Raw genomic sequence first — 288,358 nt, 5'->3', positions numbered from 1 at the left:
TTTGGGATGTGCCATTGGAGCTGGTCTCTGTGAGCTCATCCGCCGAAAGTGCATCTCGGGATGCCAGGGGGATGGATCTGAAGAAATCTGTTGCCATGTTAGATCTGGTAGATGTTATTGACTACTTTAAGAGTGCGGGGTCTTATAAACTAACTTACAGGGGAGGGTACCGGATATCAGTTATAGACTATATATTTGCTTCTAAGTAATTTCTCCAGTAGTGTTTAAATTGTGCAGTTGTAAAAACACAGTGGGGTGACCATAACGTTTTTTCGATAGATGGGGACTTTCTGCTGTGCAGGGATAAAACACTTTTAGTACATGATGGTGTCAGCCAACATTCTAGAGACAGGCTCAGAGTTGTCTGGCGCCCTAAAGATCCTGAGCTACTCTGGGTCTTTTACTCAAAAAGAAAAACCTGAATTTTTGGGATGCCTAGGTGATGACCCAGGGTAAGTCCTCTCTGCCTGTTATCAACTTCCATTTATCGATATCAAAAGTAATCTGCTGAAACCAGTTGTTTCTGAACAAGAGCACCCACGCTGATTTAATACTAGTTGCCCAGCGGTCAACTGACATTTGAGGAAGGCATTATCGGGAACCCCTAGAGATTCAAGGGAGGTTGGGGAGGGTAGGTTTGCTTACAAGTGTGTTCTTAACCCCTTCGCTGCCAGGCCTTTTCCCCCTCAGGAGCCAAGCATTTTTTGGCTGTTTGGAGCAGTTTGCGCTTAGGCCCTCATAGCTTTTTGTCCACATAAGCTACCCAAACCAAATTTGTGTCCTTTTTTCCAACATCCTAGGGATTCTAGAGGTACCCAGACTTTGTGGGTTCCCCTGAAGGAGACCAAGAAATTAGCCGAAATACAGCAAAGATTTTCGTTTTTTTCATAAAAATGTGGAAAAGGGGCTGCAGGAGAAGGCTTGTGTTTTGTTCCCTAAAAATGGCATCAACAAAGGGTTTGCGGTGCTAAAATCACCATCTTCCCAGCTTTTGGGAACAGGCAGACTTGAATCAGAAAACCCTATTTTTCAACACAATTTTGGCATTTTACTGGAACATACCCAATTGTTACTATTTTTGTGCTTTCAGTCTCCTTGCAGTTCGTGACAGAAATGGGTGTGAAACCAATGCTGGCTCCCAGAAAGCTAAACATTTGTGAAAAGTAGATAAAATGTTGAATTCAGCAAGGGGTAACTTGTGTAGATCCTACAAGGCTTCTCTACAGAAAATAACAGCTGAAATAAACAAATATTGAAATTGAGGTGAAAAAAACAGCCACTTTTCTCCACGTTTTACTCTGTAACCTTTTCCTGCGATGGCATATTTTTAAAAGCAATATACCATTACATCTGCTGGACTCTTCTGGTTGCGGGGATATATAGGGCTTGTAGGTTCATCAAGAACCCTAGGTACCCAGAGCCAATAAATGAGATGCACCTTCAAAGGGTTTTCATTTTATATTGGGTATACAGCAATTCATTTGCTGAAATATAAAGAGTGAAAAACTGGTATCAAGAAAACCTTTGTATTTCCAAAATGGGCACAAGATAAGGTGTTGAGAAGCAGTGGTTATATGCACATCTCTGAATTCCGGGGTGCCCATACTAGCATGTGAGTTACAGGGCATTTCTCAAATAGACGTCTTTTTTAAACCCTGTCTTACATTTGGAAGGAAAAAATGTAGAGAAAGGCAAGGGGCAATAACACTTGTTTTGCTATTCTGTATTCCCCCAAGTCTCCCGATAAAATGGTACCTCACTTGCGTGGGTAGGCCTAACGCTCGTGATGGGAAATGCAACATGGACACATCACATTTTTACATTGAAATCTGACATGTTTTTTGCAAAGTGCCTAGCTGTAGACTTTGGCCTCTAGCTCAGCTGGCACCTAGGGAAACCTACCAAACCTGTGCATTTTTTAAAACTAGACACCTAGGGGAATCCAAGATGGGGTGACTTGAGGGGCTCTCACCAGGTTATGTTACCCAGAATCCTTTGCAAACCTTAAAATTTGGCCAAAAAAATACTTTTTCCTCATATTTCAGTGATAAAGTTCTGGAATCTGAGAGGAGCCACAAATTTTCTTCCACCCAGCGTTCCCCCAAGTCTCCTGATAAAAATGGTTCCCCACTTGTGTGGGTAGGCAGAGCACCCGCGACAGGAAATGCCCTAAAACACAACGTGAACACATCACATTTTCCCAAAGAAAACAGAGCTGTTTTTTGCAAAGTGCCTAGCTGTGGATTTTGGCCTCTAGCACAGCCGGCACCTAGGGTAATCTACCAAACCTGCACATTTTTAAAAACTAGACACCTAGGGGAATCCAAGATGGGGTGACTTGTGGGGCTCCCACCAGGTTCTGTTACCCAGATTCCTTTGCAAACCTCAAAATTTGGCCAAAGAAATACCTTTTCCTCCCATTTCGGTGAGAGAAAGTTCTGGAATCTGAGAGGAGCCACAAATTTCCTTCTACCCAGCGTTCCCCCAAGTCTCATGATAAAAATGGTACCCCACTTGTTTGGGTAGGCCTAGCACCCGCAACAGAAAATGCCCCAAAACACAACGTGAACACATCACACTTTCTGAAAGAAAACAGAGCTGTTTTTTGCAAAGTGCCTAGCTGTGTACTTTGGCCTTAAGCTCAGTCGGCACCTAGGGTTATCTACCAAATCTACACATTATTAAAAACTAGACACCTAGGGGAATCCAAGATGGTGTGACTTTTGGGGCTCTCACCGGGTTCTGTTACCCAGAATCCTTTGCAAACCTCACAATTTGGCCAAAAAACACTTTTTCCTCTCATTTCGGTGCAGAAAGTTCTGGAATCTGAGAGGAGCCACGAATTTCTTTCTACCCAGAATTACCTCAAGTCTCCTGATAAAAATGGTACCTCACTTGTGTGGGTAGGCCTAGTGCTCGCGACAGGAAATGCGCCAAAACACTATCTGGACACATCAAAATGATCTAACACAAAACTACCTGTTTTTGCAGGGGGCACCTGCAGCCACCTAAGGGAAACCTACCAGATCCAGACATTTCTGAAAACTAGACACCTGAGGGAGTCCAGGGAGGTGTGACTTGCGTGGATCCCCCAATGTTTTCTTACCCATAATCCTCAGCAAACCTCACAATTAGCTTAAACAATCACATTTTTCCCACATTTCTGTGTAGGATCACTGCACTGGGAAAAATGTCCTACCACGCAATGTTCCCCTCAGTCTCCCGGTAAAAATGGTACCTCACTTGTATAGGTGGGCCAAGTGCCTGTGACAGGGAAGAGCCAAAAACATGTCGAAATTGAGGAGGAACCAAAGAGGGTCCAAAAGGGCAGTTTGAAAAAAAAAATTTTTAGGCTGACAAGTGCAGCATAATTTTTATCAGTATAGATGAGACAATGTTGGGTGGTAGGAATTTTGTGGATTCCTGCAGATTCCGGAAGGTTCCATCACAAAAATGTGGGAAAAATGTGTGCTTTTCAGCAAAGTTGGAGGTTTGCAGGGCATTGTGGGTAAGAAAATGGTGTGCAGTGCATGTGAAGCACACCACCCTGGAATCAACCAGATGTTTCGTTTTCAGATGTGTCTAGCTCTTGAGGATTTTTCTACATGGCAGCGTCCCAAAGTAAAAAAAAGTGAAGCCCTCACCATTCCAAGTGGGACGATTTTGAGAGTTACCAAGCTCTCATGGCCCAAATGTAAAACCAAAACCAAAAATAATCAAATGCCCTCTTGCTTGCCGTGGGATAAGATGTTTTGGTGTGCGGGGGAAAGCTGAAAGACTGTTATCCCCTTCAGTTGGGGTGGGGGCATAACCAGGCCCATACTGGTTGGTAGTCACCACCCCACAATGTTTTTTAATTCCCCTGGGATCTAGCAGAATTTCTGCCCCCGGGGTGTGGATTGGGGTAATTGCCCAATCTGCCTACTGGTGGGTAGAACAACTTTGGGCCCATTTATTTGGGGTGGGGGTATGGCCATACCTCCACCTTCGTATTTTGAAAAAAATCTTCCCTGGTCTCTGGTGGGCTTTCTGCCCTCCTTGGGGGGCAGATATGACCAACAGTAGTGTGCCCCCATGGGGAGCGACCCTTACCCAAGGGGCTGCCCCCCTAAACAAAACACACACTTACACACACACCAATCCTTGGTGTCTAGTGCTTGCTGTCCCCTTTGAGGGCAGATTGGCATAACAAAAATAGGCCGATCTGGCCTCAAGGGGGGCAGAAATGGCCTAAATACAATTTCCCCCCCAAAGGAGCGCCCCTTGCCTAAGGGGTCCTCCCCATACATAAAAACATAAAGTAAATAAAATATATATATATCTGTGGTGTCTAGAGGTTTCTGCCCCCTCCTGGGGGCCGATCGGCCTAATCATATTAGGCCAATCTGCCTCCAGGGGAGGCAGAAAAGGCCTAAAAATATTTTACCCTCCCTGGGGAGCGGCCCTTGCCCAAGGGGTCGCTCCCCTTATGCGTAAGTATAAAATAAATGGCTTAAAAATAATTTGGCCCCCCGGGGAGCGACCCTTGCCTAAGGGGTCCCCACATATAATAAAAAATTTAAAAAATTTAAAAATGATCCCTGGTGTCTAGGGGTTTTCTGCCCCCAGGGGGGTAGAAATGGCCTAAAAATATTTTGCCCCCCCTGGGGAGCGGCCCTTGCCCAAGGGGCCGCTTCCCTTATGTGTAAGTATTAAAAAAAAAAAAAAATCCCTGGTGTCTATTGGTTTTCTCTGCCTAAAAATAATTTGGCCCCCTGGGGAGCGGCCCTTGCCCAAGGGGGCGCTCCACTTATACATATGTATAATAAAAATAATTCCCTGGTGTCTAGTGATTCCTGCCCCCGGGTGAGGGGGGCAGAAATGGCCTAAGAATGATTTGGTCCCCTGGGAAGCAGCCCTTGCCCAAGGGGCCGCTCCCCTCTTGACAATGTCCTCCCACATTCCCGCAGCATCAAAAAGATCTTTTATGCTATACCCTTTTGACCACTGGGACATAAAAGAGTCGTCCCATCATCGAAGGCCAGCCGAATGGATTCATGTTGCTGGCTAAGCGGATATAAAACAGTCATTATCGCATACTCTATGCATGTGCCCGACAGTTTTAGCAGCCAGGAAGAACCTACTTAAACCATTATTTCGGAAACTCTGCATTCGTTCTTATAGGCAAGCTTTATTGCATGGTTGTGTGGGAAATCGATTATCCTGGCATGCTGAGGTACCAAATTCCTTAGCCTGGTGATGAAACTTTTAAGTAATATCAAGATCCAGGCTGGAAACAATAACAACACGCCTCGCACATTGACAGTATAACAAGGCATGCCGGTGACCAAGCTGCAGGCTTAAGACTGGGAGCGTTAGTCTGGTAGCGCCCCTAGCAGACGGCTCTAACCATGATTTGAGTTGTATGATTTATTGTTTTATCAGACTTGTCCATGAAGGGAACTAGTTGGGTAAAAGTGGGTATTGCTCAATTGTGCATCATGCCGTAGGGCTAATAGTAATACAGTGATTGAGATCGATTAGGAAGTACAACTAGTTTTTACAAATGTACTTTAAGTTAATTTTGCACAGTCAAGCTCTCAAGAGATCAGGTAGTACTTAGAAAGTGATTATTTTTATGTGTACAGGTAGTCACTTAGGCGCAGGTAGCCGAGGGGGAACATTGTGATTTTATTTGTATGCTATGGTTTAATTAACTATGTAATAAAATAAACTTGACCTGACTCTAAAGGTTTCTAAAGTTAAAGCAAATTAATGTACATTTACATACACTGTACACACAGGTTGGTAAGCTAAACGAACAAGTTACTTACCTTCGGTAACGACTTTTCTGGTGGATACATTAGCTACCTGTGGATTCCTCACCTAATGAATACTCCCATTGCGCCAGCATTGGACGGAAATCTTCTTCCTAGCTTCTGCACGTCGACGAGGACGTTACATTTGCCCACGCGACGCCGTCTGACGTCATACAGGCAATAAGAGGTCCTCGCCGACGTGCCGACGTCAGTACCAACATTTTTTACGTGCCTGAGAATAATAGGCCATTGAGATAAAAGAACAAATAGCAATATTTAATGATATTCCAAATAAATACATCATTCTAAAAACGTAATTCTTCTTTTTTTTTTTTTTTTTAAACAAATAAATAAATATATGAGCAATATATATGTATATGAACATATATACAGAATATATACAAGTCCTCAAAACCAAGAGAAGCACACTCAAGAATTACTTGGTTAGACCAGACAGGCAACGGGGAGGCGGGTGGGACCTTGAGGAATCCACAGGTAGCTAATGTATCCACCAGAAAAGTCGTTACCAAAGGTAAGTAACTCGTTCTTCTGATGGATACAACTACCTGTGGATTCCTCACCTAATGAATAGAGTCCCAAAGTAGTACCGCGCTCGGTGGTGGGTGCCTGAATGGTCAAACCAAGAAATCCTGCAGCACTGACCGTGCAAAATGGCCGTCCCTTCTGACCTCAGAGTCCAAACAGTAATGTTTCGCAAAAGTATGAAGGGACGACCAAGTTGCGGCCTTGCAGATGTCGACCACAGGAACACCTCTGGCCAAGGCCGAAGTGGCCGACTTAGCTCTGGTGGAATGAGCTCTAATACCATCAGGAGGATCCTTCTTTGCCAATGGAATAACACATTTTAATGCAAAGAACAACCCACCTGGAGAGTGTTCTCTTGTGGACTGCCTTTCCTCTCCTCTTTCCCACGTATCCGATGAAAAGCTGATCCTCCAGCCTGAAATCCTTTGTTCTGTCTATGTAAAAGCTTAGCGCCCTCTTTGGGTCCAAACGGTGTAGTCTCTCCTCTTCCTTTGAAGGATGAGGCGGAGGATAGAACGTGGACAGAGTAATTGTGTGGGCCAAATGAAAGGGTGAAACAACCTTCGGAAGGAAAGCAGCCTTGGTCCTCAACACCACCTTGTCCCCATAAAAAGTTGTATAAGGGGGTTTTACCGATAAAGCCTGCAACTCACTCACTCTCCTTGCAGAAGTTATAGCAATGAGGAAAACTGTTTTAAGAACTAACAACCTTAAGGGGCAAGAATGCATAGGCTCAAAAGGGGACCCCATAAGGAAAGTTAGGACCAAGGACAAATCCCATTGAGGCATAACGAAAGGAGTTGGAGGGAATTTATTCATAAGGCCCTTCAAGAATCTAAGTACTATAGGAGATTTAAATAACGAAGGCTGGTCTGGAAGACAAATGAAGGCTGAAAAAGCAGACAAGTAACCCTTAACAGTAGCCACTGCACAACCCCTCTGTGCTAAAGACAAAGCAAAAGATAAAACGTCTGACAAATGAGCACATAAGGGATCAATCTGTCTCTCTCCACACCATACCACAAATTTAGACCACCTATTAGCGTAGATAGATTTAGTGGAGTGTCGCCTGGCCGCTAAGATAACATCCACTACCTCAGGCGGGAGAGAAAAGGAACTCAGATTGCCCCGTTCAATCTCCAGGCATGAAGGTGCAGACTCTGGAGGTTGGGGTGTAAAACCTGCCCCTGAGACTGCGAGAGGAGGTCTGCCCTGAGAGGGAGACGGAGCGGAGGGCACAGTGAGAGTTGGAGAAGGTCGGAATACCACAACCTCCTTGGCCAATCCGGAGCAATTAAGATTACTTGGTCCCGGTCTTGGCGTATTTTCCTCAATACTCGAGGAATCAAGGGTACGGGGGGAAACGCATAAAGCAACTGGTCGCACCAGTTCCTCTGACACGCTTCCCCCAACGCTCCTTGCACCGGATACTGGAGGCTGCAGAATAACGGGCAGTGCGAGTTCTCCCAGGTGGCAAACAGATCTATCCGAGGAAACCCCCACATCTGGAAGATTAACCGGACTTGATCTGGATGGAGACGCCACTCGTGGTCGGCTGAGAAATGGCGACTGAGATTGTCCGCACGTACATTCAAGACTCCGGCCAGATGATTTGCTACCAAGCAAATCTGATGGTCCTTTGCCCAGGACCATAGTCGAAGAGCTTCTCTGCAGAGAAGGTACGACCCCACTCCTCCCTGTTTGTTTATATACCACATCGTGGTAGTGTTGTCCGTCAGGACCTGAACCGACTGACCGCGAAGGGATGGGAGGAAGGCCTTGAGAGCCAGACGTACAGCCCGTAACTCTAACAGATTGATATGAAACATCTGTTCCTCTGGAGACCAAAGCCCTTTGATCTCCAGGTCCCCCAGATGAGCTCCCCACCCTAGAGTGGAAGCATCCGTTATGACCGTGGTCACTGGTGGAGGCTGCGTGAACGGCCTTCCCTGGGAAAGATTGTTGTCCACAATCCACCACTTCAAATCCGTGGCAGCATCTCTGGAGACCTTGACAGAACCTTTGAGATCCCCTTTGTGTTGAGACCACTGCCTTCGGAGGCACCACTGAAGAGCCCTCATGTGCCAGCGAGCATGCGTGACCAACAGTATGCAGGAGGCAAACAGACCGAGCAGACGTAGGACCTTGAGGACTGGAATGACCGCTCCACTTTGAAACATTGGAACCAACGCCTGAATGTCTTGCATCCGCTGAGGCGGAGGAAAGGCTCGATTCAATGTTGTATCCAGTACTGCCCCTATGAACAGGAGGTGCTGAGAGAGCTCTAGGTGAGATTTGGGCACGTTCACTGAAAAGCCCAGGTCGAACAACAACTGGGTTGTCGACTGCAGATGATGCAACACAAGCTCCGGGGACTTGGCTTTGATCAACCAGTCATCCAGGTAAGGGAATTCTGCTATCCCCTTCCTTCTGAGCTCTGCCGCAACCACCGACATCACCTTCGTGAAGACTCGAGGTGCTGAAGTAAGACCAAACGGGAGGACCGCAAACTGATAGTGCTGCGACCCTACCACAAACCGGAGATACTTCCTGTGTGACTTGAGTATCGGGATATGAAAATAAGCATCCTGCAAGTCGACAGACACCATCCAATCTCCCTTGTTCAACGGCAAAAGCACCTGAGCTAGGGTCAGCATCTTGAACTTTTCCTGTTTGAGGAACCAATTCAAAATCCTCAGGTCCAGGATTGGTCTCAACCGACCATCCTTCTTGGGAATCAGGAAGTACCTTGAATAACAACCTTGACCCTTTTCCTGCTCTGGAACCAACTCCACCGCGCCCTTTAAAAGGAGGACTTGAACCTCCTGTTCTAACAACAGGAGATGTTCTTCTGAACAATAAGATGGGCAGGGCGGGAAGGGGGGCGGAAACTCCTGAAAGGGAAGAGTGTAGCCTTCTCTCACAATGCTGGTAACCCAGGCGTCTGATGTGATGACCTCCCACTTGTGAAGAAAATACAGTAACCTTCCCCCTACAGGAGAGGAGTGAGTGGGAATTGGTGGAAGCCTAAGGCTGCTTCCCCTGCTGCACCCCTCCAGAAGAAGAGGAAGAGGCAGAGTGCCGTTGAGAGGCTCCCCTGGTACGGACTCTACCTCTCCCTCTAAAAGATCTATAGGTGAGAGAAGAGGTAGGCTGCTGGAATTTCCCCCGAAAGGAAGAGGAGGATGAGCCACGACCAAATCCTCGAAACCTCCTAAAAAATCTGGAGGAGGCAGAAGAAGTGGCTTGTAATCCTAACGACTTGGCCGTGGCCCTGCTCTCCTTAAACCTCTCCAAGGCCGAATCTGCCTTGGCACCAAAGAGCTTGTCTCCATCAAAAGGGAGGTCCAGCAGGGTCGACTGCACATCTGATGAAAACCCTGAGTTACGAAGCCAAGCCTGTCTTCTCGTAACTACAGCCGTGCCCATCGCCCTAGCCACAGAGTCAGTTGTATCCAACCCAGATTGGATAATCTGGGTTGCAGCAGCTTGAGCGAACCTCTGTATGCGTAGATGTTATTTCGTCCATCAGAGCATAAATGTACCTCCCTAAAATACACGTAGCATTGGTGGACTTTAATGCCATGCTACATGACGAAAACACCTTTTTGGATTGCATGTCCATCTTCTTGGAGTCTCTGTCCGATGGCACTGATGGAAAATACCCAGGAGCAGACCTTGCCGAGCAGGAGGCCTGGACCACCAAGCTTTCAGGCATTGGGTGTCTTGTGAGAAAGCCCGGGTCAGCCGGTGCAGCCCGATACCTCCTGGCCACAGATCTATTGATGGCCGAAGAAGACACCGGCTTCTTCCAGACCTCCAACACAGGTTCGAACAGCGCCTCGTTGAGCGGCAAAAGAGGTTCTGCTGACGTGGAGGCCGGATGCAACACCTCTGTCAGCAGATTCTGCTTCGCCTCAGTCACCGGCAAAGGCAGTTCCAGAAAGTTAGCTGCCTTCTTTATAACCGCATGAAAAGTGGCCGCCTCTTCCGTATACTCCCCCGGAGATGGCAAGTCCCACTCAGGGGAAGTATCAAGGCCACTAGCGGTGTCCAGCCCATGAAGACCCTCACCAGAGTCTTCAATTTCTCCTTCCTCCAGGTTCTGCTGATACTCTTGTTCTTCCAGGAGACGGAGAGCACGTCTCCTCGAGTGCAGCCTCTCAATCCTCGGCGTCAACATGGCATCAGCAGATGTCGAAGAACGACGCCGATCACCGATCCGTCTGACGCCGGGTCAACAGGCGCCACAGGTAGCTTTGGCGCCGAACCAGGAGTCCGATGGAGGGAAGACTGCTTCGGAGTCGCAGAAGCCCTAGACGGCGTCACTGGCCGAAACACCGAAGCCGCTGAAGTCGAAACTCCCGGAGCCGAAGTCTCTGGAGCCACCGGAGCCGACACCGGCGCCGAGCCCACGTTCCCCAGGGGGAGAAAGGGCATCAAGGGTGCTGGTCGCAGCAGAGCCGGAGCACCCAAGTTAAACGCCAAAGGACCCGAAGGCCCAGCCGGGGTGCCACCTGGAGCCATCTGCTGAAAGATGGAAAACATCGCATTTAAAAATGCGGTATTATCGGCTCCAGGGGCCGGAAAAGCCAGATACTGGGGTGCCTGGATCGAAGGCGACACCGACGCCGGCCTCGACGTCTGCAGCGTCGGAGAGAACATTTGAGGCTGTGGAACCTCAAATACTGAAGGCGGTTGGCCCGAAGATCCGGGCGAAGTCGGCGAGGCTGGAGAAGGCAACGGCGTCGACAGATGGGGAGTGACTGTGGGACTGACCTCCCAAGTCTTCCGACGCCGAGATGACGGCGACCTCGACCGAGACCTCTCTTTACTCGACCGGCGCCGTGATTCTCGACGGCGCCGGGAGTCTCGATGACGCCAATGAGACTTCGGTGAGGAGGATTTTCGATGGTGCCTTAAAAAGTTTGGCCTCACGCTCCTTGAGGGCTTTCGGATTCATGTGCTGACATGAATCACACCTGGCCACATCATGATCGGAACTTAAACACCACAAACAGTCAGAATGGGGGTCAGTTACCGACATTTTGCCCCCACACTCACGACAGGGCTTAAAACCTGACTTCCTCTGAGACATAGTAACCTCAGAGAAAAAAACACAGTCAAAAAACACACTGTAACTGCCGAACAGCAACAGTAGCTCCCTCGAAGATAACCGTTTTGAATGGCACGGAAAAAAGGGAGCTGACGTCGGCACGTCAGCGAGGACCTCTTATTGCCTGTATGACGTCAGACGGCGTCGCTTGGGCAAATGTGACATCCTCGTCGACGTGCAGAAGCTAGGAAGAAGATTTCCGTCGAATGCTGGCGCAATGGGAGTATTCATTAGGTGAGGAATCCACAAGTAGTTGTATCCATCAGAATGTAGGATTTGACAACAGCTAGTTGACTGATAGATGTTTACTGTAATATCTTTCTAATATGTTGGTCGGTGTTAGACCTGGCATCCTTTGTGTGGTCTCCCCTGTCTTTTTTGCCTCTGCTTCCCATGCTTTGACTGTATGCTGTTTTTGGTACTCTGGGCACTTTACCACAGCTGACCAGTGCTAAAGTGCAAGTACTCCCTGTATGAAATGTATGTGTAATTGGCTTTTCCATGATTGGTACATTTGATTTACTAGTGAGTCCCTAGTAAAGTGTACTAGAGTTGCCCAGGGCCTGTAAATCAAATGCTACTAGTAGACCTGCAGCACTGATTGTTCCACACACATGAGTAGAACTGTAAATATGGCTCAGACCTGCCACCGCAGTATTTGTGTGTGCAGTTTTAACCTGAAAATTTGACCTTGCAAGTGTACCCACTTGCCAGGCCCAGCCCTTCCCTTTTTATACATGTAAGGCTTTTTTTACAGAGCATACTGTTTTATGTTATTTTTTCAAACAAAATGTGATTTTAGGGTATAGGGTGTTGAGGGTGATCTGAGGGTACGGGTGGTTGGAGATAAATGGATGTGAGGGTTACTTGAGGGTTTGTGGAGTGGGTAGAGGTAAAGGGAGGTGAGCGTGACCTGAGGGCTCACGTGGGTAGAGATAAAGGGAGGTGAGGGTGACTTGAGGGTACGGGGTGATTATAGGTAAACAGAGGTGAGGGTGACTTAAGGGTTTCCGGGGTGTAAAAGTAAACAGAGGAGATGATGACTTGAGTGTTCAGGGGTGGGCTGAGGTAAAGGGAGGTGAGAGTGACTTGAGGGTATGGGATGGTTAGAGGTAAAGGGAGCTGAGGGTGACCTAAGGTGTTGCGGTGGGGTAGAGGTAAAGGAGGTGAAGCTTACTTGAGGATTCAGTGCTGGGTATAGGTAAACGGAGGTAAGGGTGACTTGGACACTCTGGTGGGTGGAGTTAAAAGTAGGTGAGGGTGACTTGAGGGTTCAGGTGGGTAGAGGTAAAGGGAGGTGAGGGTGATTGGAGTGTTCGAGGGTGGGTGGAGGTAAAGGGAAGTGAGGGTCACTTGAGGGTTCAGGGATGGGTGGAGGTAAAGGGAGGTGAGGATTACTAGACGGCATGAGACAGGCAGAGGTAAAGAGAAGGAAGGGCGACCTAAGGGTTGGAGGTGGGTAGAGGTAAACCGAGGTGATGGTGACTTTAGGGTTCAGGTTAAGGGAGTTTAGGGTTCAGGTAATATGAGTTGAGGGTGACTTTAGGGATGGGGGTAGGTAGAGATAAATGGAGGTGTGGGTGACTTGAGGGTTCAGGGGTGGTTAGAGGTAAAGGATGGTGAGGGTGGCTTGGGGCTTCGTGTGGGTAGAGATAAAGGAAGATGTGGGTGACAAAGGTTTGGGAGGGTGTAGAGGTAAAGGGAGCTGATGGTGACTTGAGGGCTCGGAGTGGACAAAGGTAAGGGAATGTGAGGGTGACAAGAGCTCGGGTTAACAGAGATAAAGGAAGGTGATTTGAGGGTTTGGGGTGGGTAGAAGTAAAGGGAGGTGAGGGTGACTTGAGGGTTCAGAGGTGGGTAGAGGTAAAGTAACGTGAATGTGATTTAAGGGCTCAGAGGTGGGTAGATGTAAAGGGAAGCAAGGGTTCCTTGATGGCTCAGCGGTGGGTAGAGGTAAAGTGATGTGAGTGTGACTTGAGGGCTTAAAGTCAATAGCGGTAAGCAGAGATTAGGATACCTTGAAGGCTCAGGGGTTGGCCGTGGTAAAGGAAGTTTAGGGTGACTTAAGGGTTTGGGGTGGGTAGAAGTAAAGGAAGGTGAGGGTGACTTAAGGGTTCATGGGTGGGTACTGGTGAAAGGAAGTGAGGGTGACTTGAGGGTTCAGGGGTGTAGATAAAAGGAGGTGAGGGTGACATGAGGGTTTGGGGTAGGTAGAGGTACAGAGATCTAAGGGTGACAAGGGTTTTGGAGCTGGGTAGAGGTAAGGTGGTAGAGGTGATTTGAGGGTTCGATAGTGGGTAGAGGAAAAGGGAGGTGAGGGTGACTGCAGACTCAGAGGAGGCAGAGATAAAGGGAAGTGAGGGTGACTTGAGGGTTCAGGCTGGGTAGACTTAAAGAGGGGTAGGGTGACTTGAGAGTTTGGGAGGTGGGTAAAGGGAGGTGAGGCTGACTTGAAGGCTCAGGAGTGGGTAGACATAAAGGGAGGTGAGGTTGGTTCGAGGGCTCAGTGGTGTGTAGAGATAAAAGTAGGTGCTGGTCACTTGAGGGTTCACAGTGAGTATAGGTTAAGGGAGGTGAGGGTGACATGGGTTCGAGTGGGTAGTGGTAAGGGGAGGTCAGGGTGACTTGAGGGCTTGTGATTGGTAAAGGCAAGTGGAGTTGGGGATGGTTAGAAGTAAAAGGAATTGTGAGGGTGACTTGATTAGATAATATGATATGGTACGGCCTGTGATTGTACGGTATGATATGGTATGGTATGTTATTTAATTTTAGATTATGGTATAGGCTGTTACTGTAATGTTTGTTATGGTATGGTGGGTTATTGGATTTTGCAAAGTATAGTACATTATATTATGGTATGGTATGGTATGAACTGTCATTGCTTTGTATGTTATCTTATGGCCTGGTATTGTATCTTATAGTGTGGAATGTTATGGTATTGTATGATTTATTACTGTATCATACGGCATGTTATGGTCTGTAATGTTATGGTATGGCATGGTATGGTATGTCATGGCCTGTTATTGTATAGTATATTATGGTATGATTATGATATGCATGTTATTGAGTCGTACAACCTATGAACCACTAACATCACACATACACATGCATTTAAGCAAACGCTCAGACTTCAAAAGGCAGAGTAATATTTCCTTTTCCTGTGTTATCTTTTTTAACCTTGCTTGTAGATGTTGAGTAGGAAAATAAGTTACTTAACAGTAGCTCTCCAGTATTGAAATCTTTCACAGGTTCACATGCTTAAATCACTCCTTGTCGTCGAGATGGGAGTCTCACGGTACCATTAGAAAAGCAGTGCAATGATAGGTATAGACTGGAAAGGCCCTATGTCCTTCAGTTTAGTAACATATCCTAGTCGTTTTTAAAAAAAGACTAAACTTAAGTTCCAACCAATCAGGTTGCACAACCCTTTAGAACACTCCTGTGAAAAAAGTTAGCTTCTTTGCAGCCGTCAACCCCTCAAACTCCACAAACATCAACTCTACCTCCATCCACGAGGCGAACTCTGCAGGCAATTCCCCTCCAGGATACTTCATCTTCAGGTGATGAAAAAGAAGAGGGTGTGCTACGTGAAGTTCATGATGAGTGGGATGACTACCCTATACAAACACCTTTATCTCCCATGCCTTCTCCTACAGTTTCATCTCTTGAGCATAGAGTGGGTTTTCATAGTCTCCTGGAGAGAGCAGCAAGGTGGTACGAACTTCCCATGCCAGCAAAACAGACTGTTTTCTCTATGATTTCAAAGAACTCTTCTGCATGAGCATCAGGGCCATACCCATTGTCGACTACATCTGGGATGAGGGAATCAAAACCATGAGAAGTCTAGCCACAATATCAGTTGTGTTACCATGCCTGCATAAGATATATAAAGCCCTAGTAGGCTCTCCTGCGTGCCTCACTGGGCATCCCAAACACAACTCCGTGATGACCCAGTGGGCCAACATTGCTAAAAAAAACATCTGTACCTATATCAGCACCTCCCAAAAATGAAGGTAGATACCTTGATAACACTAGAAGGCGTTTTCTTTCAATGTCAACTTATCACTGTATATCCCTCTTTTACAAAACATGTATTTTCATCAATGTATCAATATTTTCTTTTAACAAAACCCAAATTTCAGATCAACAAACTTTTCTATTTTTTTAATGTTTTATTAGTACATCATTAATACTATCTGTAATGTGAATGATCAGTTTATTCAGAAATCTGACTGATAACAGTGAAAAATGTAAAGTCATTTAAAGACACCTTAACAGGAGCCATGCACACTGGACAGAGCTTGAAGGATCTTCAATTAGTGCATTGTCTTCTTCTCTTGAATGTGACATTACCCCCAAAGACATTTAAAAAAATATATAAATATAACTTTCCATTTAGTGAAACAAGTGAGTACATATTGTTGTATTGCCTTCCTTTAATCCATCCACTTTAAACCTATACTTTCAGGTACCATTTTTGACCAATAGCAGCTTCAGCGTCATTACTCTATAACTTTCTGTAGGCTAGATTTGTAAAATCCGTAAGAATCAATAGAACGCTAAGGTTAGAAAGTCTCATATATGCCTATTCCTGAAGGTCTCTCCTGAATGTCTCTCACACACTGTCATACAAAATTGTACCCCCTGCATACTAACAACGTCTCCCATCACTGGTATTGCAAGGTAGTAGAAAACTTAATCTGCATGTATCGAAAAGAAATCTCCATATAGGTAAAACAATTTATTGTCAGCATATTAAACATTATATTATTTGATAGATAAAACTTGAACTATTCATGTGGTCAGAAATTAATTTTGTTTAATACTATTCTATAATAAAATGATTAAGTACAAATATTTCTGTAGCATTTTTTTACTTTTCATTTGATTCTTAGAACCATAAGCATTTATACATTCAATATACATTCAATTTTATTTAATTGCATATTGAGTCACTTACCATACTTTCTTCTCCAGATCAGAGTCCACCAGTTTAGAGTATGTGTCACTCAAGATGGTGTTATCCCATGCCCACTCAACAATATGTTAACAGATTTCAACCAATAGACCGTTTCTAGTGAATAAACACTCTGCATTTTCTGTCTTTCTTTCTTAGCCTTTGTTCCTGATTCTTTCCTCCTCATTGTTTTTACGTGCACTATGCCCATAAACTGAATTTTCCTTAATTCTATATTCTGCAGCACAGATTTAAAATGAACAACCTTTGTGTATTGCACATCATCTTCCTTAGATGTTCTGTTAGAAACTGGGTTTCTAGTTGGCTGAAGCATGCACCCTGGGCAAGTAGGGACCACAATCCTAATCAGGGTAAGTCAGTCACACATCATAAATTAACCTGTGCTCACACTTTGGCAGCTTGGCATGGAGGAGGCATGCTTAACTTAAGAGGCAATGTATAAAGTATTTGCGCAGTGCTTACAAACAGTAAAACAGTAAAAAAACACAAAAAGACTCCACACCAAGTTAGAAGAATAGATTATGGACCTGATTACAATCTTGGCAGATCTCCGTCACAAACATGACGGATATCCCCTCCGTCATATTACAAGTTCCATTATATCCTATGGAACTTGTAAAGCGGTGGGCGGGATAGCCGTCATGTCTATGACGGAGTATTCCATCCGCCAAGGTCGTAATCAGGCCCTATATCTTTATGAGTAAAACAAGACCAGAACAACAAAAATACTTTTTTAAGAATAAATAAAACTGAAGTGCTTAGAGGTGCCAACTGGGCAAAGTCAAGAGTTCAGCTTTACGGCGATGGAGCGCGGGCCTGCTACAGGAAATAACCTTGTCCTGCTGAAACAGTACCTTGTATGAAGGATTGCATTGAAGTTGAGGATCCGATGAGAGGAGCAGAGGAGGCAATGCGACAAAGATGCGTCGGTTCTGACCCACACAGTCGAGGAGGTGTCATCGGTTAACCCGTACAGAGGAAAGTGATGAGTCGTAGTCAACCCACACAGCCAGCGATGTGGAGGCGATGCATCAGGGCTGAAATTGATGCTGTGATCCTGAGTCGTGCAGTCAGTGCAGTGATGTCCTTGTCCTCAGCGCTCATCCGCTGGCACTGAGGAGAGATGAATCGCTTCCGGTCAGCGCAGTGACAGTGATGCTTGGGTTTTGAGAGCTGCGGAACCACTTCCAAGAGCTCAGGACTGCAGTGGCACCACTTGGCAGGTCAGGACTCACAGTTTTCCAGAGGCTATAGCAGGGGTGAAGGAAGTCTTTGATGATCCTGAGACTTCAGAACAAGAGGCAACTCAGCAAGCCCTTGGAGTCACTCTGGGTCAAAGTGAGATAGGTCCAGTTCTTCCTCAGCGGGGTAGAGGCCAGCAGGTAGCAGGGCAGCACAGCAGAAAAGCAGTTCTTCCAGAGCAGCAGTCCTTGTAGCAGCTCAGCAGTCCTTCTTCCTGGCAGAGTTCTTCTCAGGTTCAGAAGTGTACTGATATGGTAGGGTCAGAGGTCCAGTACTTATACCCAGCTGTGCCTTTGAGGTGGGGGTGACTTTACGGAGGGGTCTTTGAAGTGCACTTCCTGCCCTGGCTCCAGACTAAGTACAGGAGTTAAACAGTCCTTTGTGGGGGAGTAGGACACTCCCTATTCAGATGTGTCAGCTCCTCCCTCCCATCCTGTCCAGGATAGCTCATCAACATGCAGATGGCCACTCAGTGTCACCTACCCTTCCTTTGTATGAGGCTGTCTCGAGGGGATGCAGGAAACCAGCTGTCACCCAACCCTAGACATGTATTGGAGACAGACTGCAGACACACAGGTCTAAGAGCAGGAAAATGCCAACTTTCTAAAAGTGGCATTTTCAAAATTGTAATAGTAAATCTGACTTTACTATTAAAGAGGATTTGTCATTACATTTCTATAGGTACTAAACATGACATATTTACTCCTTCTCCTTTAGGAATTACAGCTTATTAAATGTAATAAGGACTCCCTAATGTTAACCCTAGAGAGGGGACAGCCTCACAGTAGTGAAAAATTAATTTGGGAGTTTTTCACTACCAGGACATGTAAAACTTAAAAGTACACACCATACTTTTTAGTTAAATGGCACTTTGCCCTACAGGCTACCTAGGGACTTTTATATGTAATAAAAGGGGAATTTAAGGTTTGGCAAGAGGTTTTAAATGCCAAGTCGACATGGCAGTGTATACTGCCTACACGGGCTCTGCAATAGCAGGCCTGAGACATGTTTTTTATGGGCTACTTGAGTGGGTGGCACTTGCGGTGCTGTAGTCCCACTAGTGGCATTTAATTTACAGACCCTGGCCACATGTAGTGTATTGTACTAGGGACTCACAGGTAAATTAAATGTGCCAATTGTGAATACATAATTCAAACCATGTTTTAATGAAGAAGCACATGCACTTTAGCACTGGTTAGCAGTGGTAAGGTGCTCGGAGTCCTAAAGCCAAAAAAACAAGGTCAGAAAAAGAGGAGGAGGAAGGCAAAAACTTTGGGGTGACCCTTCAGAGATGGCCATTTTCCAACATGTTCTCTCTGTCTGTCCTTTAAAGCCTGAATAGTAAAGACTTTATAGCTTTTGAAAGATACACATTTTATTAAATAAAAAGAGTTTGGCGGAGAGGTTACTCAGTCACAAATGTGATGGATGTCCTGTCCACTGAAATATAAATCCCATAGGTTATAATGGTATTTATATTTCGACAGACCAGATATCCATCAACGTTGTGACGAAGTAACCCCTCTGCCAAACTCTAAATCAGTCCCTTAAGCTTACAGCTTATGCAATTGCCGATCTCATGACAATTTACTCTTCAATGTAAACATGGTTTGTTTTCTTTGTATGTGCTCTCATGACGCATATTTTCCACGCTTATAAAAGGTACCAAGTATCAATTATATGTTTATCTTCATTACTGGATGTATCACTCAGAGTTAACCATCCTAAAATAATTGTCCCTTTTTCAAACCAAACTTTGGTTTATGACATATATGAGAAGTCAAAATAGGATCCAATTTTGCCCAATGCCAGTTTTTGAAGTATTTATATTTCTCACTACTTCCAATTCTAGATTGTGTAACAAAGCACACTCTATTTTGTCACCTTATCTTAATTGTGTTCTCTCTTAAGATTGTCACTCATCAATACTCCTGTTCTTTTTCACTCTCACCATATTTCGAGTTTTATCCAAGACGTTTTTGATCATCCTTTCTCTATAACACTTTTGATAATTTATTTCTCTTCTTTGTAGTATCTTTTTCACTACATAAAAGCATAGTTTTTAAATATTATATATATATATATATATATATATATATATATATATATATATATATAAAACAGTGTCTGCTAAAATTACTGCACCAATCTTGTTTTTTTAACCGTTTTTTCCACAGTGCACAAATTGTTATTGTATGGAAAAACACAAATTTTACAATGGTAACAATAATAAATCTAAGCCACTCATAATTGTAAAAAATTGAAATGTGATTGGCAGCATGTACAATATTCTGAATCATGATTTTAAACACAGCATAAGATTTAACACTTTCACACCCTCATGGAATCTTTCATAAACACATAAAAACTACAGAATGGATTTACACCAAAAAGATAAAAACGTGCTTTCTAAGTAAAGTTCTGCTTTGATACCAAGTTTGGCGTAAATTCGCAAAAATGTTTTTGCTGAAGCCACAAGTAAAATGTCATAGGGAGCTAAAACTGGAAAACTCAACTTTTTTGACTCCCTCACCTTTAACTTTTTTCAACTGCACATCATCTTGAAATTGTTTCATGCTAGACCTCATCTGACTATGCTAAGTGCCTGCCATTTTTTTTAACAGATCTGTAGTAGGGTCAAAAGTTACAGGCAAATCAACATATTCCCTTTCATTGGATATTGTGGCTAAACCATACCTACTCAGTGGCAACTGCCACTGTATATTATTAGATATATACATTAGTGAGTCTGTGTTTCCTTAGGAAGAGCATTTTCAGTTTTGCAAATAACTTTGGTGCCATTTGACGAATCTTCACATAACTGTGAATTAAACATTAGAGCGATCTGATTGGGTGTGAGTGCTTTTTTCCAGTGGGCCAGTTCACTTCCATGAAACTTACAGTCTGGTGGGAGTGACCAATTTGATTGGCAGGCTGCAACATGAAAGAAAAAGGTGTGACCGCCATTACAGGACACAGAGATTCGATTCCTGTGTAAAGAAAATGTAAATATAAGGGAGACCTAGAAGAAATATAATTTAAAAAATGTTAGCCTTTTCACAATCCTGCAAAACTCCCCCGAGAATCAGTGTGCCACTCTCCACCCCTGCCTCCTTGCACCTCCACAAGAGTCCGGGGGTCCCAGGAGACCGAAAAGAAAGTGGTGGGGAACTGTGGCCAGATGGTTGCTTGTGAGGGTGTGGATTGCCTGTTGGGCAGTTGGACGCAGCTAACCTCCCCGATCCTGCCGCACACAGCTGCAGGCCATGTACGCCAATGGTTTGGTGTGCAGATGTCCGTGCTGATGGGCTGGGTGCGGGCCCTCTGGCCAGTTCCCCCACGCATGACCAAAGGCTATTGGTAGTGAGGGAACGGTGGCAAATGTAGTGTAAGAAGATATTTCTTTATGTTAAAAATCAGGAGGCACTCCATGTCAGCAAGTTCATGGTATTCGTAGTACTTAATGAGGAATGGATGCAGGACAAATACATACAGCGCGTTTTTACTGGGGTCTTGATCACATTGTATCCTATCTATCTATCTATCTATCTATCTATCTATCTATCTATCTATCTATCTATCTATCTATGAATATATAAATATATCTATTTTTTTCAGCTGAAAATGTTGTGTAGACATTTTGGCTATAGCTCCATGCACGTTATTTTAACACACTGGGCCAAGCCGCTGTGCACTCTAACCTAGATATATTTTATTCAGCTTTATTTTATTATTGTTACAATAGCCACTTTTACGGTCTTGTTTTATTTTCTGTTTATCTAACTGTTTTTGCCTAGGCCAGCACTCTGTTCTCAAACAAGGCATTCTTGCTCACCCTGTGCTTCTTTCAAGACTACAGCAAGGTACATTGCCTGTGAACGTGGTATAAGTTTAGTCTACGACATTCGTAGAAGACACACATCCTTATTTAGGGACATTTTCTCAGAACATCAGCTGTTTTATTATAAAAACACTTCCCTGCCCCTTACATGTTAGAGGGAGATTTCAGCCAGAGAACCATGACTGTATGCTGTTTGCCGAAAGCTTTGCTACAGATGCTAAAACAGACTACAGGCCTCTGCGCACGTATGGGGGATGATGTCTTCCCAGGGGAACCTGAAGTGCAGAATTAGAGCTTAACACCCTGTGCTCTATCATAGCCTAGGTAGGAATTAGTCTTTTGACCGTTGTGACAATATGATAGCGTTATCTTTATGCTTCACTCTCCTTGTCACAATATTAATACTGTCATGCTATGTCGTTCTGGTTATTGCAGCTCACGCATTGCTATCTAAGATGCAGGTGTTTTATTAAAATCATTATTGAAGCATATGCTGCCTCTATTTGTCATTTTATATATGAGACTAATGTAACTGATGAGACCTGAGTGACCACGGCTTCCCTGAGAAACCAATGATGTCATGCACTCGTCTGCCCAGTCACATCTGCCCCTGGGTAGGCATGAGGCACTGCTAGTTGGCCGTAGCAGAAGCCGGATTGGAGCGACAGGTGTCACCTGCAGTGGGTCAGACTCAGTCTCCCCACACCGCGGGAGATTCTGCCACTCAAAATTCAGTAGTCCCATTATAATAATGAGAGCCTACGCAACATGGCGCCACCAACGTTTGGTCAGGCTCTAATTTTCGGGTCACCCTGAGTATCTCTGTCTCATTATATATAATGATACTGATACCGCAGTACTATATACGGAGACGTCCGTGGTACTGAAGATGTCTGCCCCAGCTAAGTAGGTTATCCTATCTGGCTCTGGAAGTTGTTCAAGCTTGAACTGTAAAAGGAAAAACCATATTTTGGTGTGCCTTCTCTGAACATATTTTCTATCTAGCATGGCGAATCCGCAGCCGGTAGCATTAGCAGTCAATATGAGACAACCTCTGACTGCACATTTATTAGCTAATGGCCTAACGGCTCAGGGGGGTCCAGTCACATTTTTGGTGGACGCCCACCCAGCTTATAGAACAGAAATTTTCTATTCTTGGATCACACTTCCAGCAGTTGATGGGAACACAAACACATTTCATCACTATACACTTGCAAACGTACCTGGACAATACAGGGCATTTGCATGTTTAGAAATACCTTTATCTTATCAAGAACATAATAATTGGCTTGATTGTGCCCTACCCCACACAATTTTACCAGTAAGGTTAGGTCCTCTAAGTAATGATGGTCCTACCTGGCCTTTATTGGCCACCTATACACAACACCCTGCAGTAGCGACCTTAGCAGTAGCTGAGATTCGTCGCTTATATACTGAATTAACTGCAACATATAGACGGTTAGTACAGTTTGTAATGCAAACATTAAATACAAACCCAGCACATGCTGCTCCAGCACAACCACATGCAGTGATGCCAGGTATAAACCCTGCGACTGTACATTCGATTATGGGTAAAGTACCCTCCAAATGAGAGGAAACTCCGTTTTGGTTGGCACAAAAAATAAATGCGCTGGAAGCAGTTTTTCACCATACGGGACCTCAGGATAAACTTAGAATTTTAGCGATGTGCTTGCCATTTGGGATGGTCCCTCCAGTAGAGAACTGTAATACCTGGGGCACGGTATTTGCCGCGCTCTATACAACTGCACACGGTACACCGGCACTTGCCAACTTGCCGGAAGTGCTGAAACAAATTCAAGATGAATGGGCTGCCCGACCCTGAATTTGGGGATGCAATTAATGGGCAATTTTGCCATGGTATCCTCGATTATCGTAAGTATTAAAGGGGAAGCAGTCGCATTAGCAGTGCGCATGTGGCTCCGTGACATTCCTCAACAAACTCAAGAACTCTAGCTGCCTAAGATTATCGCAGAGACCTATTCTAGTATTGGTTGAGATAGTCTAGAGTCCAGACCAATTAAGCCACAATTTCAAGGCAAGTCTAATAAAGATTTTTCTAAGCAAGCTCCTGAGGGTAATAAGAAACACTGGGATAAAAAACAACAGACTCCTAAAAAAGAGAGGGGGCAATCTCCGCATAAGGAGACCCCACAGAATATATATAATCTCAGAAATAGACATAATATTAAAACGCCTGATAGAAATCAATATACTGATACAAGCCAATCTCGTTCCTTTCAGGACTCATCGGAAAAATGAAATGAGAGAGGTGGGCGATCAGAACGAAGAACAGAGTACGTGAAATCGAGACAGGAATCACAATGCTCATCTAAGGTTTCTGTTAAAGAGGAAGAGAAACCTGTCCACCAAAAACCCCAATTCAAAAAGAAAAAAGTGGCAGCAGTCACAGTTCGACATGCCACTCAGGAAGAGGGTCCTCTTGAAGAACAGGAAGTGGGCACTAGCACTGCTAGACAGAGCGGCAGAGGTCACAATAGTTCGCCGTAGTCTTCTAGAACATCTGGAGGTGAAAGCATCTGATGACTTTCTACAAGTAGAAACTGCGGACATTTGTGTCTCTACGCCTGATAGGGTGTATAAAGTAACGTTACAGTTAGAAGGAGACATTGAACGCATAATAGACGCAATCTTTTGGGATTGCGTAGTAAACATATATGATGTTATATTGGCAGAACAAGATTGGCCACCTGAATTTGTCCGTACCTGCCCATACAGAGAAGATGTTATTAAACATTCTTTCTCACCCCTGGTTCCGGAGGAACTCGCTGAAGGTATGCCATTGATTGGGCTTTGGCACAGGTACCTGCGTTATATCGCAATCGGTAGGATGAGATAAAGAATCCCCCTACCGTGTAATTCCTAGTAAAAATGAACCTCAACCCCAACCTCAGTACCCAATAAAACATGAAACAAAAGCACCTGTGAGAGAAATACTCACACACCTAGAGTACCAGGGCATAATTGAACCCTGTGTCTCCCCAATGAATAATCCTTTATTCCCAGTAGCAAAACCGGACCATTCATACAGAATAGTCTTAGACTACAGACACTTAAACAGTCATACACGCACATATGCTATACAAAATTCACACAGCACAGCACTAATGAATAACATAGTGCGTAAAAAATACAAAACAACACTGGACATTTACAATGGCTTCTTCTGCCAGAATATAGCACCTGAGAGTAGAGACTTAAGAAGTTTCAGTGCACTAGGTTCCCAGAAAAAATTCTGTAATCTACCTCAGCCCAGGACTGTTCGCAGCTTGTGTCACTGCAATATTGCAAGATATTGACCCTGAAGCATTGTCCTATGTAGATGATATTTATCTGGCGGATGATGAATTACTACAACATTTAAGACAGGTAGCCCGCATTGTTGTTGGATTTGCTGAATTTGGCTACAAATTCAACTCAAAAAAACAAAAATTGCCTTCCTCAGCACCCTATTTCTGGGATATGAGCTGTCAAGTGAAGGAAAGAGCCTAGCGCTACAATTCTTAAAACAGTGCACACACCTACAACCCCCAAACATGATAAAAAAACTACTGTCTTTACTGGGTTTTCTAAATGTTGGCAGAACTTACATTCCAGATTATGCTTCTCGCATAAAACCTTTATATGACTTATTATGTCCTGACTTTTCAAGTATATTTTGGACAATTGAACATATAAGCATACTCAGAGATCTGCAAACAGACATGCTTGCAGCACAACCTTTACACACAAGGGACAACAAACACACTTGGTCATCAGAGTAATTGCTGGTGTCATCGGTTTCACCTATGTGACATTTAATGAAGGTGAGACAGTCCTGATTGCATACAAATCACACTTGTACTCAGCAGCAGAACAATGCTTTGCTCCCACTGAGAAAATTCTCACTGCTGTACAGATGGCTGTCATTAAAGAAAGACCTCCAACCCAGGGAAAACGCATAATTGTTGTTTCCCCAATCCCAGCCCTAGAGGCTGTCGCAAAAGCATTACATCCACGTTGGATACAATGGGCCACGTCTTTGACAGCCACTGATGCAGACTACATTTGTGACCCAAAGTTACAAACTGAAGAATTTTAGCAGTACGAACTAGAGTACCCAGTTCCAGCAAACACACTGCCCATCGAACAATATCATAGAGTCATGTACACCGATGGCTCTGCACAACCTGCAATTGGCACAAAACACCAATATTCCGCTGCTTGCGCAGTCGTCAGCGGATATATGGAGGACAATAAATTTTGTCCCCTACATACATTCACGAAAACCCTAGGGGATTGCACAGCACAATTGGCAGAGCTCAAAGCTCTGTTGATGGCACTGGAACATACGGATCCTACACAGCGGACGCTGATTGTTTGTGATTCATACTATTGTGTCTAGTCCTTCAATGAATACCTGTATTACTAGCGCCAGAATGGGTTCAGAGATTCTAAAGGCAACACCATTAAACACAGATTACTGTGGGGGAAAGAAGCAGATCTAAAAGAAACGCTACCAAATGTCATGTTGTACACACACTTGAACACCAGCTCGTTGGAATACACGTGCGCTGGAAATACATTGGCCCGATGAAGCTGCAAAGTCAGCAATAGCTACGGCTGCTGTCACTGTAGTAACACGTTTAAGTATGAAACCAGACGCAGACATATGGGCTGCCGTGAAAACTACGGCTCATGGTACGCCCTATCCTAAAATATTAAGGAGGTCATTACGACCCTGGCGGCCGGCGGTATGTTGGCGGTAACACCGCCAACAGGCTGGCGGTGTTCCGCCAGCAATTATGACCGTGGCGGAAAAGCCACGGCCATACCGCCGGCCCCTCCACTTTGCCGCCAGGATTCCACCTGGCGGTCATAATCCCCAGGGCAGAGGTGCATGCACCGCTGCCCTGGGGATTATGAGTCCCCGACTGCCGGCCTGTCCATGGCGGTACACACCGCCATGGAAAGGCCGGCGGTAAGGGGACTTGGGGTGCCCCTGGGGGCCCCTGCACTGCCCATGCACTTGGCATGGGCACTGCAGGGGCCCCCAGGCATAGCCCCGTCGCGCATTTCACTGCCCGAATTTCGGGCAGTGAAATGTGCGACGGGTGCTACTGCACCCGCTGCACATCAGCATTGCCGCCGGCTCTATTACGAGCCGGCTGCAATGTTGATGTGACATTTCCACTGGCCCAGCGGATGGTAACACTGTTACCGTCCGCTGGCCCAGAGGAAATGTCATAATAGGGAGACAGAAATACCGCCGGCAATGGAGGTATTCTGTCTCCCGTGGCCTCGGCGGTCTTTTGAAAAGACCGCCGAGGTCGTAATGACCCCCTTAGTGCTAAATATTCCTACCGAATGGGAGACCACCTGAATGCTGAGGTTAAGATACCTGGTATAGGCATGGGGGACATTCCCAACAAAGACAGAAGACCAGAGTTGATTAAAGCAGTGCATGAAGGGGTGTCATCTGCCCATGCTGTGGTGGCGGCTACGATATCTATCTTACAAGCCCGCTATTGGTGGCCAGGCCTCTACAAGGAGACCAAACAGTATGTCCTTTGTTGTGACATTTGTCAACAATTAAAGTTTCCACCGCTAAGCGCACACCACAGACACCCCTACTAATTTCTAACAAACCTTTACAATGTGTGAACTTGGACCAATGCGGTCCCCTAACACCGGATAGTGCATACAAGTATATTTTGGTCGCTGTTGACTCTTGCTCCAGATTTCTATGGGTGTGGCCAGAACGCTCGGCTGACGCTCAGACTGTTATTAAAGATTTGCAAGTCTTTATTGGTACACATGCAGTTGCGACTTTCCACTAGGACCAGGGCCCTGCTTTTGCCTCAAGGGCATTCAGGGACGCCATTTCTTCATTGGGGGTCCAACTCCAGTACTCGTCTCCATTTCATCCCGAGGGAAATAGTGCTGTGGAGCGATTAAACAGTGATTTAAAGCAATCCTTAACAGCCAGAGTCTTAGGTACGGGTCGTAGTTGGCTTAATCACCTGTATGGAGTTCAGAGAGCACTTAACAATCTGCCTAGAAGGTCCCTGGAGGGGTCGTACTTCATTTGAGTGCCTGTTCGGAACTCAAATGTACGTTCCAGATCTTGATGGTCCTGGTTTGGAGGTGCCAGAAACACCTTTTGACATAAATGAACGTGTCACTGTCTTAAAGGAATTACAACAGTTCTGTGGCGACAACTCCTCTGCCAGTGCTGCCTCCACAGGAATTAAGGAGGTACTTGTAACGCCTACCAGCTGGATTCCTAGAGTGGAGGATCTAATACGTGAGAAGGTTGCTGTGAAAAAGGAATTTGGTCCTTCTTATCGTGCACCAGTCCCAGTCTTGGGGATAGATGGTACCAGAACTGTAATTCTACCACAGTTGGCGGGTGCTAAAGAAAATTGTTTTTTCTCCATTGACAATGTCAAACTACACCATGTGGCCAATCCTGCACAGCAGACCAAGAGGAACAACCAATAGTTCCCGAATCCCTCTCACTACTGGTCAAGAAGTTCCTCTACCAGTTGTAAGTAGCAATACCGACACCTCTCTGAGTTTGGGGAGGGTGGAAAATGATCTTGCATTGGTTCCACTAACATCAAATACTACATAAATAGTTGATCGATTCGATACAGCTTCAACACAAATGGATGGTGCTATTAATTCTGTGCCTCCGCGAGAACCACCAACTCCACCAACAAACACAGCTCCAGTTTTTGAACGAACTGCTTCTGGATATTTTGCTGACATCCATGATGACGTCTCAGACTGATTCAACTCTTCAACATCTGAACTAATGAACTGGCTTACAATAACATACTTTGTTTTTCCTTGGAACTATCTGTGGCGTTCCTTGACTGTACTAGCTTTCTTACTTTGGATTGGTTTTGCCATCACGTTATTTTTGTTCATACATGGTCATTTTCTTCTTGAAAGATTGGTGGATTGAGGTTCTAAAACCACATTTTTCATCACACAAGGTCCGAAGAGACTTGTCCTTTGTGAACATTTCCACGATACCAAGTCCTGATGGGATTGTTTGGGATAAAGTAACATTTGATATATACGGTCCACGGAGGGTATTCAAATACCATATGTGTTCAAACTTTCCATGAATTATATAATAAAACCAGGCATTGTTTCTGATGATTGGGATGTGAAAATAGTTAATTCTATGATGACTGAATTGCAGTATTATACTGTATTTGAAAACGAAGATGTTTATCAATCTAAAGAAAATTATGGTGATATGTTTTGCTATAATTATTATGGACACCATTTCATACACAGAGCAAGCAGCCCCATGACTGTTTTTAATTATACACAATGGGAACATTGTCTGACTCCACCACAAGGGAGTTCCAAAACGTATACTGAAAAGTTAACATATTTTTCTGGGCATGATGTTAAAAATGCTGAATCGTATTATTTTAAATTGCCACATACTGAAAACGTACGTATGTTATTGACAAATACAAAATGTATATATTCGGAATCCTTTGTTTCCTGGTTGACTATAGAAGGCTATGAATATTGGCTGAAGTCGATTGACTTAAAAAGTGTGTGGGGAACGAGACATTGGCAAATAAGGGGGAAGGAAGCTTTATTCAGAGCATGCCTGATACCTGTACAAATGATATTCTTAAATGAAACGTTACAACAAACAAGTTGTCTAGGCTTAGCAAAGATCAAAGAATTAGACACGTACAGTATACCTGTTCCTGCAAAAGTTTATAAATGGCAAAAATGTACAAATGCAACGGCAGATCAGCTCGATGAATGGGTCCAGAATGGTACATTTAATGTTCCGCTGACACGTCCTGGCGGGTAATTATTGTGGCCAGTAGATACCAATGGGTGTCACCAACATTTTATCAACTCCTCGGGGGCTTTTAGAACTAATAGGCTGGACCCTCGCTATATATCATCCGAACATGCGGGTATAGTTACAACATACAGTGTAGGGAAACTATGCCAGCAATGTTTAGGAACTTCCTCACTAGATGCGGTTAGAGAACACCTAAGTCTCTTGTCTAATAATAATGACTTACAGGATTTCCTGTTAGGCCCCAGAAAACACTGCATAAAGCGTTTCTTATATGAAATATGGAAGCTTTCTCAACAAGAAGCAGCTGCTCGATTGAGGCAAATAGATCAGGAAAATCTAAAAAAGACATTAGCTGTTTGGGATAATGTCTTTTTGTAGCTCTTGTTCAGCTCCTGGTATCCTGCTTGAATATTCAGTTTTAAATATCGACTACCAAAATGTTATAAAGGTAAATGTGTGTAGATAAATACAGATTGTTCATCCTTAATCACACACACACACACCCACACACACAGACACAAAAATATCACTGTATCTTATGTCAGTGCCACAGTGAAAGAATTTGCAGTACTCCACTGGTTAAACTGTCATAGTGCTTGTGTTTCTCCATATTCACAAAAGAAGCTCAAATGTTCAAGTCACCTGGCCATGATGAAGGCATAAAATGGACTTCCAATCATCAAATTCCAGTCCAAAGGAAAGAGTTTCGTATTGCGTTAGCTTTTGATAGGACTTTAGGGGATCCTGGCCTAGTCACTGAGCAAACCCAGGTCTTATCTCCCCAGATTACTGCCCATGATAAGAACCTTACTTTGATTTGATTCCCCCACCCCCCAAATGCTATTATTTAGGTACAAACTGGTTAGCCTAACACACCCCATATATAAGCTGGTCCATAAAAACAGAATTTTGGGGCTCAGAGTTTTGTGCCTCCCATTGTACCTCTGATCATCTTTTCTCTACTAAGGATCCTGAGGTCCTTCCCATAAATCCTTCTTATTCAGTCACACAGCAATCTGAGATTCCTGAAACATACCATGAGTATCTTGCTGTCCACTATCAAAGAGTTACATCCTTATCAACCTTTTGACTGCACTATCTAAATTCTTCCAGATGCTGTAGTCCTTTATGGAGTGCATTTTTTCTTATCTCCTAGGAAACAACAAGCCTTAAGAGAATATTGTAATGGAACTTTAGTGAATGGTCTGATTGTTCAATCTAAGACACCAGATAGAGTCTCTTTATTTTTTGTACCTAAAAAGGCCCTTCAGAACTACCCCTGTGCATATATTACAGGGGTATTAATATGGTAACCATTAAAGATCGCTATCCCTTACCCCTCATTTCTGATATTTTGAGGCTGTTCAAGAGGATAAAGTTTTTACAAAAACTGGATCCCAGGGGTTTGTACCACTTGATGCGCAAGCAGGCTATGAATAGATGACAGCATTTAGGACACCCTTCTGGTATTATGAGTACGATGCAATGCCTTTTTTGTCTCTGAAATGCCCAAGCCGTATATCAGTTTTTCATGAACGCCATCTTTAATGCTTTGATCATCCAGACAATGGCTGCCTGTCTTGATGACATTCTTATTTTTTTTAAAGAAGCCAGATGATCCGTTCCACATCAAACAGCTTCTGCAACATCTGAGGTAGAGTAAACTACTGGTCAAACCTGAAGTGTTTACTTTTGGAAGAAGTATTGGATTATCTGGGCTATGTTCTCTCTTCTGAAGGAATTGGCATCAACTCGTGAAATGTTCAAGCTCTCTAGGACTGGGCAACCCTTCTTAATTAAAGGAAATACAAAGTTTTTAAACTTGGCAAATTTAAATCGAAAATTCTTCCAGAATTTCTCCAAGCTTGTCATAACAATCAGTGATTTTTCCATAGAACTATAGTGCCACATTAGCCTTCAAAAATCTGAATAAAGAGTTCACCTGAACTTCCATTTTACAAATGTCTGATGTCTCTAAGCTATTTATTATTGAAACAGATGATTCAAACCAAGCTATAGTAGTTGTCTTTATTTGACTCAGTCAAGACTAGGAAGAACATAAAGTTGAATTCTTCTTGCAAGAAAATCTCCCCAGCAGAAACTATTCTGTTCTAGAAAATAACTTCTAGCTATTAAACCAGCCTTCATTGAGTGGTGAAATTTTTTACTTGGAGCCCAATTCAGGGTAACAGCCTGCACCAATCACAGAAGTTTCCAACTTCTCCAACAGGCAGAATGGTGGAAGTGAAGAAAAGCATGTTCGGCTTTCAGGAGTTTGATTTTTTTAAATTATTTCCGACTTATATTTGTGGCTCAAATAGTATTATTGTAGATTGTTTATTCAGGCAATTTCCTGAACATAAGGTTTCAAGGACTGTGGAGAAACTACTTACTCCTCAAGGTTTCATTCTGTCTGATTTCAGATAAAAAAATAAAAATGGTCTGATTTTTGTTCAAAACCTTTTCTTCATTTGAGACATTCACAGAAAATATATATTGCAATTACATGTATTAATCTCCAGACTCAGAGGTATAAGAGTCACAGAAATTCAGTCAGAAGGAGGTTATTGTGGCTGCCCCTTCATCGCAATTTTATAAAGTTTGTCTACTCTTATGACATTTGCACCCAAACAAATCTAAAGCACAGAGAAAAGTGTGGTTTTTATTGACACCTGATATTCCCTCTAGCCCTTGGGAAATCATCACTACTGACTTTATAGTTAAATTGCCTCCATTTGAAAATTGCACCACTATAATGGTCACATTTGATGTGTATAATAAAATGCCTCACTTTTCTGCTCTTTCTAAACTACCAATTTCGCAAGAAATTGTATAGATGTTCTATGCAGACATATTTAGGCCCTGTAGACTACCCTTGAAAATGATCTCAGACAGAGATCCTTAACACATCTCTAACTATTAAAAATCCCTGTGTCATAAACTTGACATCTAGAGATCTTTAACTTCTGGATTTCACCCTCATGAAATGGCCAGACTGAAAGACTAATTTGAACTCTTGAAGAATTCAGAAGGTGCTATATTTCTTCTGTCTAAGACAATTGGAAATCTCACTTACCAGAAGCTAAGTTTGCTTTCATTAATTCTATCCATACTTCTACCAGGTTTTCTCCATTCTTTGTTTTATCTGGATTCAATCCTTGAACCTTTTCAGATCCTTTGGAAACGAATGACCAGATACATGTGGTTAAGAGTCATTGGAGACGGTAAAAAAATCTGGGAAAAAATCATTCAAAATCTGAAACAAAGATTACAGGCCATCCAGTACAGACGACTAACAACATTCAATATGACAGAAGACAGAGTTGGTTGTTCTCTATCAATCTACTTCTTTAGGTCTTGGTTCTCCTCTAGATACTTCGGGCCATTTAAAATTTCCAAGATCAATAATCTGGTCACTGTATGACTCAAGCTTCCCTTTCCAGAAGGATACATCCTTCTTTTTATAGTTCCCTTTCAAAGACCTATCTTATCTCTGAGGGATTTGGGTAAAAAAGGCCAGCTAATTTTCTGGTTCATGAACATCCTGAGTTTGAAGTTCAGGAAATGTGTGATTCTCGTTACTATAAAGGGAAACTCCAATATCTTATTGATTGGAGAGGGTATTGTAATGCGATTCCAACTTTTGTAATAGGGCTGCATGTTTAGGAAGGCAGCACTGCTGTGTGTGGGAGCCTGACTGCAACTCACACCGTTAGTAGTTGTTGGAATAAACCCTGGCTAGCTCACTGTGCCTCACCCAAACCTCTAACATGTCAGGGGAAAGGGGATTATGGCAACCTCAACATGACACTCTGACTCCTCAGGAAAGTCGTGGAAACAGATCGTACCCCTTTCGTTCAGTTACTCAGGCATGCTGAGGCGAGACAAAAAGATGTGAGGTACGTTTTCAATACATTTATTGAAAAAATCGCAATCTACCTTATAAAGAATGAGCTGCAATAATTAGGCAGATGAAACAATTCAAGGTGATCAGCATTACCATCAGGGTAAGGAAGATAAGCAATCCAACTATGATTTATCTGGTTCTGGATGCTCTAGAGATTCTAGAAGTTCCTACCTAGCCCTATGTCTTTCTATGAGAGCACAGTGGTTGTATCCCTCTACTCGGCTTGATCTATGGGATAAGCCCCTGCACCACACCTGGATAATGTGTCAGGAATCAGCCTGTGATGTAGATGGCAATCCGCTTGGGAAGCTGGCAGATCATCACCGGCTGAGCTGCATGTTACACAGTATGTGTCCCATGAACATCATGGCTGGAATAGCCTCTGCCCTCTTTGAGCATTGCAGGGTCTATATTATAAACCATTCCACCTCGAGAATACAGTTCTGATGTAATGCTGTGTCTGGGTGATAGAAGCAGTCTCCTGTACAGGCAACGCATGCTAGCCTACCGTGTACTGCAGTCCATAGCCCTGGACAAAAAGTACTGATTATATATGTTGTGCAAAGGCTAAGCGAAACAAGGAGTGTGTTCCTTGCTTTCCTAGAATAAAAGCAAACTGATAAAAGGTGTAAAAGCCTTTCCTAAAAGCAGTCTCACGAACATGAATAGTGAATAAAATATGAATAAAAACATACGTTATAAAACTAATCTAAAACAGGGTGACCAACTTGGGTCCTAAAAGGGTCCTCACAACACCCTTCCCTTGCCAGTAATAGAGTACAGATTCTAAACCCATCTAAAATAATAGTCAGTAAAAATCTAAAGCGAGTAAAAATGTCCACACCAACAAGCAGAGTATGCTGATCAAAAGGGCAGCCAATAAAAGTTTATATAACAGGACCAAATTTAAAGTCTTAAGAGTTCAACATTACGTCATCAAAAACATATGGTGTGATAAAATCCAAGAGGGATCTCTCCTCCACAGACGAAATTATCACCAAAGCCTCATCCAGGTCAAAGGAACAAACATGATACGAGAACTCAGCTGCAGCTGAGGGGGCAACATTCAATGCCATGCCCACAGAAAGAAACCCTGGAGCCGTAGCATCCACGTTGCTGTAATGTGGCTCATAGAAGGCATCACGAAGCAACCGTATTCTCATAGGACAACTACGGGAATGAACTTTCAACGGTTGTTAATGGTAATGTCGAGGTCTCTTCCCTTGAAAGTTTAAAAGATGCGATGGCCTGCCAGAGAGCATAGGGAGCCGAATCCCTCCTCCCGACCGGACTTGCCAGTGCAGTGTCCTTTGCAGCTGACTTCATCGTTACCAGGAGACGTGAGCAGGAACAGATGTGAGGAGAAAGGTGACTCGAGACAAAGCGAATCAATAGCGTTGGACGCGTTTTAAATAACCAAGTTGCTGCTGCGCTCAAGAGCTCTGTGGAAGTTTTCCGCATGCTGAGCACACGCGGCTTGTTGACTCAATCATGCGGTTCCTGTCGGGGGGGGGGGGGGGGGGGGTTCCATGTGCTCTCTGGCTGCCGTCTGCAACGGTGTGGCATAGTGAGACAAGGAATCTGAATAACACGCATATACAATTACGGGCACATGAATTGAAACATAAATATATGAATGGGCACATGAATTGAACAGCAATACATGAAGGGACATAAATTGTGTCAAACAGTAAGGTGAAAACAAATAATCAATAAGTAAACATAACTCATACACATCATATATATGACAAACAACCAAGAAAGAGCTCAGGTTGAGCAATGACTGGATGCTTCATTTACTGAACTCAAGCTGTTTGCGGGCAGAGACTGTTGGACCCCCATGACATAATCAGAAAAACAGGATAAGGTTGGGGTAAAAGGTACAGGTTCCGGACAAAACAAATGTGAGCAGATTCATGTATGTAGGAAGTACCTGTCGCTTAGCAAGACACACTTCCAGTGCGCTCTCGAAAGACACAAGAATCAGTGGAACACAAGCTGCACACAATAGAATACCGGCCAAAAAGACAGTGACCAGTCCTTGTTTAGTTCCTCCAACATTGGTACTCCAAAGTACAGCATCATGCATTTACGACACAGCTGAGTTGATGGCAGCTCCGTCAACCTTTGGCTTTGAGAGGGACATCCATTGCAGACTAAACAGTGCAATAGCAAGATAACGCCAATTAATGCCAACACCAGTGGTATGACTCAAAAAAACTCTCAAAAATATTGAGTGGATGGCTGATGGTATTATTCCAAAGACAGTGTGGAATGCACTCACAAAGCCAGACCCTATTGCCTTTAAAAGAGTACAACCCCTGTGGTGTTTTAAGCACTGAAAATGCAACTGACAAGTTCACCGAAGTACCTTGGCAAGTTGGTATTGAAGGGGGGTTGTATCTCCACTGATGACCTCACTAGGTTTCACTGGCAGATGTGAGTGCCACATGTTTTTGAAACAATAATGCTTTCAGCCTGCTCGGCTTGTCAAAGTTGACATTTATTTAAAGAAGCAATGGATGCCACATATTTGCTACTCTAATCTCCTGCTTGGGGGAGGGAGGGGCTGTGAAATAACACATTTCTACATCAGGTCACTAACTGAAAAACGGAAATCACATATGGGACATCCTTTCTCATCACACAGCAGCCTTCAGCACTCAGCATCAAAAAACTACCATTTCAAAGTAACTAAAAAAACACTAAGAGAATTAAGGGGATGGGAATACCCTTCAAGTAGCAGGCTAAATTAGCCGCTGAAGCATTCCATACCCCGTGCAATGCCACTTCTTTACAATCATTGAATGGCTTACAGAAGTTTCACAATCCCTACCGCTATGAAAAACTTCTTTTTTCCCCACTCACTTGTAATCAAAAGGCAGCTCACACACCTTCTAAACAAAAACTCTCCCATAAACATTCAAACCTGCCCACCGGAAAGTGCTTCAAACACAAAGTGAATTGAAAGGTCGCTTTTGGCAGGGATATTACCCCATGTACTAATCACACTGATGATTGTGTTTCAGCCACTGTAAAAGGCAACATTTCTTACTTTTCTGGGTTAAGCATTGTATATGTTGCATCTTTCTTTGCTAAATGGTGAAAATAACTCCTTTGTGTTCACGTGATTCCATTGTATGCAGTTCAATTTCAGAACATGTAAAGTCCACCTTAACTGCATGATGGGCCTAAGCTGACTCTATCCACATTGTAGGAATTACTTGTCATTTTGTTTTATTTCTATTGCAGACAACACAACATTGATTAATGCCCTCTCTAAGTTTGGCTCAACTATTTGCCTTTAACGAGCAGCAGCTTTCATTTGCGAAAGCTTCCAAATTTAATTGTATATTGCAAACGAACGAGTTACTTACCTTCGGTAACGATTTTTCTGGTGGATACATTAGCTACCTGTGGATTTCTCACCTAATGAATACTCCCATGGTGCCAGCATTCGACGGAAATCTTCTTCCCAGCTTCTGCACGTCGACGAGGACGTCACATTTGCCCACGCGACGCCGTCTGACGTCATGCTGGCAATAAGAGGTCCTCGCCGACGTGCCGACGTCAGTGCCAACACTTTTTTACGTGCCTGAGAACAATAATCCAATGCAATGAAAGATAAAGACAACATCTCATAACATTGTAAACTACACATCATTGCAAGAAAATGGCTATAGATTTAATAAAACCTCTTTTTTTTTTAAACCAATACATATATACACTAAACAAGTATATACACAAATAAATAGATATATATATACAAATATCCATATATACATAATCTATTGCAGTCCTCAAGACCAAGAGGAGCACACTCAAGGATTACTTGGTGAGACCAAAAAGGCAACAGGGAGGCGGGTGGGTCCGTGAGGAATCCACAGGTAGCTAATGTATCCACCAGAAAAATCGTTACCAAAGGTAAGTAACTCGTTCTTCTGATGGATACAACTACCTGTGGATTCCTCACCTAATGAATAGAGTCCCAAAGCAGTACCGCGCTCGGTGGTGGGTGCCTGAATGGTCAAACCAAGAAATCCTGCAGCACTGACCGTGCAAAATGGCCATCCCTTCTGAACTCAGAGTCCATGCAGTAATGCTTCGCAAAAGTGTGAAGGGACGACCAAGTTGCGGCCTTGCAGATGTCGACCACAGGAACACCCCTAGCCAAGGCCGAAGTGGCCGACTTAGCCCTGGTGGAATGAGCTCTAATACCATCAGGAGGATCCTTCTTTGCTAAAGAGTAACACATTTTAATGCAAAGAACAACCCACCTGGAGAGTGTTCTCTTGTGGACTGCCTTTCCTCTCCTCTTGCCCACGTATCCGATGAAAAGCTGATCATCCAGCCTGAAATCCTTCGTTCTGTCAATGAAGAAGCTTAACGCCCTCTTTGGGTCCAAGCAATGAAGTCTCTCCTCTTCTTTTGAAGGATGAGGCGGAGGATAGAACGTGGACAGAGTAATTGTCTGGGCCAAATGGAAGGGTGAAACAACCTTCGGAAGGAAAGCAGCCTTGGTCCTCAACACCACCTTATCCCCATAAAAAGTTGTATAAGGGGGTTTTACCGATAAAGCCTGCAACTCACTCACTCTCCTTGCAGATGTTATGGCCACCAGGAAAACTGTTTTAATAACTAAGAACCTTAAGGGGCAAGAATGCATAGGCTCAAAAGGGGACCCCATGAGGAAAGTCAGGACCAAGGACAAATCCCATTGAGGCATAACGAAAGGTTTTGGAGGGTATTTATTCATAAGGCCCTTCAAGAATCTAAGAATTATAGGGGATTTAAATAACGATGGTTGGTCTGGAAGACAAATGAAGGCTGACAAGGCAGACAAGTAACCCTTAATCGTAGCCACTGCACAACCTTTCTGCGCTAGAGACAAAGCAAAAGATAAAACGTCTGAAAAATGAGCACGTAAGGGATCAATGTGCCTCTCTCCACACCATACCACAAATTTGGACCACCTATTAGCGTAGATAGTTTTAGTGGAGTGCCGCCTGGCCGCTAAGATAACATCCACTACATCAGGTGGGAGAGAAAAGGAACTCAGGTTGCCCCGTTCAGTCTCCAGGCATGAAGGTGCAGGCTCTGGAGGTTGGGGTGTAAAACCTGCCCCTGCGACTGCGAGAGGAGGTCTGCCCTGAGAGGGAGACGGAGCGGAGGGCACAGTGAGAGTTGGAGAAGGTCGGAATACCACACCCTCCTTGGCCAATCCGGAGCTATTAAGATTACTTGGGCCCGGTCTTGGCGAATTTTCCTCAATACTCGAGGAATCAAGGGTATGGGGGGAAACGCGTAAAGCAACTGGTCGCACCAGGGTCTCTGAAACGCGTCCCCCAAAGCCCCCTGCACCGGATACTGGAGACTGCAGTATAACGGACAGTGCGTGTTCTCTCGGGTGGCAAACAGATCTATCCGAGGAACCCCCCACATCTGGAAGATTAGACGGACTTGATCTGGATGGAGACGCTACTCGTGGTCGGCCGAGAAATGGCGACTGAGATTGTCCGCACGTACATTCAAGACTCCGGACAGATGATTTGCTACCAAGCAAATCTGATGGTCCTTTGCCCAGGACCATAGTCGAAGAGCTTCTCTGCAGAGAAGGTACGACCCCACTCCTCCCTGTTTGTTTACATACCACATCGCGGTAGTATTGTCCGTCAGGACCTGAACCGACTGACCGCGAAGGGAAGGGAGGAAAGCCTTGAGAGCCAGACGTACAGCCCGCAACTCCAACAGATTGATATGAAAAATCTGTTCCTCTGGAGACCAAAGCCCTTTGATCTCCAGATCCCCCAGATGAGCTCCCCACCCTAGAGTGGAAGCATCCGTTATGACCGTGGTCACTGGTGGTGACTGCGTGAACGGCCTTCCTTGGGAAAGATTGTCATCCGCAATCCACCACTTCAAGTCCGCAGCAGCATCTCTGGAGATCTTGACAGAACCCTCAAGATCTCCTCTGTGTTGAGACCACTGCCTTCGGAGGCACCACTGAAGAGCCCTCATGTGCCAGCGAGCATGCGTGACCAACAGTATGCAGGAGGCAAACAAACCGAGCAGACGAAGGACCTTGAGGACTGGAACGACCGCTCCATTTTGAAACATTGGAACCAACTCCTGAATATCTTGAATCCGCTGAGGCGGAGGAAAGGCTCGATCCAATGTTGTATCCAGTACTGCCCCTATGAACAGGAGGCGTTGAGAGGGCTCTAGGTGAGATTTGGGCACGTTCACCAAAAAGCCCAGGTCGAACAACAACTGGGTTGTTGACTGCAGATGATGCAACACAAGCTCCGGGGACTTGGCTTTGATCAACCAGTCGTCTAGGTAAGGGAATACTGCTATCCCATTCCTTCTGAGCTCTGCCGCAACCACCGACATCACCTTCGTGAAGACTCGGGGTGCTGAAGTAAGACCGAACGGGAGGACCGCAAACTGATAGTGCTGCGACCCCACCACAAACCGGAGATACTTCCTGTCCGACTTGAGTATCGGGATATGAAAATAAGCATCCTGCAAGTCGACAGACACCATCCAATCTCCATTGTTCAACGCCAAAAGCACCTGAGCTAGGGTCAGCATCTCGAACCTTTCCTGCTTGAGGAACCAATTCAAGATCCTCAAGTCCAGGATTGGTATCAACCGACCATCCTTCTTGGGAATCAGGAAGTACCTTGAGTAACAACCTCGACCCCTTTCCTGCTCTGGAACCAACTCCACCGCGCCCTTTAAAAGGAGGACTTGAACCTCCTGTTCTAACAACAGGAGGTGTTCTTTTGAACAATAAGATGGGCGGGGCGGGATGGGGGGTGGAAACTCCCGAAATGGAAGGGTGTAGCCTTTTCCCACAATGCTGATAACCCAAGTGTCTGATTTAATAGCCTCCCACTTGTGAAGAAAATGCAGTAACCTTCCCCCTACAGGATAGGAGTGACTGGGAATTGGTGGAAGCCTAAGGCTGCTTCCCCTGCTGCACCCTTCTAGAGGACGAGGAAGAGGCAGAGTGCTGCTGAGAGGCTCCCCTGGTGCGGGCCCTACCCCTCCCTCTAAATGATCTAAAGGTGAGAGAAGAGGCAGGTTGCTGGAATCTCCCCCGAAAGGAAGAGGAGGAAGAGCCACGTCCAAATCCACGAAACCTCCTAAAAAACCTGGAGGAGGCAGAAGAAGCGGCTTGCAGCCCTAATGACTTGGCTGTGGCCCTGCTTTCTTTAAACCTTTCCAAGGCCGAATCTGCTTTGGCTCCAAAAAGTTTGTACCCATCAAACGGGAGGTCCAACAGGGTCGACTGCACGTCAGCAGAGAACCCTGAGTTGCGAAGCCAAGCCTGTCTCCTCGCAACCACAGCCGTGCCCATCACCCTAGCCACTGAGTCAGTCGTATCCAACCCAGATTGGATAACCTGGGTTGCAGCAGCCTGGGCATCCGAGACGATATTCAAAAGTCCTTGGGGAAGCTCCGTATGTGAAGATGTTATCTCGTCCATAAGAGCATAGATGTACCTCCCCAAGATACATGACGCGTTGGTGGACTTCAACGCCATGCTGCAGGACGAGAATATTTTCTTGGACTGTGAGTCCAACTTCTTGGAGTCTCTATCCCCCGGCACCGTCGGAAAAGATCCAGGCGCAGATCTAGAAGAACAGGAGGCCTGGACCACCAAGCTCTCCGCCGTAGGGTGTCTGGACAGAAAGCCAGGGTCAGATGGTGCAGCCCGATACCTCCTGGCCACAGCCCTATGAACAGCCGAGGAAGATACCGGCTTCTTCCACACCTCCAACACCGGATCAAGCAAAGCCTCGTTGAATGGTAAAAGAGGCTCCGCTGCAGTAGAGGCTGGATGCAGGATCTCAGTCAACAAATTCTGTTTCGCCTCCGCTACCGGCAAAGGCAATTCAAGAAAGTTAGCTGCCTTTCTTACCACAGCGTGAAAAGTGGCTGCCTCCTCAGTTTACTCCCCTGGAGATGACAAGTCCCACTCAGGGGAAGTATCCAGCCCACTAGCTGTATCCAGTCCATGAAGACCCTCGCCAGAATCCTCTATCTCTCCTTCCTCCAAGACCCGTTGGTATTCCTGCTCCTCCAAGAGACGGAGAGCACGCCTCCTAGAATGTAGCCTCTCTTCAATACGCGGCGTCGACATGGCATCCGCCGAATTCGAGGAACGACGCCGATCGCCGGATCCATCCGACGCCATGTCCGGCGCCACAGGCAGCTTCGACACCGAGGTAGGAGCCGGATGCAGAGAGGCACGTCTCGGAGCCTCCGATGGTCCTGTCGGAGTCACTGGTCGAAACCCCGAAGTCGACGGGATGGAAACCTCCGGGGCCGAAACCTCTGGGTCCACCGGAGCGGACACCGGAGCCGACACCGGCGCCGAGCCCACATTCACTAAGGGGAGAAAGGGCATGAAGGGTGCTGGCCGTAGCGGTGCCGGAGCACCCAAGGTGAAAGCCAACGGCCCCGAAGGACCAGTTGGAGCACCTCCTGGAGCCATCTGCTGAAAGATGGTATACATCGCATTCAAAAATGCGGTATTATCGGCTCCAGGGGCAGGAAAAGCCGGATACTGGGGTGCCTGGATCGAAGGCGACCCCGACGCCAGCCTCGACGTCTGCGACGCCGGAGAGAACACCTGAGGCTGCGTCACTTCAATCACTCAAGATGTCTGCCCAGGCGAAGTGGGCGAAGCCGGAGAAGGCAACGGCGTAGATGGATGTGGAGTGACTGTGGGACTGACCTCCTAAGTCTTACGACGCCGAGCCGAAGGCGACCTCGATCGAGACCTCTGGCTGGAATGGCGCTGTGAATCCCTACGGCGCCGGGAGTCTCGATGACGCCGATGAGTCTTCGGCGAGGAGGACTTCCTATGATGCTTCTTCTCCTTCCTCTTCGACTTCGCCATGAAGAGTTTAGCCTCTCGCTCTTTTAGGGCCTTGGGATTCATGTGTTGGCATGAATCACATGTTGCGACGTCGTGGTCGGAGCTTAAGCACCATAAACAGTCCGTGTGTGGGTCCGTAACGGACATCTTGCCCCCACACTCCCGACAGGGCTTGAAACCAGACTTCCTCTGAGACATAGTAACTCTCAGATAAAAATCACGCAGCAGAAAAAAACACTGTAACTTCGAAAGCAACAGTAGCTCCCTCGAAGATAACCGTTTCGAACGCACGGAAAAAAGGGAACTGACGTCGGCACGTCGGCGAGGACCTCTTATTGCCAGCATGACGTCAGATGGCGTCGCGTGGGCAAATGTGACGTCCTCGTCGACGTGCAGAAGCTGGGAAGAAGATTTCCGTCGAATGCTGGTGCCATGGGAGTATTCATTAAGTGAGGAATCCACAGGTAGTTGTATCCATCAGAAAAGAATCTTTTGGAGCGTGGTTTTCTAGGACCTAACACTAAATTTTGCCAATCGAGGTCCTCAGAGAGGGGAAAGTGGTTTTCTTTTACAGATGTCAAGGTAGAATGTTGCAACCATTGCTGACATAACTTTCCCATGCTGTATGTAGAGACTGTACCTGTATGTTTTGTATCAGCCTAATTAAGGTCTGCTCTGCTTGCTTTAAAACCCTGAGTAGAGTTAAAAAAATGTGCATGACACCAGTTTGGGTCTACTAGCCACAGTAACCACCCATTGAGACTTGAACATGTGGAACTAGATGTACCATTTCTGACCACAACTTAAAGCTGATCGTCTGGATATTTTACAATACTTTGCCAATTGTCAAACGTTGCAATTGAGGAAATACTGGGCACATTCATATCTTTTACTTTAGCTAAACCAAGTCTAATTGTCTGTTCAGAAAAATCATCTGTAATGGAATAAGGCATACTTTAAATAAGGCATCAATGTTGTGTACTTTTGTTTCCCAAACTGATTTTAAATCAATTGTTTCTTTCCAATAGGCATAGCCTTTAATAGCTAGTTGGGAAACAAATGTATTTGAATAAAGTAACTTAGCATCGTAAGCAAAGTTTTCCTTGGTGTTGTTGCTGGTAATTTGAAAAAATATGACACACGATCAGTAGCATCATGCCCAGAAAAATATGTGAAGTTGTCTAATTATATTTTGGAACTTTCCACTGGTGGAGTCGGACAATATTCCCATTGTGTTTAAAGACAAACTGCAAGTGGGGTACTAGCTCTGTTTAATGGTGCTCATAATAATGATAACAGAACATTTTGCCATAATTAGGGAACACATGTACATGTCTTCACTTTCAAATACAGTTGAATTTTTGAGCTCAGAGAGCATTAAATCAACCATTTGTACGTCCCAGACATCAAAAACAACACTAGGGAGTTATTACAACTTTGGAGGAGGTGTTAATCCATCCCAAAAGTGACGGTAAAGTGACGGATATACCACCAGCCGTATTACGAGTCCATTATATCCTATGGAACTCGTAATACGGCTGGTGGTATATCCGTCCCATTTGGGATGGATTAACACCCCCTCCAAAATTGTAATAACCCCCTAGGTGTGATATTATTCATAGAAATGTTGAAAACATATGGAAATTGAATAGTCTCAGTAAGGCCAAGTATATCATATGATACTTTATCCCAAACAATCCCATCAGGAACTGGAACAGCAGAAATGTTCTCAAGAGACAAATCTCTTGAAGACAATTGAGTCTTCAATACCTTATCTACCAATTCAACAACAGAGCATTTAGGAAGATAATGCACATGTATAAGCAGAAAGAAAACAATCACAAATCCAATCCACAGGAAGAAAGCAAACAAAGTCAGTATAATTCACAAGTAGGACCATGGACAGAGCACAAACGTGCATTTAAGCCAGTTGAATAATTTACGTATACTATGAAGTGAAGGTGTTGATGAGTTTGAAAAGACATTGCTAATGTCGACAAAACATCCAGAAACAGTCTGGGTGAAGACAGGAGCCACTGCAGGTGAAAGAAAACTGGTAGACGCCTCAAATGGTGGTTTATCATAAACAGCTCCATTGCTTTGAGATGTAGTAGAGGACTGTAGATTTATGTCAGGTGTGATTCTAGTGCTTGTGGTGGTAATTGTAATCAACAAAAGTTCATTCTATGTTCTCCCCAGACTAGGGTAAACAATTTCAGTGTTGTTTAATGCTTGAAGAGGCCTCTCCAGTAGGATAAGGTGATGGGTTAGGGATCTAAGCCGGAATCCTCTAGGTCTACTGTGCAGATCGGCCACATGATGCAATTTGACTGGATCAACGGAGACCAAGCATATGTCTTTATCACCAGCAAGCAGTGATAGAATCACAATTCTGGTACCTTAGATTCCAAGAACTGGCACCAGTGCATGGTATGATGGGCCAAACTCCTGTTTCACAGCAATCTTTTTACGAACCAGATCCCCAACTTTTGGAATCTAGCCTGTAGATGTTGGTGAATCCCTCGTTCCGAAAGTGGCTGCATGTATAGTAAAACATTCATCTCTGAAATATTGTAATTTCTGCAGACAATGAGACAATCATTTATGTCAAAGGGAGTTTCTGCTGCCACTGCACCAGGAATATAAAGATCTAGAACAAACATTGGAATGCCAAACAGGACTTCATATGACTACCCAAAGATCAAGGCAGATTATTTAGTGCTCTCAGGATCCCCTACAGGTGATGGATCCAACTACGACCTGCCCCGAACCTAATACTCTAGCTGTCAAGTCTTGTATTTTTTATTTCCACTATAGAATATCCCTCAAGATGATAAGGGGAAGAATAATGCACTGCTATGCCAAGGATTCCTATGGTCTCCCTCCTATAAGCTTTTGAGGCAAAAGCAGGGCCCAGGTCTGAGTGGAATGCAGCAACTGCATATGTATGTATAAAGACTTTCAAATCTTTAATAACAGTGCATATGTCAGCTGATCATTGTGGCCACACTCAAAGGAGTCTGGTGCAGGGGCCTACAGCAAGTCAAATATATTTCTATGCACTGCCTGAATTTAAAGGACCACAATGGTAGGTACACAAACTGCATAAGCTTGTTGGACACTATAGGGCATATTTATACTCTGTTTGCACCAAATTAGCGTCATTGTTTTTACTCTAATTCGGTGCAAAACTACCTCCATATTTATACTTTAGTGCTAGACCTGTCTAGCTCCAAATTTATGGAGTTAAAGTCATTTTTTGGAAGTGGAAACCTACCTTGCCTTAATGAGATGCAAGGTAGTCGTTCCCGTGCAAAAATTTACTCTATGGCCTTAACGCCATATTTATACTCCCGTGCAAAAATGGTGCACGGGTGGGAGGAGGGGTCAGGCAAAGCTTACTTTGCCCCATTTTTTAACACCTGGGTCAGGGCAGGCGTTAGGGGACATGTGGGCCTATTTCCATGGTGGAACACCATGGAATAAGCCCACAGGTGCCCCTCCCAGGCCCCAGGGACACCCCCACCCACACCACAGGGACAGCGGAGGATGGGGGACCCCATCCCAGGTAAGTACAGGTAAGTATTTTATTTTATTTTATCTTTTAAAGTGCCATTGGGGGCCTTGAAATGGGCGCCCCTACATGGCACTGGGTGCAGTGGCCATGCCCAAGGGACCCTGGTCCCCTGTGCTGGCCACTGGGGTGGTGGACATGACTCCTGTCTTTTCTAAGACAGGAGCCATGTGGTATGGATGGTTTTGCGTCAGAAAATGACTATAGGCAGGTTAGAGTCATTTTTTTTTACTCTAACCTGCCTAAGGTCATTTTTTGGTGCAAAAACCCCTTCTCCCATACTGCCAGCCCAACCCAACTAAAGTATTTTTTTTTGCCGCTAGCCTACCCTTTGCACCGGCTTGCACCCAAATGGTGCAAGCCGGTGCAAAACTAAGTTGGTGCAGTTTCGCACCAAAAAGTATAAATCAGGGCCTAAGATGGGTGTCTGGTGTGGGCATTTAATAGTGGAACATTTAATTTGCTGGCAGATGTCACAGCTAAAAACATACTGCTTTGTCTGTTTGTACAGGTCATCCCACCAATAACGTTTTTGTAGTAGTGAAATAGTAGCCGACATAACCAGCATGGATAGAAGCACCACCCTCATGTGCTGCTTGAATTAATTCTAGCCCATGGTCTGAATTGTTGTATAAGAAATGTTTTGGGCACTTAACTGGTAGGTACATTTTGCTGAATACACTTTGAGTAAAGGGGTGCCATCAGCTGAAGCTTTCATTGCATCCAGTATTTCTTCATCTACCCTCGTATGAGAACGTGTCATCACAGCTACAGTTGCAGTAACCACTGCGGATTTGGCTGCTCAATCAGCCAGTGAATTCCCTATAACGTGTATTCCAACACGTTGATGGTCCAATGTGTGTATTACATGAGCCTGTGGCAGTTTATCTTTGAACTCTACCACCTTAAGCCCCGAGGATTTTATGTTTGATGGTGGTTCCTTTTGAGACTCTGAATCCTTTTATGGGCCAGTAGTGCAGATTTTCATTGAAAGACTGGACACAATAGTACGAATTACACACAGTAAATGTTGGGAATTCAAGATCTGTGTGTTCCAGTGGTAAAGTCAATGCTTTTAGTTCAGCCAGCTGTGCAGTGCAATCCCCTAGGGGCTGCATAAAAATCTGTTGAGGGTGGAATTCTCCATCTGTAGGAGGCCGGCCTGGTTTGTAGTGGGTACCACAGGTACTTACACCTTATACCAGGTCCAGTATACCTGGTCCAGCTATCCTTTATTAGTGAAATGTAGTCAGTGTCTAGAAGCCAGGCTGTCTAGAGGTCGCTGTAGACAGAGCAGCCAAGGCTGAACGAGGAGACATGCAAAGCTCTTGCGATACAACTGTAGTTACACAGTACTTACACAATAGAAATACAATACTCAGTGTTAGCAACAAAAAAACAAAAAAAAGTCTTTTATTTTAGTGACACAAGGCCAAATATATCTTAGAGGCTATACTCCCTTAGGAGGTAAGTATTATACACAAAGTATACACTAGTAACCAAAATCAGGTAAGTAAACAGTCATAAAATATTGCAAATAGTGAAAATCACCATAGGTTACAATGGGCCTAGGGGGAACACAAACCATATAGTAGAATAGTGGAATGCAAATATCGGTTTCCCACCTAGGAAAGAGTAGTGTGTAGAGGGGCGCTGGGAATTTAAGGTTTAAGAAAACACCAAAGGTAAGTAAAGTACCCCACCCCAGAGCCCAGGAAAGCAGAAGTAAAAGTTTCCTCAAAACACACTAGAAGTCATGATAAACAATTATGCAAAAACCAAGCAAGGCTGCAAGACACCAATAGTGGATTCCTGGACCTGAAGACCTGCGGAGAGAGGAGACCAAGTCCAAGAACAGCTGAAGAGAACAGGAGTAACAGGAGCCCCTGCTAACTCGGATGAAGGTGCATACGTGGAACAGACAGCTGCGGGTTCCTGCTTGGTGCAAGAGATGCCCCTCGTCGAAGAGAAGAATGCAGGCTGGTTTTCATCGCTGGATTCCACCAACAAGCCTTGGCTCAAGCAAAAGACGCATTTGGTGGGAAAGAAAAGACGCTACCCGGGCCCAGGGAGGGACCTGGAGCTCTTGGACTGAGGAGACAGAGGGGGGTCTCAGCACTTCAGAGAGCCCTCAGAAGACCAGGCAGCACCCACAGGAGTTCCAGGACATGGAGACAAAGGTGTTGTAAATCACGGTCGTCACAGCACTACACAAAGGGGTCCCACACCGCCAGACAACAACTCAGGGAGCTGAGTCTCACAGGATAGAGTGCTGGGGACCTGGGCTATGCTGTTTATGAAGGATTCCTTGCAGAAGCGCACAGAAGCACCAGGAGCTGCAAAACACGCGGTGCACAGGGGTAGTGTCTGGCAAGGGGAGGAAAGCTCTTACCTCCACCAAATTTGGACAGTTGGACCTTTGGACAGTCAGGGTCATTTTGGTCCACCACCTGTGTTACAGGATCCACACTCATCATCAGGAGAGAGAACCCAGAGTACTAGTTGTTGCTGCAGAGAGGCTGAAGCAGGGAAGTGACTCCGTCACTCCATGGGAGATTCCGTCGGTCCTTCTGGTCCTCAGAGCATTCATGACCTGGAAACTGTTGCAGTTGCTGGCAGGAGCTGAAGTTACAGAGTTGCAGTAGCCTTCTTGGATACTTTGTAGCAAGTTGCAAGTTGTAGAGTTCCTGGAGCAGTTCTGCGGTTGATCCGACAGTAGAAGGTGAAGCAGCGGTTGCAGAGGATCCCTGCTGGAGTCTTGCAGTCTGAATCTGAGGAAACACCCAGTGGAGATACCCTAAATAGCCCTGAGAGGGGGGTTGGCCACCTAACCAGGTAGGCACCTATCAGGAGGGGTCTCTGGGGTCACTTGCTGGCACCGGCCACTCAGATGCTCCCAGAGTTCCCTGACCATCCTGAAAACAAGACTGCAGAACCCAGGGAGACTCTGGAGGAGCTCTGGGCACCACTCCTGGGGTGGTGATGGACAGGGGAGTGGTCACTCCCCTTTCCTTTGCCCAGTTTCATGCCAGAGCAGGGACTGGGGGTCCCTGAACTGGTGTATACTGGACTATTCAAGGAGGGCAGTATATGTGCCCTTCAAGCATCTCCAGAGGCTCTGGGAGGGTACCCCTCCCATGACTGTAACACCTATTTCCAAAGGGAGAGGGTGTAACACCCCTGTCCCAAAGGAAATGCTTTCTTCTGCCTTCCTGGGATTGGGCTGCCCACACCCCAGGAGGCAGAAACCTGTCTGTGAGGTGGCAGCAGCTGGGGCTGCAGTGGAAACCTCAGAGAGCTGGTTTGACAGTACTGAGGGTCCATAGTGCAGCCCCCATGGTGCAAGGAATTGGCCCCCCAATCCCAGAATAAGAGTGGGGGTAAAATTTCCAGTTCCTAGACACCTCATATGGCCATATTCAGAGTTGCCATTGTGAAGCTACATATATGTATTGACCTATATGCAGTGCACACTTATAATGGAGTCTCCGCACTCACGAAGTCCGAGAAAATGGGCCTGGACGCCATGGGGGCACCTCTGCTAGTGCAGGGGTGCCCTCACACACAGGTACTATGCACCTAGCCTTCAGGGTCTGAAGGTCAGATGTATAGGTGACTTATAAGTGACCTAGTGCATTGGAAATGGCTGTGAAATAGTGCTTACACTATTTCACTCACGCTGCAATGGCAGTCCTGAAGAAGTGTTTGTATGAGCTCCTTATGGATGGCAAAAGAAATGCTGCAGCCCATAAGGATCTTCTGGAACCCCAATGCCTGGGTACCTAGGTACCACATACTAGGGACGCATCTGGGGGGTCCAGTATGCCAATCTGAAGTGAAATATGTATTCACTAGACTATAGTGACAAATCTGGAAACAGAGAGAGCATAAGCACTGGAGTTCTGATTAGCAGGACTCCAGTGACACAGTCAAGCATACTGACAAACAGTAAAACATACTGACATGTAGGCCACAAACCATAAGCACTCTTGTCCTGACTAGCAGGATCCCAGTGACACAGTCAAAACAAACTGACAATCAGGCAGAAATTGGGGGTAACATGCCAAGAAAGATGGTACTTTCCTGCACCATCCCCCATAACTGCATAAACAGCTGTGCAAGCCGCAGCGTATTGGTACTAGGTACCTTCAGCGGGCCCTTCTAAACCATAAGTGTAAATAATGTATATGTTGGTGGCATGAAGTACTCCAGTTTGTACTGGAGAAACTCTTGAGTTTGTAGCTTTGGGTCAAAAACATAGTGTATGTTAGAAATGGGGTCTCTAGTTGGCAGTCAGTTTACACCCTGTGCAAGTAGGGACCCTCACTCTAGTCAGGATAAGGGAGATACTCAGCTCAGATAACCCCTGGTCACCCTCTTGGTAGCTTGACACAAGCAGTCAGGCTTATCTCAGGGGCAATATGTAAAGTATTTGTACATACACATACAGTAACACAGTGAAAACATCACAAAAGGACACCACACCAGTTTAGAAAAATAGCCAATATTTATTGAAATCAAACAAGACCAAAACAACAAAAATCCAACATTCACAAGTGAAGTTATCAAATTTTAAAGTAAAAAGAGTCTCAATCCATAAGAGTCAATGGATGCATTGTTTTAACACAAAGTTCCTGGTATGCATCAAAAATAAAGCCGCACGGGCAAGCGTGTGTCCGAAAAGCCAGTGATGTATCAATTCCTTACTCACAAGTGAGGCCGTGCCGGGTAAGCAATTTGTCAATTCTCAGACAAGCAGCCTCAGGTCCGTGAGGTGATTTTGAAGATTTGGCATCCAGGGATGATGCATGGAAAATCCGGACGCATGGCACCATTGAATCTGCGCTGAGCAGACAGTACGTTGATTTCACTGGCACTGCATTGATTTTTCAGCAGCAGGGCAGGCGTTTTGTTGATTTTTCACCACTTGACTCCGGTACATGGATTTTCACCTTGGGGTCACCAGGTTCTCCTTTCAAGGTCCCAGGGACTGGATGTGGCACCACTTGGCAGGACAGGAGTATCAGCAAGAGAGCCCAGGTGCTGCCAGATGAAGTATTTTATGGCCCTGAGACGTCAGAACAGGGGGCCAAGCTCAGTCCAAGCCCTTGGAGAAATTTCACAAGCAGGATTTCAGAAGCCAAAGTCCAGTCCTTTCCCTCTGAAGTCAGAAGCAGCAGGCCAGCACAGCAAAGCAACAGGCAGAGTGGCAGGTCCTCCTCAAACATCAAGCTCTTCTCCTTGGCAGGGGTCTCTTTTGATCCAGAAGTAATTTGAAGTTGTGGGGTCAGCGGTCCAATACTTATACTCTTTTCTGCCTCTGAAGTATGCAAACTTCAAAGGAAAGTCTTTGTAGTGCACAAGACCCTCCCTCTTCCTTGCCCTGCCCCATACACTCTAGGGGGTTGGTGACTGTATTGTATGAGGGCAGGCACAGCCCTTTCGAGTGCAGGTGTCAGCTCCTCTCTCCCACTCTAACCTAGGAAGACTCATCAGGAAATGCAGGACACACCTCAGCTCCATTTGTGTTGCTGTCTAGAGGGAATTCACAAACACCTCAACTGTCAGTCTGAACCAGATATGTATTCAGTAGCCAGGCAGAAGCACAGAACGGTTAAGCAAGAAAATGCCCACTTTCTAAAAGTGGCATTTTCAAACTTACAATCTTAAATCCAATTTCAGTAAAAGATGTATTTTTAAACTATAAGTTAAGAGACCCCCCAAACTCCATGTCTCTATCGGCTCCCAATGGAAACTGCATTTAAAAGCAATTTAAAGGCAACCTCTATTTTAAGATATAGGAGAGATAGGACTTGCAATAGTGAAAACCAAATTGGCAGTATTTCATTATCAGGACATGTAAAATACACCAGTACATGTCCTACTTTTTGAATACACTACACCCTGCCCATAGGGCTGCCTTGGGCCTACCTTAAGGGCGACTTACAGGTAGGAAAACGGTAGGTTTGGGCCTGGCAAGTGGGTGCACTTGCCAGGTCGACATGGCAGTTTGAAACTGCCCACACAGACACTGTAGTGGCAGGTCTGAGACATGTTTACAGGGCTTCTCATGTGAGTGGCACAATCAGTGCTGAAGGCCCACTAGTAGCATTTTATTTAAGGCCCTGGGCACCTCTAGTGAACTTTACTAGACACTTACCAGTAATCAAATATTCTAATCATGGATAAACCAATCACCAATACAATTTAGACAGAGAGCACATGCACTTTAGCACTGGTTAGCAGTGGTAAAGGGGCTAGAGTCCTAAAGCCAATAAAAACAAGTCAGACAAAATAGGAGGAAGAAGGTAAAAGGTTTGGGGATGACTCTGGAAAAAGGGCCAGGTCCAACAGTGTATATCAGTGGCAGTCAAGGAGGTGGCCCATTGTATCAATCTACATGTGAGCTTTTGCATTTGGAACGCTAGCCTTTGTGACTGCCTTTAATGCAGGTACTGGGGTTTCGACAAAGATACACTTTCCCTGAGCAAGTTGTCTTTCCTTAATGACAGCCATCTTAACGGCTGTAAGTATTTTAGCAGTGGACGCAAAAGGCATTTCAGCATTAGAATATAAACGTGATTTATATGCAATCTGCACTGTGTCACAGTCATAGAATGTGATATAGATAAAGCCAATGGCACCCGGAATGATCCCTATGACCAGGTTTGTTTTGTTTTCACGTTTATGTAAGTGTTTTGCTTCAAGCATGTCAGTCTGTAGTGATCTCAGTATTTTTGTGTTCAAATGTCCAATGTTTACTGGAACAATCAGGACGAATTATGTCACATATTGGTTTTATGCGTTGTCCATAATCAGGTATGCATGTTCTGCCAGAACTGAAAAATCCCCAAAAGGTTTATTGTTTTTTAATTGAATTTGGTGATTGCAACTGTGCCCACTTCTCTAGGAAGTGTGGTGGCAGTGTCTTTCCCTTATTCAAAGGCTTGTATCCTAGGAACAGGACACTAATAAAATGAATTTTAGTTTTCTTAAAATTGAATTTGTAGCCATGTTTAGCAGATCCCAATACAATGCGATCTGCCCGAGCCAAGTGTGTTTTTAAGTCATCATCCATTAGATATATGTCATCTACATAGGACAATAACTCTGGTCAATATCATGCAACATTGATATCACAGGGGCAGTGAACAGACCAGGACTGTTTTTTAACCTTGGGGAAGTCGTCAAAATCGGTGCTAAGAACCAAGCACGGAAAAAGCTGATAGATCCGTGCTTTCAGGCACTATGTTTTGGCAGAAAAAAACACAGGCAATATCCAAGGTTGTTTTGTATTTTTTGTGGACAATGTGTTTATTAGTGATGTACTGTGTGAATTTTGTATTGCAATGTACATGTATGACATTTAAATGTCTGTAATCTAAGACTATTCTATATTAATGATCCAGCTTAGTTACAGGAAACAAGGGGATTTTCATTGGAGATACGCAGTGGTACTTGAGTTATGAGAGATTCTCCTTTAAAGGAGCTCTTGCTTCAAGATTTATATGGTATCGTTGTTGCTCTTGCGGGCTAGTCATCATGGGTATTACATGGAAGGGAGAATTCCTATCCCAGCCCACATGGGTGCGGTACAGCTTTGGGGCTTGTGCAAAAGCTCAATCTGTAGCATACGCTTGATTTACTTGCTCTGGAATGAGACATCTTCCCCTTGTGGGTAGGTTCTAACAAACTCCATGGTCATCTTTTTCAGCCAAGAGAATATCATAACTAAATGTTAATCTTTCCCATAAAATTACCTCAATTGTGTGCATTATGTCCACCTCAATTTGTATGTTTAGTTTATAAATGCAATCTGGAGGGACGACTCACTTGTCTGGGTTTGCGACTTCTATGTAGTAGCTCTCACATCCAGAAACCTTTGAAGATTCTGGCGAACTGTTGTGACCTCTGCTGCTCTGTCTAGCAGAGTCACAGTCCACATACTGTTCATCAGTAAGGTTTTCAATATGCGTGGCATATTTTTCTGAAATTCCTGCAAATTTCTTGTTTTTGAATCAGGGTTTTTGTTGATGAAGTTTCTCTTCCTTTTTCATTATTACGTCACATGAGCGGGAACGTTGTAAGTCCTTCTCTGATTTCATAATACTTTTTTTTTCTGCCCTTTTACTGCCGACCTCTGTCAGTCCGCTTGATGGGTGAGTCCTGAAAGGACTGAGAAGGGCATTTATCAGTATACAATTATGTGTCAGGTTTATTTAAATTATCACAGTTTTGTAGGTTGTAGCATTCTTCAGAGCTCTCCGAATGCAGAGATTCTCCTGGTGATTTGACTTTATCTTTATTTGATTTTTGTTTGTCCCAGCATGTCTTTAGAAAACTCTTGTGTTCTCTTGGTATTAACCTTTTCAGGATTACGTTTAAGCTGTGACTTATTTGGTCTGGCCCGCAAATTATCGTGACCTGTACACGTATATGTCTCTGCAATTATTTTTAGTAACTTGCGTACCTGGTGTATTAAAGGAACCTGCATAAGATGTTGGCAAACTGCCAATGCTGCTGCTCTCCTTTTATGTTTCCTAAAATATTTGAGGATACAGTGGCAAAATTGCCAATTAATTTCATCCCCAAGTCCAGGACAGGGGCAGCCCCATATTCATTTTGAATTTGTTTTAACGCTTCCAGTAAAAGCGCACATGATGTGTTATGGCATAAATGGCAGCAAAAGATGTTCCACAGGTAGCACAGTAATCTATTGAGGGTGCCATCCCAAGTGGCGATTTCTGTTTTTATCTTGGGGTCCCACACGGGAAAACACTGCTTCCAGCTGATGATTTTTTTTTTTAGCAATCAAAAATGGAATCTCTTCCTGTGTAGTGGGTATCTTACCCATAATATCATTTATATTCACTGGGCAAATCCCCAGTGTTAATGTTCACATTACAAAGTGTGTAAAGCGTATATTTAGGTTTACTAAATCATGATATAATGGGTGCAGATCTCCTGCCTGTAAATTCGGCATATTTGGATATGTTGTATAGGCAGCTAAAACTGCCCATAGGCCCCCCTCATTGCTAAGGGGACCCAATCTAACACGTGCAACTATGTATGGGAGGGCACCTTGAAACTAATTTTGATGTTCTTGGTAAGATAATGGGACTTCTAAATAATAGTATGTTCTATATTGTACTGGAGGATTAACTACCATGTATGTATGAAATTATTTGAGTTCGCATCGACTGCAGGAAAATTGACCCATGAATAAGATGTTTTCAGTTTTGTATGCATTGTGTGCCTGAACCACAAATGAGACATCTCCCCCCCATTAGGTAGCCCATTTACAAGCAAATGTTGTGTGACAGCATGTCTGCAATCTACTGGAAAAATTAGTGGATTTGACATTTGTAAAAACAGAATTCAGATATTAAATTATCAAGTGGGGTGTCCTTTTAAACGTTCAAGCTTGAACAATCTACAAACAAATATAGGTGCTACCTGTACAGCTGAGAATAATATTTCCCTAACACCATGGACATCTCCGTATAAAGGTGAATATGCAACCTTAAGAATACAAGAGAGGACTACTCAGGAGATCTGTTAAATAAGGACCTGACCTTGACATGTTTGGTGCCATGTTATGCAGTTCATCCTTTGGTAATAGGACTCCGTGTGGGAGACTCAGTGCATCCCACACTTTTAGCAGCTGTCGGCCTAACTCCTGGCTAGCTCACAGTGCCTCATTCAACCTCCAATCCCACTGGGGTAAAAAGTGATTATGGCAACCTAAACATAACAATCTGACTTCCCAAGGAAGTCGTGGAAACAGATCATACCCTTTCGTTCAGTTACCCATGTATGCTGAGATGAGACAAAAAGATGCAAGTTAAGTTTTCAACACATTTATTGAAAGAATCGCAAACTAGCATATAAAGAGTGAGCTGAGATAATTAAGCAGATGAAACAAAGCAAGTGGATCAGCATTATGATTAGGGAATAGAAGATAAACAATCCACCCATGACTTATGTGGTTTTAGATGGTCTAGAAGTTCTAGAACTTCCTACTTAACCCAATGTCTATCTCTGAGAGCTTAATGGTTGTAACCCTCTGCCTCACCCGATCTAATGGATAAGCCACAGCCCCATACCTGGATAGTGTCAGGAATCAGCCTGTGGTGTTTGTGGCAATCCTCTTGGGGAGTTGTCAGACCAGCACCAACTGAGCTGCGTGTCACACAGCATGTGTCCCAGGATCGTTGTGGCCGGAATGCCTGCTGTCCTCTTATGGTAGTTGCTGGATTTATATAATAAACTGTACCACCCTGGGGATACAGTTTTGATGTAATGTTTCTGGGTGATAGAAGCTGTCTCCCGTACGGGCCACACAAGCTGGCATATCATGTACTGCGTTCCATTATCTTGGACAGAAAGTACTGACTAAATATTTTGTGCAAAGAATAAGCTAAATGAGCAGCATGTTCCTACCTTACACAGAATAAAAGCAAGCCAATAAAATGTGTAAAAGCCTTTCCTAAAAGCAGTCTCGTTAACATGAATAAAAACATAAGCTGCAAAACTAAGCTAAAGTAGGGGTGACAAACCCGGGTCCTAAAAGGGTCCTCACGACAATATAATCTTTGTGACCGCTCATGGGAACCTACAGATCAAATTCATGCTTTCCTTTTGGTTTCAAGAGCTGAAACAAGTATCTTCTGTGGGATCCTTGACAGCCATTATTGTTTTTCTTTGGCATGTCTTGAGCATGCAGAGGATTATCGGTTGATTTCCTCCTGCACATCAGCATCTCATGAACACCGCATACTGGAGGGCTGTTTGCACAAGACAATTTTAACTAAGTCATGCTCATTCCCCTAAATACCTGCATCATAGCATTTTTATTGATAAACATACCACTATTGATTATTAGTTGTTTTTCCATTCTCTTTGCTCACAATCCAAGATGGCCAAACATATTCTAGCACTACATCACATCCTGTTTAGCATTATAAAAGAAGAACCCATTTGAGTCCAATTGCTACGCTACTTTATTTGTGGAATCCTCGTTTTCTCCAATATTGCCTTGACATCTCCTACTCTGCCTTACTGCTTGAGCTGAAGATTTGGAAGGTTTTTGCTGATCTTCTGTTTTTACCATCCTTCTGGTGATTATTTCCTGTAGCAGTCCTAGACACCCAGTTTAATTCTGGCATCTGAAGATGTTTCGGGTACTAGTAGGTTGTTCCTATGCATCAAAACTATCTTTCGCAAGAAGACCTTCTCTTAATAGACCCAAAAGTCTTGTCAAACCTGAGTTGCGATGTGTGGATTGTGTACCTTTCTTTCATCTCAAGGCATCCTATAATATTAGCAGATAGCTTACTGAGATGAGAGTACAACTTCAATTCACATATCCCTTTAGACCTAGTTAATACAGGGTAGTCGAGCGAGGCAATAGTATGCTTAAAAAGCCTTGACTGTAAGAGTTTTAAGTAATGGTGCTCCCTTGATAAACAACCTGTATAGTGTACATATAGTTTTAAATAACATGGTAATACATGCTTTGATGAATTGTATACCTTATAAGATGCTGTTTGCAATGTAGTTTGACATCTAGATGTATAAAGAGAATCCTCCTGAGAGGAAAGAATGTGCATGCTTGGTATATTGAAAACCAGGTCTTCAACTTTTTGCATAGTTCAAGAAGAGAGGAGTGGCTCAGATGTGGAGATCCACACTTGAGCAGTGTTGTAAGAGAATGCCATTCTCCTGATCCGGTTCTCTGTGAGAGTAACAGTCCTGAGTATCAGAGGTGTCTGAGTGCTTGGGGGAAGGAGATGCGACTGTTCAGGTAGGTGATACCTTAGTTCTGTAGTGCCTTGAATGTGTGTGAGGGGTATGAATTGAGCACGTTTGAGTCAGTGTATACTCACTTTATTCCATATCACACCTTTGAGATACGATTTAAAACACGTCAATGCTTACATTATAGGGAGTATAGGGCAGAGGGTGATGGCAAATTCAGGGATCAGACACTCTTTATCCTCCATACTATCTGTCAGAAGCCCTTTCGTAGGGGGGGAGCAGGAGCTTCAGGGCCCAAACGTGGGGGTTGAAGCCTTTTTACTCCTGATGGCCTGGGGCCTGGCCTACTATGGGTCATGAGCAACTGGACCAAGTAGAACTTCAGAACTTGACTCTAAGCAGCAAGGTGGGTCGAGCAGTCCAAGGCTTCTCGGGGTGGTAGACTCAGGGGTGAACACAAGCTCACCCCTCAAGAAAGTTTCAATAGCAGCAATGAACAATTGACCAGCCAAAAACTTGCTTTTTATGTAAGAAAGGAGTACTTATAGATACACACAAAGTGAAATTCAACATACTCAAATAATACACACACTTCTCTTAAAGTCAGTACTCTAGTGTTAGATAGGCAGATTCCTGAGTCCAACTTCTCTCTCTCTCTATTGGTATTGTTTATTCCCCAAGCATTCAGGTTGGGCCCGACAAGAAGTCTGACTCTCTGGAGTCTTACTCTTCTAAAGTCAAAAGTGTTCCAGTACCCATGGCACTACTAGGGAGGACACGTTTCCTTGGCCCCTTCTGCCCTGTGATCAGTCTTAGTTGCTCCCACTGGAGTTGCTCTACCAGAATCCCTGAGAGCACTTGTAAGGAAATGCCTCCTTGGCATGGTTACCCCCTGACTTTTTGCCTTTGCTGATGCTATGTTTTGAATTGAAAGTGTGCTGAGGCCTGCTAACCAGGCCCCAGCACCAGTGTTCTTTCCCTAACCTGTACTTTTGTTTTCACAATTGGCACACCCTGGCATCCAGGTAAGTCCCTTGTAACTGGTACCCCTGGTACCAAGGGCCCTGATGCCAGGGAAGGTCTCTAAGGGCTACAGCATATCTTATGCCACCCTGGGGACCCCTCACTCAGCACAGACACACTGCTTGCCAGCTTGTGTGTGCTGGTGAGGACAAAACGAGTAAGTCGACATTGCACTCCCCTCAGGGTGCCATGCCAACCTCACACTGCCTATGCAGTATAGATAAGTCACCCCTCTAGCAGGCCTTACAGCCCTAAGGCAGGGTGCACTATACCATAGGTTAGGGCACCAGTGCATGAGCACTGTGCCCCTACAGTGTCTAAGCAAAACCTTAGACATTGTAAGTGCAGGGTAGCCATAAGAGTATATGGTCTGGGCGTCTGTCAAACACGAACTCCACAGCACCATAATGGCTACACCGAAAATTGGGAAGTTTGGTATCAAACTTCTCAGCACAATAAATGCACACTGATGCCAGTGTACATTTTATTGTAAAACACACCCCAGAGGGCACCTTAGAGGTGCCCCCTGAAACCTTAACCAACTACCCGTGTAGGCTGACTGGTTTTAGCAGCCTGCCACACTCGAGACATGTTGCTGGCCACATGGGAAGAGTGCCTTTGTCACTCTGTGGCTAGTAACAAAGCCTGCACTGGGTGGAGATGCTATCACCTGCCCCAGGCAGGAGCTGTAACAGCTGGCGGTGAGCCTCAAAGGCTCACCCCCTTTGTTCCAGCACCACAGGGCACTCCAGCTAGTGGAGTTGCCCGCCCCCTTCGGCCACGGCCCCACTTTTGGCGGCAAGGCCGGAGGAAATAATGAGAATAACAAGGAGGAGTCACTGGCCAGTCAGGACAGCCCCTAAGGTGTCCTGAGCTGAGGTGACTCTAACTTTTAGAAATCCTCCATCTTGCAGATAGAGGATTCCCCCAATAGGGATAGGAATGTGACCCCCTCCCCTTGGGAGGAGGCACAAAGAGGGTGTACCCACCCTCAGGGCTAGTAGCCATTGGCTACTAACCCCTCAGACCTAAACAAGCACTTAAATTTAGTATTTAAGGGCTCCCCTGAACCTAGGAACTCAGATTCCTGCAACCTAAGAAGAAGAGGACTGCTGAGCTGAAAAACCCTGCAGAGAAGACAGAGACACCAACTGCCTTGGCCCCAGCTCTACCGGCCTGTCTCCCCCCTTCGGAAGAAAACTGCTCCAGCGACGCTTTCCCCAGGACCAGCGACCTCTGAATCCTCAGAGGACTGCCCTGCTCTAAAAGGACAGCAACTTAAAGGCAACAGCGTTTCCCGCTAGAAGCGTGAGACTTGCAACCCTGCACCCGGCGACCCCGACTCGACTGGTGGAGAAACAACACTTCAGGGACGACCCTCCGGCGACTCCGAGACTGTGAGTAACCAAAGTTGGCCCCCCTGAGCCCCCACAGCGACGCCTGCAGAGGGAATCCCGAGGCTCCCCCTGACCGCGACTGCCTGACTCTCAGATCCCGACGCCTGGAACAGACCCTGCACCCGCAGCCCCCAGGACCTGAAGGATCGGAACTCCAGTGCAGGAGTGACCCCCAGGAGGCCCTCTCCCTTACCCAGGTGGTGGCTACCCAGAGGAGCCCCCCCCCTTGCCTGCCTGCATCGCTGAAGAGACCCCTTGGTCTCCCATTGATTTCAATTACAAACCCGACGTGTGTTTGCACACTGCACCCGGCCGCCCCCGCGCTGCTGAGGGTGTATTTTCTGTGCTAACTTGTGTCCCCCCCGGTGCCCTACAAAACCCCCCTGTTCTGCCCTTCGAAGACGCGGGTACTTACCTGCTGGCAGACTGGAACCGGGGCACCCCCTTCTCCATTGAAGTCTATGCGTTTTGGGCACCACTTTGAACTCTGCACCTCACCGGCCCTGAGCTGCTGGTGTGGTAACTTTGGGGTTGCTCTGAACCCCCAACGGTGGGCTACCTTGGACCCAAACTTGAACCCCGTAGGTGGTTTACTTACCTACAAAAACTAACAAATACTTACCTCCCCCAGGAACTGTTGAAAATTGCACTGTGTCTAGTTTTAAAATAGCCATATGTGTTTTATTTGAAAAGTATATATGCTATTGTGATTATTCAAAGTTCCTAAAGTACTTACCTGCAATACCTTTCATGCAAAGTATTACATGTAGAATTTGAACCTGTGGTTCTTAAAATAAACTAAGAAAATATATTTTTCTATACAAAAACCTATTGGCCTGGAATTGTCTCTGAGTGTGTGTTCCTCATTTATTGCCTGTGTGTATGTACAACAAATGCTTAACACTACTCTTTTGATAAGCCTACTGCTCGACCACACTACCACAAAATAGAGCATTAGTATTATCTCTTTTTGCCACTATCTTACCTCTAAGGGGAACCCTTGGACTCTGTGCATACTATTCCTTACTTTGAAATAGTGCATACAGAGCCAACTTCCTACAGCGCTCCACCCACTGACGGCCAGATCGGCAAAACTTTACTTCGCACACTGGACCTCATTCCCTCCACGTACTCTGCTCTTCCTCACAGAGCACACTGGTCCTGGCAGGCAGGAACCAGTGATCCAGGATCCAGGGCAGGTGGTCTTGGATTTCCCTTGGTGATGTCCCCCTCACCCAGCTGGGAGTTTGGCAGACCTTGACCAACAGTCCTGCTCAAAGGTAGAAATCTTGCAGAGGTTCTCCTCAGCATACAGCCCGACTGGCTGCTTGGCATTTGACAATTTTTGGGGAACACAAGCTCCCCTTCCTATAGCCCATTTCCACACACAAAAATGTAATTTACTATCTGCATCTTTAAAGTTTGTGCTGGCAGTCCGCTTCCTTTGAAATGTCCAATCCACTGCCCTGCCCTTTCTCCAGAAACCAGTTTGTCACAGAAGGAGATACTCCAAGTCTGACAGCCCCACGACACTGGCCGTGCAAGTGACCAGAAGTTCACAGCCAGATGTGAGTTACAGTGATATGTGCATCAAAGGGTTATCAAGGGGCCCTTGGCATACTGTTTATGATTCTCTTATGAGACCTATCTCCATCTTAAGATGTGCCGTTGCGCCTTTCAAGTGACCTCCCTCAAAATCAAAGAGCACCCTTCAAAACATTTTGAAGAGCCTGGCTCTCTCTTCCTCTAGTGTGTGTCTGTAGTGAAAATAATTATGTTTGACCACTGACTTTGTGTTTCACCACTGTGCATAGTAGTTGTTCAATGTTCACCAGTAGCACATTACATTTTGTATTCAGTTTAGCTGCCTATTGGCTTTAATGTGGCATTAGACATTAAATTTAGTATTCAGTTTAGCTGCCTATTGGCTTTAACGTGGCATTAGACATTACATTTTGTGTTCAGTTTAGCTGCCTATTGGCTTTATAGTGGCGTTAGACATTGCAGATGAGCTGTGTTTTTTCCACATGGTAAACTAGCTTGTGTTTTTCGTATTTTCTCTTACCGAACACGATAGCATGATAAGGAAGCGCATATTTTGTGTTTTTCGGCCTTGGGAGAGACAGCATTGAAAACTTGGCCAACTTTTGACACTTGTTTCTTCCAACTCTGAACTACAGTAGCCAGCATGTTTTGAATATTATAAAAGGTGTCACAGGGCAGCAGTGAGGGGGAATTTTCCGAGACTTCAAACAGGAGTGGACGTCAACTGCCTGACCTGTCCCATGAGGGTGGAAAATCTCTTTCTCGCAGTTGAACAGGGGTCATCAACTTGCTGGCATGAGAAAGATGACGAGTAGTGGTAGGCCCTATGGTGATAAATTTTGACTTTTATTCTTTGCTTGACAGTTATGCTATAATATAATCACATATATTTGCTGTGTACATTGCGATTGAGAATCACTTTGATATATTTTCCTTTCATTGCTGTGACTACTTTTAAACATGTGCCTCCAACCAACTAATCTCCTTTCTCAGGAACCTCGTGGTGAAGTAATAATAAATGTCTTCTTTAAACTAAGAAGTGCATTCCAGAGATTTTTTTGTCAGCTCGGTCATTAGTGAAAGCAAAACAGTGTCCCACCCAGCTCTTAGGAAAGCAGCAATCCAGAAATGTTGTCTAGGGGAATCATTCACCTCATCATGCTCCTCCAGTCAGCCCTGGGTCTCTCAGAATGGAACCCAGAGTCTTCTATGTATTGCACCACTCACAGGCACTCAACATATGCATGCAACCACACGTGCTGCATTGTGCTATATACTAACTTGATGTAGACCACAAGTGAGTTAAGCACACACTCATTTACCCTAAGAATGTTACATTAATGGGCCTGTATGCCTCACTCCAGTGACATGGATGAAAAAGGCCTGTTCACTCCTACCGATCACTACATGGCATGGTGCCACTACTGCGCTTGTGGAAATTAGTTTCCTGCCAAAGGCAGTAGCCTTTCACCACTAAGAGGGTGTCACTATGGGCACCCTTCCCTGTTCCATGATATTTATGATATTTATTTAAGATATTTATTTATTCATGATATATATGGTGATTTATTTTTATACAGTGTGTGACTACAGGGTGGTGCTCCCACCCGGCTTTGATGAAAGCGAGTGTTGAAACTCGGTAAGTGCATACACACACGACTTCTTTTTCTGTCTATGGACCTGGGTATATGTATATATATTTATGATAAATAATCAACATGGGTGGATTAGGTATAGTTTTATTTCTTCCACAAGGTATTTAGATATTAACCAGGGGAGCTGGTTTAATAACTATTTTTCCCTACACATAAAGGTGAAGGTCTGGGGATAATTTATATTATTAGATACCATATCTCACAGAATTTTAGGTATCATGCCCATTTCTTCTGACAGACAACTGAGTGTGCTGACAAACAAAAGTGTACCTAAAGGCACAAATCAGAGAACCTCCTGATTGAAGGACAGGTAGGGACTTTAATAAATACGGGTGCAGGACGAAGGTCCGGACGAAGGCCGCATGACCCAAGTTGGCATTTTGAATAGGCCGAAACATTTTGCCCCTCTACAGAGATTGGGGTATACAGGTAATCAATTCCTGAAAACACCACCAATAACAGTTTTTACTCCTGTCCAGGCTGCACTAGAATAAAATAGGATAAGTGGTCAGCCTGAGTCAGTTTTATGTCTTTTTCTCTTGTCCGTCTTTGGTCCCTGTGCCATGATTGTTGGTCTCGTCTTATGTGCTTTTATGTTCCCCCACCCTTTACTGCTCCACTCGGAAGGGGTTTTATATCTCGGAATGTGTTAGCAGGGCCCTATGATGAAGCATGCCACAAATTGTGGGTGAGGGCCGTTTTTTCAACATATTGATGTTTGAACTAGTCTGGTTTTTACACCAGACATTATTCCTTGTCCTCTTTGTGAGAATATTATTGGTTTAGGGAGGTCGGACAGGAATTCCCTCTCACCCCTTTATAGTGTTTTGATGTTGCAGAACGGCCGCTGAGCCGTAGGGGTCTGGATCCCTTTAGGGGCAGTGGAAGATTTTTCCAGTGTTAGGTAATAATATCCCATAGTGGAATATTCAGTACCATTAAGATGGATGAACAAGGTTTATCCTAAAATGACGAAACGGTGGCTTCGATCCTTTCAGGTCCCTCCTTATTAGGAGATACCACCATTACCCAGGTCCTCACACAGATAGAAGGTTGGGATACCCTTATTGATTTAAAAAAGACACAGGTCAAAACGATCCTTCGTGGAGCAATTCTGACAGAATACCTAAGAGTGAATGCAGCTCCTAAAGGACTATTGGTGACAAATGAACCCCTCTTTTTTTTGGAGGACCCCCAGTTCAGGCGGGATTGGTCACTCATAGCATGGAGGTGTACTAGGGACTGGTTGATCTTAATCATCAACACAGTTAAGAAGATCTCAGATATACTACTAATTCAAATCCAAGTAAGTGAACAATCCTTTAAAACACAAATCACAAGTTTCAAAAAGAAAGTAGATGAAACTAACAAGGAAGTAGCTGGATGTAAAGAATTCCTAATGCAATCTAAAATTAATAAATTGCAAAAAGATCTTCAAAAGTTCTCTAAGGAACAAGTGTATCCTTACATCACTGATGAGTACATAAAACAAATAGATTTGGAGAATAAAACAGGTTCTAAACAATATGAAAGAGATGACGACTTCTCCAGTTCAGGGAGTGAGGACAGTTATTGGGGTTTTAGACCTCGACGGAGAGGAAGGGGTAGGGCGAGGTTCACACAGAGGGAACATATATATATACCCATGGAAACTTCCCACCCCAACAGCAACAAACCCCCGGACCTAATCAGGGTTTTGGCTGGCCGCCCTTTTACCTACCAGTTCACAGCTTTCCAACTTATCAGTTTCAGCAAGGTAACCCCCCTTTTTTAGGACGAGGCAGGATAAGAGGACGAAACAGACAAAAAGCAGGTCCAAGAGTACAATGGGACGATATCAATCAGCGGGTAACAAGGAGCATGTCCCGGGAATACACACCCGGAACCAGCAAGGAGAAGATCTCATTATGAACCTATCTAAAATTACCCTTACTGCAGATCAAGAAAAAGTTCTCAATATAGGATTGGGGTATGTCCCAACAAACAAGATGGACAGTTTCAAAATGAGACAGGAGTTAACGGAATTTTTTAGACGTATTCGTCTCAAAATCTTTTTTGATGGGATTGTAGAAACTTCCCGACCAGGAGATACTGGTTTCCGTCCAAAATCTACTTTCACTCCCAATCTAGCCCAACTACCTCAAGAGGTGACGGTCTTTGAACGGGCAGTAATAAATTAGATAGAGAATTTGGGCATAGAAGAAAAACACTCCTTTATGAATCTGTCGAGATTGGAACAAAAGGCCTTGGAAGAGCTGAATCTAAATCCAACCATCATCATATAACCAGCTGATAAAGGAGGGCTATTGTAATCCTTGATAGGGAAGTTTACCATCAAGAATGTATCCGACTCCTCTCTGACAATCGGAATTATAAAATTTTAAAATCTGATCCAACACAGGACATTTAAAAGGAGATAAAAATACTGGTAGAGGAAGCGATTAACAATGGGTGGGTCACAGAGAAAGAAGGTAGTTTCTTACACAATAAGAGACCAGTTACCCCCTATTTTTATATTTTGCCTGAAGTGCATAAACCTAACAGACCTCCGCCGGGTTGTCCCATAGTATCCAGGATTGGATCGGTACTTGAACCTCTATCACAATTTTGTGATTTCTTTTTTAAACCAATAGTATGGAAGAGTCCCTCCTATGTGAAAGACACACAAGACATATTGAACTTGATAAAAAATCTGGATTTTCATGAAGAACAAGACTCTTTGGTGGGTGTAGATATAGAATCTCTATATACCAATATTCCCCAGATAGAGACATTAAGGGTGATTGAGGAGATTTTGTATCAACAGATCTGGCATCATAACACACCTAAGGCATTCATTCTAGACCTAGCACGCCTAGCCCGCACGAAAAAATGTTTTGAATATGAAGGTACACTCTACAGACCCATGGTACATCAATGGGGAGCACATCTGCTCCCAGTTTGGCATGCTTATACGTATCAGATTTTGAACATAAATATATTTTTCAGAATAATCATCCTTGGCAAAAACACATCAGATTGTGGCGCCGTTTTATAGATGACGTCCTTCTTGTTTGGAGAGGGGATAGACAGTCAATTGACGGATTTATTCAGTGGCTCAATGAACGGGATCCACTGTTATTGTTCACGGCGACAATCACAAAAGATAGATTACCTTTCCTTGACTTGGAGATTGTACCTGGTGATGGTTGACTGATCACTAAGGTTTATCTTAAACCCACAGATAGCAACAGTTTACTTTCTTTCAAAAGTTTCCACCCAAAAACACTATGGGAAAACTTACCCTATGGACAATTTCTCTGGATTCAGATGAACTGCCCACATATAAGAGATTACAAGAAGGAATCAGAGATTCTAACAGAGAAACTGACACAACAAGACTATCCATTGAGAATAATCCAACAGGCCCAAAAAAGAGCCAGGAATTGTAATAGGGAAGTCCTCCTGGAAGAAAGGAGTAAAATATCAAATCAACGACTTATCTGTATCACTACTTTTATTCCACTTTCTAACCAAGTTAAAGGGATCATTAATAAGAACTGGCTAATCATCAACAGTGATGGTCTAAATACAGAGAGACTTATGTTTTCCTTCAAGAAAAGTGCAAACCTCCGAAATCTTCTAATACATACTCGACCACCACAGAAAACTATAAAGAATTCGCAGACACAAGGCAATTTCTTCCCTGTTGGAGGACACACAAAATGTGGATCTTGCAGTGTATGTCACCTCACAAAAAATACAAAGATGATCAATGTGGGTTTGGAAAAACCTTGTGTTCAGATGAAACACACTAATTGTAATAAGGAGAATGTCATATATGGGATATGGTGTCCCTGCAGACTTCTCTATATAGGAATGACCACTCGAAAGGTAAAAACTAGAATTATGGAACACAGAAGTAATATCAGATGTAAAAAAACAAACACGTAAATGACAGCACATTATTTTGAGAAGGCCCATGGACCTGATGACATGACCTGGACTATACTTGACAAACCAACCCCACAAAACAACGGCATCAATATAGGGGACCTCCTATTTTATCATGAATAACAGTGGATCTACCACACTAAGAGCAACAGTCAGGGACTAAATGACGATGTACAATGGTTACAATTGCTTAATCAATAGTTGTTCCATTTTGAACATATCCTGTCGAGACAAGATACATTGGTGAAGGCTCAGTATGATTTACGATACAATAGAAGCAATCACAATTAAATTAATGGTCCCCTCCCCTCTTTTCCCCCGCCTTCCCTTTTAGAAGGGGCTAGTTTATACAAACAACAATAAAGGCCCTTATAAAACATACTGACTTTTCAGTGATTATTATAATTGAAGATCCTTGTTATTGGCTTGATTTTTAAATATGTATATTCGGTATCTTGAATATTAAAAGTCTCCTTTTTTCCTTTTCCCATAACCCTTCCCCTTCTTTTTTTCCCCCACTCCCACTACCTCACCCCCACCTCCCCCTGCCCTAATTTCCCCTTCTCTGCCCCTGTGCCACCTTGGTCCGGGCATTTCCTTTACCTCGGATGGGATCGATATTCACGATCATACCCAAGATGGCCGCCACGTTAAAAAAAATTGACACTCTAGCTCCGGGTGTGATGCAAATGTCGTCACACCTGGAAGCGTTCTTCTATGGACCACCGGCTCTGCGTTTCTGCATCCACGCAGAGCCGGGGAGCGGCGGTAACCGGCAGCACCAGACCCTTGACGAAGTAAGGAGTTGTGGGTGGGCTAGGGCCATGGAAAGCAGGACGTTCTCTCACTATCCGCATTCAAGTTACGATCACCCGTCTCTCCGGGTTGACCGCCATGTTCAGTCGGAAATGAAGAACATCTGCAGTTTGAATATCAGTATTGAAGGGCCGGCGGGCGGAATGACTATTTCATTAGCATAATGCCTATATTGGAGGACGAGGACTGGGGGGCGATGCCATAACTAGGCATCTGCAATGTTAAGTAGTAAATATTAACGGGCCGGTGCGTGGAAACATAAGACCATGGCTGTAATAGATACGTCCTAAAAAAGACTATTCATAGTCTAGAACCATTTTTTTTAACAAACCTGATGGGTCAACATAGTATATGTAAAATACAGCTACTCCCAATCATGATATATATGGTGATTTATTTTTATACAGTGTTGACTACAGGGTGGTGCTTCCACCCGGCTTTGATGAAAGCGAGTGTTACTGAAACTCAGTAAGGGCACACACATACGCCTTCTTTTTCTGTCTATGGACCTGGGTATATGTATATATATTTATGATAATTAATCAACACAGTGGATTAGGTATAGTTTATTTCTTCCACAAGGTATTTAGATCATAACCAGGGGATCAGAATGCACAAGTTTAATAACTATTTTTCCCTACACATAAAGGTGAAGGTCTGGGGATAATTTATATTAATAGATACCATATCTCACTGAATTTTGGGTATCATGCCCATTTCTTCCCACAGACAACTGGGTGTGCTGACATACAAAAGTGTACCTAAAGGCACAAATCAGTTAACCTCCTGATTGAAGGACAGATAGGGACTTTAATAAATATGGGGACAGGACGAAGGTCCTGATGAAGGCCGCATGACCCAAGTTGGCATTTTGAATAGGCCGAAACATTTTGACCCTCTACGGAGATTGGGGTGTATAGGTAATTAATTCCTGAAAACACCACCAATAACGTTTTTTAATCCAGTCCAGGCTGCACTAAAATAAAATAGGATAAGTGGTCAGCCTGAGTCAGTGTTATGTCTTTTTCTGTTGTCAGTCTTTGGTCCCTGTGCCATGATTGTTGGTCTTGTCTTATGTGCTTTTATGTTCCCCCACCCTTACTGCTCCACTCCGAAGGGGATTTTTATCTCGGAGTGTGTTAGCAGGGCCCTATGATGAAGCATGCCACAAACTGCCATTGAGAACCATGCCTAGAAAAGGTGTATACGATTTTAGTATAAGGGTTTTTTTTGGGTGGGGGAGGTTACACATTCAAACCAGTGACTGCAAGAAGCACTGAACCATGAAGTTCTGGCTTTGAGCCTGAAGGTAAAATAAGTTACATCGGGAGGAATTACATGAATTGAGATTTTAACTTGGAAATTGAAACCTATTCAGCCATGCTGGTAAAGGGCTGTTACAACAGCCCTAGGTAAAACTAGTAGAAGAGGGATGTGTGATAAAATATGATTGGGACTTATTTGACCCTTGCCATGATTTGTATAATTGTTGCTGGGCTTTTAATAATAACAGTCCTAAACTACATGGTTGATAGATAAACAGTACAAAACAAATAATTGTGTAGTGAAATAACAATTGTGTGTACTTATTTTGAGGGTCTGGGACAGAGCTCTATCAATACCACCTGCGAATTAGAGACTCTCTGACAGGTTTGTCTGACTCTAAGTGTTCCCTTCCAATAGATCTTAACTCAGTGAGGGACAGAATGTGAGGCACCTATGAGTTATCCTTTTCTTTGAGAAGGTTGTACTTCCCATATTGGGATTTTAGGATCCATTGGGTGTGAGCCCAATAAACTGAGGGTAACACAAAGTTCTTCCTGTCAATTTCTAAGAACTTGTTTGTGTGGAAGGCTCCTTTCTGTGGAAGAGGCCACCGTCATAACTACCTCACTTAGCTTGATAGAATTCAGATACAAAGAAGAAGACATCATCATATATGGTGGGGGTTGTGGGGATGTCCAAATGATCAGCATCTCAGGTGCATTCTAGAAGAGCTCCCGCCACTGCAGGTATAATCTGGAGGCTGAGACCCAAGAAGTAGACCAAATGAATGCGGAGCTGAAGTGGATCATTGGTTTGGGTTTTTTATACGGGGTCCCCAATGAGAAACTGGAAAGTTGCCAAGGCAAAAACACCACATTCCTCACTGGTTTATAGTGAAGGAAGAGGAAAAGATGGTTGCAACACGGCATGAGGAGTGATGTGGGGCAAAGATAACAGAGCTGCACTTTTGGGGAGCTTGGCGGGTGGGTCCCAATAGGAGCACAGAGTGAATGGGAATAGACAAATTGGTCCAGGTGGAGGGTTTAAGTAGCCCGTGGCTCTAGGTGAGTCCCTACTGCATACATAAAATGAATTCTGAGCATAGTGGAGAGAAGAGCATGTCTCTCCAGAGCATGGCTGCTGTATGAAGGGGATTTTCAAGCCACACGATACTAAGGAGGAAAGCACTGAGACAACACAAATGTGGGTAGGGAAAGGTTGTCTCTCCCATAGCTAGAGTTACGTGAGTCCCTGCTGTATGATCTAGGAATGAACAGAGACCATGGGTAGTAGAGGGTTAGCAGCAAATTGCATGGCACATTACTCAGGGACAACTGTCTGGTTGTTGCTGCACAAAATTGCAAAAAGCACCTCTCGGATGACTACGAAATCTGGAGTGATGTGGGAAAACCACAGGATGCCTGTGTGGTACAGTAAGGGTACTATTTAGGCATGGGAAGAAGGCAGATTCAATGTTTGGTCTAACGCAATTGCAACATCAGAGTCAGATGACACCGAAGGACAAGTAAACATTGCCAAAAGTTGGTGGGAAAACTGCGAGGAGGAGATATGCAACAGGAGTACCTCTGGAGGGTTGCTGGAACAAAATGTTGTGAACTCGCTAGCGAGAATACATTAAAGAAGCAAACTTTTGACCCATTGACTCTCTGTCGTTCATCACATTTCCAATGCTTGACCTACACTTTTGCATGGCCTGACCAGAAAACGATGGCTAATGGTATGCATTTTCCGGTTTAAAAAGTCACATCTGTATGACATCAGACTGCCCCATATGTTCCAGTAGATGTTAACATTTGCAGGGCTAAAAAGCACTTAAAAAAAAAAATTGTAGGCTGCGACGGGGTGGAGAATACATAGCAAACATTTATTTTTGTAAAAAAAGAAGCTTGTTAAAACCTAGGTTTCCAGGTGGGCGATATCCCGGGGGCATATTTGGAGCACTACCTCCCCGGGGCTTACAACTAATATCGTGCGGAGGTGTCGCGTGCCCCCTTCCCTTCCACCCCCCCACTCCTTCACTGCCCCAGGGACCACCACCTCCCCGTTGCACTGTAGAAAATAAATGCAAATATGCATGCAGGGAAGACAGATGAAAACATTGCTCCCACAAGCAGGGATGCTGCTATTAAAAGCAACTCCCGGCTTGTAGGAGCAATGCCGGCTCTAACCGAACTTGAGGGGCCCACTAGGGCCATGTGGGCCTTGAGGTTTTTTTTTTTCTTTCTCTCTCTTTCTCTCTATCATATCCCATAATGGGATGGAAGAGAGAGATTGTCATTGCATGGTTTCTTCATGCAATGACTTCAAAGAGTTACACTAGCAACATGTGTGATTCAAATGTTAAAGTTGCGTTTTGATGTAAAGCAGAACAGTCACCTGTGGCCTAATGGTTAAGGTCACAGATCCTCACACTGACAGTTCTGTGTTCTACTCAAGGCACGTCCATGATCATTTCCCTCCTTTAATTTCTTTTAAACTTAAAAACGTTAAGGATCATACTTAAAGGTGCTCCCACTATTTTTAATTGACCAATACATTTTTCTTTTCAATTTGTCCAGAAATATCTCATTCTAAGTATATCATCCATCAAAGCCTAAAAAACTCTCTCTCTCTTTCACTCTTGTTCTGTCTCTCTCTCTCTCTCTCTCTCTTTCAATCTTTCTCACACTCACACATCCGCTCAGGCCCTCACGCATCTACTCACAGACCCATTAAGACAGTGACGCACCCACTCTCACACCCAGACAGCCACTCTCACAGCCAGTCTAACACCCTTATACACCCTGTCACACCTATTCTCACACCCAGAGAGACAGGCTGCATCCAACTCCCGCTGTGCACATCAAAAGGGCCGTGTACAGCATGGAGTTGGGTGGTTGGGGGGGTTAGCCACAGGGTCTGGACACAGGCCGGGGGCTTTGTGGCCAACCGACACCACACAGTAACTATGACTCATCCCCTAAGGTAACTATAACTCTCGCCCTCGCCATGCACTGCTAATTACCGCACAAATCACAGCACTTGTGACATTTTGGTAACATCATTGATAATATCATTGTAATATTTGCAGTCAAATTTTTGACTGAAAAAATGTGCATTTCGGAGGCGCGAGTTATACTTACCTTAGGGCATGAGTTATAGTTCCTTGAGATAACTCTAGCTATAACTGGGGAATTTCTATGGTTTGGCACGTCTAAAATGTTAGCCTAACTATAACGTCCCTGTAACCTTTTTTTTTTTTGAGTGAATATATATTCAATGAAACAATCACAGGTTTAAGATAAGTTAAAGTAAGGAAAATTATATTTGTTGCTTCTTTACCAAACCAACTTTAGGCACACAAACTTTACAAATGTAAAAGTTATAGTTATAACTTGAAGTTATATTTTGCGCCCCATAAATCCTGCTCCTCCGCACACAACGTTGTGAACTCGCTGGCCAGAGTACATTAACTATAACTCACACCTTCCCCATGCACATCTTATACCCTTTCATATTGCATCACTTATAGCATGTTAAATCATAGCATTCATAACAACCCGTATACCATCTGAAATTACATAATTTAGGAGAAGAGTGTTCATGGTAGATATATATATATACATATAAATATCAATGAAAACCCAAAAGTTAAAGCTTAGTTATAGTTAGGAAAATGTATTTTAATCTGTCTATAGAAAATCAATGTACACTATGCAAATATTAGAAATTATAAAATAATAGTTATACATTAAATTTATAATCAATGCACCACCTTCAAATTACTATAACTTTATTTATTCTTTTAATACAAGCCAAAATTAAACTAGACAAACATTAGAAATTCTAAAGTTATAGTTATACGTTAAATTTAAGATTTACCCATCACCTCTAAATTACCATAACTCACACAATTGTGTACACTATGTTGTCAATTTGCTAGCCACAGTACATTAACTATTACTCGCCCATATACCATGCACAGTGTTCTCACAAATGATGGTGTTTGAGATGTGATAAGTGTTGTTATGAATGCTATGATTTCACATTGAGATGTGATAAGTGTTGTTATGAATGCTATGATTTCACATGCTATAAGTGACGTAATATGAAAGGGTGTAATAAGTGCATCACAAAGGCGTGAGCTATAATTAATGTAGGTATCACTATAACTTTAAAATGTATAATGTTTGTGCAGTTTAAAATGGTTTTGTATAGTTGAATTTGTATGATTTGTAAAAATGATTCTGTAACAAATCACAAAGTAAATCCATCATTATTTTCTTTTATATAGAGGCTTCGTGTGGTGTAAAGTAGAATGGCATACAGTAGAGTGGCATAATGTAGATTGGCATAGAGTAGAGGAGTGTAGAATGAAGTGGGGTACAGTCGAGTGTAGTAGGGAAGAGTGGGGTAGAGAAGAGGGGTGTACTGTAGAACTTTGTAGACTTAAGTATGGTAGAGTGAAGTGGTGTAGACTGGAGTAGGGTAGAGTGGAATGGCATATAGGGGGTCATTACGACCTCGGCGGTCTTTTCAAAAGACCGCCGAGGCCGCGGGAGACAGAATACCGCCATTGCCGGCGGTATTTCTGTTTTCCTATCATTAAATTTCCGCTGTGCCAGCGGACGGTAACAGTGTTACCGTCCGCTGGCCCAGCGGAAATGTCACATCAACATTGCTGCCGGCTCGTAATAGAGACGGCGGCAATGCTGATGTGCAGCGGGTGCAGTAGCACCCATCGCGCATTTCACTGCCCGAAATTCGGGTAGTGAAATGCGCAACGGGGCTATGCCTGAGGGCCCCTGCACTGCCCATGCCAAGTGCATGGGCAGTGCAGGGGCCGCCAGGGGCACCCCAAGTCCCCTTACCGCCACACCGCCATGGACAGGCCGGCGGTCGGGGACTCATAATCCCCAGGGCAGCGGTGCTTGCACCGCTGCCCTGGGGATTATGACCGCCAGGCGGAATCCTGGCGGGAAAGAGGAGGGGCCGGCGGTATGGCCGTGGCAATTCCGCCACAGTCATAATTGCTGGCGGAACACCGCCAGCCTGTTGGCGGTGTTACCGCCAACATACCACCGGCCGCCAGGGTCGTAATGACCCCCATAGTGTAGTTGCATAGAGTGGAGTGGCATGGAGTGAAGTGACATACAGGGTCATGGTGTGGAGTGAAGTGCCGTGGAATTTAATGGCAAAGAGAGCAGTGGCACAAAGTCGAGTGACAGAGTGCAGTGGTGCAGAGTTGAGTGCAGTGGAGTACAGTGCAGTGGCATGGAGTGCAGTGGGGTACAAAAGAATGGTGAAAAATAGAGTGGTATAGAGTGAAGTAGAGGAGAGTTACGTAGAGTGGAAAATTGTAGAGTGGGCTGCCATAAAGTGGAGTGGTGTAAATTGGAATGGTGTAGAGTAGAATAGCATAGGGTATGGTGGCGTCCAATGGAGTGGCATAGGCTGGAAGAATAGTGGACTGGCATAGAGTGGAATGGTGTAGACCGAATTAGTGTGGAGTAGAAGGGCAAAGAGTGGCGTAGCATGAAACAGAGTAGAGTAGGGTTGCAAACAGTAGAGAGGCACTGAGTGGAGTTGCATAGAGTTGAATAGTGTAAAGTGGAGTGGTTCAAAATAGAGTGCGTAGTGTGGAGTGGCTTAGAGTTGAACAGTGTAGTAGCATTGACTGGAGCAAGGTAGAGTGGAGTAGCATACAGTGGAGTAGGGCAGAGTGGAATGATGTAGAGAAGAGTGGTGTAGAGTGAAATAGTGTAGAGTGGAGTGGAGTAATATAGAGTGGAACAGCCTAGAGTGGATTGCTGTAGTAGAGTGAAGTGGCGTAGAATGGAGTGGCATAAAGCTGAGTGGAGTACAGTGGAGGGGTGTAGAGTGGAATAGCGTACAGTGGAATAACATACAGGGGAGTGACTTACAATGGCGTATAGTTGAGTGGCATGGAATAGAACAGCGTAAAGTGGATTACCATAGAATGCAGTGGCGTAGAGTGAAATTCCATACAATGGAGTAGCATAAAGTAGAGTTTGGTTGAGTGGCATAGAGTGGAATAGCGTACAGTGGAATGGCATAGAGTGGAGAAACGTAGAGTGGAACAGCATACAGCGGAGTGGAGTAGAGAGCGGTGGTGTAGATTGGAGAGATGTGGAATGGAGTAGCATAAAGTGGAGTGGCTGGGAGTGTAATAGTGTGCAGTAGAGTGTAGAGGTATAGAGTAGAACAGCATAGTGTAGATTAAAGTGGCATAAAGTGGAGTGGTGTAGAATGGAGTGGCGTAGGATAGAATGACACAGTAGAGTTGCATAGAATTGAGTTGAGTGGAGTGGCATACAGTAGAGTGGTGTAGAGTTGAGTGGCTTAGTCGTGGAGTGGCGTAGAAGTGAAGCGATGTAGACTGAAATATCATTAAGTGGAATACTGTAGAGTGGAGTGGCATACAGTCGAGAGGGGTAGAGCTGAACAGCATAGAATGGTGTAGCCTAAACTGGAGGGGCATTCAGTAAAGTGGCATAGAATGGAGTGTCATGGAGTTGAGTGGCGTACACTAGAGAGGCACTAAATGAGTGCCATAGAGTCAAAACGCGTACAGTGAAGTGGCCTACAGGAGAGTGGAATGACTTGACTGACTTGGAGATGAGTAACAGAGAAGAGTGGGATAGAGTGGAATGGCGTACAGTGGAATATCATAGAGAAGAGTGGCATAGAATGGAGTGGAGTAGATTGGTGCTGCTTTGAGCAGAGTGGCACAGAGTTGAGCAGCATACACTAGAGCGACATAGACTGGAGATACATAGAGTTGAACAGCATTGAGTGCAGTATCGTAGAATAGAGGGGCGTAGAGTGGAACAGCCTAGAGTAGTGCAGAGTAGTCTAGAGTGGAATGGAGTACATAGGAATAGTGTAGAGTGGAGTGGTGTACAGGGGCATAGAGTGGAGTGGGATTGACTCCAGTGCATAGAGTGGAGTGGCATAGTGTGGAATAGTGTAGAGTGACATGGCATAGAGTGGAATAGCACGGAGCTGAGTGACACAGACTTGAGTGGTGTATAGTGAAGTGGCACAGAGAAGAGCAGGGCAGAATGGAGTGGCATAAAGTGGAATAGCATAGAGTAACATAGTGTACAGTGGAGTGGTATAGAGTGGAATAGAGCAGCAAGGATTGGTATAGGGTGGAGTGGCCTAGAATGGAGTGGCACTGAGTTGAGTGGCGTAGAGTGGAGTGGCACAGCGTGAAGTGGCATAGAGTTGAGTGGAGTGGCGTAAATTGGAGTGCTGTAAAGTAAAATAGCATAGAGTGGACTTCAGTGCAGTGGTGTAGAGCAGCACACGGTTGTGGCGTAGACTGGAATAGAGTGTAGAGTGCAGTGGTGTACAGTGGAGGGTTTACAGTTACGTAGAGTGGAATAGCATAGAGTTGAATGACAGAATGGAGTGGCATACAGTCAAATGGCATATAGGGGGTCATTCCTACCCTGGCGGTCTATGACCGCCAGGGTAGGTGACGGAGGAAGCACCGCCAACAGGCTGGCGGTGCTTCCGGGGGCATTCTGACCTCGGCGGTAAAGCCGCGGTCAGAAAAGCGAAGCCGGCGGTTTCCCGCCGGCTTCCCGCTGCCCCAGGGAATCCTCCACGGCGGCGCTGCAAGTAGCACCGCCATGGGGATTCCGAACCCCCTTCCCGCCAGCCTGGTTCTGGCGGTTTTCACCGCCAGAACCTGGCTGGCGGGAACGGGTGTCGTGGGGCCCCTGGGGGCCCCTGCAGTGCCCATGCCACTGGCATGGGCACTGCAGGGGCTCCCTAACAGGGCCCCACATAGATTTTCAGTGTCTTCGTGGCAGACACTGAAAATCGCGACGGGTGCAACTGCACCCGTCGCACCCCTTCGACTCCGCCGGCTCCATTCGGAGCCGGCATCCTCGTGGAAGGGGGTTTCCCGCTGGGCGGGCGGGCGGCCTTCTGGCGGTCGCCCGCCAGCCCAGCGGGAAACTCAGAATGACTGCCGCGGTCTTTTGACCGCGGTACGGTCTTCTGGAAGTGTAAAGTGGTGCGGAGTAGAGTGGAATAGCTTAGAGAGGTGTGGTGTAGATTAGAGTGGGGTACAGTGGAGGGGCACAGAATTGTGTGGTGATCATTGGAGTGGTGTACAGTGGAATGGTGTGCAGTAGTGTGGTGTACATTGAAGTGGTGTAGAGTCAAGAGGTGTAGAGTTGAACAGCATACAGTGGTGTTGCCTAGAGTGGTGTTTAGTAAATTGGCATAACATAGAGTGGCACAGAGTTGAGTGGCGTAAAGTGGAGTGGCATACAGGAGAGTAGCGTAGAGTGAAGTGACATAGAGTGGAATAGGGTAGAGTGTAGTGGCATAGACTGGAGTGGTTTAAAGCGGAGTGACAGAGAACAGTGCAGTGGCGTAGAGTAGAATAGTGCAGAGTTTAATGGAGTGGTGTACAGTGGAGTGGTGAAGAGTGGATTGGTGTAAAATGGAGTGGCATAGAGAGGTGTAGCTATGAGCAGAGTGGCGCACAGTTGAGTTGCATATATTAGAGTGGCATAAACTGGAGTCGCATAGAGTTGAATAGCATAGAGTGCAGTGTCATAGAGTGGAGTGCATAGAGTGAAATAGTGTAGCGTGGATTGGCATAGAGTGCTGTGGTCTAGAATGGAGTGGCATAGAGTACAGTAGTATACAGTAGTGGTGTAGAATGGAATATCAGACTAGAGTGGTATAGAGTAGAGTGGCATCGAGTGAAGTACAGTGGAAAAGCATAGAGTGGAATGGCATACAGTGGAGTGGAGTGGCATGGCACAGAGTGAATTGGCATACAATGGGTACATAGAGTGGAGTAGTGCTGAGTGGAATGGAATAGAGTGAAATGGCGTATAGTGGAACGACATACAGTGGAATTCTGTGGAGTTGAGTGGTGTAGAGTGGAATAGCATGGAGTGGAGTCGCGTATGCTAGAGTGCCATAGAGTGGAGTGGCATACAGTAGAGTGGTGTAGAGAGGAGTGGTGTACACTGGAGTAGTGTAGACTGAAATGGCAAAGAGTGGAATACCATGGAGTGGTGTGGCATACAGTTGAGAGGTGTAGAGTTGAATAGTGTAGAGTGGTGTAGCATAAACTAGAGTGCCATTCAGGAAATCGGTATAGAATGGAGTGGCATGGTGTCCAGTGGCATAGAGTGGAGTGGCTTACACTAGAGTGGCATTAAGTAGAGTGGCGTAGAGTCAAATAGCGTAGAGTGGAGTGGCGTACATGAGAATGGCATAGATTGGAGGGGAATAGAGTGGAATAGCATAGTGAGTAGTGGCACAGACTAGAGTGGCTTAGAGTGGAGTAGAGTGGAGTGGGGTAGACTGGAATAGTGCAAAGTAGAGTGGCATAGATTGAAGTGGCATAGAGTGGAGTGGAGTAGAGTGGTGTAGCTTTGAGCAGAGGGGCATACACTATAGTGACATAGTCACATAGAGTTGAATACCGTAGAGTGCAGTATCGTAAAGTGGAGGGGCATAGAGCGGAACAGCGCAGGATAGTGTAGAGTGGGATGGTGTAGAGAGGAATAGCCAAGAATGGAGTGACCTAGTGTGGAATAGCATAGAGTGGAGTGGTGTACAGTAGACTGGCATAGAGTGGAGGGGTATTGACGCAAGTGCATAAAGTGGAATAGCTAGAGTCAAGTGACTGACGGAATAGCGTGGAGTTGAGTGGCATAGACTGAAGTGACATAACGAGGATAGGCACAGAGTAGAGCAGGGTAGAGGGGAGTGGCATAAAGTGGAATAGCATAGAGTAATGTGGCATAGAGGGGAGTGGCATAGAGTGTAATAGTGGAGCATGAATTGGCATAGAGTGGAGTGGCCTACAGTGGACTGGCAGAAAGTGGAGTGCTCTAAATTGGAGTGGCCTAGAGTAGAATAGGATAGCGTGGAGTGGCGTACAGTTCAGTGATGTAGAGTGTCCTATAGTTGTGGTGTAGACTGGAATACAGTTTAGAATTCAGTAGTATAGAGTGGAATAGCATAGAGCTGAATGACAGAGTGGAGTGTCATAGAGTGGTGTTGCATAGAGTCAAGTGACTTATAGTGGGGTGGCATAGAGTAGAGTGGTGTTGAGTGGAAATGGCGTAGTGTGGAAAAGCATAGAGTGACGTGGTGTAAAGTGGTATATGGTTGAGTGGCAGAGTGGAATAGCATAGACTGGAATGGCATAGCTTGGAGTGGCATACAGTGGACTGACGTAGAATGGAGTGACATGGACTAGAGTGGAATAACTGAGTAAAATGGCGTACAGTAAAGTGGCATAGAGTGGATTTGTGTAGAGAAGAATAGGGTAGAGTTGAGTGACGTAGAGTGGAATAGCATAGAGTGGAGTGGTGTAGAGTGGAATGTGTACAATGCAGGGGTGTAGAGTGGCATACAGTTGCGGTGTAGGCTGGAATAGAGTGGGTTGGAATAGAACAGACTAGAGTAGTGTATGGTGCAGTGTGGCGTGTCATACAGTGGCATAGAGTGGAATAGTGTAGAGTTAAATGACAGCGTGGAGTGGCGTAGAGTGACATGGCATTCAGTGGACTGGTGTAGGATGGGGTATCGGAGTGGATTGGTATTGAGTGGAATGGTGTACAGTGAAATAGCATAGAGTGTACAGTTAATTGGCATAGTCTGGAATAGCGCAGACTGGAGCAGTGCTAAGTGAAGTGATACAGAGTGGCGTAAAGTGGAATAGCAATGGTATATAGTGGATTGACGTAAAATGAAGTGGTGCAAAGTGGTATGGAGTAGAGTGGAATAGCTTTAAAAGGAGTGGCGTAGACCGGAGTGGTATAGAGTGGAGGGGATCAGAACTGTGTGGCTGTAGTGAAATGTGTGTTTTGACCACTGACTTTGTGTTGCACCACGATTAGCTGTCCAGTGTTCACCAGTTACAGACTACATTTTGTATTCAGTTTAGCTGCCTATCGACTTTATCGTAGTATTAGGCACTGCCATGTTAAATCTGCTCATACTTTTCCACATTGCAAACTGTGCTTGTTTTAGTGCTCTTTCTCACCAAGGGCTTTGGCTTATAAAGATGTACTGAGACGGCAGGGACCGGCCTTGTTTTGATTTGACATCTTGGGATTGTGGCCAAACCACAATGTGTTATTTTCAAAACATACCTAAAATAGCCTGTATTTTGGAATATTTCTTCTTGATGGGAGGGATTTTTCCAGAAAGCCCCTTCTCGGCGTCTTTAGGATATAAAAAGACCCAGTGCGACAGTGAGAGAGTGTGAGTGACCTCAGTCAGGATTTTAGACGTTGAGTGTCTGATATCTGTCCCGTGAGGGTAGAGATCTCTTTCTCGGAGTCTAACTGGGTCATCGTCTTGCTGGCATGAGAAAGATGAAGAGCTTGGAAGGCCCTACGGTGATGAATTTTTACTTCATTATTTGCTTTGCAGTATAATATAAATACATATATTTGCTGTGTGCATTGCAGTGGAGAATCATTTTGGTATGTTTTCCTTTCATTGCTGTGACTATTTTTCCAGATATTTTTGTCAGCTCGGTCATTAGTGAAAGCAAAACAGTGGCGAAGTTTGGAGTGGTGTACAGTGGAACAGTGTGCAGTAGTGTGGTGTAGAGTTGAATAGCATAGAGTATTGTTTAGGAGACTGGCATAGAATGGAGTGGCATAGAGTTGAGTGGTGTAAAGTGGAGTGGCATATCTGAGAGTGGCACAGAGTTGGGTGTAGTGGCATAGACTGGAGTGGCTTAAAGTAGAGTGGCACAGTGTAGATTGGGGTACGGTGGAGTGGCATAGAGTGGAGTGGCGTAGAGTGGTGTAGCCCTGAGTGGAGTGGCACACATTTGAGTGGCTTATACTAGAGTGGCATGAAACTGGAGTCGCATGGAGTCAAATAGCATAGAGTGCAGTGTCATGGAGTGGCACAGAGTGGAAAAGTGTAGTGTGGATTGGCAAAGAGTTCAGTGGTCTAGAATGGAGTGGCATAGAGCACAGTGACGGACAGTTGTAGTGTAGAGTGGAATAGTATAGACAGGAGTGGCATTGAGTGAAGTACAGTGGAATAGCTGAGAGCTGAATGGCATAGAGTGGAGTGGCGTGGCACAGAGTGAATTGGTGTACAGTGGGGTAGCATAGGGTGGAGTGGTGTTGAGTGGAATGGCGTAGAGTGGAATAGCGTAGAATGGAGTGACGTAGAAAGGTGCAGCTTTGAGCAGAGTGGCCAAGAGTTGAGTGGCATATACTGGAGTTGCATAGAGTGGAATAGTGTAGAGTGTAGTGTAGTAGATAGGAGTGGCCTAGAGTGGAATAGTGTAGCATGGATTGGCATAGATTGCAGTGGCCTAGAATGGAGTGGCAGAGAGGTGAGTGCAATAGAGGAGAGAGGCGTTGAGTGCAGTGGTGTAGAGTTGTGGTGTAGAGTGGAAGAGCATGGACTGGAATAGTGTAGAGTGGAGTGGCACTGAGTGAAGTACAGTGGAATAGTGTAGAGTGGAATGGCATGGAGTGGTGTGGTGTGGCACAGAGTGAAATGGCATACAGTAGTGTTCAATGGAATGGCGTAGGGTAGAATACCATACAGTGCAGTGGTGTAGACTGCCATTCAGTTGAGTGTCAGAGTGGAATAGTATAGATTGCAGTGTCATAGAGTAGAGTGACATAGAGTGGAGTGGCATAGAGTATGATCAGTATAGGGAAAGGTGCGGAAGACATTGTGACGTGAAGGGTTAATTAGCTTGAACAGTGTAGCTGAGCGTGATGCCTGCCGAAGCCAGAGCAACGTGGAAGAAATTCACGATGTTCACTTTCAAGCTTGTTTTCTTTTGACATTCCATAGATAAACTTATTTGCAGCTGCATGTGTGAGAAACAGGCTGTGAAGGAGATTCAGTCTCAACCTTGAGAACGAGACCACAGTAAAAGATGGAATGAAAACAATGGCCAGGGAATGGCAAGGCAGCCAAGAGACATGTACTGATAACATAGCTAGAAAATACTGGAAGGGGATAGAATCCAAGCTTCAGGTTACTTAAACACTGAAAGGTGGGTGAGGGAATTGAAGCTCGCAGATGGAGTTGTGAAACTGTCATCTTCAGACCCAGAGCTGCCTCCCTGTTGTGCTGTTCCAAGACCGTGATGCTCGAGGGGGAGAGAGGTCCAAGCGGGCGGTACAGGGATTCCCAGCATTTCGTGGACTAAGTTAAGTTCCACCCAGGGATGAAAGGCTTTTGTTTCTCTGCTCTATTATTATGATTGATTATTATGCTTGCACTGTGTTTATAATCTGAAGAATTCAGATAGTTTAAAGTTTTTTTCTTACTGAACATCGTAGGGTGAGCCTGCTACAGTAATTGAAATATGCATTTTAGTGTGCAGTAAATCAAAGCTTATCTGAAGTATTCAACTCGTTTATATTCTGCTCCCTGAACATCGTAGTGTATCACATTTTGGTATACAGTTGTTCCAAGTTTATATCTGTCAATGAACTCTTTGCTCAGATGTATACATAGATGCTCTTTGTAGTGTACTTATATAAATAGGTGGTTTTTCATTGCTATTCTTATTCTGTCAATGAACTCTTTGCTCGTACGCATACATAGATGCTCTTTGTAGTGTACTTATATATGAATAGATGCTTTTCATTGCTATTCTTATTCCACTATTGTTGATGTGCTAAATGCCTGCATTTACCTGAAATTCTAGTAAAGCTAAATTGTATTCATAATTGGCGTGTGGTCCTTCATTGAGCGTCCTTATTGACTTATACCGAACAGGTGTCAATCAGTCACCTGGATAAGACATTTTGGTACAAGAAGTGGGGTATAAGTCAATAATGCCTCTTTGGGGACGTAAGAAAAGTGAGGCAGAGAGCGGAAGACAGCGTGGGGCAGAAGCCAGATCCATTCCCGGGTGGTTAGCAACTGACCCGTTCTCTGGTGTGGCAGGTCTCCTGAACCGGTGGGCAGCGCCGGTGTTATGGGATGCATTAGATGAGAAAGTGACTCCTCTTTTAGTGGAAGATGCGGTTGAGAGTGTGAAGCTAAGAGGGGCGAAGCTGGAGCTGAAAGCAGCAGGGCAAGTGGGATGGATTTTTCTGTCTGCGCTCCGTACGGTTTACAGGAAAACATTAACACAAGATACAGAGATAAGAAAACTGCGGGATGAGGTTGCAGCCTTACAGGAAAGGCAGTTACTTATGAAAGAAACTATAGAAAGTGCAGTGACTAGGGGTGATCAAATGGAGGCAAGGTGCACCGCATTAGCAGTACGAGTAGCAAAACAGAAGAGTAGGCAGAAGCCTAAAATACCCTCAGCTGTGCAAGTGAGGGCATTGGTACGCAAAGAAAACTGGGATCCTTATACTTGGGATGGAACAGTCTCGGATAATGATGATGACTGGAATTGGGAGGATGAGGTGGAAGTACGTGTAGCAGAACTAGGTGGAGTTGAAAGTAGAGAAGGACATGTAGGTGAAATTGAAGGTGAAAGGGGAAGTGTAATGGAGGTTCGCCCACTCGTGCAGAATAAATCAAAGGGAGTGAATGGTGGGCAAATACAGAATTCACGTTTGGTAAGAGATTAAACACCGAGTGAATTGTTAGAGATAACTCGTCTGTTTAGGCAGATGCCTGCAGAGCCCTTGTTTAAATGGTTGGTGAGATTGTGGGACACTGGAGCAGATGGTACATATTTGTCGCCAACTGAGCTTTTGAAAATGGGATCAGTAACTACACATGCTATGTTAGGGCAACGGTTACTAGGTGCACAGGGGCACCAAGCTTTTTCTCTAATGGGTTGGTTGATAGAAGGGATGAAGCAATTTTACCCAACTGCTACAGATGTGGAGGAGAGTTGGGGTCCTTGGCATACGATTTCAGAGGCAAATGAACAACTGCGAGAAATGGGGATGCAGAACGCAGTGTACTCCCAAACGTTTTTAGGACCTGATGTTGAACCCCTGACAGCAGGGATCAGGGCACGGTTAATCAGAAATGCCCCTCCGCATATGAAAGGTGCTTTGTTGGCCCTTCTAGGACCCGCTCAGCGAAGACCAGTGGGGGATGTGGTATTAATAATGGCACAATTAGAAAGGCTTGATAGCCAAAAATCAGCAAGAGCAGTAGGGCAGGACAATAAGTATAAGGGAGGAGTATCTACAATAAAAGTAACAAGACGACAAATGTGGACAGATTTGTTGAATGCTGGAGTTAAGAAAGAGGAGATAGATGGAAAGCCTACCCCTTATCTGCTTAATAAATGGAAAGCATTGCAGCGTAGACAGAAAGAGAAAGAGGCATTTGATGAGAAACAGCCCTCAGCACCACCCATGGAAGAGTCTGAGAAGGAAAAAACAGAATCAGGGAAAAATAGGAAGGTGCCTGTCTCAACTCTATATCCCAACTTGTCCAGCGATGGTTGGGAAGTCCCAGACCCCTTATTATGAATGTCAGGCCAAACCCTGGGGGTCAGAGCAGTGCAAGAGGTAAGCCCTGGGGATAGGCGGCCATATGTACCTCTCATCATTTATTGGCACAAAGGAACACAACATGTTATGGCACTGCTCGACACAGGTGCGGAAGTAACTTTGATAAATGGACACCCTAAGAGGCTGCCAGGCAAGGGTGTGATCATTAATGGTTACGGGGGTGCAGAGACAGAGGACAAACCTGTTAAGCTTAAAATTGTCAATCGGTAAAGGACCCCCGTTCACGGCAGAAGTTTTAATAGCTGAAGTACCAGAATACATTATTGGCATGGATTTGTTACTAGGCAAAATTATTGATACGCAATGGGGAACATTTACTTTTGGTGTGAGGAGCGTACACATAAAGAAATCTAGGACAGTTCTGATTGGGCATGCAAAGTGGAGTCCATTACATGTGCCTCCTCCAAAGGAGCCGGTGTGCATTAAACAGTACCGCATACCCGTAGGTCATAAAGAGATTTCAGAAACCATACAGGGGTTGCTAGATGCAGGTGTGTTAAGGCCGGCTGTGAGCCCATTTAACTCTCCTATATGGCCCGTGAAGAAACCAGATGATACCTATCGAATGACTGTCGACTATCGACAACTGAATGAGGTGGCTCCACCCTTGGCAGGCACCGTCCCAGACATCATCACACTGGTGGAGCAGTTGAGTAAAGATGTGGGGGAATGGCATGCTATGATTGATCTAGCAAACGCCTTCTTTTCAATTGATATTGATGAGGCCAGTCAAGACCAATTTGCAATAAGCTGGCAGGACAGACAATTCACATTCAGGAAGTTGCCCCAGGGGTACGTGCATAGTCCCACATTGTGTCATGGGCTAATAGCCAGAGATTTAGCCAACTTCTTGGCTGGAAACACCCGACTTGCACATTCCATTGATGACATCATGATCACTGGGGACACTAAAGAGCAAGTCTCAGACACGCTGGAAATATTAATTGAATGCTTACAACAGAGGGGATGGGCTATTAACCCAAAAAAGGTCCAAGGCCCGGCACAAGAGGTGAAATTCCTGTGCGCTATTTGGTCAGGACCAGTAAAAAGAATACCACAGGAAGTGATTGATACGGTACAGCAACTAAGGCAGAAGCACAACGATTTATTGGTTTGATGGGATTCTGGAGACAACATATCCCTCACTTAGGATTAATATTGAAACCATTATATCAAGTTACACGAAAAAAGCACCCTTTCCAATGGGGACCTGAACAGCAAGAGGCCTTTGAGGGAGCAAAAGATGCATTACAGAATTATTTTGCGTTAGGTCCCATCACAGAAGGAGACCCGTTTGAGCTGGAAATTATAGTACAGGATGATGTAGTGATGTGGAGTTTATGGCAGAGGCAAGGAAAAAAGAGAGTGCTACAAGGATTTTGGTCAAAGAGATTAACTCCATCCATGAGCAATTACACCCCGTTAGAAAAAGAACTAGCAGGAGCATATTAGGCGTTAGGACAACAGAGCGCATAACTGGTGACCGGCCGGTTACTTTAAGAACACGGGTCCCCTTACTAGGCTGGATAAGAGAAGGAGGGGTTGGCACTAAAGTAGGTAGGGCGCAGGAGTCTACCATCGTAAAGTGGAAATGGTATCTGCAGCAGAGGGCAAAACCGGGGCCAGGAGGAGTATCGAAGTTACAAGAAGATATGCTGGGGGCAGTGGACTTACAGGCAATGGTCCCCTCACAGAGCCATCTGAGATGGAGTCCTCACCTTTTAAAACAGCCCCACCTTTTGAACAGCTCACAGAAGAAGAACAGCAAAATGCATGGTTCACTGATGGTACCGCCTGGTGCCATCAAGGAAAAAGACAATGGTAAACAGTCGCATTCCAGCCTGCTACAGAAACGCTGTTGCTGCGAGGAGGAAAAAATGGATCAAGCCAGCTTGCAGAATTGCAGGGGTTAGCAGCAGTGATCGAACAGGCCCCCATCGGAGAGAAAACGTTTGTGTACACTGACAGCTGGGCCACCTACCAAGGACTAGTAAGCTGGGCCCGACTTAGCGCAAGGATGGATGGAAAATCAAAGGCACCCCCATTTGGGGAGGCAAGCAGCTATGGGAAGAGATGTGGGAAAAAGGGCAAAAATTTCAAATCTATGTGGGACATGTGGATGCCCATTGCCCATCGGACACCTCACTTGCATCTCTATTCAACAACACCGCAGATCAGATGGCCAAAACACGAACATTGGTCATCAATGAGGAGGCTGAAGCTGCTCTAGCAAACTGGGCCCATGCAACATCTGGACATCTAGGAGAGAATGGCACTTATACATGGGCACAACAACAACAGATTCCAGTTACTAAGGAACAGGTCCAACAAGCAGTAAAAGAGTGCTCCACATGCAACCAGATAAGACAAATGCCCCTGCAAAAGAAGCCTAGCGGCCATATCAGAAGAAGAACCGCAGCTGCTACACTGTGGCAATTGGACTATATCGGGCCGCTACCAAAGGAAGGAGGAAAAAGCTACGTACTGACCATGGTGGACACCTACTCTGGCCTTATGTTGGGTATGCCCTGTAAGTCTGCAGACCAAAAGTCCACTTTGTGAGGGCTAAACTACCTGATAAAACATTATGGGGTACCTGATGAAATCCAAACAGATAGGGGCACACACTTTTCAGGGAAAACAGTGCAGGATTGGGTGCAGGAACAGGGAATTCAGTGGATTTTACACCTTAGTTATTATCCACAAGCTGCAGGCATGATTGAGAGATATAACGGATTGTTGCAAGAACAGCTAAAAAAGTTATCAGCACATCAGACTCTAAAAGGATGGAGTAGTAATTTAGACAAAGCCTTGTTCGAATTGAACAATAGACCAGTTGGGCAGCAGACTCCTTTCATTCGGATGACAGGGCATGATAAAGAAATCACCCACACAATGATTGTCTGGAAAACAGACCCTCGAGCTCAATTACCTTTACAGGCTACTTCTGGCAGCACAGGACTGGACCTGTTTGCTCCAGAGGATGGGGAAATACCCGTAGGACAGGTGAAGACTGTTCCCCTAGGAATAGGAGCGAGAGTACCGCCTGGAACATATGGTAGAATTGCCCCTCGATCCAGCCTGGCCATCAAGGGAGTGTCGGTGCTAGGGGGAGTCATAGACCAAGATTTTAGAGGAGAGGTTAAAGTAGTATTACTGAACCAAGGAGATGCTACTGTATCGTATCAAGCACATGACAGACTTGCCCAATTGATTTGTGAACAAGCGTATACCCCCCACATTGAAGAAAGATCTGCCCCCCCCCCGATAACACTCAGAGAGGTGAAGGTGGATTTGGAAGCACAGGAAGAAGAGTATGGGTGCATCATGCAGGGAAAAAGCCAGAGGCAGGAGAGATAGTGAGTCAAGAGGTGGGGAGTACGTATATTGTACTTTTAAAGAATTCTAATGTACCTATATTTGTACCTGCAGTGAGACTTACCCCACGGTCGTAAATGATGACATCTGCATCAATTACGTGGTTCCTGTTTGCGGTCATGATAATAACCGGAAAAAGTATATTGGTCCGACCGAATATAGCAGAGAATGTCATCACAGACCTTCATGTTACTTGTGCACCTGAAGCCGCTAATGTAACTGATGACCAGGGAAATGTTTCACTTTGCAACCTGAAGGTACCTGGAGGCAAGTGGATGGGTGCCAAAGCTGTAACCTGAAAGGTAACTGGACAGCAAATCCGACATGCCAACGGACTGAACGAGTTGCAGGGAATGCCCGCAACGGTACAGGCTTTGAATTATACTCTAAACATGATATGTAAATATTGTGATACCATTGTACATTTTACACCAGTACAGACATATCCGTGTAGATCTTATGATTGTTCTAACAAACAAGATATTTTACCAGGACATATGGTGGTTGTTACAAAGACTAATAGAACTAAAGGAGTTCGATACTCCAAACCGCCTGCCTTTATGTTTTATGTAGCCGAAAGACGCATGGTCAGCAATTTAGGCAACGTTTCCATAGTTCGATATAGAATAGGATGTAAGCAAGCTTTGCATGCAAGCATAATAAACCATATTGTGTTACAGATAACTATTTCCAAGGGGAATGTTTCTAAGTATGATCCATTATGCACACCATGGACACTACAGTTATGACCCTTGCCGAAGTTACGCATCAGAAGAGATGTAGGATCCATGATAGCCGGGGCCACCGGAATTGGGGTAGGGGCCATGAACGCTTTTGATATTGAAGCCATCAGTAATAAGCTATCTTCTACAGGATATAGTACAGGGGAGGCCATAAAAGTAATTTCACAATGGGGGCCCACACACTCACAAGAAGTATGGAAGGTTCTGCGTGAGTTGTATTGTGATTGGCAATGGCATAATTTCACTTATGAACAATTTGGAAAAAGTTTTCAAAGCACACAAACAGTGTCCAAAGGAATTCAGTGCATACTATGGCAAAGCATTGTTAATCAACAGTATGTAGACTTCCAAGCGGAATGGGGACAGCTTCAAGGTGAATATTGGAGACAACAATTGCATTTGCCTGAGGAAATATGGGTAAAGCCCATACAATTTCATTGTGAGGGAGAGATGTGTTATGCTCATTTTGATATAGCTAGAAGTGATCTTCCTCCTGAAATATGGTGCCCCTTTATATTGCTCCCTGTAGTAATAGGTGAAGAATGGTGGATACCTCACACTGACAAAAAAATGGATTGATCAAACAAATCACACCGTAGATCCCACTTGATGTGCAGATTGGTCTAAGGGGTGGGTATGTACCCACACTGGACGGGTGCTAGATCCATGCCTTCACCCAATACCAGGAGAATGTGATGGTTACCTTATCCTATTGATGGCACAGACTTATATCAGATAGGAACAGAGAGTGTTTGTTACGTTACTAATCATCCCTTACTTATTAACTGATTTGTACAAACCACCGGACAACAGGTAATGTGTATGTGCAATATTACCAGCATTGACATAAGTACTCACATCCTATACCGACCGACTAAGTTCACCACAACCACATTACAGATGCAAACGCAAGCACAGTTAGAATGGAACATCCCGCTTGTTGTGAAGCTACCTAGACTAGAGGCAATCAGGCGCTACGCACAAATCACATTTGCTAAATTCGACATGGCAGCTAAATATACCAAGGATACCGCCATACAGATGACCATAGACGCCAAACAGCTTATGCACACTGCTTCACGCATCCAGCAAGTAACTGAGCACCTATGGGTGGCAAAAGAAATGCTGCAGCCCATAGGGATCTCCTGGAACCCCAATACCCTGGATACCTAAGTACCATATTACAAGGGAATTATATGAGTGTACCAGTGTGCCAATGAGAATTGGTAAATTTAGTCACTAGCCTGCAGTGACAAATTTAGAAAGTGGAGAGAGCATAAACACTGAGGTTCTGGTTAGCAGAGCCTCAGTGATACAGTTAGGCACCGCACAGGGAATACATACAGGGCACATACTATGAGCACTGGGGTCCTGCCTAGCAGGGTCCCAGTGACACAAGGGCTAAAACAAACATACATACAGTGAAAATGGGGGTAACATGCCAGGCAAGATGGTACTTTCCTACAGGAGTGGCGTACAATGGCATATACTGGAGTGACGTAGAGTCAAATAGCTTAGACTGGAGTGGCGCTGAGTGGAATAGCCTAGACCGGAATGGCGCAGAGTTGCATAGACTCAAGTAGAGTAGAGTGGGATAGCGTAGAGTGGAGTGGTGTAGAGTGGACTGGCATGCAGTAGATTGGGATACAGTGGAGTGGCAAAGAGTGGTGGGGTTGAGACTACAGTGTGTGGAGTGGAGTGGCGTAGAGTAGAGTGGCATAAAGTGGTGCAGAGCAGAATAGAACTGCAAGAATTGCACAGAGTGGAGTAGCATAGAGTGGCGTGGCATAGAATGAGTTGGAGTAGAGTGGGGTGGCATAGAGGGAAATTGTGTTGAGTGGATTGGAATGGAGCAGAATAGCGTAGAAAGGAGAGGTGTTTAGTGGTGTGCAGTTGAGTGGCGTAGAGTGGAACAACAAAGACTGGAGTAGTGTAATTCGAGTAATATAGGGCCAGATGTATCAAGGTTTTTTGCATTTGCAAACGGTGCGAATGCCCGTTTGCGAATGCAAAAAGCCAGTTCAGAATGTATGAAAGACATTCTGAACGCAATTTTAAGGAATCGCAAAAATAGCAATTCCTTAAAATTACGACCCTGTTTAGAGAGTCGCAAATTGCGACTCTCTAAATAAGAATTCGCAAATAAGGTTTCCTTATTTGCGATTTCTTAGCACATGTATGAAGCCATTCCTAAATGCGATTTGGGCATTTAGGAATCGCTATTTACCACCAGGTTGAACCTGGTGGTAACCATGTGCAAATTTTAAAAATGCATTTAAAATGCATTTTTAAAATGTACATGTAAAGCACACATGCCCTTTTGGCATGTGTGCACCTTACATGTCCCCAAAAATGTTTTGGGGTGCAGCAGAGGGGGCCTTAGGCCCCCAGCACCCTGGAGTTTTGCATTTCCAAAATTGCGATTTCTGGTTAAGAAATCGCAATTTTGGAAATGCAAAATATTCGCAGATATGGGTCAACAGGCCCATAGGTGCGAATGGGGACAGATTCTCTATTTGCGATTCGGTAATAGCATTTGCAATTTTTTAGAAATCGCTATTACCGAATTGCAAAAATCATACATAACTTTTTGCATTTCTGAAATTGCGATTTCTTAAAAATCGCTATTGGAGAATCGCAAATCGGTTGTATGATATATCTGGCCCATAGTGAGCAATAGAAAGGAAAATGGTGGAGTGGAATGACAGAGTAATTTGGTGTACAGTCAAGTGACATAAAGTGGATTGACAGACTGGAGTGGCGTAGAGTAGCTTGGCGTAGAGTAGAATAGCTTTGAGTGGCGTAAATTGGACTGGCGAACAGTTGAGTGGCATAGAGCTGAATACCATAGAGTTGAGTGGAATAAGGTGGAGTGGCGTAGAGTGGAAGGGCATAGAGAGGAATGCCATGGAGTGGTGTAAAGTGGAGGGGCATAGAATGGAATGGCATAGTTTGGAGTGGCATACAGTAGTGTGGTGCAGAGTGGAGTGGTGTAGTCGAGCAGCACAGAGTGGACTGGTGTAAAGTGAAGTGGTGTAGAATGGAGTGGCATAGAGTGGAATAACAGAGTGGAGTGACATTGGTGTGTAGTGGAAGAATGTACACCAAATCAGCGTGCAGCAGAGTGGCATAGAGGGGTATAGCATAGAGAAAAGTGGCATATAGTTGAGTGGTATAAAGTTAAATAGTTTAGAGTGCTGAGGCCTAAAGTGGAGAGGCACTCAGTAACTGGCGTAGAATTGAGAGGCAAAGAGTCAAGTGGCGTAGAATGGAGTGTCGAACAGTTGAGTGGCACAGAGGGGAGTGGCATGGAGTTGAAAAGCATAGAGTTGTGTGGAATAGCGTGGAGTGGCGTAGAGTTGAATGACAGAGAGGAGTGCTATAGAGTGGTATAAAGAGGAGGGGCATAGAATGGAGTTGTGTAGATTGGAGTTGCATGCAGTAGTGTGGTGTAGAGTGGAGTAGAGTAAAGCAGCATAGAGTGGAGTGGGTAAAGTGAAGTGGTGTAGAATGGAGTGGCATAGAGTGGAATAACAGAGTGGAGTGACAGAGGCGGAGAGTGGTGTATAGTGGAGTAGTGTACACCAAAGCAGCGTGCAGCCAAGTGGCATAGAGGTGTATAGCATAGGAAGGAGTGGTGTGGAGTGGCATATAGTTGAGTGGTGTAAGGTCAAATAGTTTAGAGTGGTGAGGCCTAAAGTGTAGAGGAATTCAGTAAACTGGCGTAGAATTGAGAGGCACAGAGGGGAGTGACGTGGAGTTGAACAGCATAGAGTTGAGTAGCACAGGGTAGAATGGTGTAGAATAGAATTGAATATAGTGGAGTGGTGTAAAGTGGAGGGGCACAGAATATAGTGGCATAGATTGAAGTGGCGTGCAGTAGTGTGGTGTGGAGTGGTGTAGAGTTGAGTAGTGCAGAGTGGAGTGGCATGGAATGGCATAGAGTGAAGTGTCGTAGAGTGGCATAAATGGAACAGAATGGAATGATGTACAGTGGAGTGCCATACAGTGGATTGGCATTGAAAGTGGTAGCATAGAGTGGAGTGACTTCAAATCGAAAAGCTTTGAGTGAAGTGGCATAGGGTGGAGTGCCGTAAAAAGATTGGCGTAGAGTCGAGCAGCAAAGAGTGGAGTGGTGTAGAGTGGAGTGGCGTAGACTGGAATAGCCTAAAGTGGAGTGGCATAGAACTGAGTGGTGTTGAGTGGGATGGTGTAGAAAATGGATGTAGAGAGGATTGGATTAGAGTGGATTGGCTTAGAATGCAGTGGTATAGAGTGGAATAGCTTTAATTAGAGTGGCGCAGAGTTGAGTGGCATGCACTAGATTGGCATAGAGCTGGGTTGCATAGATTCGAATAGCGTAGAGTGGAGTGTTGTAGAGTGGCATGTGTACCATATTATACCATACTGAGATAGGCCATACCATATATTACCACAAAATACAACAGGCCATACCGTACCATTCCATACAATAACAGGCCAAACGATACCCTACCATACTATACAATGGCAGCCCTTACCATACCTTCAAATAATATACAACACTATAAAATGGAAGGCCATAACATAAAATGACAGGTCATACCATACCATAATACACAAAGATAGGCCATTCCTTACCACCATGCAAGGAGGGGCCATACCATAGATACGCTACCATGCTATACAACAGGCCATGCTATACTATGCCAAGCTATACAATGACAAGCCAAAACATATACCATAACGTACAACAGCAGTGCATACCATAATATACTATACAGTAGCAGGCCATAACACACCACACTACATGACAGGCCTTACTGTAGTCCTACTGTACCATACTAGACATTGACAGAACAAACCATGCTGTACAATGGCAGGCCACACTATGCCGCATTATACACTGACATGCCATTCTATACCATGCCATACCATTCCAAACAATGACAGTTCACTCAATACTACACCATATTAAACAATGACAGACAATACCATACTATACAATGATAGCCCATACCATACTAGACACCAAAATGAAAGGCAACACCATACCATGCTGTAGAATAACAGGCCATACCACACCATACCATACTAAACTAAACAACAGGCCTTAGTGTAGTTAATCTATACCATACTAGATATTGACAGAACATACCATGCTATACAATGACAGACCATATTATACCATTCCAAACAATGGCAGGCCATCCAATACTATACAATACTAAACAATGACTGACAATACCATACCAGACCCCAAAATGACAGGCAACACCATACCATGCTGTAGAATGACAGACAATGCCATACTATACTATACAAAGACAACCCATACTATACTTATCATCAAAACGCAGATCCTTTTCTAGCAGAAACAATCACAAGAGTTACTTGACTTTTTTATTGCTGCCTAAAAGCTACGGCTGAAACGCGTCAGTTGAAGCATGTGCATTGCTTTGAAGATGCAAGCTGCAAGATATATATATATATATATATATATATATATATATATATATGGAAAATGTCACTTACCCAGTGTACATCTGCTCGTAGCATGAGACGCTGCAGATTCACATGCTTTGCACATCCCGCCATCTAGTGTTGGGCTCGGAGTGTTACAAGTTGTTTTTCTTCGAAGAAGTCTTTCGAGTCACAAGATCGAGGGACTCCTCCCCTTTCGGCTCCATTGCGCAAGGGCGTCGCCTCCATCTTAGATTGTTTTCCCCGCAGAGGGTGAGGTAGGAGTTGTGTATTATAGTAATAGTGCCCATGCAATGGAATAAACATGTATGTACATAATGTAGTTTAAAGTGATATATTTACAAATTTACAAATGTTCAAGATCAACTTTGAAACGGCTACAGGCTCCGGGGAGGCGGGTGGGCGCATGTGAATCTGCAGCGTCTCATGCCACGAACAGATGTACACTGGGTAAGTGACATTTTCCGTTCAATGGCATGTGTAGCTGCTAAAAACACATGCTTTGCATAGACTAGTAAGCAGTTATCTCCCCAAAAGCGGTGGTTCAGCCTGTAGGAGTTGAAGTTGTTTGAAACAAAGTTTGTAGTACTGCTTGTCCTACTGTGGCTTGTTGTGCTGTTAACACATCCACGCAGTAGTGCTTGGTAAATGTATGAGGCGTAGACCATGTGGCTGCCTTACATATTTCAGTCATTGGAATGTTTCCTAGAAAGGCCATGGTAGCACCTTTCTTTCTAGTTGAGTGTGCCCTTGGTGTAATAGGCAGTTCTCTTTTTGCTTTGAGATAACAGGTTTGAATGCATTTAACTATCCATCTAGAAATGCCTTGTTTGGAAATTGGATTTCCTGTATGAGGTTTTTGGAAAGCAACAAATAATTGTTTTGTTTTCCGAATTTGTTTTGTTCTGTCAATGTAGTACATTAACGCTCTTTTGATGTCTAATGTATGTAGTGCTCTCTCAGCTACAGAATCTGGCTGTGGGAAGAACACTGGTAGTTCTACTGTTTGATTCAAGTGGAACGGTGATATGACTTTTGGTAAAAATGTTGGATTTGTCCGTAGAACTACTTTATGCTTGTGTATTTGAATAAATGGTTCTTGTATGGTAAATGCTTGGATTTCACTCTTCTTAGAGATCTGATGGCAATTAGAAACGCAACTTTCCATGTTAAATATTGCATTACACATGAGTGCATGGGCTCAAAAGGTGGCCCCATGAGTCGTGTTAAGACAATGTTGAGGTTCCATGAAGGAACTGGTGGTGTTCTTGGTGGTATAATTCTTTTTAGGCCTTCCATAAAGGCTTTTATGACTGGTATCCTAAACAGTGACGTTGAGTGGGTAATTTGCAGGTAAGCTGAAATTGCGATAAGATGTATCTTAATGGATGAAAAAGCTAGTTTTGACTTTTGCAAATGTAGCAAGTAGCTTACGATGTCTTTAGCAGATGCGTGTAAGGGTTGTATTTGATTAATATGGCAATAATAAACAAACCTTTTCCACGTATTTGCATAGCAATGTCTAGTGGTTGGTTTTCTAGCTTGTTTTATGACTTCCATACATTCCTGTGTAAGGTCTAAGTGTCCGAACTCTAAGACTTCAGGAGCCAAATTGCTAGATTCAGCGATGCTGGATTAGGGTGTCTGATCTGTTGACTGTGTTGAGTTAACAGATCTGGTCTGTTTGGTAGTTTGATATGAGGCACTACTGAGAGGTCTAGTAGTGTTGTGTACCAAGGTTGTCTTGCCCAAGTTGGTGCTATAAGTATGAGTTTGAGTTTGTTTTGACTCAACTTGTTTACTAGATATGGAAGGAGTGGGAGAGGGGGAAAAGCGTATGCAAATATCCCTGACCAACTCATCCATAAATGCATTGCCCACAGACTGATCTTGTGGGTACCTGGATGGGAAGTTTCGGCATTTTGCGTTTTCTTTTGTTGCAAACAGGTCTATTTGTGATGTTCCCCAATTTTGGAAGTAAGTGTGTAGTACTTGGGGGTGAATCTCCCATTCGTGGATCTGTTGGTGATCCCGAGAGAGATTGTCTGCTAATTGATTCTGAATCCCTGGAATGAACTGTGCTATTAGGCGAATGTGGCTGTGTATCGCCCAATGCCATATTTTCTGTGTCAGGAGACACAACTGTGTTGAGTGTGTTCCTTCCGGTTTGTTTAGGTAATACATTGTTGTCATGTTGTCTGTTTTGACAAGAATGTGTATGTGGCTTATTATTGGTTGAAATGCTTTTAACGCTAGAAATACTGCCAATAGTTCTAAGTGATTTATGTGAAACTGTTTTTGCAGAGTCCCATTGTCCCTGAATGCTGTGTTGATTGAGGTGTGTTCCCCACCCTATCATGGAGGCATCTGTAGTTATTATGTATTGAGGCACTGGGTCTTGAAAAGGCCGCCCTTGGTTTAAATTTATATTGTTCCACCATTGAAGCTAGGTGTATGTTTGGCGGTCTATCAACACTAGATCTAGAAGTTGACCCTGTGCCTGTGACCATTGTTATGCTAGGCACTGTTGTAAGGGCCGCATGTGCAATCTTGCGTTTGGGGCAATGGCTATGCATGAGGACATCATGCCTAGGAGTTTCATTACTATTTTGACTTGTATTCTTTGGTTTGGATACATGACCTGTATCACATTGTGAAATGCTTGTACTCTTTGTGGACTTGGAGTGGCAATCGCTTTTGCTGTGTCGATTGTTGGCCCTAAGTATTGCTGTGTCTGACACGGCTGAAGGTGTGACTTTGTGTAGTTGACTGAGAAACCTAGTTTGTGTAGGGTTTCTATGACGTACTTTGTGTGTTGTAAACACCGCTCTAGAGTGTCGGTTTTGATTAACCAATCATCTAGGTACAGGAACACATGTATTTGCTGCCTTCTGATATGCGCAGCTACTACTGCCAGGCATTTTGTAAAAACTCTTGGTGCAGTTGTTATTCCGAATGGCAACACCTTGAATTGGTAATGTACCCCATGGAATACAAATCTTAGGTACTTTCTGTGTGAAGGATGTATTGGTATATGGAAATATGCATCCTTTAGGTCAAGTGTTGTCATGTAGTCTTGTGGTTTGAGCAGTGGGATTACGTCTTGTAATGTCACCATGTGAAAGTGGTCTGATTTGATGTAGGTATTTAATGTTCTGAGATCTAATATAGGTCTCAGTGTTTTGTCCTTTTTGGGTATGGGAAAGTACAGAGAGTAAACTCCTGTTCCTTTCTGTTGAATTGGTACTAATTCTATTGCTCCTTTTTATAGCAATGCCTGGACCTCTAGTCCTAGAAGATCCATGTGTTGTTTTGACATATTGTGTTTTTTCGGTGGAACGCTTGGAGGGAATCTGAGAAATTCTATGCAATAACCATGCTGGATAATTGTCAGTACCCAAGTGTCTGTTGTTATCTCCTCCCAATGTTTGTAAAAATTGCTTAGTCTCCCCCCCACATGTGTTATGTGTTGGGGATTTGTGACTTGGAAGTCACTGTTTGTTTTGAGGAGTTTTAGGGCTTTGGAACTTCCCTCTATTCTTTTGGAATTGTCCCCCTCTATATTGCCCCCGAAAACTTCCCCGCTGATATTGGCTTTGATAAGTGGGCCTTGTTTGTGAGGTTGTGGGTTCTGTTGCTTGTCCTCGAAACCCCCCTCTAAACTGTGTTTTGCTAAATGTGCCTCTGCTCTGTGGGAAGTAGAGTGCACCCATGGCTTTGGTCATATCAGTGTCTTTTTTAAGTTTTTCTATAGCAGTGTCCACCTCCGGCCCAAACAACTGCTGTCCATTAAAAGGCATATTCAGCATGGCTTGTTGTATTTCCGGCTGGAATCCTGACGTACGCAACCACGCGTGTCTCCTTATTGTTACTGCAGTATTTACTGTCCTTGCAGCTGTATCTGCTGCATCCATTGCTGACCGTATCTGATTATTTGAGATACTTTGTTCTTCCTCCACCACTTGTTGTGCCCTTTTCTGGAACTCTTTGGGTAAGTGTTCTATGAAATGCTGCATTTCGTCCCAATGAGCCCTATCATATCTTGCCAGAAGTGCTTGTGAGTTGGCAATGCGCCATTGGTTTGCTGCTTGTGCTGCAACCCTTTTCCCAGCAGCGTCAAATTTGTGACTCTCCTTGTCTGGAGGTGGTGCGTCTCCCGAGGTGTGAGAGTTTGCTCTCTTGCGAGCTGCCCCTACTACCACAGAGTCTGGTGTTAATTGCTGCGTGATATACACAGGGTCTGTAGGCGGTGGTTTGTACTTTTTCTCCACCCTTGGAGTTATGGCCCTGCCCTTCACAGGCTCCTGAAACACCTGTTTGGAGTGTTTTAGCATTCCAGGTAGCATAGGTAAGCTCTGGTATTGGCTATGAGTGGAGGATAGTGTATTAAACAAAAAGTCATCCTCAATTGGTTCTGCATGCAAGGTGACATTATGAAATGCCGCTGCCCTTGAGACCACCTGCGTGTAGGATGTACTGTCCTCAGGTGGGGACGGTCTCGCTGGGTAACAGTCTGGGCTGTTATCCGATACTGGCGCATCATAAAGGTCCCATGCGTCTGGATCATCCTGACTCATTGCAGTATGCGTTGGGGATTGCATCAGTGGTGGAGTGACTACCAGTGATGTGTGCATTGATGGTGGTGGAGATGGTGGCGGAGTTGTCTGTCTTGCCACCTTTGCCATGGTATCCATGAGTAAGGCTGTTGCCGAAACGCGTTGGATTTGTGTGCTGAAATAAATTGATTTGCACCTTGGAGGTGTCCTGGGTCTCCTGTTATTTGAAGGAGTGTTGGAAGATTTATGAGGGCCTCTCGGAGCCCACCCAGGACCGCTGTGTGGAGTTCCTGCAGTCCGAGACTTTTTTTATGTGAATTATATATATATATATATATATATATATATATATATATATATATATATATATATATATATATAGGAAGCTGCCTCTGTATATACTATATCAAAGTGAGATATGGTGTGCACAGATTCCAGGGGTTCCCCCAGAGGGCTAAAGTAGATAATTCTAATCCTCTCTTTTGTGGTAATGTGGTCGAGCAGTTAGGCTTAGAAGGTAATGCAAAGCATTTGCTGTACACACACACACGCACAGACAATAGAAGAAGCACACACTCAATGACTTAACTCTAGACCAATGTTTTTATATAGCAAAAATATTATTTCTTATTTTATTATTAGATTAGATTACAAGATTCAAGCTGCAGGTAAGTACCTTAAAAATTTCATTTTTCACACAGGTATCAACAGGACTGTTTGTAATAGGTAAGTAATACAGTTTTTGAATTACTGGCAATGATCTGTTTTAAAAATGGACACAGTAGAATTTTCAGAACAGTTCCCGGGGGAAAGAAATGTTAGGTTGGTTTACAGGTAAGTACAACACTTACAGTTTCAGTCTCCGGGTTTTTGGAAGTCCACCAGTTGGGGTTCAAGTTAACCCTAAACACCCACCCCACCAGCAACACGGGGCCGGCTGGGTGCAGAGGTCAAACGTGAGCAAATTTAATGTGGTTCCTATAGAGACAGGGGCTACTTCAAATTAGGCCTGCCTGCAGGTAAGTACATGCGGCTCGGAGGGCAGACCAGAAAGGATTAGAAGAGCACTGGAGGAGCCACAAGTAGGCACTAAACACGAACCCTCATTGGCACAGGGGCGGCCTGGTGCAAATAGGACATCGGGTTTCCAATGATGGTCTATGAGGAGATCCCGGGGGTCTCTCAGAGGCTGCAGGCGAGGTCCAGGGAGGTTTCTCCGGCACACCATCAGTCAGACAGGGAGGAGGGTCGCATGCTGAACACCGAGGCACTTGGGGTCGGTTTCTCCAAGGCCTGGGGCTGTGGGTGCAGTGTGTTCTTAGGCATCGGATATCTTCGTCTGGAGCTTTGCGGTCAGGGGGGTCCTCGGAATTCCCTCTGCAGGTGTCGTGGAGAGGTCAACCCAGGGTGGGCACTTGCTCGCAATTGCTTGGGGACCCTCTCTTGCTGGGTGGACCACATGGACACGGGCCGTGGGCGTCAGGTGCACAGGGGTCAAGACTCACACACCCGGAGTGAGGTGGGAGTCCTTGATTGTAGGTTTCTTTAGACAGAGCCACTGTCCTCAGGAGTTTTTGGTCCTTTTGAGTGCAGGGCAGTCCCCTGGAGTTGGCAGGGGTCACTGGGGCCCAGCGACGCTGGTCTTTTTGCAGGTTCTTTGAAGCAGTAGCCAATGGCTAATGTCCCTGAGGGTGGGGGCGGGGGGTCTACACCCTCCTTGTGTCCACTCCCTATGGAGAGAGGGACACAAACTTGACCCTTTTGGTCCCCGTCCTCTAAACCAAGATGGAGGACTCTGCCGGCAGGAATCCTCTCAGATCTGGACACCTTAGGGGTGGTCACTCGTCCCCCTATTTTCCCACTGGACTTGCCGTTAAAAGTGGGGCTTTGTCCGGGGGGCAGGCATCTCCACCAACTGGAGTGCCCTGGGACACTGTAACCGGAAGCTTGAGCCTTTGAGGCTCACCGCCAGGTGTTACAGTTCCTGCAGCGGGGAGGTGTGAAGCACCTCTACCCGGACAGGCTTTGTTTCTGACCACAGAGTGCACAAAGGCACTCATCCCATTGTGGTCAGGAATTTGTCTGAAAGTGGCAGGCTGGCACAGACCGGTCAGACCTACACTATCAGTTTTACACTACACTATTTCTAAGATGCCCTCTGTGTGAATTTTTCAATAAATCCCACACTGGCATCAGTGTGGGTTTATTGTGCTGAGAAGTTTGACGCCAAACTTTCCAGTATTCATTTTAGCCATTATGGTGCTGGAGTTCTTAATGACAAACTCCCAGACCATATAGTCAATATGGCAACACCTACACTTACAATGTCTAAGAATGGGCTTAGGCAATGTAGAGGAATATTGCTCAGGAAGCTATGCCCTCACCTGTGGTATAGTGCACCATACTTTAGGGCTGTAAGGCCTGCTAGAGGGGTGACTTACTGATGCCCCAGGTAATGGTTTTGTGGGCATGCAACTCTGAGAGGGGTGCCATAAAGACTTTGTCTTTTTCGCTGCACCAGCACACACAAGCTGCAAGGCTGAGTGCATGTGCTGAGTGAGGATTCCCCTAGGGTGGCATAATACATGCTGCAACCCTTAAGAGACTTTCCCTGGTCACAAGGCCCTTGGTACCATGGGTACCTTTTACAAGGGACTTAACTGTGTGCAAGGGCTGTGCCAATAGCAGAAACAAAGGTACAGTTTTAGGGAAAAAAAAACACTGGTGCTGGGACCTGGTTGGTAGGGTCCCAGGACTCTTAATCAAAGTTGGCATCAACACTAGACAAAAGGTGGGAGGTAACTATGCCAACAGTGGCAATTTTTTTAAAACAGCTGTATGGTTTCCCTGCGGGGGCTATAGTGTCCCCAAGGAAACCATACAGCTATTTAAAAAATTGCCCCCACAGGGGGCAAGATTGTTTCCTGGCCCTGGATCTCCCCCTTCAAACAAGGCCTTCTGAACTGTGGGCCTATTTTCCCCACCAGAGTAGGAAGCGGCCTAAACTGCTGCTTATAAGCTCACCGACGCCACTAAACCTTGCTTTTTCTTCCATTAAAATCCATCTCACTGCAATATCTGCTTATTTGCAGATTACACATACAAAATCGCTTTTTAGAATCCCAGTTATCAAAGCCTTTATGGAGGGACTAAAAAGAGTCATACCCCCCCCCCAGGAAAAAAGGCGCCACAATGGCTTTTCTTGGAAATATACCAATGTAAGGCAGCCACCTGGTCTACGCCCCATACATTCACTAAGCATTACTGTGTAGATGTGTTAGCAACACGACAAGCCACAGTAGGACAGGCTGTACTGAGAACATTATTTCAGACAACTTCAACTCCTACAGGCTGACCACCGCTTTTGGGAAGATTACTGCTTTGTAGTCTATGCAAAGCATGTGTATCTGCAGCTACACATGCCATCGAACGGAAAATGTCACTTACCCGTGTACATCTGTTCGTGGCATGTTGCGCTGCAGATTCATATGCGCTCTCCCACCTCCCCGGGAGCCTGTAGCCCATTTAGTTGCATGTACTTTGTACATATGTAAATAAACATTCCTTTGATACACAATATGTACATGCATTCCTCCTCCATTGCATGGGCACCTCTAGTATTCTTACTTTACCAACTCCTACCTCACCCTTTGCGGGGAAAACAATCTAAGATGGAGTCGACGCCCATGCGCAATGGAGCCAAAAGGGAGGAGCCACTCGGTCCCGTGACTCGAAAAGACTTCCTCGAAGAAAAACAACTTGTAACACTTCGAACCCAACACTAGATGGCAGGATAATGTACAGCGTGTGTATCTGCAGCTACACATGCCATCAAACATATATATGTATATATAAAAATTCTCTTGTAAGCTGTACTGTCTTCCCACACCCTTTCTACTACTATGATCTCCAAAATAACCCTCCCTAAGCTCTTCCCTACTCTACTGCTCCTGGCTTATCCCAAACCTGATTACAACTATGATATCCCAAACAACTCTTCAATATTATCCCTCACTTACCCCCACCCTTGACTCATCCAAAACCCATTCTACTACTATGAGCTCTCTAACCCCTTTATACAGACTCTTCCCACCTCCATCTCTCCTTGCCTCATCCTACTACTATAAACTCTCAGTCAACACTTCTGGATTCTTCCCTTCAGTATTCTATTCAAACCTACTCACATTGCCTCAACTCATACTAATGCTATATTCATATTTCCCTATACTTATACACCACTAATCCTTTTGGGTTCCAGAATAGCATGCTACTAGCCAAAAAGCAATTTGACACCTCGTCAGGGGTAATAAACACTATATAAATACATTTACAATTACATGCCCCCCCGCCCCCAAACACACAAGGTGACGGGCAACTAACCTTTTACCTGGTGATTCTCAACACCAGAGTGGAATGCCCTGAAAAAGCCATGTGCACTGCCATGGTCGGTCCCAGGTTTGTGTTCTACTGTGAAGTCCATCACCTATAGGGAAATGGACTACCTTCACGTGTGGTTCTCTCTTCATCTGCATTAGCCATTTGAGTGGTAGAGAGTGAGTCTTAGCTTCTTAAGGGACCAAACCACAGCAACAGCTTCCCTCTTAATGACACCCCAATGCTGCTCCCTAGGAAGGAGTCATCTAATGAAGGCTACTGGTTGAAAGTGGCCCAAATCATTCACTTGTGGCAACACTGCACCTATATGCTGTTCAGAAATATTCTTCTGGACAAACTCTTATGCGAGTCAAAGGCCTTTAAGAGAGGTGCTGGAGGCAAAAGCCTTGACACTGCTCAGTCCAGACACTTTTTCTAGACTGCATTTTGGGAGTCAAGTCAGCTAATGGTGCCTTCACAAATCTCCTATATTAGCAAGTCAGGCATAGGAAGCCTCCGACTTGGGTCTGGATGAGGCTCTCAAGCCAGTATAGTATGGATCTCGGGCAGGAGAGGTTGTACACAGCATCAACCAACTTGGGGTACAAAAGATCCCTGCCCTATCTGGCACTTACTTGCCTAGATAGTGAGGCCCACCTGCTGTAAGGCCTGAAGCACTTCCTCAAAGTGGACCAGGCGATCATTCAAAGTGAAGCTAAATAGTTAATCATCAAGCTTCACTGAAACTCTGCAATCAGGCAGCTCTCGATTCACCAACCACTGGAAGGTGGTAGGGGCGTTATTCAACCCAAAGGGCATCAGTTTGAACTGAAAGTGGCCTTCATGTGTGGAGAAATCAGATCTTTCCTTGGCTCCTGAAGGGAGGGCAATCTGCAAATAACTTGAGATCAGATACTTAGCTACCCTAACTTATCAATAAGCTCATCAGCTCTTGGAATGGGATAGGCATCAGTCTTAGTGTCTGCATTTGAGGCCACTTTAGTCCACCTAGAACCTAATCTCAGGTTTCCCTCCTTTGTGGTGGTTTCGGCAGCAGTACCACTTGGGATGGCCTATGGTCTACTGGAGGGCTGTTACCCACACCTCCAGCATCTTGGCAACCTCAGCTTTGATGCCAGCCGAGACTTGGTCAGCAACCTATAAATTTTAGTCCCGACAATGTGTCAAGTGTCCCCATCAAGGGTACAACCTGTGGAAATACCTGGGATCACAGAAAACAGTCCAGCAAACTACACCAGAAAGTGATTGCAGTCTTTTTTGTTGCTCACCTGTCAGTGTGGCAGAGAGAACTACTGCCTCCAAAGTTCCATCTTGGTTATTCACTAATAGATCTGGTAAAGTGTCACCCTGCCTCCTCAACTCCATCTATTACCATTAACTCAGTGATCTTGGTTCTTTCACAGGGTAGATTGAACATGTTCACAAGGATCACCCCATGAGGGTTCCTTGGAGTAACCAAGTCCACTGAGGAGGTGATCCCGACCCCCACCAATATGTGTAAGGTTCAGTCCACTTGTCCTGGATGCTAACTGTATTTAGGCCCACACCAATTGTCCTGGTAGGTATTCCACCATGCAGTGCTTCTGACCATACCAATGATTGACAAGCTCCTAGCTAGCCAAATTTGTTTGCCTTCAAGTACTCAGCCATCCAGGAGCAAAGGTCAAGTACACTGTCAACTATGTCTTGCTTAGGTTCAGTGGTCTCTCCCACCCTTCCTAAACCAGACTTCTCACAGGAAGCTTAAATAGCAGGAAGCCCAACTCATTTTTGAGGGACCTTCCTGTGTGTAAACAGATATGGAAAGATAATGCCCTTTCCTTCAAGTTAAACCCAGGATCCTTCATTTCATGGTTTTGAGTCGTTTAACTAAACTATTGCCTTGGGAAATTATTTGAAAAGGTGAACCAGACATACTTCCCGCATTGCCTTCAGACAGCCAGACTTTTTTTTAATAAGTGCCCCTATCTGAAATAACCTCCTTAGGAACCCAACCCTGATGAAGATTTCAAGAGAAGATTCTAATTGAAAGAGCCTCAATATACCTAGTGGAATGGCCCACTACCACTAGGATGAACCTAAAGCTGCAGGTGGTCAGCAGACCAAATATATCTACCCCCCCCCCCACTCGCTCATAGGATGTTCCCCTCCACTGGCACTCTGCCTTCACCCTTGCCATTGGCTTGGCAACAGCTTACACAGTAGCAACAAATCACCTTTACCTTCTCAGACATACGGCACTAGAAGTGCTTGACCCCTCATAAGTCTTGGTCTGCCCCCAGTGGCAGGTCAGTGATAACATTAAGGGCCATGTTAAGGAGACCACCGCTCCTCTTCCACCCCCCCCCCCCCCTCCCCAGCGTGTTATCACCTAGTATCAGGTCCAGGTATCCCCCGATTAGTAAGGTGGTGACAGTGTCTAGGAAGCCAGGGCTCTCCAGAGGTAGTGGTAGATGAAATGCAGCTCGTCAATGGTGCTGGAAAACCACCAAGCCTTGGGATAGAAGACTGTTTGCAAGGCTGAAAAGGACCAAAAAGGTCCAGGGGGCTTGACCCAGGAGGCGAGTCCATGGTGACCCTCAGCAGCTGGTGTCAAAGTGCAACCCTTTCAGCATACCTGGAGTACTTTGTTGCTGGAACAAGGAAGTAGTGCTGGGGCTACATGGAACCTGGGGTACACAATAAACTTTACTTTGTGCCGGGGGGAGGGGGCAACTGCAATTTTTGAATTGCCTTAATGCCTTAACGTGCCCCAGGGGCACAAGTGTGGCTTAAGAGGGTGTCTGTTGGGGGCAGTGACACAGCTTATTTTTTTTGGGGGGGCGGGGGTAACATGCAAAGCGTTTAATGACAAAGCTCAACAACGTGTTTGTAAACCCATGGGCTTTCAACCCCATGGACGAGTAAGTGATTTTATGACAACTCATGACCCCCATTTGCATGTACATCTGGGGGTGACAGAATGACTTATGGTCCTCATAAAAGCAGGGCAAACATGCAGTATATCAATGTTAATAAACTGCGGCCAATATTTAAGCCAATAAACAGTCATATATTAATAATTTTGTTACGGGTATGGTCTGGAGGGGTTTCCACCAGTGATGCAGGAGCTCCCGAGTAGAGCTGCACACAGCCGGTTAGTCATTGCAGTTGGTGCCCGCACACGAGAGGCAAGCAACTCCTTCCCTTCAAGGGCGATTGCTGCTTACTTCTTGTGCAGGCTGAAAACCCCCCCAGAGGATGCACAGCCAAGGAAAGATTGCAGTTGCTGGAAGGAGTTAGAGAAACAATGTTGCAGAACTGAGTTGTTGCAGATTGTTCCTGCGCAACTGAGCTGGAGTTCATAAGGGGCACCTCTGCTCACGCCGGAATGCCACCACGCAGGTACACACCATGCCTTACGAGCTAGTAGGACCAACCATGGGGTGACTTGCAGTGACCAGGTGCATGCAGCTTTTCACACAGGCTCCAATGGCAGTCACTGTTTGCATGGGTTCCCATGGGTGGCACAATACATGCTGCAGCCCATGGGGGAACACCCTAAACATGTTTATTTGTGTTGCCCTTACTGAGACCCACAGCTATCCAGGAGCTTCCTCTTGTGAGATTTTTTTGGGTTGGAACAAAGAGCGTAAGTGTTACTTTATGGTAGAGACAACCGTACATAGTTAGTATTAAAGTTAACTTTATTAAATTAATCTGTACAACAGAAATGTAATCGCTGCACAACAGCATCAAATGTTCAGATTCCCCACCTCCAGCTGCCTCTATTATTCCTGTGGAGAAAAAAAATAAAAAATAAATTAGATGGTTACAAGCCACGATCTAGGCACATCATTATGACACAGCATAAAATGAACTAAGCATTACAATGTAGACACTTTAACACAAGTGCCCTTCGACATTTGTTATTCAGCACCTCACTGAAACGGGGAGGGAATCCTTTGTTGCAGGAGTATTATTGTGATGGCCTGTTAGCACTTGCAGAATGTCACAGGCACTCTATTTCAGTATTGACAGCCGCGACACTACAACAATCTTACCTGTCCAGCAGTATTAATTTGAGATGCATCAGTGCGCCACGTAACAGCATCAGTGGGAGATGGCAAAGGCATCACTTAGTTCTAGGGAGGGAAAAAGTATATTTAATTTGTGTCAGAACATCACAAAACATAGGAATGAACAACCCCCCCCCCCCCCCCCCAAGAACTCTTAAGAGTAGCGCATCTCAAAAGCAAAACTAAATTTATGTGACACACGGAAGCCATACGGCATGCCAGTATAACCAAGTCACAAGGCTGACACGAACTCGTTAAGTGATGTCGGCATGTAAAATAACATTGAGAGCTTTATGAATAGCCGTTACCCGCACCATTTACCTCTGCCAACTTATGTACCATTCCTCCCGCCCTTAAGTGAAATGCTAAACAGCCCACAGTATTTGATGTAAATAAAATCTGTTCTTACCTACCAAGAACCAAACTTGCCTTCTGGTTCTGCCTGCTAGTCTGAGAGGAACGTTACTTTGTCTGACTGCTTCCGGTGATAAACTGATCTCTCCTCCTAGCTGTCCTCGAAGGAACTGTAGAAGCTCATCTTGCTAGCTGCTTGGCTGCACTTATAAGAGTAATCCTGGGCTCTCCACGTTCCTACACTCAGCTGTAGAGTGTGCGTTCGCCCTCTTCGTGCTTTCTACGCTTCCTGGACACCTCCTCCATCTGCAAAGCTATTTAGCTCTTGACTTCTTGTGCTCTGTCATCAGGATGGCATGCTACAAGTCCTTCACCATGTTAAGTTTACACGTTGGGCAGAGACTCGTTATAACCATAGAGTCTCCTATCAAAGCAGGCTCACCCTAGTCTCATATTAACTATTACTGATCCCCCTTAAATTTTAACTTGCTCGGGCCAACTTTATGCTGGTATCGGTATCCTATAATGGTGTTCAACCGTTGAAGACATCCATATGGCCCCCTCTTATCTTCAATATAAAAGAAACCACACGTTGTCAAGTTAATATATATTTAATAATTTATATAGAAGGTCCTTAAAATAAGTACAGGACCACCTACACTGATCCAGTCAAGTATGCCCCTTGCTACATATATATAAAAAAAAAATAACACGAAGAGGCAGCTGAAATAAGACGTATGGGTCCACACGCCACAAAGTATTTACTCCCGCGACAAATCAATACAGCTGTGCTAGAATGTGTGTTTGACCACACTGCTTGTAATTACCCATTTAGGTAGCATAGGCCTCGCCAAGTCGTGACCCTGTCCAAGTTTGATAGACGAGCAACACACTCGTCATAAAAAATATTTTTTTTAAAAAAAAAGGATTTATTGAGCTCCATGATCAGACTTCACAATCAGAAAGGGTTACAGTCAATTAAAAACCCTGCCTCACACAACTAATGTAGAACCTGTACATTCATTTATCATTCGTCAAAAGTCCGTGTTTCTCTCATTCACAAAAGTTTCTCTCTCTTAAAAAAAAAAAAAAAAAAAAAAAAAGTCTTCAGGTAGCAGCTACACCCTTGCCACAACTGTCCTTTGCTGGCTGTTTTCAAACTGCGGTAACCTGTAGCTCCCTGTCACTTCTCTGGCTCTCCTCTCCTGCTAAGCTTTTGTTTCCTGTTGAACAATAATATGGAATAAAGTTTTGTTAATCTACAACTCAACATGACTTCACTCCAATTTCCCCAGCACTGTACATGACCTACAAACTGTATTACTGCTTGGTCCAGTTACAAAAATACTCTGTAGGCCCCATTTGCTTTTACTGGCAAATTCCATTACCAGGGGCAATATATATATATATACACACACACACACACACAATAGAAAAGGTTAATCAGTGCAACAGCGCTAACCTAAGTCTCTCTTCCCATCTCTTTGCACCGCTACCAGTTAACGCCCACGGGACTTTTACTAGATTTAAGTGCCTATCAATAAATTAAGGATCTTACCGAAAGTTAAAACCTTCGGCCGCCACCTCCATAACCGCCACTTGATCCATATCCACCTGGATAACAAAATGGTACTTAGAAAAAGCTGGACAATAGCATCAGCAACCATGGCCCCATCAGACCATTTAATTTACACAAGCACACATGAGCGTTAGTACAGAACCTCAAGCGAGCAATATTAACGTAAAGTAAGCAGCATTACCTCCTCCACCGCCACCGTAAGGGACAGAGCTCCTTCCTCCGCCGAAATTCCCACCCTTCATTGGGCCAAAGTTGGAGGACTGGTTGTTGTAACTGCCAAAGTCATTGTAGTTTCCTCCGCCGCCACCACCGAAGTTCCCTATTGGGGTGGATTTTTGTTGTTAGTCATACATTGACCATGGGAAATCCTAGTACAGTAGCACTGAGGTTCAGTGAAAAATAACTTACCGCTTCCTCCGCCAAATCCGCCACCACCGTTGTTGTAATTATCATAGCCACCGCCGTATCCACCCCCCGGGTTTCCACCATATCCTCCGCCGCCACTACTACTACCACCAGCACCACCATAGCCTCTGCTGCCACCGGAGTACGAAGGGCTTCCACCATAGCCACCTGAAAATTTGGTTGCATTTTGAGTACTTCGGGATGCCGTGACATGCATTGATAGCTATCTTTAAAACATTGCCCTGCGCCGCCCCCCCCCACCCCGGAAGTTTGAAGCCCGCCAAGTATGCTAGTTTAAGAGAGCTCCTTGCTGTCTACGTTACTACTTTATTTACAGTCGGAAGTAAAACATACCTTCATTGCCAAATCCGTTGTAACCATCACCACCATATCCACCTCCTCGGCTCCCACCAAAGCCACCTAGAAAAATAAATATAAAAAAAAAACATATATTATATTTATACATTTTTGTTCCTCTTGCCATCTGTTGTGTGTGTATGCGGGCGTACGTCAACCATTTAAACCCCCCGATAAAAGTGGAGAATGACGCATGATAATTTGAAATAAATACTTACCGCCGCTATTCCCACGGCCTCCGAAGTTCCCGCCTCCACCACCTCGGCCAAAGTTATCACTGCCTCCGTATCCGCCACCTCTTCCACCAAAGCTTCCTGAACCACCACGACCTGTTAACGTAAGGTATTTAGTATCATACACGTAGGGCAAAACGAGTCTACAATTTCAAACAGCACACTTTGAAAGAATGGTAATTCAAAAGTTGTAATTACCATTCTCACCTCTCTGGCTTGCAGAGGCGGTTGCCATTTCTTGCTTGGAGAGCGCTTTGCGTACTTCGCAGTTGTGACCGTTCACAGTGTGGTACTTCTGAACTGAAAGAATAGTCCTATTAATTGGAGAACCCAAAACCGTGTTGCCAGAAAACCGATTCGACGGCTCGTCAGGGAGTTTAAGCGCTATATAGATATTACAATATTAAAGTTACTATGGTTCAGTTACACTGCACAAATAAAGCTATCTATGGTTTAGACGTGCACCTCCAACACATTTGCAAGGGTCGTCTGACAATTATTTAGAGGCAAAAATATTGGAGGTAGAGTATGACTGAGCGCCTTTAGAAGCTCAGTGACAGAAATCCCATCGCTAATAACCTACTCTAAAAAAATACTTACTGACAATCTTGTCGACGGAGTCGTGGTCATCAAAAGTAACGAATGCGAACCCCCTTTTCTTGCCACTACCACGGTCCGTCATGATTTCAATTATGTCAATCTTGCCATATTCCTCAAAGTAATCGCGCAGATGGTGCTCTTCCGTGTCTTCTTTGATGCCACCAACAAAGATTTTCTTCACCGTTAGGTGCGCACCTGGTCTTTGCGAGTCCTACGAGGGACAAAATGAATTTAAGCAAACTCGCATCCACACTGGTGTCATGTATGGGTCGGTAGTTTATCCGTCTCTGATTAAAAGTACTTGCCTCTCGGGAAACAGCTCTCTTTGGTTCCACAACACGTCCATCTACCCTGTGAGGCCTTGCATTCATTGAAGCATCGACCTCTTCCGCTGTAGAATACGTTACAAATCCAAACCCTCGGGAGCGTTTTGTGTTCGGATCTCTCATAACCTAGCAGACGAAAACGGGACAAGAGGTTAGCGAAAGGACGTTTAAACAAACGCCCTATTAACTAAATAAAAAGACACTTACCACACAGTCAGTTAGTGCACCCCATTGCTCGAAGTGATTACGAAGACTCTCGTCGGTTGTTTCAAAGCTCAAGCCACCAATGAAAAGCTTTCGAAGCTGTTCTGGTTCTTTGGGAGACTAAAACGGAAAAAGAAATAGAAATCAGCAACGTCCAACGCATTCGATTACACCGTAAGCAGAGCGTCGAGGCATTAAGTACTCATAACTGGTGGTCGGTAATGCCAAGTCGAACCAGTTTAACGCAAGATGTCGGCTTTGCTACCGTTTAGCCCATACATCGATTGAGGCGGAAGACCAGATGTAGCTACATTTTATCTTCCACCTGAAATCGTCCGTTTCAACGGTACTCAATGAGATGGATAAGGCGGGGGCGCATTAATGCGATGTGTTTAATTGTTTTTAACTGTCAGGCTCCTCTTTTAAAGGTTAGCATATATGCCAGATCTCCAGGTCTAGGTGAGATCGGTTGGCGCCAACTCATCACTACAAAAAAAAAAAAAATTGAGTGACAAAACGCACCAATATGGCGACCAAACCAAAATGGCTTCCTGTTCCTTTGGCAAAATGGCCGCCACGAGCCCACCTCCAAAATGGCCGCCCAGACGAAATAGATAGTTTACTTTGACATACTATTTAGCAATGCAAGTACTAACAATAGAGGTGGCAAGATGGCGCACACACTGACTGGCTAATTGAAAACAGTTTGCGTCGACGGCGCAAAGTGCAGTGCGAAGAAGTATGCGGATACCTCTCGGGAGTTGTCTCGCCTTGAGCCGCCACGCCTTTCCCGGGGCGCTTCTGAGGCGTATTCATACTACGAAAAGAAGAAAAACAGCGTCCGGTTGTTCTTCCGTAACACAACTACACTATGTTTTCCACTGTGCGCAGAACGCTGCAAATTCACTACGGGTAAGTGTAAAGATCAAAGACGCATTCTTTGCGATGAAGAGTGACCGACATTGGTCGATCTACTGATATTAACGGACTAGGAGTGGTATCTGTAGGATTGAAGCCTCATATTGCGCATCTACAGAGCAACAGTCGACGCATTTTATAAAACCCTAGCGCTGAGTACTTGAATTACAGGGGCTGCCTTCAAAAGAGAGAAACCGATTGAAGAGATACATTCACTAGTATAGTTTTTATTAGTAGAAAACAGGTCACCGGTATGATGCGACTGGACCATTTAAGACGAACACCATGCACTTAAAAAGATAGAATAAGAAACGAAAAATAATTATCACAATTACCTACACTACAGGAACTAATTACATTCACGTATTTCGAAAGAAGACTATCGTTATCCTGTGCAAAGAATTTCGGCGATAATACCCACAATTCTACCCAATTACGACTTACCTCGTTTTTCGACATGGTGCAGGTTTTCACTCGTTATTAGCTCTTCTTCTCCCAACAACAACTCAAACCCTAGAGTAGGGGGAGAAGAGATAGAAGAAAGAATGAGCTCGCCTTTAATAATCAAGCGACTCCGCCTCGCGGCGCAACCGATTGGTCGCTTTTCGCCCTACCAATACGTCAGATGGAGTGATTGGCTTTCAAGACTGTTCCTACGTTTCGTTCTCCTGGTTTTCACCATTAACGCCTCCCTTTAAGCCGGTGGGAGGGTGACAGTGCGCCACAAATATACAAGCCTAGCTGTCATTGGCTTACCATTTCTTAATTTCTTATTTGATTCGTTTCTCAATCTGTCAATTACAGTTTCGAGTATTCGTCAGTGTCTTTGGTAAGAAATCACTTCATTTTTTAAACCTTTCCCTTTCCCGTGGTTTACCTTATTTAGAGCCATTTGGATGAACAGGTAGAAAAATAAACACGCCTTCCCTCGTACATTAAAAAAAAAAAAAAAAAATCACCCACATATCCCACGTGACAAGTAAAAGGCTGTAAGTCTCGTATGCGCAGGCGCAATCGTTCTTGTTTTGGCGGGGCTTTGGTGGCGGTGTTCGGCGCTTTTCAGTTGACTGTTTCAGGGGACACTAAAACCAGAGTACATCTGCAGATGGTGATTGGTTCTGAGAGCCTTCATTAAAGGTATTTCACAAGAGCTGTAATCGTTTTAGGTGAGTATGTTAATCTCCTTCAGTGAAGAGTGGCATTGGGTGGTAGAGGGTATTGTACGAAATTGCTACATTTTCGGACCCTTCTTCAAAATAATCCCCCCCCCCCCCCCCACGTTCTTGATGTAAGTGAGAGGAACCGGTGCAGTTTTCTGCGTCGCATGCAAAGCCGTGTATCCAGTAGACATATTGTAAACATGCTTGTGCGACAAAATGACAAATAAAAAGGGGGAGGGGTGGCGAGTGATACCTGGTGGGGAGGGGTCTTTTGCCACACACCTCTCCGTGCATTTTTTTAACCGCCATTTTGGGTAAAGCACAAAGGAAGGTGCGCTTATCTGGTGGATGGGCGATGGTTTAGGCGCAGCTTTCTTTCCTTTCTCACCGATCCTATTGTGTGATGTATCTCGTTGCTCGCTTGATCCGGGATGGATCGCAGTCCTATCGAGGGTACCTTTCAGCACCACAGTTTTCTCCGCGGCGTAACGAAGCCTTCTCCGATACGTACTTGTGATGTATATGGCATTACTTTCCATGCAACGGGTGCACATGCCATTCGTTTTCATTTCCCTATGTGGCCTGTGTTCCCAGGTTCGCCATCCTCCTTTGCGGAGTATCAATATAGTGAGTCTCTGTATTCCAACTGCTTACGTGGGATGTAGTAATTAATTCTTTATGTATGTATATTATTCGTCATATTTCTTGATTTCAGCATAGCTTAAAAAAAGTCAACGTTGGGTATCTTTCTGAGCCCCATTTTATTTTCTCTTGGACAGAAACAGTGACCTGCGCTCAGCCATGATTCCCGTTTTGGTTTTTCCTTCGGGAACCGTCAGACTGGTTCATGAGCTATCAATCCTAGATCTTGTCTGGTTAGATGACCATCCCTCGCCCACAATGATATCCTAATTGGTAAACCATGTAGGTCATTGCAACCTTCCTTCTCCTTGCAAAAACAATATTTTGAGCACAATTAAGAATGCTGGATTTATTTTCATTACTAAGGTCACTCCTACGTCATTTCTTATATAATATAATATAATAATATGTGTGTGTGCGCCAAAATCTAGACCGCATGCGCACTAATTTCCCTCAGCAGTCTACCATGCTTTATTTTATTCTATACTTGTGACTAGCTCTCTCTAAACCATATCCAAGAGGTTGGATGTATCCAATCAATAATTTTCAGTTTTCCCTGGTAATATACACTTTACTCCCACATGAATTGTGTAGTTTTGTAATTGGACTATGTATTTCTTTGGCATCAGCCCTTAAGGTACCAACATGTTAAAAATGATCTGGAAAGCTTAGCCCTCATTTAAGTGGGTGTTGAAGCCTTAACACCAGCCATGAACTCTAACTGCCCCTTCTCGAGTTGCCACATTATTTAATCTACCCCAAATTATCTGGGTGACCGATATACAACAATGCCCGTTTGTTGCTCGTGCTTGTTGTGTGGCCTGGTTTGTGTTAAAATGGATTACATGTCTGGGTGACACACACACTAAGGTTTCAAAGTATTGGTTCAGTTTGCAGTGGGTGTTGACTCTTCTTACTTTTTAGGCCTGAGCCTGCAAGATTCTTTTGTGCAGAGTAAATCGCTTGAATCCGACCCTTGCTTACCATTTGTTGGCTTGCCTGACACTTTTCTTTACAGACTTGTAATTTGTCACTGCAGGCCTGGCATCATTTCTGTTCCTCTCTGCGGAGCATGGACCAAGCACTGTTTGATTCAACTTAATCAGTGCCTATTTTCTGCTCCCGGCGCGATCAAGGTACTATTTTGTTTTTAACTTTATAGTATCCTGCGAACAGAAGGCTTGTGATTGGCAAAAACTGGTTGTATGGCACAATCATGCATGTCTGAACCATGACCGCTTCTTTAACATGCATGCACTTACAACGAATATAGTTGTAAAAGCATGATTATTAAAGGAATATGCATGGTAAATTGTACTGCGTCCTATTGGCTGAGTCCCCCTTCTCATGCCCTGAGGCCTAAGACCATGCCCCCTGCTTAAAACACTCTTGACACTAGCCACCTGCACTGAGCCCTAAAAATGCCCCACCCCTTAAAACTGCCCTTAAAAAAAGAAAAAAAAACTTCGTTTAGGTGCCTGCACAAAAAACCCTTAAATCAGCCACCAAGGTCTTACTAAAGGAAAACAAACAAAACACGGAGAGGATGTGGCGTAATGTGTAGCGCTGCTGACCTTCGAACTAGGAAAACAGGATACAGTTTCAGCATCAACATCCTGTGATTCTGGGCAAATCACTTACTGTCTGTACCTCCTCAACACCCCTCCCCCAAAAAGGATCTGTTCTTGTGTAATGTAACTGGTGCTCATATAAAGTGGTTGAATTCCTCAGTTTGTAGTTTACATAGCGCAAACTTTACAAACACGCAAACAAGATAAAGAAACGCAAACAGAAAAAAAGAAAAAAACATGAATAACTGGCTGGTGGGGATGGAGATAAAGAAAAACAGCCTAAATCGCAACATGATTAGCAGAGGAGAAATAATTAAGATTAATAAATCTGCGCTAAGGGGTGCTCCTTAGAGCAGGAAGTGACGTCGAGGCACGTGCTGGCCACACAGGAGACAAGAGTGACAAAGGGGCCAACAAATATTAAGCAAGGGGTGTGGTGCAAGCGCCTCTACTATATACAGTAACCTCCCGCAAGAAAGAGAGCATGATGCTCACACAGGATCAATCCAAAAAACATGCTGTATTCCCATACTCACCTTGGTGGTCAACTGAGGCAGGTTATTTGTAGGATCTTTTCATGAACTATAGAGCTGTTTTAGCAAAATGACGGTTGTTTAGTTTTGCTTAGGCTTAAAACCTTAAACCCAACTTGTCTCCTCTTGAACTCTTTAACATCCAGAATGCTTGTTATGAGGTGTCATCCGTAGGTTCACATGAGCTCTTTTTCTGAGGAATGAAAATAAATATATATATATGTATTTTTAAAGTTTTCACGCCAGCTGAAAGAATATAAATTCACTAGGAAACTGGAATGGCTGGGTCAAAGTAGCAGTTATCAACTTGAGCAACACTGCTAACCCAGTCGTTTCTAGGGTAATGCAGGGTTCGAAAAATCCACTGGACCACTCGCTATGGCAAGTTTTATTTTATGAGGTCGAGCTTTTTAGATTCTACTTGACCCTTCTGGCAAGTGGATAAAGAAGTGGTGTTCTGTTCAGTCAGAAACTGAATTAGCAAGTAAGATGCCTTGAAATCTTATTCTTGTCACATTTGGTCTGTGTTCAGAGTCTGAGGTCAAAAGTAGTTTGTCTTCTTGCTATGTGAATACTTTTTCTTGTGACTGCAGAGTTCCAGGATTTTTTAAGGTGAACTGTCTGACATGTGAAATGAAAGGCTGTTGGTATCTAGTTTTTCCTAACACAACATTTATATAACTGTCAACTTTTCAAACATTTCAAAATATATTTAAGTAGCTGTGAAAGACGTTTTTGGTATTCTGTGTGATGAGAAAAATATTTTTATAGGGTGAAAAAAAAGCTAGCACATTTTACATGGTGATGGACAAATTATTGTTAATACACCATATAGTTTTATCAGTAAAGCTGCAAGTTAGTGGGGATGTTTTTGGACATTTCTTGGAAATTTACTGTGTGCGCTACCACATCATGCTTTAGTAATATATTTATTTAAAGTGTTTAAACTTAAACTGAGAGACACTTCTTCCCTGCTGGCAAAGCTATTAGTAAACGAAGTCGGCAAGTCATGCATGGATCATGTGTATCCTGTAGTTGGGCTAGATTTATTATTCATGGAGCAAACATTTAGTGTATTTAATCAAACAGAAGAGGATTTTGTATTTGCAGCAGAAATGCTGAACTCACATATTTGAAGATTAATTCATATGTGCGAATGAAATAAAAGGCAACTTTAAAATACAATATTTGCCTAGGATTACACAATTTGAGACCTCTTTCTGGTCATGTACATTAGTTAGGTCGGATAGATTATTCAAGCTAGTCGACTTGAAGGTCTAGTAAAAAATTTTTATGATTTTTCGAGGCCTGTAATGACCTCTTAGTACAAGTGTATATGGGCTGACCAGTGGTTATTTGCACCCAGATTATCACATAGTAAACTGACAAGATGTTGGAGGAGTGAGATAAATATGAACACTTTAACATGAGACCACACTTATTTCAGATGGCTTACTTTCTGAGTATTCAGGAAGGTTTACAGTAATTGTGCGTTGTTTTGCTTTTTTTAAATATATATATATATATATATATATGAGTTTCTGGGCATACTTGACCTAACACATAATAGCTGTCCGTATGTTTTATGTTGTATTCCTCAGGATTCAGACTGCCTCTGGTCGTGATCCATTTTTTGTTTATTTAATTTATATACCATATACATCATATTTTTAGATCACGTGTATGTTTAATATTGTTTGTACCATTCTCTGTAATTCCTGAGTAGTGCTGTAGCGTTATGCTCAAACAATGGTCCAGCATAGAATACTAAAATTGTTGAAATCCTTGAATGAATCTCCGTCACTAGTAGTTACTAAGGCTCATATTTCTTGTCCTCCTTTCTGGCAGCAGCTAAATCCATATGGCAACCGTTGATTGGTTCACATGTCTCTGCTAGTAACCCTACCCCCACATTTCTTACTTAAAATTGTTAAACTGTACTTAAGTGCTTTTGGGCCAAGCCTAAAAAAAAGCTGGTGCTCGCACCTCACCAAAGTTAACACTTATAGATTCTCTCATCCATGCACGACTGTCTGGGTGACATTTTAAGTATGCAGCAGTTTTCAGAGTAATATCAATACTTATGCTTTGCTCTTGTGATGCAGAATTTTGCCGTTATGCCAGCTAGAGTAATTAGGAATAATCTTGGGCACAAATCCTATAGCAGGAACAACCAACTGAGTGAGAGGCTGCTTGGCTATTCCTTTCATGTCCTGTAGCATTTAGTGCTATTTCCTTAGTGCAAAATGCATCCTTGGGGCCATCATGGGCATGGCTGTGCATTTTGCACTTAAACATAAAGCTAAATATTTGACTAAGCTTCTCACGTAATAATGCACAATTATGAGTATTTTGCAGCACTAGTTACACCCACCCCTAAAATGTTCTGGTTCCTCACCAGGAGGGAAGTAGTAGAAATGCTACTACAGTTGTTTGCTTATGTTCTAGTCAAGAGCAGAGCCCATTTGACTGTTTAAGCAGGACTGTTCCATTAGAGGCTGGGTTAAGGTTGACTTGCGTTTGGCTGATCTTTAGAGTGGCACAGTGGATGGAAAATAATAAACGATAGACTAGGATACTGCTGATCAATTGCCAAGGGCTGAGATTTAATGAAGCATTCCTGTTTTTTTTTAATTATATTTTTATTAGCTTTCAAAAAAGACTTCAAAGAAAATGCCTCTCTGGCTCTTCCTCTGCCTCTCTCATCCAATTATGAGGACACTTTGGCAACCAGTTACAGCTTTTACTTCCCAACGTCGCACATTGTTCTACAGACCACAGTCCTCTGCCTCAGCCCATTGATCCACGGCTAGTTTCCTGGTCTTCTGTTTCACTGTTCACTCAAGGCAGCTCCTCCACGTTCCATCTGATGCCACAAACCACCACCCCTCAGTCCATGCCTTCAATGCAAGCTTTCCAAGCACCCCATATTATTTTTAACTTGGTCGGAGAAGCCTGCGTCCTGTAAATCTGTTCTTCCGCTGTCATGCACCAGGTAGGTATATTTGTCAAAGAATTGCTTCCCTCAGATGCCCAGCATTATTAATGTAGGCATATAGTCCAGTCAGGGTCTGTGACATCCGACGCCCAACCAAAAGGGTCTCAACCTTCGACACTCCTATGAAGCAATGTGTCCCACTGTGTGTGACCTTTGAGCAACCAGTGGACCGCATCAATTAATCGCGTAAAATCACTTTCTTGTGAAATATGCCATGTGTTGGAATTTGTTTGTTGTATCCATCTAAAGTTGGCCCATATCTCTTCCTCCCTGGGCTAGCGGTATGCCCCTACTCGTTATTTAGAATGCGTGGATCTTCCTTGCACCTATCCCTAAGAGCTCTGAGCAACAGGGTGCCGTTGGCCAGCAAGGGGAAATGTACTGTTGATATTTCAAGCCTGTGCAGTGGGGCGCAGCACACCCTGTATGCTAGGGGCTTTCCTCTGGGACCTCCTTGCCCAGACCCAGACATCAAAGGTGGAGGTATCTGATTTGTACGTTTCGCAGGTCATGACTCCCGCCAATTCATACTCTGCCTAGAGTATCTCACAGGTGTTTGGGTCTCTGGTAGTTTACGTTTCCCATCTTCGGAATCCCTAGCAGGTCAAATCCAACTCCTGGCGCTGGTGCTTCGGCCTCCCAGAGGGGCGTTTCGAGTGTAAGATTGCCTTACCCCTGTATATGCTTTGTAGCCTTTGTCAAGGCGCCGATCACCAAGGCTGTGGGGCATTACTTTGTTGCAGGAGAAGTGTGTCCCTAACTGGCTGTTCATAATTCTGAAACTGCATGTTTGTGATAAAGCACAACAAAGTGGAAACAGGTCTGGGGTTGGTTAGGATATTGTTCAAATGTTACCGCCTTCACTGTTTGGCTTTGACTATGCCTTGGTTAGACAGGGTCAAGACCTCTTTTAATACAGTTGCAGTCTTGTATTCCATATATATACAAACACATTATTAAGTGGAATGGTTCCCAGAGTGACTACATGGTGTTTTTGTTAAGAGCTCTCTTAAAGTTTTGACGCCATTGTGTCCTAAATAAAGTCCTTGTGGTTGAAAGTAGGTAGCAAATGGGGTTTGATGGTTACGGGGTTAAAGGAGGTAGATCAGGCAAGGCAACGTGGTATGGCGAAAGAGGGAATCTAAAGGCATTTTTATGTAACAGTCATGTGAGCTCCACCCTATACCCTAATGCATTTTCTCCTGTTTGATCTTTGTCCTTGATTAAGCATTTGTTTTTTTCTGACGGTCAATAGTTTATGCTTCAGAAGAGATGCTTCGAGAAGACCAAGAAGGCTTGACTGTTCATGTGTGTTCCAGTAGCATCATTTCTGGATTCTGAAATGGGTCTTTCTGACAATTAGTCATATAAAAACAATCTCTAGTAATAATTGTTTGATGGCATCTGTCGCTGTAGATACACATGTTCTGCATAGCTCGCCATCTGGTGTTGGGTCGGAGTGTTACAAGTTGTTTTTCTTCGAAGAAGTCTTTCGAGTCACGGGACCGAGTGACTCCTCCTTTTGCCTCCATTGCGCATGGGCGTCGACTCCATCTTCGATTGTTTTCTTTCCGCCATCGGGTTCGGACGTGTTCCTGTCGCTCCGAGTTTCGGAACGGAAAGTTAGCTAAATTTCGGAAGATTTTCGTCGGTATTGTTGCGTTCGGGATCGGCGTAGTTAGATTCAACACCGCATCGAACATCGAAGCGCTCCGGTGCCCTTCGGGGTAGTTTTCGATCCCCCGTCGGGGCCTGGTCGGCCCGACCGCGTGTAGAACAACGCCGATGGAACGGACCCCTTTCCGTTTCTGTCCCAAATGCCACAGCAAATACCCGTATACAGACCAACACTTGGTCTGTAACCTGTGCCTGTCACCTGAGCACAGTGAAGAAACCTGCGAGGCCTGTCGTGCGTTCCGGTCCCGAAAAACACTCCGTGACCGTCGAGCCAGAAGACTTCAGATGGCTTCCACGCCGACAGCTCACCGAGAGTTTGAGGAACAAGAGGAAGAAGAAACCTTTTCGATCCACGAATCGGACTCCGAAGAATTCGACGATCAAAGAACTGTGAGTAAGACGTCGAAAACAACCCATAAGAAAAGTGACAAGGCCCAGGGGACGCCACTGCCACCAGGCCATGGCTCGACCCATAAATCCGGTGACCAACCGTCGGCACCGAAAAGGGCCCAAACAGTGCCGAGATCGTCCGACTCCGGTCGAGACACTGGCACGCAGCCTTCTCGGGATCGAGAAAGTGCTGGTGAAAAACATCGACACCGAGAAAGCGGTGTAGACACGGCTCGACGCCGAGACTGCGGCACCGACGAGGATCGACGCCGAGAGGTTTCGACTCCAAAAAAGAAAAAAGTCATCTCGGAGCCGAAAAAAGATACAGTCAGGGTTTCGGTGCCGAAACAACCCGCAACCGACCCAGTTTCAGGCTCCTATACAGAGGAGCAATCGCTGTCCTCTCAAATGCGAAAGCATAGGTTTGAGGAAGAGCTCAATCCACCGAAGTGGACCATACGCAAAAACGGATTTTCATACAGCAAGGGACAGGGAAGATAAGCACCCTTCCCCCTGTTAGGAGAAAGAGGAGACTAGAGTTTCAAACAGATCAAGCACCACAACAAAAAACGGCGAAAAAGGTGACTCCGCCTCCCTCTCCTCCACCTGTAATTAACGTCTCACCAGCACAAACTCCATCACATTCCCCGGCTCACACCACCATGAGCCAAGGTGACCAGGATCAAGACGCTTGGGACTTATATGACGCCCCAGTGTCAGATAACAGTCCAGAGAGATATCCTACAAAGCCATCACCACCAGAAGACAGCACAGCATATTCTCAGGTGGTGGCTAGAGCAGCACAATTCCACAACGTAGACCTCCACTCAGAACAAGTCGAGGATGACTTTTTATTCAACACCCTCTCCTCCACCCACAGCTCCTACCAAAGCCTGCCTATGCTCCCTGGTATGCTTCGGCACGCAAAAGAAATATTCAAAGAGCCGGTCAAAAGTAGGGCAATAACACCAAGGGTGGAAAAGAAGTATAAGGCACCTCCTACAGACCCTGTTTTCATCACCACACAGCTGCCACCAGATTGTCGTAGTAGGAGCGGCTAGGAAAAGAGCCAACTCCCACACATCTGGGGATGCACCACCCCCAGATAAAGAGAGCCGCAAGTTCGATGCACCTGGAAAGAGAGTCGCAGTACAGGCTGCAAACCAGTGGCGCATCGCTAACTCCCAAGCACTACTTGCGCGCTATGACAGGGCACATTGGGATGAGATGCAACATCTCATTGAGCACCTACCTAAAGAACTTCAAAAGAGGGCAAAGCAGGTGGTTGAGGAAGGACAGAACATATCAAATAACCAGATACGCTCCTCTATGGACGCAGCGGACACAGCTGCAAGGACAATTAATACATCTGTGACCATCAGAAGGCACGCATGGCTACGAACATCTGGGTTTAAGCCAGAGATACAGCAGGCAGTGCTCAATATGCCATTCAACGAAAAACAACTGTTCGGTCCAGAAGTGGACCCGGCGATTGAGAAACTTAAAAAAGACACTGACACTGCTAAAGGCATGGGCGCACTCTACTCCCCGCAGAACAGAGGAACTTACAGCACCTTCCGCAAGACACCCTTTAGAGGGGGGTTTCGGGGTCAGGCCACACAAGCTAGCACCTCGCAGGCAACACCGTCCAGCTACCAGGGACAGTACAGGGGAGGCTTTCGGGGCCAATATAGAGGAGGGCAATTCCCTAGGAATAGGGGAAAATTTCAAAGCCCCAAAACACCTACAAACAAGCAGTGACTCGGTGGTCACTCACCCCCTACACACAACACCAGTGGGGGGAAGAATAGGTCATTATTACAAAGCATGGGAGGAAATAACTACAGACACTTGGGTCTTAGCAATTATCCAACATGGTTATTGCATAGAATTCCTACAATTCCCTCCAAACATACCACCAAAAGCACAGAATCTATCAAAACATAATTCCTAGCTTCTAGAGATAGAAGTTCAAGCACTATTGCAAAAGAATGCAATCGAATTAGTCCCAAACACACAAATAAACACAGGAGTTTATTCACTGTACTTCTTAATACCAAAAAAGGACAAAACACTGAGACCAATCCTAGACCTCAGAATACTAAACACATTCATCAAATCAGACCACTTTCACATGGTCACACTACAAGAAGTGTTACCATTGCTAAAACTACACGACTACATGACAACCTTAGACCTCAAGGACGCGTATTTCCATATACCAATACATCAATCGCACAGGAAATACCTAAGGTTTGTATTCAAAGGAATACATTACCAATTCAAAGTATTGCCTTTTGGTTTAACAACCGCACCAAGAGTCTTTACAAAATGTCTAGCAGTAGTCGCTGCACACATCAGAAGGCAGAAAATACATGTATTCCCGTATCTAGACGACTGGCTAATCAAAACCAATTCACTGACAAAGTGCTCACACCACACAAATCAAGTCATACAAACCCTCTACAAACTAGGTTTCACCGTCAACTTTGCAAAATCCAACATTCGGCCGAGCAAAGTACAGGAGCCATAATAGACACAACAAAAGGAGTAGCCACTCCAAGTCCACAAAGAATTCAAAATTTCAACAAAGTCATACAACGCATGTATCCAACACAAACAATACAAGCAAAGATGATATTACAACTCCTAGGCATGATGTCCTCATGCATAGCCATTGTCCCGAACGCAAGACTGCACATGAGGCCCTTACAACAGTGCCTAGCATCACAGTGGTCACAGGCACAGGGTCACCTTCTAGATCTGGTGTTAATAGACCGCCAAACTTACCTCTCGCTTCTATGGTGGAGCAGTATAAATTTGAACAAAGGGCGGCCTTTCCAAGACCCAGTGCCACAATACGTAATAACAGATGCTTCCATGACAGGGTGGGGAGCACACCTCGATCAACACAACATACAAGGACAATGGAACGTACATCAAACAAGACTGCATATAAATCACCTAGAACTGCTAGCAGTTTTTCAAACACTAAAAGCTTTCCAACCGATTATAACTCACAAATACATTCTTGTCAAGACAGACAACATGACAACAATGTATTATCTAAACAAACAAGGGGGGACACACTCAACGCAGTTGAGCCTATTGGCACAAAAGATATGGAGATGGGCAATTCACAACCAAATTTGCCTAATAGCACAGTTTATTCCAGGGATCCAGAATCAACTTGCAGACAATCTCTCTCGAGATCACCAACGGGTCCACGAATGGAAAATTCACCCCCAAATTCTGAACACTTACTTCACACTCTGGGGAACACCTCAAATAGATTTGTTTGCAACAAAAGAGAACGCAAAATGCCAAAACTTTGCGTCCAGATACCCACACAGGCAGTCCCAAGGCAATGCCCTATGGATGAACTGGTCAGGGATATTTGCCTACGCTTTTCCTCCTCTCCCTCTCCTTCCTTATCTGGTAAACAAATTGAGTCAAAACAAACTCAAACTCATATTAGTAGCACCAACTTGGGCAAGACAACCCTGGTATACAACACTGCTAGACCTATCAGTAGTACCCCACATCAAATTGCCCAACAGGCCGGATCTGTTAACACAACACAACCAACAGATCAGACATCCAGACCCAGCATCGCTGAATCTAGCAATCTGGCTCCTGAAATCCTAGAATTCGGTCACTTACAACTTACCCAAGAATGTATGGAAGTCATAAAGCAAGCCAGAAGACCATCCACTAGGCATTGCTATGCAAGTAAATGGAAGAGATTTGTTTGTTACTGCCATCATAATCAGATACAACCATTACACACAACTCCAAAAGATGTAGTAGGTTACTTGCTTCATTTACAAAAATCGAAGCTAGCTTTCTCTTCCATTAAAATACACCTTGCAGCAATATCCGCATACCTGCAAGACTACCTATTCAACTTCCCTATATAGGATACCAGTCATTAAAGCATTCATGGAAGGCCTTAAAAGAATTATACCACCAAGAACACCACCTGTTCCTTCAAGGAACCTAAATGTTGTCTTAACAAGACTCATGGGTCCACCTTTTGAACCCATGCACTCTTGCGAAATACAGTTCCTAACCTGGAAGGTTGCATTTCTCATTGCCATTACATCTCTAAGAAGAGTAAGCGAAATTCAAGCATTTACAATACAAGAACCTTTTATACAACTACACAAAAATAAAGTCGTCCTAAGGACTAATCCAAAATTTTTACCAAAGGTTATTTCACCGTTCCACCTAAATCAAACGGTGGAACTACCAGTGTTCTTCCCACAGCCAGATTCCGTAGCTCAGAAGGCACTACATACATTAGATGTCAAAAGAGCATTAATGTACTACATTGACAGAACAAAAAACATCAGAAAGACTAAACAACTATTTATTGCATTCCACAAACCTCATGCAGGTAACCCAATATCAAAACAAGGTATAGCCAGATGGATAGTTAAATGCATCCAAATCTGCTACCTTAAAGCAAAACGACAGCTGCCCGTTACACCTAGGGCACACTCAACCAGAAAAAAAGGTGCTACCATGGCCTTTCTAGGAAACATCCCCATGCATGAAATATGTAATGCAGCCACATGGTCTACCCCTCACACATTCACCAAACACTACTGTGTAGACGTGCTATCTGCACAACAAGCCACAGTAGGTCAAGCCGTGTTAAGAACCCTATTTCAGACCACTTCCACTCCTACAGGCTGAACCACCGCTTTTGGGGAGATAACTGCTTACTAGTCTATGCAGAACATGTGTATCTACAGCGACAGATGCCATCGAACTGAAAATGTCACTTACCCAGTGTACATCTGTTCGTGGCATCAGTCGCTGAGATTCACATGTGCCCACCCGCCTCCCCGGAAGCCTGTAGCAGTTCGGAAGTTACCTTTAACTTTGTACATTTGTATATATATTATTTTTAACCTTAAATAGGTACATACTTAGTCACTCCATTGCATTGGCACTATTACTACAACACAACTCCTACCTCACCCTCTGCGGGGAAAACAATCGAAGATGGAGTCGACGCCCATGCGCAATGGAGGCAAAAGGAGGAGTCACTCGGTCCCGTGACTCGAAAGACTTCTTCGAAGAAAAACAACTTGTAACACTCCGACCCAACACCAGATGGCGAGCTATGCAGAACATGTGAATCTCAGCGACTGATGCCACGAACAGATGTACACTGGGTAAGTGACATTTTCATTTCCACACATAGTTGCTAACGTCATGGCCACCACGTATTTGTGTTCCAGTTTGTATTTTGCCTTGTCAGAATAGATGAATGATCCTCACATTAATGCATGATAGCATCAAATACTTTTTATTTTTGTGAATACTATCCAAGGTTAAAGCAGTATATCTTTGCAGAAAGGGAAGTGGTTCCCTTTTAAGGTCTGTTGGCTTTTAGGGTCTCGCAAGGTCCTCATAATCCATACTGTGTGTGGCAAAGGTCAGCCACGTTAGTGATATCCAGCCCACATTCACCTGCCATTTGGGTGCTTGTAACTGTCATTCATGATATAGGGCTTTCCTCTTTACTGGTGTCGAGCATTTTTATTGACATAGCAATTGTATGAGTGGATTGGGATGGGCGTCCATTGCATGGTAGGCAGTGTTTATTGGAGAAACCACAATGCTTGCTATACAGTGTCTCGGGGAGCTCCTGTGCTGCAAGATGCATGTAGTGCGGCCAGAGAATGGTAGCAGGCCTGCCAACTCGCATGGTGTCAGTGTGTCACAATATAGTAACTCTTAACACTGTCACCTGGTAAAGAGCAGCTATCACATGATGAGCTGTAAACCCTACATAGAATGAACTTCCACACATGCTTTGTAGTATGTTGAAGGCCATGTGCCCTGAGTCCATGCAGGTTTACATCCTCCAGGACACTGAAGCTGGGCTCAGAAGCCCTTGCTTTTAGTTCTCGCCTTCCAAACAGTCCAAGCTGTCTAGTTACAAAAGACCTATTGTGGGCTTGCTGAAAATGTGCTGTAGTTAAAGCTCACCCATTGCTTAGAATTGATTGGCTTTACTGTCACTCACTTGTTTACTTCTTATTCAGTGGCATGCCTTGTCTCATCTAATGTTGTCAGTTCACTGGAGCCTTCCATCTTTCCTGTCTTTTTGACTGACTTACTTAAATTCTTTCACTGTTCACTTTAGGGAGCTCATTTTTAGGTCTCAGCTGTCTGGTGTGTTAGGTCGCAGTGTAAGATATCTTGGGAACTTTCAGAAAGTTGACCTAGGAATGCATTCCACTCATTGATAACCTTTTGGATTTGTGTTCGTAACTCAGTTTGTGGTTTTCCATTTGATGTCATTATTTGCTTTAGGCTCTCCAAGTTGACTTCATCTCACCTGTTGCCTTAATTGTGTTTTGTGTATCCTTCAACAAATTTGATTTCTCGTAATGTCTTTAAATCTTGTTCTAACATTGTCACATTTGCTGGCATTCAAAGACCAAGGTCAAATGCCAGGCGCTGTCTTCCAAGGACGCTTGCGTACGTTTCTTTCTTTTCAAAGTGAGAGGATTGCAGGATACTCGGGGTATCAGAGTTTTTTTGTAGCACACAACAATGATATATGAACTGTAAGTATTTCAGAGTTATGAACACACAAATGATTGGAAACCTACTTAAATGTGATCAAAACGAATCATTAAGCTAGGCAATGCAATTTCCACAAATTTTCACCTATGCACTGTGTAGTTTTATTAGTATAACCTGTATGTATGTATGTATGTACAAATGTAATGGTGATTTCAATTGAAAATTTGTTGTCTGTAATGGCAGCGTGCTAGCTTGACATGAGTTCTCCACTCTTCACCACTCCACAGCAGTGCACTCTACTCCGCACCTCTTTACTTTACACCACGCTGCTGCACTCTGTACAACTTCACTTTACGCCACTGCACTCTTAGCCACGTCACGTTACACCTATCTGCTCTGCCCTGTACCACCCTACTCTATGCCTATGCACTTTGACAAACTACTCTGTACTGCTGCACTCTTTGCAACTGCATTCTACACCACTCCAGTCTAGGCCACACCAATCTACTCTGCACATCTCCATTCTGCTCCATTCTACAACGTTGCACTCTATGCCAGTACATAAAACGTCCATGCACTTCAGTCTGTAACACTCCACTCTATGCCAGGCTACTGTATGCCACTCCTAAGTTACTTTTCACATCTGCACTGTGCACCACTTTACTGCATGCCATTACATTTTAGGCCACTCTTACTTTTTGGGGGCCTGTCAGATGCCACTTACTACTGGGCTGCTTTGCAGCGCAATGTACAAAGCATTTTTATGGCCCTATAATTTCTGATCCCGGTGGCGCTTCCCTCTTGGATCGGTTAATTTAAAACAAGAGGAAATCCTGTCAGTTTTTTTGTGGTATTATGTATGCACGCATCAGTACAGTGACACTAATGGACATTTCTCCAAGTCATCAAGATTTTTATTTTTTCCTTCCTAGTGCTCTGTAGCATCTGCAGAAATCATTGGTCAAGACTTTCTGGCTTTGCTGATGCTTGCTGTATTTTGAAGAGGGCCTGGAAAGCTTCTCGGGGCAAAGACATGCACTAACCCCTGTCCCCTATCTATGAACCCACTCCTTAAATTGACCCCCTAGACTGTTTACGCAGGGAGAGCTAAAAGCCCTGTCCTCATACATGATGATACAGATTTCTTCAGGTAGTCTGGTCCATTACAGTGTCCTTTTTAAGTCCCAAGCCTGCGAGTGCATGCGCTAGTGCATGTGTCTTCCTTGTTAGAGACTGTTGTGTGAAGTAAAGGGCTTGGAACCCACCTGTCACTTACCATTTGTTGTCTTGTCCGACACAATGCTTTCCAGCCTTGTAATTCATCACTGCAGGCCAAACATCATATTTGTTCTCTGTGCGGAGCAGAGACCAAGCATTAATTAATTCAAATTAATCAGTGCCCATCTGCTGCTCGCAGCGTTATTGAGATACTATTTTCTTCTTTTTAGATTCTAGGGCCGTGCAAACAGAAGACTTGTGACTGGCAAAACGTGTCCAACAAGACAAGCAAAAGTGCAACTTTTTTTTATATATATATATATATATATATATATATATATATATATATATACATTTTTAATAATAATAGCTAACTCTTCTTTATTTTGCCTCGTCTTCTTTTTTCACTTTGCACTCAAAAGATTGCCTAGCGGTATTCAGAAATGATGCTCTAATACATAATCGTGCAGTATACCCCATACCATACCACTCCACCCTACTCCAGTACTCCCAACCCATCCCAATCTGCCCCATTCCAGTTTGCTTCAATCCAAAACAATCTGCCCTGTTCTGGTCTGCCCCACTTCGCTCCAGTCCGATCCACCTTCATGTAATCCACACCCCTCCCATTCAAAACGGTCTGCCCCACTCTAATCCAAAACAGCCCACCTGTTGGAAATGGCCACTCTGCAGGGTCACCCCCAAACCTTTTGCCTCCCTCCTCTTTTTCTGACCTCCTTTTTGCTGGCTTTAGGACTCTGGGCACTTTGCCATTGCTAACCAGTGCTAAAATGCACATGTTCTCGCTAAAAACATGGTAACATTGGTGCATACCCAATTGGCATATTTAATTTACTAGTAAGTCCTTAGTAAAATGCACTACATGTGCCCAGGGCCCGTAAATGTAAATGGTACTAGTGGGCCTGCAGCACTGATTGTGTCACCCACATAAGTAGCCCTTAACCATGTCTCAGACCTGCCATTGCAAGGCCTGCGTGTGCAGTTTCACTGCCACTTTGACTTGGCATTTAAAAGTACTTGGAAGGTCTCAAACTCCCCCTTTTCTACATGTCACCCCTAAGGTAGGCCCTAGGTAACCCATAGGGCAGGGTGCTATGTAGGTAAAAGGCAGAACATATACCTTTGTGTTTTAAATGTCCTGGTAATGGAAAACTCCTAAATTCATTTTCCGCTACTGTGAGGCTGCTCCTTTTCATAGGCCAGCATTAGGGCTACCCTCATATACTGTTTGAGTGGTAGATTCTGATCTCAAAGGGGTAAACGGGCCATGTTTAGTATGGCCAGAATGGTAACAGAAAATCCTGCTTATTGGTGTGGTTGGATTTTGTTACTATTTTAGAAGTGACACTTTTAGAAAGTGAAGGACCTCTGCCTTTGCTGAGAAGTGTTCTCCAAGGGCTTGGATTGAGCTTGCATCCTGTTTTTGGAAGTCTTGGGCCAAAAAGACTTCATGTCTTCAAGGATCTCATTGTGTGCCACAAATCGACGCCCAGCCCGCCTTGCGATGAGAGAACCACCGCATAGCCGAACCGTAATGACGCAGCCCGACTTCCAAGTGAAGAATTGACGCATCGCCTGCCGTGAGACAGAAAATTTGATGCATTGCCATACCAGATCAACGCAACGCCTGTGACTTTGTCCTGCACACCTAGGATTTCCCAGCATCGTCCCTGGGCGGCAAGACTACCGCATCGCAGTGAGGAATCAAGCCTGCACGCCAGAAATCAACAAAAAGCCCCTTGCAGCATGGGAAAAACCAACACATCCTCTGTGCGTGCCAGAAAATCCAACGCACAACCTGTTTTTCCACGAAATCTCCTCTGTGTTCTCCGTGCGTGATAATTTTGACGCAAACTAGGTACTCTGTATCAACAAGAGACAACTGTTGAATTCTAAGATTTAGGACTTTAATCTTGCAAAAGTGATGTTTCAAATTGTGCTTATTGAATCTTTATCGTTTTTTACCTTAATTTAATCAGACAAATACCCTATATTTTCCCAAACCTGTGTAGTGTATTTTGTGGTGTTTTCATGTGTTAATGTAAGATTTATTGCACAAATACTTTACACATTGCATTCTAAGTTAAGCCTGACTGCTCAGTGCCAATCCACTGGAGGGGGGGCACAGAATAATTTGGATTGTGTGTGACTTACCCTGACTAGGATTGTGGTCCCTACCTGGACAATGGTGTATACCCTTGCCATCTAGAGACCCCATGGCACCACTCACCCCTTTTCAATCTATCACACTCTGTCTAGTCCACCATCCCTAATCCACCCCACTTCAGTCCACCCTATCCTACCCCAATCTACGACACTTTACTCCCCCGCACTCCACGCCACTAACTTTTAGCAATACTGAACAGAAGCCACACTTGCGTACAACATGGCAAAACACATTGCTAAAGCCACTTGCGCTTGAATATGCAAGACCTGTTGGCTTTGGTTGTAGAGCTGCTGTGGTCTAAAACCCGAGAGGTAGAGCTCCAGGTCTAGTATTTGTCCACTGCACAAGGGTCCGCTCTTGGAGGGTTACTGCTCTGGAAGGTGCCACAGATGATGCAGCAGTCCAAACTGTCAAACAGCCAGTGCTCATTTTCATTGATGTTTCTTTTTACCGGTGTTTTATGTGTAACATAGTGGTTGTTCCTTCTTCTTTATCCATACGCTACTATCTTGGAACAACCATGGTACCTAATCTTCTTGTATGCTGGACACTCATTGGCATAAATGGATTATTTTTCCCCTCCGTGGTTTCACATTAACATGATGCGTCAGTGGCAAGGTGCATAGTACTGACTTGGGTATTGTGCCTGTAACTTTGCAACTAACACATGGCATGACTGTGGCTAGCTTAAAGCAAATTTTAGCTTGGTATTTTTCAATACTGCAGCTTGTGCTGACATACTATGGACAGCCATCACACGGTACCCATTTTTTGGTGATATGCTATTCTAGCAGTCATTATTGTGACAATTCTTAGTATATTGTGGCCATCCTTGGCATGGCTGTACCCGTGCCTGATTTAATACTGGCCATGGAATCAAAGACCTGCTCAAACCCCATATACCTGAAGGGGACCCTCCTCACATGAGGTTGCCAGTTCTTGGCTAATTGTAAGTATCCTTTACATGAACTACTAATTGCGTGTAGGTAAAGCCATGAGTTGACATTTTTTTCACCCTTGGTATGAAGTCCCTTTGGGTTATAACTTTGTTTATTTCTAAGTGCTGGCACTTACGTGTTGTGGTCTTTCCTAAAAGTATATGCCTGGGACGTTTTTTATCCAGCACTTTGCATTTTGTAAGTACTTAAGCGGGTGTTAACCAATACCTTATCAAATCAAACACCGTCCATGCATACAGTCCCATGAACAAATTGTCTTCCCAATGTGTGTTTTTGTTTTATTTTAATATTGTACTTCTGTGGTCTCGTGCTTTGTTTAGATTTGCCTTACAATATACATCTTTTAATAAGGTGGCGTGCCTAATGTTTAGTGTTAAATTCCTGAATTCCCTGGTACTTTTTAAAAAAAACATATTTTTTCTCTTTCTGCAAATTCTTATTTTGATCCAAGAGGCTCTGGAGACCAGCTCACAAATATTCTGTAGTATCTTCTATAAAGTATTTGTTGAAGCTGTAAGTAACTGCTGTAGTTAGAATCAGACTGGTGGGCTACTGTAGCAAATAACGAGGTCTGTAGGTATTTGTATCGAAGGCCCGGACAATCCTAGAATTTCTGGAAGGAACCTTCGGTGCACAATCATTAGAAATGACAGTGCGCCACTTGGCAATATTTTGCTATATAGATATATTTGAAAGTACAGTTTATACGTTGTAGATTCCCACTGGGCATATGCTCCAATAGTGCGAGTAATAGTAAATGCAATAATAAACTCAGGTATTTCATGAATGCAAGATGTGAGACCTATTGCATTGCAAATGCTTGTTTTGATTCTGTGACTAGAATTATAGCCAGCCGTAGTGGGCGATTGTGGCCATTAGAGGCCTGCATGAGTGTGAAAGGCCCAAGCAAAACCAGCACCTTGCTGAATTCCAGACATGAGACCTGGCATAATTGGGGAAGGTATTAGCAGTACCTTTTATGTAATGAGAATGCAGCCATAATTGTTCACAGCTTTGTATAGCAGGAAAAGACAAGTGGTTTTTGACAGAACAAGTAGATTTCGGAAATATCCAATCCCATGACCAAGTAGACATTTTCTAAAATCCCACACCCCTTGGCCGTATTTTTGTGATTTGGGGGGAGGGGTGGTAAACAGCAGAGAGGAAGCCAATAGGTCCCAGAGGTGAGACTTCATGGCTTTACCAGTGCTTGTTTCTATGGGAAAACGGTGAATGGCATACACAAATGAAACCTTGCTGAATTTTAGAAATGTACAGATTTTCAGGTTAATTCGTCTGATACACACCTTGTTTCTCTCTCCTCTTCCCATACCCTTCACACACACACGAAAATAGCAAGTGGGTATAAGCCGCAAACATACGAAATATAAAATACCATTTACAAATTTGCAAATAATTTTTTTTACTAATACTTTGCTTTTCCCGGAAATACATAAAGGGGGCCATCTTTGCACAGCAAGCCCTGTTATACTTTTTTTTAGAAAAATAAATGCTTTCTTGCTCAGCACTTTATATATCTTTTTTTTTTTTTACAGTGAGGACACATTTTGCTCTGTTTTGGCTATTTTCATTATTTCTTCGATGGAATTCACAAACCTTTAGGTACCATAAGAATCACCCGCATGTGGGTGCAAACTTTTTGCAAAGCCTGTAGCACTAATGTTGACCACCAGCCTTTTGGCTTTTTCATTGTATTTTTAGGTCGAGTGTTAGTGTACCACCTCTTGTATACTTCCTCTGTGGGCTTCCACTATTTCATCAGTTAGTTTCAGTGTCATTTAAAAATCTTGGTTTGCTCACGGTGAGTAATGCCTCTTTGTCCCTCCTTTGTGGGAGCTGGGACCAACTACTGTATAATTATGCGCTGTCCTGTTTTTATGGTGTGTAGGGGACTTTTTAAATTATTTATTTTTTTACTTCGTGTGAGAAAGTAGCCTCTTTCTAGCCTTGTTACCCCCACTTTTGGCCTGTTTGTGAGTGTATGTCAGGGTGTTTTCACTGTCTCACTGGGATCCTGCTTGCCAGGGCCCAGTGCTCATAGTGAAAACCCTATGTTTTCAGTATGTTTGTTATGTGTCACTGGGACCCTGCTAGTCAGAACCCCAGTGCTCATAAGTTTGTGGCCTATATGTGTGTGTTCCCTGTGTAGTGCCTAACTGTCTCACTGAGGCTCTCCTAATCAGAACCTCAGTGGTTATGCTCTCTCATTTCTTTCTAAATTGTCATTAACAGGCTAGTGACCAATTTTACCAATTTACATTGGCTTACTGGAACACCCTTATAATTCCCTAGTATATGGTACTGAGGTACCCAGGGTATTGGGGTTCCAGGAGATCCCTATGGGCTGCAGCATTTCTTTTGCCACCCATAGGGAGCTCTGACAATTCTTACACAGGCCTGCCACTGCAGCCTGAGTGAAATAACGACCACGTTATTTCACAGCCATTTTACACTGCACTTAAGTAACTTATAAGTCACCTATATGTCTAACCTTTACCTGGTAAAGGTTGGGTGCAAAGTTACTTAGTGTGAGGGCACCCTGGCACTAGCCAAGGTGCCCCCACATTGTTCAGAGCCAATTCCCTGAACTTTGTGAGTGCGGGGACACCATTACACGCGTGCACTACATATAGGTCACTACCTATATGTAGCTTCACAATGGTAACTCCGAATATGGCCATGTAACATGTCTATGATCATGGAATTGCCCCCTCTATGCCATCCTGGCATAGTTGGCACAATCCCATGATCCCAGTGGTCTGTAGCACAGACCCTGGTACTGCCAAACTGCCCTTCCTGGGGTTTCACTGCAGCTGCTGCTGCTGCCAACCCCTCAGACAGGCATCTGCCCTCCTGGGGTCCAGCCAGGCCTGGCCCAGGATGGCAGAACAAAGAACTTCCTCTGAGAGAGGGTGTGACACCCTCTCCCCTTGGAAAATGGTGTGAAGGCAGGGGAGGAGTAGCCTCCCCCAGCCTCTGGAAATGCTTTGTTGGGCACAGATGTGCCCAATTCTGCATAAGCCAGTCTACACCGGTTCAGGGGACCCCTTAGCCCTGCTCTGGCGCGAAACTGGACAAAGGAAAGGGGAGTGACCACTCCCCTGACCTGCACCTCCCCTGGGAGGTGTCCAGAGCTCCTCCAGTGTGCTCCAGACCTCTGCCATCTTGGAAACAGAGGTGCTGCTGGCACACTGAACTGCTCTGAGTGGCCAGTGCCACCAGGTGACGTCAGAGACTCCTTGTGATAGGCTCCTTCAGGTGTTGCTAGCCTATCCTCTCTCCTAAGTAGCCAAACCCTCTTTTCTGGCTATTTAGGGTCTCTGTCTCTGGGGAAACTTTAGATAACGAATGCAAGAGCTCATCCGAGTTCCTCTGCATCTCTCTCTTCACCTTCTGCCAAGGAATCGACTGCTGACCGCGCTGGAAGCCTGCAAACCTGCAACATAGTAGCAAAGACGACTACTGCAACTCTGTAACGCTGATCCTGCCGCCTTCTCAACTGTTTTCCTGCTTGTGCATGCTGTGGGGGTAGTCTGCCTCCTCTCTGCACCAGAAGCTCCGAAGAAATCTCCTGTGGGTCGACGGAATCTTCCCCCTGCAACCGCAGGCACCAAAAAGCTGCATTACCGGTCCCTTGGGTCTCCTCTCAGCACGACGAGCGAGGTCCCTCGAATCCAGCGACTCTGTCCAAGTGACCCCCACAGTCCAGTGACTCTTCAGTCCAAGTTTGGTGGAGGTAAGTCCTTGCCTCACCTCGCTGGGCTGCATTGCTGGGAACCGCGACTTTTGCAGCTACTCCAGCCCCTGTGCACTTCCGGCGGAAATCCTTAGTGCACAGCCAAGCCTGGGTCCACGGCACTCTAACCTGCATTGCACGACTTTCTAAGTTGGTCTCCGGCGACGTGGGACTCCTTTGTGCGACTTCGGGTGAGCACCGTTTCACGCATCCTCGTAGTGCCTGTTTCTGGCACTTCTCCGGGTGCTACCTGCTGCTGAGAGGGCTCCTTGTCTTGCTCGACGTCCCCTCTCTCTCCTGGTCCAATTTGTGACCTCCTGGTCCCTCCTGGGCCACAGCAGCGTCCAAAAACGCTAACTGCACGATTTGCAGCTAGCAAGGCTTGTTGGCGTTCTTTCGGCGGGAAAACACTTCTGCACGACTCTCCATGGCGAGAGGGATCCGTCCACCAAAGGGGAAGTCTCTAGCCCTTTTCGTTCCTGCAGAAACCTCAGCTTCTTCTGTCCAGTAGAAGCTTCTTTGCACCCGCAGCTGGCATTTCCTGGGCATTTGCCCATCTCCGACTTGCTTGTGACTTTTGGACTTGGTCCCCTTGTTCCACAGGTACCCTAGATTGGAAATCCACAGTTGTTGCATTGTTGGTTTGTGTCTTTCCTGCATTATTCCTCTAACACGACTTCTTTATCCTTAGGCGAACTTGAGTGCACTTTGCACTCACTTTTCAGGGTCTTGGGGAGGGTTATTTTTCTAACTCTCACTATTTTCTAATAGTCCCAGCGACCCTCTACAAGGTCACATAGGTTTGGGGTCCATTCGTGGTTCGCATTCCACTTTTGGAGTATATGGTTTGTGTTGCCCCTATCCCTATGTTTCCCCATTGCATCCTATTGTAACTATACATTGTTTGCACTGTTTTCTAAGACTATACTGCATATTTTTGCTATTGTGTATATATATCTTGTGTATATTTCCTATCCTCTCCCTGAGGGTACACTCTAAGATACTTTGGCATATTGTCATAAAAATAAAGTACCTTTATTTTTAGTATAACTGTGTATTGTGTTTTCTTATGATATTGTGCATATGACACTAAGTGGTACTGTAGTAGCTTCACACGTCTCCTAGTTCAGCCTAAGCTGCTCTGCTAAGCTACCATTATCTATCAGCCTAAGCTGCTAGACACCCTATACACTAATAAGGGATAACTGGGCCTGGTGCAAGGTGCAAGTACCCCTTGGTACTCACTACAAGCCAGTCCAGCCTCCTACACTTCGTTTTCAGCTCGTGTCCAGGGAAGCTTCACTTTTAGTAAAATCTGCTTCTTACAAAGTTACCAAGCTTCGAGGTGTAATGTTTCATGAAGTACATTGGTGTAAAAAGTGACATTTACACACACAACTCTTAATCGCCTGGTCAAATCACGGTAGTTTCCTAGTTGACTTGGTATTTTTTGCAGACACCTCATTTTCAAAGGCCAGCTTTGTGTCTAAAAAGGACATTTTTTTCAGCAGTGTCTCCTAAGGACACATTGACAATGTATCATGCATGTAATGGCTATGTTTACAGTAGTTGGTCGTCCTGTTTTGTTTTCCTATGTCGTAGATGTAGGAGACTAACATTTTACATTATAGTGTGCTTTTTGAGCTCCCCATTTTAATTTGCCCTTGGTCGCCATCTTTTAGCAGATGGACGAACGGAGCGGACTGCTGAAACCCCGATTTTATCTTTTGCAAAATGGTACTGAAGAAAGGTCGGTCATCAACACATCCATCACACCCCTTCAGCCTCTGCTGCAGCACATAGAAGTGAATACACACATAGATCCTTCACGGCTGAGTGGAACCACCTAACAAATGAACAGCTGCTGTAAACTTGAGCAGATTTTAATTATGGTAGCAAAATTCCCGAATTATGCGTTACAAGAAAATTGTGACATTTTGGCACCTGAAGCAGGAACTAAACATCAGGTTAAAAAAGTATTATATATTGTTTGTGGGCTGTGCTTGACTTGTAGCTGACTCTGCCCATCTTGATCAGCAGTTCAGAGGTACCACAAAGTGTTATTTCACTGTTGAACATCTACCCCAGGAACACACTCGCATGAGAACAACATAAAAAGTTTATCCATGAAGTGAACATTCCATCAAAGGAAGACACTAGGCAGTTTTAACGCTCATGTGGGCCATCTATCATCTAGTTCATCTTTCGTAAATCTATTTGGTAATGTGTTTGAAAGGGAAAACCTGATGTTCTTGCTCTCATGAATGTAGATAAATAGATCCGTGTCTATGTAAAGCACAACGAGCAAAGCGGGTCATAGAATGAAGACGATGTAGTTATCCTTCAGGCTAAGAAGTCCTCTGAAAAGCAACACTACACAAATGCAGTATTCTAAATGCCTCTTAACTTAATTACATGCTAAAAGTTGTAGTTTCTGCGTACTTAGACATCTCAATCACTCCAACATTTTTAGATTTGGCACAAAGCTTTTGGCTTCTTTATCAAGACAGTCCTCCGGATGTAGATTGGCTTTATGGAATCACCTCACCCCACAGGCAGCCTTTCTCTCTGGATATCTGCCTTTGAGAAGGGACCTACTTTAAGGCAGTGGAAAAAAAACGGCGTTTCACTTCCTTCAGTCTTGGTGAGAGGTCAGTTGACCTTTCTTTGGGTTAGCACTTTTTTGGTTGTTCTGGCTGCACAGCAAAGGTCATCCGAGGTCTGGCTGCTTTTTAGGTCCAGTCTTCTAGGCAACACATGTGCTGTCTGATGTGAGCCAGATTGTGGCTTACCAAGAACATAGAAGTTCTTGACGCCTGTCCCTTGCTGACCATTGGATGACTTTCCTGTTACTCATTTGCTTGCTTCTTATTTGTATCCCAGTTTGTTAATCTTGTGTTGTTCCTCCTATGGAGCATTGACTCCACTATTTCTTTGATGGCCTGGTGTCTCTTCTTCTATGGCTTGCTTTACAAGCACTGGTTTTTATTTTGTGTTCAGCACTCCATGAGAGTGCATTTTTTTTTTCTCCCACCTCATATTTCATATTTCTTTCCCCTTGTACTTGTGTTGCGTTCTGTGCTTCTCCCGCCCTACCCTCATGCTTCTTTCTATTGCCTCCCAGCACCATCCATGTTCCTTCTCCAGTCTGCGCCCTCTTTCTTTCTCTCTGTTGTTCCTTTCTTCACTTGCGAACTGTTACTTCCCCGTCTGTCATGCCTTCTCTGTGTTGCTTACGCCTCCCTTCAGCCCTCCTGTGATGGTTTTGGCCCCCTTTCCACACTCCTGTGTTGCTTCTGTTTTTTCCTATCCTCCCCCATTGCTTCCGTCCCGCTAGCGTTTCAGCTTTTTAGTTTCTTTTTGGTCACCGATCCAACTTGGATCGGTAACTAAAAAGAAAAAAATCCCTGCATCATTTTGTAGGCGTATGGTGCATGTACCCACAAAATGAAATGGACGGCTGGATTGAAGGTGTTTTTTTTTTTTTTTCCTTCTCTATAGCCACGTGTGGCTAAAAACATTTGGCAAAGCCAATAGTGCACAAAGGCTCGACCTAATGCTTGAGTACATAACAAATGCAATCAACCTATTGAAGGGAGGTGGTCAACCTAAACAGTGGGTTCTGTGCTTATGAAAGATTTTAGATCAGGACAGATAGTGCATTTGTTTTAAATGTATAGTGACTCACTAACAGACATTGACTGCCAGTGCTCTTTGTCCTAGTGCTCTTTGTCCTAGTGCTCTATGTGCCTTCAGCTCCACATGCTTCCAAAGGTGAGCTGGCTACGTAAAGAGGCTTGTTTTAACGTTTATAGTGACAGGCCTATGTCCAGCTTTAGATTTTGGTAGTAACAGAGGATCCTTTTATTTTCCAAAGTGCTTAAAATGGAGAATCACCCCACAGTGGAATTTTCTCACCATACTTATCCTGAAGGAAATTCTACTTGTGGATTCTCTTACAGTGGGCTCTTAAAGATATCATGTTTTTAACTCGCATTGGAGGATTCTTCATTACATTGCATTTCTAAATCAAGTTCCTAGACTGCTGAATCTTAAGTGAACTAAAATAGTATCTGTGATAAACTATCCATCCTTTCCTAGTTCTTACAGGGCAGAAAACTCCTGACATCCTCTCTCCAGTCTTTGCTTTTCTGTTCACACTCTTATTTTGTAATCTACATCCTCTCCACTTTTGCTTTCTTCCCTTCTTCCTTCACTTCTCGCGGTTTTACTTTTTTGTTTTCACATTCCAACCTCCTTTCCACACAGTTTCATTGCTCTGTTTTCCCCATCTCTTCACTACCCCTTCCTTCCTTCTCCTGCGTCCAACTCTTTTGTTCTTCTTTCCTCCCTCCTCTGCTAGTTTTTCTTTCTTCTATGGTATTTCCCTCCACCTTGATATGTGTCTTTCTCTTAACTTCTTGTTTTGTCTATTCTTGTTTTCTCACATCTGTCTTGCTCCTCCTTTTTGTCCTCAAACTCTAATATAATCATGCTTACTAAAGGTAAATGCTTGATAGATTTGGGTGCAAAGTTTTGATTAGGGAATGGATGCATCAGAATAATCCTTGGCGGGTACTTGTGTGCTTACACTTCGTCATGTCTAAAAGATCATGTCTTCAAAGAGACAGTATGTGTGAGGGGAATCTTGGGCAGGGCTTTACAGGGAGCAGAACAATATTTGATGGAAGGCAGCATTTTGAAGGAGAGAGATCTGACGCAAATCCTTATCTCCCTTTTTAGTGTTGACATACACAATTGGCAGAGGAGAGGGTGACCTGAATGAGCAGCAACATGACTGAGATCCTCACTCCTACATAACAGGAGAATAAATACATAAGTAAAACAGCATCCATGAGTAACTGTGTTTATCAGCCCTGCTTAGACTGGCAACAAGAGCTTATTGCAAAAACGTTAGTACCCTCAAAAGTATGTTGTTGCCATAGATGCCACTGCTATGGAAGCTTTACTTCAGTGCACTGGGCATCATAATCACATTCACACAGTTTAAGCCCAGGGGAGAGCGAGCTGGGTACCGTTGAAAGGCACAAAGAAATACAGACCAGTGAATATGAAGAAATCTGAGTATGATTCAGGCTCAAAGGGAGTGTTGGATGCCCCAGCACTAAAAGATCAGTGGATCAAGTGCTGTTGCATTCCTGGTGTACCTGTAATACATTTGTGATCTTACACTCACTGTCACAGGCTCGTGTGCTTACTTTGGGAGTCTGACTTAATTCACAGCAGTTAGTCAGTAATCTGGAACTCTACCCATCGTCCATGGAACACTGAAGTTCCTTTGGAGCAGGTTTCAGTAAAGGTGGGCCGGCCACTCAGCGCACCACGTCAGCTCTAATTTAGCTACCACATGCCAGTCCATCCTCCTTGCCATCAACTGTGAGAAATTGGGCTATTAGGTGCGAAGGATGTGAGTCCTTCACAAGTAATAGGTACACAATTGTCTCTTTACTCTGAATAGAGTACCGCATGGTAGCACTTGAGTCTCTGGGTAGCGAAGCAGAGTAGTCCAAGGCATACTTTAAGAAAGAAGTGTGGTCTCGTAATCCCAATTTGCAGGCACACAAATACAATCTTTTAAAAGGGCATAGGTATATTTAGTACACATAACTACTATATTCTATGCACTACATTCCAAATATTAGCATCAGTTAGAGGGAAGTACATGTGATGACACCCTCATATCACATCACATTACAACTTTAGTGGGCCCTAAACCCCATAACCACAATACACACACATATCAGATGGAACATTACACAATGTGAGGATGTCATTTTATATAAGGCAAGCCTGATGGTTTTGTCAGGTGGTCACAACATGAATAGAATGGTGTTACTCATTTTTTTGCCCTAAGCTGCGCCCCAGCACCATCTGCAATTAACAGTTAATACTTTTCACCCCCCTCCTAAAAATGCTTGGGGAATGTACAAGTTTCCCAACAATATTCCAGAAGTTGAGTTAGAATAGTAAATAAGCCTTCTGGAAAGTGCCCTTTCCCCATATATTCTGGGACTGGAGTTAGTATAGTAAACATGACGTTCCAGTGTCTACATAATTGGAGCCTCACCACAAGTTAAATGTTAGTGCTGACCACTATGCACTATCTCTATTACAGGCTTGAGCACACTGGACTGGCTTGACTGATGCCTCACCACAAGAAGGCAGGTTTGAGCATGCAGCACTACCCAGTATTCCCTGAGCACACTTCTCTACTCAGTTGCAGAGTCATCTAAGTAAACATAAGTCATATCAAGAGAACTGTAAGACAATAGTTGGTACACAGTTGGTACTAATTAAAAGACCACAAAGCTGGCATAGAAGGACCTGCTCTTGCCTGGATCATATCCTACCTTCAAAAGAGAACAGATGTCATCTACTCTCCCCCCTTTCTCGTCCAAACCCTAATTCACAAAAACAGGGGTCCCTCAAGGATCAATCACCTCACCTAGGCTTTTCAGCATTTACCTGATTTCATTACCAGAATTGATCAATTAATTTAAACTCCCATTTAACAACTGTGGAGATGACACACAAATACTCCTTAAATTGGAATGCTCCAAAGACATTGGAAACTCACAAATCTTCAGTTGGCTCAGTCTTTGATCAGTAGATTACTTGGAGCCATCTCAAACTGAATGTTTCTAAAACGGAAATACTCTTGTGTAGTGACTGGATACATTTTGACCCACTGTGTGCCTGGTCGGATATTCTGGGACCACCACCTCAAGTATCTAAGTTATAAACCTTGGAATTACCATGGACTCCCAAGTTAACAGTGAATGCCCAAGTGGACAAATTAGCATGCTCAAGCTTCATCACCTTAAACTCTGTGACTCACCTTCCCCCACATCGACTTTCCATGCATGGTCCACGCTACTATCTCACTTGAACTATCTAAGATAGATTATGCCAAGGGCCCATCATCTCTATCTAATTTGAAGAAACGACAACGCACTCAGAACTCAGTTGCCAGCCTGCTACTACATGTAAAGCCACAAGCCCACATCTCCCCTCCCAAGAAGGCACTACGGTGGTTACTGGTTACCAGAAGATCACCTTCAAGCTGCTTTATATCACCCACAAAGAAATACATGGAACAGGACCGCTTTTCATCAGGAATAAAATCACCAAACGCATTCAATAAAGAAGCCTCTGCTCAAGTTTGGCACCACGCCTTAAAACACCACCATACAAGAATGACTTTAGGTGGTACATCCTTCTGTGTTTAAGTGGCCAATCTATGGAATTTATTACTCCAAAATATGATCCATGGATAACTATCTTGTCTTCAGAAAAGTACTTGGCTCTCTCCTTCATAACCACCATATCCAAACAGCAATGAACTGCATATGCGTGTTGTTAAATATTTATAATCTGTGTATATATATTTAGATATGTGCATTTCTTTACAAAATGTGTATAATTACTATTTCATAATAATAAAATATGTGCATACTCTTTAAGCCTGTTTAATGAACATATATTTACTCATGGTTAAATGTACATTTGTGCATTTTTGTATATACAAGTATGTATGCATATACATGTGTATATTATTCTATGCTTAACTTGTTCATAGGTCATTGCATAGTTCCTAGATCGGTTGTTAGATTAGATACTTATGAATCCCTGCTTTCATTTTAGCTATCACAATGAACAAATACTATCTTAACTATTTTATCAGCAAGCATTTCTCTACTGAAGAACGAGGAAAGATAAAATAAAGGATACCTGATTCACTTCTCCTAGAGGTATGGGGTGGCTTGGTCAGGAAAAGGGCAGCACAATGACCTGACCAACCTGATCAAGAGGGAGCCGTAATCTGCAGGTTCAGCTCTGATACGAGCTGTGAAAATAATCAACAGAACTCTGTCATACTTTGCTGCAATAAGATGGTACTCTGAGGGGCCAAGGTGGAGGGGAGCGGTGCAGGTGAGAAAATGTATATCAGTTGTGATAAACATTTTCAGTTGGGTTCTGGTAATCCTCCACTCGGCAGGCCTCAAGTGCAAAACATTTTACCAGATCTGTAAGGCTAGTGAGTTAAATAATATACTCAACCTAACTGTAAGGTACTTGACCCCTAAACGTGTCCTAAATTGTGATCCTAGCCGCATTTATTTCACTGCTCAGAATGCCTGCTATTCATAAAACTCTTAATTTATTAGCCGAAACATTTGCTCCATGTAGCATATAAATGTACCCCACTTACTTGGTACAGATCACGCCTGACTTGCCTTTTAGTTCGTGAATAGCATTGTCATCTGGGTGGGGAAGGAATGAATCATTTAATATTTAAACGCTCACTTAAAAAAAAAAAAACATATATATATATATATATATATATATATATATATATATATATACTTTCCTCCTACGATACAGGAGGACGTCACTCCACGAGCATTGGACAGTTATTGATTTATTCACACACTGGAACGCGTTTCGGCGTCACCGCCTTTGTCAAGGCGTTCCTGTGTGTGAATAAATCAATCACTGTCCAATGCTCGTGGAGTGCCGTCCTTCTGTATCGTAGGAGGAAAGTGTTTTTTATATTAGCCGTGGTGGCGCGCATCAGAAGATTGGCACCTTTGATGTTACGGTGCGGGAAGGATACGCCGACTTGAAGTGTTTTTTTTTTTTAATACATCTCCACACAAACATTCATTTTCCTTAAAGCATGATGTGGTAGCGCACTATCGTTAACAGGCAAACATTTTCTGACAATCTTTCTCGTTGGCATGCAGTTTTACTGTGACTGCTGCTCCACGAAGTACAGGCACTGCTCCAAAAAGAAGCTATTAAACCTGTCCCTCCACACCAGCGGAGTTAAGGAATAAACTCCCTCTGCTTTCTAATGTCCAAGAAATACAGGGCTTCCTGATACTTGATCTCCGAATGCTCATTCAGTACACTTCAAGATGACACCCCTCCATTACTTATTCTGGTGCTCTTCGTCTGGGACCACGTCGCAACTCGATCTCAAGGACGCCTGCTGCCAGATCCAACCAGCTCCCCACCATTTCCTGATGTTCATGGTTAATTGGAGCACATTATCAAAACACCCGATTTTAAGATCCCCGTGTTTGTATTAAATCCTTTAAAAAATAAATAAAAAAACACACAAGCGGCTATTTACTTTTGTGCTTCCAGCACAGGCCTTGCTAGATGGTTCGTCATATACATAAAATTTGTTATGCCCAAAACAAAAGCATACTCTACAGTGTAGCTAGGGCACATTCTACACTTAACAATCCAGTTGCTGGGACATGGTCTACTTTCCGTACAGTCTCTAAGCATTGCTAAGTAGACATTATGCCAGGCAAGCTCATGTTGGACAAAGAATAATTAAATCTTTGGTTCAGACGTTGTCTTTTGCTGCTCGCAAACCACTGCTTTAGGGAAATGGGTCCTACTTTACAGTCTTTGTACATCATGTGATCTATAGCAGTCTTACCGAGCACATACTGCAAATAGAAAACGTTACTCATAATGGTCAGTTTGTAGCGTTTTAGTTTCATATGCATCATTCTACTCCCCTGAAGTGAGGTCATTGGTAAAACGTCCAATCACTATATTTCTTAATAATAAATAGTCTAATATTTATTGCTACGCATCTCTGCACATACCGTTGGATAAAAGCACATTCGAGGTGGAATATGTTTTGGTGCAGTGTGGTTTTTTGGAGAAGGTGTGACTGGTGACCTTGAACACTTATTTCTATGTAACATCTTAACATCTATGCCCAAGTCCGGGTAGCAAGTGTGTGCACAGCATTGGAATCTACAGCACTACACAGTGCAAAGATTGTTTACAGTTAAGTAATATATTTCAAAGGTCCATTGCTCTAATTAAAATATTACTAAAGCTAAACTTTGCAGGCCGCGATCAGTCAACTTTTGTATTTGAAAGTCCACTCAATGGTCCTTCAAAATGACACCCCTACAAAAGTATAATTAATAAGGTATGAAGTCCAGTGTCTTATACAAGTATCACTAGCTTCCCACCAGCCAAAGAGCACCCAGGAGAGTACGCATTAGGATTGACCACTGCCAGTATTGTATTCTGTCAACCTGGGACATTTTTAAATTATAAAACCGATACTGCATTTTTATTTAATCCCAGCATTTTCCCCTCAGATAATGAAATTACTGTGCAGTCTAGAAATAAAATCACTAGAAATAGCTATCAATATGAGTAATTATAGGAAGCTGGCCTGGTCTGTGGTGGGTACCTATGGTATTTACACCTGATACCAGGTCCAGATATCCCCTCTTAATGAAGTATAGGCAGTGTCTAAAAGCCAGGCTCTCTACAGGTAGCTGTTGATGAGCAGCCAAGCTTATCTAGGAGTCATGCAAAGCTCATGCAGAATCACTGTAGTCACAAAGCACTTACTTACACACATGAAAGAAATTATTTAGTTGTACAAAAAAAAGAGGTACTTTATTTTTGGAACAAATCACCACAAAGTACTAGAAAGGTAATCCATCCTTAGGAGGTAATACACTAAATATACACAAGTAATCAGAGACTGACATAGGAATGGTTTAAAAACAGTAGAAATAACAATAATGAATAGTGACCCTAAGGGAGCACAAATCATATACTAAAAAAATGGAATGCAAACAAGGTACCCCCACCTAGGTAAGTAAAATGTGTAGAGGGTACCCCCGCGACCAGGAATGCAGGAGTAAAACGCTGGATTTTCCCCAAACCACCCAAAAGGAGGAAAAGAAGAAAAGGAAGATACACAGACAAACCTGCAAAAAAACCAATGGGGGATTCCTGAAGCAAGAAGACCCGTGGAGAGAGGAGACCAAGTCCAAGAGTCTCACTGGAGTCCAGGAGGAGTACGAGCTACTACCACCCAGCTGTGGATGCAGGAATTGGTTGGTGATGAACAGGTCAGCACTGCAGTCCTGGAGCCAGAGAAGAGTTCCTGATGTATGCAGATGAAGCCCCATGCTGTAAGGAAGATTGCAGATGGGTGTTGGTGCAGAAATTCCACCAACAAGCTTGGCAAAGGCAAACTCGCAGTTGGTGGAAAAGAGGTGCTGCCGGGGACCAGCAAGTCCCAGAAGGACTCAACCCAGGGGGGGGGGGGGTCACAGGGGACCCTCAGCGTCGCAGAGTCTCCACAGGAGCAGAGGCAGCACCCACAGGAGTCCCATAGGACCGACACACAGGAGTCGCAGAAGAAGCCCACGAAGCACTACAAAAGAGGATTCCACGCTACAGGAAAACCACGCACGAGGCTTTGCAGGATGGAATGCTGGGGGCTGGAGGTACACTTTGCTTGAAGTTCCCTTGGAGGAGAAGCAGACAAGGCTTTGCAGCTGCAAGAGACTCTGTGCACAGGGGTACTGTCCTGCATGGGAAGGCAAAGGCTTACCTCCACCAAAGTTGGACAGCTGGCTGAGAGGACCAAGAGGACTACTCCGGGCCACTACCTGTGATGCAGGATCTATGCAGTTCAAGATGAGGAGATCCACACGGGCGTCCTTGCTTGTTGTAGGTGCCTGTGGTTGCAGGGGAGTGACTCCTTCACTCCAGGGGAGATTCCTTTTTCTTGTGCAGGCTGAAGAGTTGCAGTCCTCTGAGGATGCACGGCGAGGGAATAGTTGCAAAGCTGGCAGGAGCCCTGGAAACAGTGTTACTGAAGCGGCCTTTCTTCTTGGACGCAGCTTGTCTGGTCCTGGATGTTCTAGTCGCAGTTCCGGAGGCCAGAAGTCTAGGCAGAGGAGTCCTGCTGGAATCTTACAAGCCGAATCTGAGGACCCACCCAAGAGAGAGACCCTAAATAGCCCTGAAAGGGGGATTGGTAACCTTACCAGGTAAGCATCTTTCAAGAGTGGGCTCTGATGTCACCTGCCTGGCCACTTGGATGCTCCCATAGTTCCCTGCCAACCTTGGAAACAAAATGGCAGAACCCAGGGACCCTCTGATGGAGCTCTGCGCTCCACCCCTGGGGTGGTGATGGATAGGGGAGTGGTCACTCCCCTTTCCATTGTTCAGTTTCACGCCAGAGCAGGGACTGGGGGTCCCTGAACCAATGTGAACTTGTTTATGCACGGAGAGCACTAAATGTGCCCTTCAAAGCAAACCAGTGGCTTTGGGAGGCTACCCCACCCAAGCCAGTCACACCTGCTTCCAAAGGGACAGGGTGTTAGCTCCCTTTACCAAAGGAAATCATTTGTTCTGCCTTCTTGGGCTTGATGAGATCAAGCAGCAGGGGAACAAGAACCTGTCTTAGAGGTGGCGGCAGCTGAGCCGGCCAGAAAACCCTGTAAGACTGGTGGTAGCAATGCTGGGGGTTCTCCTAAGGGGCCCACAGAAAGCATGGAATCATACTTCCAATACTTGCAACAAGATTGGTGTATGATTCTGACATGTTTGATACTAAACATGCCCAGGTTCGGAGTTACCATTATGTAGCTGGACATAGGTAGTGATCTGTATCCAGTACACACGTAAAATGGCGTCCCTGCACTCACAAAATCGAGGAAAATTGATCTGGGGTTTTGGGGGGGGGGGCCACCTCTGCTAGTTCAGGGGTGCCCTCACACACAGGTACTTGCACCCTGCCTCCTGGGCTGAGAGGGCCTACCATAGGGGGATTTATAGTGTCCTGGTGTAGTGGTCCGTAGTGCAAACAGGTGCATGCACCCGCTTCACGCAGGCGGCAATGGCAGACCTGCAGAACCCTTTGCATGGGCTCCCTGTGGGTGGCATAATAACTGCTGAAGCCAGTTGGGATCCCCTGGAACCACAATGCCCTAGGCACCAAATACTAGGGGGGACCAATATGCCAGTTTGAAGAAAAAGGTACAATTTAGAGAAGAGAGCAAAACTACTGGGGTCCTGGTTGGCAGGAACCCAGTAGACACATTCAAACTTACCGACAGGCAAAAAATGGGGTAACCATGCCAAGAAAGAGGGTACTTTCATACAGTGATAAGTTTCTGCAATAATATTTACACTTTAAGATTTAACTTCCACAGGTAGGTGATAGAATCCTTGAGCACACCCTAATCCTTGGGTACAAATGCCCCCTTTAAATAATGTATATCTTATGGTCGTGCTTTCCATTTATCGTTTGACTTGTTTTTTCAAATCAACCCGTTAGTGTATCGAAGCTAATTAAAAAGAAACCTTCTAATTTGTAACCCAGTTGTGAGCCCATTTTCTTGGATCCTTACGACTTATTTTTAACAAGAAGATACAGCAAGTATTGTTTCAGGATAACCATATCAAATATACAATCAATGGATATTCTGTTTTCATGTATGGCAGCACAATGAGCCATAAGCCACTTAACCCACTCTCCAAAATTGGGATATAATTTATGAATTGCCATTTGATATTGAGTTGTTGCCTATCTGCATGTCTCTTGTTGAGGAGAGACTATCTGTCCTACCCCGGCTGGCTCACGAGGGCCTAGAAGTCTGTTCTAGGAGTCTAAACCTGAACTTTTCTTTACAGCTAAGTCCTGGTTGACTTGAGAGACAGTTGCATTCAGTTAAGTCTGCATTCCAGTCTTCACCAATTTCTCTTTTGTGCTCTGTTGGTGCAAAATCTAACCAATCACCTTTGACGGTTGCCTTTTTTTGTGATATTCAGATGGGTCATTTGGCGTTCTTAACTGGAAAAAGTACATTTCCTTCCTATGTTAGGTTTTGTCTAACTGCAATGCCTGAAAACTTAGTATGTAGTCCATACCTAACAAATGATCAGTTGAATTAGCTGAGAATGCTCTCCCCTCACATATCCAAAATGTGTACTGGGTAAGTTAGTTACTTAATTCAAAAACTAGTTAGACGCTTATGTTTTTTTTTTTTTTTTTTTTTTCTCTCTTCCCTTTCTCTTTTAGGTGTTTCTGCAAGTGTTGGAACATAAGTTGGCATAGGGACAGGTGTGTACATTTTTCCTAGTTCATATTTGGTCAGTAGCTTGTATGATTCTCTTTGATTAATGTAGGTCATTGTAAATCTTCTTTAGCTTGTACTAAAAGGTTTGAAATGCTGTTAATAACTAATGATCATCAACAAAAGGAACAGAGTCCAAAGGCAAATTTGAGATAGCTTCTTTCATTCTTTTGAATGTGTTGCCCATCAGTACACATTATTATAAATGCAGGAGTTAACATTGATTTGTAATCTTTACTTTTCTAGCATTACGGCCTTTGTAATGATGTGTATTAACACTTTCAGCATAGATATATTGGCAGCACTAAAGGTTTAGCTGCCCTGCCTGTAAATTAGTTCAAGAATTTAACAGTTAATCTCGAACTCACTCAGATCGTTCCATTCCCTTCTAAAGAAAATTGTATAATACTTTGTTACTGAATACATGTTTCATCTTTTGCAGACTTCCCCGACCAGAATCTTTACAAAACATTTTTTGTTGTAGGTGTTACACAGGTTAGTACGCAATATGGCTGTTAACTGTTGATACTGTAAAGATCTGTGTTTGGGAAGCTCTTTTTAGTGGGTACATGTTTTTAAAGGAAGCACAAGCCATGTGTGTCACAGTTCTACCCTGTCAAAGGTGCTGCTTAGTAGAACTTTCTGTATGTTTGTCTAGTGACCCTGAAATGAAGCGTTGCCCTAGTGAGCCTGGCCTTTACGTAAGTTCATTATCTGCTTGTTTGTTTTCTCAGACAATTTTTAGGTCGAACGCGCAAGTGCTCTGACGCGTTGTAATCTATCTGTGGTCTTTTAATCAGGCATCACACTCACCCGTTCATGGGCTTTCCTTTCAAAAACCCTGTATCATCGTTGGTAAATGTTTTACGTTTACCCCAACTTGGGGCAAATTTGTTACTTCCTTGGCCATCGACCCTGTATCATGTATAAATGCACTTTTGCTGATACTTTTTCTTTCCTCCTTGACCACTTTTCCTTTCACACCACAACGAATTTCTGAAGAGCAGCTGTCCTACATGTTAAAATAGGTGCTCCTTTTGTTTATCGATGGTGCCTGTGAGAGAGTACTGTTCTCTGAAAAAAGTAGATTGTTACGCTCACTACTTCCTCATCCTGAAAAAGGATTGATTGTGTGTCGGGGCTGTGCTAGACCTTCAATCCTCCCCTCTGCCCTCACCTTTGCCATCTTGGAAAAGGCCAAATTGAAAATGCTTGTGGTAGCCCAGATCCTGTCCTCCCAGTACACATGTGACTGGATAGTGTCCTTGAACTTGCAGGATGTGTATTTTCAGTTACCTGTCCTTCAGTACAGCAGGTGTTTTCTGTGATTCAAGGTGGGCCTCCAGCATTTTCAGTTTGTTCTGCTGCCGTTCAGACTCAACAGCACCCCTTGGGAACATATGGCAGTGGTTGTTTTCCATCTTTGTAAGTAGGGAGTATCTATATTCCTGTACCTCGACGGCTGGCTGCTGAAGTTGTAGACTAATTTCCAAAAGATGGCAGAACTTTTGACATGATAGAGGCTTACTGTAAACAAGCCAAAGACCTGGCTGATTCCTTCGTAGAGGCTTCATTTTATTGTGGCGATCCTGGTCACCATGGAATGTGGAGCTTTTCCCCGCTGCAATGAGTCCAGGGCATTTAGGCTATGCTCCTGATGTTTCAGACTTGGGGCCAGATGTAACAAAGGTTTTTACCCATTCTGTGTCTATGGGAAAAAGTGTTTGTACATATGGCCCTCAGTCTCATGCATTCCCTTGTGAACAATGCCAGGTGGAATGTGTTTGCTGTGCATAGCTTGAAGTTCCAGATGGCCAAGCATCAAGCCAGTCTTTGAGACCATTCAGGTCGGAGAGGAGACTGCTTTACAGTGGGGGCTGCTCTCATGAAATAGGTTGAGCTGCAGTCCTCTCTCCTTTCTCAGCCCGGAGTGGACAGTGGTGACACTCGTACCTGCTGGACAGAGGAGATCAATGTACTCTGGTCCCTGGAGGGTGAGCACCACATCAGTCTGCTGGGGCTGCAGTCAATCTTCCTTGTTCTGAAGGCCTTTCTGTCATCCAGTAAGGGGAGCCTTGTGCTTGTTGTCACAGGCTTCACCACTGCCTTGTGGTACTGCAACAAGGGGGCAGTGTGGGATCTCTGAAGATGGTGGAATGCCAGGATATTTTCCACATTGCAAATCATATAGCAGATGGCTTGAATGTCACAGCTGACAAACTATAGAAGCGTTATCTGGTAGATCATGATTGGCATCTGCATCCTAAAGTAGCACAGTGTGTCTTCTGCCAGTGGGGGTGGGAAGCCTGGCTAGATCCTAGACACCATTAAACATGCAGTTTTGCATGTTGGGACTTAAAATATGAGCGCTTGTTGGGAGACCTGTTCCTGATCTAATGGAACTCTGTAGTCCTGTACAATTAGGGGGGGGGGGGGGGGGGGGGGAGAGAGACTTCTGACTTAGCAACAGGGGAGGGTCCTCCGCCCAATCTACTCAATTCATCCCACTATGAACGGAGAGTGAGCAGTGGCAATTGACTGCGTTTGATTTGCTATCACAAGTGGTGCATGTCATTCTTGATGCCAGGTGGGTGCTGGGGCAAGTTTGTAACTTGATGCAGTGTTTTCGACAGTGACCCCTTACAGGGAAAGGCATCTGACGTCCTTGGTCTGTTTTGTCCTTGGTCCAGCAAGGCCTTGCACGGGCACTCTAAAAGGTTATTTGTCTGGTCTTTCAGCCTTTGCCAGACAAACTGTTCTTGTTCAAGACACCCGTTGTGAGGATGTTGATAAATGGATGACAGAACCACCAATCTACCCCGCCCCCCAAAAAAACTTGCTCTTGACATTTCTCCAGTGTATGCTCTTCGGACCAATGAATAGCTGCTCTCTTTATCTTCTGATCTTGTTGACTATCTTCCTCAATGCGATTATGCAGCAGCTGCCCAGCTTTGCCTTTTTTGGCAAATAGATGCTGAGGACCCAAGCGAACCTCTTACCAGCAGTTGTAATTCCCTTCCACGTTGGACAACAATCACTCTACCAGCTTTCTTTGCTCCCCCTCAACTCTTGAAAGGGGAGAGGGTCCACTGATTGGGCTACAAGAGGGCTTTAACCTTTTTATATTGATTATACTATGGACCATTGAGTGGGTGCTCAGCTTTTTGTGGGGCTCTGTGCATCAAAAAAAGGAAAGGCTGTGCAAACCAGGAACTTGTTGAGGTGGGCTATCCTCTGCATTAAGATCTGCTATGCAGTGGCCAAGAAGCAGCACTTGGAAGGTCTGTGAGACCATTACACATGGGGGCTTCTCTGGCACAGGCAGTGCTTATCCTTGATATCCAGGCTGCAACATTGGTGGCCATGTATACATTAACACTAGTGCCCTGACTGCTGTGTGTGGCGGGAAGACCCTTTCTGAGGTTACTTCAGTGTGAGACTCACTGCTTTGCTTTCTTCTGTTGCACACTCTCTCACCTCTCTTGGACCACCCTCTCTGGTATATTTCATTGCATTGTTTGACCTTGTTTGCTTCATTTTCTGCTTCCTGACCTTTAAGCTCTGCATCACCACTGACTACACCTTGAGCTTCACCCTCATCTACTGACCTCTGGGACGCAAACCGACTCTGCCAGCACTGTCCAGACTTCATTGCACCCCCTCATCCTCAGCATGTGCACATTCATTCCCCTATGTGCACATGCCGAGGATGGGGAACCATCCCACTTGAAGACCGAGGGAACTGGCCTCACCCAGTGAGTGGAATTACCCACCAAACACGTAGTGGACCCTATATTTACTACCTTTAGTGACATCACAGCAAACAAACCACCAATTATCTGGATCAACCATGACCTTCTGCCATTCCCATCACTGTAGAACCAACACCGCTAAGCTTCCTTGCTGAGACTGGAGCAAGGCATCAAGAGATGCTTGGGACCACTGAAATCTTGATCTACCAGCCTGTTTATACCCCCTCCCCCCACCAATGTGATCATGGCATGTGTGAATGCTTTGACACCCTGAAATCTATCAAAACAAGACTCTTCACCCCCCAATCCTACCTACCGGTACTGAAAGTCACACGAGTGGTTACGGTTAGCAGCACCTGGCTAGGTCTTTGCAACTCTCCACGATTCTTAACACACTGCTGAGAAACACCATTTTGGTAAAACACGTCTGCTAGAAAAAAATACGTTTAAATAAAGTACACTTACCTAATTTGGACGTAGTATTTCTGAGTTTAGAGGAGGGCTCAAGGGACTTAAATAATACTCTAAGGAGTTCAGGATGACCAAACACTATTGCAAACAACTAGAACACAGTTGGAGCATGAGCTAGGACAACAAAGACAGCACCACCTTGAAATCTGACCTCGGAAGCTAATTCCAGCAGATTTGAACCACCAAACGCTCTGATCGCTTTGACACCGGCACCAACAGCAGCACAGATCTTCACTGTTCTCTACATAGAATGGTCTCTGTTCTTATGCAACAAGATGATTAACATAGAGCAGCATTGCAAAATCCCGGAGAAGCTGATCAACAAGCGCTTGGCCAACCCCCTCAGAGAAAACCATTTTTTTCAGTACCTCAGTCCTTACCTTAGAATTCCTCCCAGGTGTCAGATAGGACCTGAGATTTTTCTTCGAGCAGTACCCCTGCGTGCTGTCAGGTGTTGTCTGTTGTCTCCGTGTGCGTTGTTGCCGTTGTGGTCACCTTGATGACATTGCGGTTTTATATAGGGGCCACCTCGGCGTGCTGACGTCAGTTCTTTTCTTTCTGCGCCAGCCTACGTGCAGATCTCAGAGAAGAGCTACCCCTAGTCATTTTTTGACTAACTGCAACACTTTTGCCGAATACTTTTTGATGCGTTTTTGGATGCATCACTGGATGTCCCAGAAGACCGGTTTTAAACCCTGCAACTCCTGTCACTGAATGATGTTGGTGGCGGATCCGCATCTCATCTGTCTTTAGTGTCAGGAGTGCGGCCATGAGCCCGAAGGCTTTGATGGAGCAGTCCCGAAAGCTCCTGACTGTTCGGTGCTAGACTCCGCATCGCTCTTGGTCTCGTTTGAGAGGAAGTTCACAAGACCGCTCACAGAGTAATCGCCAATCCTCTTTGTTCCATTCCAAGCCATCGAGGCGCCAGGGTCACAAAAAGAAGTCGTTGAAGAAGGCCAAACGTTCTTCAACTTCGCTCTATCACTCGGGCGGTGCAGGAAGAGGGTCAACACCGGAGCCTGCGTCTGGGTCAGCTCTGTGCCTTCTCAACCTTCTGGGAGCCTGTGCCAGCCATGCCCAATTGCAAGAGTTTTTTGAGGCCATGCGCCCCATCTTTGGGCAGACCGACTGTCCTCGTCGCCTTTGGCCCCAGAGAGTCAGTGAGGGCCCCTTTGGGTACACTCTGGCATCTTTGTCCTCTGCTCTGGGGTGCTCCTGCGGATCCGCTCTTGAATCTGTACCAACACCGGTCATGCCAACACAACCTTGACAGGCTTTGGGACTGACGTTGATGCTCCTGAAGTCGGTTGGACCCTCAATCGACGTCGATCCTGGACTCATTCTCGATGACCCAAAGCAGATTCCGTTTTCCATGTGCTTTACTGGGCCTTTGGCGAATCTTGACATTTCTTTCTATGGGTATTAATATGGGGATAGTGTAGAGGGGTTACTGGACCCTTTAGTATAACAGCTTGACCCTGATATGAACTGGGTTCAGGATTTGGGCAACGCTAGCAGACTAAAAACCACTCCTGACGCTGGCATGCTTTCTCCCTCTACCGTGGCTACAGAGGAAGGAGCTCCCTACTCAGTGGTGGTGAGAAGGGCTGTTGGGGTTTTGGACCTCGAGCTTCAGCCTGGGGTTTCCAGTTTGGAACGCCTCATACCCTTACAGATGTCCTACTGGGTACCTGGTCCAGACCCAGCACAGGGGCTCCTGTGAATAGGACAGTTGCCCGCTGCCATCAGCCTGGGTTAACCGATCCAAAATTCCTGACCCAACATCCTACGCCTGAGAGCCTTGTAATCCAGGCTTTCTCTTCTGGTGCATTCCCTTCTGCTCCCCGGATAGGGAATCAGAGACTGGATAACTTTGGGATTTTATTTTTTTTCTTCTGCCAGTCTAGAGCTGTGGTCTGTGAACAACACATGCCTTTTGGGCTGATACTCCCTGGGATACGGTCACACAGGTGCTGCCTCGAGTCCTGGAGGAGGCCTGGGCAGATCTCTCCCAAGCTGTTACTGAAGGGAGAGATGCAGCAAAGTTCATGATTCATTCTGGGATGGATACGACCGACTCACTAGGTAGATTCGTTGCATCGACAGGGGCCTTGAGGCGCCAAGCCTGGTTGAGGCCATGGCTTTTCGGTGGATGCCCTTTGATGGCACCTAGCTCTTCGGAGACAAAGCGGACTCTGTGTTCGAGCGCTTAAAGGATTCCCGGGCTACTGCTCGATCACTTGGCTTCGTAGCTGCTCCGCGCCTCTTACAGTTTGCTTTTTGCCCCTTCTGTAGCTACAGAAGAGCCACCCAGCTGCGTCCATTTCCACCCGGCCATCGACCCGCACATGCTTCACAGACTCTGCACGGCCGCGGGTTCCCACATGCTTGTGGATAAGGGAGCTAGCTGTCCACCTTCTCCAGGCCTTCCTAGTTTGTTGGAACATCATGGACCAGTTGGTGGCAGGATCCTTTGAGACTTCCCCTCTGGCCATGCCACCATCATATTATCAACTGTCAAAGGATCATTTGGCACTTCTCCGTGAGGAAGTTGTGGCTCTAAGGGAGCCACAAAGAGGGTCCTTGTGCCAGAAGTAGGTCGTGGTTGTTATTCTTGCAACTCTCTGGTGCCCAAAAAGGACAAGGGCTTTCACCCTATCTTAGATCTCCAGTTCCTCAATCTATTCCTCAAGAAGTTGTTCAAAATGTTAACTCCAGCTCAGGTCCTGTCTGCCCTGGAGACTGGATGGTAGCGTTGGACATGCAGGACACCTATTTCCACATTCCCGTCCTGCTGGTCCACAGATGTTACTTGTGATTCATGGCAGGTCACGAGCACTTTCAGTTCACAGTGCTCCCATCCGGCCTTACCAGCGCCCCTCGGGTGTTCACGAAAGTGATGGTAGTAGTTGCACCTCATCTGCGCAGATTAGGGGTTTCTGTCTTCCCCTACCTCGACGACTGGCTGTTAAAGGCGAACTCAGACTGTCTCCCACCTTCAGACTATGGCCAACCTCCTGTATTCACTAGGGATTCACTATAAACGTGCCGAAGTTGCACCTGACACGTCCACCGGCACTCCCTTTTATCTGAGCTGTTCTGGACACAGTGCAGTTTTGGGCTTTTCTTCCCAAAAAGCGAGTCCAGGATATTCGGGCTATGATTCCGATGGTCAGCCTCTCTTCTGGATTTCGGTGAGAATGACTGCGGCTGCTTGGCCTTATGGCCTCCTGCAGGGCCAGCGTGACAGATGGCATATGCAGGCTCTGCAGAGGGACCTGCAGTTCCAGTGGGCGCAGCGTTGGGGAATTATCTCAGACATGGTCCAGATTTCAGAGGGGACTGCACTCGATCTGCAGTGGTGGTTGTCGAATCCAGAGTGGGTCAGTGGCAGATTGCTCTCCCTTCCCCAACCAGATCTTACAGTAGTAACAGATTTGTCACTCCTGGGATGGGGCAGTCACCTGGGAGAGGCGGAGATCAGAGGCTTCTGTTCTCCGGCAAAGTCCAGGCTCCATATCAACCTTTTGGAGCTCCAGGTGATCTGACTTGCATAAAGCATTCCTTTCCTCTCTTAAAGGTAAAGTGGTGCACGTGTTTACTGACCGCGCCACCGCCGTGTGATACTGCAACAAGCAATGCGGAGTGGGGTTGTGTACCCTCTGTTAAGGGACTCTTAGCCTCTGGACATGGCTGGAACATCAGGGCATCACCCTGGTGGTTCAACATCTGGCAGGCTGTCTGACCGCCAGAGCAGACCAACTCAGCCATCAATGCATAGTCAATCACGATTGGCATCTCCTTCTGGAGATGACGCAAGGTCTCTTTCAGCAGTGGGGAGAGTCTTGGTTAGATCTGCTCACCTCCGTAGAGAACACCCAATGTCAGCTGTTTTGTGCGTTGGAGTTTTTAAGGCGGCACTCGCTCAGCGGCGCTGTTAGTCACGAGTACAGCTCAGGCCTCCTTAACACCTTCCTGCCGATACCACTTCTGCCCAGAGTTCTGAAGATCAGGCAAGACTGGGCGCAAGTAATCCTGGTGGCTCCGGACTGGGCACGAAGAATCTGGTATCCTGAGTTATTGGGCATGACTGCCTTCTTCGGGAGGATCTTCTGTTGCAGCAGCAGGGGATGGTCCTTCACCCGTATACGTCCAGTCTCTGCCTTCTTGCATGAATATTGAGCGGCGGAAGTTGACAGCTTTCGACCTTCTGCCCGAAGTCTGTGATGTTATCTTGGCTGCCAGGCATCCCTCCACCAAAACAGTATATGCACGTTGTTGGAACAGATGTGGCCTGGTGTTTCAAAAAGTCTGTTGATCCCCTTTCAGCAACTCTCTCGGAGGTTCTCATGTTCATTCTCTGTCTTTCACCAGCAGGGCTCTGCTTTGGGCATTCTCGGGGGTTATTTGTCTGCCATCTCTCCCTTTTTAAGGATGCCAGACCAAACTTCTCTGTTCAAACCTCCCACATGTTCCCTCCTATCCTGTTCATAATGCCCCAGTGGGATTTGATCTTGGTCCTCATATCTCATGTGTGCTCCACGCCTGCTCCCTGCGGTTCCTGACTCTTGAAACTGTCTTCTTGATTGCCATCACCTCTGCTTGCAGTTTCGGTAAGTGCCAGGCGCTCTCTTCGAAGCCACAATTTCTAGAAGTCCATCCTGACGAATTGGTGCTTTGTACCAGGGCTTCCTTCTTTTCCAAAGTGATGGCACCTTTTTATGTAGGCCGCTCAATCACCCTGCCTACTTTTTATGCCTCCCCACATGCCTCTCATGAGGAGAGACTCACCGCCTGGATCCCAAAAGAGCGCCATTTACCTCAATAGTACCAAAATTTCAGAGTGGACGATCAACTCTTACTGTGTTATGTGGATGTGAAGAAAGGAAAGTTGGTGTAGAATAAGACCATCTCGCAATGGGCAATCCTCTGCATCAAGATGTGATATGCTTTGGCTAAAAAGCAACCCCGTGAGGGTTTGCGTGCTCATTTCACCAGAGCAACAGTTGCTACCACAGTGTTAGTGTGTGGAGTTCCAGTCCTGGATATCTGCCAGACAGCATCATGGGCGTGCCTGCACAAGTTCACTAAACATTACTGCCGGGATAGTTCAGCAGAGACAACTACTTTTAGCCGTTCAGTCCTGCCGGACTTTTTGGTGAGATCTTAGTTCGCATCGGGTAATGTATTGATCGGATATCTATTCTAAGGTAAGGAATCTGCAACTAGAAGTCTGTCGGATGAACAAGTCACTTAGCTTTGGAAACCATATATTTGGTAGAGATCTATTCTAGTCGCAGATTCCTTCCCAACCCGCCCATCCTACCAGCTCTGCGAACTGATTCCTACGGCAGGAACTTCTGTTTTGGGGCCCTAGTTTTGGCACACCATTCAGTGTTCTTCGTGGCTCTGCGCCACTGGCGTGGAAAATTGTGAAACGAAACTGACGTCAGCACACCGGGGTGGCGCCTATATACAACCACGAAGTCGTCGCAGTGACCAAGACATCAATGACGCACACAGAGTCAACCTATGCCCCTGTTTACGTACATGGGCACTGCTCAAAGAGAAATCTCCAGATCCACTCTGCCACATGGGGGAAATTATAGGGTAAGTGTAGGAAGCTGGCCTGGTGTGTGGTGTTTAACCAGTTCCAGGTATCCCCTATTAGTGTAGTGTAGGCAGTGTATAGAAGCCCGTCTCTCTAGAGGTAGCTGTGGATGAGCAGCCAAGGCTGATCTAGAAGACATGCAAAGTTCATTCAATCCCACTGTAGTCACACAGCACTTACACACATGAAAGAAAACAGTGTTACAAAAATAAAATTACTTTATTTTAGTGGCATAATTAACAAAAAAGTACGAGAGAGGCAACTCTCCAGTAGGAGTCAAGTAACACACTAGATATGTACACTAGTAATCAGCAGTAGGCATAAAAGGTGATAGAAAACAGTGCAAATACAAATAGACAATGGGGGGCTAGGGCTACATGGAGCCTGAAGATCCATTGAAGGAGATGCCAACAAGTCTTGGTAGCTGCAAGAGGCAGTGCACAGAGGTACTGACCTGCGTGGGACTGCAAAGGCTTAGCTCCACCAAAGTTGGATAGCTGGAAGAGAGGACTACTTCAGACCACCACCTGTGATGAAGGATCCACACAACCCAGGATGAGAGGAGACCTACGCAGCCAGTTGTCGTTGCAGTTAGTGCCTGCGGATACTGGGGAGTGACTCCTTCACTCAAAGGGAGATTCCTTCTTCCTTCTCGTGCAGGCTGAAGAGTTGCTGTCTTCTGAGGATGCACGGCTGGGGAAATGTTACAAAGCTATCGGGAGACGCGGAAACAAAATTGCAGAAGAGACTTCTTCGTTGTAGCACGATTTTCGGTTCCTGAAGTGTCCAGTCGCAGTTACAGTAGCCAGAAGTCGAAGTGGAGGTTGCAGAGGAGTCCTGCTGGAGTCTTGCAAGCTGAATCTGAGGTCCCACCCAAGAGAGACCCTAAATAGCCCTGAAAGGGGGATTGGTCACCTAACCAGATAAGCACCTATCAGGAGGGGGCTCCAACGTCACCTGCCTGGCCTGGCCACTCAGATGCTCTCAGAGTTCCTTGCCAACAAGATGGCAGAACCCAGGGACCCTCTGGAGGTGCTCTGGGCAGCACCCCTGGGGTGATGATGGACAGGGAAGTGGTCACTCCCCTGTCGCATAGGCTCTCATTCTAATGAGACTACTGGATTTTGAGCGGCAGAATCGCCCACGGTGTAGGAGACTGAGTCTGACCCACTGCAGGTGACACCTGTCTCACCAATCCGGGTTTTGCTCCGGCTAACTAGCAGTGCCTCACCTCTTCCCAAGGGCAGGGATGACTGGGCAGTCGGGCGCATGACATGATTAGTTTCTCAAGGAAGCTGTGGTCACTCAGGTCTCATCCGTTTCTCTCAGTTACATTTAGTCTCATAAATACAATGACAAACGGAGGCAGTATATGTTTCAATAATGATTTTAATAAAACAACTGCATCTTAGTTAGAAAAGCATGGGCCGCAACAACCAGGACAACATAACATTAAAATTGTGACTAAGAGGGTGAAGCATAAGAATAATGCTACCATATTGTCACTATAATCTGTAGACTAACTCCTATCTAAGCTATAATAGAGCACAGCGTGTTAAGCTCTAATTCTGCCCGTCAGGTTCCCCTGGGAAGACATCATCCCCCTATACCTGAGCAAAGGCCTTCAGTCTGCAAGACAGCTGCAGCGAAGAATTCGACAATCAGCATACAGATGTGGTTCTCTGGCTGGAATCTCCCTCTAATGTGTAAGGGACAAGGAAGTGTTTTCATAACAACACAGCTGATGTTCTGAGAAAATGTCCCTACGAAAGGATGTGTGTTTTCTACGAATGTTTGAGACTAAACTTCTACCATGTTCACCGGCAATGTACCGTGCCGTAGCCTTGGAAGAAGCACAGAGTGAGCAAGAATGTCTTGTTTGAGAACAGAATGCTGGCATAGGCAAAAACAGTTAGATAAACAGAAAATCAAACAAGACCGTAAAAGTGGCTATTGTAATAATAAAATAACGCGGAATAAAATATATCTAGGTTAGAGTGCACAGCGGCTTGGCCTAGTGTGTAAAAATAATGCGCATGGAGCTATAGCTAAAATGGCTACACAACACCCCTTTCCATTGCCCAGTTTCGTCCCAGAGCAGGGACTGGAGGTCCCTGAACCTGTGCAGGCTGATTTATGCAAGAAGAGCACCAAATGTGCCCTTCAAAGCAGATCAGTGTCTTGGGGAGGCTCCCAAGCCATGTAACACTTATTTCCGAAGGGAGAAGGTGTTACCACCGCTCCCAAAGAAAATACTTTATTCTGCCTTCCTGGGCTTGAGCTGTTCAAACAGCAGGAGAGCAGAAACTGATCAATGGGGTGGCAGCAGCATGGGCTGTCGGGGAAACCCCCAGAAAGCTGGTTGGAGCAATGCAGGCTGAAGACTCAATGCTCTGAGGATGCACAGCTGGGGAAAATGTTAGTTGCTGGAAGGAGCTGAAGAAACAATGTTGCAGGGTAGAGTTCTCGCTGTAGTTGCAGATGGTTGGTTCTTGGAGGGTCCAGTTGCATTCCCAGTGCCCAGAAGATGAAATAAAAGTTGCAGAGTAGTCCTGCTGTAATCTTGCTGTCGAATCTGAAGACCCACTCGAGGGTGACCCTAAATAGCCAAGGAATGGGGATTGGCCACCTAGCAGGGTGACCACCCATCAGGATGGGGCTGTGACGTCATGTGCCTGGCCACACGGATGCTCCCAGGGGCCCCTGCCCCCATGGATTCAAAATGGCCACCTGGAGGAGCTCTGGGCACTATCCATAAGGTGGTGATGGACAAGGGAGGGGTCACTCCCTTTTCCTTTGTCCAGTTTTGCACCAGAGCAGGGACCGGGGGTCCCTGTACTGGTGCCAACCGGTTTATGCAAGGAGTGCACTAAATGTGCCCTTCAAAGCATACCAGTGGCTTGGGGAGGCTACCTGTCCCAAGCCATGTAACTCGTATTTTCAAGGGACATGTTGTTACCTCCGTCCCCCACAGGAAATCTTTTGTTCTGCCTGAGCTGGTCAAGCAGCAGGAGGGCGGAAACCTGTCTGAGGGTTGGCACAGTGCAGGCTGCCTGAAAAACCCCAGAAGACTAGTAGGAACAATGCTGGGGGCCCTCTAAGGAGCCCCCGGAGCGCATGAAATCATACAACCAATACTGGCAACAGTATTGGGGTATTATTTCGACATGTTTGATAACAAACATGCCCAATTTGGAGTTACCATTTATGTAACTAGACACAGGTAGTGAGCTGTGTCCAGCACACCTGTAAAATGGCTTCCACGCGCTTAAGTCTAGTGTAATGGAGCTGGAGTTCGCAGTCACCTCTGCTCATGCAGGGGTGCCCTCACATTCAGGCACTTGCACACTGCCCTCTGGACTAGGACGCCTACCATAGGGGTGACTTAAAGTGACCTGCAGTGAAAGGGTGTATGCACCTTTTCATGCAGGCTGCATTGGCAGGCTTGCAGATAGATTTTGCTTGGGCTCCTATGGGTGGCTCAATACATGCTGCAGCCCATGGGGAACCCCTGGTGCCCCAATGCCCTGGCCACCTCAGATACTAGGGACCTTTTAGGGGGCACCAATATGCCAGTTGTGGGGTGTGCAGTGTCCTAAGCAACCAAATTTAGAGGGAGCAAGCACAATCGCTGAGGTCCTGGTTAGCCGGATCCCATTGAAAACAGTCAAAGTGCACTGACAGCAGGCACAAAGTGGGGGTAACCATGCCAAAAAGAGGGTACTTTCCTACAGGTATTACTACTACCCAGTAGTGCTCAGTTTTACCAACCTCAAAAGGAGGACGACTTTGGGCATGCTGGCAGCAGTTTCTCATGGCAAATTTGTTACAATTGGTCCCTTCTTTTAACTGTAGTAACTTGTTCGAGGCGGCTAAATTAAATGCAGTGTCCCAAGAGTCTGTTCATGACCCAGTAATAGTTATAAGTGTTTTGCTACGTTTCAGTCAGTATGTCTCTGGGCAGCCCTGTCTGCTCCTATGTGTGGCTTTTGTAGATTAGTGTAGGAAATTTTCCCCATGTGAATTTATAGATTTTTATCATATGGAGTTGTGTACAATTACAGTGTACTTGAATCTTTGTGCACCCACTACCAGTGTGGTTTAGGGGAATGGTCTCTGTCGATAACAGGTGTACTCTACGACTATCACACTAATATTTGTGGTTTTATGCTTTCATTTTTGGTTTTTATTTGGGATTGAGATTGTCTCTACATTGCAGCTTGACTCTTCCCCTGGGATGCTGGCATGTTTTGTTAAACTTCGAGGCAGAACAACGTATTGTTTTAGCCTGGCTGCTAATGTAGTCAGATGTTTTCTGTAATTCACCAAGCAATCTTATGGCACATACTTTAAATAAGAACTTAAGTTGATGTATTCTCTGCAAGTTTACTGCATGTCAACTGTTGTCTCCTTACTGAAGTATATTGTAATGTAACTGATGTACTACCAAAGCAGTCTTCAGATAGTGTGCTGAATCTGACTTTTTAATGATTGTCTGAATGAAAGCAAATCACATATACCTTTTCTCCTTGTAGAGCCGTCATCGTGGAGTCTGGAACGCCTTCAACGATGGCGAAGAAAAGCAAGAATCCGTCGGAGGACGTTGCATCTTCCTCGTCTGACGAGGAAGAATATGTGGTGGAGAAGGTGCTAGACCGACGTATCATGAGGGGTCAAGTGGAATATCTATTGAAATGGAAGGGATTTTCTGAGTGAGTGCAATCCCTTTGGATTAGACAATCAAAAAGTATTACATGATCAAACAGAATTCAGAATCTCCTTATTGGGTTAAATTAACCACAAGTGGCAATATAGATGATTGGGTAGCTTAAAGTAGAAGTGAATCTGAGAGATACATCCGGATGCAGATTCCTTCCCGTAGAAATATCCCGGGCATCGGACTGGATCCTGAAGATTTTTTTGTGAGCAGTACCTCTACGCGTCAGTAGGTGGTGTCTACCGGCTCCGCATGTGTTGTCCACACTGAAAATGACGCACCTATGTAGGTGCTATCCAGGCTTCCTGAGATCTTTTCTTGCCACGCCAGCAAGGGCAGTTCCAGGAAGAGCTACCCTTTCAGTCACTTTTTGACTGAGCTTACTTGATGTTTTGTTGAGACATTTTCGAAATTATCCTCCTGATGTGGCAGTTTGTCATAAATGAAAGTGCTTCAAGCCATGCGATGCATGTCACCCGCTGATGTTGGTGACTGACCCACATCTTCTTTGCCTGTGGTGCCTTGGGCGCAACCATGACCCAAAGTCGTTCTGCGACTGCAGCGCTGTGAATCCCAAGGCTTTGAGGGAGCGTTCCCTCAAGCTGATGGTTGCCCGTCATGCCACACCATTCGAGGTCCCGGTTTAGAGGGAGTTCCTGGAACCGATCACAGAGTCCGAGGTAGTTGTCCAATTCCAAATATTCTGGACATTCTGGTAAATCCCAGCATAAAAGAAGTCTAAGAATGCTTTGACTTATCCACATCCATAGGCCAACGAGACGCAGGAGCGTCTGCATTCTTGGCCTCACTCCGCGTTTGAGCCTAGGCTGACTCCGTGCTACCCTGAGTTTCCGGGAGCCAGAGCAATCCCGGTCCAACTTGAAAGAATTTTTATGATGCCTTGTGCCTAATATTTGGACAGGTGGATCCAACGCACCCCCCTCCCAAATCTCCCCCCAGTATGCCTTTTGGCCCCACAGGGTCAGCAGGTGCCCCTTGTGGTTCCATGCCAGTGGAGCCCCAAGGATCCATTCCTGGATGCAGACTGGCGCTAGTCCTACCAACTCCACCTTCCCAGACGCCCGTCCTGATGCCAGCACTACCTGTTCTGCTGGTGACACCTTTGACACCGTATCCAGCTCCCCCGGGAGCCTTGCCTTGCCTCCCAGATCCTGAGCCTTATTTCCTATGGACTAGGCCTTGGGGAGGAATGGGCGTGGTCACTGGACCCTGAGGAAGTTTATGTGGACTGGTGTGAGGAACAGTGTGGGGCTTGTGGCCTGGACACTTCCCCAGATGCTGGCATGCTTTCTCACCTTATTGCGGCTACAAAGGAAGGAGTGTCTTTCGCAGTGGTGATGCGGAGGGCTGCAAAGGTCTTCTACCTTCAAAGCCGTTAGTTGTGGTCAAGACTAGTGTCTAGAGTTCTGATAGGGAGTCTCCCCATCAGAGCAGCTTCTCCCCTTAAATGATGGCCATACCGAGATGACCTTTTGGGTACCTGGTCCAAACCTAACATAGGGGCGCCTGTGAATAGGGCAATCGCCTGTCGCCACCACCCTGTCCCAGTGGGCCCAAGTTTCCTTACTCAACATTCCATCCCTGAGAACTTGGTGGTCCAGGTTTCCACCTGCCATGTTAACCCGGACACGTTCCCTACCACCAAATGGGATCAGAAATCCAAGACTATGGAGACATTGGGAAAGAAGAGGTTTTCTTCCACCGGCCTGGATTGTGGTCTGAACACACCTTTTGGGAGTTACTCCCATTCTCTGTGGGATACGGTTGCATGTTTACTACCTATGGTCCCAGAGGAGTCCTGGGCCATCCTCTCCTAAGCTGTAGCAGATCAGAGAAATTCAGCAAAGTTCACAAATTGCTGTGGACATGACTGAATCGCTGGGAAGAGCAGTTTTGTCGACATTTGTCCTTGGGTGCCACGTCTGGCTTTGTACTACTGGTTTTTCAGGGACTGTCATGTTATCTTTGATGGACATGGCTCCCATCTCTTTGGAGACAAAGAGGACTTTGTGCTCGATTGTTTTTAAGAAATGTTGGGCTGTGGCCTGGTGCTTGGGCTTATCTTTAGCCCTTTGCTGCTCCGTCTGCTTTTCGCCCCAACCATGTCTACGGAAGGAACTACCAGACATGCCAATACCCACCCAGCCATCGTGGTGCTTCCAGAGCCTCCTGCTGGGCCCTTAACACAATCATAGGTGCCCAGTTGGGGGCAGGATTTGCCATCACCTGCCCCTCTGGCCACCCATCACATCAGGCAGGTGGGTTTTGCAGATCGGCAGAAGGGGCTACTCCCTCCTCTTCATGATCAACCCCTCGTCCCCTTGCCACCATCTCAAGACAGCCTGACAGAGGACCCTGTTTCTCTTCTTTGCAAGAAAGTTGCAGCTCTCGGCCAAGGGAGCTATAGACAGGGTCCAGACACCAGAAGCAGGTCATGGTTGCTATTCCTGCTACTTTCTGGTGCCACAGAAGAATGGAAGCCTTCGTCCTGTCCTATCCTAGACCTACGATCCCTCAACTACTTCCTGAGGATGGAGAAATTCAAGATGCTCACATTGGCTCAGGTTCTATCTGCCCTGGATCCTGGAGATTTGATGGTAGCTTTCAACTTGAAGAATGAATATTGTCACATCCTTGTCCTACCCACCCACAGTAGTTACTGGGGTTCATGATCATCCGCAAGCATTTCCAGTTTGCCGTGCTTCCATTTAGCCTGACCACCGCCCCTCAGATGTTCATCAAGGTGATGGCGGTTGGCGCAGAGATCTTGTGGAGATCAGGAGTGTCAGCCTTCCCATATTTCAATGGCGGGCTTGTCCCTGGTTGCCATCTCTCACCTCAGCACTACGGCAGACCACCTGTACGCGCTGGGGTTCACAATAAACATGCCAAATTCACACCTGAATCCTTCTCAGACACTTTCATTGGAGCGGTTCTGGACACAGTGCAGTTTCAAGCTTATCCAGTAGAGTGTCAACTCCAGGATATTCAAGCTATGATACCAATGTTTCAGTCTCTGTTCTGGGTTTTGGTGAGGCAGACTGAGGCTCCTGGTCTCATGGTATCCTATTAGTAAAAAATGTGCTTTGGCATAAGCAGGCTCTACAGTGGGACCTGAAGTTCCAGTGGGCACAGCATCAGGGAAATCTCTCCGACATGGTCCAGATCTCGAAGGGAACTGTGAAAGATCAGCAGTTTTGTTGTAGTTAACGAACCACGAATGGGTCAGCAGCAGACCCCTTTCCTAACCAGATCTAAAAGTAGTGACAGATTTGTCACTCCTGGAGTGGGTTAGCCATCTGCTAGAGGAGGAGTTCAGGGGACTCTGGTCCCCGGCAGAATCTGGGCTCCACATTAATATGCTTGAGTTGTGAGCCATCTGAGTGGCACTGAAAGCCTCCCTCCCTTCTGCCAAGGAGAGTCTAGTACAGGGTTTCACAGACAACACCACTTCCATGTGGTACTGCAGCAACTAGGGCGGTTCGTGTACCCTATATCAAAAATCCCTTAGTCTCTGGACATGGCTAGAACATCAGGACATTTACCTGGTGGTTCAACACTTGTCAGGTTCTCAGAATGCCAAAGCAGACAAACTTGGCAGCAGTTGCTTAGCGGATCCCAGATGTTGTCTCCATCTAGGAAAGGCGCAAGGTCTCTTTCAGTGTTGGGAAGAGCCTTGGTTAGATCTGCTTCCCTCCATCAAGAGTTCACAATCTCAGCAGGTTTGTGCGCTGTAGTTTCCAAGGAAGCTCTCGCTAGGCAATGCTTTTGTTCCACAGTAGAGCTCACGCCTCCTGTACGGCTTTCCGCCAATACCACTCCTGTCCAGAGTCCTCAAGAAGATCAAGAACAACCAGGCTCAAGACCTACTTGTGGCCCCGAATTGGGGATGGACAGTCTGGTATCCCAAGCTACTGAGCATGGCCATCGAACCTCTGATCAGACTCCCCTTCGGGAGGATCTTCTGTCGCAGTAGCAGCAAAAGGTTCTCCACCTGAACCTATCCAGTCTCATTGCAGGGAAATTAAGCAGCAGAAGTTGACAACCTTTGACCTTCCTCACGAAGTGTGTGTTGGCATCTTAAGAGCCAAATGTTCCTCGACTAAGACGGTATACACCTGCCTTTGGTAGAAATTTGTGGCGTGGTGTTCTGACAAAAATGTTGTTTTCCCCCTTTCTCAGGTTCCTATCTTTATTCTGTCACTTGCCCAGCAGGGCTCTGCTCTGGTCACACTTCTCCATTTTATCATGCCTTAGGGGGACTCAAATATGGTTCTTACATTCTTGATGAGTGCTCTCTTCAAGCCACTTCACCATTGTCCCCTGTGATTAAATGGCTTTCCTACTGGCCCGAAGAGTAACTGAGCCTCAGGCCTTGTCATCTTAGCCTCCCTATTTATCTATTTATCCTGACAAAGTGGTGCTTTGCAGGTGGGCCTCCTTTGTTCCGAAGATTGTCACGCCATTTCATTTAGATCAGTGTGTCGCCTTATCTACTTTCTATGCTCAGATTCACCCTTCCAAGGATGAGGAGCGTCTCATCGCCTGGACCGTAAACGAGGGCCGTTCTACCTTGACTGCACATAGAATTCCCAGGTGGACGATCAACTCTTCGTGGGGCATGATGGAGCTGAAAATGATTGTGTTGTTCTGAAAAGGACCATATCCACATGCGTTGCACTCTGCATTAAAATCTGCAGCGCATTGACCAAGAACAACCTCCTGAGGGCTTGTGCGCTTATTACAGCAGAGCCACGACCACAGCACTGACACGTGGAGTTCCGGTTCTGAATACTTGCCAAGGATCAACGTGGGCTTCCCTGCATACGTTTACCAAACATTACGGTGGGGATAGTCCGGTCTGTTGTAAAGGGTACTTTGCCCGCTTGGTCCTGCAGGGCTTACTTGTCTGAAATTGGTCTGCAGACCCACCAGGGATGGTCTAGCTTGGTTATCTATAAAAACCTTATAGCCTGCTTTAGTGAGCTATACCGGCCATTAAAGGCTTCTGCTCAGGCCTTTAACAGGGGAGTGTGACTTTAATGCTGGTATAGACCAACTTTGGAAGACTATAAAGCTGTTAGACCATTCTGCCACTAGAGGGCAGAATGTTTTAATGAAAAAGACAAAGGCCTCATGAAGCCCAGTGGGATTGTCCTACCAATTTTTAGGGAAACAAGCACATGCTCTTTAGCACCATTTAGCAGTGGTAAAGTGCCCAGAGTCCTAAAGCCAACAAAAAGAGTCAGAAAAATAAGATGAGAAAAGCAACAAGTTTGGGGATAACCCTGCAGAAAGAGCCACTTTCAACACAGCCAGCCTAAAGCCAGGGTAGTCTAATCAATACCTTGATTGGCTTCCCAGTTTGGGGCTATAGAACGTGGGCAAAGGCCTGCAACTGCAGAGACGGCACTTGCCAGTTCTCTGCCACTCTGAACCCAGTTGACTTATGTCCTCAAACCATGGACAACTCTGACCATAAGAACAGTAACCACCAGAGGTAGCTGGCAGTGGTCCGTGTCCAGAGCCAGGCCACAGACCATCTAGGGGTCTCTGTCCTTTGAGATTTCTCAGACTGGGGGGAGGTGGGGCAGGGAGCGTTGGCCCCAGGTACATCACATTCTTTCTCCACTCCATCACCCACCAGCTCATGGGTGGTATTCTGAGACTGCACCCCCCGACCCAGGGTCTGTAAAGTTAGGCAGGACAGGGGCAAGGCTTTCTTTCCCCTCCCCCCCCCCCCCCCCTGCCCCTCCTTCTGGGGTTCAATACCCCCATTTGGGAGTGGTACCCCCAGATCTGTCCGGGTGCTTGTGTTGGCAGTCCTGCTCAGCTCTCCCACGAGTTTAGGAGTTCTATCCTGCAACTGGTTACCCAACCCAGGGTATGCATTAGTGGGCTGGTCCTCCCCTCCCCCTCCAGGTCAGGGGTGATACCCTGAACCGGACCCTCCAACTCGGGGACTGTACCCTTAGGCTGAATAAGGGGGTTATTGGCAAGTCCTTCCTCCCTCTACTCTTCCATCTGGACCTCTGCACCCTCCTCTGTGGAGTGGTATTGCCAGACACCAGAAATGGATGGATGCTTGTGTCAGCCACCCCTCCCAGTTCTCCTGACACTATGGAGTCTCTCTCAGTGGAGGGTCTCTCTGGGCAAACTAGATTCCCTATGCTCAGAGGTCAGCTTCCTTTCCTCAAAAGCAAGCTTTTCCCTGGAGAAGGACCTTTCAGCCTCCACTGTCCTCTCCTGAGCTAAGAACTTCTCAGCCTCTAGCCTTCTCTCTTCTAAAACCAGCTGCAACCTCATGTCCCTCTCAGCCTGTCTATCTGTGAACTGCTCAGGGGACACAGTGTGGGAGGTGACACTGCTCCTGGCACTAGACCCAGCAAGGGACTCCCTATCAATGGGGTCCTTAATCTCTACTGATGTCCCTACCCGGTTATTTTCTCCCTCCTCGTTTTCCTCAGGGTCACTGCCCTCTGAGGGTGTGGTTGGGCAACCCTCCCACTCAGAGGTATCACCATTCACTGGGTCCTCCTCAGGGTTTCCCTTGGAACCATCCCCTCCTGTTCCTCTTTCTCAGTTGCCTCATCACAGTCCCTATCACAATAGTTCAGGGTTCTCGGGAGGTCCCACTTGTCATATTCCCCATACAGTTAGGCCCCTCTCCCTGCGGAGCTCCTTCTTCTCGAAAGTGCAACATCCCAGTTCGTTAAGATTAAAGGTTGGCCTCATTTTAGTAAGGTACAAAACACTAGTGAAAGCAGCTAGAGTCCCAAGTGCAAGAAAAATGAGGTAGGAGTAAATAATAAAATGGCCAATTAGAGAACAGGAGAAAATAAACACGATGGTTTAAGTGCAGAGTTTTGAAGTGCAGCAATGAGTTACTGTGGTATTACGCTAACACAAGTCCTATCCTCACTGCTGATTACCAATGTTAGAAATGTGGGTTTCTGGTTGACTAGGGTATGCATCTAAGCCAGACAGAACCCACCAAAAAAAACAATCTAACATGGAGTCGACGCCCATGCGCAATGGAACCAAAGTAGGAGGAGTCCCTCGGTCTCGTGACTCGAAAAGACTTCTTCGAAGAAAAACAACTTGTAACACTCCGACCCAACACCAGACGGCGGACTATGCACAGCATGTGAATCTGCAGCGACTAATGCCACGAACAGATGTACACTGGGTAAGTGACATTTTCATTACACACCAAAGATAACCTGTACTCACCCCCGGTAGCTTGGTGCAGAGCAGTCGGGCTTATCTCCAAAGGTCACGTGTAGAGTTTGCGCAACCCACTCACACCAGTGACTCAATAAATACACCGCAAATAAGATTCCACATGGGGCTATATACAAATATGGTTCCTATATTGTAATGCTATATCAAAGGTCATGCATGACCTAAACCATAAATATTGTGCATATCATGCGAGTACTGGAATAGTATTCCACACGCAATTTAGGGCCACACGGGAGATCCCTCTGGTCCTCATCCCACTCACATGGTCTGGAGCGGCTTGGACTTCATGTGCTCCAGTGTGCTGGGAGAATCTTCACGGTGCAGCAGTGAATCTGGCTTACTGGTCCGGTTGATGGGGGCCATCTGAGGGGGTGCTCGTGGTGTGACGGTTGCTTCCCTTGATTTGTTGACCAAGCGCGATGGCTCCTGCGATGCCGCGCTGAGCTGTGCAGGGGGCGTGGTGGCGATAGACACGGATCCGCTCTGGTGCTGGAGACATAGCACCCCCATTGCGTGCCCCACTGGTCATTAGATAGTGCTGTTCACGCATAGAGGGCGACCATAAGCACTCCTTGTGTGCTTAGTGAGGGGAAATAGCGCACTCCTCACCTGCACAGAGACCAAAAGGTACCCATCACACGCTAGTAATAAAAACAAGGCAACATAAACAGCGCTCCCTAGGCACGGATTGTTGAAAGCACAGGGCGAGCCACCAAACCCTGGGAGGCACTTGCAGGCAAAGATGGAGGCACTCGTCCTTCTCTTTGTCGGGTAGGCACTGCAGGCCAGTACACAGAGCTGCAACAAAGTGCCAGTCCGTCCTACAAGTCCGCACACAGCAGGAGTAGACCAACACAGCAATGTAGTGCAGAGTGGCAGTCCTTCTTTACAGCCCAGCAGAGTGGCCTTGTCCCAGCAGAGTTCCAAAAGTGCTCTGAAAATCATGGAATCAGATCCCCCTGTACTTACACTCCGTAATGTCTTTGAAGAAAGGAACCCTTTCAAGTGAAACACAACTCCCCTTTTAGCCTAGCCCCAGATATCTGCAGGGGGTAAACCAGCCTAGTGTGTGAGGGCAAGACACAGCCTATTGACATGTAAGGTGTGAACAGCCCTCCCTCTCCCCAGCCCTGTATGACTATTGGTATGCAGATGAATCCAGATGTCTCTTCTGTCACACCCAGCCCCTCCTGTGTTGTGGCGCTCTGGAAAGTATGTACCAAATGCAGCTGTCACTTTGCCCTAGCGTGGATTGAAGTCAGGCTCCAAAGCACATAGTCATAAGCACAGAGAAATGCCCAATTTCTAAAAGTGGCATTTCCGAAATAGTAAAGTAAAATCCAACTGCACCAGTAAGCAGGCTGTCTCATTACCAATTCCGGACGTGCCCACGCTACCCCTTCCAGATCAGAAATAACCACTTAAAAAATATATAAGAATGCCTAATGCTAGCCTATGAGAGGAGCAGCACTCACAGTAGTGAACAACGAAATATGCTGGCTGTAATTACTAGGACATGTAAAACAGAAGTACATGTCCTACCTCTTACGGTGCACATCACCTTGCCCATATAGGGCTATCTAGGACCTACCTTATGGGTGACTTAGGTGTAGTGAAAAGGGAGTTTAGGCCTTGGTAAGGAGTTTGAATTACCAAGTCAGTGAAAAAGTAAACTCTGCCTGAAGGCACTGCAGTGGCAGGACTGAGGCAAGGTTGAAATAATGCTACTTTAGCGGGTAGCGCAATCAGCGCTGCAGGCTCACTAGTAGCATTTAATATATGGGCCCTGGGTATATGGTGTACCACTTTACAAGGGACTTGCAGGTAAATTAAATAGGCCATACAGGTGTAAGCCAGTTATTCCGAGTTTTAGATGAGGGAGCACATGCACATTACCACTGCTAAATAGTGTTAAAGTGCCCAGAGTCCCAAAGCCAACAAGAAGGGCGTCAGAAATATAGGAGGAGAAAGGCAAACAGTTTGGGCATACCCTGCAGAAAGGGCCATTTCCAACACCTCTCAACAAGTACATCCTGTCAGAACCCTTCATGTGATGATACTCCAGGATGTCATTCCTCTACTACAGCAAGGCAACTTCATAACCGCCCTCGACTTGGACGCCTTCTTCCCTATCCATCCTCCCCATCCATCCTCCCCATCCGCTGGTACATCTGGTTTGTGTAAAGTGATCAACATTATCACTTCAAAGTGCTGCCCTTTGGAGTGGTGACAGCTTCCAGGGTATTTCCAAAGTGTTTTGCAATAGTAGGTACTCACCTCAGAAGGGAGGGTGTCTGCATCTTCCTATACCTAGATGATTGTTCTGTTGCAATCTTAATAAGCCAATGTCTAGCACACCCAGACCACTGCACATCTTCTGCACAACGCAGTGTGATTAAATCTCGTCTGCACCCCCTCCAGATACAGCCTTTCTTCGGACCGCCCTTGACTCTCACAGAGGGAAAGCATAACCCAGCCATGCAGAGGTTCGAGCCTTCAACATGCTGCTCCCTCTTTTTCAGACAGTGTCTGGTATCTGTCAAAGGTCATGCGCCCCCTAGGCATAGTGGTCTTTTGCCTTGCTATAGTCTCACATGTCAGGTGCGCCCCTTGCAAGAGTGCCTAGCAGCACAATAGTCGTAAGCAGTTCTTTGGGAAGATCTAGTATTGATCTAGGGCTGCACTCCTCGCGCTCTGGAACGCCAGCAATCTTTTGCAAGGCCAGACATTCTTGGACCCATTTCCACTGATGACTATCACAACAGGCGCATCTCTCACTGGATGGGGAAGCATTCACAGGAGCTGACCATGCAAAGAATGTGGACACCCAACCAACATGGTCTCAACATCAACGGCCTGGAGTTTCTAGACCTCCAACTAGCCCTGAAGGCGTTCTTCCCCTGCATAAAACAAAAGGAGATACTAGTTTGGACAGCCAACATATCTGCCATGTTTTACTTGCAGAAATAGGGTGGCACGTACCTCTGACTGTTGTCTGCTCTAGCCCAGGGCATTTGGCGGTGGTCAGTATCAAAGTCCATCTCCTGATAATGTACATACCTCAGGTGGACAGTGATTTTGCAGACTTGCTCACCAGAAATCAGCACCATGTCCATAAGTGGGGGCTCCACCCTGATATCTTACTCCCCTACTTTTGATGGATGTTTTTGGGTGAGGGAAGAGTTCTCGCTACATAAACCTGTTCACCACGGCAGAAAACACGAAATGCCCAAACTTGACCTCCAGGTCCTCACACCCACAGTCCATGGGCAATGCACTATCGATCAACTTTGCTAATTTCCCTACATCTTCCCCTACTTCCATTAGTGGTTCGCAGGCTTCAACAAAAATTTCACTTGCATCTTAGTAGCCCCGCCTGGGCCAGGCAACCCTGGTTCACCACTCTCCTCAAACTCTCTAGTGCAGCACAAGACGCTGTTGAATCGGTCTTATCTTCTCACAGAATCAAGGCAGCCTCTGGCATCCCAAACCCAAACAGCTCAATCTTGCGAGTTGGCACCTGAAGTCCTTGAGTTTGGGTACCTCAAACTACCTTTAGAATGTGTGGCCAATCTTAGAGGCACGCAGGCCCACAGTCAGAGCTTGCTATGTAGCTAAATGGAAAACGTTTGTGCACTACCCTTTCTAGACGTTCGCCCCTCTTCAAGTAGCTGTCCAAGATATTGCCTATTACCAGCCCAGCCTGGATATTCCTAGGTATCTAGTTTTCAAAAATGTACAGGCTGGCTAGGTTTTCCTAGGTGTCAGCTGAACTAGGGTCCAAAATCCAGAGCTACCCACATTCAAATCATATGCTAGTACGGGTACTTACAAATTAAGAGATGTAGAAATAACCACTGTTCTCAAACTATATCTTGTGACCATTTTAGAAATACATAGGTTTCCTTGATACCCATTTTTCACTCTGCCTACTTTACATCGAGTACAGATTACAGACTAATTCTTAGAGCAAAGCCTTTGTGTAGTGCAGCTCAGTTGTTTGCCTGGGTAGCTTGGGTTTTCGGAGAACCTACAAACCATGTATATCCTAGCACCCAGAAGGGTCTAGCAGACGTAATGGTATATTGCTTTTGTCAATCGGCCATTGTCACAGTTACCAATAAAAATATTGTCACAAATAGCTGTTTTTTCCAGCTGATTTTCAATGTTTCTTTATTTTAACAGTTACTTTCCTTGGGAAAACCTTAAAGGATCTACATATATGACCCCTTGCTGATTTCATAATTTTGTCTAATTTTTAGAAATCTATAACTTTTCTGGACCATCCATGAGTTTCACACTGGTTTTCACCACAAACTGGAAGTAGGTTGAGAGCACACAAATATAGAAAATGGGCTACCTTTTAGAAAAATGCCATAGCAGTGGTACGAAATTAGGTTTTGCATGTTCCTGAAAGCTGAGAAGATGGTGACTATAGTACAGCAAACTGTTTGTGGATTCCATTTTTAGGAGAAAAAACACTTATCTGGAGCACTTTTCTCACTTTTTTTTTTTTTTAAATATCTAAATTTGCTATATCCTGATGAAGACTCCTTGTGTTAATCTTTGTCCCCACCCTCGTCTTGAGACTTACCTGCTTCCTTCAAGAGTCCTCCCTGACCCTGGTGTCCCTGAAACAACTACTGCCACCATGGGGCACTAACCCCAATCCCTGCCTTTGTCCACTGCCAAAGCCTCCCTTTCTAGGTCCAGCTGTTGCTGCTGCTGCAGCCTCAGCTTGGCCTCCTCCAGTCATTTCCCTGAGCTCCCTGTCAAGGGAGTCTTCACCCGAAGTTGAGCAGTGGGTCCCCCCCAGAGACTGAAGAGATGAGAATGGGCAGAGGAATATCTGCTATTTTTGGAAACCCAAGACTGAGTTTCTAGGATTCCTGTTGACCCTCCCTGGGTACTTCCTGACCCACCTTAGTGTCTAATTCTACTCTCTCTAGCACTGGGAGTGGGTGGGGGGTTTGAGGGGGGGCAGATTCTAGCTCTTCCTCCTCTCCTGGCTACTGCCATGGTTCTGGTCATCCTGGAGGAGAAGGCCCCAGAAGCAAACTCTTGTTGGGATTTCTCCCAGTCTTCAGTTTCCTATCAGCACACACCTTTCCCTAACTCCTGGAAAGTTAAACCCTCATATTAAGAGTTTATGGCATGAGATGTGAGCTCTACTGAAGACATGTCTAGCTAGAGTGGTGTAGAAGTCCCTAACTACCCTAACTCTAGGCTCCCAGGCAAGTTTGGAGCACGGTTATGCCAGATCCTAGCTTACCTAAACTTAGGAGACCACATCCCTAACACTGTGTAGTGTACCTAACAGTTTGTCACTGAGTACTTTCCACAGGAAAGACCATTTAGTGGTAAGGCAATTGCAAGTGCTTATCCCACAGCTGCACTACCAATGTAGGAAGGTGGTTTGGTGTGTGGTGAGCACCTATGGTGTTATCACTCTATACCAGGTCCAGTGAGGTGTAGTCAGTGTCTAGGAAACCAGGATCTCTAGAGATAGTTGTGGATGAGCAGGAGACGTACAAAGCTCATGCTCATTAGGTGAGCCTAAACCATATACTAAAAAAATGGAATTCAAATGATGAACCCCCACCCAGGTAGGTGGAATCCGTAAAGGGGAGCTGGTGGAATTAGGAACCCCAAAAGGTAAGTACCAGAGTGCCCGCAAGCGACCAGGTGAGAAATGGTAAGTACCTGGTATTTTCAAACCCAGAGAGAAACTTTGTGAAAATACTGTGCAAGACTGCAAAAACCGAAGATGGATCCAGACATAAGAGGACCTGCAAATAAAGGGGACCAAGTCCAGTTCCATTTGGAGTGTCGGGTTGGGGCAAGAGCTACAACTTGCCCTTTTGGATATGTAGGACCAGGTCGACGGTGAAGACCAGGAGTCTGCTATGCAGCAGAGCAAGAGTTCCAGAAGTGATGAAGTTGATGTCCCACGTCGGAAGAGGAGTTGCAGTCCATCAGAGGTGTGGAAAAACCACAAACAAGCCTTGGCAAAGGCACGAGCCACAGACGAGAAGTTGTTGAGCTGCTGGGGACTAGGAAGGTCCAAGGAGACTCAACCCAAGGAGGGGAGTCCCCGGCGACCCCCCCAAAACAGTCAGGAGAGCAAGAAGTCGTGGATGCAGCCCCCACAGCCATCTCACAGGCAGAAGGCACAGGAGTCGCAGTGAGTCCACGTCGCTGGAGCAGCACGCAGGAGACCATGCATTGTATGGAAGAGTGCTGGAGGCCGGGGCTACACAGAGCCTGAAGATCCCTTTGAAGATGAGCCAACAAGCCTTGGTAGCTGCAAGAGTTGCTGTGCACATGGGCACTGTCCTGCAAGGGGAGGCAAAGATTCTCCACCTCTAAAGTTGGACAGCTGGTAGAGGGGGGTGCGAGGGGACCACCTGTGTTGCAAGATCCATGCAGAGTTGCAAGAGAGGATCCACACGGCCAGTCGTTGCAGCTGGTGCCTGCAGAAGCAGGGGGAGTGACTTCTTCACTACAAGGGAGATTCCTTCTTGCTTCTTGGTGCAGTCTGAAGACTTACTGCCCTCAGAGGATGCACAGAAGTCATGAGAAACAATGTTGCAGAGCGAAATAGTTGCAGATTGTAGGTACCCGTGAAGTCCAGTTGCAGTTCCAATGACCAGAAGTTGAAGCAAATGTTGTAGGAGAATCATGCTAGAAACTTGCCTATCGAATCCAAGGACCCACCCAAGAGGGAGACCCTATACAGCCCTAAAAAGAGGATTGGTCACCTAGCATGGTGACCACCTATGAGGAGGGGGCTGTAACGTAATCTGCCTGATCTGGCCACTCAGATGCTCCCAGAGTTCCCTGCCAACCTTTGAAACAAGATGGGAGAAACCAGGGACCCTCTGGAGCACTGGGACCCCTGGGGTGGTGATGGACAGGGGAGTGGTAACTTTCCTTTCCATTGTCCAGTTTCGTGCCAGAGCAGGGATCGGAAGTCCCGGGACTGGTGCAGACTGGTTTATGCAAGGAGGGCACCAAATGTTCCCTTCAAAGCATACCAGTGGCTTGGGGAGGCTACCCCTCCCAAGCCATGTAACACCTATTTCCAAGGGGAGAGGGTGTTGCCTCCCTCTCCGAAAGGAAATCAGAAATGTTTTGCCTTTCTGGGTTTGAGCTGTTCAAGCAGCAGGAGGGCAGAAACCAGTCTGTAGGATAGCAGAAGCATGGGCGGCCCTGGAAAACCCTGTAAACTGGTAGGGGCAAAGCTGAGGGTCCTCTATGGTGCACCCAACCACCAACAACATTTCCCCCACCCCCTTCCCCACTCCCCCCTCCCCCATGCCCCCCTCCCTCACGCCCCCCTCCCCCACGCCCCCCCACCCTTCCCAATCCCTATCCCCCCCAATCCCCATCCCCCAAGTGCATGGAATCATACAACCAATACTGGCAACTATATTGGGGTATGACTCCGACATGTTTGATAACAAACATGCCTAGGTTTGGAGTTACCGTTATGTAGCTGGACAGACCTATGCCCAGTACACAGGTAAAATGGCTTTCCTGCAGTCACGATGTCAAGGAAAATGGAGCTGTAGTTCGTGGGAGCACTTCTACTCGTGCAGGGGTGCCCTCACAGCGTTACTTGCACCCTGCCCTCTGTGCTAGGAGGGCATGCCATAGGGGTGACTTATAGTGAACTGGTGCAGTGACCTGTAGTGAAAGGGTGCATGCACCTTTTCACTCAGACTGCAATACATGCTGCAGCCCATAGGGATCCCCTGGAGCCCTAATTCCCTGGCTACTTATGTACCATATACTAGGGACTTACATGGGCAGGGGACCAGTATGCCATTTGTGGGACAAAGGTACCATTTAGAGGAGAGCAAAACAACTGGGGTTTTGGTTGGTAGGACCCCAGTAGACCGGGTCAAACATACTGTCAACTCCTACCCTACTTTTCGCAAATGAGTGTTACTTTCCTGCACCCCTGCCGGTTTGCAAAATGTGATTTATTTTTTTGGTGATTGAGACCAAAGAGGGCTAGAAATTAATACTACTAAAACTAAAATCATGGTTCTTAATCCCCATAAATCATTTAAGGGTGGATTCTCTGTGTGGGTCAGGACTCCACCAGGTGGATCATTTTGATTATCTGGGTGTGAGGATCAGAAAACCTCCAGATGGAGGGCTCAAATTGTTAAATCGGAAATGTCTTTGTTACACAGTGCTTCTGCAGTTATCAAGTGGCATACGGCATCTAAATCGAAATCTTGCCCCCCCTCTCCTCCCCCTGGGTCATTGAGAAATCTAGGGGGAAGGTACAATCAACTGCCTTCTATGGTTAAGAACTGTGGGGGTGTTGAACTTTGGCGGGCTGGTTGTAGGAAAGTGCCATATAATCATATGGGGGACAGGGAGATTAAATGATCTAGTGTACACTCTCCCTAATGATGATATTGAAACAAACCAAGGTACACTGTTCCAAAAAGGGACATAAAAAGACCACCAGGTATTTCTCTAAATAGAAGCAAGAGTCCTCACACAACTTGTTAGATGTCATGCTTCATCATAGGGCTTGCTCCTTGTCAGACTGGCGCTGCAATGTCTGATGGGCCCCACAAGGGGGCTCTTTGCCGGAGATCTTAACTAGTAGTGTGTGCCAAGGGGAAGAGCATGTAGGAATACATTTTAAACCTACTGGCAAAGAACTATCAAAAAGCAGGAAATATTGTTCCCGCACTCTACCAAAATAATGGTGGAAGGAACTTGCTTCAACCACAAAAAAAAGGTCAGCATGTTTTGCGCCTCAAAGTCCAACCGGATCAAATGGTGCTTCATCAGGACCACATAGAAAGACTTCTCCTCAGCTGAAGTGAAAACTATATTAAGTATAGACCTTTGTGTGAAAAAAGCCAAATCTAACAAGGTGTGTGAGGGCTCTTGCGTCTGTTTATAGCAGTGCCTGGTGGTCTTATGTCCCTTTTTGGAACTGTGTACCTTTGTTTCGATGTAGGAAAGTACCTTCTTTTTGGCATGATTACTGCAATTTTTTTGCCTACTGTCAGTGTTTTGACTGTGTTCACTAGATCTGCCAACCAGGACCTCAGTGACCGTGCACTCTCCCTCTAAATGTGGGTGTTCCTGACTTAGTACACCTCACAATTGGCATACTGGTGCCCCCATTTATTCCCCTAGTATAGGGTACCTAGGTACCAAGGGCATTGGGACACCTGTGGTACTTACACCGTATACCATGTCCAGGTATCCCCTCTTAGTGGAGTGTAGACAGTGTCTAGAAGCCAGGCTCTGTAGAGGTAGCTGTGGATGAGCAGTCAAGGCTTATCTAGGAGACATGCAAAGCTCATGCAGTACCACTGTAGTCACGCAGCACTTACACACATGAAAGAAATCACTTAGTTTAAAAAAAAATAAAGGTACTTTTATTTTTTGAACAAATCACCACAAATTACTAGACCGGTGACCCACCCTTAGGAGGTATGTATTACACTAAATATATACACTAACAATCAGAAATCGGCATAGAAAAGGTTAGAAAACAGTGCAAACAGTAATAACCAACAGTGACCGTATGTGAACAGGGTACCCCCCACCACCTAGGTAAGTAAAATGTGTAGAGGGGAGCAGTGAGTACTAGAGAACCAGAAAGGTAAGTAACACAGTAACCCCTCCGCCACCCCCAGCGACCAGGAATGCAGGAGTAAAACATTTTCGCCAAAAGGAGGAAAAGAAGAAAGCGGCACTACCCACCCAGCTGTGGATGCAGGAGTCGGTCGACTATTCTAAAGAACAGATCAGCACTGCAGCCCAGGAGCTGGAGAAGTGTACAAGATGGATGCAGAAGATGTCCCACGCTGGAAGGAAGATCGTAGGCTGGTGCCGGTGCAGGATTTTCACCAACAAGCCTTGGCAAAGGCAAACTCGCGATTTGTGGAAAAGAGGTGCTGCCAGGGACCAGCATGGCCCAGGAGGTCTCAACCCAGAAGGGGGAGTCACAGGGGATCCTTTGTGTCGCAGAGTCCACAGGAGCAGATTCGGCATTCACAGGAGTCCCACAGGATGGGGACTCAGAAGAAGCCCACACAGCACTACACAAGTGGATCCCATGCTGCAGGAGAATCACACAGGAGGCTGTGCTCTGCAGGATGGAGTGCTGGGGGCTGGAACTACACGTCACCTGAAGATCCCTTGGAGGAAATGCAAACAAGCCTTGGCAGCTGCAAGAGACTCAGTGCACGGGTATACTGTCCTACATGGGAAGGCAAAGGCTTACCTCCACCAAAGTTGGACAGCTGGCAGACAGGACCAAGAGGACCACCACCCGTGATGCAGGATCCACGCAGCTCAGCAGGCAAGGGAATCCACGCATCGGGTCGTCGCCTGTTGTAGGTGCCTGTGGTTGCAGGGAAGTGACTCCTTCACTCCAACAGGTATTCCTTCTTTTGTGCAGGCTGAAGAGTTGCATTCTTCTATGGATGCACGGCTAGGAAATTATTGCAAAGATGGCAGGATCCCTGGAAACAATGTTGCTGAAGAGTCCTTTCCTATTGGAAGCAGCTTGTCGGGCCTTGGAGGTTTCAGTCGCAGTTCCAGAGGCTAGAAGTTGAAGTAAAGGATGCAGAGGAGTCCTGCTGGATCTGAGGAGGACCCACCCAGATGAGAGACCCTAAATAGCCCTGAAAGGGGGATCGGTCATCTAACCAGGTAAGCAACTATCAGGAGGGGGCTCTGATGTCACCGGCCTGGCCACTCAGATGCTCCCAGAGTTCCCTGCCAACCTTGGAATCAAGATGGCAGAACCCAGGGACCTTCTGGAGGAGCTCTGGGCACCATCCCTGGGATGGTAATGGACAGGGGAGTGGTCACTCCCCTTTTCATCGTCCAGTTTCACGCCAGAGCAGCTGCAACTGAATCTTGAGGTTCTAGAAATAAATTAAGAAAATATTTTTTTGCTATTTAAAAACCATTGGTTTGGAGTTAAGTCATTGAGTGTGTGCTGCTTCTATTGCTTGTGTGTGTACAACAAATGCTTTGCACTACCCTCCGATAAGCCTAACTGCTCGACCACACTACCACAAAAGAGAGCATTAGTTTTATCTACTTTGGCCTCTATTAAACTTCTGGCACCCCCCTGGACTCTGTGCACAATATATCTCATTTTGATACAGTATATTCATAGCCAGTTTCCTACACTAATAAAGACTGGATCAGAGGGTGCAGGTTTGTGTATATATATATATATATTTTTTTTAATTATAAATCATCCTTGCTTTTATTTTATGGGTTCTTTAAAATGTCTTCAGCATGTCTCAGCATGCCTGGAAGCATAGGGAGACATTGGTACTCTATTTGTAAATGTTAAAGTATTAAATAGAAAATGGGGATCTGTATGTAATTGTACCTTACGATACGCAGCTGCTCTGGCTATTACTTGATTGTAACCAGTGGTATCTTCAGAGGTGGTGGCCTCGCTGGGTATAAATCTAGGTCATTAGAGAGAATGGGAGCAGTGTCGTACAGATCTCATGCGCCTACCTATTCTTGAGCATCACTTAAATCATCTCTATGTGGTGATGAGGATGTTGTCTGTGGAGCCAACTGTGTAGGTGAAGGTGGTGGTGGGATAGAACAAAGGCAAAGCGAACGTGATGTCAAAAGCTGAGGTTGTTGTGTAGCCTTTTGTTTGTCCTTCTGTTTCAAGACTTTGATAGGTGGAGGTCCAACATCCAAAGTGTCTTGAAAAGTAAGTTTTCTTTTAATTGAGAGAGGAGAGGCTATGATCCTTCCTGTTTCCTTCTGTATGTAAAGTTTGCACTGTTTAGCATCCATATCCTCTAATAAAGGTAGTATTGCAGATGTCTCTTCAGTAGCTGCAGAATGTTTACTACTGGCAGTTTTCGATACGGAATGCTTGACTTGGACCGAAAATGTTGGCTCTGAAAGTGCTGTTAATTTTTTCAGCTCCAAGGTGAAAAGGTCAAGTTTTCGTCTCTGTAGCGAAACCGACATAGCAGTCTTTTTGGTAGATGCCAATGGCACCATGGTCTTTTGTTTTGATGCCAAACCCGAAGGTTGGTCATCCTAAGGTATTTTTTGGGTCTGACCGTGGCCCGACGGCAGTGGAGGACCAAAGACCAATGCAGGAGTCTTTTTAATTATCTTTGTTGGGTGTGACGGGGCTGATGTACTCACGTACTGCACCGGTAGGATAGAATGACTGTCGACATCAGAATCTTGATCCCAGTTGAAATCTGCAATGGAGATGGCTACGCGCGGTCTTACTTCTTGCGCGTGTTCTTCTCCAAAGATGTTGGGTGTGTGTTCGGACGACTTGGATGCCATCTCAAGTGGACACGCTCTTCGTCCCGGAGAGGTTTTTTGGATTGAAACAGGTCTTTTATCTGTGTTCCAGAGACGGGCACAGATTACACACCAAATGCTGAACGGTGCAGGGAAACTTGGCGTGACACAGAGGACAGAACCTAAACAGAGTCTGTCCCATCAGCCTGGAAACCGGGCCACTCCAATGGAAGAACTGACGGGGAAGTCTCAGAAGAAAGAAGCATAGCTGACTCCAGTGGCGGCACTCCCGGCATCAAAGTCAACTTGGGGATGGATACACTTCGACATCGGAAGGGGCATCTTCCGACTCTGGGGATACAATAATCGGGGCGCCAAGTGAAGCCGCAGCCGCCACCACCGACTAAGTCGTAAGGAAGGAATGGTCCCCAAGATCTGAGTCATGAGAGAGGAGGCAGGCAGAGAAGATAGAAGCGGTGGGAGGCTGTGCATTGGTTGGTGCTGATCTGTCTCGTAAGTTGAGGGGCCCAACAGGCACATAGGACGAAGCTGGCATTGAGCATCCCGTCAGCGCTCCTGCTGCCTCATTAGGGCCCGCAGGTACTCCAGAGGGAGGGGTAGGCCCGAAAACAGCATGCAAGGATGAGTAATAGTCCAGCATCTGGGCCAGAGTTACCCCGGCGCCGGGATAGAGTGGGAGGTACAGGGGCCACTCCTATGCAGGCTTGCCCTGAGGAGTGGGAGGAACCGCGCAGGAACAGTGAAGCCAGAGGAGGACGTGCTCCGACCAAGGGCGACGCTTACCTTGAGACTTTGCAGGATCTGGAGCATTTGAAAGACCCGTACGCCAGCGACTCCTGGAATGGTCGCTAGGATGAGTTGTAGAAGCTGGACTTCGACACCTACAAGAATCCTGTGAAAACTGCAACACCTGTACCGCCAGGAGCTTTATTAATCCCCCCCCACCCACCCCTCCCTCACACACACACACACACACACACACACACACACACACGCGCCTTGGGTCTGAACTGCTGACAGGCTTCAGTATTTTGGTGGATGCCTAAGCACCACATACAGAGTTGGGGGGGTCTGTGACCTACATTTATCGAGCACATGACCCACGAGGCTTAAAGCCAGAAGGCATACACACTGTTGCAACAACAAAAACCACTGAAAGGAAAGGTCAAAAATGTCCAGAGGTAACCACTTCTCCAGATTCTTGTTGCTGTGCGGAAAAGAAAAAAAATTACATCAATGCGTCGGTGAAGGGACTATATGGACTCAACGTAATTTCTGGAGGGTTACGTCAATACGGAGTCGCACAACACCCTCCACCAACGCGCAGAGGTACTGCTGAAAAGATTTTCAGGATGCAAACTGGCGCCTGTGGAGAATTCTAAGGTAAGTAATCTGCAGCTACTTGTCTCCTATCGGATATGGAGAGTGCCTATATAAGTGCCACCGCAGTGTGGCAACGTCAGTTTTTCTAGACTTTCCACGCCAGAAGCGGGACCCACTAAGGACATGGACCATTGGTGTGTGGAACTAAGGCCCTGAAAGGGGAACAGCCTTCAATTCTAAAATCTGTTTCCAGCGTAGGAAGGATGTTGTGGGTTGGTGAGGAATCTGAGGCTAGTCTCCACCAGCTAAGGCATTACCAAATGTAGGAAGCTGGCTCTTTATATACTATGTCAAAATGAGATGAGTCCAGGGGTTCCCCAGAAGCTTGACAGAGGCAATAATAGATAATACTAATGCTCTATTTGTGGTAGTGTGGTCATGCAGTTAGGCGTATCAGAGGGTAGTGTTATGCATTTGTTGCACACACACAAGCAATAGAAGAAACACACACTCAATGACTGAACTCCAGACCAATAGGTTTTTATATAGAAACACATATTTTGTTAATTTATTTCTAGAACCACAAGATTCAGTTTGCAGTTAAGTACATAAAATGTAAGGTACTTTGCATAGGTAAGTTCAGGACTTTGAATCAAATCGACAATACATACAGTTTTCTTAAAAATGGCAAAAAGCTGTTTTAAAAGTGGACAAAGTGCAATTTTCAACAGTTCCTAGGGGAGTTAAGTAAAGTACTGTTTCTGAGGTAGTAACAAACTTACAGGTTTAGTCTTTGGGGTGTAAGTAGCCCACCGTTGGGGGTTCAAGGTAACCCCAAGCACCCAGCACCAGCAACACAGGGCCAGTTAGAGGCAGAGGTCAAACAAGAGCCAAAATAATGTGGGCCCATATGGAGACAGGGGGTACTCTGGTTCTGGTCTGCTTGCAGGTAAGTACTAAACACGCACCCTCAGTGGCACAGGTACGATCAGGGCGTCTGGTTCCCAATGAACTCTGAGGGGACCCCGGGAGTCACTTAGGCACTACAAGCAAGGCACAGGGCGTTCCTCTGGCAAGCCACTGACTGGATAGGGAGGAAGGCCACCTGCTGGTCACTGCTACAACAGTGGTCAGTTTCTCTTGAATCTGGGGGCTGCGGGTGGAGTGCTTATCCAGGCGTCGGATATCTTCGTCCCGGGCAGTGGTGGTCAGGGAGGCCCTCTGGATTCCCTCTGCAGGCGTCATCATGGAGGGGTGGAGAGGTCAGCCCATGGTGGACACTCAGTCGGAATCACCTGGGGATCCTCTCTGGATAGTTGGGACACCTGGACAACGGGGCGTGGGGTGCAGAGCGGTTTTGGACTCGCGCTTCTGGAGTGAGGTGGGAGTCCCTTGGAAGTAGTTTCTTCTTGTTGTTGTTGGACAGATCCGCTGTCCACAAGAGTTTCTTGGTCCTCTGTGATGCAGGCAGTACCCTGGAGGCTTTTCTGGGGTCGCTGGTCCTGCAGAACGTGTTGCTTTTCTTTTGCAGGGTCTTTGAAGCAGGAGACGGGCGGTAGGGCTGGGGCGGAGTCTGTTGTTGTCTCCTGTTCTTCTCTGCTGGGTTTTTAGCTCAACGGTCATTTTCTTGAGGTCATCAGGAATTTGGCGAGTTGGGTTCAGGGAAGCCCTTAAATAAAAGATTTAGGGTTGTGTTACTGTCAGGAGACAGTAGCCAATGGCTACTGTCCCTGAGGGTGGCTACACCCTCCTTGTGTTCACTCCCTTTGGGGAGGGGGGCACATTTCTATCCCTATTAGTCCCTGTCCTCCAAACCAAGATGGAGGACTCTGCAGGGAAGGGGTCACTTCAGCTCTGGACACCTTAGGGGGGGTTCCAGCTGAAGTGGTCACTCCTTGTTTTTCTTAGGTTTTCTGCCAAGCTGGCATCCCAAGGTGGGGGCTCGGCCGGGGGTGTGGGCATCTCCGCTAGCTGGAGTGCCCTGGGGCACAGTAACACAAGGTCTGCGCCTTTGAGGTTCCCCGCCAGGTGTTATAATCCCATGGAGGGGGGAAGGTGTGAAGCACCTCCACCCAGAGCAGGCTTTGTTTCTGCCCTTACAGGGTATAAAGGTCCTCACCCCAGGGGGGTTCAGAAACTCAGCTGCTAGTGGCAGGCTGGCACAGACCAGTTAGGCCTACAATAGAGAATTGGGTAAAATACAGGGGGAATCTCTAAGATGCCCTCTGTGTGCATTTCTTAATAAATACCACACTGGCATCAGTGGGGGTTTATTGTGCTGAGAAGTTTGATACCAAACTTCCCAGTATTCAGTGTAGCCATTATGGAACTGTGGAGTTCTTTTTGACAAACTCCCAGACCATATACTTAATATAGCCACACTGCACTTACAATCACTAAGAATGGACATAGACACTGTACGGGCATAGTGCTCATGCAGCTAAACCCTCACCTGTGGTACATTGCACCCAGCCTTAGGGCTGCAAGGCCTGCTAGAGGGGTGACTTACCTATGCCTCAGGTGTTGTTTTGTAGGCATGGCATTCTGAGGAGGATGCCATGTCGACTTTGCCTTTTTCTCCCCAGCAGCACACACAAGCTGCAAAGGCAGAGTACATGTTTGGCGAGGGGTCCCCCATTGTGGCATAATACATGCTGCAGCCTTGGGGACCTTCCCTGGTCACAGGGCCCTTGGAGCCATGGGTGCCTTTTACAAGGGACTGAACTGTGTGCCATAGGTGTGCCAATCGTAGAAACAAAAATACAGATTTTGAGCAAGGGTGCTGGTGCCTGGTTAGCAGGATCCCAGCACACTTTCAGAGTTGGCATTAACATTTCTTCGGAGGGTGGGGGGGGGGGGGGGGTTCATTCAGAGGCTCTTACAGAGGATCCAGTTAAAGAGGAGAGGTAAGTCATCTGCTCTCATAGGTTCCTGTACCTCAACAAAACAGTGACTTCTTACAAATCCCCACAGCGCATACATCTCCTTTGGGAGGAAGACTGGTAGCTTTTTACCCACAAATGGTACATCACCACCACAGATCAGTGGGTTCTATCAATTGCCTTGAGAGACACTCATCTCAATTGTCCCTCTTAGCACAGTCAATCTGGAAGTGGGCAATTCACAATCACATTCAATTAGTGGCAGAGTATCTCCAGGTATAGACAATCAACTAGTGCACCTCTTAAGCAGAATGCAGCAACAAATACACAAATGGAAAATTCACCCACAAGTGATTCAGCAGAACTTTCGCATGTGGGGAACAACACACATAGACCTCTTCGCAACAAGCAAACGCAAAATGCCCAAACTTTGCATCCAGGTACCCATACCCTCGATCCATTGGTCAGGGATATTTGCTTACGCTTTTCCCCCTCTCACTAATTCCATTTCTGGTCAGCAAAATCCATCACACCTCCCTCACTATGAAATTCATAGCTCCCACGTGGGCACATCAACACTGGTACAGAACACTGTTGGATCTGTCTGTAGTACCACATCACAAGCTCCCCAACGGTCCAGACCTTTTGACTCAAAACACAGGCCAGATCAGGCACCCCAATCCCAGTATGCTCAACCTAACAATTTGGCTCCTGAGGCCAGAGTTTGGATACTTACGCGCTTCTTTTAAAATGTACATACATGCCGATGGAAGCTGCAAGTCTACAACTAGACAGTGCTATGCAGCTAAATGGAAACGTTTTGTATATTACTGTCAACCCAAAAATATTGATCCACTCAAAGCATCAGTACAAGATATTGTTTGTTATTTGCTTTACTTACAAAAAGCAAATCTTGCTTATTCATCTGTTAAAAATAATTTTACCGCAATATCAGCCTATCTCCAAAAACAGACAGCATACTTCTCTGTTTAGGATTCCGGTCATAAAAGCTTTAATGGAAGGCCTCAAAAGTTATTCCACCTAGATCTCCACCCGCTCCTGCATTCTTGCGCACTCCAATTTCTCTCATGGAAAGTGGCTTTCTTAGTAGCAATTACTTCCTTAAGGAGAGTTTCTAAAATTCAAGCATTCACTTTAGAAGAACCTTTCTTCCAAATCTACAAATACAAAATAGTACTTAGGACAAACCCAAAATTACTACCCAAAGTAAGTGGAATTGCCTGTCTTCTTTCCACAGCCAGATTCAGTTGCTGAAAGAGCTATTCACACTCTTGATGTCAAAAAAAGCTCTTATGTATTATATAGACCGTACAAAAGATTTCAGAAAATGTAAACAACTTTTTGTGGCTTTTCAGCAACCTCATAAGGGTAATCCTGTTTCAACACAAGGATTGGCGAGATGGACAGTAAAGTTTATTCAAACTTGCTATGCTAAAGCTAAAAGGCAACTAGTAGCTACCTCTAAAGCACATTCTACTAGAAAGAAAGGAGCTTCAGTGGCATTCTTGGGAGATATATGTAAAGCAGCCACATGGTCCACACCATACGCACTTACTAAACACTACTGTGTGGATGTCTTATCTCGCCAGCAAGCAAATGTTGGACAAGAAGTGCTTAAAACACTATTTCAGACTATTCCAACTCCTACAGGCTAGCCACCACTTATTTTGGGAGGGGACTGCTTTTCAGTCTATGCAAAACATGTGTATCTGCAGCTACACATGCCATTGAACGGAAAATGTTACTTACCCAGTAGACATCTGTTCATGGCATGTAGTGCTGCAGATTCACATGCGCCCTCCCTCCTCCCCGGAAGCCTGTAGCCGTTGTGGTACTTTATTTATGTAAATATGTGTTCGGTGGCATGTGTAGCTGCAGATACACATGCTGTGCATTATCCTGCCATCTAGTGTTAGGCTCGGAGTGTTACAAGTTGTTTTTCTTCGAAGCAGTCTTTTCGAGTCGCGAGACCGAGGGACTCCTCCCTTTCATCTCCATTGCGCATGGGCGTCGACTCCATTTTAGATTGTTTTCTTTCTGCCATCGGGTTCGGACGTGTTCCTCTTTGCTCTGTATTTCGAATTGGGAAAGTTAGCTAAATATCGAAAATTGAACGGTATTGTTCGCGCTCATTACCGGTTTAGTGTTAGGGTATCGACACCGATAGTAGAAGCGCTCCGGCGGCCCTTCGGGGCTTCCGCTCTTCAGCGGGGCCTGGTCGGCCCGACCGCATCCATCAACGAAACTAATGGACCGGACCCCCTTCCGCTTCTGCCCGAAGTGCCACTCGAAGTATCCTTATACAGACCAACACTTGGTCTGTAATCTGTGTTTATCACCAGAACACAGGGAGGATACTTGTGAGGCCTGTCGGGCGTTTCGATCAAAAAAGACCCTACGTGATCGAAGAGCGAGAAGACTACAAATGGCGTCGACACCGAGAGAACAACTCGACGTCGAAGAGGAGGAAAGAATTTCCATCCAGGGGACGGACTCTGACGAATCCGAAAGTGAGCGACCCACGATGATGCAGAAAACAGTGAGTAAAATTACCCCGTCCAAAAATCGTTAAGGCCAAGGGGATGCCACTGCCAGCAGGCCATGGCTTAACCCATTGAAAAGAAGGTGACCAAACATCGGCACCGAAAAAGGCCAAAGAATTGCCAAAGACATCCGACTCGGTCGAGATTCAGGCACTGAACGATTTTGACACCGAGAGTTCGACTCACCCAAGGTGAGAAAAGTAACGTCGGAACCGAAAAATACTTTATCGGAAGAATCGGTACCGAAAAAAGCGGCTTCGGAGCCGAAAAGAAGCTCGTACACAGAAGAGCAAGGACTTTCCAGCCAAATGCATGAAAAACAGATTTGAGCAGGAAATAAGTATGGGGGAACCAGACCATACGCAAAGGAGGTTGCATGTCCAGAAAGAGACTGGAAAAATACAAACTCTTCCTCCAAACGAAAGCTGGTATTTCATGAGTCAGAAATTAAGGCGAAGGTGGCCAGAGATAAAACCCCACCACCAAGGTTTTCACCACAAACTTCCCCACTACACTCGCCAGAGCTGTCCCCGGTAACAACACCTCCAATGCAGTCACCTACGCATACAGGGATGACACAGGATGATCCGGATGCATGGGACTTATATGATGCTCCAGTATCAGACAACAGCCCAGATTGTTACCCAACAAGGCCGTCACCTCCATAGGACAATACTGCATATACGCAGGTACTATCAAGGGCAGCTACGTTCCACAATGTAGCAATGCATTCAGAGCCAATAGAGGATGATTTCTTGTTCAACACCTTGGCATCCACCCACACTTCCTACCAGAGTCTGCCAATGCTCCCGGGCATGCTCAAGCATGCAAAACAGGTATTCCAAGAGCCAGTTAAAGGAAGGGCTATCACGCCTAGGGTGGAGAAAAAATACAAGCCTCCCCCAACGGACCCTGTGTTTATATAACAGCAACTTACACCAGACTCGGTGGTTGTAGGAGCAGCAAGAAAGAGGGCAAACTCTGTCGTCAGGAGATGCTCCACCGCCTGACAAAGAGAGTAGGAAGTTTGATGCAGCGGGCAAACGAGTGGCAGCACAGGCAGCCAATCAATGCCGGATCGCAAACTCACAAGCCCTACTGGCTCGCTACGACAGGGCACACTGGGACGAGATGCAACACATTATACAGCACTTGCCCAAAGAACACCGGAAACGTGCATGCCACGAACAGATGTACACTGGGTAAGTAACATTTTTTTATATATATATATATTCAATGGCATGTGTAGCTGCAGATACACATGCTGTGCACTGTTTCTGCCATCTAGTGTTTGGCTCGGAGTGTTACAAGTTGTTTTTCTTCGGAAGTCTTTTGGAGTCACAGGACCGAGTGACTCCTCCCTTTCGGCTCCATTGCGCATGGGCGTCGACTCCATCTTAGATTATTTTCTTTCCGCCATCGGGTTCGGGCGTGTTCCTCTTCGCTCCGTATTTCGAATCGGGAAAGTTAGCTAAGTATCAAATTTGTCGGTATTGTTCTCGTTCGGTACTGGTTTAGTTTTAGTGTATCGGCACCAACATCAAGACCGCTTCGGCGGCCCTTCAGGGCTTCCGCTCTTTATCAAGGCCTGGTCGGCCCGACCACACCCGTTGTCCAAGACTAATGGACCGGACCCCCTTCCGTTTCTGTCCTAAGTGTCACGCCAAGTATCCTTATACAGACCAACACCGGGTCTGTAACCTGTGTTTGTCACCGAACACAGAGAGGATACTTGTGACCCTTGCCGAGCGTTTCGATCGAAGAAAACCTTGAGAGATCGACATGCAAGAAGACTACAAATGGCGTCGAAGCCGAAACAAGACCTCAGCGTCGAGGAGGAAGAGAGAATTTCCATCCAAGAAACGGACTCTGATGAATCCGACGGTGAACGACCCTCGACGGTGCAACAAACTGTGAGTAAACCTGCCCCGTCCCAAACCCAGGGTCACACCAAAAAATTCAAGGCCACGGGGACGCCACTGCCAGAAGGCCATGGCTCAACCCACAGAAAGGAAGGTGACCAAATAACATTGGCACCGAAAAAGGCCAAAGATTTGCCGAAGACTTCCGACTCCGGTCGAGATTCCGGCACCAAAACAATTCGGCATTGAGTCAAGCAAGCCTCGAAAAAGCTCCTCAGAACCGAAAAAGACAATTATATTAGGAATTTATGTACCGAAAAAAACGGCTTCGGAGCTGAAACGCTCATCATACACTGAGCAAGGGCTTTCTATGCAGCTCAAAGAAAGGCATAGATTTGAGCAAGATCTGGATGTAGAAGAACCTGACCAAACGCAACAAGGGTTACAAATCCAGAAGGATACAGGGAAGATACAGACCATCCCTCCACTCAAATCGAAAAGAAAACTAGCCTTTCATGACAGACATACAACCGAAAGCCAAAGTGGTTAGAGACAAGTCACCACCACCACAGGTCTCACCACAACCATCCCCACTACAATCACCACATTTGTCACCAGTGAGTACACTGATAACGCAGTCACCCACACATACTGGGATGACCCAAGATGATGCGGATGCATGGGATCTATACGATCCACCAATATCGGACAACAGCCCAGAGTGTTATCCAACCAAGCCCTCAACACCAGAGGACAGTACAGCATATACGCAAGTACTAGCCAGGGCAGCTACGTTCCACAACGTAACCATGCACTCTGAACCAGTGGAGGATGACTTCCTTTTCAACACTCTGGCATCCACTCACGCATCCTATCAGAGCCTGCCAATGCTACCGGGCATGCTCAAGCGCGCACAACAGGTCTTCCAAGAGCCTGTAAAGGGGAGAGCATTCACGCTAAGGGTCGAAAAGAAATATAAACCACACCCGTCAGACCCAGTGTTTATAACGCAACAGCTCCCTCCGGACTCAGTAGTTGTGGGGGCTGCAAGAAAAAGGGCGAACTCACAATCATCAGGGATGCCCCACCACCTGATACAGAGAGTCGAAAGTTTGACGCAGTGGGCAAGAGAGTGGCATCACAAGCAGCCAATCAATGGCGAATTGCAAATTTGCAAGCCCTACTTGCACGCTACGACAGGGCACACTGGGACGAAATGCAAGACCTCATCCAGCATTTGCCCAAGGAACACCAAAAACGTGCCCAACAAGTAGTTGAAGAGGGACAGGCCATATTGAACAATCAAATACGGTCTGCATTAGACTATGCAGATACAGCAGCACGGACTGTCAACACAGCTGTAACGAATCGAAGGCATTCATGGCTGCGGAGTTCTGGATTTAAACCAGAAATACAACAGGCGGTACTAAATATGCCGTTTAACCAACATCAGTTGTTTGGGCCGGAGGTGGATACCGCGATCGAGAAGATGAAAAAAGACAGACACGGCCAAAGCCATGGGTGCGCTCTACTCCTCACAGTACAGAGGCACATTTAGGAAACCACAGTTTAGAGGGGGGGGGGAGGTTCCGACAACAGACATCCGAACCATCCACCTCCCAAACAAAACCCACCTACCAGTCACAATACCAACACCTACCCAGGGTGGTTTTGTGGTTCTTATAGAGGACAATTCCCAAGAGGGAAATTCCAGCCCGCCAAACCAAGCCCTAGCAAACAGTGACATCAATGTCACCAGTGGGGGCGAGGCTAACCAAATACCACCACAGTTAGACACACATTACCACAGACACGTGGGTCCTATCAATTATCCAACACGGTTATTGCATAGAATTCACAACATTCCCTCCAGATGTTCCTCCAAAACCGCACAGATTGTCTCCACAACACTTAGACCTATTACAGATAGAGGTCCAAGCACTGCTACAAAAACAAGCCATAGAGCTAGTACACTATCAACAGAAAGGAACCGGCGTTTACTCCCTGTATTTCCTTTTTCCAAAAAAGGACAAAACATTAAGGCCTATCTTAGATCTCAGAACACTGAATCTCTTTATCAAATCAGATGATTTCCACATGGTAACACTTCAGGACGTAGTTCCCTTATAAAAAAAAAAAGGGGGGAATACATGACAACACTGGATCTCAAGGATGCGTATTTTCACATACCAATCCATCCGTCTTACAGAAAATACCTCAGGTTTGTAATACAAGGCAAACATTATCAATTCAAAGTGCTACAGTTCGGAATAACAGCCCCCAGAGTATTTACAAAATGCCTAGCCGTAGTAGCAGCTCATATAAGGAGACAGCACATGCACGTATTCCCATATTTGGACAATTGGCTAATAAAAGCCAACACTCGGCAACAATGTCAATTTCTCACGCAATACGTCATAGATACTCTTCACAAACTAGGGTTTTCTATAAATTACCAAAAAATCACATCTACAACCATCCCAAATACAACAATACTTGGGAGCAACACTCAACACACAAAGAGCAATTGCCACGCCAAGTCCACAAAGAGTTCAGTCGTTCCAAAATGTAAGATCAAGCATGCAACCAAACCAATAATACAAGGTGAGGTTTGTGATGAAACTACTAGGCATGATGTCCTCATGCATAGCTATTGTCCCAGACGCAAGACTACACATGTGGCCCTTACAGCAGTGCCTAGCAGAACAATGGACGCAGGCACAAGGTCAACTACAAGATCTAGTGTTGATAGACTGCCAAACACACTCTTCGCTTCAATGGTGGAACCCTGTAAATTTAAACAGAGGGCGGCCTTTTCAAGACCCAGTGCCTCACGCCATTATCACAACAGACGCTTCCATGGTTGGGTGGGGAGCACACCTCAACAATCACAGCATACACTTTCAAAGGGACAATCAACAAAAACTACTTCACATAAATCACTTGGAACTGCTAGCGGTATTTCTAGCACTAAAAGCGTTTCGGCCACTTCTAGCCCACAAACACATTCTTGTCAAGACAGACAATATGACAACAATGTATTATCTAAACAAACGGGGGGGCACTCGTCACAGCTGTGTCTCTTAGCACAAAAGATTTGGAATTGGGCAATTCACGACAACATTCGCCTGATAGCACAAAACATACCAGGCATTCAAAATCAGTTAGCCGACAATCTCAGTCGAGATCAACAGCAAACTCACGAATGGGAAGTACATCCCCCAGATTCTAAGGATCACTTCTACCGTTGGGGGACTCCAAACATAGATCTATTTGCAACAAAAGAAAACGCAAAATGCCAAAACTTCGCGTCCAGGTATCAACACCCTCAGTCCAAGGGCAATGCTCTATGGATCAACTGGTCAGGGATATTTGCTTACACTCTTCCCCCTCTCCCGCTCATTCCTTATCTGGTCAACAAACTGAGTCAAAACAAACTCAAACTAATACTTATAGCACCAACGTGGGCTCGCCAACCGTGGTACCCCACACTGTTGGACCTATCTGAGGTACCTCACATCAAACTACCAAACAAACCAGATCTGTTAACACAACACAAACAGATCAGACACCCGAATCCAGCATCGCTCAACCTAGCAATCTGGCTCCTGAAGTCTTAGAATTTGGATATCTAAACCTTTCTAAAGAATGTATGGAGGTCATTAAACAAGCAAGGAAACCCACAGCCAGACATTGCTAAGCTAACAAATGGAAAAGATTTGTTTGTTACTGCCAGGCTAATCACATTACGCCACTAGACACCTCCACACAAAACTTTGTAAGTTATTTACTACATTTACAAAAGTCCAATCTAGCCTTCTCTTCCATTAAAATACACCTCACTGCAATATCTGCTTATCTGCAGGTTAAACATACAAAATCGCTTTTTAGAATCCCAGTTATCAAAGCCTTTATGGAAGGACTAAAAAGAATCATACCCCCAAGGACACCACCAGTGCCTTCGTGGAACCTTAATATTGTATTAACACGACTCATGGTCCCACCATTTGAATCCATGCATTCTTGTCAAATCCAATTTTTAACTTGGAAAGTAGCCTTTCAAATAGCCATCACTTCACTTAGAAGAGTTAGTGAAATACAGGCGTTTACTATTCAAGAACCCTTTATACAAATACATAAACATAAGGTGGTTCTCTGTACAAATCCACAATTCTTACCAAAAGTCATATCTCAGTTTAATCTAAACCAAACGGTTGAACTCCCAGTCTTCTTCCCACAGCCAGACTCAGTAGCAGAAAGAGCATTACATACGTTAGACATAAAAAGAGCGCTAATGTATTATATTGACAGAACAAAACAATTTTGTAAAACAAAACAATTGTTCGTAGCTTTTCAACAACCACATGCAGGTAACCCTATATCCAAAAAGGCATTGCCAGATGGATAGTCAAATGCATACAAACCTGTTACATAAAAGCTAAAAGAGAATTACCCATTACCCCAAGGGCACATCCCACTAGGAAAAAAGGAGCCACAATGGCTTTTCTTGATAATATTCCAATGACAGATTTGTAAGGCACCACTTGGTCTACGCCTCATACATTTACTAAGCATTACTGTGTAGATGTGTTAGCAGCACAGTAAGCCACAGTAGGACAGGCTGTACTAAGGACATTATTTCAGACAACTTCAACTCCTACAGGCTAACCACCGCTTTTGGGTAATTACTGCTTGGTAGTCTATTCACAGCATGTGTATCTGCAGCTACACATGCCATTGACCGGAAAATGTCACTTACCCAGTGTACATCTGTTCGTGGCATGTTGCGCTGCAGATTCACATGCGCCCTCCCACCTCTCCGGGAGCCTGTAGCCGTTTTAGTTGCATTAAAATTGTATATACGTAATTTTTGTTTACTTTAATACGCTCTGTACATACATATTTACTCCATTGCATGGGCACCTCTAGAATCCTTACTTTAACAACTCCTACCTCACCCTCTGCGGGGAAAACAATCTAAGATGGAGTCAACGCCCATGCGCAATGGAGCCGAAAGGGAGGAGTCACTCGGTCCCGTGACTCGGAAAGACTTCTTCGAAGAAAAACAGCTAGTAACACTCCGAGCCCAACACTAGATGGCAGGAACAGTGCACAGCATGTGAATCTGCAGCGCAACATGCCACAAACAGATATACACTGGGTAAGTGACATGATATAGATATATATATATATATATATCAAAACAAATCCCTTTCAGGGCTGGAGTGCCGCATAAATTATGCAAAAAAAAAAAAAAAAATAGAGAACTCTGGGTAGTTCCCAAGTTTAGGTGGAGAGCAGCTGTAGTAAGGAGCACCCTGCAACACCAGCGACACTCTAGATTTGCTCACCTCAAATGTCTGTTTGTCTAGCAAAGTTTTTAAGCATTGGATCAGCACAGTGCTATCCACGCCGAGCTAGATAGTGACAAAGTCTTTTGCCATTTGTACAGCAAAGTCTTTAAGCATAGGTTTGACACAGTGTCAACCTTGCCGAGCTGTAAAATGACAAAAGCCATTTACCACTCCAGGCACGGTATTACAGCTTTGGACTGGTAAAATACCATCCAAGCCAACCTGGAATGAGTAAAAGCAACCCCTGACACGTGTTTCGCTCTCATTAGAGCTCATCAGAGAGGTCTAGCTTTGTCCAGACACAAGGGAGCACCCAGTATAAGTCAAAACAAATCCCTTTCAGGGTTAGAGTGCCGCATAAATTATGCAAAAAAAAAAAAAAAAAGCAGGGTGCTCCTTACTAGAGCTGCTCTCCACCTAAACTTGGGAACTACCCAGAGTTCTCTTTTTTTTTTTGCATATATATATATATATATATATGTTCGATGGCATGTGTAGCTGCAGATACACATACTGTGCACATCCCGCCATCTGGTGTTGGGCTCGGAGTGTTACAAGTTGTTTTTCTTCGAAGAAGTCTTTTCGAGTCACGAGACCGAGGGACTCCTCCCATTTCGGCTCCATTGCGCATGGGCGTCGACTCCATCTTAGATTGTTTTTTTTCCGCCATCGGGTTCGGACGTGTTCCTTTTCGCTCCGTGTTTCGGGTCGGAAAGTTAGTTAGAATCTTGGAAAAATCGTCGGTATTGTTTGCGTTCGGTATCGGGTTAGTTACAACAGATCGACACCGACTTTTGAAGAGCTCCGGTGGCCCTTTGGGATTTTTTTCGATCCCCCGTCGGGGCCTGGTCGGCCCGGCCACGTGTCTCTTCAAGGCTGATGGAACGGACCCCATTCCGCTTCTGCCCAAAATGCCATAACAAGTATCCATACACAGATCAGCATCTGGTCTGTAACTTGTGTTTGTCGCTGGAACACAAGGAAGATACTTGTGAAGCCTGTCGAGCGTTTCGGTCCAGGAAGACACTAAGATACCGAAGAGCAAGGAGACTGCAAATGGCGTCGGCGCCGACAGGACAAGAGCGTTTCGAGGAGGAGGAAGAAACATTCTCCATCCAGGAATCTGACTCGGATGAGATCGATCCCGAAGAAACGCCGAAAACCGTGAGTAAGACGTCGAAACACAAAACTCACGAAAAAACCACTAAAGCCCAGGGGACGCCACCGCCAACAGGCCATGGCTTAACCCGAAAAATAGGTGACCGATCATCGGCACCGAAAAAGGGCACGCTGGTGGCGAAGTCATCCGACTCCGGTCGAGATGCCGCCACACAGCAATCTCAGGCCCGAGATAGTGGCTCCGAGCATGTTCGGCACCGAGATAGCGGCACCGAAATGGGTCGGCACAGAGAGACCACGACGCCGAAAGTAAAGAAGGTTTCTTCGGAACCGAAAAAAGCAGCCGAAAAGGTTTCGATACCGAAACATCCGGCCTCGGAACCGAAAACAAGTTCCTACACTGAGGAACAAGGACTGTCCACACAAATGAAGACACATAGATTTGGACAAGAATTGGAAACAGTAGAGCCAGACTATACACAAAGAAGGCTCCATATCCAAAAAGAAACAGGGAAGATCAGTACTCTTCCCTCCCATCAAAATAAAACGCAAACTTGCCTTCCAAGAAAAAGACAATCAGCCACAGGCAAAGGTGGCTAAACAAGTAACCCCGCCACCATCTCCACAATTCTCTCCGCAACCATCACCGGTAGCCACTCCACCAATGATGCAATCCCCAACTCATACAGGAATCGGTCAAGATGACCCTGATGCATGGGACCTTTATGACGCACCAGTGTCAGATAATAGTCCTGAATGTTATCCAGCTAGACCGTCGCCACCAGAGGATAGTACAGCCTACGCACAGGTGGTGTCGAGAGCAGCGGCATTTCATAATGTCAGCCTGCATGCTGAGCCCATTGAAGACGACTTTCTTTTTAACACACTGTCGTCCACACACAGCCAGTATCAAAGTCTTCCTATGCTACCCGGAATGCTAAAACACTCCAAACAAGTGTTTGAAGAGCCTGTAAAAGGAAGGGCCATTACTCCCAAGAGTGGAGAAAAAATATAAACCGCCACCAACAGACCCCGTGTACATCACACAACAGCTAACACCGGACTCAGTTGTAGTAGGGGCAGCGCGCAAAAGAGCGAACTCGCATACTTCAGGAGATGCATCACCTCCAGATAAAGAAAGTCGAAAATTCGACGCAGCAGGCAAAAGGGTGGCGGCACAGGCAGCAAACCAGTGGCGTATTGCCAATTCACAGGCTTTGTTGGCCAGATACGATAGTGCCTATCGGGACGAAATGCAACACTTTATAGAACATTTGCCCAAGGAGTTCCAAAAGAGAGCGCAGCAGGTAGTAGAAGAAGGACAGAGTATCTCCAACAATCAGATACGGTCAGCAATGGATGCTGCAGACACAGCTGCTAGAACTGTCAACACAGCAGTAACAATAAGGAGACCTGCATGGGGCGTACATCAGGATTTAAACCAGAAATACAGCAAGCTGTGCTGAATATGCCATTCAACGGACAGCAGTTGTTTGGGCCGGAGGTGGACACTGCGATCGAAAAACTTAAGAAAGACACTGACACGGCCAAAGCCATGGGCGCACTCTACTCCCCACAGAGCAGAGGCACATTTCGAAAAACAGTTTAGAGGGGGGTTTCGAGGACAAAGCACAGAACCCACAACCTCACAAACAAGACCCACTTACCAGAGCCAGTATCAGCGGGGAAGTTTTCAGGGACCATATAAAGGGGGACAATTCCAAAAGAATAGAGGGAAGTTCCAAAGTCCCAAAACTCCTCAAAACAAGCAGTGACTTCCAAGTCACACATCCCCAACACATAACATCTGTGGGGGGGAGACTAACCAAGTTTTACAAACATTGGGAGGAAATAACAACAGACACTTGGGTCCTAGCAATTATCCAGCATGGTTGTTGCATAGAATTTCTCAAATTCCCTCCAAACGTCCCACCGAAAACACACAATGTCAAAACAACATATAGATCTTCTAGGACTAGAAGTTCAGGCATTGCTACAAAAAGAAGCAATAGAATTAGTACCAAACCAACAGAAAGGGACAGGAGTTTACTCTCTGTACTTTCTCATACCCAAAAAAGACAAGAGTCTGAGACCTATACTAGATCTCAGAACATTAAATACATACATCAAATCAGATCACTTTCACATGGTGACATTACAGGACGTAATCCCACTGCTCAAAAAACAAGACTACATGACAACACTAGACCTAAAGGATGCATATTTCCATACACCGATACATCCTTCACACAGAAAGTACCTAAGGTTTGTATTCCAAGGGGTACATTACCAGTTCAAGGTGTTGCCATTCGGAATAACAACTGCGCCAAGAGTTTTTACAAAATGCCTAGCAGTAGTAGCTGCACATATCAGAAGGCAGCAAATACATGTGTTCCCGTACCTAGACGATTGGTTAATCAAAACCAACACGCTAAAACGGTGTTCACAACACACGAAGTACGTCATAGAAATCCTCCACAATCTAGGTTTCTCAATCAACTACACAAAGTCACACCTTCTGCCGTGTCAAACACAGCAATACTTAGGGGCGACAATCAACACAGCAAAAGGGATTGCCACTCCAAGCCCACAAAGGGTTCAAGCATTTCACAATGTAATAAAGACCATGTATCCAAAACAAAAGATACAAGTCAAAATGGTGATGAAACTACTAGGCATGATGTCCTCATGCATAGCCATTGTCCCGAATGCAAGGTTGCAAATGCGGCCCTTACAACAGTGCCTAGCATCACAATGGTCACAAGCACAGGGTCAACTTCTAGATCTGGTGTTGATAGACCGCCAAACATACACCTCGCTTCAATGGTGGAACAGTATAAATTTAAACCAAGGGCGGCCTTTCCAAGACCCAGTGCCACAATATGTAATAACAGATGCCTCCATGATAGGGTGGGGAGCACGCCTCAATCAACACAGCATCCAAGGACAATGGGACACTCAGCAAAAAACAGTTTCACATAAATCACTTAGAACTATTGGCAGTATTTCTAGCAGTAAAAGCATTTCAACCCATAATAAGCCACAAACACATTCTTGTCAAAACAGACAACATGACAACAATGTATTACCTAAACCAACAGGGAGGGACACACTCAACACAGTTGTGTCTCCTGGCACAAAAAATATGGCATTGGGCGATTCACAACCACATTCGCATAATAGCACAATTTATTCCAGGAATTCAGAACCAGTTAGCAGACAATCTCTCTCGGGATCACCAACAGATCCACGAATGGGAGATTCACCCCCAAATACTAAACAAATACTTCCAGAATTGGGGAACACCACAAATAGATCTATTTGCAACAAAGGAAAACGCAAAATGCCGAAACTTCGCATCCAGGTACCCACAACATCAGTCTCAGGGCAATGCGTTATGGATGAGCTGGTCAGGGATATTTGCTTACGCTTTTCCCCCTCTCCCATATCTGGTAAACAAATTGAGTGAAAACAAACTCATACTGATAGCGCCAACATGGGCGAGACAACCTTGGTACACAACACTACTAGACCTCTCTGTAGTGCCTCATGTCAAACTACCAAACAGACCAGATCTGTTAACACAACACAAACAACAGATCAGACATCCAAATCCAGCATCACTGAATCTAGCAATTTGGCTCCTGAAGTCTTAGAATTCAGACACTTAGACCTTACACAGGAATGTATGGAGGTCATAAAACAAGCTAGAAAACCTACCACTAGACATTGCTATGCAAATAAGTGGAAAAGATTTGTTTATTACTGCCATAATAATCAAATTCAACCCTTACACGCATCTGCCAAAGACATCGTAAGATACTTACTACATTTGCAAAAGTCCAAGCTAGCTTTCTCTTCCATAAAGATACATCTTACGGCAATTTCAGCTTACCTGCAAATTACGCACTCAACCTCACTATTTAAAATACCAGTCATAAAAGCGTTTATGGAAGGACTAAAGAGAATTATACCACCAAGAACACCACCAGTTCCTTCATGGAACCTCAACATTGTCTTAACACGACTCATGGGTCCACCTTTTGAGCCCATGCACTCTTGTGAAATGCAATACTTAACATGGAAAGTTGCATTTTTAATTGGCATCTCATCTCTAAGAAGAGTGAGTGAAATTCAAGCATTTACCATACAAGAACCATTTATTCAAATACACAAGCATAAAGTAGTTCTACGGACAAATCCAATTTTTTTAACCAAAAGTTATATCACTGTTCCACTTGAATCAAACAGTAGAATTACCAGTGTTCTTCTCACAGCCAGACTCTGTAGCTGAAAGAGCACTACATACATTAGACATCAAAAGAGCGTTAATGTACTACATTGACAGAACAAAACTAATTCGAAAAACAAAACAATTATTTGTTGCTTTCCAAAAACTTCATACAGGTAATCCAATTTCTAAACAAGGCATTGCTAGATGGATAGTTAAGTGTATTCAAACATGCTATCTTAAAGCAAAGAGAGAACTGCCTATTACATCAAAAGGCACACTCAACCAGAAAGAAAGGTGCTACCATGGCCTTTCTAGGAAACATTCCAATGACCAAAATATATAAGGCAGCTACATGGTCTACGCCTCATACATTTACCAAACACTACTGTGTAGATGTGTTAACGGCACAACAATCCACAGTAGGTCAAGCAGTACTATGAACATTGTTTCAAACAACTTCAACTCCTACAGGCTGAAACACCGCTTTTGGGAAGATAACTGCTTACTAATCTATGCACAGCATGTGTATCTGCAGCTACACATGCCATTGAACGGAAAATGTCACTTACCCAGTGTACATCTGTTCGTGGCATTAGTCGCTGCAGATTCACATGCGCCCACCCGCCTCCCCGGAAGCCTGTAGCCGTTAAGAAGTTGATCTTGAACATTTGTAAATTTGAAAATATATTACTTTAAACTACATTATGTACATTACTCCATTGCATGGGCACTATTACTAGCATACACAACTCCTACCTCACCCTCTGCGGGGGAAAACAATCTAAGATGGAGTCGACGCCCAAGCGCAATGGAGCCGAAATGGGAGGAGTCTCATGACTCAAAGACTTCTTCGAAGAAAAACAACTTGTAACACTCCGAGCCCAACACCAGATGGCGGGATGTGCACAGCATGTGAATCTGCAGCAACTAATGCCACGAACAGATGTACACTGGGTAAGTGACATTTTCCATATATATATATATATATTGTGCTGGACCCTGCTAACCAGGCCCCAGCACCAATGTTCTTTCACCTAAAATGTACCATTGTCTCTCCACAATTGGCACAACCCTGGCACCCAGGTAAGTCCCTTGTAACTGGTACCAAGGGCCCTGATGCCACGGAAGGTATCTAAGGGCTGCAGCATGTCTTATGCCACCCTAGGGAACCCTCACTCAGCACAGACACTGCTTGCCAGCTTGTGTTTGCTGGTGGGGAGAAAATGACTAAGTCGACATGCCACTCCCCTCAGGGTGCCATGCCAACCTCACACTGCCTGTGGCATAGGTAAGTCACCCCTGTAGCGGGCCTTACAGCCCTAAGGCAAGGTGCACTATACCACAGGTGAGGGCATAGGTGCATGAGCTCTATCCCCCTACAGTGTCTAAGCAAAACCTTAGACATTGTAAGGTTAGGGTAGCCATAAGAGTATATGGTCTGGGAGTCTGTCAAAAACGAACTCCACAGCTCCATAATGGCTACACTGAATACTGGGAAGTTTGGTATCAAACTTCTCAGAATAAACCCACACAGAGGGCATCTTAGAGATGCCCCCTGTATTTTACCCAATTGTTTAGTGCAGGACTGACTGGTCTGTGCCAGCCTGCTGCTGAGAGACGAGTTTCTGACCCCATGTGGTGAGGGCCTTTGTGCTCTCTGAGGACAAACAAAAGCCTGCTCTGGGTGGAGGTGCTTCACACCTCCCCCCCTGCAGGAACTGTAACACCTAGCAGTGAGCCTCAAAGGCTCAGGCTTCGTGTTACAATTCCCCAGGGCACTCCAGCTAGTGGAGATGCCCGCCCCCTGGACACAGCACCCACTTTTGGCGGCAAGTCCAGGGGAGATAATGAGAAAAACAAGGAGGAGTCACCCCCCAGTCAGGACAGCCCCTAAGGTGTCCTGAGCTGAGGTGACTCTTACTTTTAGAAATCCTCCATCTTGTAGAAGGAGGATTCCCCCAATAGGAATAGGAATGTGCCCCCTCCCCTCAGGGAGGAGGCACAAAGAGGGTGTAGCCACCCTCAAGGACCGTAGCCATTGGCTACTGCCCTCCCAGACCTAAACACACCTCTAAATTCAGTATTTAGGGGCTCCCCAGAGGTAAGATAGTGGCAAAAAGAGATAATTCTAATGCTCTATTTTGTGGTAGTGTGGTCGAGCAGTAGGCTTATCAGAGGAGTAGTGTTAAGCATTTGTTGTACACGCACAGGCAATAAATGAGGAACACGCACTCAGAGACAATTCCAGGCCAATAGGTTTTTGTATAGAAAAATATATTGTTCGATGGCATCTGTCGCTGTAGATACACATGGTATGCATTAGCTCGCCATCTGGTGTTGGGTCGGAGTGTTACAAGTTGTTTTTCTTCGAAGAAGTGTTTTCGAGTCACTGGACCGAGTGGCTCCTCCTTCTGTGCTCATTGCGCATGGGCGTCGACTCCATCTTCGATTGTTTTCTTTCCGCCATCGGGTTCGGACGTGTTCCTGTCGCTCCGAGTTTCGGAACGGAAAGATAGCTGAAAACGGAAGATTTTCGACGGTATCGTTGCGATCCGGTTCGAGATAAACACATACGACAACGCATTGAACATCGAAGCGCTTCGGTGCCCTTCGGGGTAGATTTCGGCACACCGTCGGGGCCTAGTCGGCCCGACCGCGTGGAGAACAACGCCGATGGAACGGACCCCGTTTCGATTCTGCCCTGAATGCCACAACAAATATCCTTATACGGACCAACACTCGGTCTGTAACCTGTGCCTGTCACCCGAGCACAGCGAAGAATCCTGTGAGGCCTGTCGGGCGTTCCGGTCCCGAAAAACTCTGCGCGACCGTCGAGCGAGAAGACTGCAGATGGCGACCACGCCAAAAGAGCATCGACAGTTCGAGACAGAAGAGGAACAGGAGGAATCCTTTTCCATCCAGGATTCAGACTCCGACGAACTCGACCATCCAAAAACAGTGAGTAAGACGTCGAGATCAGAAATTAAAAAAGGCCCAGGGGACGCCACTGCCAACCGGCCATGGCTCAACCCAAATTCACGGTGACCAACAATCGGCACTGAAAAAGTCCCATTCAGTGTCGAGATCGTCCGACTCCGGTCGAGACACCGGCACGCAGCCTCCTCGGGACCGAAAGAGTGCTAAAGAGAAGCATCGACACCGAGAGTTCGGTGTCGACACGGATCGACGCCGAGACAGTGGCGCCTAAGATCATAGAGGCCAAGATTTTTCGGCACAAAAGAAGAGGAAGGTTACCTCGGAGCCGAAAAAGCAAACAACAGGGTTTTCGGAGCCGAAAAAAGCACCAACAGACCCAGTTTCAGCCTCCTATACTGAAGAACTTTCTATGTCTTCACAAATGAAAAGACACAGATTCGAACAGGAACTGCAATCCACTGAAGTGGATCACACGCAGAAGCGTATCTTTATTCAGCAGGGGACAGGGAAAATCAGTACCCTTCCACCTGTCAAAAGAAAGAGAACACTTCAGTTTGTAGCACGAGAGGCTCCTCAGCAACAAACAGCAAAGACGGTAACACCTCCTCCCTCGCCTCCACCTGTAACTCCGGCTTCACCTACTTACACCCCGTCACATTCGCCAGCTCACACCGCCATGAGCCACGACGACCAAGATCAAGACGCGTGGGACTTGTACGATGCACCAGTGTCTGATAACAGCCCAGGCACATACCCAACTAGGCCATCACCACCTGAGGACAGCACAGCCTATTCACAAGTGGTGGCTAGAGCAGCTCAGTTCCATAATGTGGAACTACACTCTGAACAAGTAGAGGATGACTTTTTATTTAACACCCTCTCCTCCACCCACAGCTCCTACCAGAGCCTGCCTATGCTCCCAGGCATGCTTCGCCATGCAAAGGAGATCTTCAAAGAGCCAGTAAAAAGCAGGGCAGTAACGCCTAGAGTGGACAAAAAATATAAGGCGCCTCCTACCACCTCATCACCTCTCAGCTGCCACCAGATTCTGTGGTGGTAGGGGCTGCCAGAAAACGGGCAAATTCACACACTTCTGGGGATGCACCTCCCCCAGATAAAGAAAGCAGAAAGTTTGATGCAGCCGGGAAGAGGGTCGCTGTCCAGGCAGCAAACCAGTGGCGCATCGCAAACTCACAAGCGCTGCTAGCGCGATACGACAGAGCCCACTGGGATGAGATGCAGCATCTCATTGAACATCTCCCAAAAGATCTACAAAAAAGAGCAAAACAGGTTGTTGAAGAAGGTCAAAACATTTCCAACAATCAAATACGCTCCTCTATGGATGCAGCAGACACAGCCGCAAGGACCATTAATACGTCGGTTACCATCCGTAGGCACGCATGGCTCAGAACGTCTGGATTCAAGCCGGAAATTCAGCAGGCAGTACTTAACATGCCAGTAAACGAAAAAATGCTGTTCGGTCCGGAGGTCGACACAGCCATAGAAAAGCTCAAAAAGGACACTGACACTGCCAAGGCCATGGGCGCACTCTACTCCCCGCAGAGCAGAGGATCTTATACCACCTTCCGCAAAACACCTTTTAGAAGAGGGTTTCGGGGTCAGGCCACACAAGCCAGTACCTCACAGTCCGCACCGTCCACCTACCAGGGACAGTACAGGGGAGGCTTTCGGGGCCAGTATAGAGGAGGGCAATTCCCTAGGAATAGAGGAATTCAAAGCCCCAAAACCACTACCAACAAGCAGTGACTCACACGTCACTCACCCCCCCCCCACACAACACCAGTGGGGGGAAGGATAGGTCTATATTACGAAGCATGGGAGGAAATAACTACAGACACATGGGTCCTAGCAATTATCCAACATGGTTATTGCATAGAATTCCTGCAATTCCCTCCAGACATACCACCAAAATCACAAAATTTATCAAAACACCATTCACAGCTTCTAGAGATAGAAGTTCAAGCATTACTGCAAAAAAATGCAATAGAATTAGTACCAAGCACACAAATAAACACAGGAGTTTATTCACTGTACTTCTTGATACCAAAAAAGGACAAAACACTGAGACCAATTCTGGACCTCAGAGTAGTAAACACATTCATCAAATCAGACCACTTTCACATGGTCACACTACAAGAAGTGTTACCATTGCTCAAAAAAACACAACTACATGACAACCCTAGACCTCAAAGACGCATATTTCCATATACCAATACATCAATCACACAGAAAATATCTAAGGTTTGTATTCAAAGGAATACATTACCAATTCAAAGTATTGCCTTTCGGTTTAACAACCGCTCCAAGGGTATTCACAAAATGCCTAGCAGTAGTCGCTGCACACATCAGAAGGCAGCAAATACATGTATTCCCGTATCTAGACGACTGGCTAATCAAAACCAGTTCGCTCACACAATGCTCAAACCACACAAATCAAGTTATACAAACCCTCTACAAACTAGGGTTCACCATCAACTTTGCAAAATCCAACATTCAGCCAAGCAAAGTACAGCAATATCTAGGGGCCATAATAGACACGACAAAAGGAGTAGCAACGCCAACTCCACAAAGAATTCACAATTTCAACAGAGTCATTCAACACATGTCTCCAAATCAAACAATACAAGCAAGAACAATACTACAGCTCCTAGGCATGATGTCCTCATGCATAGCCATTGTCCCAAACGCAAGACTGCACATGAGGCCCTTACAACAATGCCTAGCCTCACAGTGGTCTCAAGCACAGGGTCACCTTCTAGATCTGGTGTTAATAGACCGCCAAACTTACCTCTCGCTTCTATGGTGGAACAGTATAAATTTAAACAAAGGGCGACCTTTCCAAGACCCAGTGCCACAGTACGTAATAACAACAGATGCTTCCATGACAGGGTGGGGAGCACATCTCAATCAACACACCATAAGAGGACAATGGAACATACATCAAACAAAACTGCATATAAATCATCTAGAATTATTAGCAGTTTTTCAAGCACTAAAAGCTTTCCAACCAATCATAACCCACAAATACATCCTTGTCAAAACAGACAACATGACAACGATGTATTATCTAAACAAACAAGGAGGAACACATTCAACGCAGTTAAGCTTATTAGCTCAAAACATATGGAAGTGGGCAATCCACCATCAAATTCGCCTCATAGCACAGTTTATTCCAGGGATCCAGAATCAACTGGCAGACAATCTCTCTCGAGATCACCAACAAGTCCACGAATGGGAAATCCACCCACAAATTCTGAACACCTACTTCACACTCTGGGGAACACCTCAGATAGACTTATTTGCAACAAAAGAGAACGCAAAATGCCAAAACTTCGCGTCCAGATACCCACACAAGCAATCCCAAGGCAATGCCCTATGGATGAACTGGTCAGGAATATTTGCTTACGCTTTTCCTCCTCTCCCTCTCCTCCCTTATCTAGTGAACAAATTGAGTCAAAACAAACTCAAACTCATTTTAATAGCACCAACGTGGGCAAGACAACCCTGGTACACAACACTGCTAGATCTTTCTGTAGTACCCCACATCAAACTGCCGAACAAACCAGATCTGTTAACGCAACACAACCAACAGATCAGACACCCAGATCCAGCGTCGCTGAATCTAGCAATCTGGCTCCTGAAATCCTAGAATTCGGACACTTACAACTTAGCCAAGAGTGTATGGAGGTCATAAAGCAGGCCAGAAGGCCATCCACTAGACACTGCTACGCAAGTAAGTGGAAAAGATTTGTTTGTTACTGCCATCATAATCAGATACAACCACTAGACGCAACTCCAAAACATATAATAAATTACTTGCTCCATTTACAAAAAGCAAGGCTATCCTTCTCTTCTATTAAAATACACCTTGCAGCAATATCTGCATACCTGCAGACTACCTATTCAACTTCCTTGTATAGGATACCAGTCATCAAAGCATTCATAGAAGGTCTTAAAAGAATTATACCACCAAGAACACCACCTGTTCCTTCATGGAACCTAAACGTGGTCCTAACAAGACTCATGGGCCCACCTTTCGAACCCATGCACGCTTGCGGAATTCAATTCCTAACCTGGAAAGTTGCCTTTCTCATCGCCATTACATCTCTGAGAAGAGTAAGTGAAATTCAAGCGTTCACAACACAGGAACCTTTTATACAAAGACATAAAAATAAGGTCGTCCTACGACCTAATCCAAAATTTTTACCAAAAGTTATTTCACCGTTCCATCTAAATCAAACGGTAGAACTACCTGTTTTTTTCCCACAGCCAGATTCTGTGGCTGAAAGAGCACTACATACATTAGATGTCAAAAGAGCATTAATGTACTACATTGACAGAACAAAGAACATCAGAAAGACTAAACAGCTATTTATTGCATTCCAAAAACCTCATGCAGGTAACCCAATATCAAAACAAGGTATAGCCAGATGGATTGTTAAATGCATCCAAATCTGCTACCTTAAAGCAAAAAGACAACTGCCCATTACTCCCAGGGCACATTCAACCAGGAAAAAAGGTGCTTCAATGGCCTTTTTAGGAAACATCCCAATGCATGAAATATGTAAGGCAGCCACATGGTCTACGCCTCACACATTCACCAAACACTACTGTATAGATGTGCTATCCGCACAACAAGCCGCAGTAGGTCAAGCTGTATTAAGAACTCTATTTCAGACAACTTCTACTCCTACAGGCTAATCCACCGCTTATGGGGAAATAACTGCTTACTAGTCTATGCATACCATGTGTATCTACAGCGACAGATGCCATCGAACTGAAAATGTCACTTACCCAGTGTACATCTGTTCGTGGCATCAGTCGCTGAGATTCACATGGGCCCACCCACCTCCCCGGAAGCCTGTAGCAGTTCAGAAGTTACCTTCAATTTTGTACATTTGTATATATATTATTTAAACCTTTAATAGGTACATACTTACACACTTCAATGCGCGGGCACTATTACTATAGTACAACTCCTACCTCACCCTCTGCGGGGAAAACAATCGAAGATGGGGGGGGGGGGGTAGCCACCACCTGGGCCAGGGAGAGGGCCTCCTGGGGGTCACTCCTGGACTGGAGTTCGAAACCTTCCGGTCCTGGCGGCTGCAGGTGCAGAGTCTTTACTAGGCGTCGGATCTTAGAAGCAGGCAGTCGCGGTCAGGGGGAGCCTCGGGATTCCCTCTGCAGGCGTCGCTGTGGGGGCTCGGGGGGCAACTCTGGCTACTCACGGTCTCGCAGTCGCCGGGGAGTCCTCCCGGAAGTGATTGTTCTCCACAAGTCGAGCCGGAGCGTCGGGTGCAGAGTGTCCAGTCTCACGCTTCCGGCGGGAAACGCAAGTTGTTTCAAAGTTGCTTCTTTGTTTCAAAGTTGCAGTCTTTGGTGAACAGGGCCGCTGTCCTCGGGAGTTCTTAGACCTTCTAGAGCAGGGCAGTCCTCTGAGGATTCAGAGGTCGCTGGTCCCTGGGGAAAGCATCGCTGGAGCAGTGTCTTTTAGAAGGGGGGGGAGACAGGCCGGTAGAGCTGGGGCCAAAGCAGTTGGTGTCTCCGTCTTCTCTGTAGGGTTTTTCAGCTTAGCAGTCCTCTTCTTCTTAGGTTGCAGGAGTCTAGTTTCCTAGGTTCTGGGGAGCCCTTAAATACTAAGTATAAGGGCGTGTTTTAGGTCTGGGGGGTTAGTAGCCAATGGCTACTAGCCCTGAGGGTGGGTACACCCTCTTTGTGCCTCCTCCCTGAGGGGAGGGGGGCACATCCCTAATCCTATTGGGGGAATCCTCCATCTGCAAGATGGAGGATTTCTAAAAGTTAGTCACCACAGCTCAGGACACCTTAGGGGCTGTCCTGACTGGCCAGTGACTCCTCCTTGTTCTCATTATTTCCTCCGGCCTTGCCGCCAAAAGTGGCACCGTGGCTGGAGGGGGCGGGCAACTCCACTAGCTGGAGTGCCCTGGGGTGCTATAACAAAGGGGGCGAGCCTTTGAGGCTCACCGCCAGGTGTTACAGTTCCTGCAGGGGGAGGTGTGAAGCACCTCCACCCAGTACAGGTTTTACTAGCCACAGAGTGACAAAGGCACTCTCCCCATGTGGCCAGCAACATGTCTGGTGTGTGGCAGGCTGCTAAAACCAGTCAGCCTACACGGGTAGTTGGTTAAGGTCTCAGGGGGCACCTCTACGGTGCCCTCTGGGGTGTATGTTACAATAAAATGTACAATGGCATCAGTGTGCATTTATTGTGCTGAGAAGTTTGATACCAAACTTCACAGTTTTCAGTGTAGCCATTATGGTGCTGTGGAGTTCGTGCAGGACAGACTCCCAGACCATATACTCTTATGGCTACCCTGCACTTACAATGTCTAAGGTTTTGCTTAGACACTGTAGGGGCACAGTGCTCATGCACTGGTGCCCTCACCTATGGTATAGTGCACCCTGCCTTAGGGCTGTAAGGCCTGCTAGAGGGGTGACTTATCTATACTCCATAGGCAGTGTGAGGTTGGCATGGCACCCTGAGGGGATTGCCATGTCGACTTAGTCTTTTTATCCCCACTAGCACACACAAGCTGGCAAGCAGTGCGTCTGTGCTGAGGGAGGGGTCCCCAGGGTGGCATAAGATATTCTGCAGCCCTTAGAGACCTTCCCTGGCATCAGGGCCCTTGGTACCAGGGGTACCAGTTACAAGGGACTTACCTGGATGCCAGAGTGTGCCAATTGTGGAAACAAAAGTACAGGTTAGGGAAAGAACACTGGTGCTGGGGCCTGGTTAGCAGGCCTCAGCACACTTACAAATCAAAACTTAGCATCAGCAAAGGCAAAAAGTCAGGGGGTAACCATGCCAAGGAGGCATTTCCTTACACTTACTGTCTCCCAAATTGGACAGCGGGCAGAGGAGACCAAGGGGACTACTACAGACCCCAACCTATGATGCAGGATCCACACAGTTCCAGAGGAGAGCAGATCCACACAGCTGTAGGTGCCTGCAGATGCAGGGAAGTGACTCCTTCACTCCAAGGGAGATTCCTTATTGGTTCCCTAGTGCAGCTGAAGTCCTGCTGAACCCAGAGGATGCACAGACAGGGAAATGTTGTAGTTGCTGAAAGGAGCCGGAGAAACAATGTTTCAAGCCAAGGTAGTCTCAGGAGTTGCAGTTTTGCCGGGTCCTGAAGTGTCTAGTTGCGGTTCTAGTGGCCAGGAGCAGAAGTAAACCATGCAGAGGAGTCCTGGTGGAGTTTTGCACTTCTAATCGGGGGGATCCCATCGCAAGGGAGTCCTTAATTTGCCCTAAAAAGGAAATTTGTTTGCCTTGCAAGGTGGCCACTTATCAGGTGGTGTCTCTGACGTCATCTGCCTGACCTGGCCACTCAGATGCTCCGAAGAACCTCTGCACATCTTGGTTTCAAGACTACAGAATCAAGTGGCCAAATGAAGGAGCTCTGGGCATCACCCCTGGGAAGATGATGGACAGGGGAGTGGTCACTCCCCTTTGTCCAGTTTTACACCAGTGCAGAGAGTGGGGGTCCCTGGGCTGGTGCAAACAGGTTTATGCAAGGAGGGCACTAAATGTGCCCTTCAAAGCAAATGGTGGCTGCCCCTCCCAGACCTTCTAACACCCATTTCCACGGGAGAGGGTGTTGCCTCCCTCTCCCAAAGGAAATCCTTTGTTCTGCCTTCACCTGCTTGAGCTGGTCAAGCAGCAGAAGGGCAGAAACCTGTCTGAGGGGTGGCAGCAGCACAGGCTGCCTGGAAAACTCCATAGGCTGTTGGGAGCAATACGGGGGGGTCCTCTAAGGAGCCCCCAGAGTGCATGGGATCATACAACCTGACATTAGTATTGGGGTATGATTCCAAAGTGTTTGATACCAAACATGCCCAGTTTGGTATTTGCCATTATGTAGCTGGACACCGGTAGTGTACATGGGTAAAATGGCTAACCTGTACTTACAAAGTCCAGGGTAATGAAACTGGTGTTTGTAGGGGCACCTCTGCTCATGCAGGAGTGCCCTCACACACCGTGACCTGCACCATGCCCACTGGGCCTACCATAGGGGTGACTTGCACTGACCTGGTGCCGTGGCCTTTGGTGAAAGCTTGCATGCACCTTTTCACGCAGGCTGCAATGGCAGGCCTGCAGACACATTTTGCATGGACAGCCATGGGTGACACAGTACATGCTGCAGCCTGGGGGGGGAGGGGGAGAGCTGGTGTTCCAATGCCCTGGGTACCTAATTACCATCCATATACTAGGGACTTATAAGCCCGCCCCCAAAGGCCAATTGTGGAGTGCTCATAAGTCATAGACAACCGAATTTGGAGGTTAGAGGGAAGCACAATCACCAGGATACTGGTTAGCAGGATCCTACTGAAAACAGTCTAAGCATACTACTAGACACAAAAAGTACAAGTTAGTTACCTTCGGTAACAATATATCTGGTAGAGACTTTCTAGTTGCAGATTCCTTACCTATTGAATTCCCCCAGGCATCAAACTTGATCCAAAGACTTATTTTTCGAGCAGTACCTCTGCGCGTCATCAGGTGGCGTTTGTCGACTCCACGGGCATCGGCAGTGCCGTGTTCGCTGTGATGACGTTGCAGTCGTATATAGGCGCCACCCTTGTGTACGGACGTCAGTTTCTTTTCACAGCTTTCCACGCCAGAAGCGTGGAGCCAAAAAAACACTCAGTGGTGTGCCAAAGTTAGGACCCGGTAAGGAAAGTTCCTGCCCCTAGAAATCAGTTCGCAGAGCTGGGAGGATGGGCGGGTCAGTAAGGAATCTGCAATTTAAATATCTCTGCCAGAGAAATCCTTGTACATCTGATAGAGACTTCTAGTTGAAGATTCCTTATCTTTTGAATAGATACCTGAGCAATACCATCCCTGGAGGTGGGCTGTGAACCAAGATGACACCAGGAAGTCCTGTAGGACCGAACAAACAAAATGGCTGTGCCAACGGACCTGACTGTCCAGGCAGCAGTGCTTGGTGAACATGTGCAGAGATGCCCACGTGGCTGCCTGACAGATATCCAGGACTGGAACGCCTTGTGCTAATGCTGTGGTAGCTGCAGTTGCTCTAGTTGAGTGAGCTCACAAACCCTCAAGGGGTTGCTTCTTTGCCAAAGCGTAGCACATTTTGATGCATATGAGGACCCATCGTGAAATGGTTCTTTTTTGCACCCTCTTCCCTTTCTTCACCCCCCACATATCCCACAAAGAGTTGATCGTCCACCTGGAAGTCTTTAGTACGATCAAGGTAGAACGCCAACACTCTTTTTGGGTCCAGGCGGTGGAGTCTCCCCTAATGTGAGGGATGTGTGGGTGGGTAAAAAGTAGGCAAGGGATGGATTGACCTACATGGAAGGGTGTTACCACTTTAGGGAGAAAAGAAGCCCTAGTGCGAGTACCACTTTGTCAGGATGTACTGCCAGAAAAGATGGTTAGAGGAGAGCTTGGAGCTACCTTACCCTGCGATCAGAGGTTATGGCAACCAAGAAGGCTGTCTTGATGGTTAGGAGCCGTAAAGGGCTTTGTAGCAGCTCGAATGGAGTGCACTTCGTATATGTGAGGACTAAATTTAAATCCCATTGGGGCATGATAAATGGTATGGGTGGGAAGAGATGTGTGAAGCCTTTAAGAAACCTCCTTACAATGGGAGATTTGAATCAAGAAAGTTGGTCGGGTAGTCTCAGGAAGGCAGAGATAGCAGAAACATAGCTCAAGACAGAGCCCTGCTGGGCAAGAGAGAGAACAAAGAGCAGAACTTCAGAAAGAGGTGCAGAGAGGGGATCGACAGATTTGTCGATAGACCCATGCCACAAATTTCTTTCCAACGACGGGCGTATACCATTTTGGTGGAGGGACGCCTAGCTACCAAGATGATGTTACAGACTTCGGGTGGAAGGTTAAAAAGCCGTCAACTGTTGCCGGTCAATCTCCACGCAAGAAGGCGGAGAGTGGACAGGTTCTGGTGGATGACCCTCATATGCTGCTGTGACAGAAGAGCCTCCCGAATGGGCAGTCTGATTGGAGGAGCTACGGCCATGCTCAAGAGTTTGAGATACCAGACTCTTCGGGCCCAGTCCGGTGCCACCAGAATAACTTGAGCCCGGTCTTGCCTGATCTTCTTCAGAACTCTGGGCAGAAGTGGTACAGGCAGAAAGGGGTACAGGAGGCGTGAGAGCCACTTGAGACGAAAGACGTCCCCCCTGGAAACTCCCAACGCACGAAACAGCTGACATTGCGCGTTCTCTGCGGAGGCGAAGAGATCTAACCAAGGCAGTCCCCGCTGCTGAAAGAGACCTTGAGTTACCTCCAGATGGAGATGCCATTCGTGATCGACTATGCATTGTCTGCTGAGTTTGTCTGCTCTGGCGTTCAAGGAGCCTTCCAGATGTTGAACCACTATGGAGATGTCCTGATGTTCCAGCCAAGTCCAGAGACGAAGGGCCTCTTGACAAAGGCCACAACCCCACTCTGCCTTGTTTGTTTCAGTACCACATGGCAGTGGTGTTGTCCGTGAACACTTGCACTGCTTTCCCTTTGAGAGAAGGAAGAAATGCTTTCAATGCTAGTTGAATCGCACAGAGCTCCAATAGATTGATATGAAGCCTGGATTCCGCCGGAGACCAGAGGCCTCTGATCTCTGCCCCTCCCATGTGGCCGCCCCATCCCAGGAGTGATGTATCTGTCACTACTGTGAGGTCTGGTTGGGGAAAGGAGAGGGATGTGCCCTTGACCTAATCTTGATTCCTTAGCCACTACTGAAGATCTTTCGCAGTTCCTTCCGAGATCTGGACTTTGTTGGAGAATCTCCCCTGATGCTGTGCCCACTAGAACTTCCGGTCCCACTGCAGAGCCTGCATATGCCACCTGGACTTTTGAACCAGCAGGATGCAGGTGGCACTGAGGCCCTGCAGCCCTAGAGTCATTCTCACCGAGATCCAGGACAGAGCCTGAAACATAGGTGCCATAGCTCGAATATCCTCGACTCGCTTTTTGGGAGGATATGCCCGAAACTGCACTGTGTCCAGAACAGCTACTGTGAAAGGGAGCGTCTGAGAAGAAGCCAGGTGTTACTTTGGGATGTTTGTAGTGAACCCCAGTGAATGTTAGAGATTCACCATAGTATGGAGGTGGGGGACGACTTTCTGGGGTGTATCTGCCTTCAACAGCCAGTCATCAAGGTAGGGGAAGACTGGGACCCCTAACCTGCATGGATGCGCTGCACCATCACCTTCGTGAACACCCGAGGGGCGCAGGTAAGGTCAAAGGGGAGCACGGTGAATTGAAAGTGCTCGTGGCCTACCACGAATCTTGGGTAACATCTGTGGGTTGGCACGACTAGGATGTGGAAGTATGTGTCCTACAAGTCCAACAATACCATCCATTCTCCCGGGTCCAGGGCAGATAAGACCTGAGCCAATGTCCGCATCTTGAACTTCTCCTTTTTGAGGAAGAGATTGAGGGACCAAAGGTCTAAGCCGTTGTCCTTCTCTGGCACCAGAAAGTAGCGGGAATAACAACCTGTTCGATGGCATCTGTCGCTGTAGATACGCATGTTCTGCAATAGCTCGCCATCTGGTGTTGGGCCGGAGTGTTACAAGTTGTTTTTCTTCGAAGAAGTCTTTCGAGTCACGGGACCGAGTGACTCCTCCTTTTGTCTCCATTGCGCATGGGCGTCGACTCCATCTTCGATTGTTTTTTTTCCGCCATCGGGTTCGGACGTGTTCCTGTCGCTCCGAGTTTCGGAACAGAAAAAAATAGTTAATTTCGGAAGATTTTCGTCGGTATTGTTGCGTTCGGGATCGGCGTACTTACATTCAACACCGCATCGAAGATCGAAGAGCTCCGGTGCCCTTCGGGGTAGTTTTTCGATCCTCCGTCGGGGCCTGGTCGGCCCGACCGCGTGCTGAGGAACGCCGATGGAACGGACCCCTTTCCGTTTCTGCCCCAAATGCCACAATAAATACCCCTACACAGACCAACACTTGGTCTGCAACCTGTGCCTGTCACCTGAGCACAGCGAAGACACCTGCGAGGCCTGTCGTGCGTTCCGGTCCCGAAAAACACTCCGAGACCGTCGAGCCAGAAGACTTCAAATGGCGTCCGCACCGACAGCCCGACGGGAGTTCGAGGAACAGGAAGAGGAAGGTACCTTCTCGATCCAAGACTCAGACTCCGAAGGATTCGACGATACACAAACCGTGAGTAAGACGTCGAAAACCACACAAAGAAACATTTACAAGGCCCAGGGGACGCCACTGCCACCAGGCCATGGCTCAACCCATAAAATCGGTGACCGACCGTCGGCACCGAAAAAGGCCCAAACGGTGCCGAGATCGTCCGACTCCGGTCGAGACACCGGCACGCAGCCTTCTCGGGACCGAGAAAGTGCTGGAGACAAGCCTCGACACCGAGATGCCGGTGTGGACACGGCTCGACGCCGAGACAGCGGCACCGAAACAGATCGACGCCGAGAGGTTTCGGCCCCGAAAAGAAAAAAAGTCACCTCGGAGCCGAAAAAACACGCAGACAAAGTTTCCACGCCGAAACAAACTGCAAGCGACCCAGCTTCAGGCTCTTATACAGAAGAGCACTCGCTAACCTCCCAAATGCAGAAGCATAGGTTTGAGGAAGAGCTACAAGCAACTGATGCGGACCATACGCAAAAGCGTATCTTCATTCAGCAGGGGACAGGAAAAATAAGCACCCTTCCCCCCATTAGGAGAAAGAGAAGGTTGGAGTTCCAGACGGAACAAGCACCACAACCAAAAGTGGTGAAAAGAGTTACACCACCACCCTCTCCTCCGCCCGTGATTAACGTTTCACCAGCACAAACGCCATCACACTCCCCAGCTCACACCACCATGAGCCAGGGTGACCAAGACCAGGACGCATGGGACCTATACGACGCCCCAGTGTCAGATAACAGCCCAGAGGCATACCCTACAAAACCATCTCCACCAGAAGACAGCACCGCGTACTCTCAGGTGGTGGCTAGAGCAGCACAATTTCACAACGTAAGCCTCCACTCAGAACAGGTCGAGGATGATTTCTTGTTCAACACACTCTCCTCCACCCACAGCTCCTACCAAAGCCTGCCTATGCTCCCTGGTATGCTCCGGCACGCAAAAGACATATTTAAGGACCCGGTCAAAAGTAGGGCAATCACACCAAGGGTGGAAAAAAAGTATAAGCCGCCTCCTACGGACCCGGCTTTCATCACAACACAGCTGCCACCAGACTCTGTTGTTGTAGGAGCAGCTAGGAAAAGGGCCAACTCTCACACATCTGGAGATGCACCACCCCCAGATAAAGAAAGCCGCAAGTTTGATGCAGCTGGTAAACGAGTCGCAGCACAAGCTGCAAACCAGTGGCGCATCGCGAACTCCCAGGCACTACTTGCGCGCTATGACAGAGCCCACTGGGACGAGATGCAACATCTCATTGAACATCTGCCCAAAGACTTCCAAAATAGGGCAAAACAAGTGGTTCAGGAGGGACAGGCCATCTCCAACAACCAGATCCGCTCCTCCATGGACGCTGCAGATACAGCTGCACGGACAATTAATACATCTGTAACTATCAGAAGGCATGCATGGCTCCGAACGTCTGGATTTAAACCAGAGATTCAACAAGCAGTTCTCAATATGCCTTTTAATGAAAAAGAACTGTTCGGTCCAGAAGTGGACACAGCGATTGAGAAACTCAAAAAAGATACGGACACTGCCAAAGCCATGGGCGCACTCTACTCCCCGCAGAGCAGAGGGAATTACAGCTCATTCCGTAAAACGCCCTTTCGAGGGGGGTTTCGGGGTCAAAGCACACAAGCCAGCACCTCACAAGCCACACCGTCCAGTTACCAAGGACAGTATAGAGGAGGTTTTCGGGGACAATATAGAGGAGGGCAATTCCCTAGAAATAGAGGAAGATTCCAAAGCCCCAAAACCCCTACTACTAAACAGTGACTCACATGTCACTCACCCCCTCCACACAACACCAGTGGGGGGACGAATAGGTCATTATTACACAGCATGGGAAAAAATCACTACAGACACTTGGGTTCTAGCAATTATCCAACATGGTTACTGCATAGAATTTCTACAGTTCCCTCCAAACATACCACCAAAAGCACAAAATTTAACAACACACCATTCCAATCTCCTAGAGATAGAAGTGCAGGCACTATTGCAAAAGAATGCAATTGAATTAGTGCCAAACACACAAATAAACACAGGAGTTTACTCACTGTACTTTCTGATACCAAAGAAGGACAAAACACTGAGACCAATCCTAGACCTCAGAGTAGTCAACACTTTCATCAAATCAGACCACTTCCACATGGTCACACTACAAGAAGTATTGCCATTGCTAAAGCTGCACGACTACATGGCAACTTTAGACCTCAAGGATGCTTATTTCCATATACCAATACACCCATCGCACAGGAAATACCTAAGGTTTGTATTCAAAGGAATACATTACCAATTCAAGGTACTGCCTTTCGGATTAACAACCGCACCAAGAGTCTTTACCAAATGTCTAGCGGTAGTCGCTGCACACATCAGAAGGCAGCAAATACATGTGTTCCCATATCTAGACGACTGGCTAATCAAGGCCCATTCGTTAATAGAGTGCTCAAATCACACAAATCATATCATACAAACCCTCTTCAAACTAGGGTTCACCGTCAATTTCACAAAATCAAAAATTCTGCCACGCAAGGTACAACAATACCTGGGAGCCATAATAGACACATCAAAAGGAGTAGCCACTCCAAGTCCACAAAGAATTCAAAATTTCAACACCATCATACAACGCATGTATCCAACACAAAAGATACAAGCAAAGATGGTATTACAACTCCTAGGCATGATGTCATCATGCATAGCCATTGTCCCAAACGCAAGACTGCACATGAGGCCCTTACAACAATGCGTAGCATCACAGTGGTCTCAAGCACAGGGTCACCTTCTAGATCTGGTGTTAATAGACCGCCAAACTTACCTCTCGCTTCTGTGGTGGAACAACATAAATTTAAACAAGGGGCGGCCTTTCCAAGACCCAGTGCCACAATACGTAATAACAACAGATGCTTCCATGACAGGGTGGGGAGCACACCTCGATCAACACAGCATACAAGGACAATGGAACGTACATCAAACAAAACTGCATATCAATCACCTAGAACTTCTTGCAGTTTTTCAAGCACTAAAAGCTTTCCAACCAATAATAGTTCACAAATACATTCTCGTCAAAACAGACAACATGACAACAATGTATTATCTAAACAAGCAGGGAGGGACGCACTCCACGCAGTTAAGCCTGTTAGCACAAAAAATTTGGCATTGGGCAATTCACAACCAAATTCGCCTAATTGCACAGTTTATACCAGGGATACAAAATCAACTCGCAGACAATCTCTCTCGAGATCACCAACAGGTCCACGAATGGGAAATTCACCCCCAAATACTGAACACTTATTTCAAACTCTGGGGAACACCTCAGATAGACTTGTTTGCGACAAAGGAGAACGCAAAATGCCAAAACTTCGCATCCAGATACCCACACAAACAATCCCAAGGCAATGCCCTATGGATGAACTGGTCAGGGATATTTGCTTACGCTTTTCCTCCTCTCCCTCTCCTTCCTTACCTGGTAAACAAACTCAGTCAAAGCAAACTCATATTGATAGCACCAACTTGGGCAAGGCAACCCTGGTACACAACGCTGCTAGACCTATCAGTGGTACCCTGCATCAAATTGCCCAACAGGCCAGATCTGTTGACACAGCACAACCAAAAGATCAGACACCCAGATCCAGCATCGCTGAATCTAGCAATCTGGCTCCTGAAATCCTAGAATTCGGGCACTTACAACTTACCCAAGAATGTATGGAAGTCATAAAACAAGCAAGAAGGCCATCCACCAGGCACTGCTATGCAAGTAAATGGAAGAGGTTTGTTTGCTACTGCCATATTAATCAAATACAACCATTACACACAACTCCAGAACATGTAGTGGGTTACTTGCTTCACTTACAAAAATCTAACCTAGCTTTCTCTTCCATTAAGATTCACCTTGCAGCAATATCTGCATACCTGCAGACTACCTATTCAACTTCCCTATATAAAATACCAGTCATTAAAGCATTCATGGAGGGCCTTAGGAGAATTATACCACCAAGAACACTACCTGTTCCTTCATGGAACCTAAATGTTGTCCTAACTAGACTTATGGGTCCACCATTTGAACCCATGCACTCCTGCGACATACAGTTCCTAACCTGGAAGGTGGCATTTCTCATCGCCATTACTTCCCTGAGAAGAGTAAGCGAGATTCAGGCGTTTACTATACAGGAACCTTTTATACAACTACACAAAAATAAAGTCGTCCTAAGGACCAATCCTAAATTTTTGCCAAAGGTTATTTCACCGTTCCATCTAAATCAAACAGTGGAACTTCCGGTGTTCTTTCCACAGCCAGATACCGTAGCCGAAAGGGCACTACATACATTAGATGTCAAAAGAGCATTAATGTATTACATTGACAGAACAAAGAACATCAGAAAGACTAAACAACTCTTTATTGCATTTCAAAAACCTCATGCAGGAAACCCAATTTCAAAACAAGGTATAGCCAGATGGATAGTTAAATGCATCCAAATCTGCTACCTTAAAGCTAAACGACAGCTGCCCATTACACCAAAGGCACACTCAACCAGAAAGAAAGGTGCTACCATGGCCTTTCTAGGAAACATCCCAATGCAAGAAATATGTAAGGCAGCCACATGGTCTACGCCTCACACATTCACCAAGCACTACTGTGTAGACGTGTTATCCGCACAACAAGCCACAGTAGGTCAAGCTGTATTAAGGACATTATTTCAGACTACTTCCACTCCTACAGGCTGATCCACCGCTTTTGGGGAAATAACTGCTTACTAGTCTATTGCAGAACATGCGTATCTACAGCGACAGATGCCATCGAACTGAAAATGTCACTTACCCAGTGTACATCTGTTCGTGGCATCAGTCGCAGTAGATTCGCATGTGCCCACCCGCCTCCCCGGGAGCCTGTAGCAGTTTGGAAGTTACCTTCAATTATTTATATATGTATCATCTCAACCTTAAATAAGTGCATACTTAGTCACTCCATTGCATGGGCACTATTACTACAATTCAACTCCTACCTCACCCTCTGCGGGGAAAAACAATCGAAGATGGAGTCGACGCCCATGCGCAATGGAGACAAAAGGAGGAGTCACTCGGTCCCGTGACTCGAAAGACTTCTTCGAAGAAAAACAACTTGTAACACTCCGGCCCAACACCAGATGGCGAGCTATTGCAGAACATGCGAATCTACTGCGACTGATGCCACGAACAGATGTACACTGGGTAAGTGACATTTTCATTACCTACTTCTGACGCAGGGACCCTCTCTATACCTCCTTTGGCCAAAAGAGCTTTGAATTCCTGTGGGGGGGGGGGGGGGGGGGGGTCAGGTAGGAAATGCGCCAGAGGAAGCTTGGATCACAAGGCTGTCAAGTGTGGGGTGTTGGGTGAGGAATTTCGGGTCTGTTGGCGCAGGCCGATGGCGGTGGGCAATCGTCCTATTCACAGGAACCCCTGTGCTGGGTCTGGACCAAGTAACCAAAAGGACATCCGTCAGTGCCTCATTAAAGGGGAGAAGGGGTTCTGATGTGGAAGACCTTGGCTGAATCACATAGGTTAGGATATTAGGCCAAACCTCCACAGACGGTAGCTCAAGGTCCAAGGCCTCAGCCACCCCTCTGACCACCATGGCGTATGTGGCGCCCTCCTCCATAGCCACGGTAGAGGGAGAGAGCATACCAGTGTGAGGGAAGGTGTCTAGACCACTGGCATCACCCAAATCCTGCACCCAGTCCATTTGGGGGTCAAGCTGTTATTCTAAAGTGTCCAGCAGCCCCCCTAAACTTCCCCATATCTATACCTGTAAGTATAAAGGCCTGGATCAACTCAGAGCCCATAGAGAACGGAATCGGTATCTAGCGACGTCTATCCGGGTCATCGGGTGTAAGAATAGGATTAACATAGTTTGTGGGCCCAAACAACGTCAGGAGCTTCAACCTCTGACCTGATGCTTGGGAAGGTCGCTGTGGCACGACCGGCGGATCTGGAATTGGATCCGTAGGAACCCTCCGTAGCCGAAGCTGACGACTTCAAACACGAGGGGGCCCTCACCAACTCACTTGTGCCCGAGGGCGTGCCGAAGGTGGTTCGGTCTTCCCAAAAATGAGGCGCATTGCCTCATAAAACTTTTAGCTGGGCAGGGGTGGCTTCAGCTCCCGGGAAGTCAGGGGAAGCGTAGGGCAGACCCAGATGAAGTCTCCGAGGACGGAGTCCTAGAGCGTCGGAGCTCCGCTCTTCCAGCGCTGCATCATCCAAGCAACAAGGTGAAGTCGAAGAAAATTTGTCCTTAGACTTCTTTTTCTTATGACTTGAAAGTACAGATGACTTCAAGAATGAAGAGTGGTGGTGACACCTCGGCCAGTCTCGAGACCTTCCTCTCAGACAAGACCAAGAGCGATGCGAGTAGAGTGTGGGGCTGCCATTAGCTTTAGGGACCACACTCGTAAAGCTTTCGGGTTCATGGCCTGACACTTGAAGCATGATTTGGGGTTGTGATCCCGCTCCAGGCACCAAAGACACACGAGGTGTGAATCCGTCACGATGACAATGGGTGACAGGAGTCGTAGGGCTTAAAAACCAGTCTTGTGGAACATCTCTAGACGCATCCACGACCTCGTCAAAAATCGGTCAACAAAAATGTCGTCGTAGTCAAAAAGTGACTGAGGTAGCTCCTCTCCAGATCTGCACGTAGGCTGGCCTGGAAAGTAAAGAACTGACGTATATACGACCGTGACGTCATCACAGCAAAAACAACGCCACCTGATGGCGCTCGGAGGTACTGCTCGAAGAAAAAGTCTCCAGATCCAGTGTGACGCTTGGCGGGAATTCAAAAGGTAAGCAATCTGCAACTAGAAGTCTCTATCGGGTGTGGGGGTAACCAGGCTAAAAATAGGGTACTTTCCCACAGTCTCCACTATTGTCCTCTCAGGCTTCTCAGAAAACAGCCTTCCTTGTGGCCATTACCTCTGCCCGCATGGTGAGTGAGCTGCAGGCTTGTCATCTAAGCCACCCTATATCTACATTTGTCCTGCCAAAGTGGTGCTTCGCACTAGGGCTTACATTTTGCCAAAAGTCCTGTTATGTAGGCCAGTCCATCACTTTGTCTACTTTTTACGTAACCCCACATCCTTCTAAGGAAGAGGAAAGACTTCATCGTCTGGCCCCATAAGAGTGCTGGCGTTGTACCTTGATAATACAAAGGAGTCCCGGGAGGATGATTAACTGTCAGTTATGTGGGTGCAAAGAAAGATCGGGCAGTGCAGAAGCAGACCATCTCCAGATGGGTTGTCCTCTGCTTGTTGTGCCTTGTCCAAGAAGCAACTCCCTGAGGGTTTGCGTTCTCATTCTACCAGAACTAAAGCTGTGACCACTGCATTAGCATGCAGAGTTCCAGTCCTTGATATGTCAGGTGGCGACATGGGCTGTAGGAAGCTGGCCTGGTGTTTGGTGAGCTTCTATGGTGTTATCACCCTATACTAGATCCAGGTATTCCCTATAAGTGAGGTGTAGTCAGTGTCTAGGAAGGCAGCCTCTGTAGAGGTATCTGAATGAGCAGCCAAGGCTTATCTAGGAGACATGCAAAGCTTATGCAATACCACTTAGTCGCACAGTACTTACACACAAGAAAGAACTACACAGTGTTATAAAACTAAAGGTATTTTATTTTAGTGACACAAATACTAAAATACTATATAGGCAATACTCTACTAGCAGCAAACACTATTATATACTCCTTAGTTGTCAGGAATGTGCATAGAAGATAATAGAAAACAGTGTAATAATAACAGACAATGGTGACCCTAGAGGGAGGCCAAACCATATACTAAAAAAATGGAATGCAAGTGATGGACCCCCACCCACGTAAGTGGAATCTGTAGAGGGGAGCTGGAGGAACTAGGAACCCCTAGAAGTAAGTACCAGAGTGCCTCCCTGTGACCTGGAGAGAAGAGGTGAGTACCTGTTTTTTTCCCAAACTCAGACACTTTGTGAAAGGACTGTGCAAGACTGCAAGAAACAGAAGATGGATCCAGACGGAAGAGGACCTGCAAATGGAGGGGACCAAGTCTAGTTCCAGTTTGAGTGTCTGGCTGGAGCAGGAGCCACTACCCACCCTTCTGGTGTGCAGGACCAGGTCGACGGTGAAGACCAGGAGTCGGCTATGCAGCACAGGAGCAGAGGAAGAGTCCCAGAAATGATGCAGTTGATGTCCCACATCAGAAGAAGAGTTGCAGTCCATCAGTGGTATGGAAAAAACACCAACAAGCTTTGGCAAAGGAAAGCGCCGCAGAAGAGAAGTTGCAGAGCTGCTGGGAACCAGGAAGGTCTGAGAGGACTCAACCCAAGAAGGGGAGTCCCAGGCAACCACCACCAGCAGTCAGGAGATCAAGAAGTCGTGGTTGTAGCCCCCACAGGCAACTCGCAGGCACAGGAGTCGCAGTGAGGCCCACTCAGCACACCTGAAAAGGAGTCCCATGTTGCTGAACCAGCAGGCAGGAGTTCACTGGCTGCAGGGAGGAGTGCTGGAGGGCGGGGATACACAGCCTGAAGATCCCTTGAAAGAAGAACCAACAAGCCTTGGTAGCGGTAAGAGTTGCGGTGCACAGGGGTACCGACCTGCAAGGAGAGGGAAAGGCTCACCACCCCCAAAGTTGGACAGCTGGTAGAGATGACCGAGGGGATCACCCAAGATCACCACCTGTGTTGCAGGATCCACGCAGAGTGGCAAGAGAGAGGATCCACACAGCTGTTCATCTTTGCAGTTGGTGCCTGCGGATGCATGGGAGTGACTCCTTCACGCCAAGGGAGATTCTTTCTTGCTTCCTGGTGCAGACTGAAGACTTGCCGCCCTCGGAGGATGCACAGCTGGGAAAATGTTGAAGTTGCTGGAAGGAGCTGGAGAAACAATGTTGCAGAGCTCAAGAGGGAGACCCTATACAGCCGTAAAAGGGAGATTGATCACCTAGCAGGGTGACCACTTATCAGGAGGGGGCTGTTAACGTCACCTGCCTGACCTGGTCACTCAGATGCTTTCAGAGGACTCTGAACATCTTTGATTTAAGATGGCAGAATCAAGTGGCCACCTGGAGGCGCTTTGGGCACCACCCCTGGGGTGGTGATGGACGGGGGAGTGGTAGCCCCACTTGCGCATGAATAGGCTGGACTCTGCTACCACACAAGTTAGGCACCGGGGCAGGGGAGGCAGGATATTCCTGGTACTTCAGAGAACCCTTCTGGAAACTTCTCCCAGCTTTTAAGAGCAGGGCACCAGGTTATAGAAATGGGGCTTTCAGACCCACTCTTCAGTTCACTACTGGACCTGTGGAAGGACTGCTTTCCTGAGTAGTGTCTGCTTGGAACTTTGAGACCAGCCCTGTTGTAGAGCCTTGCATCCCCAACTGCACATAGCATGTCAGAAGTGACTGCAAGGGCTGGTTTACCTGGTCTCCTGTTCTGAGCCAAGGGACGTAACAGGTTACCATCATTTTAAACTTGCACCTGGACCCAGCCTGAGTGAGTCTTGAACCCCCAAGAGGTCTCCATCCATTCTTGGACCCTTGGTTGTGCTGCTAAAGGTAGCCATACTCTAAAACTGAGGACTTGCTATTTCGAAACTTTAAACTCTAAAAATTCATAACCCCATTGCTACTGACTGCATTTTGAGGTTTTTTGTGTCAAATAATTTATTAATACGTTCTCTACGTTGGACATGGAGCCGTTTGACACCACCTAATGACGCGCAGGGGTACTGCTTGAGAAAAATCTCCAGATCCAAACTGACTCCTGGGGGAAATTCTAAGGTAAGGAATCCGCAACTTGATATTGTCTCTACCAGATAGGGTGTTACCAAAGGTAAGTAACTTGTCTTTCATGATACTTGGTAACCCTGCCTGAAATGTATGGTTATTTTATTAGTGTATTGTTAATGGGTATGTTCACTTTTGTACAGTGATAAATTTGCTAGTAGCTCGGATTATTTTCCTTGAGCAGAAGTAGTGCTCATCATAGAAAGAGTTGAAAACCACTGGCGTGGACCTTTTCTATTCATAGATTGTCTGTTGGAGAGGAGATTTTTCATTTCTAATAAGTGATTATTCATGTCTATGAAAAGCAACTGATGGTGAAGGACAGGCTGCAATGTAAACTGCATTTGGTGCTATATTTTAGTGCAAAAGGAGCCTTCCCATCAGTTTTGGATGCAAAGACACGCTGCACAAAAAAATAGCACTTGAAACGCAGCAGCCACTAACTTTTTGGTTTGCATTGTTCCCATTCGCTTGTGTTACATTAACTACATGCCCTTTGAAGCAAAATGTAAGTTCTGGAACTTCCCTGAACCAGTATAATGCAAAATTTTACAAGATCACGCATGGATGAAAAAACCGCTACACGAGAATAGTCTAAAGTAGCAGTGTTGCTATTGCTTCTCATGTGGCCTATCTCCTTCTCATTTCTCTGTAAAGGTTTCCTGGGGTGTAGGCAGAGCTATTCAGAGTTCTTTACATTTCTCATGGTAGAAAAGTAAACTTACCAGCAAGTATCTTTTCTCGACTGGCCTGTCATTCTGGCCTTTCACTGTTCTTTGGTGTACTTTCACAGGGCATTGCCGATTATGTTTTGAGCATCTTCATCTTGGGAGATACAGTTCCGGTCAACTGAAGCTAGCGCTTAGTATACTTGAAAATTTAATTGAAGTGCTGTTGGTCATTATGTGCTTAGGCAGCTATTTAAATTATAGATTAATTGGAAAGATGACGATAAAACGTTCAGTAACCTGCAGTGCAACCTTTGAATACCCAAAGTTAACAGTTTGGTGCCGTCACAAACGTACATTAAAAGTATGTCCATCATTCAGCTATTGATTTCTTAATATAATGGGCAACTTGCAATGCTATAAAGTAGTGGCGAGCAAAACATAACAATGTGCAACTTTAAGCATTTCTTTGGGGAGAAGGTTTGTTTCTGTGGTAAACGTAGCACATTTCATTCAAGCTATCCCAGCTCGCTAGCTCCCAAAATAATTGTTAGCTAATCGTACTCGGCATTACTGGCTGGTTATTCATGATTATTTTCTCCCGTGCTAATTTAATGTCTATATTGATTCATAGGGAGCACAACACATGGGAGCCAGAGAAGAATTTAGACTGCCCAGAGCTTATATCTGAGTTTATGAAAACCTACAAGAAACCGAAAGCAAGTGAGAATAAACCAAAGGAGAAAAACGAAGGCGCAAAGAGGAAAGCCACCACTCTTGGCAGTGAAGACCTAAAGGCCAAAAAGAAACGCGAGGTTTGGAAGACCAATTCTTGCTGTATTTGCACCCTTTATAAGTTTTTTTTTTTTTTTTTTTTTTTTTTTTTTTAAAGCTGAGTTGTTCAAACACGGAAAAACTCTAAATAAAGGTTGCCAGTTATGCTGTGCAACACGCAGCATAACTCCGGATACCCGCCCTGCTTAACTCTTGTTAAACTACCCATTATCTAGTGGCATTTGCAAATTTGTTTGGCAGGCATCGTGAGTTAGTGTGGGTTCAATGTTTCACATACAACTCTCGAATTGCAGTTTTTTCCCCCACTTTTGAGCCATAAAGAGAACTCAATTTTTAACTTGTTTATTCATTGTTTGTTTATTGAATACCCTTGATTCCCAACCCTCTTTTTACATGCAACACCCCCTCCTGCACACAGCTTTTTAATGATGGCAGGAGGTGGGAAAAGCTTTAAAAATAAATGCATTTAAGTAGGCCAAGTTTAAAACTAAGTTGTGGTTCTGGTTCAAACATGAAAAATCCTTAAATATTGGCAGTTATGGTTACCAATACATACAACACATAACTCCTGCCTCCCGCCATGCACTAAAGACCAGTTTGTCAGTGGCGTATAATTTTTAAAAAGCCATCAAGAAAGCAGTACGGAAGGTGTTGCTAGTTAATGCTTGCATTGGTAATAACTGACATACTTCAGTGATTTGTTTCACTCCCAGAACCATAACTCGCTTATTTCAGTGAATCTATTTGTACGTCTAGAGAGCAAGTGATATATATGCCTCCGCTCAATGTATATTCACATTAACTTTTTTCAGTTCCTTTGGACAGCAGGTCACATTAACGTGGTTCCTAAAGGCTGGCATTTGAAAACGTCAGTGACTCCATTTTGGTGTCACTTCTGTTTAGTTGCAAGGAAACGCCTTTTTGTATGGTCACCCTCCGAGTTTTTGGACTGGTGCTGCTGGCTGTTCAACACAGAGTGCACAGAGGCCTGCTAATCGGACCTCTCTGCCAGTGCCCTGACCCTAAAACCTGTCACTGTTTGGATTGCAGAACTGGTTGTGCCACCCTGGCTGTGACGCAAATAAAACAAGCCTGAGTCCTCCATTGCACACTGGAATAGCAGTTTGGAATTGCTAGCTCAACTTTGCCATTTTAAGGCAATGGCAAAAGCCAAACCTTCCTCTGCATTTCTCTAAGTAACCCCCATGGCAAGCCCTAAGGCGGAAGTCAGCATATTTCACTGGCAGAACATGCATTTTATATGTTTGGACAGTAAAAACCCAAAACTCTAGTTTTTACTGTGGAAGAACTTGGTTTCCCCACTGTTGATTGCAAGATTACACATGTACACCTCAACTGTGCTAATGCCTAAATGTTGGGGGCAAAGTTGGTTCTCCTAAGGTTTCAAACAACTCATTACAGTAAGCCTGTCTAGATTTTCTATTTGAAATCAATGGAGCAGGTTGTGGTGTGCAACTTTTACAGAGTTGACACTGTACTGTTAGTTTTCCAGCCCTTAACAGTTGCACAAGGAGCCTGACCCCAAGACCTTGTTCGGCCCTCCCGGGGAGACATGCTAATGACTCCTGGGAAAGATGACAATAGAAGCTTGTACTGGAGAGCAGTTACCTTCCTCCTGCAGGAAACCACACGCGTTATCCCAAAAGGGGAGCTTCAAAGAAGTGACTTTCAAGGGCAAATGGTGGGTAACACTTGGGATGGGGCTGTGCTCTATTGTTTAGGTAGTCAGGCTGGCAATAGGGACAGGGGAGGGGGAACATGTTGTCAGTTTTTTCAGGGGCGTGTAGCCCCCTTTGTAGCCATGTCTCTGGGTATGGCTAGGGAGCTCTGGACACAGAGATGGCTTCTGCCATGTTGGAATTGGGCAGAATAGTGCATTGTGGGCTAGTCAGATGGGTAATAAGAGGGAAGGGAACCTAGTAGCCCATCGAGATCTGAGGAAAGGAGGACTGCCCTGCTGAACTGTGGAATCGGCAAAAAGGCTGCACCAGTGTGGACTCAACCTGGTGGCAGGTAACGGAGAAGGGAACTGTGCCTGTTGTGTCCTGCTCGTAGAGAAGTCATCACTAGAGCGAGGCTGAAGCAGTGGACTCCAAGGGTCAGTTGGCTGACCTTCTTTTCGCAGCAAAGGGCCACAATAGGTGAATAAACCTGCTTGGGCAAATTTGTGGATCAGAATATTCACATCACTACAACCGCTGCCCTGTTTGCAATTGAGTAAAAAGTCCATGTTTACTTTACCGTTTCAAATCTATACCTCCAGAACCCCCCAGTTAAACCTTTTCGTGTGGTGTTTAAAAATACATAAAAATATAACCCATATTTATAAAGTGGTGTCGGATTTCTCAGTGTCTGTTGTATTCTATCGTTCTGGTGCTGTTCAAATGATTTACCCTAATTCCTTTGAGTAAGGCTTGCTGCTTAGAGCACAGCTACCTATGGTTGAGCTACAAAACCTAACCTACTGGTCCTAAAGGGGTTGGTAAGTATATTACATAGTGAGGTTGCACAACATATAATTCACCCCATCCCCCACACAAGTGAACTGTCATTTTTCTTTCTGCAGGCCTTCTGCTTGCTGTAAAATATCTGTTTGATATCTTTTGTAATTCTGTGGAGAGGATCTACGCAAATATAGTGGCAAAAACCATTTTGCAGTAAACGTTAATGAATCTTAATTTCTCCAATTTTTTTCCCCCCTCATTCACAGAGTAGCGACATTGCGAGGGGTTTTGAACGGGGTTTGGAGCCTGAAAAGATAATTGGTGCCACGGACTCCTGCGGCGATCTAATGTTCCTGATGAAATGGTGAGAGGTTCCACTGGTGCGATAACGGGGGTAGCGAACCCTGCACATACTGAGTGATCCAATGATACAAGGAGTGGCGTTGTGTTTGAAGATTAACTGCTTGTTGCTACAGTGGACACATAATTAATACTTAATACTCTAATTTAGAAACCATATGCAGTCCCTGTCTGTCTTGTTCCGTGCTTAAAAAATAATTCTGTAATGGTTTTCTTCTGTTTTTTTTCTTTTTTTTCTTCCTCCAATAAAACATTTTGTTTTATTCTCAATTCTGCATTAATAACAATTAGGGCTGCAAGTGAGGTTGTATATTGACAATGTAAGAGCTGTATGCGAATGTAGCGATGGGTGGGGGGCGGGAGAAGCAGTCAAGGCAAGATGAGCCATACCAGAGAGAAGACAGCATACAGGCTCAACAAAAAACATTTCAGGTTGAGAAGGAAAGAGATGCCTCAAGGCTCAAATGGCAGCACTTCTTCAAAAGAGGAGAAATTTCAACAAGTCCCTGTGAGTTTTGAAACCCTTCAAAGCCAACAAGGGAGAAAGTTGTTGAGGATGAGCAAGTTCAACTACAGTGACCAACTTCAGCTGAACTTGAAGGAGCGGAAGAAGAAGTCTTTGAGCACGGGCTGTACAAACCGGGTGTTTAAGGATCATGAGAGAATCGAGGGTAAGCATAAAGACCTTGACTCAGATTCATGAAATGAGGGCATAGAATCCTGCCTTTCAAGACCATCCCCACCAGATGACATGGCAATATGCAAAGCAAGGTACAAGTGGAGGAAGGGCTCCTGAAACCCTTTGTACATTACAAAGTAAGAACAAGTATTAACTTATATTCCTGAGCATTGTTGCTCAAGGTAGGGAAGAGTCATCAGAGCCAGTAACGTGAAGGAATGTAACTCCATGGTTGGAGAAGAAATACAAGCACTCGTCTGACGACTCTCTTGTACATTAAGAGCATTGCAGTGGTGACCTCCATGATTGTGGCCACCTCCAGAAGAAAAGGCAGTGCCACAAAATCGAGACCTCCACCAGAAAAAAAAGCAAAAGGGAAAGATGTGGAGCACAAGGTTGACGGCAGTAGCCATGCAGTGGAGAATTGCCAACTCAAATGCACTCCTTTAATGCTGTGAGCATAAACAGTGAGGAAATAGGAGAAATGATTAAACACATACCTTAAAAATACACGTAGAGTACAAACTTGATTATAGAAGAAGGCAGGGCCATCTCGAGCACCGGCTTTAATTCTGCTTTAGACACCACTGGTATGGCAGGCAGACAACAAAGCCAAGGGAGTACCCACTGGAGATGTACATGGCTGAGTTTTACGCTGGTAACATGAGGTGCAGGGGAAATTTATCACTACTCCAATCACACTTCATTTGTGTATGGTGCAGCCGTTGATGAAACCCTACAACAAATCAAAAAAAAGTTGAAACTTGTGCAGTTCCGCGCAAGGTAAAGGGAATTATCCTAACGAAACTGTCTAGAAGAGGAGGCTTCCAAACTTCGACAGGGCACTGCAGACGTCCTACTTCAAGCGGATGCACATCAATCAAGGACCCCACAGTGGCAATTTCAAACAATACCTTGGCAGCCCTTTTGTGGCAGAGGTAAGGGAAGGACCAAATTATGGTCGACTCTCACCCATAACAAAGGGCAAAATTCCGGACCATTAAATGATGGAATAAGTCAATATGTGAAACCAGACAATTCTTTAAGCTCAAAACTGGGTCTACAGGTATGTAACCATTTCAGTTTTTGACATTTCATTTCGTTTTAATAGCTGAAGGAAGCAAGGTGATAAAACACTTGCCATTAAACACAATTGTGTTATGTCGTATTAGTCTTTGCTGAACGTTTTTGAATGAAGAATATCCGTTCGGCAGCATATACCACTTCATGGCTCGGCCTCTTTGAGATTTATGGTCTGCAAGGTCAGGCGAAACGCGTAGTTTCTCTTAGGCTGGCATTTGCTAAATAACATTTATGAACGAGCACTCCTTGCAGTGCCCATGTCTGCTGCGAAGTGTAAAGCGGATTTAATTTTATATCGTAACGTGAATAGGCACACCCATGCACTCATGAGTACCTACTACTGTAAGGCTGCCTGTCCACAAATTGCGGCACTTTAAAAAAGAGTATAGATAGATTTTAGCCTTTTTCATAGCAATGTTCCTACATGCTTCAATGGGAATTTGGTTTAAGAGCAGTTTCTAGTGCCCGAAAAAGTCTGTCACATAAATTCTAAGGAGCAGTCAATGCTTGCATTTCTCTGGTTAACCTTCCACATATTTCCGAGTGTCTCTCACCCTCTCGGCCCCTAACAATTTCCGCTCAGTGGGCTGTCCCATAGAGTGTGAAAGAAGGTGCCCCTTCTCACTCTTCTGTTTTCACTTTTCATTGTTTGCTCATCCAAATATAAACATATTTTCCCTAGTGTAGTACACCCTGCATAGAAACTTGAGCTACTTTCCTAGGAAATCTGTGGGCCTGCGTTTATGATTATGAATGTCTGCTGTTATCCGTGATGAAAAGATACATATACCAGGCAATTCATATTAATTACAGTTTAGGAATGCTAATGCTTGTCTTTTATGCTTTGCAGGAAGGATTCTGATGAAGCTGATCTAGTGCTGGCAAAGGAGGCCAATGTGAAATGCCCGCAGATTGTGATTGCCTTTTATGAGGAGAGACTAACCTGGCACGCCTATCCAGAAGACACGGAAAAAGAAGCAGCAAAAAGCTAAAAGTGCCCTGTTTGGCAATTGTTTTACCTGTATATACATTCCCTCAGCCCCTTTTATATTTTTTTTGTCTAGGCCCGTTTCCTTCCCCTCCACCTGAAACGCATTTGGCATTGTGCTTTTATTGGTCTCCTTAAGGAGAACACTTTATTTTTCATGTGACTTTCTAAGGGTTTGATTCATTGTAAAATGTCATCTGTAGTGAAGATGGACTTTTGTGTACTGTAATGATCTTTCCTTCTAGCACCAACCTTGCCATCACGCCTTCTGAAGAAACACATTTTAGACTTTTAGTGAATTTCCGTCCCTTTTTCACTCGTTTTATGCTGTGACTTTTTTTTTTCTACAGTACTTGTCACAAGTGTGTGGCCTGCAGGTATGAAACTTTACACGGGGCCTGCTAATAGCAACATAATATACACCTTAATCCTTTTAAGACTCGTTGGTTTTGGCATATAAAAACTCAGTCAGTTGGAACTTTTGGCCTTCTGTTTTTGTGGGGCTTAGGCAAGTGCCCTTTAGTGTGGTGCCAGTAAAGATGTCTCATAATGCAGTTAATTAAGGAATTGTGTACCTTTGTGTGTGATTAGCTTGACTGAACCTTGAAGCTTTAAGTGCTGAAGTGGAACTGTATTAAGAAACTTTAGGGGTCGAAGGCCTTTTTGCTTTGATAATTGATTTGAACTATTAACATTGAATTCCTAACTCTAAGCGTTAATAAGCACACACCAGGCAAAGTTTGTCGGGGAGGGCGCTGTGAAATAGCCGCTTAAAGGAAGCTCTGTCCTGCCGACAGGTATTCTAAACTACTTTTTTCTGCAATTGTTTTGACAGCCATCAGACAAGAATTGGTCTGTTGACTGATTTGGGGGGGGGGGGGTTTGAAGTGATCATTGTGACAGTACCCCTTGCCTAGGATTACAAGCAGTGCTAACGATACATTTGGACCCACTTATGAGACAATTCTCCTTTTCGCGCCAGGTGCATAGGTCAGTATTGTAGAATTTGTGAGGAAAACGAAATCTTTTTGGAAAAGGTTCTTATTTTGCATTGGACTTGGCTTTTGCATCAGTTGTTGGTCTCTTCTTCAGGTCTGATTTCACTTAGCAACTGCTTAAAAGCTTCGACATAGCTAAGAAAGTTAGTTCATCTAGTTTTCTTTTAACACGTTTGTGTTTGTACAGATCTGTCAACAAGGATATAAGACGAGCAATTGTGTAGATATTTGCCGAACATGCCCAGATTGATGTTTCCCTTGTCTTGCAGCTTTGCATCCCTTTGGCCTGTGTTGCTTGGTAGTGGAGTGAACTGTTGGTACTCCAGTGCGGTTTCCCCTCACCCTATGAAGTGTTTAAGGTGTGCATGATGAATAGGACTTCTTGTTTCGCCTTTACCATTGCAGATCTTTTTGTAGTGAGTAAAGGTGAGTAAGTTTTGCACAGGCCCACTTGCAAATTAACCAGGTCTTTTGGTTAAGTCTTGCAAATTTCTATCTATTTATATGTATATATTTTTTGTAGCCACTTAGTTGGGAAAAACTAGCAGGCTAAAAGTAGCTGACTGGCTATCTCCAGATGCTGGAATGCCTTGGTTGCCCTTAACCAAGTAGTCACTTGAAGAGCCGCAAACAAAGCTTTAGAATATGAACTAGTGGAAATACCTTAGTTCATTTGCTCAGTATTACAAACGTGGGTCCGTTTATTATGCCAAGCACTTTGACTCATGCAGAGTTTGCTTGATTGGAGGTTGGTTTAAATCGTATTGGGATACACATTGAAACGGAAGCCTGGCATTGTTAAGGTTGGTTGTGCTTAAGATGTTATACTGACATTACCCCAGCAATGGTGTAGCGTTTGATTGAAGTTTCCAAGTTGAGTCTCAGCTACACCCCTCCCTCAAGCTGAAATATATATATATTTTTTTATTTCACTTTACTCTGCTTTTTTTTTTTTTTTTTTTTCAGATGTCTGTGGTAATCTGTAAATCCTTTGAACTTTTGTAAGTGATCGTCCACTGAGGACTGGTATGAACACTTAATCTTTTCCCTACAAAAATGCTGACATAAAGCAGAAGATAGGGCAAAGAAATTCCATGTATAATTTTTCTAACAATATTTTAAGAACTCTTAATTTTCTCTTGCTGACCTTCCCAAACTTGCCTTGGTTTTTGTTTTTAAACCAATCCTATTTGTTTACCTAAAACCTAGGAACTTTCGAGCGTAGCATTAAATAGCTATCATTTTAGCAGTATTATTGCTAAAGTTAAATTTGTAAACTCTAATTATTGAGCTGTGGATTTTCATAGGGACTGCGAGAAAAAAATAATTAAACATTCGTTGCTCCTTGAGATATGCCAACCATGTATTCAGATTCTAATGCTCTCCTGCTGCTAAACCACTTTCTCCATATCTTTTGATCTGTTCGGTGCGTGCATGCCTTTCCTCTTGGAGTCGTGAAGCTTTCAGAGATGAAGCAATTTAAGTACAATTACATTGCAACACTAATCGCCAACTTGACTAAATCATTGAACTGACTAGTATATATGTCAACTCCGTTTCCAGAGTTTTTTGTCAAGATGGTATACTTTGCCTTTACAAGTAGGTTGGTTCTTGGCAATCGTCTTGTAGCGTAATGGCTGCTGAGCTTTTTTTTCTCTTAATTTGATATGCGTTTTTTGACTATCAAGATATTCTATTCAAGGAATGCACTTGGAGCGCCATTACTAACTTTTCTTCCCCACCCAACAACACTCTGTCCCTTTCACTGGGGTCCTTTTAATTTTCTTTTCAATTTTTATTTTATTTTCATATTGTCCATGCTCTACTCAGTCTACCCATCAAGTTACAGAACATTGTAATGTGAAAGACCCTAACCGGTACACCAGCACTACAATTTACTTAACATGACTGCAAGCTTCTCAGTTTACCACCTCAGTTAAAGGTCCCGTATCAAATGCCACGTGAAATCTTACTGTGTCATATGAGAACTTGATCTGTGGATGTGTGTGGCTTTGCAAAACTTCCAGTTTCATGTTGTGCTGCTAGAAGGTTGTTGCAGTGTTGGTTGCTCTGTCAATGTTCATTTAAGCATGAGGGGCAGATCTGCTGGCGTGTTAACCAGTCAGTCCTGAAAGCATATTTGTATGACTGGTCAACAGTCGGAATAAAAAAAATTTGTGATAATAAATGTATTGCAATTTTACCACGTATAAAATCGGTTTTAGTTTTTTCCTCTACTTGCACGAATGGGAGCAAAGTTGCTGTACCAGTTGGGGATGTAGTGATTCTTACACACTCATCGTAATTCTATACAGGAATCCTGTGAGTGGATCTGAAATCAGTGATCGAAAAACTGCACATCGGGAAACAGGGTGGTCTTTCAGTCCTGTGGATGCATGCATCTTTGTAGCTTTAAAGGAAGCTGTTGTCGCTGATATTCAGAAGAAACACTCTCCAGTACACGTAGGACAATACCGTTTGTCGAGCAATCATTGTTCATTGTCCTGTTAATGTAGCTTTGTACAAGTTGCATTTTGTTAATCAGCATAGGCAATCTAGTGTCCAAGTACTTTTTCAGAATTCTAGTCTGCGGAACCTTGCCATGCTGGGCCAGCTTAACCTGGTCTGCTCAAAGGGTAATTGTAACATGGTTATTTGGAAATCAAACATTTTTTTTTCAACCTTGACAGTATTACTTTTATAAAGCAATCTTGTAATGTGTGATTTTTTTCTCTCTCTCTCTCTCTCTCTCTCTCTCTATATATATATATATATATATATATATATATATATATATATATATATATATATATATATATACATAATCTCCTAATCGTGTTTAGATGATTGTTCATCTGTGAGCAATCATTTTGCCCATTTTGTTTATTGAACAAAGTGCTGACCTTTTTAGTATACATTTCCGTTAAAAAAAAAAATAAAGTAAATCAAAACATTTTTTTGCAGAAGGTTATTTTATTGTGTCCCAGAAGTTGACTTTTTCCCCCCTCAGTGAGTTTTCTAATTGTTTGTGATCTGATCAAATGCGAAGTATCATCTTTCCTTTCTTCAACCCCTTTTAGTCCAAGCTCGAATTCATCTTTCCCACAGTTGGCGAAGTTCATATACCAAACAAAACACTAGCTGAATCCTTTACATGATTTTAAGGATCAGCAAGCTGCTGTTTAACTGTTCAGTGGCATGTGTGGCTGTAGATACACCTGCTCTGCATACTCCTGCCATCTAGTATTGGGTTCAGAGTGTTGCAAGTTGTTGTTCTTCGAAGAAACGTTTTTGAGTCACGGGATCTAGTGAATCCTCCTTTTCTGTGATACTGTGCATGGGCATCGACTCCTTTGTTGGGTTGTTTTCTCTCTGTGGGTGGGTTCGGATGAGTCTCTTCACTCTGATTCACCTCGCTCCAGTTTCCAAACCTTTCTTTACCTTTCTTTACCAAGGACGCCGGACCGCCATTTTCACCCATGGCTGGTTCTGTAAAGTGGGCCTTGGATGCCCCGCCCTCCGGCTCAGGACCGAAAATTGCCAAGACATTGTTTTCGCCATCCGACCTCCGACACCGAGATGAACAAGCTCCACCTCCGCTCTGACAGGACAACAACTGCAAACCTTTTTGTAGAAAACCAGGGATTCAATGTCTTCGGCGCTGAAAGACTCTAGTCCTTGGGTCACACCATCTTTTGTTGAACCCATTTTGGAGACCATGGGCTCTCGTCAGTGCTGCCTCCACATCCAGGAGGGTACAGGGCGCATTATTGCTCCCCCACCTATCACCTTCAAGAGGAAACTATCCTTTCAGGAGGTTTTGGATACTTCACCACCTCCAAAGAAGCCTTAAGGACAAGGCAACACCTGCTTTTGACAAGCCTTTTTCCTCTTCCTCTTGTTCCCAAACACCTTCTTCACAGCCTCCACTTCCTGCTTCTGCTCCACCCCCCACCCCCCTCCTCCTCCTCCTCATTCACCTGATCTAACACCACAGGGTTCCCCTTTATTCAATGGGGGAGATTTGGGTGAGACACAGCAGAACCCAGATCCATGGGACAAACATGACTCCCAAGTCCATGATTGCCAAAGATCTGGATTTATACCCCACACAACCCTCATCGCCTGAGGATACCACATCCGACCCTCAGGTTCTAGCTCGAGCAGCTGCTTTCCACAATGTTGAGCTGCACAGGCACCCCATTGAGCAAGACTTTCTTTTCAGTACCCTAAAGTCCACACATAGGGACATCCAGATCCTCCCCCATGCTCCCTGGCATGCTTCGTCATGAAGGCAACTTTTTTTTAAAATAAACCAGTCTGCTATAGGGTTGTCACCCCTGGAATAGACAAAAAATACAAGGTTGCTCCCTCTGATCCACTTTACATAAGATCACAGGTCCCACCAGATTTAGCTGTTCCTATCACTACAAGCAAACAAGCCAATAGTCAGGCCACAGGAGACTCTATTTCCCCAGAAAAGGAGAGCAAATGTTTGATGCTGCATAGCCAACTCACAGGCTTTACTTGGGAGCAAGCAATCACTGGTTCATAGCCAACTCACAGGCTTTTCACTGTGAGATGGAGTAGTTCCTCCAGTATTTCCCAGATGAGCACCGAAAAAGGGGGCAACTGATTGCCACAGAAGGGCAGACAATTGTTAACTCCTTCAAATGTGCCCTAGATGCTGCAGGCACAGCTGCATGCAATATCTACACAGCATCCTAGTAAAGAGACGTGCCTGGCTTCGATGCTCAAGTTTTAGACCAACGGTACAACAAGCTGTACTCAAAATGCCCTTCGACAAGGAGGATCTTTTTGGCCCTCAAATGGACTCCACCCTTGAGAAGCTGAAAAAAGACACAAATACTTCAAAAGCCGTGGGTGCTTTACAGTCCACTCCAAAGAAGTACTTTTCGTCCCCCCACATACAGAGGTGGTTACAAACTGAGAAGTACAGAGGCCTCCACCTCTTGGGCCAGGCCTGCTTCCAGTTCATACTCTTGAGTTTTCAACAGAAGAGCCTGTATAGGTAATAACACCCGAGATCGAGGCAAGATGCCACCACCAGTACCTATACATCAACATCTAAACAGTGACTACCTACGCCTTCCCACCCCCTACTCCACACCTTTTGTGGGAAGACTTCAACATTTTCCGTACACAATGGGTCAACATCACTTCAGACCAATAGGTCCTTTCTGGTATCCAACAAGGTTACTGCCTGTTGCTCATTACCACTCTTACAAACATTCTCTCCCCCCTGCTCTCACAAGATCAATCAAGAACACCACCTTCTTAAAGAAGAGGTACAACCCCTTCTTCTCAAAGGGGCCATCAAGTTTGTTCCACTACAACATCAAGGAACAGGAATATACTCCATATGCTTCTTCGTTCCCAAAGAAAGACTGCTTTTTCAGGCCCATTCTGGACCTAAGGCCCCTAAACCACTACATTCTATCAGAACACTTTTACATGGTTACTCTTCAAGATGTTATCACCCTCTTACAAAAGGGTGACTTTTTGGTGGCACTAGTTCTAAAGGATGCCTACTTTCATATCCCCATCCGCCCTGCATGCTGCAAAAATCTGATTAATAATTGCAGGCAAGCACTACCAATTCAACGTTCTTCCACTCTGAGTCACCACAGTTCCCAGGATTTTCACAAAGTGCTTAGCAGTAGTAGCACATATTAGAAGACAAAACATACACGTATTCCCCTACCCAGATGACTGGCCCATCAAAACCAACACGTTATCACAATGCCACTCAGATGACAGTGGACCTTCTTCACGTTGGGGCTCACATTCTGCTTCTTCAAATCCCACCTTCAACCTCTTCAGATACAGCCCTATCCAGGAGCTATTCTCAGTGCAGAATTGGGTATAGCGTACCCCAATCTGGCTCGTGTTCACAACTTTCAGTCTCCTCCCTTGATTGCGAAAGACTTAATCACAGATGATCATGACTGTGATGCACCTCTTAGGGATGATGGCCTCCTGTGGTATTATCCTACCACTATTTGGTGGTATGTCTATTCCCTGTGTGACGTCAGACGTGCTACCCCAACTGCCACCACAAATTTGCACAGACTCCTCACGAGGGCTGCAGCCTCTGTCCTGTCTTCCAAAGGGCCATCAAGAAGAAGACTGCAGTGCATTTGCACCAAAAACCCTTAATGTACGCTGAAGGCAGAAGCTGGAAAACTACACCCTCATGGCCAGCACTCTGAGGCGCATGTTACACTGAAGGATGCCACCCTGTCCATCAATGACCAATTTGAGGAAGTAGGAGACAGCTCATGGAGAAGGATCGAACGTCTAAACTTACTTGACTAACTCCAAAAAAAAACAGGCAGCGAAGGATGCCAGGAAGAAAAGACCCAGGTAATAAAAATGCTGAAGAGGTCTGAGCCTAAGCAATAATAAGTCCCACACGGTATCCTTGACCGAAGGTCAGCTGAAAATAAAGGAGCTGCTTGGATCCCGACTGAGGAACACTGATGCAGGCAAGACTCCATCAAAACCCTCGGCGATACCATCTGCTCAAGAGGGAGCAAGAGTAAAGACCAAGGCTTCAAGATGGCCGAACCACCCAGGAAGAGACCTTTGCCTATGCTTGAAGCAGAAGACAAAAATGCTCAAGGTCTAGAGGAAGAGAAGTTGGCTTGAGGCAGAAAGGGCAGCACTCCTGCAAAGTAAAAAAGCTCAACAAGTCATTAAAGGATTTTCGGTTCCCGCCAAAGCAATCAAGGTCCTAAAACACCAAGGATGACCAAGCTGCCTTTAGCAACACCAGAGCCACACGAAGAACAGGAAGAGTTTAACAAACTCGAGGAAGCATAAGCGGCAACAGGATTCGACGAAGTCATGGCACAATCTTGATGTTGATTTTCCCCGAAGAAGGAGTGGACAACTACCATTGAAATCATCACCGCCAGACCTCTCCATGTAAACAACCTCATTAAAAGGGCTGCCTAAACATATGGAGTCCAGCTGGAGTAAGAAAAGTGAGACTTGTGTTTTCTCCTCTAGATCCGAATGCCAGTCAGCAAAGGGAACCTATGTCTCCCAATGCTACCCAGCATATTGGATCAAGGGAAGGAGGTATTTTGGGAACCTTCCACTGCTAAAGCTTTATCACCCAGAGTAGAAAAGAAGTACAAACCATCTACTGAAGACCCGAAATACGTGCAGGGAAATGCCCCAGCTTACTCTATCATTGTAGCAACTAAAAGAAAGTGGAACAACGCACACACCGCCACAGGCACACTACCTGAAAAGGCTCTAATGTACTGTTAAATAGGTATAGCTACCACCAAGGGGATGAGATAGAGTTCCTCATGCAGCACCTCCTAGAAGAGTGCAAAAAGAGGACTAAGGCAATTAGGCAAGAGAGCCTAAACATAGCCAATACATGCCTAAAATCAGCTTTGGGTGCTGCAGACACTGCCAGCAGGCAGATGTGAACAGGCACAGGAGTAAAGAGACATGCTGGTCTCAGAGTGCCGGGGTTCAAGCCAGAGGTACAAGTCCCTGTAATCAATATGTCCTTTACAGGAGATGCCCTGTTAAGACAGGTAGTCGATGACTCCTTGCAACAAAGAAAAACTGAGAACAAAGCAGTGGGGGTTCTATAATACAGAGGCTCATTCAGAAAGGGAGGAAACACAGCTCAAGGACCCACTGACAGTGCTTTTCACATTAGGGCAGCAACCGCAAGGCACCTCACACCAGATCACGTATCAACAGTGGCAACATCTAGCTAGATGGTCCTTTTGTGTGTGAGGAAAGAGAATGAGGACAAACTCCCCAAGTGACTTGCCCAACAGTCCTTGCCCCAACATAACTCCAGTGGGAGGCAGAATAAAAAACTACCCCCAGGAGTGTGAAACAATTACCTCAGACAAATCGTGATACAGTGCAGATACTGCATAGAATTTACTGAGGAACCACCTCCAATTCCCCCCAAAATAAAGAAATTTCAAGGGGAAGAGATCATACAACTAAGGAAAGAGGTGAAAGCAGTCTTGCAAAAAAAAGACAGCCATCGAAAGGGTAGCAACACAGGAACTAAACAAGGGAAGCTATTCTTACTTCCTGGACCAGTCCTAGACCTCAGACACTTAAACAGATTCATTCCTACTCAAAACTTCAGGATGACAACACTACAAAGAGGTGTACCACTTCTAAAGAAAGGAGATTGTATGGCAACCTTAGATCTAGAGGACGCCTATCCACACATCCCAATGAATCAAAGACCCAAGAAGTATCTCAGGTTTGTTTTAGACAAGGTGCACAACCAGTTTACAGTGTTGCCTTTCAGCATAAAATCAGCATCATGGGTTTTCACAAAGTGACTCACTACAGTTGCAGTGTACCTAAAAAGGAAGGGTATCCATTTATACCTATACTTAGACAACTAGCAAGTAAAGCTAAAATCAAAGTAGAAGTGCTGAAAAGACATTCAAACAGTAATCACCATAGTAGAACCTCTGGGATTCTCAATATACCACAAAAAGTGGTCACCACAACCAGAACAGGAAAAGGTGTTTCTGGGAGTGACCCTAAACTCGACAGCTCGAGCACACCCTGTCCAGAAGAGGGCACAGATGATTACCGAGCTAGTTCCCCTATACCAGAAGGGGCTGCCCTAGACTGTGAGGACAGTCATGAAACCAATGAGCATGATGGTATGCACACCGCTCAGAACACATGCGACCTTTCCAAGAATGGATCTGCAACAAATGGTCAAAAGCTTCCGGGAGTTGGGAGGTTCTAGTGGTTGTCACAGCAAACATACAGAAGGAAGCACAATGATGGAAATCCAAGGATGTGATGGTAGGAGACTATTCAGGACACCAACTTCAACAGTGACAATCTCAATGGATGCATCCCACAAGGGTTGGCCGGCACACATGGGCAACCTGAAGGTTACGGGGACAATGGACCAAAACAGATGCTCCAAAACGCATCAACTACCTAGAAGTAAAGTTTTCCACATCTGAAGGCATTCCAAATGCACATCACAGGTCAGACTGTGTTAAAACAATCAGACAACACAACAACGATTCACCCTGAGCAAGCTAGCCAACAAGATATGGCAATGAGCAGTACGAAGGAAGATCAAACTGCAGGGAGTCCGCCTAGCAGAAAAACAAAACACAGAGGCAGACAAGCAGCTCCCCCAAATGGTAATTAAATGAGACACTGGGGAAAATAGTATGGGCCTGGGGAAGACCTGAAATAGACCTGTTTTAAAAACAAAGAATGTAAAATGCCCGTGCTTTACCTCCATGTTTTAACTCCACTACCAGAAGGAAATACCCCATCAATAAACTGGTCAGGGAGATTTGCTTATGCCGTTCTCCTATTACCGAAGATGCTGGAGAAAGCAAGACAATCAGGGATGCATCTCATCCTCATAGCACCACAATGGGCCAGACAAACTTGGTACTCAGACTTACAAGAGATGTCCTGGGGCTAAATGATAACAATCAAAGCAGACAAGGATCTGTTAAGTTTACCACCCAGAGCCAATAACAATCAGCCTAGCAGCCTGGCTCCTGAATATTTAGAATTTGGACACCTCCAACTGCTGCCCAGAACAATGGAAACCCTCAAGAAAGCCTACTGCATAAAAACGGTATGCAGCAAAATGGGGAAGATACATTCACTGGTGCACAAATAACAGGTTTTTGGTGTCAAGTACAACACAGGAAACTGTCAACTTTTCTCATCTGCGAGATACAGGGTTAACCTATCCATCCTTAAAGGTATATCTGGCAGCTCTAATAGCCTATACTAGGGGCGCTCCATGTAACCGCTTCCTCACATTCCCAGTGGTGAAGAGATTCTTAGAAGGAGATCAAATTGCTCCACCAAGATCAGTTCCCAACACCATTGTGGAACCTAAATACAGTGCTAATGCAGTTAATGACGAAGGCCTTTGAACCTATGCACAAAACAGATCTATAATCACTAATGCTTAAGACAGCATTTCTAATCGCAGTCACATCGTTAAGCTGAGTAAGTGAACTGCAGGCACTAACAATACAGGAACCATATACACCAAGTACACAGGGACAAGGTAACTAACCCACAGTTTATGCCAAAGGTGGTAACCCAGTTTTATGTTACCTAAAGTATTCAGCTGTCCTCTTTCTTTGAAGAGCAGACAGAAAGAACCTTTGATGTAAAGAGGGCTTTAATGGACTATCTGCAAGAAACAAATGATTTCTAAAGGAAATCCGTTATTTGTCTCATTTGCCAAAGCAACCAAGGGTTCCCCAGTAACTAAATGAAGACTTTCAGTATGGACTGTGGAAGCAATGCAGACTTGCTAATCTTGAGCAGGGATGATAATGCCCACATGCCAAAGATCCCATTCAACATGAAAAAAGGGCACAACAATTGCATTCCTAGCAAATGTACCAATGGAGGCAGTCTGCTCAGCAGCAACATGGTGTTTAAAAATTGGGTTTCTAGTTGGCAGAGGTATGCACCCTGTCCAATTAGGTACCACAGTCTTAGTCCGGGAAAGTCACAACAGAACCTAAATTATCCTGTGCTCACCCTCTGGTAGCTTGGCACAGAGCAGGCAGGCTTAGCTTAGAAGGCAAAGCAAAAAGTACTCCACACCAGTTTAGGAAAATAGATAATATTTATCTGAATAAAATAAGACCGAAACAACACAAATCCAATATGCACAGGTCAAGATACCACTTTTTAAAGGTTTAAATGAGTCTTAATCCGTAAGAATCAGAGATTGTATCCTTTTAATACACAGTACCTGGAATGTGTCAGAAATTATGATGGAGAAGAAGAGATGCGTTGAAGTAAAGTGATGGCATTTTTTTTTTTTTTCGGCACGACAATGGTGCATTGTTTCATTCCATGCTGCAAAGCGATGCATAGGTTTCCAGGAGCGCAGGCTTGGTTCTTCACTGGGATAGTTTGACACCTAGGGACGGTGCATGGAAAGCCCAGAATGCGTTGAGCAGAGAAAACAGGCGCTGTGTCGATCCGGCAGGTGTTGTGGTGATCTGCTGTATTTTATTTCAATCCAAGCCCTTGGGGAGCACTTGAGGAGGAAGGCAAAGTCCTTCCAGCAGAATTGGGGGAGGAAGTTGGGGGCAGCAGAGCAAAAACAGCCCAGAAGTCCTTCCAGCAAAGCATTCCAGATAAGTAGCCAGGCAGTCCCTCTGACAGTCCAGTTGTAGGTCCAGAAGTGTATGATATGGTGGAGTCACAGACCCAGTGTATCTATATATCCCCAAAAGTGCATTTGAAGTGGAGGAAACTTCAAAGAGAGGTTTTGAAGTGCCAAAGGTCCCCTTTCAACCAAACCGTGGGTGGTGGTGGTGGAGGGGGGGTGTTTATCAGTCAGTCCTTTGTGTGAGGGCAGGCCACTGACCTTTTAAGTGCAGGGATGTGGAATTCCTATGGGACATCTTGTTTGGGGTCAAGGGCTACAAGTTTTTATGTTTACTTTGTCCTTGGGACAAGTAGGCCCAACCCCCTGCAGCACAAACCCTTTGGCTGCCTGATTACAGAGAGTGGAACTCTCTGCAGTTGAGTTAATGTGTTTCCAAAAGATAATGCTGTTCGAACTTGTATTTATGGTTCATTATTTGAAAGTCTTCATTATTAGGGTGAGTGCTGTAAATAAATGTTTTAAGGTCACACTTCACTACTGACGTTGGTTCCAGTACAAAAAAAAAAAAAACGTGTATACACATGTTTGAAAAGTTTAGGCTATGAGGCTAAGTATAATGCTCCCAGAATGCTCTCTGATTATATGCAAATGAAGTGTCATTTAGTAAAATGTGTTGATGCATGCTAGTATTTCCCAAAAATATTTCTAATGGAAAATCAGTGTAACCATTTTCAACACGATTATGGGAAGCATGAAAATAAACAAACACTGACAAAGCCAACTGATCTGACATATTTTTATAAGTCTTTTAGTTTCATCAATGCGTGTCTTGTTTTGACATGGCTTTTGTAACACTTTATTGTTGTGGGAGCTACCAGGCCCTCAACATTGTAACAAACACTGGCAAACCCCCCCAAAAAAGTTTTTGAACTCTCTAAAAGCACACCAGCGGCATAACAAAGGCCCCGCAGCCGCCCTCCAGGGGGCCCCTTCAGCACAGCACCTGCCCTGAGTGAGTCTGGAGAGGGGGCTCCTCCATGTTCTTTACAAAGGGGCACCCTCCAGTTTAGTTACGTCACTGATTGCCACTGTAGTTCCTGACACTGAACAAAACTACTTTGTGTGGCAATATGCTCCTTGTGGAAGAGCAGAATGCGATCACTCACAGTAAAGCCGGCCGAAAGAGAGAGAAATAGAAGTTTAATAAAAACAAAATGTCTTTGTTAACACCAGACCTAATTAGGGACCAAGACCCACATGTAGGTAGCTTTTTGCATGTCGCAAACAGCGACTTTCGCTGTTTGCGACATGCAAAAAGCACACTGCGATGCACAAACCCAGTTTTGCGATTCGGTAACCTGGTTACCGAATCGCAAAACGGGTTTGCGACTCGCAATTAGTAAGGGGTGTTCCCTTCCTAATTGCGACTCGCAGTGCAATGTAGGATTGTTTTGTGACCGCGAACGCGGGTGCAAACCAATCGCAGTTTGCACCCATTTCAAATGGGTGCTAACACTTTCGCAAAAGGGAAGGGATCCACATGGGACCCCTTCCCCATTGTGAATGTCACTGTAAGCATTTTTTCAGAGCAGGCAGTGGTCCTGTGGACCACTGCCTGCTCTGAAAAAATGAAACGAAAACGTTTCATTTTTCATTTTTGTTATGCATCTCGTTTTCCTTTAAGGAAAACGGGCTGCATTACAAAAAAAAAAAACTGCTTTATTGAAAAGCAGTCACAGACATGGTGGTCTGCTGTCTCCAGCAGGCCACCATCCCTGTGAGGGCCGCCATTCGCGAGGGGGTCCCAAATTGCGACCCACCTCATGATTATTCATGAGGTGGGCATTTGCGAAGCCCTTGTGAATCACAGATGGTGTCAGGGACACCATCCTACATTCGGATTTGCGACTCGCAATTTGCAGGTCGCAAATCTGAACCTACCTACATGTGGCCCCAAATTCTTAAAGAAAGTCACAAAAGTGCACCCATGGTATATGTTGTACCCTATAAAATATTTGTGAACTGTATTTTAGCATGGGTAAATTCGATGTGTAGATTTGCTCATGTAAAAATCTATTGAGCATTTGCAAGTTCATTTTCCCTCCAGCCACTTTCTTCCCAACCCTGGAAGAAGTTATAATTCTGCCATTGTCAGGAGTAAATGTCCAACCTTTCTTATTATGGGAAAATATTAGAGAGAAGCTGGTAAAAATCTTTAAAACATGCAGGTTAGTAGGTTTGCAGACTCAAAGGCATTCCAGCCCTAGAACTATTGCTTACTGCTTCCTCCAGCCCCAGTATGCAGATCTGCAGAAAGGTGGCAAAATAAGGAAATTGTTACAGTAGGGATTGAAACTGCAAGTATTTAAGCCCTACTATGGTAGTAGCCCTGGCATAATCAGAGAGGCTATTATCAGAGCACTTACATAATGAGATTGCTGCCATAATTTGTCGCCACACTACATGGCACCAAAGGGACAAGTAGATCTTTTTACAGGACAAGTAGATTTGAGAAGCAACCTGTCCACTGGACAAGTAGATATTTTAATAAATTCCACACCCCTGAAGTGTGAGAGCCCCTTCACCCTTCCTAGCAGGGAAACCCATCTGCGCAGATGCAGCTGAGTGTCCTGTGTTTATGGCTGTCGGGGTGGAATACATAAGGGGAGCGGTAAACCAGCACAGACCAAACCTGGAATGGAGACAAGTGTTAAGGCAGAGATGGCAGTAACTGCAGAGAAATGCCTACTTTCTAAAAGTGGCATTTCTGAAAAAGTAATGTAGAATCCAACTTCACCAGTTAAGTAGGACTTCTCACTATCATTCCAACTATACCAAATATGACAAGTCTTTCTCTCAGATCAGAAATTACCACTGAAAAGCATATAAGGGAATCACTAATGCGAGCCTATGAGAGGAGTAGGCTTCACAGTAGTGAAAAAATACTTTGGGGGTTTTTCACTACCAGGACATGTAAAACTGAATACAGATCCTGCCTTTTACTTACATAGCACCCTACCCTATGGGTTACCTAGGGCCTACCTTAGGGGTGACTTCTATGGAAGAAAAGGGTAATTTAAGGCTTGGCAAGTAGTTTTAAAGTCTAAGTCGAAGTGGCAGTCTTAGGAAGCTGGCCTGGTGTTTGGTGAGTACCTATGGAGTTATCACCTTATACCAGGTCCGGGTATCCCCTATTAGTGAAGTGTAGGCAGTGTCCAGGAAGTCAGTGCTCCCTAGAGGTAGCTGTGAATGAGCAGGCAAGACTTATCTAGGAGACATGCAGAGCTTATGCAATGCCACTATAGTCACACAGCACTATCACACATGAAAGAACCACACAGTGTTACAAAAATAAATGTACTTTATTAGGGTAACAAATAGAATACTATGAGGCAGTCCCCCCAACTGAAGGTGAGTAAACACACTAAGTATATACACAATAGCAAACAGTGAAGAGCATAAAAAGCAATAAGCATTGGCAAAGTATTAGAAAACAGTGTAGTCCCTAGGGGAGGGTGTAGGAAGTTGGCTCTGTATGTACTATTTCAAAGTAAGAAATAGCATGCACAGAGTCCAACGGTTCCCCTTAGAGGTAAGATAGTGGCAAAAAGATAATTCTAATGCTCTATTTTGTGGTAGTGTGGTCGAGCAGTAGGCTTATCAGAGGAGTAGTGTTAAGCATTTGTTGTACACCCACAGGCAATAAATGAGGAACACACACTCGGAGACAATTCCAGGCCAATAGGTTTTTGTATAGAAAAATATATTTTCTTAGTTTATTTTAAGAACCACAGGTTCAAGATTTACAAGTAATACTTCAAATGAAAGGTATTTCATGTAGGAACTTTAGGAACTTTGAATTAACAAAATAGCATATACAGTTTTCACATAAATCACGTATAGCGATTTTAAAACTAGACAGTGCAACTTTCAACAGTTCCTGGCGGAGGTAAGTGTTTTAGTTTTTGCAGGTAAGTGAACCACCTACGGGGTTCAAGTTTGGGTCCAAGGTAGCCCACCGTTGGGGGTTCAGAGCAACCCCAAAGTTACCACACCAGCAGCTCAGGACCGGTCAGGTGCAGAGGTCAAAGTGGTGCCCAAAACACAAAAGCTTCAATGGAGAAAGGGGTGCCCCGGTTCCAGTCTGCCAGCAGATAAGTACCCGTGTCTTCGGAGGGCAGACCAGGGGGGTTTTGTAGGGCACCGGAGGGGGACACAAGTCCACACAAAAAGTACACCCTCAGCAGCACGAGGGCAGCCGGGTGCAGTGTGTAAACAGGCGTCAGGTTCACAATAGAAATCAATGGGAGACCAAGGGGTCTCTTCAGCGATGCAGGCAAGGGGGGGGACTCCTTGGGGTAGCCACCACCTGGGCAAGGGAGAGGGCCACCTGGGGGTCGCTCCTGCACTGGAGGTTGGATCCTTCAGGTCCTGGCGGCTGCGGGTGCAGTGTCTTTACCAGGCGTCGGGTCTTTGAAGCAGGCGGTCAGGGAGCCTCGGGATTCCCTCTGCAGGCGTCGTTGTGGGGGCTCAGGGGGGTCAACTCTGGCTACTCACGGTCTCGTAGTCGCCGGGGAGTCCTCCCTGTGGTGTTTGTTATCCACAAGTCGAGCCGGGGGCGTCGGGTGCAGAGTGCAAAGTCTCACGCTTCCAGCGGGAAACGCAAGTTCTTTCAAAGTTGCTTCTTTGTTGCAAAGTCGCAGTCTTTGGGTAACAGAGCTGCTGTCCTCAGGAGTTCTTGGTCCTTCTAGATGCAGGGTAGTCCTCTGAGGCTTCAGAGGTTGCTGGACCCTGGGAACGCGTCGCTGGAGCAGTGTCTTTAGAAGTGGGGAGACAGGCCGGTAGAGCTGGGGCCAAAGCAGTTGGTGTCTCTGTCTTCTCTGCAGGTTTTTCAGTTCAACAGTCCTCTTCTTCTTAGGTTGCAGGAATCTATCTTGCTGTGTTCTGGGAGCCCCTAAATTTAGGGGTGTGTTTAGGTCTGGGGGGTTAGTAGCCAATGGCTACTAGCCCTGAGAGTGGCTACACCCTCTTTGTGCCTCCTCCCTGAGGGGAGGGGGGCACATCCCTATCCCTATTGGGGGAATCCTCCATCTGCAAAATGGAGGATTTCTAAAAGTCATAGTCACCTCAGCTCAGGACACCTTAGGGGCTGTCCTGACTGGCCAGTGACTCCTCCTTGTTTTTCTCATTATCTCTCCTGGACTTGCTGCCAAAAGTGGGGGCTGTGTCCAGGGGGCGGGCATCTCCACTGGCTGGAGTGCCCTGGGGCATTGTAACACGAAGCCTGAGCCTTTGAGGCTCACTGCTAGGTGTTACAGTTCCTGCAGGGGGGAGGTGTGAAGCACCTCCACCCAGAGCAGGCTTTTGTTTCTGTCCTCAGAGAGCACAAAGGCTCTCACCACATGGGGTCAGAAACTCGTCTCTCAGCAGCAGGCTGGCACAGACCAGTCAGTCCTGCACTGAACAATTGGGTAAAATACAGGGGGCATCTCTAAGATGCCCTCTGTGTGCATTTTTTAAATAAATCCAACACTGGCATCAGTGTGGGTTTATTATTCTGAGAAGTTTGATACCAAACTTCCCAGTATTGAGTGTAGCCATTATGGAGCTGTGGAGTTCGTTTTTGACAGACCCCCAGACCATATATTCTTATGGCTACCCTGCACTTACAATGTCTAAGGTTTTGCTTAGACACTGTAGGGGCATAGTGCTCATGCACCTATGCCCTCACCTGTGGTATAGTGCACCCTGCCTTAGGGCTGTACGGCCTGCTAGAGGGGTGACTTACCTATGCCACAGGCAGTGTGAGGTTGGCATGGCACCCTGAGGGGAGTGCCATGTCGACCTAGTCATTTTCTCTCCACCAGCACACACAAGCTGGCAAGCAGTGTGTCTGTGCTGAGTAAGGGGTCCCTAGGGTGGCATAAGACATGCTGCAGTCCTTAGAGACCTTCCCTGGCATCAGGGCCCTTGGTACCAGGGGTACCAGTTACAAGGGACTTGCCTGGGTGCCAGGGTTGTGCCAATTGTGGAGACAATGGTACATTTTAGCTGAAAGAACACTGGTGCTGGGGCCTGGTTAGCAGGGTCCCAGCACACTTCTCAGTCAAGTCAGCATCAGTATCAGGCAAAAAATGGGGGGTAACTGCAACAGGCAGCCATTTCCTTACAGAGGGCCAAACCATATACTAAATAATTGGAATGTGAGATACAGTCATCCACCCATGGATGTGGAATTGGGTAGAGGGGAGCTGAAGGAACTTAGAACCCCAAGAGGTGACTACCAGAGTGACCCCAGCAAACAGGAGAGCAGAGGTAAGTGCCTGGTTTCCCCTAAACCCAATAGGAGGACACAAAAGGATTGGGGAAAACCCAAAGCAAGACTAGAAAAACCCGAAAGTGGATTCTGGCAGTAGAGAACCTGCAAAGGAAGGGGACCAAGTCCAGTTCGTGCTGAAGTATCCGGTTGTGGCAGGAGTCACTACCCACCCTTCTGTGGATGCAGGACCAGGTCAATGGGGGATGAAGACCAGCTGTGCAGCACAGGAGACAGAGGAGCGCCTAAAGTGATGCAGTTGGTGTCCCACGTTGGCTGTCTGATTGCAGTGGGTCAGTGATGCAGGAAGACCAATAACAAGCCTGGCAAATACAGAAGAGGACGAACATGAGTTGCAATGCTGAAGAGGACCAGCAAGGCCCAGGGGACTTGACACACAAAGGGGATTCTGGGGTGGCCCTCAGCAGTGGGGAAAGTCATAAGAAGAGAAGGCAGCCCTCACAAGCATTCCACTGGCAGCAAGCACAGCAGTCACAGTGAGGCCCACTCAGCACACCTGAAGAGGATTCCCACATTGCTGGAGCAGCTGAGAGGAGACTGTGCTTGGCAGGAAGAAGTGCTGGGAGCTGGAGCTACACAAAGCCTGAAGATCCCTTGAAGGAGGAGCAAACAAGCCTTGGTAGCTGCAAGAGTCATAGTGCACAGGGGTACTGTCCTGCAAGGAGAGGTAAGGGCTCACCGTCTCTCAAGTTGGACAGCTGGCAGAGAGGACCAAGGAGACCACTCCAGAACATGACCTGTGATGCAAGATCTTCGCAGCTCGGGAGTAGAGAAGATCCACGCAGCCAGTAGTCGTTGCAGTTGGTGCCTGCAGATACAGGAGAGTGACTCCTTCCCTCCAAGGGACATTTTTTCTTACTTCTTGTTGCAGGCTGGAGCCTCATTGACCTCCGAGGTTGCACAGCCAGGGAAATGTTGCAGTTGCTGGAAGGAGCGGAGAAACAATGTTGCAAAGCGGAGTCGTTGCTGAAATTGCAGAATGTTGGTTCCTGTAGAGTCCAGTTGCGGTTCCAGTGGCCAGAAGATGAAGTAAATGATGCAGAGGAGTCCTGCTTGAATCTTGCACTTCGAATCTGAGGACCCACCCAAGAGGGAGACCTTAAATAGCCCAGGAAAGGGGTTTGGTCACCTAGCAGGGTGAACACCTATTGGGAGGGGGCTGTGATGTCCCTTACCTGACCTGACCTGGCCACTCAGATGCTCCCATGGGCCTCTGCTACCTTGGATTCACGAAGGCAGAATCAAGGGGCCACCTGGAGGAGCTCTGGGCACCACCCCGGGGTTGGTGATGGACAGGTGAGTGGTCATCCCCTTTCCGTTGTCCAGTATTGCGCCAGAGCTGGGACCGGGGTTCCCAGGACTGGTGCAAACCTGTTTATGTAAGGAAGGCACCAAATGTGCCCTTCAAAGCATACCGGTGGCTTGGGGAGGCTACCCCTCCCAAGCCATGTAACACCTATTTCCAAGGGACAGCGGTTACCTCCCTCTCCCACAAGAAATCCCTTGTCTCGACCTGGTTAAGCAGCAGGAGGGCAGAGACCTGTCTGAGGGGTGGCAGCAGCTTGGTGTGCCCAGAAAACCCACGATGACTGGTAGGAGCAATGCTGGGGTTCCTTAAAGGAGCCCCCAGAGTGCATGGAATCAGGCAACCAATACTGGCAACAGTATTGGAGTTTGGTTCCAACATGTTTCATTCCAAACATGCTCAGGTTTGGAGTTACCTTATTGTAGCTGGACACAGGTAGTTACCTGGGTACAGTACATGGGACAAATGGCTCCCCCAGTGTAATGGAGATGGGGTTTATAGGGGCACCTCTGCTCATGCAGGGGTGTCTTCACACACCGGTACCTGCACCCACATTAAGAGCTAGGAGGGTCTACCATAGGTGTGACTTACAGTGACCTGGTGCAGTGATCTGTAATGAAAGGGTGCATACACCGCTTCACGCAGACTGCTGTGGCAGGCCTACAGGCACATTTTGTATGGATTCCCATGGGTAGCACTACATGCTGCAGCCCCTGGGGAATCCCTGGTGCCCCAATGCCCTGGGTACCCAAGTACAATATACAAGGGACTTATATGGGGGCACAGGTATGCCAATTGTGGGGTGTGTAAAGTTCCAAGCAACCAAATTTAGAGGGAGAGTGCACAATCACTGGGGTAGTAGTTAGCAGGATCCCAGTGAAAACAGTCAAAGCATACTGACAGCAGGCAAAACGTGGGGGTAACCATCCCGAAAAGAGGTTACTTTCCTACATCAGTGAAACTGCACACAGAGGCCTAGCAATGGCAGACCTGAGACATGGTTAAGGGGCTACTGATGTGGGTGGCACAATTTGCGCTGTATGCCCACTAGTAGCATTTAATTTACAAGCCTTGGGCACATCTAGTGCACTTTACTAGGGTCTGCTAGGCAAATTAAATATGCCTGTTGGATATGTGCCAATGTTACCATATTTAGTAGGGATGGGAGCACAAGCAATTTAGCACTGGTCAACAGTGGTAAAGTGCGCAGTCCTAAAACCAACAAATATTAGATCAGAAAAATAGAGGGAGGCACGGAAAACATTGGGGAAAGACCACTGTTGGGTCTAACAATGGGCATTTCCACAAACCTTTGAAAAACATTGTGTGGATATCCAAATGAACAAGGAAGCACAGGTGGACACAAAGTACTACAACACCTGTTTGCTAACACTTCCTAATTTCATCCCAGCCAACCCGTGTACAGTAACAATCTAATGCACAGCATGTGAATCCAGGAAAGGGTTTGTGCTACAAAACAAAATGGTTACTTACCAGTAGAAGCTGTTTTGCACCTTAAAGAGTTTTCTGGATTTACATGTGACCCACCTACCTACCTGGAAATGGGAAATGATGCAACTAAGTGGGAAAGAAAAGAACAAGAAGGAAGTATACCAGAAAAGAAAGAAAAAATAATCCAAAGATGGTGACTATGCACAGGAACATCCAGGACACTACCTGACATCACACAGGTGATGGACATCCCACCAAATGGTGGTCGACGCCCACAGGAAAAGAAAAAGGCCATTCCAAAACCAATCTCTAGGTGGTGGAATAATGTTCAGCATGGGATTCCAGGAAACTCTCCAAGCTGCAAAACTACTCGTACTGTAACCTATGTTCTCAACAGGGTGCACGCCTGCACACGCACCCTGCAACACTGAAGGGCCCAGAGTTCTTCATAGAACGTGCAGGTCACATCACAAACCAGTAGAGTCTTTGTTGTAGCTGCATGTCTTTTGCACTAGCACATGAAAACTAGTATGTTGCTTGGGCACTGCAAAAAGGGTCAAGGAACCCAGCTGGGAAGGAGATCGACGTGTAATTAGCCTAGAGGAGGAGAATATACATGGGTCTTCTGAGAGATTGAAAAGGATTGCTCACTAACAGGGTTCATTCACAGAGAGCCTGGGGCTCATTTTCTGATGTTTGCTTTCCCATTTCCCATCGACTCAACCCCCTCCTCCCCCCCCCCCCCCAACACTCCTGGTGAGCAACCCTAAATGTCTAGCTTAGGGAACAAAACACAGAGAGAAAACAGGTGGGCGTTTGGTATAAATAGCGCTTAATGCTGAGGAAGACCAGTCCCTAAGCGCCGTTCGAAGAGTAAACAGCAAACCTTACAATGCGTTCTCCTACTGCCCAAAGCTTCCCTGTTTCAGAATGTCGTATTATTATATTATTGCATTGAGACACATTTATCAAAAGTGATAGTTATCAGAACTGAAGTTTTAAAACATTAACTTTAACACATTTAGGACTTTGGCTCTGACACAGTGGAAGGGGCTGGTCAGTATATGGTATACCCAGCGTGTGGCCTACATTCTTTTTACACCTTGAGCAACATAGTGGTGGGCGTGTCAACAAATTAACAAGGATAGCAGAGTCCAGCCAAGGGTAGGCTCATACAACAGACGAGTCAAAATGGGATAAGGTGTCTTTAAACTTCAGTAAAGTGTTGTTTTTTTTTCTTCTTTTTTTAGCACATGGAAGCTTTCCACCTTATTCAGGGCCACTGGAATTATACAGCAGGAGAGGGTCAAATTATGTGGCAGGCTTGAGTAAGCTATACGTCGAGAAAAGGCAAATTATGTGGCAATATGCAGCACATTTTGAGATTGTATTAATTCATTATTGTTTCATTTTTAAGCTCATTAACAAAGTCTGGGCATTAGTTGAACCTCCTTAGTACCAGTTTAACACCCAAATATAGTAATAAGCTACAGACAGATGTCCAGTCAACCTTTGCAAAGGGTCTTCCACTGTGCAGCAAAATGGGTCTCAGCGGTTTTAGTAACTTTTGAACAGTTTGAGCTGAAAACATTTTTTTTTTAGTAAAAACGACAGATTATGCGGCAGATGATGAATTATGTGGCAAATGGAGCAAATCAACAACTATGCGTAAATCGCTACTGGTGCACAAGTTGCAGAACTCCAGTAGCTCTGACCTTAGTGCATCAGATTGGTTTTACAGTATTTATTAAAAGTGAGTTTTTAAACATGCACTGAGAAACCTTCCTGCCCCACCCTGATGACAATGCTATTAGTACACTATGAGGCAAGTCAGCTGTCATGTGTACCTTATACATAGACTAGATTCTTATTATAAATAGAACAGCATTTTAGGTTATTAATTCAGGAGGCTTTTTTTTTACAGAGCACAACCTGAATTGACATATTCCAAAGTGTTTTCTATGTTCTAATGAACAAAAAGGAGGTTTGGTGAAATAAAATATTTACCTTTTATCACACAATTAGGTATACCAAGGAAGCTGTGATCGATCCCAGATTTTCTAGTTTCACACTGCAATCAGACTACTAGATCTGTATCTCTGACATCAAAAGTTACTACTTTGTTTGTAACTCTTGGAAGATGAGATTAGAGAGTAGAGGACAAGCAGAATTCACATTTTATTTTTGGCATGTTTACACAGCACATAGCTTGAACCTAACCCAAGGACATAAGCATTCTCAGAACAGAAACCATCTGCTAAAAACGTTTTTTTTTCCAGCACAATGAAATTGTCAGAGATGTGAACCGTGTTTCCCATATGACATGGTAGGCAGCTATAGCTACGAGGCCACATTGCCTCCTGCAAAAGTTTGACTCATTTTGGGCTTGAAGGCCCAAGAGGACCTCGAGCTGAGCCAGAGCTAAGCACCCGGATTAAGCTTTCAGTGGCTCGCCCACCTCTAATGCAACCTTATACATTATTAAAACAAACGAAGCAGGATTATTTACAGCACACACCATAGACTCATATAGTTGAATGTTCTGTTACTTGTAATAATGAAGAAAAAGGAGGCCCAATGAAATAAAATATTTGCACAGAATCACACAATTTGATGAAATAGGAATAGTGTTGTGTTCATTTTCCATAATGTTGCAGCCTTCAGGACCTCTATTGCCTCCTGCACCACCACCTTCTCACGCACCACCTCCACTGTCTGTACAGTCAACAGGGGATCTTCACATTCTTTTTACTGGCCTGGCTGTACCTTGAGCCTTGCTGATCTTTGAGGCATCACTTGACACACAGCCCACAGACGACCGGTGGGACGACTGACATTGCGCTGCCCCTCCAACCACATGGGAGGCAAAGGTTTGAATCATTGGTCCTTAAATGCAAATCCCTAGAACAGCACCATGGCTTACCATGAGGTGATCCCACGGGCTGCCGCCTTCATAAGGTGGATATGCATGTCCTCCATCAAGGAAGATGAGTTCCTGGTGCAGGTAAAATGCAAATCAAAATGCTCCAACTCTTGCCATACTAAATGCATGCTAAAATCACTCCTGATTCCTTGAAACAGCCAGCCAAAGCCAAAATCATAACACGTAGGGTTGAGAAAAAATAGACCTCCCCCTCACCCAGTCCACATCAGGGTGCACGTACCACCTGACTTGATAGTGATGCATACAGCACACAAGTGGGCTTCTGCTCAGTCCACTGGTGACTGACCTTTGCCTGGCTTGGAGTGGATGAAGCTTCACACTGATTGCAAGAGGGTGGCAACAACCATTGAAGAATATCCAATTCTAGGGGCCTCCTCTCCCACAGTGACCAGCTAGTTTGGCAGCTGGAGGAATTCAGGTAGAAGGGAGAGGAAATATTCTCAGAGTGCAAGACCATCTCCAATGCCATTATCCATTGCGCCCTTGACTCCATGGACATGGCTTTTTGGAGGCATCAATACCAGAGCCCTTATTTGATGCCATGCTTGACTCCATGTTTCAACTTAAAACTGAGGTTAAGCAGGATCTTCTGAACCTGCCATTCGATGGGAAACTGTTTGGGCCGCAAGTTGACGAGAGGGTACACATGGGTTGCCTATAGAGTCAACAACACTAAGGGCAAGAGTGAAGGTGGCTGCAGTAAGAGAGCTGCCACCTCCAAGCAGTGTCTCAGTCCACCTCCCCCTGATCACACAACACGTGTTAGGGGAGGCTGCACAATTTCCTTCCTCGCTAGGAGAAAATCACATCAGACCAGTGGGCGTTAGTAGTGGTTTGCCACTGCTGCAGCCTAGAACTTCTCTCATCCTCACCTTGCCCCAACATCTTCAACAGGGAACATCTCAACCTCTTGCTTTTTCAAAAAGGCACAATAGAACAAGTGCCTCCCCATCGTTCAGTAAAGAGAGTTTACTCTGTACTTCCTCATTTTAAAGGACAGCTCCTCTGCTCCAGCAAGGAGACTACATGATGGTGTTAGACCACAAGGATTCTTACTTTCACGTCCCCATCCATCTTTCCCACCAAAGCTACCGTTACTTATTGGTACGTGGCCATCATTATCAATTCAAAGTACCTCCATGCCCAGTCACTACGGCCCTTCACACTGCCTCACAATGGTAGCCGCCTACTTGAGGATGGGCATCCACGTTTTCCTCTACCTCAATGATTGGCCTATCAAAAGCACAGGCAATGCTCAATGCTTAACCCACACCCAAGCTACCATTTCCTAGTTTTTACTACCAAATACACTGTCATCCCCTGAGTCCTCAGATTCAAAAATTCCTGGGGCGGTACTCCGCACAGTCATAGGCAAACCCTATCCAAACCTACAGAGGTTTTTGGCATTCCAGCAGCTCTTCCCACCTTTTCTGAGTGATTGTCGACTATCAGTCAGAACTTTTATATGCCTCTTAGACATGGCGACCTCTTGTATCGCCATATTACGTCATGGCTGGCACCATATGTATTAGCTGTTGGAATGCCTCCGCTTATTCGTCACAGGCGGAGGGTTACTGGGGAAATCTAGTTTTGATGAAGGCCAGCACCCATTGTGCTCCCTAGTGGTGGAACAGCAACAATCTATTGCTCTGTAGTGGTGAAACAGCAACCCTCTGTTTCCTAGACCCCATGCCGCAAGTGTGCATCACCACAGCCCCTTTTCTTGCTGGCTGGGTGGATACCTTACGCACATGACCAGGGAATGTGGGTCCCTTAATACCAGCAGTGCTGTATAAACTACCCTGTGCTCCTTGCTATACACCTCGCTCCAAAGGCCAACCTTCCACTCATTCACTGCAAAGTAGTCCTAATCAAAACTTATCCTACGACTGCAATGTATTTTCTCTAAAAACAGGATGGTACTTGCTCTCTTCCAGCCTCAATTGTAGCGCAGCAAACATGGCATCGGGCACTCTGTCTCCACAGATACCTCCTGGCGTAGTGTCTTCCGGTATGGACAATGACCTAGCAGACCTCAACAGGATGCATCATCAAGCCCACAAGTGGAAACTCCATCCCCAAGTTGTCCATCACTACTTCAGAGTTGAGACACTCCACAAATAGGCATAACTGAAAATGCAAAATGGCCAAACTACACCTCCAGATACCCACAGTCCTTGAGCATTAAAATCGTCAGGGAAATTTATTAGAGCTATTCCACCGCCTCTGCTCCTTCCACACATGGGGCAGTACATGCTGCAAACATCTCAAACTCAGATCCTGTTAGCCCGCCCCCATGTAGGCCAGACAGCCTGGTATACTAGACACTCCTCAAAATGTTAATTGATCACCATGAGAAGCTTCCCAACAGGCCGGCTTTCACAAGAATCTGTTACGTAAACTAACAGTCTGATAGCTCCAGACGGTTTATTTTCACACCCCACGTGTGTCACGAGTGAACTTAATTCAGTGTACCAATGATTGGGTGTGAAAAATAGGTTGTTGTAGCCCTGCACAACCCCAACAATGCATAGTTCAAATGCCATCCATGCTTTTGGGTTATCAACAAGAAGCATTGTTATTCCAAATGATCGTTCATTAATGGTCTACACACTTGAGATCACTAGATCTGGAATACACATTTCAACATTTATTTTAAAATAGTTAGGGGTGGACGGAGTCACACTACACGGAACTCTGCAAAGTAGTAAAAAAAAAACTGCCGTGCTGTGTGGAGTTCTGCGAGCTGGCGTGGTTCATTTTGGCACTCGTTCATGTTGTGTTTGACATGAAAGACACCACGCTGTTCGCAAGGGCGCAGCTATCTTGTTTTTCACTCTTTATGGTGCCCAACCAGTTTTTTCTATCCCATTTTATCCTTGTAATCCTCCACCCTACTAATTGATCTACCCTTCATTCTTTATTTATTTTATTAGTGTCTCTATTAATCTTTATTTGTAGGTTTTTTTTTTAAATGTTTCCTGTTTTTTTAAATTTATTTTTTACTTTTTGTATTTTTTTCCCCCCTGATTTCTTCCTTCATTATCATTTTCTTTTCCTCTTCACACCACCCCACCCAGCACCATGGCAGGTCAGGGACAAGGACAGGATAGCAGCAGCCGCTTACCTTTGGCAGCACCACCAAGGGGTGCAGCCTCTCCCCATCTTCAGCGAGAAGATGGCAGCACAAATTTATATATATATATATATTTTTTTTTTTTTGTGCAGCGGCACCTCCCCTCCATGTTGGCGGCAGGCCTGGGACGGGTGTGGGGGAGGGTGCGCAGCCTGGTTCGTAAGCACACTGGCAACGAGAGCACCCAACAGCAGTTGATGCACTGTTGGGCAGACATCGACCATGAACAGAACCTGCTCGGCCGGCTGGGCGTTGAGGTGTCGGAGCTTGGTGAATAATAGTTATTTATTTATTACTGTTGTGTGTTGTTCCACAATGCGCATCACTGTGTTGACTTACCCTGTGACAGGGAGGCGTGCTGTGGGTTTTACAGTATGTGTTCCTTTCTAACACCCATGGCATCTGACAAATTCCCAGGTTTACAAAAGTTTGTAAACCTGGGAATGAGTCACCTACGGCGTAAGGGAGACGCAACGAGAATCCCTTTATTTCTCCTTTTTTCTTTTCCTATGTTTCTCCTTTTTTCCTTTTTCTATGTGCTGCAATCTGCAGCACGCATAGAAAAAAAAAACTCCTCTTGTAATTGTTTTTTGCAGGAAGATATCCCTTCCTGCACAAAAAACATCATCCCCTCAATGGAGGCACCCTTGCAGCATGGAGCAGGTGTGCCTGCCTTGGCTCATGGCAGCCCATTGTGCGCCAACAAAGGGGAAAAGGACAGGAATGCGCTATATCTGTTGTAGATACAGCACATTCCTGCCCTCAATTTTAATGCTGGGAAGTGCTGAAAGAAGGCTTGTTGCGCTGCCCTGCGTCAAAGGTTTGTAAATAGTGTTCATAGTTTAGGAAATTTGGAGGAGGGCTTAGGTGTAGGAATTAGGAAAGTAAAATGAATAGGTCAACTCAAGTTAAGTACATCATACTAGGCAATCTGATTTAGAAAAATACAACGTTACTGTGTTTGTATCTGCTTGTCAAAAAAATATTTTTGGGGAGATTAACTGTAGCACTTGTTTTTTTTTTAATCTTCTTTGTATTACCTCCGCACCCAAGGGGAAGAAACTTTTATTTTTCACCTCTCCTCATTCCAAATCATTTTCTTTTAGTTTTACTGTGCCTGTCTACCTTTTTTTGTACTTATCGTCATTCTATGTTTTGCTAAAATCTTGTTATCCCTGCATTTATCTATTTTACATGTTTCGTCTGTGCCTGGCTTCCTTTTGTCTGTACTAGCTTTCTTCTGCTTTGTTACTAAGCTTTCATCCCTTACATATTTTGCAGAGCTGACTGGTACTTAATACTAAAAGGACAGATTTTTAGGACCTGTACTCTACCAACAAGATTGCATGCACAAGTCAGCTTTTCTACACATTTGTAAAGGTTTTCTTTGCCTCGCTCATGCCCCAAGACCTCACCATAGGTTCTCCTGGATCGACCAAAGTATTCCACCCATTTATTGCGCTTCAGTGACTTGGCTTTAGTGACTTGGGTGAGCTCTGCTCCTCCATTATGAAACTTTTGTGATTTGTCGAATTAGCTTTTCTAACAACCAACAACATTCCTGAAGTGAATTACAGAAGAAGATAGAACTGTAATGATCTATTGTTGTTTTTATTTTGATGGAACTAAATTGTGTAACATTTTCTAGCTGCACCAACCACCAGTTCTGGGGCCAGTGGCAGCACCAGTGCTCTGTACGTGGCAGTGGTCGGAGGGGGAGAACCAGCGGCAGCATGGATGGGCGCTTGTAAACATATTGTTCTTGCTTATTGACAATTACTAATACACTCACTGCAAGGGCATTGCTTGTGAAGCTCCTGGTTTACCAACAGCAGTGGGGATTGAGTTCTTGATCTTAGTGGCCCTTTCTCTTTGCAAATCAGCAGACAAAAAATCTCATAATGGTTGAATGGATGCTACAAATGATTGTTTGATGGAAAAGCAAAAAAAGGGAGGAACGGCTAAAAGAAAGAATCTAGGAAATGGTATATGAGTAAAAGGATGTGTGGGTAAAAGGAAAAGATGCATAGGTGAGTAATGGGAGTTGTATGGGTGGGTGAAAAGATAGATAAATGGGGTGAAAAGATGCCTCAGTGGGTGAAGGGTGGATGGGTAATAGCCGATGCTCAGGTGAGGAATGGGTGAATGTTAACCAACGATACTTGGGGTAAATGAATGGATAGGTGAAAGAAGGGTGTTTAAAAGGGTGGATACTGGATAGGTGAGTCTATGGATGGACAGGTGAATAAATATGGATGGCTGGATTGGAATAGCTAAAGACTGGATGCGAGAGTGTAAGCTTAAATCAAATGGGTGTTAAAGAGTGAATAAAATAGATGAACAAAAAGATGAATGTATAATTGCTTGGATCAAGGAGAAATAAGGGAGCTGTTGTGGAGAGGGGTGTACCTGCTGCTCACATAATTACTTGCTTTGCATGGTTATTAAGGCTTTGGTTCAAAGTGGGGATATTTTAATTTTCTGTCTGCTCTCTTAACTCACTGTAGATGAAGCAAGGCAGATATGTGTCCTCCCACCCATCATCATATGTCCCTCCCAATTAGGCACCAATGCTACTATGACGTAACAACAACGTGGCAGTGTACAATAGTGTATTCTTTGCAATGTGTGCATGTGCTTCAGTTAATGCAGCATTTACAAAGTTGCCAAAGGGTTGCAAACATAAAAAAGTGGCCACTCTCTCACCTCCAGTTAAAAGTTTACCCTTTTGATATTCGTCAACTACAGTGAGGCATGTGTGGGTAAAAATATCACTGTGACTGGTCTTAATCAGCCACATCAAATTCCAATGCCCCTAAGGGATCAGCACTTTTTCTGCTACTGTGCCATTGTACTTTTTAAAAAATTGTGTGAGCAGAGCACTGTTTATAATTTTCCTTTTTCTTTCCTACTTTTGCTGCTCCTGGTGAATATCATCCAACTCGCCAGGAGATAGCAGACCGGCTTCGGCAGCAGAGGCTGGAGGGCATCTGACATAAATATCGGCAGCTGGTAGCCCTCCAGGAGGAGAAGAAGGCTGAGGCAGCACTCAAGGCCGCAGGCTCTTGCTCCTCCGGCCAGACAAGCGCCTCCAGACTCCCAGTGGCACCACCATCGCAGCTGACATCACCCCATCCCAGTTCCACCGCTCCCTCCCAAAGCAAGGACCGCATATTTCAACACCATGTCCTGCAACACCTTGCGTGACTGGAGTCCTGGGTGGCACATATTGAGGCGACTCTCAATGAGATCCAGACCTGATTGTGAACACCTCACCCTCTTCTGACTCTCTTTAATTTTTTATTTTGGTGGGAGGGACACTTGTTGTGGGTGGGGAGGGAGTTGGGACAGGGTTTGAAAGTTATTTGGACTTTTCGGTGCAATTCGGATGGGGCTATTTGTTTTGGGAGAGGGGCGGGTCTGTTGTGGGTGGAAAAAGTGGGTGTTCTATTTGTAAAAATAAAACGTTATCATTTATTTTACTTGATTCATGCCTTAAATGTTTATTTTGGTGTTTTAGTTTGCAGTGCTGTCTTTTAGTGTAGCCTATTTTGAAATCTTTTTTTTTTTTTTAAACTGTCATCTACTTATACGGTTACCCTTGCTCTGTTGCCCTCTGCAGCTGAACTATATTGACCACTAGCAGATGATTGCCATTGCCTATTTTGCCTACAAAAACTTAGATACACAGACAAGTAAGACAGCATCTTCTTTAGTAGGAGTTAATTACTAACTAAAAAAGTTAATTTCAATTTATAATTCTTCTCTTACCTGAATAGATGAAGCCAGGGAGTCATTGTCTTCTTACTTCACGGTTTTTCCTAAGACGGCATATTAAGGGGGGTGGTAGGTAGTAGTAGTAGCAGGCTAGTGCGCTAAGAGGGAAGACAAAACTTAACATAAGGTGCCACTCCCACCTATGCAAACACCAACTACAGGATTGATCGAAGGGTTATCCATCACTGTCAATTCTATTGAAAGAAAAGTAAAACAGAGAATTAGGGGATCATCATATGAAACTGAGACCAGATTACCACAATGACAATATTCGACACACCGCAAAGAAGACCTGATGTGATAATAAAATCTAGCAATATCAATTTCTTCCGAGCAATGGTGGGAAGTTGTAGAACTAAACGTAGGAAATTAAATCATTGAGTCAGGAGAAGCAGGCACAGACTCAAGTGGTTAAACCGGGTTAGGCGTTTATGGAACACGCACACAAGGCATGAATGCTGATTTGAGTGGGCCAGTGTGGAATATTGCTCAGGTAGTAGAAGGTTATGCAGTGAGTTTGCTTTCACCACATCTGTTCTAGCAAGTGTTTGTGATTCATTTGTGGTGTAAAATTAAGTCACACCTCAATAAATCACACAGCCTGGGGGAAAAGGGTTAAGGGCTCGAAGAATGGACGGGAAAGAGATTTGGGGAAAGGTGTGACAAAGATAAACACTACAAAATAGAAACCGCAGCAATATTCTTTTGGGCGCTGAGCAGCACACCATCATCAATCTGTTGTGGAAGGAAACAAAGAGATAAGTATGACGCAGGTCAGTTAAATGCATTGCAAAGATATCTGCCCCAGAGAGGCCCCAGATAGTATATCTTAACTGTTATGTCTTCTAGTTTTGAAATATGGAAGATTGACTGTAACCCACCCAGTTCTAAAAATGTGATTGTTAAAAGGAAAATGATACTGTATTGCCAAATTGGGTGATGCATCTCCATTCTTCTTGGAATGTCAGCCACTCTGGTGCCTGTCTGAACCTGTGCAGTAGGTAAGCTGGAGTCTTGCACTGTCCAAGTTTTCTTCGTGCAGGAGAGAATTAGGAAAAGGCCTGTGTATTGGAAAAAACAGATGTAATATAGAGTAAAGGAAAAGGACAAAAGAAAGCGTTAAGCTTCATGAGTAGTCAGGAGTGTGCAAAGAAGACTCGGAGATAGAGCAAGAACATAAGAGAACTTTCACTTTTGAGCTAGCAATGCAGCAAACACTTACTCTGCAGCATTTCCAAATCAACAAAATTCTCTCCAGTTCACAAGCTGGGTGAGTACCAGGCCTCAGAGTCTTCGCCGTCACCATGGGTTCTCTTTGTAGTTGCAAACTTTCTCCTTTCTAACTATTGAATTAGTTCCACCCTGAGTCCTTCCATTTTCCTCCACCAGATCCAGAGTAACTCTGTCCCAATCCAAAACTGAGCAAGATCGGGCTGTGATGTGCACTGGTATTGAAGAGCAAATACAGAAACAGTATTTTTTGTGTAGGTCTTTGTTTGGTAACTAAAGTGGCTGGTTTGTTATGATGAACCAGAAAAAAAAGGAGTAGACCCTGCACACTACTTTTGAAAGACCAATCACTTTCAGGAAAAAATGATCACACTTCAACCCCAAACATTGCAAATCATTGGAAACCAGTTTTCTAATTTGTTGAACTCCCTTCCTCACTGTCAGCTACCACATAAGTCAGTCATAACTCACAAATTCACAATCAATCAATATATCACCACTTATTGGTGCAATAGTTAGTTACCTCTTCCAATCCAAGCATGGTGGTTGAACAAAATACCTCCTCTTTGATGTTATCCACACATTGGAATTAGGCATTGGCACTGGCAGTCTTTTAATCAGTGATCTTCTAGGGCAGCCCTGCTATGTGATGTAAACATAGGATAGGCAATGGCATGTGAGGGAGGGAGGCAGGCATCATCTCCAATGTTCTGAAGGGTATGTGGGGGCTTTTTCACTGTACATGGGTCCAACACCAATCCGCGCTTCTATGTGATAATAAAATCAGTGGTGGGGTAGCATAAATCTGACAAACAAAAAAGGAGCTGAACGAAAGATAATGAAAAAGGTCTATGGTGGCACTGGCATACTCAATCTGGGAAATAGAGTTCATCCTCAAACTCTGGTTCGCCCAGAATTTGGTCAGCTAACATACTTGATTCTGACCGGTTATCCTCTTCTTCCTCCTGTCATGTTTCGGGAATGGTGTAATCAGGTGGAATAAAATGCTGGTTCATTTTGATCATGGTCAATCTCTCCACGTCGTGAGGTGAGAGACTGGTCCTTTTGCACCAGCAGCACTGAACACACTCAGCTGACAAGCCAGAAAATGTATTGCCAGTCTGCTGAGCTCTGGCCATTGGTGCATCTTCCCGTGCCAATACACCAATTGGTTTTTATCCCCATACACCTCTTTCCGGTCATCCAGATACTCCTGGAACATCCTCTGAATGGTCATTGGTGCTGCCACCTGTTTGACTGCTTTTTCCCTTGCCTCTGCACGGGACCTAAGACCTGACACTTGAAACCAAGCCAATGCAGAGGGAGGGTCTGATTCTTCTGTTACTCTTGTCGCCGGTTTTCTTGTTTGGGTTGGCACATGTGAGACCTGACTGACAACTCACCCTCTTCTGACTCTTTTTAATTTTTTATTTTGGTGGGAGGGACACTTGTTGTGGGTGGGGAGGGAGTTGGGACAGGGTTTGAAAGTTACTTGGACTTTTTGGTGCAATGGGGATGGGGCTATTTGTTTGGGGAGAGGGGCGGGCCTGCTATGGGTGGAAAGAGTGGGTGTTCTATTTGTAAAAATAAAAGGTTAGCATTTATTTTACTTGATTCATGCCTCAAAAGTTTTAGTTTGCACGGCTGTCTTTTAGTGTAGCCTATTTTATTTTTTAAAACATCATCTACTTATATGGTTACCCTTGTTCTGTTGCCCTCTGCAGCTGAACTATATTGACCACTAGAAGATGATTGCCAGTGCCTATTTTGCCTACAAAAACCTAGAGACACAGACATATAAGACAGCATCTTCTTTAGTAGGAGTTAATTACTAACTAAAAAAGGCCTCCAGTATTATAATGCGAACCAGGCTTACCTCGACGAACACTTGAGTGGCAAGTGGAGCATATGACTGTTGAAAATCCCAAACTGGGAAGGAGTACTTTCTCATTGGATCACTGCCTAAAGAAGAAGTGGATGTGTGTGTGTTGATTGCCTTTCTGCAGTGCATACTTCTACTGAGGTACAGGCTGGTGTAGGCCTCTCCTTAGGCCTTACAAATATGGGATCTGGTGGAGCTGCCCGTGCCTCATCCCTTGGAGCAGGTTGGATAATAATATCTGAAACCTCTGTGCCAGCTTCCACAATGACTGGCTTGTTATCATTATCCCTTTCCATGATATTATGGTCCATGCCCCTATTATTGTCATCAGAAGTGGTGCTTGGAGAAGATAGTGGAGTAGTACCCTTCCTTTTTCTTGCTAGAGATCTGGAAGCCATGGATTCTAAAAGAAGAGGTTCTTGCTCAGCAGGAAGCTCGACCTCCTGTTCTGCTCTACTTTCGGGAAGATTTGGCTGCAGCTGCTGTCCACTTTGCTATGTTTCCTGAAACAATTGGGTATTATTTTACAAAAGGGACAAATACAATTCAACATCACCGCTCGTTGGAGTCGCCATGATTGCAGTGGCTGCCTCACTGACAGACGTGGTCTTGGGTTGGGGTGGTGCTGTTGATGCAGGAGTGCTGCTCCCAGGTTCCTTCCCAGAGGCCAGTGTGGCAGGCACACGTCTTCTGAAAAAGGTTGTGGTTGGCACATCACTGGCGGAAAGCTGCTCCTTCTCACTGGCCACTTTCTTGGTAGCAACTTTCTTTGGGGCCATTTTAAGCTATAGGTTGGCAGTGGCACTAAGATGCACATGTGAAAGAGTTTGGTGCCTGTGGACAGAAGTAAATGTAAGGCCTTCTCTTTGACAGTACTGTGGGTGATGTGTGTGGGGGGAGGGGACGGGGTCTCGTCTTTTGTGCACCTCAAATCAACCAAGCAAAAATATATGTGGTTAGCAAAAATGTGGCATTGTTGCAGGTTTGAAAATAGTACAGAGAAATGCAATCTTAGTGTGGTTGGTTATTTATGTAATATATCTATTTAATCAAATATTGTAAATGCAAACCACACCACCACACCATTTAAAAGAAAATACATTTCAAATCAGACAGCACAACAGGCAGTTCTAGCTCTTTGCTTTATCTCCATCTGTTTTAAAGGAGGCACCTGGGGTGGCAAGGTGGTCCAAAGTAAATTGAATAAACATTAACAAAATGAATCATGCTGTTGATTTGTCTGCTGTGCTCTGCAGCCAGAGTGTCCTGGAGGAAATGGAATTGCAACCAAGAAACTGAATGCTGTTGAGCAGCTGTGTGTCTTTGGTGAATGGATAATGGAATGGTCGGGTGGATGGATGGAGCAAGGCCAAATGCAGAATTAAATAAAAATATATTAAAAAAATACAACATAAAATATAAAAATTAAAATACAAAAGAAATCAAAATATAAAATATATAAAAATGAAATAAAAACGTCATCACAACTTAAAATTAAAAGTTAAAATAGATTTTTTTTCAAAAATTAAAAAAACAAATAATAATTATGATGTTTGTATGTAAGCCTTTGTCAAAGACACACTGGCTGCATGCACAAAATGGCTGCCAGCCAGCCACATGGTCAAACATGTTACAACAAGGAGGAGGCATGAAGAACAAAGAACACATGCAAGTCTATGGCAAAAGACGGTGGCTGGATGGACAAAATGGCTGCCAGCCTGCCATATGGTCAAACAACAACAAGCAAGGAGGCATGGTAAACAAAATACACATGCAAGCCTACGGCAAAGGGAGGGGCACTGGCTGTGTGCACAAAATGACTGCCAGCCTCCATGATCAAACAACAAGGAGGAGGCATGGCAAACAAAGAACACATGCAAGCCTCTGGCAAGGGACACAGGCTGGATGGACAAAATGGCTACCAGCCAGCCACATGGTTAAACAACAAGGAGCAAGGAAGCATGGCAAACAAAGAACGCATGCAAGCCTCTGGCAAGGGACACAGGCTGGATGGACAAAATGGCTGCCAGCCAGCCACATGGTTAAACAAGAAGGAGCAAGGATGCATGTCAAACAAAGAACACATGCAAGCCTCTGGCAAGGGACATAGGCTGGATGGACAAAATGGCTGCCAGCCAGCCAGTCACATGGTGAAACAACAAGAAGGAGCAGGGATGCATGGCAAACAAAGAACTCATGCCAAGCCTATGGCAAAAGGTGGGACACTGTCTGCATGCACAAAATGGCTGCCAGCCTAGAGTGACCAGGCATCCCAGATTTGCCAGGACAGTCCCAGTTTTTCATCAGCTGTCCCGGCAGATTTAGGGAAATTTATCTCATGCCCTGGTTTTTAACAAGTCATCTGAGAACAGTGGGAAGTTATTTTTCTTTTTGTTTTCCAAAGCAGACATACTTAGCAGTTGTTAGCAGAAAGCAACTTAATTTACAGGCATTACACTGGCTTTAAAAATTGCATTATATTTGTTAGTATCCTCTTCTGTAATTCTGTGCTGATGAGCGCTGACATTCTGTTTCTGTTGAGGTAAAATTGTACTTCTTCTATTTTTGTGAAATATCCCAGTTTTTTACTTTAAAATTCTGGTCACCCTACACATCTACATGATCAAAGAACAACACCAAGGAGGAGACATGAGAACAAAGAACACATGCAAGCTTATCACAAGAGACACTGGCTGGATGGACAGAACGGCTGCAAGCCAGCCACATGGTCAAACAAGAAGGAGCAAGGAGGCATGGCAAACAAAAAACAAGCATATGGCAAAAGGAGGGACACTGGCTGCATGCACAAAATGGATGTCAGCCACATGGTCTAACAACAAGGAGGCCTGGCAAACAAAACACATGCAAGCCTTGCTGACTAAAATATTGCAGATGTTACAAACATGTAGAAAAGGTAATGAGCTGTGCAACAAATATCCTTTGCAAAAGGTGAAAAATCAATTAAACACAAAATAAATAATAGCTAGGCCATACTTAAACTCCAGCCCACCCAACACTATAACATTTTAATATCTAATAAAAGTAAAAAAGAAATACTTGTGCATGCCCAAGCAAACAAACACAACACCCTTATATAATAGTTTTTTAACTTACTTGTGTGATTCAAGAAAAACAAAGTCCTTATCCAAAGGTATATCCAGGAGACCGAGAGTGATCGTTCTACCTTGAAATCCAAGTGAAAAGTGATCAGGGGATGGACAAAGCACTGGGAGGAGCCTGCTGGAAAGGAACGGGAAGTTGAAGTTTCTGACACACTTTCTTTCTATTTAAAAAAAAAGAAAGGCTTCTCAATCTGAAAAACAAATTGCTGGGTCCATTGGAGAAGAAAATCTAGTCAAAATATTATTTTGTCTAGATGTAGTGGCTCTGGAGTAGAAAATCGACTTCAGAAGTGAGTTTGTGCTAGTGAGCAGCCCTGTTTTGGCTGCAGGCACAGCTGTACGCAACGCAAGAGAATGCAAAGTCTTGCACGTGCTAGTGGCCCAGGAGTTACTTCGCACTCGCGAGAGACTGCAAAATCCCAACCTGGCAAGCGCACGCAACTTCCAGTTCTTGCCGGAGTGCGTAATTCAGGAGCTCCGTGCTACGCCGCATAGCGTGAAGTGCCCGAATTCCGCAAACTCAGCTGAAGTCGTAACTTAACAATTTGTAGCCCTTAACACCCTCACTGTGCTACCTTAAAGAACTATGCTACTTCTAGCAGATAAATAGGTCTGAGTTTCAGAGTTTCAGAGGTAGTGTGCATACCTGGGCAAACTGATTTGTTATCTGATTAGAATAGCTTGCCAGCTATTTCAGGTACAGAGGCAGAGTGTGTCTGCTTGAGAACACAATCCCGGCAGCTGTTAGTCAAGGCAAAATGCTTTGCAGACCATGGTGTTCCTGTGTCACAGTTCAGACAGATCAATGGGGTCTTGTAGTGGGTGGGAAGGAGGGGGCCCTCAGGACATGCTTTCAATGCACATACTGAGGAGGCATTGATGCCGCATATGTAAGTTCCTATTTTGCCACCGCCCATTCTGCTGATTATCAATGAATGGTCATACAGTCCTGAAGTAGACGTAGCGTGAGCGTCAGAACGTTGGGCAATGGGTGATACTCCCTGCTTGAATACTTCTGTAGTAGGAGCAAAATGGGGTTTCTTCCTCCGGCCACCCAAGTAGTCATAGACATTTGGAGACGATCCCTCCGGTGGATGGGTTGGTGGTGAAAACTGACACAGTGGACACCCATGAGGCAGGGGCACAGGCTTTGGCCAGGTGACCCTCCTGAATGGCATCCAGAGATGGGATAATATAGGAATATCCACCTTAGGAGATGTTATGCGAGGTAGGGTATTAAAGTAATTTCAGGAAATGCAAGATGATTATCAGATGCACTATAGTCAATTCTATCAGTACCCACAGTTTCGACACCCCGTATCCCCGTACATCCAAAACCACTTGGAGCTGGTGGAATTTAACCCATGAGAAGATAACACCTGAGGTCAGAAAAATGTATCAATCCCTGATCACAAACTGCTCCACCAGACTACAGATACTGCGGGAGGTGTGGGACACAGACATAGACAACTTAGATGACAATGACTGGACAGAGGCCCTGGGGGCGCCTCGTGCAGTAGTGATACTGGGCCGTCTCCACTGGATACAATTTAAATATCTACACTGGGCCTATTTTACCAGGCATTGCCTCCGGCGCATGGGTGTGATTGCCTCCCTGGTTTGCCTCTGCTGTGGGGCTGGAGAGGGTATCTTCTTCCACACAGTGTGGAGCTGTGTGGCATTGGCACATTTATGGCCGAGGGGGGTGACATCCTGTCTTGGAGAGGTCCTGTCCTGGGACATTCCTTTGAACCTTAAATTGACCATACTCCATAGTGCAGAGGGCATTTGAGGCAATCGGTATATAACAGGCACTTGCTGTTGCTGGGGCTCACGTTAGAAAAAAGAGATATAATTAAAGTGTGAACAGCAGATGCTCCTGCATCAGTTGGGGTCTGGATCATAGCATGGGCCTAGAGCTAGCGGTGTTACAAGCTAGAGGCTGCCCCAAAAAACATTCTAAAATCTTTCAGCAGTGAGCAAGTGATAAGAGTATAGCTCTGACTCAGGTTTGCTTTCCTGATTTCCTGCTGGACGCCAAGGTGCGGAGCCATGGATCCAAGACGCAAGAGATTGGGGTGCATGTGCATTGTTTCATGTGACTAGAACATCCTTGGAATACATGGTGTGTGGGTGGTGTGGGGCTGATTGTACAGGTTACTGTGTTGCAGTTGTTGACAGGAGAGGTCTGTTATAATCTCCTCTGTATGTTTGGAGGCCAAGTCGGCCATACTTCATTGCTAAAACTCAATAAAATTTGGTATGGAATTTTTTTTTTGCTGAGCCTCGAAGATCCTTTCTGGAAGCTTCTTGAGTCAAGATGGAATCAGGTGCTGTGCACCTCTGTATCTGTGATCTTAAGCCTGGGTAAAGTTTTGCTCTCACTCCATGGCCACTTCAAAAAGCTTTTATGGTATCAGCCTCTGATCTTATCTTGCTTGAGGAATTTCTGACGTAATCTAAAAACATCAGTATATTAGTCAAGACACTTAGGTGGTTATTACAACCCTGGAGGTCGGTGTTAAAGCGGCGGTAAGACCGCCAACAGGCCGGCGGTAAAAATTTTGCAATTACGACCGTGGTGGAAACCGCCAACCAAGACAGCCACTTTAACACTCCGACCGCCACGGCGGTACAAACAAACAGCGCGGCGGTCACCGCCAACAGACAGGCTACCTTTTCCGGGGCGGATTCACCGCGGATAAAAACACGGCGGAAACAGGATTTCGTAGGGAAAACGCTCACCTCTAAACACCCCACGAGGAACGAGGACACCATGGACCCGGAACTCCAAATTCTCCCTGCGATTGTCTTCCTGCTCCTCTACCAGGAGCACGAACGCCGGCGGCGAAGACCACGGTGAGTACTGCATCTACGACACAGGGGAGTGGGGAGGGGAAAAACAGGGACACACACACGCAACACCCCCACCCTCACCCACTACAACACACACACTAATACAGCATGATACATCACAGTTACACCCCCCAACCCCCTTGGAAGAATGCAAAGACAATAGAAAATGAGTGTAACCATTGTAATATATTAAAATCAAGTAGGCAAAAATATATATATACATCATGTACAAAATATATACCAAGCATCGTAATCCAGGTAGTGCTCCAATTAAGTCCGTGGAACATTGGGCCCACACGGTATGGGCGAGGCCCACACAAGATCCCCAACCATGACGGAGAGAACACTGCAGGGGCATCAGATAGCAATAAAACAGGTACCTCAAGGGGAGGAAAAGGGGGGGGCACCTCAGCCGGGTGAGTGCACGACGCCAAATCCACGAGGGGGCCACATGCTCACTGTTCAATCCTGGGGAGTGCAAAGCCACAGTCTCTCAAGTCTCTACAGTGGGTGGGTTGCCCACTGTTCAATCCTGGGGAGTGCAAAGCCACAGTCTCTCAAGTCTCTACAGTGGGTGGGTTGCCCACTGTTCAATCCTGGGGAGTGCAAAGCCACAGTCTCTCAAGTCTCTACAGTGGGTGGTTTGCCCACTGTTCAATCCTGGGGAGTGCAAAGCCACAGTCTCTAAAGTCTCTACAGTGGGTGGTTTGCCCACTGCTTCATCCTGGGGAGTGCAAAGCCACAGTCTCTCAAGTCACTACGTGGGTGGGTTGCCCACTGTTCAATCCTGGGGAGTGCAAAGCCACAGTCTCTCAAGTCTCTACAGTGGGTGGTTTGCCCACTGTTCAATCCTGGGGAGTGCAAAGCCACAGTCTCTCAAGTCTCTACAGTGGGTGGTTTGCCCACTGCTTTATCCTGGGGAGTGCAAAGTCACAGTCTCTCAAGTGGATAACAGTCTCCACTGGTTCTGGAGGGGGCATGGTGCCCAGAGTGCTTCATCCTGCTAAGGACAGAGGTAGTGGATGGATCTCTCCACTGGTTCTGGAGGGGGCATGGTGCCCAGAGTGCTTCATCCTGCTAAGGACAGAGGTAGTGGATGGATCTCTCCACTGGTTCTGGAGGGGGCTTGGTGCCCAGAGTGCTTCATCCTGCTAAGGACAGAGGTAGTGGATGAATCTCTCCACTGGTTCTGGAGGGGGCATGGTGCCCAGAGTGCTTCATTCTGCCTGTGACGGACCCAGTAGCGTCAGTGCCCTTGGCGCTCATGGGCCAGCGTTGCTTGAGACGGCGGTGCCCTGTTCAGCGGTGCTTGAGACGGCGGTTCCCTGTTCAGCGGTGCTTGAGGCGGCGGTGCCCTGTTTAGCAGCGCTTGAGACAGCGGAGCCCTGTTCAGCGGTGCTTGAGACGGCAGTGCCCTGTTCAGTGGTGCTTGAGGCGGCGGTGCCCTGTTTAGCGGTGCTTGGAGCAGCGGTCTCCTTTGCAGTGACTCAGCTGCTGGCGGTCCTTCATGGCCCAGCGGGGCTTTTGCTGGCGGTCCTTTATGGCCCAGCGGGGCTTGTGCTGGCGGTCCTCTCTGTCCCAGTGGGGCTTTTGCTGGCGGTCCTTCATGGCCCAGCGGGGCTTGTGCTGGCGGTCCTCTCTGTCCCAGCGGGGCTTGTGCTGGCGGTCCTTCATGGCCCAGCGGGGCTTGTGCTGGCGGTTCTCTCTGTCCCAGCGGGGCTTGTGCTGGCGGTCCTTCATGGCCCAGGGGGGCTTTTGCTGGCGGTCCTCTCTGTCCCAGCGGGGCTGGTGCTGGCGGTGGCCTCCTGGGCAGCAGGGCTGGTGCTGGCCTCCTGGGCAGCAGGGCTGGTGCTGGCGGTGGCCTCCTGGGCAGAAGGGCTGGTGGCGGTGGCCTCCTGGGCAGCTTGGCTGGTGCTGGCGGTGGCCTCCTGGGCAGCTGGGCTGGTGCTGGTGCTGGAGGTGGCTTCCTGGGCAGCAGGGCTGGTGCTGGCGGTGGCCTCCTGGGCAGCAGGGCTGGTGGCAGTGGCCTCCTGGGCAGCGGGGATGATGGCGGTCTTCTCCGCCGCGCTGCTCTTCCCAGACTTGCTGACTTTCTTGTGCCCCTTCCCCACCTTGGAAGGTGTCGCAGCTGACTCCATACTCCCACCTGTATCCCTGGGAGCGGCTTTGGTGGCTGGAGTCTTCCCCCTCTCCCGCCGGGCACTGGCCAACTTCTGCTGCTTCACAGGTGGGGGACTGGCTGTGCTGTGGCTCTGTGCCACACTGGCTGCCCTGGTGGCCGGTGCACTCCAGATTCCAGTGACTACAGGCACCACTGGTCCTGGAGATGTTGTGGCTGAGGTGCTAGTTTGGGCCCTAGGAGACGAACGGGGTGGGGGAGGTGTGGGAAAGAGGTCAAGGTTGGACAGGAAAAGTTTTTTGGAGACACTGGGACGGGTAGCTGGAGGGGGTTTGGGAGTGGAGGAAGAGGTTGTGGTTGTAGGAGGTGTTCGTTTGCTGACTTTGGGTGAAGGTGCATGCGCTGGAGGCTGTCGTGAGGTGGATGGCTGTTGGGTGGGTGTGTGCCTGCGTTTGTGTATCTTGGGAGGGGCGTCACAGACACACTGGGAGAGAACACAGGGGACGTGTGAATGGTAGTGGGGGTTGTGACTGCACGTGAGCGGGGTGTGCTGGTGATGGTAGTAGTGGATGTAGAGGTAGTGCATGCAGGTGTGAGTGTAGACGAGACTGGGAGGGAGGAGGGAGACGAGGAGGGGGACACAGTGGAGGTAGTGGATGTTGGTGTGTCTGCATGTGTGTGATGCTTGCGTGAGTGCCTGTGGGATGTGTGGTGCTTATGTTTGCCTGAGCTTCACTTGTGTGTTGACCTGTGTGCATGCTGGTCTGTAGGTGTGCTTGTGATAGGCTGGGGTACAGGGGATTGGGTCTGGGTGGAAGAAGGTGGAGGGGGGAGGCTAGCACAGGGACAATGGCTGCCATCAGTGCTGAGGCCAGAGTGTGAAAAGCTCGCTGAAGGGCCGCCTGACCATAATGAATGCCCTCCAGGAATGCATTTGTTTGTTGCAACTGCCTTTCTACACCCTGGATGGCATTCAAAATGGTAGACTGCCCAACAGTGAGGGACTTGAGGAGGTCAATGGCCTCCTCACTGAGGGCAGCAGGGGTGACTGGGGCAGGCCCTGAGGTGCCTGGGGCGAAGGTGATGCCCACCCTCCCGGGTGAGCAGGCACGGGGCGAAGGCTGAGGGGCTGCTGGGAGGGCGGTGCTGGAAGGGGGGTGGCAGCTGTACCTGAGGATGGGGGGGCACAGATGTTGCCGCCACCACAATGGAGCTCCCATCAGAGGACGAGTCAGTGTCACTGGTCTCAGCTCCTGTCCCCGCCGTGGAGCTCCCCTCGCCCTCCGTCCCACTGGTGAAGTCCGATTCCGTAGTGTGGCCCTCCATAGCCATGTGGGATGCAGCCCCCTCGTGCTCCGGTGCCACTGCTCCTCTGCCTGATGATGCTAATGCACGCAAGAACAGGGAGACCACAAAAAGGGGGGGGGGCAACAGAAGAAAGACATGTTGAGAGCATGCATTAACGCTACCGTTGGCGGACACGACAGACACAGAAGCCCCCTGCACTACGCCGCTCTCTTGGGCTCCACTGTTCAATTCCTGGGAAATGGCCTACTAGGCTTTGGACGACATCTGCACACATGGATGACACAGGGGCATGACTAGGTGTACTTGGCACTCTACAGAGGTGCGGTGGGGTGCCACATGGCCTGCCTTACGGAGGGACTTTGCCTACGGAACTCGCCCTGGCCTAGGGAAACCCACAGCCCACCTCCCCCACCCAGACACCTCCACTGCGCGCAAAATCAGCAGAATGCGAGTGTACTCACCCACTTGTGCTGCTGTGATGCCCTCAAGCGCCCATCCAACTCCGGGTACGCCACCGCCAGGATCCTGAACATCAGGGGGGTCATGGTGCGACGGGCACCCCTCCCATGTTGGGAGGCCATCCCCAGCTGAGCCTCCACCGTCTTCTTGCTCCAGCGGCGAATGTCCTCCCATCTTTTCCGGCAGTGGGTGCTCCGTCTGTGGTAGACCCCCAGGGTCCGGACGTCCTTGGCGATGGCACGCCAAATATATTTTTTCTGGTGGGCGCTGACCTACATGATTTGTACAGGGGGAAGAGAAAGTTATTACCAACTGCACTGTCAAAGTGATATGCCCCCATCCCTACCCTTGCCATTTGGCACATGCACTCACCGTTGTTTCAAGCACGCCGCACTCTCCCCCCTTCCTTCTTACATCCACCCCTCTCCACACAGGCATAGCCCATACAGCATGTTCCCAGTCTACTTACCTGTTTGTCTGGAGGACCGTAGAGTAACGTGTACTGGGGGAGGACTCCATCTACGAGTTTCTCCAACTCCTCCGATGAGAAGGCAGGGGCCCTTTCCCCAGACACTCGAGCCATTGTCTCTTCCAGAACGAGGTCACAGCAGCAATTGCAGTGTAGGTCCTCTCCTGCGAATATCAGGTATCGAGTGATTGAACAGATAGAAAATGGCGGTCATGTCCGCGGCGGTGTGAACCGTCACCGCCGGCGTACATCGTCATTGGCTCCTGGGATCCATAGGGTCCAATGTTAACCAAAGCAGCATTGCACCGCGGTCTTCGACCGCCTACCGCGACGGTGTACAACGCCAGCGCAGTTACCTCACATCCCATTGTCCCCCTTTACAGTTCAGGCAGCCGCCCTTTCAGGGGCCAACATGGCTTCATTTTCAACTGCGTCGCACATACCTAGGCCTAGACTCAACACACATACAGGCCACTTTTTAGATTATGAATGGTGTTCTGTGTAAGCTGTGGGTACGTACCTCTGAGTTGTTTGACTCTGTGCTCGCTGTTGTCCTTCATAGGCACCGTCTAGGCTGGGACATGTGAGGAGATGGCGGCATCCTCCGGTGTACCTACCGTTGGTGGACCTGTCGACAATGGAGGAAAGACATGTGATAATCACATACAGGCTTGACCGTGCCACAATCCAGGAACTGTGTACCCAGTTGGAGCCAGACCTGATGTCAGCTATCCGCCATCCCACAGAAATCCCCCCTCAAGTGCAGGTGTTGTCAGTGCTCTATTTCCTTGCAAGTGGGTCAGTTCAAACAACAGTGGCCATAGCATCAGGGATGTCCCAGCCTACGTTTTCAAACGTGTTGTCCAGTGTTGTCTGCCCTGCTGAAACACATGCGGAGCTACATCGCTTTCCCTCAGGTGGAGGATTTGCCTATAGTGAAAGGTGATTTCTATGCCCTGGGACATATCCCCAACATCATAGGTGCCATTGATGGGACACATGTGGCTTTGGTACCCCCCCCCCCACAGGAGTGAACAGGTGTACAGAAACCGGAAGAGTATAGATGGTATGTTTGGCAGACCAGTACATCTCCCATGTGAATGCCATGTTCCCTGGCCCAGTGCATGACGCCTACATCCTGCGGAGTAGCAGCATCCCTTATGTGATGGGTCAACTCCAGAGGCACCGTGTGTGGCTATTAGGTGAGCACCTGGAAGCTAGTCAGTGGGAATGGTTGTCTGGGTCTGGGGATATCCCTCCAGGTTAGTGTGTGTCTAACAGTTGTCCCTCGCCATTTGCAGGTGACTCTGGTTACCCCAACCTGTCATGGCTACTGACCCCAGTGAGAAATCCCAGGACAAGGGTAGAGGAACGCTACAATGAGGCCCATGGGTGCACTAGGAGGGTGATCGAGCGGACCTTCGGCCTCCTGAAGGCCAGGTTCAGGTGCCTCCATATGACAGGTAGATCCCTATTCTACTCACCAAAGAAGGTGTGCCAGATCATCGTGGCCTGCTGTATGCTTCACAACTTGGCTTTGCAACAACAGGTGCCTTTTCTGCAGGAGGATGGTCCAGATTGCGGTGTTGCAGCTGTGGAGCCTGTGGACAGTGGACAGTGAGGAAGCAGAGGAAGAACACATGGACAACAGGGACTCAGTGATCCAGCAATATTTCCAGTGAAACACAGGTAAGAATACAGACCTGCCTACTACATGTATTTAAACACTACTGCCTCTCTACTGTCTGTCGTTTTCACCCAGTGTATGGTCACTGAGTTGTCACTTTCCCTTACGATTTCACAGATCTGGGTCCCACAGTGTGACATCTGTTTTGATTCCTCATGGACTAGAGCTGTGTGACATAGGTATGAATGAAAGAGCTTTTTGCCACAGTTATTGCTAATACAGTATTCCGAAATCACAGACTGACTCCAGATTGTTTTGTGCTTTAAGGGTGTTTATTTAAGTGCTCAATATTGAGGGGGTTGTAAAATGGTGAGGGGTGATGGCGGAGGAATGTCCATGGCAGAATCCAGTCTTTTAGTCTCACAGGTGCATTGCCCAAAGGGGCATAGGAAGTGGAGCTGGGACAGTTTAAGGATGGACAGGGTGACAAAGTGGGACAGTAGGATGACAATCAGGGTGGTCTCATTTCTTGGCGTGGTCTTGGCATCATTCTCTGTCTTGTTCCTGGATCTCAGGGACCGTTTGCGAGGTGGTTCTCCCTCTGCAGGGGGTGGGGTGGTGGTCCTGTGGTGGTGCCTCCTGTCCACTAGCGCCGGCAGAGGTGGTGGGCAGTTCATCATCCAGGCTAGTGTCAGGGGCCCCTTGTAGTGCCACAGTGTCCCTCCTGGTACTTCCTTCAGCACCCCTACGATGGTGCCCAGGGTGGAATTGATGGTTTTGAGTTCCTCCCTGAAGCCCATATACTGTTCCTCCTGCAGGTGCTGGATCTCCTGAAACTTGGCCAGTACCGTTGCTATCGTCTCCTGGGAGTGGTGGTAGGCTCCCATGATGGAGGAGAGGGCCTCGTGGAGAGTGGGTTCCCTGGGCCTTTCCGCCCGTGTCGCACAGCAGCCCTCCCAGTTCCCCTGTGTTCCTGGGCCTCCGTCCCCTGGACCGTGTGCCCACTGCCACTGCCCCCAGGTCCCTGTTGTTGTTGGGGTGGTGGGTTAGCCTGGGTTCCCTGTATTGGTGGACACACTGCTGATTGACGTGTCCTGGGGACGGAGGTATGGGCCCACTGGGTGGGTGCTGTGCTGGTGTTTCCAGAGGGGGGAAGTTCTGTGGTGGCCTGTGACTGGGTGTGGGGAACCGACTGTCTTAAGGTCCCCGATGGGCCGGGCTGGTCATCTAGATCCAGTTGGACAGAGGTGCTGTCATCACTGTGGGCCTCTTCGTTGGTGGTGTGGACATGTGTGGACCCTCCTGTCCGGTGACGTTGGGTAGGGGTCCTGCAGGGGTATAAAAGGATGTTTATTACATCTGTGTGTGGCATGGTATGCAATGGGTGGGTGACCGTGTACCCCAGTGCTTGCATTCCTGTGTGGGCCCTTGTGTGATGGTGGTTCAGGGGAGTGTATGGGTATGTGCAGTGGGCATGCTTTAGTGATGGGTGTCCATGCTTTGTTGTTGCATGCAGGGCTTGGTGTTAGGATGTGTGGTTTGTGATGTTGGGACATTTGTGAGGAGTTAGAGTGATGGGGGTGAGGGTGAGGGTGGGGGTATGTGCTGGCATGCAGGTAGGGTGGGGGTTGTAATAGTTAAGATTTGACTTATCAGAGTTCATTCCTCCACCTACTCCTGCGAGGCCCTCAGGATGCAGAATCGCCAAGACCTGCTCCTCCCATGTTGTTAGTTGTGGGGGAGGAGGTGGGGGTCCGCTGCCAGTCCGCTGAATCGCCAGGTGGTGTCTTGAGACCACGGAACGCACCTTCCCCTGTAGGTCGTTCCACCTCTTCCTGATGTCCTCCCAATTTCTTGGGTGCTGTCCCACTGTGTTGACCCTGTCCACTATTCTTCGCCATAGCTCCATCTTCCTTGCAATTGAGGTGTGCTGCACCTGTGATCTGAATAGCTGTGGCTCTACCCGGACGATTTCCTCCACCATGACCCTGAGCTCCTCCTCCAAGAACCTGGGGTGTCGTTGCCGTGCCATGGGGTGGTGTAAGTGATGTGTGGGGTGGTGTGTGGGGTGATAAGTGTGCTGATATGTAGTGGTGTGTAGTGTGCGGTGCGTGGAAGTTATGTGGGTGATGGTGTTGTGTGCCTGTGGATACTCGTATTGTTGATGGTGGTGTCTCTCTCTGGCCTTCGTTCGTGATTTGTTGTCATAAGGGTTTGTGGGTGATGTGGGTGTGTGTTTTATATAGTATTGAGTGTGTGGGAATGGGGTGTGTATGTGTGTCAGGTGTGTGTATTTCGAATTGTTCAATGTGGATGTGTTTTGTAGGAGTGTGTGTATTTTGAGCGCGGCAGTGTGTACCGCCAATGGAATACCGCTGTTGAAAGACCGCTGTGTGGATTTGTTTGTCGTGATAGTGTGGGCGTATTTCTGTTGGCGTGACGGTGGAGGTTTTGTTATCGCCAGTTTATCACTGACCTTTGGTGTGGCGGACTTGTGTGGGTGTCTGAATTTTGGCGGATTCCGTGCTTTGGGTCATAATAGCTGTGGCGGTTTTCCGCGGCCGCAGCGTGTGTTGGCTGTCTTCTGCACTGCAGTACGCGGCTTTTACCACCAATGTTGTAATGACCGCCTTAGTATAAACGAATACGTCGATTCAAACTACAGTTTGTTATTGTTATCTGACTTTAGAAAATAGATTAATAAGACACGAGTCTCAGACTGTCAGATGAGGTGTTTTTTTTATCAATGTAATTGGATTGTTTGACATCTTCAGAGGTTTCTAGAACAAGAATGACGTGGTACCTGTCAGAGTTAGAGACCAATGATCAGGGAGACACAAGTATGTCAGTTTTGTAAAAAGCCTCTAACCGTTTCATCCTCTTTAGCTCATGTTTAGGCATTCACTATCTGACCCTGTGACAGAGATAACAGAGAACTTGTATCAGACTTATGTCAGTCTGGGTGCTGGCAAAGTCATTGTTTAGATAAATTGACACTTCAGCGAGTTTTGTGAAAGATGACATGCTGTATCTGGGCCAGAGGCAGACAAGCTGGACAGACAAACTAAAATGGAAACTACAGCTAAAGTGGAACCTGACCTGTGTGTGTAACAGTCATAACATTTATAACATGCCTGCAATACTCACTAAACTAAATCATCACTTAATGTTTTTGTTTATCAAAACTTCATGATTTTCATTCCACATTTACAATGGACATTGACGAAATGGTAATTCATCATTTGTTACAAGTTCAATAACGCAGGTTTTCAAACTGAAATGAAAAAGAGGTCTCTGCATTGGAAGACATGATCTTTAAAAACAAACCAAGGTCGGATCTGACAACCAGACCCAAGCCAAGTAAGTCCAGTGATTTGGCACCAGAGATCCTAGAAGTCTGCCTTAATCGCATCCCTGTAAAGTGTTCACAGACTGCCTCAGAAAGATGGACCTCACACAGTTCTCCTCGCTCCACTGTGGTCCATATCAGGCACATGAGCCACCCTCTCCTAGCCCTTATTCTCTTTCCCCCTCGAATTCTTTCTTTTAAAGTAACTTTCCTCATAGCCATAACTTCCTTCCGATGCATCTGTGAGGTGCAATCCCTCATAATGCAGGAACCCTTCTTTCATCTACGGGAGTCAAGGGTATACTTGGAAATTGCCTGAAGTTCCTTGCTAAAGTGGTTTGCCCCTTTTTTCTCAACCAAACCATAGTGCTCCCATTGTTTTCTCTCAACCAGACTCTGAGGTAGCAGAGAGCCCTCTGCACTCTAGATGTCAAATGGGCTCCCGTGCGCTACACTGCCAGGACCAAGCCCTTCCGCAAAGCTGGCCAGCTGTAAGGATCCTTTGCAAAACCCAACAAGTGATGATCCATTTCTAAAGCTGGTATTGTAAGATGGCTAGTCAAATGAATCCAAACTTGGTATCACATAGCCGAAAGAGCATTGCTTGTCACCCCGGGATACACGTTGCACTCAAACAAATAGCAGCCATGGTGTTGTTTGGCAATATTCCGCTAGCTGATATGTTAATCAGCTCCTTGATCAACCTCACACACTTTTTACCAAACATTATTGTGGACATATGTTAGCCAAACAGAAAGAAATGGTTGGCCAGAGAGCCTCAATTACATAATTTCAGACATCTGCAATCATCCTTACACTATCTAGTGGGATACTTTAGTCTTTGCAGACCAGGGGTGCCTACAGCAGCACATTCGTGAATTGAAAATGTTACCCTGTAAGCATTTGTTTTTAGCTTGTAGCACTGTAGATACATATGCACTCACCCTTCTCCATAGAAGTGTGTGGTTCTATTTGCAGTTTTTTTTCACAACCCACGTGTGCACCATAATATGTTCATCTGCCACTCCATGCTACTCTGATGAACTGACATTGGAGTTGGTCATGTCATTGGACATTGGTGCCCATGTTCATTGCCAATGAAGGGTGGAGAGCCTGCATGCAGTGACGCAACACTATTTGAAGCAAAACATCTTCCAACCATCCTCAAGACGTAGCACTTCGGATGAGACCCCTCCCCCCAGCGCTTTGAGACCCGCACAGGTGAGTAGCTGTGCTTTACAAATATTGATTGATTTAATATACATGAGGAATTGCTGCTTGACAAAAGTGAATAACAACAAGGAAACAAGATTTTGCTCTATGTATCTCTATTTCATTTTCCCTGGAGCAATTTTTCATTGTATATTTTAGATAGTTTTTATGATGAACATAACTCATATTCTGAATATGTAACCCAGTAAAAGAAAAAAGGGTCCAGTCTCAATAGTTGGGGAACGACATTCCAAAGCCATAATACTCCTTAAGAACACTTGTTTATCATGCAATAGGCAATTGTACTATTCTAATTTAGCATCCAATCCCCTTATGAAAGTGCTCGCCAATCCTTATTCCAGTTTAGTGCTTCTATTGATACAATGGGATTTAAAGTGCAAATAATGTGAAGAATCTTCCCCTCCACCTAATGCATAAAATGCCTCGGATTCATTCTGATTGTTCTTATAGCATAGAAGAGTGGTGGTGGGATCTTCATTTTGTATACTGTTAAAAGATTATTAAAGTGCCTTTAGAGCATTGCCATGGGCAAACACCCGATTTGATACATGTGCAATATATTTGCTCGCAGTCAAATTTGCTAGAATAATTCTTCCAAGATAAGGGTAATATTGTTCTACTTCTATAACAGAATTATTAAAAACCACTTATGCTTTGTGGTTATCTGACAGCCCTTTGGGTGAAACCTCGTAAGTTTGTTTTATTTATATTTGCCTTCCGGAAATGAGTGTCTGATTAGGGTGATAAGGTATCATGACTCCTTTGGTTTCCTTTAAAAGTCAGGTCTAGCAGGACTATATCATCTGCACACAAGTGTACCTAAAGGGTAAGAGCCTAATTCTGGCATCGTCGACTGCCTTCGTCAACACATTGGGCCGGTCTGCCATGTATAGTGAGAAAAGAAGGGGAGGGGGGCTAACTGGCATTCTTGTTTCAGGTTATTTCTGGTGGGGATTTTTGGGGTCATACCCCACCTACCAGACATGCCACGTCGTAGCTGTGTGAAGAGCAATAATTAGTTTCATGGGATTCCCATGGCCTTCAACGTCTTCAAAAGGGTCTGTCTGTCTACTCGGACAAAAGTAGTTTAAAAATCAATATAGGCTGCATAGACAGTCATCCCCCATTGTTTCACGTATTTCTCCAATATCATATGTATTACAGTTATATTATCCAGAGTCGACCCTGCCTGCTCCACAGGTATGTTTTTTTTCCTCTACCCATTCAAGTATATTAGATGATACACATTTAGCAAAAACCTTTCCAGTGGAGTCCAACAGGATAATCTTCCTATAATTGCTTGGTATATTTAAGGGCCCTTTTCATGTAGCAGCAGAATAACACTACCTCTGCTATGTGATAGCAGTAACCAAAGAATGCCACTAAGTAAAAGGCCCATAAGTCGGCTCCAATTTTATGATGGTAATGTGTAATTGATCTGGACCTCTTGCACCAGTATTCCTGGCAGCCTTAAGATATTGTAACACTTTCTGTCTGGATGGAGGGTAAAGAGGAGGACTTCTCCCAACTGATATCTCACCAGGGAAGTCCATAACACGGTTGCTATCAATCTGTTTGTTCACTGCTTAAAGGGAAGTAATATATTTCTGCTATTCCGAGCTAGTGATATTATTTATCTTTGGTTTAGGGAAAGAGACACTATTTTCCAGAAGACTTTTTTGATTTTCACACTTCACTGCTTGTTATTTTTATCGGAGTTGAAACATTTTGAATTCTTACCCACCCAGTTCTTGTTTTCAGGCAAAAGATTCACTTATTACGTTCTTTGGAGGAAAAAAGGTGTAGTGCCTTCTTTGCACATTATTAATGACCGTATTAAAAATTACAAAAAATTTTGAAATTCTTAGACTGCTTTTTGAATTTTCTTCATTAGCCACCTAGCATATTCGGAGTTATCCTCACAAATATTTCCATATAATCCTCAAATATGTCAACAGGTATCCAACCTAACAGGGGAAACACTTTCAGTAATTTTGTAACTGCCCTTTATCCCTAAAGAGATTACTATTTTGTGAATTTTCTCAGATTTCTTTGTAATTCTTGCAAACTGTGTTGGCTCTTTGACACAGTTTTTTAAAACAATTTCATCATGGTTTAGTTAGTCATTTAAATAGACAATGAACGAGTTGATTTGATAGGCATCTAAAACGTATTATCCTTTCTGAAGTTACTTAAATGTTTAACAAACCTCTGTTGGAACACATTTGTAAAGTGCTCCAAACAGGTCTACAGGATCACCTATAGCATTATATAACAAAAAAAAACATTCCAATCCCACGCTCCTTCCCTGGAGGGTACTGAGCTAGGTGTCTGCAGATCTCAGAGTC

General features: G+C 45.7%; 2 protein-coding genes across 4 annotated transcripts; one reads left to right on the top strand and one right to left on the bottom strand.

The window, feature by feature from the left end:
• Positions 1-108,682: 108,682 nt before the first annotated feature.
• On the bottom strand, positions 108,683-112,858 carry HNRNPA1 (heterogeneous nuclear ribonucleoprotein A1). Its single transcript, XM_069231006.1, has 10 exons — positions 112,671-112,858; positions 111,312-111,428; positions 111,084-111,230; positions 110,779-110,989; positions 110,386-110,478; positions 110,164-110,274; positions 109,943-110,008; positions 109,592-109,756; positions 109,365-109,502; positions 108,683-108,827 (listed from the first exon to the last, which is right to left on the bottom strand). Exons 1-10 carry the CDS (start codon positions 112,683-112,685, stop codon positions 108,760-108,762), a joined length of 1,131 nt encoding a protein of 376 aa, XP_069087107.1. The 5' UTR covers positions 112,686-112,858; the 3' UTR covers positions 108,683-108,759.
• Positions 112,859-113,236: 378 nt separating this feature from the next.
• On the top strand, positions 113,237-238,461 carry CBX5 (chromobox 5). 3 transcript variants are annotated; one of them, XM_069231004.1, is made up of 7 exons: positions 113,237-113,363; positions 149,763-149,804; positions 150,260-150,312; positions 164,187-164,363; positions 229,513-229,693; positions 232,405-232,502; positions 235,111-238,461. In XM_069231004.1, the coding sequence occupies exons 4-7, from the start codon at positions 164,221-164,223 to the stop codon at positions 235,250-235,252; spliced, it is 564 nt and encodes a 187-aa protein (XP_069087105.1). In that variant the 5' UTR covers positions 113,237-113,363; positions 149,763-149,804; positions 150,260-150,312; positions 164,187-164,220; the 3' UTR covers positions 235,253-238,461. The 3 variants fall into 3 exon arrangements, with proteins under 3 accessions (XP_069087105.1, XP_069087104.1, XP_069087106.1); XM_069231003.1 differs by having other exon boundaries at positions 113,237-113,392; XM_069231005.1 differs by lacking the exon at positions 113,237-113,363 and adding an exon at positions 113,708-114,013.
• The last annotated feature ends 49,897 nt before the right edge of the window (positions 238,462-288,358 follow it).

This window comes from Pleurodeles waltl, chromosome 4_2 (genome assembly GCF_031143425.1).
Source record: "Pleurodeles waltl isolate 20211129_DDA chromosome 4_2, aPleWal1.hap1.20221129, whole genome shotgun sequence".
In the NCBI taxonomy this organism is placed as follows: Eukaryota; Metazoa; Chordata; class Amphibia; order Caudata; family Salamandridae; genus Pleurodeles; species Pleurodeles waltl.
The sequence above is the reverse complement of the archived record's forward strand: the minus strand, read 5'-3'. Positions and strand labels throughout refer to the sequence as shown.

Excerpts from the sequence above, each read along its gene's own strand:
- CBX5 (XM_069231004.1), top strand. The coding sequence starts at position 164,221 with ATGGCGAAGAAAAGCAAGAATCCGTCGGAGGACGTTGCATCTTCCTCG. Across the intron at positions 164,364-229,512 it reads AAATGGAAGGGATTTTCTGA|GGAGCACAACACATGGGAGC; the intron begins GTGAGTGCAATC and ends ATTGATTCATAG. Across the intron at positions 232,503-235,110 it reads CTAATGTTCCTGATGAAATG|GAAGGATTCTGATGAAGCTG; the intron begins GTGAGAGGTTCC and ends TATGCTTTGCAG.
- HNRNPA1 (XM_069231006.1), bottom strand. Across the intron at positions 109,757-109,942 it reads CAACGGATTTGGCAATGAAG|GTGGCTATGGTGGAAGCCCT; the intron begins GTATGTTTTACT and ends CCAAATTTTCAG. Across the intron at positions 108,828-109,364 it reads TTACGGTGGCGGTGGAGGAG|GAAACAAAAGCTTAGCAGGA; the intron begins GTAATGCTGCTT and ends ATTGTTCAACAG.